Source organism: Pleurodeles waltl, chromosome 10 (genome assembly GCF_031143425.1).
Source record: "Pleurodeles waltl isolate 20211129_DDA chromosome 10, aPleWal1.hap1.20221129, whole genome shotgun sequence".
NCBI classification, from domain to species: domain Eukaryota; kingdom Metazoa; phylum Chordata; class Amphibia; order Caudata; family Salamandridae; genus Pleurodeles; species Pleurodeles waltl.
Genome location: NC_090449.1, coordinates 1,030,505,559 through 1,030,793,916, shown reverse-complemented (window position 1 = coordinate 1,030,793,916; position 288,358 = coordinate 1,030,505,559). Strand labels below are relative to the sequence as shown.

General features: G+C 44.3%; 1 protein-coding gene across 1 annotated transcript; it reads left to right on the top strand.

The window, feature by feature from the left end:
* Positions 1-50,539: 50,539 nt before the first annotated feature.
* On the top strand, positions 50,540-263,618 carry STT3B (STT3 oligosaccharyltransferase complex catalytic subunit B). The gene is made up of 16 exons (XM_069212000.1): positions 50,540-51,076; positions 97,889-97,997; positions 111,212-111,499; positions 145,245-145,310; positions 153,224-153,323; positions 165,905-166,003; positions 179,470-179,616; positions 184,528-184,576; positions 185,230-185,384; positions 189,990-190,201; positions 209,745-209,932; positions 220,567-220,738; positions 221,274-221,447; positions 238,555-238,668; positions 246,453-246,665; positions 261,600-263,618. The coding sequence occupies exons 1-16, from the start codon at positions 50,832-50,834 to the stop codon at positions 261,678-261,680; spliced, it is 2,412 nt and encodes an 803-aa protein (XP_069068101.1). The 5' UTR covers positions 50,540-50,831; the 3' UTR covers positions 261,681-263,618.
* Positions 263,619-288,358: the final 24,740 nt, after the last annotated feature.

Here is a 288,358-nt window from a genome sequence, read left to right as displayed (position 1 = left end):
AATCAGGGTGATCTTGTGGCAAGGCTAAAGCATGATCAATAAAATGCAGCATCCGAAGAAGAAGCTCATACCGATTACGACTCATGATGGCAGGAAATATAGCAGTTGCCATCAAGGGACTAGTAGACCAATATGAAGACAGCGATGGCTTCCTTATCACCCCCATCATAAAGGTTAAACCCAAGAACTTTTTCAACTCTTCCAGATTTGTGGGAATCCACCGGCTAGCTCTAGAGTGTTGCCTAAGTCTGGCAGCGTTGTCCCTCAAATACTGCTCCGCATACAAATTAGTCTTCTCAACAATCTCTTTAAAAAATACATTGTCCATAAACAATTGAAAGAAATTGACAGGCAAAAAGATTTCTGTGTTCACTCTACACCCTGGGAGACCAGTAAAGGCAGGCAACTGTGGCTGCTCAATGTTTGGGGCAACCCAGAGTTCAGGTCTTCCAATGGGAAGCCTTTCAGCCCCAGGCTGCTGCACTATTGGCACATCAGTGTCCTCCTCTAAAACAGGCCCTTCATCAGCACTCAGAGAGGCTTCATCAGCAGACGATTCCTCTCTAACAGAAAATTCACTGCCAGAATCTCTCTCTTCCTCCTCTGCTTCAGATGCAATCAGTCTCATAATCATGGCCAGAAGATGACTCAAAAAGCCTACCAACAACCTGCTGAGCGGTCATCCTACGGCTAGCCATGATCCTCCCTACGAAAAGTAACTGGAAAAATGCACCACCAACAACCAGCACTGTGTAAGATAAGTAATAAACAAAGTGTGGCTTTATCACTAAGAGTTATAAACTCAAAAACTATACCGCTCACTTGCCTGAAAAAGCTAGACACCAGCAACTACTCTGCACAGCCACAGCAATCACCAAATATATCACACTAAAAAGAAAAAAGAAAAAGAAAATTACACATAAGGCAACACAAATATCATTGTGCACTAACCTAAAGACAATTTCACACACAATCCTGCATCTAGTACACCACTTACAAAATGTCATTCATGCATGGCAACAATAGTCATTTGGAGTACGTTGTTTTTACTTACCTAAAATATGCAACTATGCAAACCACAGGCCAACCATTGCCAAAACCGCAATGAGCCACAGCAAAAGAAGCAAAAGCTTTGAACTAGAACAAAAAGGAGAAATAAACTGTTATAATCACAAATGCAAATACTTCCCCAGTTGACAAACACTCCGCCACCAAACATTTAGAAAGGTGTTGGTGCTAAGTTTAGCTTAGGTAGCATATGAAAATGAGGGGATGGAGATATTGATGTATTGAAGCCCAATAAATAATCATAATGTTACAATACTTTCTATTGTTCAGCCTTCTGACAAGTATCTTTTCCACTTTCTTGTTTATTTTCATAATAGTTACTATTCATATTGTGTGCACATGCATAGATTTTGATTTTACTAAATCTTGAAATTATATTCCTAGTGTCCTAGTGTTCTTGACTGTGCCCTTTCATGATGAAAAAGGGGTTAGGGAGCACGGTGCAGTCACCCCACCCCAAGCCTCTCTCACCGTAGAAGCTCTTTGCCAAGGATGCAGCCAATGGGCATTTAGGGTCTGACAATGATCCTTCTCTGGGCCACATTCCCAGCCCCCATTCCCAAGATACCCGAGATATAGGGTGGAAGGCCTGAATCACCCTTCTTGGGGTTACTCCCATTTTGTGTTTTTGGGCACTCAGGTGCTGATCCAAGGGTCTGCGTCCTTTCCAAGCTTTTTGGGTACAGTGAGCTTGGAATCAATAAATTGTTGGTGCAACTCTGCAAAAGAATTACAGAGTATGTGCTCTTTTATTGTTAAATTGTAAAGCAAGTTATAATCATTCATTTTGCTGCCCTTCACCCAACCTTTCAATGCCTTACTTGATGAATCCATACAATCAACCCATTACTGGTGCAACTATTTCTGGCTATCCCTGACCTTATGGTGATACTTCTCAGGGAACAGATCAAACTTCTCAACAAGAGCTCCTTTCATGGGGCATATCTCGTCTTGTCAGCTTTCACAAGGGTCAACAAGGTATCTCTCTCCATAACAGACATGTGGTTCCACAGGCCAGCCCCCTAGATATCCTTTGGGTCTCTGTGCTTACCAAGGCTGACTCACTGGCCTCAAACCACTTGTCAATATCATCTCCCACCACATAGCTAGGCTCCAGCTATTCAGGGATGAGGACTCTTTTACCTCTCCTGGGCACTTCAGTGGCGCTGCCACCATCCACACTGGACTCAGAGACCTTCTTTGCCATCACGTCCAGTTCTTTCTGGCTGACTTTATGAGCCAATGGTTCCTTTTTCTCTTCCAAGGCCAAGGGTAGTTTCTTTTTTTCCGGGGCCAGTGCAATTTTCTTTTTCTCCAGGGCAAAGGTATACAGTCGTACTTTTAGATTTCTCTCTGTTTGCTTGTCATCCATCTCTCAATGGGTCAAGCTGTGATAGGACACACCGCTCTCTGCTACGGACAAGATAAGTGACCTGCATCCAGTGGGCACTTCCTCCTACACGGGCTCTGGGCCCACTGCAAGGCCATTCTGCTTTTCCTCCTCTATATCTTCCTCACCCTCCGTCCCATCCTCCTCTTGCTCCTGTGTGGTGGACTGTAGTATGCTGCCTGGCGTGCTCTGAGGGCTATCTGGTAATACTCCTTTTTGGACCCCTTTGCGAGCTTCTGCCCTCGCTCCTTCCACAGCATCCTCAGATCCATTATGCTGAGGTCTCAATACTGCTCATTTCCATTCGTTCAAAAATCACAGGTACACATTGGAGGGTAATAAATTACATTTGGTAAAAATGCAAAAATGCAAAGAATGTATAATTAAAAATCAGAAGTCAGTGTAAAAATAAGAAGTCGATTTTGATTTCAGATTACAAATGAAATTTGTGATTTTAACTTAAACCACTGAGTGGCACTGCCAAAGACAGATCATCGATCCCACTTCTGAACATCAATTGATGACATTTGGTTATGACTTGAGGGGGTAAGTAACTAGTCACTGACACTTATCCCAAGCCTACATAGACAGAGAAGGACCCACATGAATGTTTTAGCCCTACAGAGTTGCTTGACCTACTGACAAATGGTGTGATGCTGCCAGTAAGAGGGTTCTCTCCCCAACAGTTCATATGTTGCACTTAAGGAAGAATTACTGTTCATTGCGCGCAGGAAGCAGCAGCACCACAGAAGCTGAAGATGGAAAGAAACTTCAACCTCCAAGGTGCAAGGAAAGCAGCAGCCTTGCCAGGGTGTCAAAGGCCCCAATATAAGCAAGAAAAATAAGTACCCCTGCACCTCAGTTTGGAGAATAAAAGACAGCCATCATTGAGGTGTTGTGGGCCCCTCAGGCCCCTGGACAGTGGTGCTACTTTACCTGGATAATGGATCACCTGCTCATGGTGAAAGCCTCTTCAAAGAGAGTGTAGCTATCAGATAACTCTTTGCTTTCCCCACACAATCAGTAGCTTTGTAAATTTGATTCATCCCTCACTCTGATAAAAAAAGGTACATGCATACAATCTGAGCTTTCCCTTTATTAATTTATGTGCACACCCGCATGACTTACTGATTCAAAAGGCAGACATTCAAAATGGGACAGGGAAATAGTACATCTAGTAAATGGGGAACACAGAACTGTGGTGTATTCTGATAATGACTAGGGGAACAAGGACAATCGAACTGAGACTTGGTCTGACACATATTAGACCAACCTGATGCTATTAACCATACAAGGGGCATGACATCAACACAAAGCATCCAACACAAAACCAACAAGGATTTAAAAGAAATGAAGAGAAATACATAGGGATCCTTTGAAATACAAACACCCTTAAATTATCATATAGTTGTGGCTGAGTCAAACTTAACATTTTTTTAATAGAAAATGTAATGGAGTAGAGTGAAGGAAAAGTTAACCAAATCATTAGCAACACAATAGATTGACAAATGTAGGGATTTATGTGTAAAATATGCATAAACATATAATGCCTATGTCTTTCCTTTTTAGATGGTGGCGGTCCAGTTCTAAAGCAAAGTTTTAAAAAAAAAATTATTCTTGCCTGGCTGTAGCACCAGACGGTCGAATGTGTGGATTCAGACCAGGGTTGGAGTAGTGGCCAGCCGCACAGATTGCCTAAGTCTGTGCTACTGCCAGCAAGTGTGTCGGCAGCCCACCAGGACATGCCTCAGAGCACCACATAATCTCACCAGTTCTGTTTAGGCCTCCCACAAGCTTCTGATTCAACCTGGATTGCCCTTGCACCCTGCTGAGGTGTGCAAGGCCTGCATAGCACACCACTGAGTGAGCACCAGTAAGGGACAGTGGTCAAGTTAGAACCCAGCTGTATGGACAGTAGACTATGGTGGACATTGCTTCTGCTTGGAAACACGCTTGGGCCATGATGGGTAGTCACAATGAACACTGTTTCTGGTAGGAAAAAAGGAGAGCCCACTGTGATCTGCTTTCCCATGCCTTAAGTTGGCCATAGGACACTGCTGAACAGTAAAAGTCGCAGGAGCAGGCAGCATACAGAAGACAGGCCCTGAACACCAACAGGTCACCTTCCCTGACTACCGTGCACCAGACCGTCAGTTTCTGCATCAAGGACAAGAAAGCAATGGGGGAAAGACACAAGAGCGGGTGCAACATAGAGCGGTGTGGAGAGAAACACACGGAGGACAGTGAGCAACGCATAGGGGAGAGGAAGTGGCATTACGGTCAGAGCTACCAACTTTGGAACCGGAAAACCAGATTTGAGCCTTGGTGTTGGCCCTTTCATTCTAGGTATATCACTTAATCTCTCCATGCTTAGCAAAATGAATGCAACGTTGTGTAATGCAATCATCAAAAATGGAGTGCAAGGAGAGAGGCGTACACAGAAGAAATAGGTAGAAAGCACATTCTCTCTTGTGGAGTGCTTAACCAAAAAGAAAAATGCAGTACTTGAAAAGCAAGCAGTGGACGCCAATCAAAAGAGATGGTAAAGTGGCTATGCTCCATATGATGACCAAACAAAATTATTGATAAGCTGGGACACGAAACAGGAAAATTAGAATGACAGGAATGCCAACCAATAGTAAGTGGTGAGCAAGCTCCGAGCTCTGTATGTTCTTGGTACACCCAAAACACGTCTTTCAAGCACGGTAGGCTTGACCTAATGATGCGGTGATGTCCTACAGGGAATTATTGATGCAGAGGTGTTTAGTACTTCCTCAGTGCTGTAATACTGCATCATCACAGGCTGTGGACTTTGGGATGGAGCATAACATGTCATGTCGCAGTATGTGCACCGGGTTACAGCACGCTTTGCGTCTTGGCTACCTCTTGTCTTCAAATCAATTTTACCAGATTTGTCCTAGTGTAATGTAGTGTTGAGAACAACTTGGGATCTGGTAATAAAGTCCTGTTGATCCCAAATAGGATTTTCTGTAAACACATAATGGCGGCCTTGGTTTTCAAGCAATGTCTTCTGTTCTTTATCCTCCTATGTATGGAAGTAGTTATCTGTATTCTCGTTTGGAGATAAAAGTGGAAAAAACATGTTGATAAATTCGCCGAACTATGAAAGCAGTTGGCACTTGATGACAAATGTTTCTATTCCAGACAGTAGACTTACAGCTCACAGGGGAGAATCTGCCTGCCTTATTTGGGATTTGAGCTTCACAGTCCAAATACAACAATGTCTTCAGTGACTTATTCACCAGTAAATCTTGTGATGCATCAGTACTGAGTGGCTCAGCATCCCTGCATAAAATTCACTCAGGGTGACCGAGATGGAGTGAAACAGAATTTATTAGACACTATGGGAAAACTATAAAATAAGGCACAACGACATTGTCTTTTAGCAAAATGAAATACCAAGGTTAATAGACATTTACTTCTACATTTTCTAAGGAGCCTGGTCATCTTTGTATGTCTGTTTACCATAAGTTATGTCATTTCTGTTATGTAATAAAGAAAATAAATTGAAGATTCGTTCGGCATTTTTTTTGCTCGTTTTGCCCTCGTTCGCGCTCTTAGGGCTAAGCCAATCCAGGGGCATAGCTTAGCCAGTGAGAATCAGGCGGTGTGAATCTCTAACTTCCCAACTAAAAAAAGCAGGGGCCGCAGTGTGAATGGGTGAGATGACCAAAGTTCTGGATGGACTATTCCCATGAGGAGCAGAGTCAGTACTGATTTGCATTAGGTGGGCCTGTGGGGCCTACTTGAGTTTGGCAGAAATAGTACTCCCTTGCAACTGAAATAGAAACCCTGTCCATCAAACTCAAAGTCCTCCCATCTGATTTTGAGCCAGGCGGATCACAAGTTTTACGCCGACCATGAACAATTTTATCTGTTGTTGTAAAACGTCCACCGACGGAATAGATATCATCGGAGGTAAGCCATCTGACCATCCACCCTATTTAGACTTTTTACTGCCCATCGCTGCCAGGTATACCCTTACAGCGAGGGATAGTAAAAAAAAAGAAAAATGACCACACACTGTGTGAGCACTCTCCCATGGTGTGAGGTCTTTTATTTTTCCAAAACAAACTCATGTTGTGGGAGTTTGTTTTTCGAAAAATAAAAAACTTTGGGAAAGTTTGATAGTCAACCGTCATGTTTGATGAAGCCATTGTGAAATGTTTCCTGTCAAAGTGTAAATATGTCCACAGGGCTGGCGTATATTTCTATGTTTGGCGGGCGGAGTAAAGTCATCTGCTACCCTGTCTGCCTTTACTCCTCCTGTCAAACCCTAAATCAATGCCTCCGTCTGTAGTGACAGAGTAGGCGAGGAAAGGTGGTGTGAAATGCTACCCCAAGAGATTGCCAGTGGTTAGATTATTTACAAGCATTCATCTTATTCACCTTTTAGGTGTATGATTGCCAGTAGTTTGTCCCCAAACATGAGATATGAATAGTTTTCCAAGCCTACTACTGCTAATATTTGGGGATTCTAAAATGTAGTTAAATTTCATCCATTCAAAGACTACCTCTATGAATGCAGATGTGCTACTTTTTTGGATAAACAGGTCCTAAATATATTTAAGTTTTTGAGCCAAAAAATGAACAAGTTAAAACCTCTTAGTGAAATTAAGATGACAAGAGAAACCAACAAAGATGTTACAGAACTGACTCAGGGCTCCCAGACCTAAATACCAAACCATGAATACATTTATTTGGGGGGAAGGGGTGCCCCCAAAAAAGCCTCCTGTGAAGCTGCGGCCCTAGCCAGAATACAGCTCAGCTCTAGCACTTCCCATATACTCTCTGACTTGCCCACTCTAAGGACATTTCCTACTTACATCTCAATATATGGAGCCGCACTATACAAAACAGCTGCCTCAACTGAGACATGAGCACATCATGGCGGGAAATGTCCTGAACAACGAGTTGGCAGACGTTTCCCACACAAGTGGAACGATCCTTGCCGGAACAACTCAGGGCTTTTTCTCTGCCTTAACCATGCATGTGCTCAACTACGCATATGGGTGGTTAAGGCAGAGAAAAAGAGAGTGAATTGGGAGAGGACGCAGTCAGGTAAGAGGGGCAGGGTTGGGGGGCAGTTTTTAGACGTGGGGGATGGGCTACTTTTTTTTTTTAAAGGGTCAGGCTAGTTTTGTTTTTAGGGGCGGGGGTGAGCGGGTCCAGGTAATTTTATTTTTAGGGGCGGGTGGGGAGGGGTCGGTTGTTTTTAGGGTGGGTGGGGGGTCGGGAAGGTTTTAGGGCTCAGGGTGGGTGGGGGGTGTTGGGGTAGTTTTATTTTTAGGGGCAGGGTGGGGGGGGACTCGGTAGTTTACATTTTATGGGTAATGTACTTTTGGGCCTTAGGGCAGGTGGGGGGCTGCATGCTAGAACACATGCCGCTCCCACACACACCTTTACTAGGCATGCTTTTACAACGATAAATCATTGTAAAGGCATGCGTGTAAACAGCGCAGTCGTTGCTCCAACCGCATTGTTCAGGCATGCGTGGTTCTCTCATGCGATGTTCCATCATATAACCAGTCATAGTTACTAGTAAGGGGATGCTGAGTGGATTGAGGTATGGAATTTTGAGCGTACAAGTAGCATAACGTCTATGATGGTGTTGCTTCTGCATCAACCATATTGTTTAGAAGCAGCATTTACAATCTATTCCTACGTTATACCAAGATGTCCAGGCCTTCTCCTCAATGAGCGCCTAAGCCTTGTTTTCACTTTGGTATTTCTAAGTAAGAAAGTTAGATTTTAGCTCAACTGAGAAGCTTCTGACATGTATCTCTTCCTCAATATCTGTTCAACCGTTTTCTCATGAGAATGAGGGGCATCTGCCTTAGATCCTCTTACTTGGAATTTCATTCTTGATCATGTGACACTTTCCTTTTCCTATGTAAAGAAAATATATAATTAAATTGGTAGACTTGGTACTGTTATATGCTCAAAACCTTTGTGAGGGCGAAACTGAGTTGGTTGATTGCACGATTACTAATTTCTTTACTTTCATTTTTTCTTTACTTTCATGGTCAAGACTTCAAGTAGGCTCACAGAGTGATTTTATTTATTTGACACCGGCCAAACTTGTTACCACAAGGTCTACACAAATCAAGAATCCTTTAGAATGTGAATCACAGTTGGAACGAGTTGTAAAAGTACAATCACGTGGCTGAACCCACTACAACAGTAAGACTTTGGTGAACAATTCATTTGGAATGGGCGCTGACAATATGTAGTAGAACAAATCAAAAGATCTTTTCAGGCTGCACCCTGCTCCGGAAATGATAGACATGACATTCCGCAGAGAGATAACACATTAAAAGGGATGGGCAAAAAAATTCCGCTCCGCTGCTTGGCAGAGTTTTTCTCGCGCATGGCACGCCAAGCATGAGTGAGAGTTTGCGTTCTCTAAGGTGATTTTGGGGCACTAGTAGGTTTCCTGGCAAGATTTCTCAATGTGGGCGGTTGCGGCAGGTCGCAGCAAGTCACCACTTTTCATGCTGAGAAAGCTACAGCTCGAGTAGAAAATCTCCTTGAGCTGCAGAAAGAAGCTCTGGCGCACAGCTTGGTTCCATTGCTGCTGATTGTAGAGCACAGAAGAAGCTTTCAGCGCTAAAAATCAGCACAAGCAGTGCAACATGCCATATCCACCCGCTCACGGAACTCCGCAAAATCTCGCAGGGTTTTTGTGAACCTCTGCGGAATTCCGCGGAGTGAAACTCCGAGAGCTCCGCCCAGGCCTACAAACTACTTGCATCAGAAGCAAAAAGGGGGTTGAAATCAGCCTTACCATCAAGACATGCCATACATAGTCAACCCTTTCTCAAGCATGTAAGCCAGGAAGTCCGTGCACCCTACAAACATGAACCTATAAACATGAACGCTGCACAAACGATGAAATGTGAGAAACATCGCACGTTTAGTCTTAGAGTCGGAATCACCAAAAGGAAAAATATAAAAAACTAAGATTTATACAGAAAACAGGATTAGATCAACCATGCTAAGACAACAGGGCAAGAGCCGTGGATATGTCAGTGACACTGACTTCACAGAGTAACTGAATATTCTTTTTGATGCTCATTTGTTGTGAGTCAGAACCAGTCAGCATCACAGAGATGAGATGTTTGGTCCAAGTTCTTCAAAAGGAGGAAGGCTCCGAGGTCATGGGATGCAAAGGCTGAGGGATGAATTCTTCAAAATACAATATTAGGAGTCGAAACAATGGGCTTCAAAGAAATCAATGACTTTGAAGGTGAAAAAGCCAAAGATCAAAGGACTAATAAACATTTACAAATAATGCAGCAGGCTGATACTTGTATCAAGGCAGTCCAAGCTGCATGTAATAGGAATCCCTGGAGCAGAAAACCCCAGTGAGAGAAGTGAGTGATTATTCATTTTCATGTTACAGACACAACATTTCCTAAAACAGTCTGCACGTGAATTATTTGAACATAATTTGCCCTTCCCCATAGGAAGCACCGTGAGATCTTGGAAGTCTGAACTTTATACCATTTTAATTTGGGCTTTAAGGTTGAAGGTCTTTGTTCAAACCAGGACTTCTTATTCAAATGCCGATCAGTGTTTTTGGTCTGGCCATACATCGCATAGCGCCTTTTCCATAGCGTGTGCGCGTGTTATCGCTGGCAAGTATTCAAAAACACGAGCGGGCCGAAGGTTTGGATGTGTGTGTGAATAAACAGAGGGAGGAAGAGAAAGAAAGAAAGAGGGAGTGGGGGAGGGAGAGGGAAAGAGAAAGAAAGAGAGAGCAGAGAGGGAAAGAGAAAGAAGAAAGAAGAAAGAGAGAGCAGCGAAGGAAAGTGAAAGAGAAAGATAGAGAGGGAGAGGGAAAGAGAAAGAGAGAGCAGAGAGGGAAAGAGAAGGAGAGCGCAGAGAGGGAAACAGAAAGAGAGAGAGAAAGAGAAAGAGAGAGCAGAGAGGTAAAGAGAAAGAGAGCGCAGAGAGGGAAAGAGAAAGAGAGTGCAGAGAGGGAAAGAGAAAGAAGAAAGAGAGCACAGAGAGGGAAAGAGAAAGAGCGCAGAGAGGGAAAGAGAAAGAGAACGCAGAGAGGGAAAGAGAAAGAGAGTGCAGAGAGGGAAAGAGAAAGAGAACGCAGAGAGGGAAAGAGAAAGAGAGCACAGAGAGGGAAAGAGAAAGAGCGCAGAAAGGGAAAGAGAAAGAGCGCAGAGAGGGAAAGAGAAAAAGAATGCAGAGAGGAAAAGGGAAACAGAAAGAGAACGCAGACAGGGAAAGAGAAAGAGAACGCAGAGAGGGAAAGACAAAAAGAGAAAAAGAATGCAGAGAGGAAAAGAGAAAGAGAAAGAGCGCAAAGAGGGAAAGGGAAAGAATGCAGAGAGGGAAAGAAAAAGAGCGCAGAGAGGGAAAAAGAAAGAAAGCGCAGGGAAGGAAAGAGAAAGAGCACAGAGAGGGAAAGAGAAAGAGAGCGCAGAGAGGGAAAGAGAAAGAGAAAAGAATGCAGAGAGGGAAAGAGAAAGAGCGCAGAGAGGGAAAGAGAAAGAGAACGCAGAGAGGGAAAGAGAAAGAGCGCAGAGAGGGAAAGAGAAAGAGCGCAGGGAGGGAAAGAGAAAGAATGCAGAGAGGGAAAGAGAAAGAGAACGCAGAGAGGGAAAGAGAAAGAAAGCGCAGAGAAGGAAAGAGAAAGAGAAAGAGCACGGAGAGGGAAAGAGAAAGAGAGTGCAGAGAGGGAAAGAGAAAGAGAAGGAGAATGGTGAGAGGGAAAGCGAAAGAGCTCAGAAAGGGAAAGAGAAAGAGAAAGAACGCAGAGAGGGAAAGACAAAGAGAACGCAGACAGGGAAAGAGAAAGAGAACGCAGAGAGGGAAAGAGAAAGAGAAAAATAATGCAGAGAGGAAAAGAGAAAGAGCGCAGAGAGGGAAAGAGAAAGAGAAAGAATGCAGAGAGGGAAATAGAAAGAGCGCAGAGAGGGAAAAAGAAAGAAAGCGCAGGGAAGGAAAGAGAAAGAGCACAGAGAGGGAAAGAGAAAGAGAGTGCAGAGAGGGAAAGAGAAAGAGAAAAAGAATGCAGGGAGGAAAAGAGAAAGAGAAAGAGCGCAGAGAGGGAAAGAGAAAGAGAAAGAATGCAGAGAGGGAAAGAGAAAGAGCGCAGAGAGGGAAAGAGAAAGAGCTCAGAGAGGGAAAGAGAAAGAGAACACAGAGAGGGAAAGAGAAAGAGAGTGCAGAGAGGGAAAGAGAACGCAGAGAGGGAAAGAGAAAGAGAGCGCAGAGAGGGAAAGAGAAAGAGAACGCAGAGAGGGAAAGAGAAAGAGAAAGAGCGCAGAGAGGGAAAGAGAAAGAGAATGCAGAGAGGGAAAGAGAAAGAGCGCAGAGAGGGAAAGAGAAAGAGAACGCAGAGAGGGAAAGAGGGAAAGAGAAAGAGTGCACAGAGGGAAAGAGAAAGAGAAAGAGCGCAGAGAGGGAAAGAGAAAGAGAACGGAGAGATGGAAAGAAAAGAAAGCGCAGAGAAGGAAAGAGAAATAGAAAGAGCACAGAGAGGGAAAGAGTAAGAGAGCGCAGAGAGGGAAAGAGAAAGAGAATGGAGAGAGGGAAAGAGAAAGAGCGCAGAAAGGGAAAGAGAAAGAGAACGCAGAGAGGGAAAGAGAAAGAGTGCAGAGAGGGAAAGAGAAAGAGAACGCAGAGAGGGAAAGAGAAAGAGAGCGCAGAGAGGGAAACAGAAAGAGAAAGAGAAAGAGAGCGCAGAGAGGGAAAGAGAAAGAGAGTGCAGAGAGGGAAAGAGAAAGAAGAAAGACAGCACAGAGGGGGAAAGAGAAAGAGCGCAGAGAGGGAAAGAGAAAGAAAACGCAGAGAGGGAAAGAGAAAGAGAGTGCAGAGAGGGAAAGAGAAAGAGAACTCAGAGAGGGAAAGAGAAAGAGCGCAGAAAGGGAATGAGAAAGAGAAAGAGCGCAGAGAGGGAAAGAAAAAAAGAATGCAGAGAGGAAAAGAGAAACAGAAAGAGAACGCAGACAGGGAAAGAGAAAGAGAACGCAGAGAGGGAAAGAGAAAGAGAAAAAGAATGCAGAGAGAAAAAGAGAAAGAGCGCAAAGAAGGAAAGAGAAAGAATTCAGAGAGGTAAAGAGAAAGAGCGCAGAGAGGGAAAAAGAAAGAAAGCGCAGGGAAGGAAAGAGCACAGAGAGGTAAGAGAAAGAGAGTGCAGAGAGGGAAAGAGAAAGAGAAAAGAATGTAGAGAGGGAAAGAGAAAGAGCGCAGAGAGGGAAAGAGAAAGAGAACGCAGAGAGGGAAAGAGAAAGAGCGCAGGGAGGGGAAGAGAAAGAGCGCAGGGAGGGGAAGAGAAAGAGCGCAGAGAGGGAAAGAGAAAGAGAAAGAATGCAGAGAGGGAAAGAGAAAGAGAACGCAGAGAGGGAAAGAGAAAGAAAGCGCAGAGAAGGAAAGAGAAAGAGCACAGAGAGGGAAAGAGAAAGAGAGTGCAGAGAGGGAAAGAGAAAGAGAAGGAGAATGGAGAGAGGGAAAGAGAAAGAGCGCAGAAAGGGAAAGAGAAAGAGAAAGAACGCAGAGAGGGAAAGAGAACGCAGACAGGGAAAGAGAAAGAGAACGCAGAGAGGGAAAGAGAAAGAGAAAAAGAATGCAGAGAGGAAAAGAGAAAGAGAAAGAGCGCAGAGAGGGAAAGAGAAAGAGAAAGAATGCAGAGAGGGAAAGAGAAAAAGCGCAGAGAGGAAAAAAGAAAGAAAGCGCAGGGAAGGAAATAGAAAGAGCACAGAGAGGGAAAGAGAAAGAGAGCGCAGAGAGGGAAAGAGAAAGAGAAAAAGAATGCAGGGAGGAAAAGAGAAAGAGCGTGGAGAGGGAAAGAGAAAGAGAAAGAATGCAGAGAGGGAAAGAGAAAGTGCGCAGAGAGTGAAAGAGAAAGAGCGCAGAGAGGGAAAGAGAAAGAGAACACAGAGAGGGAAAGAGAAAGAGAGTGCAGAGAAGGAAAGAGAAAGAGAACGCAGAGAGGGAAAGAGAAAGAGAGCGCAGAGAGGGAAAGAGAAAGAGCGCAGAGAGGGAAAGAGAAAGAGAACGCAGAGAGGGAAAGAGAAAGAGCGCAGAGAGGGAAAGAGAAAGAGAATGCAGAGAGGGAAAGAGAAAGAGAACGCAGAGAGGGAAAGAGAAAGAGAACACAGAGAGGGAAAGAGAAAGAGAGTGCAGAGAGGGAAAGAGAAAGAGAACGCAGAGAGGGAAAGAGAAAGAGAGCGCAGAGAGGGAAAGAGAAAGAGAAAGAGCGCAGAGAGGGAAAGAGAAAGAGAAAGAGAATGCAGAGAGGGAAAGAGAAACAGCGCAGAGAGGGAAAGAGAAAGAGAACGCAGAGAGGGAAAGAGAAAGAGTGCACAGAGGGAAAGAGAAAGAGAAAGAGCGCAGAGAGGGAAAGAGAAAGAGAAAGAATGCAGAGAGGGAAAGAGAAAGAGAACGCAGAGAGGGAAAGAAAAGAAAGCGCAGAGAAGGAAAGAGAAATAGAAAGAGCACAGAGAGTGAAAGAGAAAGAGAACGCAGAGAGGGAAAGAGAAAGAGAGCGCAGAGAGGGAAAGAGAAAGAGCGCAGAGAGGGAAAGAGAAAGAGAACGCAGAGAGGGAAATAGAAAGAGCGCAGAGAGGGAAAGAGAAAGAGAAAGAGAATGCAGAGAGGGAAAGAGAAAGAGAACGCAGAGAGGGAAAGAGAAAGAGAAAGAATGCAGAGAGGGAAAGAGAAAGAGAACGCAGAGAGGGAAAGAAAAGAAAGCGCAGAGAAGGAAAGAGAAATAGAAAGAGCACAGAGCGGAAAAGAGAAAGAGAGCGCAGAGAGGGAAAGAGAAAGAGAAAGAGAATGGAGAGAGGGAAAGAGAAAGAGAACGCAGACAGGGAAAGAGAAAGAACGCAGAGAGGGAAAGAGAAAGAGAACGCAGACAGGGAAAGAGAAAGAGAGTGCAGAGAGGGAAAGAGAAAGAGAACGCAGAGAGGGAAAGAGAAAGAGAAAAAGAATGCAGGGAGGAAAAGAGAAAGAGAAAGAGCGCAGAGAGGGAAAGAGAAAGAGAACACAGAGAGGGAAAGAGAAAGAGAGTGCAGAGAGGGAAAGAGAAAGAGCGCAGAAAGGGAAAGAGAAAGAGAATGCAGAGAGGGAAATAGAAAGAGAGTGCAGAGAGGGAAAGAGAAAGAGAACGCAGAGAGGGAAAGAGAAAGAGGGCACAGAGAGGGAAACAGAAAGAGGAAGAGAAAGAGAAAGAGAGCGCAGAGAGGGAAAGAGAAAGAGAGTGCAGACAGGGAAAGAGAAAGAGAACGCAGAGAGGGAAAGAGAAAGAGAGTGCAGAGAGGGAAAGAGAAAGAGAACGCAGAGAGGGAAAGAGAAAGAGAAAAAGAATGCAGGGAGGAAAAGAGAAAGAGAAAGAGCGCAGAGAGGGAAAGAGAAAGAGAACACAGAGAGGGAAAGAGAAAGAGAGTGCAGAGAGGGAAAGAGAAGGAGCGCAGAAAGGGAAAGAGAAAGAGAATGCACAGAGTGAAAGAGAAAGAGAGTGCAGAGAGGGAAAGAGAAAGAGAACGCAGAGAGGGAAAGAGAAAGAGAGCGCAGAGAGGGAAACAGAAAAAGAAAGAGAAAGAGAGCGCAGAGAGGGAAAGAGAAAGAGAGTGCAGAGAGGGAAAGAGAAAGAAGAAATAAAGCACAGAGAGGGAAAGAGAAAGAGCGCAGAGAGGGAAAGAGGAAGAGAACGCAGAGAGGGAAAGAGAAAGAGAGTGCAGAGAGGGAAAGAGAAAGAGAACGCAGAGAGGGAAAGAGAAAGAGAGCGCAGAGAGGGAAAGAGAAAGAGCGCAGAAAGGGAAAGAGAAAGAGAAAGAGCGCAGAGAGGGAAAGAGAAAAACAATGCAGAGAGGAAAAGAGAAACAGAAAGAGAACGCAGACAGAGAAAGAGAACGCAGAGAGGGAAAGAGAAAGAGAGAGAGCGCAGAGAGGGAAAGAGAAAGAGTGTGCAGAAACCGAAAGAACAAGAGAGTGCAGAGAGGGAAAGAGAAAGAGAGTACAAAGAGGGAAAGAGAAAGAGTGCAGATAGGGAAAGAGAAAGAGAGCGCAGAGAGGGAAAGAGAAAGGGAGTGCAGAGAGGGAAAGAGAAAGGGAACGCAGAGAGGGAATGAGAAAGAGAAAGAACGCAGAGAGGGAAAGAGAAAGAGCGCAGAGAGGGAAAGAGAATGAGCGCAGAGAGGGAAGGAGAAAGAGCGCAGAGAGGGAAAGAGAAAGTGCGCAGAGAGGGAAAGAGAAATAGAACGCAGAGAGGGAAATAGAAAGAGAGCGCAGAGAGGGAAAGAGAAAGAGCGCAGAGAGGGAAAGAGAAAGAGCGCAGAGAGGGAAAGAGAAAGAGAATGCAGAGAGGGAAAGAGAAAGAGCGCAGAGAGGGAAAGAGAAAGAGAGCGCAGAGAGGGAAAGAGAAAGAGAACGCAGAGAGGGAAAGAGAAAGAGAAAAATAATGCAGAGAGGAAAAGAGAAAGAGAAAGAGCGCAGCGAGGGAAAGAGAAAGAGAAAGAATGCAGAGAGGGAAAGAGAAAGAGTGCAGAGAGGGAAAAAGAAAGAAAGCGCAGGGAAGGAAAGAGAAAGAGCACAGAGAGGGAAAGAGAAAGAGAGTGCAGAGAGGGAAAGAGAAAGAGAAAAAGAATGCAGGGAGGAAAAGAGAAAGAGAAAGAGCGCAGAGAGGGAAAGAGAAAGAGAAAGAATGCAGAGAGGGAAAGAGAAAGAGCGCAGAGAGGGAAAGAGAAAGAGAAAGAGCTCAGAGAGGGAAAGAGAAAGAGAACACAGAGAGGGAAAGAGAAAGAGAGTGCAGAGAGGGAAAGAGAACGCAGAGAGGGAAAGAGAAAGAGAGCACAGAGAGGGAAAGAGAAAGAGCGCAGAGAGGGAAAGAGAAAGAGAAAGAGCGCAGAGAGGGAAAGAGAAAGAGAACGCAGAGAGGGAAAGAGAAAGAGAAAGAGCGCAGAGAGGGAAAGAGAAAGAGAATGCAGAGAGGGAAAGAGAAAGAGCGCAGAGAGGGAAAGAGAAAGAGAACGCAGAGAGGGAAAGAGGGAAAGAGAAAGAGTGCACAGAGGGAAAGAGAAAGAGAAAGAGCGCAGAGAGGGAAAGAGAAAGAGAACGGAGAGATGGAAAGAAAAGAAAGCGCAGAGAAGGAAAGAGAAATAGAAAGAGCACAGAGAGGGAAAGAGTAAGAGAGCGCAGAGAGGGAAAGAGAAAGAGAATGGAGAGAGGGAAAGAGAAAGAGCGCAGAAAGGGAAAGAGAAAGAGAACGCAGAGAGGGAAAGAGAAAGAGTGCAGAGAGGGAAAGAGAAAGAGAACGCAGAGAGGGAAAGAGAAAGAGAGCGCAGAGAGGGAAACAGAAAGAGAAAGAGAAAGAGAGCGCAGAGAGGGAAAGAGAAAGAGAGTGCAGAGAGGGAAAGAGAAAGAAGAAAGACAGCACAGAGGGGGAAAGAGAAAGAGCGCAGAGAGGGAAAGAGAAAGAAAACGCAGAGAGGGAAAGAGAAAGAGAGTGCAGAGAGGGAAAGAGAAAGAAAACTCAGAGAGGGAAAGAGAAAGAGCGCAGAAAGGGAATGAGAAAGAGAAAGAGCGCAGAGAGGGAAAGAGAAAAAGAATGCAGAGAGGAAAAGAGAAACAGAAAGAGAACGCAGACAGGGAAAGAGAAAGAGAACGCAGAGAGGGAAAGAGAAAGAGAAAAAGAATGCAGAGAGAAAAAGAGAAAGAGCGCAAAGAGGGAAAGAGAAAGAATTCAGAGAGGTAAAGAGAAAGAGCGCAGAGAGGGAAAAAGAAAGAAAGCGCAGGGAAGGAAAGAGAAAGAGCACAGAGAGGTAAGAGAAAGAGAGTGCAGAGAGGGAAAGAGAAAGAGAAAAGAATGTAGAGAGGGAAAGAGAAAGAGCGCAGAGAGGGAAAGAGAAAGAGAACGCAGAGAGGGAAAGAGAAAGAGCGCAGGGAGGGGAAGAGAAAGAGCGCAGAGAGGGAAAGAGAAAGAGAGTGCAGAGAGGGAAAGAGAAAGAGAAGGAGAATGGAGAGAGGGAAAGAGAAAGAGCGCAGAAAGGGAAAGAGAAAGAAAGCGCAGAGAAGGAAAGAGAAAGAGCACAGAGAGGGAAAGAGAAAGAGAGTGCAGAGAGGGAAAGAGAAAGAGAAGGAGAATGGAGAGAGGGAAAGAGAAAGAGCGCAGAAAGGGAAAGAGAAAGAGAAAGAACGCAGAGAGGGAAAGAGAAAGAGAACGCAGACAGGGAAAGAGAAAGAGAACGCAGAGAGGGAAAGAGAAAGAGAAAAAGAATGCAGAGAGGAAAAGAGAAAGAGAAAGAGCGCAGAGAGGGAAAGAGAAAGAGAAAGAATGCAGAGAGGGAAAGAGAAAGAGCGCAGAGAGGGAAAAAGAAAGAAAGCGCAGGGAAGGAAAGAGAAAGAGCACAGAGAGGGAAAGAGAAAGAGAGCGCAGAGAGGGAAAGAGAAAGAGAAAAAGAATGCAGGGAGGAAAAGAGAAAGAGCGTGGAGAGGGAAAGAGAAAGAGAAAGAATGCAGAGAGGGAAAGAGAAAGAGCGCAGAGAGTGAAAGAGAAAGAGCGCAGAGAGGGAAAGAGAAAGAGAACACAGAGAGGGAAAGAGAAAGAGAGTGCAGAGAAGGAAAGAGAAAGAGAACGCAGAGAGGGAAAGAGAAAGAGAGCGCAGAGAGGGAAAGAGAAAGAGCGCAGAGAGGGAAAGAGAAAGAGAACGCAGAGAGGGAAAGAGAAAGAGCGCAGAGAGGGAAAGAGAAAGAGAACGCAGAGAGGGAAAGAGAAAGAGTGCACAGAGGGAAAGAGAAAGAGAAAGAGCGCAGAGAGGGAAAGAGAAAGAGAAAGAATGCAGAGAGGGAAAGAGAAAGAGAACGCAGAGAGGGAAAGAAAAGAAAGCGCAGAGAAGGAAAGAGAAATAGAAAGAGCACAGAGAGGGAAAGAGAAAGAGAACGCAGAGAGGGAAAGAGAAAGAGAGCGCAGAGAGGAAAAGAGAAACAGAAAGAGAACGCAGACAGGGAAAGAGAAAGAGAACGCAGAGAGGGAAAGAGAAAGAGAAAAAGAATGCAGAGAGAAAAAGAGAAAGAGCGCAAAGAGGGAAAGAGAAAGAATTCAGAGAGGTAAAGAGAAAGAGCGCAGAGAGGGAAAAAGAAAGAAAGCGCAGGGAAGGAAAGAGAAAGAGCACAGAGAGGTAAGAGAAAGAGAGTGCAGAGAGGGAAAGAGAAAGAGAAAAGAATGTAGAGAGGGAAAGAGAAAGAGCGCAGAGAGGGAAAGAGAAAGAGAACGCAGAGAGGGAAAGAGAAAGAGCGCAGGGAGGGGAAGAGAAAGAGCGCAGAGAGGGAAAGAGAAAGAGAAAGAATGCAGAGAGGGAAAGAGAAAGAGAACGCAGAGAGGGAAAGAGAAAGAAAGCACAGAGAAGGAAAGAGAAAGAGCACAGAGAGGGAAAGAGAAAGAGAGTGCAGAGAGGGAAAGAGAAAGAGAAGGAGAATGGAGAGAGGGAAAGAGAAAGAGCGCAGAAAGGGAAAGAGAAAGAGAAAGAACGCAGAGAGGGAAAGAGAAAGAGAACGCAGACAGGGAAAGAGAAAGAGAACGCAGAGAGGGAAAGAGAAAGAGAAAAAGAATGCAGAGAGGAAAAGAGAAAGAGAAAGAGCGCAGAGAGGGAAAGAGAAAGAGAAAGAATGCAGAGAGGGAAAGAGAAAGAGCGCAGAGAGGGAAAAAGAAAGAAAGCGCAGGGAAGGAAAGAGAAAGAGCACAGAGAGGGAAAGAGAAAGAGAGCGCAGAGAGGGAAAGAGAAAGAGAAAAAGAATGCAGGGAGGAAAAGAGAAAGAGCGTGGAGAGGGAAAGAGAAAGAGAAAGAATGCAGAGAGGGAAAGAGAAAGAGCGCAGAGAGTGAAAGAGAAAGAGCGCAGAGAGGGAAAGAGAAAGAGAACACAGAGAGGGAAAGAGAAAGAGAGTGCAGAGAAGGAAAGAGAAAGAGAACGCAGAGAGGGAAAGAGAAAGAGAGCGCAGAGAGGGAAAGAGAAAGAGCGCAGAGAGGGAAAGAGAAAGAGAACGCAGAGAGGGAAAGAGAAAGAGCGCAGAGAGGGAAAGAGAAAGAGAACGCAGAGAGGGAAAGAGAAAGAGTGCACAGAGGGAAAGAGAAAGAGAAAGAGCGCAGAGAGGGAAAGAGAAAGAGAAAGAATGCAGAGAGGGAAAGAGAAAGAGAACGCAGAGAGGGAAAGAAAAGAAAGCGCGGAGAAGGAAAGAGAAATAGAAAGAGCACAGAGAGGGAAAGAGAAAGAGAACGCAGAGAGGGAAAGAGAAAGAGAGCGCAGAGAGGGAAAGAGAAAGAGCGCAGAGAGGGAAAGAGAAAGAGAACGCAGAGAGGGAAAGAGAAAGAGCGCAGAGAGGGAAAGAGAAAGAGAAAGAGAATGCAGAGAGGGAAAGAGAAAGAGAACGCAGAGAGGGAAAGAGAAAGAGAAAGAATGCAGAGAGGGAAAGAGAAAGAGAACGCAGAGAGGGAAAGAAAAGAAAGCGCAGAGAAGGAAAGAGAAATAGAAAGAGCACAGAGCGGAAAAGAGAAAGAGAGCGCAGAGAGGGAAAGAGAAAGAGAAAGAGAATGGAGAGAGGGAAAGAGAAAGAGAACGCAGACAGGGAAAGAGAAAGAACGCAGAGAGGGAAAGAGAAAGAGAACGCAGACAGGGAAAGAGAAAGAGAGTGCAGAGAGGGAAAGAGAAAGAGAACGCAGAGAGGGAAAGAGAAAGAGAAAAAGAATGCAGGGAGGAAAAGAGAAAGAGAAAGAGCGCAGAGAGGGAAAGAGAAAGAGAACACAGAGAGGGAAAGAGAAAGAGAGTGCAGAGAGGGAAAGAGAAAGAGCGCAGAAAGGGAAAGAGAAAGAGAATGCAGAGAGGGAAATAGAAAGAGAGTGCAGAGAGGGAAAGAGAAAGAGAACGCAGAGAGGGAAAGAGAAAGAGAGCACAGAGAGGGAAACAGAAAGAGGAAGAGAAAGAGAAAGAGAGCGCAGAGAGGGAAAGAGAAAGAGAGTGCAGACAGGGAAAGAGAAAGAGAACGCAGAGAGGGAAAGAGAAAGAGAGTGCAGAGAGGGAAAGAGAAAGAGAACGCAGAGAGGGAAAGAGAAAGAGAAAAAGAATGCAGGGAGGAAAAGAGAAAGAGAAAGAGCGCAGAGAGGGAAAGAGAAAGAGAACACAGAGAGGGAAAGAGAAAGAGAGTGCAGAGAGGGAAAGAGAAGGAGCGCAGAAAGGGAAAGAGAAAGAGAATGCAGAGAGTGAAAGAGAAAGAGAGTGCAGAGAGGGAAAGAGAAAGAGAACGCAGAGAGGGAAAGAGAAAGAGAGCGCAGAGAGGGAAACAGAAAAAGAAAGAGAAAGAGAGCGCAGAGAGGGAAAGAGAAAGAGAGTGCAGAGAGGGAAAGAGAAAGAAGAAATAAAGCACAGAGAGGGAAAGAGAAAGAGAAAGAGCGCAGAGAGGGAAAGAGGAAGAGAACGCAGAGAGGGAAAGAGAAAGAGAGTGCAGAGAGGGAAAGAGAAAGAGAACGCAGAGAGGGAAAGAGAAAGAGAGCGCAGAGAGGGAAAGAGAAAGAGCGCAGAAAGGGAAAGAGAAAGAGAAAGAGCGCAGAGAGGGAAAGAGAAAAACAATGCAGAGAGGAAAAGAGAAACAGAAAGAGAACGCAGACAGAGAAAGAGAACGCAGAGAGGGAAAGAGAAAGAGAACGCAGAGAGGGAAAGAGAAAGAGAGAGAGCGCAGAGAGGGAAAGAGAAAGAGTGTGCAGAAACCGAAAGAACAAGAGAGTGCAGAGAGGGAAAGAGAAAGAGAGTACAAAGAGGGAAAGAGAAAGAGTGCAGATAGGGAAAGAGAAAGAGAGCGCAGAGAGGGAAAGAGAAAGAGAGTGCAGAGAGGGAAAGAGAAAGGGAACGCAGAGAGGGAATGAGAAAGAGAAAGAACGCAGAGAGGGAAAGAGAAAGAGCGCAGAGAGGGAAAGAGAATGAGCGCAGAGAGGGAAGGAGAAAGAGCGCAGAGAGGGAAAGAGAAAGTGCGCAGAGAGGGAAAGAGAAATAGAACGCAGAGAGGGAAAGAGAAAGAGAGCGCAGAGAGGGAAAGAGAAAGAGCGCAGAGAGGGAAAGAGAAAGAGCGCAGAGAGGGAAAGAGAAAGAGAATGCAGAGAGGGAAAGAGAAAGAGCGCAGAGAGGGAAAGAGAAAGAGAGCGCAGAGAGGGAAAGAGAAAGAGAACGCAGAGAGGGAAAGAGAAAGAGAAAAATAATGCAGAGAGGAAAAGAGAAAGAGAAAGAGCGCAGAGAGGGAAAGAGAAAGAGAAAGAATGCAGAGAGGGAAAGAGAAAGAGCGCAGAGAGGGAAAAAGAAAGAAAGCGCAGGGAAGGAAAGAGAAAGAGCACAGAGAGGGAAAGAGAAAGAGAGTGCAGAGAGGGAAAGAGAAAGAGAAAAAGAATGCAGGGAGGAAAAGAGAAAGAGAAAGAGCGCAGAGAGGGAAAGAGAAAGAGAAAGAATGCAGAGAGGGAAAGAGAAAGAGCGCAGAGAGGGAAAGAGAAAGAGAAAGAGCTCAGAGAGGGAAAGAGAAAGAGAACACAGAGAGGGAAAGAGAAAGAGAGTGCAGAGAGGGAAAGAGAACGCAGAGAGGGAAAGAGAAAGAGAGCGCAGAGAGGGAAAGAGAAAGAGCGCAGAGAGGGAAAGAGAAAGAGAAAGAGCGCAGAGAGGGAAAGAGAAAGAGAACGCAGAAAGGGAAAGAGAAAGAGAAAGAGCGCAGAGAGGGAAAGAGAAAGAGAATGCAGAGAGGGAAAGAGAAAGAGCGCAGAGAGGGAAAGAGAAAGAGAACGCAGAGAGGGAAAGAGGGAAAGAGAAAGAGTGCACAGAGGGAAAGAGAAAGAGAAAGAGCGCAGAGAGGGAAAGAGAAAGAGAACGGAGAGATGGAAAGAAAAGAAAGCGCAGAGAAGGAAAGAGAAATAGAAAGAGCACAGAGAGGGAAAGAGAAAGAGAAAGAGAATGCAGAGAGGGAAAGAGAAAGAGAACGCAGAGAGGGAAAGAGAAAGAGAAAGAATGCAGAGAGGGAAAGAGAAAGAGAACGCAGAGAGGGAAAGAAAAGAAAGCGCAGAGAAGGAAAGAGAAATAGAAAGAGCACAGAGCGGAAAAGAGAAAGAGAGCGCAGAGAGGGAAAGAGAAAGAGAAAGAGAATGGAGAGAGGGAAAGAGAAAGAGAACGCAGACAGGGAAAGAGAAAGAACGCAGAGAGGGAAAGAGAAAGAGAACGCAGACAGGGAAAGAGAAAGAGAGTGCAGAGAAGAAAAGAGAAAGAGAACGCAGAGAGGGAAAGAGAAAGAGAAAAAGAATGCAGGGAGGAAAAGAGAAAGAGAAAGAGCGCAGAGAGGGAAAGAGAAAGAGAACACAGAGAGGGAAAGAGAAAGAGAGTGCAGAGAGGGAAAGAGAAAGAGCGCAGAAAGGGAAAGAGAAAGAGAATGCAGAGAGGGAAATAGAAAGAGAGTGCAGAGAGGGAAAGAGAAAGAGAACGCAGAGAGGGAAAGAGAAAGAGAGCACAGAGAGGGAAACAGAAAGAGGAAGAGAAAGAGAAAGAGAGCGCAGAGAGGGAAAGAGAAAGAGAGTGCAGACAGGGAAAGAGAAAGAGAACGCAGAGAGGGAAAGAGAAAGAGAGTGCAGAGAGGGAAAGAGAAAGAGAACGCAGAGAGGGAAAGAGAAAGAGAAAAAGAATGCAGGGAGGAAAAGAGAAAGAGAAAGAGCGCAGAGAGGGAAAGAGAAAGAGAACACAGAGAGGGAAAGAGAAAGAGAGTGCAGAGAGGGAAAGAGAAGGAGCGCAGAAAGGGAAAGAGAAAGAGAATGCAGAGAGTGAAAGAGAAAGAGAGTGCAGAGAGGGAAAGAGAAAGAGAACGCAGAGAGGGAAAGAGAAAGAGAGCGCAGAGAGGGAAACAGAAAAAGAAAGAGAAAGAGAGCGCAGAGAGGGAAAGAGAAAGAGAGTGCAGAGAGGGAAAGAGAAAGAAGAAATAAAGCACAGAGAGGGAAAGAGAAAGAGAAAGAGCGCAGAGAGGGAAAGAGGAAGAGAACGCAGAGAGGGAAAGAGAAAGAGAGTGCAGAGAGGGAAAGAGAAAGAGAACGCAGAGAGGGAAAGAGAAAGAGAGCGCAGAGAGGGAAAGAGAAAGAGCGCAGAAAGGGAAAGAGAAAGAGAAAGAGCGCAGAGAGGGAAAGAGAAAAACAATGCAGAGAGGAAAAGAGAAACAGAAAGAGAACGCAGACAGAGAAAGAGAACGCAGAGAGGGAAAGAGAAAGAGAACGCAGAGAGGGAAAGAGAAAGAGAGAGAGCGCAGAGAGGGAAAGAGAAAGAGTGTGCAGAAACCGAAAGAACAAGAGAGTGCAGAGAGGGAAAGAGAAAGAGAGTACAAAGAGGGAAAGAGAAAGAGTGCAGATAGGGAAAGAGAAAGAGAGCGCAGAGAGGGAAAGAGAAAGAGAGTGCAGAGAGGGAAAGAGAAAGGGAACGCAGAGAGGGAATGAGAAAGAGAAAGAACGCAGAGAGGGAAAGAGAAAGAGCGCAGAGAGGGAAAGAGAATGAGCGCAGAGAGGGAAGGAGAAAGAGCGCAGAGAGGGAAAGAGAAAGTGCGCAGAGAGGGAAAGAGAAATAGAACGCAGAGAGGGAAAGAGAAAGAGAGCGCAGAGAGGGAAAGAGAAAGAGCGCAGAGAGGGAAAGAGAAAGAGCGCAGAGAGGGAAAGAGAAAGAGAATGCAGAGAGGGAAAGAGAAAGAGCGCAGAGAGGGAAAGAGAAAGAGAGCGCAGAGAGGGAAAGAGAAAGAGAACGCAGAGAGGGAAAGAGAAAGAGAAAAATAATGCAGAGAGGAAAAGAGAAAGAGAAAGAGCGCAGAGAGGGAAAGAGAAAGAGAAAGAATGCAGAGAGGGAAAGAGAAAGAGCGCAGAGAGGGAAAAAGAAAGAAAGCGCAGGGAAGGAAAGAGAAAGAGCACAGAGAGGGAAAGAGAAAGAGAGTGCAGAGAGGGAAAGAGAAAGAGAAAAAGAATGCAGGGAGGAAAAGAGAAAGAGAAAGAGCGCAGAGAGGGAAAGAGAAAGAGAAAGAATGCAGAGAGGGAAAGAGAAAGAGCGCAGAGAGGGAAAGAGAAAGAGAAAGAGCTCAGAGAGGGAAAGAGAAAGAGAACACAGAGAGGGAAAGAGAAAGAGAGTGCAGAGAGGGAAAGAGAACGCAGAGAGGGAAAGAGAAAGAGAGCGCAGAGAGGGAAAGAGAAAGAGCGCAGAGAGGGAAAGAGAAAGAGAAAGAGCGCAGAGAGGGAAAGAGAAAGAGAACGCAGAAAGGGAAAGAGAAAGAGAAAGAGCGCAGAGAGGGAAAGAGAAAGAGAATGCAGAGAGGGAAAGAGAAAGAGCGCAGAGAGGGAAAGAGAAAGAGAACGCAGAGAGGGAAAGAGGGAAAGAGAAAGAGTGCACAGAGGGAAAGAGAAAGAGAAAGAGCGCAGAGAGGGAAAGAGAAAGAGAACGGAGAGATGGAAAGAAAAGAAAGCGCAGAGAAGGAAAGAGAAATAGAAAGAGCACAGAGAGGGAAAGAGTAAGAGAGCGCAGAGAGGGAAAGAGAAAGAGAATGGAGAGAGGGAAAGAGAAAGAGCGCAGAAAGGGAAAGAGAAAGAGAACGCAGAGAGGGAAAGAGAAAGAGTGCAGAGAGGGAAAGAGAAAGAGAACGCAGAGAGGGAAAGAGAAAGAGAGCGCAGAGAGGGAAACAGAAAGAGAAAGAGAAAGAGAGCGCAGAGAGGGAAAGAGAAAGAGAGTGCAGAGAGGGAAAGAGAAAGAAGAAAGACAGCACAGAGGGGGAAAGAGAAAGAGCGCAGAGAGGGAAAGAGAAAGAAAACGCAGAGAGGGAAAGAGAAAGAGAGTGCAGAGAGGGAAAGAGAAAGAGAACTCAGAGAGGGAAAGAGAAAGAGCGCAGAAAGGGAATGAGAAAGAGAAAGAGCGCAGAGAGGGAAAGAGAAAAAGAATGCAGAGAGGAAAAGAGAAACAGAAAGAGAACGCAGACAGGGAAAGAGAAAGAGAACGCAGAGAGGGAAAGAGAAAGATAAAAAGAATGCAGAGAGAAAAAGAGAAAGAGCGCAAAGAGGGAAAGAGAAAGAATTCAGAGAGGTAAAGAGAAAGAGCGCAGAGAGGGAAAAAGAAAGAAAGCGCAGGGAAGGAAAGAGAAAGAGCACAGAGAGGTAAGAGAAAGAGAGTGCAGAGAGGGAAAGAGAAAGAGAAAAGAATGTAGAGAGGGAAAGAGAAAGAGCGCAGAGAGGGAAAGAGAAAGAGAACGCAGAGAAGGAAAGAGAAAGAGCGCAGGGAGGGGAAGAGAAAGAGCGCAGAGAGGGAAAGAGAAAGAGAAAGAATGCAGAGAGGGAAAGAGAAAGAGAACGCAGAGAGGGAAAGAGAAAGAAAGCGCAGAGAAGGAAAGAGAAAGAGCACAGAGAGGGAAAGAGAAAGAGAGTGCAGAGAGGGAAAGAGAAAGAGAAGGAGAATGGAGAGAGGGAAAGAGAAAGAGCGCAGAAAGGGAAAGAGAAAGAGAAAGAACGCAGAGAGGGAAAGAGAAAGAGAACGCAGACAGGGAAAGAGAAAGAGAACGCAGAGAGGGAAAGAGAAAGAGAAAAAGAATGCAGAGAGGAAAAGAGAAAGAGAAAGAGCGCAGAGAGGGAAAGAGAAAGAGAAAGAATGCAGAGAGGGAAAGAGAAAGAGCGCAGAGAGGGAAAAAGAAAGAAAGCGCAGGGAAGGAAAGAGAAAGAGCACAGAGAGGGAAAGAGAAAGAGAGCGCAGAGAGGGAAAGAGAAAGAGAAAAAGAATGCAGGGAGGAAAAGAGAAAGAGCGTGGAGAGGGAAAGAGAAAGAGAAAGAATGCAGAGAGGGAAAGAGAAAGAGCGCAGAGAGTGAAAGAGAAAGAGCGCAGAGAGGGAAAGAGAAAGAGAACACAGAGAGGGAAAGAGAAAGAGAGTGCAGAGAAGGAAAGAGAAAGAGAACGCAGAGAGGGAAAGAGAAAGAGAGCGCAGAGAGGGAAAGAGAAAGAGCGCAGAGAGGGAAAGAGAAAGAGAACGCAGAGAGGGAAAGAGAAAGAGCGCAGAGAGGGAAAGAGAAAGAGAATGCAGAGAGGGAAAGAGAAAGAGAACGCAGAGAGGGAAAGAGAAAGAGAACACAGAGAGGGAAAGAGAAAGAGAGTGCAGAGAGGGAAAGAGAAAGAGAACGCAGAGAAGGAAAGAGAAAGAGAGCGCAGAGAGGGAAAGAGAAAGAGCGCAGAGAGGGAAAGAGAAAGAGAAAGAGCGCAGAGAGGGAAAGAGAAAGAGAACGCAGAGAGGGAAAGAGAAAGAGAAAGAGCACAGAGAGGGAAAGAGAAAGAGAAAGAGAATGCAGAGAGGGAAAGAGAAACAGCGCAGAGAGGGAAAGAGAAAGAGAACGCAGAGAGGGAAAGAGAAAGAGTGCACAGAGGGAAAGAGAAAGAGAAAGAGCGCAGAGAGGGAAAGAGAAAGAGAAAGAATGCAGAGAGGGAAAGAGAAAGAGAACGCAGAGAGGGAAAGAAAAGAAAGCGCAGAGAAGGAAAGAGAAATAGAAAGAGCACAGAGAGGGAAAGAGAAAGAGAACGCAGAGAGGGAAAGAGAAAGAGAGCGCAGAGAGGGAAAGAGAAAGAGCGCAGAGAGGGAAAGAGAAAGAGAACGCAGAGAGGGAAAGAGAAAGAGCGCAGAGAGGGAAAGAGAAAGAGAAAGAGAATGCAGAGAGGGAAAGAGAAATAGAACGCAGAGAGGGAAAGAGAAAGAGAAAGAATGCAGAGAGGGAAAGAGAAAGAGAACGCAGAGAGGGAAAGAAAAGAAAGCGCAGAGAAGGAAAGAGAAATAGAAAGAGCACAGAGCGGAAAAGAGAAAGAGAGCGCAGAGAGGGAAAGAGAAAGAGAAAGAGAATGGAGAGAGGGAAAGAGAGAGAACGCAGACAGGGAAAGAGAAAGAACGCAGAGAGGGAAAGAGAAAGAGAACGCAGACAGGGAAAGAGAAAGAGAGTGCAGAGAGGGAAAGAGAAAGAGAACGCAGAGAGGGAAAGAGAAAGAGAAAAAGAATGCAGGGAGGAAAAGAGAAAGAGAAAGAGCGCAGAGAGGGAAAGAGAAAGAGAACACAGAGAGGGAAAGAGAAAGAGAGTGCAGAGAGGGAAAGAGAAAGAGCGCAGAAAGGGAAAGAGAAAGAGAATGCAGAGAGGGAAATAGAAAGAGAGTGCAGAGAGGGAAAGAGAAAGAGAACGCAGAGAGGGAAAGAGAAAGAGAGCACAGAGAGGGAAACAGAAAGAGGAAGAGAAAGAGAAAGAGAGCGCAGAGAGGGAAAGAGAAAGAGAGTGCAGACAGGGAAAGAGAAAGAGAACGCAGAGAGGGAAAGAGAAAGAGAGTGCAGAGAGGGAAAGAGAAAGAGAACGCAGAGAGGGAAAGAGAAAGAGAAAAAGAATGCAGGGAGGAAAAGAGAAAGAGCGCAGAGAGGGAAAGAGAAAGAGAACACAGAGAGGGAAAGAGAAAGAGAGTGCAGAGAGGGAAAGAGAAGGAGCGCAGAAAGGGAAAGAGAAAGAGAATGCAGAGAGTGAAAGAGAAAGAGAGTGCAGAGAGGGAAAGAGAAAGAGAACGCAGAGAGGGAAAGAGAAAGAGAGCGCAGAGAGGGAAACAGAAAAAGAAAGAGAAAGAGAGCGCAGAGAGGGAAAGAGAAAGAGAGTGCAGAGAGGGAAAGAGAAAGAAGAAATAAAGCACAGAGAGGGAAAGAGAAAGAGAAAGAGCGCAGAGAGGGAAAGAGGAAGAGAACGCAGAGAGGGAAAGAGAAAGAGAGTGCAGAGAGGGAAAGAGAAAGAGAACGCAGAGAGGGAAAGAGAAAGAGAGCGCAGAGAGGGAAAGAGAAAGAGCGCAGAAAGGGAAAGAGAAAGAGAAAGAGCGCAGAGAGGGAAAGAGAAAAACAATGCAGAGAGGAAAAGAGAAACAGAAAGAGAACGCAGACAGAGAAAGAGAACGCAGAGAGGGAAAGAGAAAGAGAACGCAGAGAGGGAAAGAGAAAGAGAGAGAGCGCAGAGAGGGAAAGAGAAAGAGTGTGCAGAAACCGAAAGAACAAGAGAGTGCAGAGAGGGAAAGAGAAAGAGAGTACAAAGAGGGAAAGAGAAAGAGTGCAGATAGGGAAAGAGAAAGAGAGCGCAGAGAGGGAAAGAGAAAGAGAGTGCAGAGAGGGAAAGAGAAAGGGAACGCAGAGAGGGAATGAGAAAGAGAAAGAACGCAGAGAGGGAAAGAGAAAGAGCGCAGAGAGGGAAAGAGAATGAGCGCAGAGAGGGAAGGAGAAAGAGCGCAGAGAGGGAAAGAGAAAGTGCGCAGAGAGGGAAAGAGAAATAGAACGCAGGGAGGGAAAGAGAAAGAGAGCGCAGAGAGGGAAAGAGAAAGAGCGCAGAGAGGGAAAGAGAAAGAGCGCAGAGAGGGAAAGAGAAAGAGAATGCAGAGAGGGAAAGAGAAAGAGCGCAGAGAGGGAAAGAGAAAGAGAGCGCAGAGAGGGAAAGAGAAAGAGAACGCAGAGAGGGAAAGAGAAAGAGAACGCAGAGAGGTAAAGAGAAAGAGCGCAGAGAGGGAAAGAGAAAGAGAAAGAGCGCAGAGAGGGAAAGAGAAAGAGAAAGAATGCAGAGAGGGAAAGAGAAAGAGAACGCAGAGAGGGAAAGAGAAAGAAAGCGCAGGGAAGGAAAGAGAAAGAGCACAGAGAGGGAAAGAGGAAGAGACGCAGAGAGGGAAAGAGAAAGAGAGTGCAGAGAGGGAAAGAGAAAGAGAACGCAGAGAGGGAAAGAGAAAGAGAATGGAGAGAGGGAAAGCAAAAGAGCGCAGAAAGGGAAAGAGAAAGAACGCAGAGAGGGAAAGAGAAAGAGAACGCAGAAAGAGAAAGAGAAAGAACGCAGAGAGGGAAAGAGAAAGAGAAAAAGAATGCAGAGAGGAAAAGAGAAAGAGAAAGAGCGCAGAGAGGGAAAGCGAAAGAGAAAGAATGCAAAGAGGGAAAGAGCGCAGAGAGGGAAAGAGAAAGAAAGCGCAGAGAAGGAAAGGGAAAGAGAAAGAGCACAGAGAGGGAAAGAGAAAGAGAGCGCAGAGAGGGAAAGAGAAAGAGAATGCAGAGAGGGAAAGAGAAACAGAAAGAGCGCACAAAGGGAAAGAGAAAGAGAAAGAGCGCATGGAGGGAAAGAGAAAGAGAAAGAATGCAGAGAGGGAAAGAGAAAGAGAGAGAGCGCAGAAAGGGAAAGAGAAAGAGAGCGAAGAGAGGGAAAGAGAAAGAGAGTGCAGAGAGGGAAAGCAAAAGAGAGTGCAGAGAGGGAAAGAGAAAGAGCGCAGAGAGGGAAAGAGAGCGCAGAGAGGGAAAGAGAAAGAGAAAAAGAATGCAGAGAGGAAAAGAGAAAGGGAACGCAGAGAGGGAAAGAGAGAGAGAGAAAGAATGCAGAGAGGGAAAGAGAAAGAGAAGGAGCACAGAGAGGGAAAGAAAAAGAGCGCAGAGAGGGAAGGAGAAAGAGCGCAGAGAGGGAAAGAGAAAGAGCGCAGAGAAGGAAAGAGAAAGAGGACGCAGAGAGGGAAAGAGAAAGAGAGCACAGAGAGGGAAAGAGAAAGAGCGCAGAGAGGGAAAGAAACAGAATGTAGTGAGGGAAAGAGAAAGAGCGCAGAGAGGGAAAGAGAAAGAAAGCGCAGAGAAGGAAAGAGAAAGAGAAAGAGCACAGAGAGGGAAAGAGAAAGAGAGCGCAGCGATGGAAAGAGAAAGAGAGCGCAGAGAGGGAAAGAGAAAGAGAATGCAGAGAGGGAAAGAGCGCAGAAAGGGAAAGAGAAAGAGGAAGAGCGCAGAGAGGGAAAGAGAAAAAGAAAGAGCGCAGAGAGGGAAAGAGAAAGAGCAAAGAGAGGGAAAGAGAAAGAGAACGCAGAGAGGGAAAGAGAAAGGGCGCAGAGAGGGAACGAGAAAGAGAAAGAATGCAGAGAGGGAAAGAGAAAGAGAACGTAGAGAGGGAAAGAGAAAGAAAGCACAGAAAAGGAAAGAGAAAGAGAAAGAGCACAGAGAGGGAAAGAGAAAGAGAGTGCATAGAGGGAAAGAGAAAGAGAAAGAGAATGGAGAGAGGGAAAGAGAAAGAGAAAGAGCGCAGAAAGGGAAAGGGAAAGAGAAAGAGAAAGAACACAGAGAGGGAAAGAGAAAGAGAACGCAGAGAGGGAAAGAGAAAGAGAACGCAGAGAGGGAAAGAGAGAGAAAAAGAATGCAGAGAGGAAAAGAGAAAGAGCGCAGAGAGGGAAAGAGAAAGAGAAAGAATGCAGAGAGGGAAAGAGAAAGAGCGCAGAGAGGGAAAGAGAAAGAAAGCGCAGAGAAGGAAAGAGAAAGAGAAAGAGAAAGAGAGGGAAAGAGAAAGAGAGCGCAGAGAGGGAAAGAGAAAGAGAGCGCAGAGAGGGAAAGAGAAAGAGAATGCAGAGAGGGAAAGAGAAAGAGAAAGAGCGCAGAAAGGGAAAGAGAAAGAGAAAGAGCACAGAGAGGGAAAGAGAAAGAGAAAGAACGCAGAGAGGGAAAGAGAAAGAGAGAGCGCAGAGAGGGAAAGAGAAAGAGAGCGCAGAGAGGGAAAGAGAAAGAGTGCAGAGAGGGAAAGAGAAAGAGCGCAGAGAGGGAAAGAGAAAGAGAGTGCAGAGAGGGAAAGAGAAAGGGAATGCAGAGAGGGAAAGAGAAAGAGAAAGAACGCAGAGAGGGAAAGAGAAAGAGCGCAGAGAGGGAAAGAGAAAGAGTGCAGAGAGGGAAGGAGAAAGAGCGCACAGAGGTAAAGAGAAAGAGCGCAGAGAGGGAAAGAGAAAGAGAACACAGAGAGGGAAAGAGAAAGAGAGCGCAGAGAGGAAAGAGAAAGAGCGCAGAGAAGGAAAGAGAAAGAGAACACAGAGAGGGAAAGAGAAAGAGAGCGCAGAGAGGGAAAGAGAAAGAGCGCAGAGAGGGAAAGAGAAAGAGAACGCAGAGCGGGAAAGAGAAAGAGAGCGCAGAGAGGGAAAGAGAAAGAGAGCGCAGAAAGAGAACACAGAGAGGGAAAAAGAAAGAAGAAAGAGAACGAGAGCGGCGAAGGAAAGTGAAAGAGAAAGATAGAGAGGGAGAGAGAAAGAGAACGCAGAGAGGGAAAGAGAAAGAAGAAAGAGAAAGACAGCGCAGAGAGGGAAAGAGAAAGAAAACACAGAGAGGGAAAGAGAACACAGAGAGGGAAAGAGAAAGAGAACGCAGAGAGGGAAAGAGGAAGAGAATGCAGAGAGGGAAAGAGAAAGCGCAGAGAGGGAAAGAGAAAGCGCAGAGAGGGAAAGAGAAAGAGAAAGAATGCAGAGAGGGAAAGAGAAAGAGAGTGCAATGAGGGAAAGAGAAAGAGCGCAGAGAGGGAAAGAGAAAGAGAGCGCAGAGAGGGAAACAGAAAGAGAGTGCAATGAGGGAAAGAGAAAGAGCGCAGAGAGGGAAAGAGAAAGAGAGCGCAGAGAGGGAAAGAGAAAGCAGAGAGGGAAAATGAAAGAAGAAAGAGAAAGAGTGCAGAGAGGGAAAGAGAAAGAGAGCGCAGAGGGAAAGAGAAAGCAGAGAGGGAAAGAGAAAGAGCGCAGAGAGGGAAAGAGAAAGAGTGCAGAGAGGGAAGGAGAAAGAGCGCACAGAGGTAAAGAGAAAGAGCGCAGAGAGGGAAAGAGAAAGAGAACACAGAGAGGGAAAGAGAAAGAGAGCGCAGAGAGGAAAGAGAAAGAGCGCAGAGAAGGAAAGAGAAAGAGAACACAGAGAGGGAAAGAGAAAGAGAGCGCAGAGAGGGAAAGAGAAAGAGCGCAGAGAGGGAAAGAGAAAGAGAACGCAGAGCGGGAAAGAGAAAGAGAGCGCAGAGAGGGAAAGAGAGCGCAGAAAGAGAACACAGAGAGGGAAAAAGAAAGAAGAAAGAGAACGAGAGCGGCGAAGGAAAGTGAAAGAGAAAGATAGAGAGGGAGAGAGAAAGAGAACGCAGAGAGGGAAAGAGAAAGAAGAAAGAGAAAGACAGCGCAGAGAGGGAAAGAGAAAGAAAACACAGAGAGGGAAAGAGAACACAGAGAGGGAAAGAGAAAGAGAACGCAGAGAGGGAAAGAGGAAGAGAATGCAGAGAGGGAAAGAGAAAGCGCAGAGAGGGAAAGAGAAAGCGCAGAGAGGGAAAGAGAAAGAGAAAGAATGCAGAGAGGGAAAGAGAAAGAGAGTGCAATGAGGGAAAGAGAAAGAGCGCAGAGAGGGAAAGAGAAAGAGAGTGCAGAGAGGGAAAGAGAAAGAGAGTGCAATGAGGGAAAGAGAAAGAGCGCAGAGAGGGAAAGAGAAAGAGAGCGCAGAGAGGGAAAGAGAAAGCAGAGAGGGAAAAAGAAAGAAGAAAGAGAAAGAGTGCAGAGAGGGAAAGAGAAAGAGAGCGCAGAGGGAAAGAGAAAGCAGAGAGGGAAAGAGAAAGAAGAGAGAGAGAGTAAGTGGGAGCGGGAGAGGGGGAGGGAGAGAGAGAGAGAGAGAGAGAGAGCAGAGGGGGGAGAGAGAGAGAGAGAGAGAGGGAGAGAGAGAGCAGAGAGGGGGAGGGGTGTATGTGTGCGCACTTGCAGCACGGTGCCACACCTGAGAGCTTCCACCTGGTGCTCTGATGCCAGGAACCTAAAATACACTAATGAATGAAGACACGGGTGCCGCACCCACACTTTGGGCCTTACTGTAACAAAACACGGCGCTGAGGCAGTACGGACCCGGCATGGACCCTCAGGGAGGCAGAGGGTGAGGGCAACACATCACTGAGGCAATGAGAGTGCTGTTTGAGCCGGCGCTAGAGGACCCCCCCACCCTGTCCCGCACAGGCCCACCGAATGTCCAGGCAGGCCTACACTCTCTGGGTGAGACCCTGTGCCAGGTATCTGACTATGTGCAGGCTGCAAGGCGACATCCACCTGTGCCCTTTCACAGATACCTAGGTCGGGGGCCTGGAGTGGTGGCGGTCTGTCATTCATAATGCATTTGCCATCTCTATAGGATCTGGGATTCAAATAGGTCTTCGGCGTGGCTGCGTTTCAAGCCACAGAGGGGAGCTGGTTCCCAGGAAAGCCCCCAGAGAATCTGCCTGTAATGGTTCAAGTCAGTGTAACAGCATCCTGCACAACCCCCAGGGCCCTGAGAGTCCCACGCAACCAGTGAGCTGCAAACACTGCCACTCACACTGTACTCAGCCCATGTATGCTGAGGACACATTGTCATTCAAGCAGGAAGTGATGTCAGTCCCTTCTCCTCAGCCAAGCTGTGGCAATCTTTGCAGAGCTTGCAGGAACACCACACCACCACAGCTATGTGCAAACATGAAACCTGGACTCCAGACTCACTGTCATAGTGTCCTGCGGGGGAGAGGTCTGTACATCCTCCCCCATCAAACGAAGACCTGTCCTGCAAGCCTGGACCAGTGTGCTGTGTCTATGGTCACACAAGCAGATCCCCATCACTGTATCTGCCACATCCCAGTACATATGCCTGGGCTTCAAGAGACCACCTCAGTCTCTAAACAGACATTCATCTGGCTCTCTTGAACACAGGGTATCCAATAAAGGGTATCCAATTAAGGCCTGTTTTGCATCTCCTAAATTGTATTGCGTGCTTACACATTCAGGCATCTCAGACATTTTTGTAGGCCAGGGTCAACAAACTGAGGCGGGATCCTTCATAGGAAGAGGACATGTTTCAAAGTTTTTTAAAAAAGTACTGAAGGAAAACGAAAACACGGTGAGACAATGAGGGCATGCGGCGTCAGTGCTACGGAAAAAGCGATTTCGCTTTTTGGGGATCAGGTAGGACCCATGTGATGCATAATATTGTATTAGCCTGAAATGGGCATTGCGGGGGTTACCAATGCAGGGTATGCCAGAATGCATTGCCATTCCTTGTCGGTGTGTGGTCGGCCTAGGTCGGTGTCCCAGTGGTACGGCAGCGGGCTAGGGATGTGGCAGTGTGGGGGCTCAGGGAGCTAGCGGACCACCTCGTGGGGTGGCGGCCATCCCCTATAACATCAATGTATTGCACTGTGAGATGCATATCTGGGACTTGTTGGATGTCACCCCATTGTGCTCTCAACCACCATATGATTGAGGTCCAGGTGGGTGGGGGGGGGGGCAGCATCAGCGATGAGTTATTCAACTAAGTCCTGCTTTGCATCTCTTAAATTGTATGCTCTTACTTTCAGGCATGTCAGACGTTTCTGTGGACCAGGGACAACAAACTAGAGTGGGATCCTTCTTAGGAAGAGGACATGTTTCAAAGTTTTATAAAAAAAAAAGTCCAGCAGGAAAATAGAAAAAATGGAACATGCAGCACTAGGTGACATCTGTTGGTATTAGCTGTGTTTGCTGTCTCATCATTAATAGGGCAGCTTACCTTTAAGATATATAAACCAACGTTTGAACACAAGCCTAGGGCCCAAAGTAAGCATGAAGATCTGGAGTATAATGATCCCCTCAGCCCTCTCCTCCTCTGATTGGCTTCCTTGCATTCATCCCAGTGTTTTACCTGATGGGCCTGCAGGCTCAGTGGCACGCCAGCCATCATGCACAAACTCCTAGGCAAGGCATCCTTTTGTGTGTGCATCCTCCTTGCTTTTCCCTTGTTCTCACTGCTTTCTCCTTGCTTCTTCCGCTGTCTTTTGTGTGCTTTCTCCTTGCCTTTACCTTGTTCTCACTGCTTTCTCCTTGCTTTTTCCTCTGTCTTGTGTGCATTCTCCTTGTGTTTCCCTCATTTTCACTGCTTTCTTCTTGCCTGTCAGTTTGTGTGCCTTCTCCTTGCTTTTCCCTGTTTTTTTGTGTGCCTTCTATTCGCTTTTACCTTGCCACTCCTGCATGCTGCCTCCATTTCCTGCCTCCTCCCAGGACCTTTTTAATGGAGGCCGCAGCGCGACCGCATTGAGCAGGTCCCCGGCCCAGCTCCCCCGCTGCTGCATCGCTCTTGCTCGTGTGATTTGCCGCTCTTTATAAATCCTTGCTTACTTGATTGATGACCTTTTGACCTCTAAATTAGACACCAGGAACCTGTGCACTGGATTAACAAGCAGGTCGCAGTCGTCTTCCCGGTCCATTGTTGACCCAAGGTCTGTTACATGCCTGACTGGGTTCAAGTTCATGTAAAGCAGTGACCAGCACTAAAACTCTAGGGGCAAGAAGGTACAATACCGCAAAGACACACATTCCCAGACATTACGCCAGTGCTTAATTTGTGCTTGTTGTTTCCGGTGCTGAGCACCAGCACTTATTTTTGAGGGCCGGGGCTTATTCTTCTGCCTCAAGCCTTTGCTGCGAGCAAAAGACACATATGGGAAAGACAGAGGAAGGGAAATACGAAAAAGAGTCACAAAGGGAAAAAGTACAAAGCGGTAAGAGTGAGCTGAAGGGGCAGGGAGTGGCTTTAAATGGATTGAAGAGGCCCGAGATGGCTTAAGGTTTACGCCGCCTCAGTATTCCGTGTTCCCAGTGCTTTAAATGGGCCGGTACTCTCCGGTACTGAGTACCAGCACTTTTTTATTTTGAGAGGGAGAGTACCGGCACATCTCAAGAAAAACGTAATACTTTTAATTGGAGAGTACCGGCACTTCTCAGAAACAAGCAGGTACTCTGGTACAGAGTACCTGCACTTCTATTTTTCCATTTAAAGCACTGCGTGTTCCCACATTTAATTGCAGTAGCCGTGTGTTTAAGAGGAGGGCTTTGGGCACCTGGACGTTTTTATTTACAAATTAAGCACTGCATTACGCGCATTATATGATGGATGAAGAGCAAGAACATGTCTATATAACACATTGTTTTGAATGGTGGGAGTTTCTTCAACACCACTACAAGAATATGAACCACAGGCTTAGATGAGGAAATGAAATTGATGGTAAGAAATGGTCTTATGTGGTAGGATATTCTGGTTTCGAAAAATGCTAAATTTCTCTTCATTTATTATAATACATTACATGAAAGTTTTCTAACACCTGGTCACTTACACAAGATGTATCCAAAGGTGTGACATGCATGCCCTGGGCGCCATGTTGAAGAAGAGATGTGCAATGCTGGCTATACAGCGGGTGCTCATAGCGAAGCCCACCTGGACGAATCACAATACATCAGACACAACACGCCAGCGATATGTTTCTAGCTCAGGCATTACGGCTACGTGTGCATACATAGACAAAATCCTTGTAGAAGTCGTAATATATTTAATTGTACATGGAGAGATGCAGATGACAGAAACTGCTGTCTCCTGAATACTGATATACCAACCAAACTGTTATTGTTTTTTCGGTATCTGTTCTCATTATGGAAATAGATTTGAAGAAAAAAATATCAGATAAAATACTCAAACTCACCAGCATTGATCCACAAACTTTCATGCTACAGACACTCAAGGCCACTATTTGCTCACAGACAGACACCTGCAAACTCACACATGTACCACATCCTTGGTGCGTCGGGCGCTATAAACACACATATGGAAAAAATGAGTAATTAAATGTTCTAATTTTCAATTGAAATGCTTAGATTGTAGCATGCTTATTAGAAGCATCAGTGTTTATCCCAATACTGCTAGAATTTGAGATCTTACCTTTTGCTCAATTGGGAATTCCACTACCAGCCTGGTTGGTTTGTAGATGGGTGTATGTGTTTTTTCATACACCCACTAAATACTTGCAGTTGAACTTGTAAGCTGGACAACACTTTTTGTGCACATGGCTTTGGTGTTTGTGCTAACAAGGGCATATCTGAATTACTTCTGCTTGGGGATGAACCCAGCATCATGTAGAGTTGGATAAAAAACGTGGCCAAACTCATTACTTGTACAATGGATTAATGAGCTTCATGCTTCTGCCTTTCCTCTAGAATTGAGACGATTTTTTATGACATCCCAACTCTAAATCATCCCCTATATGTTCCAACTCCCTATGCCTATTACTTATCATTTAATATGTATTTGTTCCACCAGAAACAGCTCCGGGTAGGCTACACCCCAGTCTATTACATTTTTTTTTTTTAATGATGCACAGTCATTCATGGCTGTTAAATTATATTTGCATAGAGTAAAATGAAAATGAAAGGAAGATATTTGAGTAAATAAAAAATGTAAGAAGCGTGTTTACTCCCTCACTCAGAGCTAGTTTTAAGGAAAGTTAGGAATGAAGGGCTTCCAAAACATCTGCAGTGCCTGTGCTTCAATTAGCGCTTCGCTCCATCCAGTGGAGGCTCCAAACTTTTTTAGACAGCACTATCAGGTGCTAAACTGCAAAACAGTGCAATAATACTGCTGCAGAATGTGCCGCATAGCGCATAGTGTGGCCTTCCTAGATGCACAATTTAGTCAATCATGCTGCATAGGTTGGTTTTCCATTGCTGCATAATTAAGGTGGTCCTTGTTCTGAGAAACCACTTGTGGAACCAATCTGTATTAATCGATGGAACTTCTTACTACAGAGAACTGGCCCTTAGACTCAGGAACATTTGCCCTGTGTGGTGAACATAGTGGGTACAGTCTCCTACATCTTCCTTAAAGTGTCGGGCTAGGATGACCATCATCTTAGCCCACAACAGTGAAGAAGCCAGGGCATGAGGCATCTTGTCCGGCCTTTGACATGCTCGCTTCTTGAATCCATCCCATAGGCTTCTCAGCGCTACACTAGAACCAGTGCTTAATTTGTGCTTCTTGTTTCCGGTGCGGAGCACAGGCACTTATTTGTGAGGGCCGGCGCTTAATTTTCCACCTCAAGCATTTATTGCGAGCAAAAGACATAAATGGGGATGACGAAGGAAGAGAAAAACGAAAACGCGTCACAAAGGGAGAAAGCAGAAAGCTACAGGAGTGAGCTGAGGGGGCATGGAGGGGCTGTAAATGGATTGAAGAGGCCTGAGATGGCTTCAGGATTAGCTGCCTCAGTATTCTGTGCTCGCACATTTAATTGCAGCAGCCGCGTGCTTAAGAGGAGGGCTTTGGACACCGGCACGTTTTTATTTACAAATTAAGCACTGACTAGAACAATGAGCAGAATACTGTGCTCCATTGCTCCTCATAGTTACCTGTAGCCACAATATTCAAAATACAATCTCCCCCAAGACCATACTCTGGAGTGGTCCAGTCTGCCCTCTGCTAGGTGGACCCCTTAGGCATAGCAGGTAACATTCTAGAAAAGGCAAGGAAACTTGTCCTGCAAAGCTGAAACCTAACCAGTCCCGGATGACCCAAAGGCAAGTCCCTCCATGTGCAGAACACATGTGTACAACAGATCAGAAGCCTGGAAATCAGAGACAGGCACAACTACATCCAAAGAGGCTGTCTCTACAGGAGAGAGAGAGACAAGAGCATAGCCTGTTTTTTCTGGGTAGTGCTATTTATACTGTTTTCTTAAAGGGTGGGGGCTGGGGGCAAAGTGGTAATAATTATTTTAAATTTAGAAGAGGAAATGGGGGCTTCTGTCTTGGAGTTAGACTCAGTCTTATGCTGTTAGTTTGAGTGTGTGGTTGGAGAGCAGGCTCTACTGTGATGAAGACGACTATTAAGTGATTTACACATATTACACATTTTAGTAATAAAAACATCAGCCAATAAAGTTTTGATGGGAACATGATGGCCTGCCCATTTATAATATATCAGCACATTATGTACCTACTGTACAGAACAAGATGTGATCACACACAGTCTGAAAATAAACTACGTACAAACACTGGTAGGCAGCTTGTTTAGGGATGTCCCTCAGTCCCTGCGAGTGAAAATGATATTTACAACACACCATTACTGGCTCTTAACGTTGGAGCTCTTTTACAAGCCTCACAAACTTGCAACACGTTTATTCGAAGCATTAGGAACGAAAACATAATAACAGGAGAGGCTTTGAGTTTACATCGATATAGACATTTGGTGGACTCACAGAAGGTCAATTTAATGTCATGTGTATTCCTTTGACCTTAGATGTGCAGGACATCCCTCTGGGAGATTGGCTCTTGAGGTCTTATGGGATTCTTCAAAGAGAGGAAATGCTGCCCTGCTGTTTGCTTTATCACCCCAAGCCTCTGCATCCACTCTTACGGTTCCGACCAGCACTTTTGGAACCTAATATTGTCATAAATAGTGCCAGTGGCACACCATAGCGGCAGTGGGCGATGCCCTCTCCTCGAGTCACACTGATCACTGTCTTGTTATCCAGGAGGAGTCAAGAGGTTAGCTTAGGCACGTGAGAGCAGTCTCGTGCACACTGGTGTATCTCCAATCATCATCTAGGAAGGTGGAACCTATCCTGCCATGAGCATGCATGGGAATGGGATGCTGTCCTGGCGTGAGGGAGACTCATTTCGAGGGCAGTCCTCACTACTTTTTAGACAAAGGAGACAGACAGCTGGCCTGAAATATGTCCTCTTTCAGGTGGTCTCTTGGCATAGCCAGAATAATCCATAACACTTTAGGTAACGGAAGGGTGCGGCCAGTGGTGGACATCAATCTTATTGTGCAAGGAAGCCCACCACCCCTAGGTAGTGGGCGGCTGAACACACTGACAGTCACCCAGAGGAAAGGAGAATATATACAGAGCCCTAATGTCAGAGGGTCTGCACTCTGATCCTTTACAAAAAGTAAAAGGGGAAGATATGGTCCTGATGTAGGCATGAAGGCAAGGGCCGGTACTTCTATGATGCAAGCTTTGGCACCAGCGGACTTAAAGCACCATTGTTTGGTGGCAAAAAATTACAACAAAATACCCGAAAATTGTCTCTTTACATTGTAGAGGGGGATTCCTGCAAACAAAATTCCATTTTCCCTGGAACACTGTAACTCCTTGCAACATTCTTGCTAACGGTCAGCTTTGTGATTCCAGTTTAGCATGCTGCAAAGTGTGTAGGGAGGACTGGACCATCTTTAGAAAGCAGATGGAAAACTGGCCCCTTACATGGAATTTCAAATGTGCATATGTCCTCCTACAGTGTGTGATGATGTGAACCGGCCTGTACCCAGTGAAGATCTTCAAAGACTGAGCCTGAAGTCATCTTTTTATCTGCAATAACTTAGCTTTTTTCCCAATCTTGCTAAATAAATAAAGTGTGTGGTATGTTGTTCCTCTACAGAGAGAGTGTTGTTTGTGGTATTGTGTGTTGCCAGGATTGCTCCCACCTGCAAGGTCTACAGATGTCATTGTATTGACCCACAGAAGCAGCGAGCCCAGGAGGTTTATATACTTCATCCTATTACTTTGTAGAAGCAGGGAGTCCAGGAGTAAGTCATATTCACCCCATCTACCTGTTAGGTTATGCAGATTTCTAGAAAACACTGTCACCTGCGAGAGTTTCCTGGCAATCAGAAGGTGTGAGTCTAGATACACCTAGGGCTTAGTGGGGCTACTCAAAAAGCTAGGTCTTCATCTTCCCACAGGATTTAAGAAGTAAGGAGGCTCTTATGTTTAGTGGAGGGTTGTTCCTTACTTTAGAAGTGATGTACCAGGGTTGGTTGCCGGATCTGGTTTTCCTATGCATGGAATTTGTGGAAATTGGAGACCAAAGAAGCAGGGATGTCTGAAAGGCTTGTGAAAACAGATGTGATTGTTCAGATATGCTGGGCCAGTGCGATGTAGTGGCTTGAAAGTATGGGCGAGGAGTATGAATTGTGCTTATTTGTGAATGGGGAGCCTGTGGAGTTCCTTCAGGTGTGCTGTGATGTGTGTGTGGATTGAGAGGCTGAGAGTGATTCTGGCTGCTGAGTTCCGAATACTCTTCAGCCTTCTGGTAATGAATGTTATTGCTGATCCAGGCATAGAGGATGTTCCCATAGTCCAGGTTGCTTGTGACAAGGGTGTTGATTGGGAGCCATTAAAAACTCTTCGTCAGCATCTTCAGTGTGTGGAAGTATGAGGGAGTGGTGTGATCGACTTCTTAGCGGTTCTTGGCGTTATCAGTCCTAGCTCTGTTAGGTCCTTTCAGTGTTCATCTTTAGACAGTTGGTCTTCATCCAGTGAGAGATTTCAGTCATACATGCATAGGACTTGAACTTGATTCTGGGTATCTTGTCCGTGAGGGAGAGAATGAGTTGAGTGCCATTGGCATAGTAGAGGACGTTGATATTGTGAGAGCTTATGATGCTGGTTAGGGGCTCATGTATGCGTTAAAAATGGTCAGGCTCAGGGAGGATCCTAGCGGAACTCTGCAGATGAGGTTGTGGGAGTCTAAGGTTTAAGGTGCCAGGCTGACTGTCTGGGTCCTTCCAGTCAGGAAGGAACTAATCCATCAGAGTGTGTGTCCTTGGATTCTAATGTTGTGTACGCATTTGATGAGGATGGGGTGGGACACTGTGACACATGCTACAGAGAAGTCCAGGAGGATGTGGGCTGCCCTGTCTCCTCTATCCTGAGTCATGCGAATGCCATAAATGACGGCAATTAGGGTAGTTTCCATGCTAGTGGTTGGGTATGAAAACAGACTGAGTGGTGTTGAGGAGTTGATGGTTGTTGAGGTATCCGGTGAGGTGTCTGTTGATGCTTTTCTCTAAGTTCTTGGCCAGAACTGGGAGCAGGGAGTTTGGTCTGTAGTTGGCAAGCCGTGAAGGGTCAGAGGAGGATTTCTTCAGCAATGGAGGGAATGTTGTGCGTTTCCGAGCATCTGGGAAGATTGTGGAATGGGTGGAGGCATTCAGAATGGGCGTGAGCATGGCGCTGCAACAACAAGTTGGGGATCCCTGCACGGGGAGAGGCACTTATGTCACTGTTATTACTTCCTTACTCATGTCATCCCCATCTCCTTCTGATCAATCACCACTAGTATTCTGGTGATGGTTGACTACTGTTTACCATTCACATTTCTGCTGCCACCTGAAACCTCTTGCTATGGCTTGCTTTGGAATGTCACTGGTCATCATTCCATGTGATGCTCCAGAGATGCTAGGCAACAAGCTAGAATGTTGGGGAAGGAGTTGAGGAGTTGCTGTAGTTCGAGGAGGCTGCAGGATGTGTTGCTGTTGATGGAAATAAAGGAGTTCACCCTAACTATAGAACATGGTGATATCTTAACATTTTGGCGACACGTTGGCCTACCAGGTGCAGGGAACTTTTCATAAACACCCCTCTGGTTCGCCGCAACTGAGGAAATGTTTCTGCCACTACAGTTCAGCTCCACAGCACCAGATTAAAGTAGTGGCCATCATGAAGCTTTGAGAATAGAATTATTGATTTTTGTTTTTGCTTGTGCGCATTCCAGGAGATCAAGCAGTCTTAAAACTTGGGGGACGTTACAACATTTTTCAAAGTCACACCTCTCTCCACAGAACACTAGAAGCCAGTCATGCACCATGGAGAGAAGGCAGAATATTGAGAAAAAGAGGACACAACAGTTATCCATTTCATAATTCTTAGTCTTACTCTTGTGTGAATGACTTCCCTTTCCTTAGGGTTCTCTACTAAGAGTGTGTAACTTAAATAAGTCACCACATTATTCAGCATTGTACATGGATAGTGTGAGGGACTTTTGCCCATGCCTATTCCTCCTTTAATGACTTTGACATAAAGTAGAAGGATCCTCTACACTCACTGGTGTAACCCGGTGATCTAGAATGTTTGAGGCGCACAGTAAATTTCAACGTCTCAGTCTTATCCAACTGGTTCTCTTGGCACAGACAAGCCTCAGTCACCATCTCATCCTTGCCAGTTTTGCCATTGCCTAGGACTGCATGGATTTCCACACAAGTCACACACAGGTGTATCCAGTATGCAGTCCTTTGTCAGTGGGGCCACATTTTATTGAGTGTTTTCCTCCTCTTCTGGGGCAGCCTTGGTTCAAGAAACCAGCTTTATTATGCATGTCCACTGAGCCTGGTTTGGGGAGATTTAGATTTTCTAACTACCTTGTGAGCTTTTGAGAACTCATCCATCTTTTTGCCTTTTTGCTCACTCTGGCTATAGAACCAGCAGCACAACACTGCACACTAAGCTTCTCTGTGGCACACCTCATATTCAGATACTTTCTCCACTCTGTGGAGGTGAGGGAATCAAAGGCAATTGTAGTCCCATGCGGAAGCCGGCTGCTGCACAGACATACTCATTCTGCTTGGGTCCAACACCCTTGTAGGTCACAATTCAGCCCCTTCTCTGTATTTCTTGTAGGACACATACACACCACCTACAACAGAACTCTGCAGCACTCTCAGCAGGAGTCTCTGATTCCCCTGCTGGTGTCACTGTATTCACTCACTACCAAGTGGATGCATGCGTCTACCTTTTCCTCTTTTGTGTAGACACCTCTTAATGCTCCCTTCAAGAGTGAAGAATCACTTCCCTGACTTCGACTGGTTGTCTTATATTGTTCTTGGGGCACGAATGTCCCCCAATAATCTGAAATCACCCTTCTGCCCTTGGACCGTCAAGATTTCACCCAGATAGAGCGCACTGCCAGGCCATGCTATCTGCTGACATCTTTAAACAGAAAGAGAGAACTCATGTCTTGTACTATCTTCACCTGCTACTGCCTCACAATGACCCAATCACGCAATTTGGAAAAAAGCGTTACACACATGAATGTGTAGAGCTCTTTTTATTCCTAGGGTAAAAGCATATCCTTTGACAACCACATCTCCTATACATTGCTTGTGGCTGTCATGTTCTTTGCCTTGCCAACCATGTAGGAACCTGGCTCTGTATATACTGTACCAAAGTGAGGGATGGTGTGTACAGAGGCCTGGGGTTCCCCAGAGGCTAAAGTAGATAATACTAATGCTCCCTTTTGTGGTAGTGTGGTCGAGCAATTAGGCTAATCAGAGGGTAGTACAAAACATTTGTTGTACACACACACAGTCAGGAAATGAGGAACACACTCAATGACTAACTCCAGGCCAATTGTTTTTATATAGCAAAAATATATTTTGTTTCTTTATTACTAGAACCAGAAGGTCTTTGTAGCAGGTAAGTACAGTTGTAAATAGGTATCATGCATATGTATAAAATGTACTTTTTTGGTTTTTGCAGGTAATTCAGTTTACAAGCAAGTAACACTTTTCAATTTCAAATGTTGACACACTGCAATTTTTCATAGGCGTCAATAGAGTCCTGAAGGGGGAAAAGTGTTAGCATGGTTAACAGATAAGTAAACGACGTACGATTCCAGTCTTCGGGGGTTAGGATGTGCACAGGTCAAAGTTTAGGTTGACCTCAAAAGCACACCACAAGGAACACGGAGCCCGCTGGGTGCTTAGGTCAAAGTTGGCATCTGGTTTACAATGGAATCATATGAGGACTGGGGGTGCTCAGTAGAAAGTAGATTGCAGGTAAGTACCTGTGGTTCCAGGACACAGGCCTGGGGGGTTTAGGTCAGCACTGGGGGGGAGGCACAGGTTCACACCAAACACACATCCTCAGCAGCACAGGGGTGGCTGGGTGCAGGGTGCAAACACAGAACTGAGCACCCAATGCTTTTCAATAGGGGGGACCACATGGGTCACAAAAGATGCTGCAGGCTGGGTACAGGGGGTCGTTCCGGGAAACCAAAGGCTGGACAAGTAGAGGAGGCACCAACTGTACATTGCTGGACTGGCAGTCAGATTCCCCAAGGCCAGGGTGCAGGGGTCTCCTTGGGTGTCAAGTATCTTCGTTGGATCCAGTCGTGATCAGGGGTGTCCTCTGAATTCAAGCTGCAGGTGCTGTTGTGTTGGCCAGGAGTTGTCAACCCAGGGTGGACTCAAGGTTGGAATCGCCTGGAGATCCTTTTCTGGACCGGTGGGCCACCAGGACTTTGGCTGTGGGCGTTGGGTGCAGAGTGGGCAGGCTTGTGGATCTGGGCTGGTTCTGGAGTCCTTTATGGAGGTTTCTTCTTGACAGGGCTGCTGTCCTCTGGAGTTATTGGTCCTCTGCAGGGCAGGCGGTCCTCTGGGGGTTTGTAGAGGTCGCTGGTCCTGCAGGATGCCTCACCTTCTTGGAGCAGGGGTCTTTGAAGCTGCCAACAGGCCGGTAGGGCTGGGGCCAAGTCAATTGTCATCTGGAGTCTTCTCTGCCGGGGTCGGCTTGGCAGTCCTTCTTCTTTCTTCTTGAGGTCACCAAGAATCTGGTGAGTAAGGTTCAGGGGTGCCCCTAAATACTAGATTTAGGGGTGTTACCAGGGTCAGAGGGCAATAGCCAGTGGCTACTGTCCCTGAGGGTGGCTACACTCAACCTGTGCCCACTCCCTTGGGGGATGGAGGCACATCCCTATCCCAATAGGTCCCTTTCCTCCAAACCAAGATGGAGGATTCTGCAAAGAGACGGTCACTTCAGCTCTGGGCACCATAGGGGTGGTCCCAGCTGAAGTGGTCACTCCTCCTTGTTTTTCCTAATTTTCCCACCGGACCTGCCACCAAATGTGGGGCTTCTCCACTAGCTGGAGTGCCTTGGGGCACTGTAACAGGAGGCCTGGGCCTCTGAGGCTCACTGCCAAGTGTTACAGTTCCTGCAGGGGGAGGTGTGAAGCACCTCCACACAGAGCAGGCTTTGTCTCTGACCCAAGAAAGCACAAAGGCTTTCACCACATGGGGTAAGAAACGTATCAGTTAGTGGCAGGCTGGCACAGACTGGTCAGGCTTACACTAAAGGGTTTGGTAAAATACAGGGGAATCTATAAGATGCCCTCTGAGTGCATTGTACAATAAATCCAACACTGGCATCAGTGTAGGTTTATTGTGCTGAAAAGTTTGATACCAAACTTTGATACCACACTGCACTTACAATGTCTAAGAATGGACTTAGACACTGTAGGGGCATATTGCTCATGCAGCTATGCCCTCATCTGTGATATAGTGCACCATGCCTTAGGGCTGTAAGGCCTGCTATAGGGGTGACTTACCTATGCCACAGGCAGTGGTTTGTGGGCATGGCACTCTGGGAGGGATGCCATGTCGACTTTACCTTTTCCTCCCCACGAGCACACACAATCTTCAATGGCAGTGTTATGTGCTTGGTGAGGGGTCCCTTAGCGTGGCACAATACATGCTGCAGCCCTTAGGAACCCTTCCTGGTCACAGAGCCCTTGGTACCACTGGTACCTTCTACAAGGGACTTAGCTGTGTGCCCGGGGTGTGCTACATGTGGAAACAATGGTACAGTTTAGGGAAAGAACACTGGTGCTTGAGCCTGGTTAGCAGGATCCCAGCACACACCAGGTCAAGTTAGCATCAGATATCAGGCAAAACATGGGGTGTACTGCAAACAAGGGGCCAGCTTCCTACAAACCACACAAAGATAGAGAGGCATGTTAAGTGCATTGTATGCGTGTTTTTTATAGAATAATAATCTGCATTTCGTAAATCTTTGAGCAGGATATTGCTCTTATTAAACTGTGAAAATAGAACTAAAATCTATTCACCTCAATTTTTTTTCACTTATTAAGTTTCATGCTACTATAAGATTATCTTTTCACTCAACTGTAACGTAATTAGACTCTTCTTTCCTAACAGATGAATTGAAAACGTATACACTTGACTTGTTTGAGCAACACATGAAGAAGGGACTTGTATGGCACCAATATCGCCCAGCCAAACACCTGGATTAGCTTTGCAAAACTTTTTGTAGTACTTTTGTTTAAAAACAATAGTGAATGTCGGCTATGTATACATCTGAAACGTATTAACTTTAAATGTCTTAAATAGACTACAACAAATGTGCCATTCATATAAACGATTTTGCAAGGCACGATAATATTGCGCCTTAGACATAAAAGTTGGTATCACTACATTTGAGCTAGGTGTAAACATGAACTGGATATTGTAAAGCATTTATAATGCTCAACATTATGTAGTTTAAGTGCTTACCGTAATATGCAGAGAGACGTTCTCCTCGCAAACAGGATAATGTTCGAAACATTCTCTTTTATGAGCATTTTGGGCCCTTGGACATTTTTATCTACAATCGATGTAAATCCCACTACCTTTCAAGACATCTGATGTCTGAAAGCAGAGTCATCATACCAACGTCAAGATTAAACAAAAACTCAAGCTTGCATGGCGTGATCAAAATTGTGCACAACTTTGAAACTCACTGCCTTGGGAACAGAAAATTCAGTTACTCGAGATGAACCTCAGGGTGTTGTTATTCAGATGTTACATCCATTCTTCACTTTTGGCTGGGCTTCCAGCTTATACCCTTGAGCGTTTTAATATATTTCACATACTACCACCCATACTTTCCAAAGTGTCTTACCCTTGTTCTAGGTTCCCCCGATTCTTGCTTATTTCTGACTTTTTTTTCAATTTTAATTTCATCAACTTTGTGTTCACTCAAGCAGAGTCCCTTTCCTGTTCGACTGCATTAGCCGAATTAGGCTGCACCATGATAGAAGAGTGTTATGAAAAGTGGTCAGAATATGAAGTTTGCATTGTAACTGGAGACCTTAAAGGCATGCAAAGTAAAATATTGCATTGTGGATATTTTTGACAAATGCCTATTTTTATTGTAACTTTAAGAAAGCTTATATGTGCCCGCATATTTACTCCCTCAAAGAAAAAAGTTGAAAATCCAACAACATTTTATCATGACAGCAAAGCAAAAAATACCACGGAAAAGTGATTTGTTAATAGCACTGTTTTATTCACACATCCACACAGCAAATATGTATTGTACAAAAAAAGCCATAAACCAACAATTGAAACGTTGAGGCAGCAAAGTAAATACATCAAAGAGAATGCACTGTGGTTCTAGCCTAACAAAATAACTATTTGAGCCCCAGCACCAAAACCTAATTGTGCAGAAATGGGACCATTTAACCACGTTAAATGGCATGGTTGCGATGGACAGCCCTTCTAATTAATGGCAAACCAAGAAAAACACATGAAAACCAGCGAATCAAGGGAGCTGACCCAAACTTACTCTCGCTTTGTCTGTGCATCTTATTTATTTTTGAAGAATTTATTACACAAAGTTCTCTGTCCAGTACCCAGACCTAAAAACAATCTTGCAAATTATCGCTGCATTGCCCTGTAGATGCAATACATATACTATGTGTCAAGAATTTGCAAAGCAGATGGAACACTGTATTAGGTCAATTAATGTTCTGGATATTTACATGAATAACAGCTTAAACAGCACATACTAATTTTTTTATTATTACATTATTTTATAGCGCTACTCAATCCAATGTACAGTGTCTGAGTACTTTATATCACACAGCCATATTATACATTGACAATAAATTATACAAGTGTGTAAAACAATGTACAGGATGTTACATAAGACAATAAGGGTTTAAGGTGTAGGACTCACACCCCATCTTTACTGGGAGGGATTACATGTTAATACTGCATGTCTGGGAGTAACACAAAGTCAGGATTTTAAACGTAACGCAGTGCTTGGGATTGTCTGTGCTAATATGACTTTGGCCCTGATTACGAGTCTAGCGGTCAAGGGACCGCCAGACTCGCGGAGGCGGTCTGACCACTGCAAAAGTGGCGGTCAGACCGCCACATTATGACCGTTGCGGTTCGGTCACGCTCGGACCGCCAGCACCGCCACTTTTTGGCCACCCGACGGCCTGGCGGTACCAAGCCGCCAGGGCAGTACTGGGGATTACAACCCCTCTCTCTGACAACATATACATGGCAGAGACGTGGTGCCAGGGTCCCCACACTGCTCATGCACTTGGCACGGCAGTGCGGGCCCCCCATGGCCAGACCCATCACGCAAATCACTGTCTGCTTTGCATGCAGTGATGGGCGCGACAGGTGCTGGTGCACCAGACGCACAGCAGCCCTGCCGCCGGCCGTATTACGAGCTGGCGTCAATGTTGTTGTGCGTTTCCCGCTGGGCCAGCAGGCGGAAACTGTGTTTCCGCCCATTGACCCAGCAGGAAACTCATAATACGGCCAGCGGTAAGTAAACTGCACTAGTGGTCTCTTGAACGCACGGAGTTTGGCGGATGGCCTTTTCCACCCACCAAACTTGTAATGAAGCCTTTTATTTCTACCCACTTAGCTAACCACATAGAACGCAAATCTGTCATCTGCATATTACACATAGTGCTTTGCAGGAGACAGATTAACACTTTATGGCAAAAGGGTACCTAGACAAAACACAGATCTCTCCAGCAAGTGTATTACCCACCAGAGTAACTGGACAAACCAGCCTCTCTGCATAACCCCATATTTTAAGATGCTGCCTTTTCAAACAATTAAGTCAGAACATCCTCGTTCCGAATTTCTTTGTTGCAGTTCTAAATGTATGAGTTGACAGTCGGGTTGCTTTTCATGACTCCACCCCTCGTGGCCCCCACCCCTTTTACTGCCACACATTGACCCTTAATGAACAAACACATACAGGGAGTGCAGGAATATAGCTTTAAATTCCCGCCAAACCCTTTGCAGTCCAGAAGAGGCGCTGTAGTCAGAGAGGAAACGCAATCTTTGTTTTATTGGAGGTTCACTTTGTCAATCTAATGCCAACCCCTCCCCCTCCATTTTAACATGGTCCAGCCGCCAGTCAATTCGTCTATCACTCTACATGCTAATTACACGTACTATCTGAGTCTGATTCCTGTCAATCAACATTAGCAGAAGAAGTGATTGGAGTGTTCTGAAAGCGTGGGGCGTTCAGATTTCTCATTGGGTGGCGTGCCATAGCCTCTGGCACGCCCCCCCAAACGACCTGTCGCTTTGTGACAGGCCGACGAGGAGCGTTTCCTGGTGCAGCCTAGTGACCGCCTTCTTGTAAACAGAAAAGACAGACTTAAAGCAAGCGGCGCCCCGGCCAGGGTATATAGAAAGATGTTATCGTGGTGTCCATTTTGAAATCCTGCTACTTCACACTCTGGACATATGAGTGAAAAATATTAACATAAACAACGGAATTAAAAGGAAGGAAAATTGTTATGTACGAAATATGGGTCCAGTACGAAATGTGGGTAAAATATTCAGAGCACTGATTCCAAAAACTAGTTACTTCAATATTGATAGTTTTCTAACAATAAAATTGATAAAATACCATCCTTAGTTGTTGCCCCGATAGGCAAAAATGCTAAACTATGTGAATTAACTATATTTCGAAGTGCCTAGCCCTGTCAACGTTGGGTTGCTTACATTACTTAAATATGGCCGCCGTGTTAAGAGTTCGATAACATCATACGTCACGTCTTGGCTCTCTTCTATGTCTTAACTCGCTGCGCGTGAGACCACTCTGTTGCCCTTGACTCCACCCCTTTCCTCGCCCCCGTCTCCTGTCCGAGGAGATGTCATTCCCTATCGGCGGAGCGCCTCGCTCCCGCTCCCCGGTCTCGCCCCTCTTCCCCGGCCTCGTCGGTGTGTGATGCTGACGGGAAGCCGGTGGAGTCCTACTGGTGGCTGGAGAGACAGCCGGGGGAGCGCGCGGCCGTGGCCGTTGGAGCCGGCGCCGTGAGCGCACGCGGGGCCGTTAGCGGAGGGAAGCGGCTCGCACGCGACGGCGGGTCCGACACCGCCGCCCCGGGTTCAAGGATGGCGGAGCTGGCGACTCAGGAGAGCCGGCCGCAGAAGGGAGCTGCCGCCTCTAACTCCTCCGGCCGGGCCCCCGGGGGCAGCTCCTCTTCTGCAGGGGCCCTGGCCGGGGGACTTTCGCAGCCGGCGGGCTGGCAGTCCCTGCTCTCCTTCACCATCCTCTTCTTGGCCTGGCTGGCCGGCTTCAGCTCCAGGCTCTTCGCTGTCATACGCTTCGAGAGCATCATCCATGAGTTCGACCCTTGGTGAGTGCTGGGAGGGGTCTGTCTGAGGCTTGGGGGGGGGGGGGGATGTGGAGCAAGATGATGGGGATGTTGGGGGGGGGGGAGCTGCAAGGCTCATGGGAGTGAGTCTGTCTGAAACCCTCTCGAGGATTTGAGTAGATACTAAGAGATGTGGGAATCTGGTGTGATCTGCTCAAATGCAACCCCGCCCCCCCAGGTCCTACAGGACCCATTAACTAGTCCGCCCAAGATGAGCTAGGACTTCCTTGCACTAATCTGTGCCGCCCCACCTGCCGCTTTCAATCGAGAAGCACAGGGAGAGGAACTTCGTGAAAGTGAAGGAGCTCTCTTCCTTTGGATGCCATTGTGCAGATTTACTGGGACGATCCCAGGCATTTGCCCAGCTGTGCTGCATTAAGATACGCACGAGACATCGAACCCGCAGCATGTTCGCCACGGACCTCAATTCCCCAAAATGCCAGGGAGTGACGTCACATGCCCTTTAACCTCCACCCTCACACTCACACACACACACACACAAATTCACTCTTGCATAACTCTCACAATCTTTTACTCGCCTGCATTGGAAGGGCATATTCCAGCTGATTGTGTTCCATGTTTATTACACTAACCGTGAATGTGTTATTATTCACTTAGTGTAATAAAAAATGACAGAAAACACAGTGGAGCCCCAACTGCCGCCCATAAGGACGAGCTGCCGCTGTGTTCCTGTCACTGAATTTGCCTCCTCTGAGGCCAGGGGCCGCAAAGGGCAAGCCAGGGTTCGCGACTGACGTCCGTTAGTGCAGACTTTAGGTCTGTGGCGAAACTCCCTCAGCTTTACAAATTTGCACGATCGTCCTCTTCTGCATTTGGTCTTATATTGGCTATTGAGAGGGTGCTTTGCACAGATGGTAAAAGTAATAAGGAAAGAGACGAGGCCACCGATGCATATTTCACAGTGCGACTGCGCACCCTAGGACTTAATTATAAATCACGGGGTAATAGAAACCAGATGCAAACAGAGGTACTCGTTTGAACCACCGTGCAGTCGTTGTAGGGAGCCGAAATGTGATTTACCCTCGTTTTGACGAGTGCTAATATTTTTGAATTAAGAGGTCGTACCATTGCAGTCTTTTGCTCGTGGCAGTTGTGCTAATAATGATGACTATCGAAGTAGTGATATGACTGCGTTAGCAAGCTATCTGCGCAGGGTGGCTCTGGCCTGGAAAGACTACCTATGATGTTAACTCACCAAGTGTACAGCCTGCCGCTAATGTATCCCATGCAGCAAAGGCCGAGTCCCAGTTTCATTGCGTCGCTTTCAAAGGCTGTTACCAGCAGAGCCCCGGCCCAACTATTTAAAACTTTTATGCAGGGTATTTTTAAGATAATTCAATTTTAATGCAATAGAGACGGACATTGATTTGGCAGAGGAGTGCATTTTATCGCTTGAGGCATTTTGTTTTGGAGGATGAACGAGATCGCAGACAGTGACAGTCTCCAAATAATGGTTCATGGCGAGATACCAAAATCACTTCATACAGAAGAAAATGTCGAATGCAAATAAAGACAACTTGAAAACACACTGTGCTGAAAGTTTGCTTATTTTTTTGGGTTGCTTTATTTATTTCATTTTTTTCCAGTTATTACTGATGGTTATAGACTTTCTCGGCCCCATGATGTATTCCATCACTGTTACACTAAAAAAAAAAAGTGTAATATTTTGACTTGGAAAATAGTTCAGTTTCCTAATACTTGAAGTGTAGGACATTTTCAGAGATGGGGGAGTGCTCCGTCTACAGTACAGCAATGGGTGACTTAGCAGTTGGTTTTATTTTGAAAGTGGTAACAGCAGACTTTATGGGAAGCAAAGCACTGAACAAGAATACTTATTCGACTTTCTTGATTTAGAGGATTAATTAAATGAGTGAGTTTTGTAGTGTAGTAGTAGGCCATTGTAGAGTTTAAACACACAATGAAGACTTATTTCTGAAACGTTGATCCTTCACAACTTCTACTATTGTGACAAAACAGTGCTTTGCAATTATGAATAAGAATCACAAAATATCTCCTACTTGCAACCTGTTACAATGTAGATCAAAATATGTTTCCCGTTTTACACTTATGTCCAGCACTGAAAGAGACTGGAAATAAATATTTGCATTCTTTAATAAAAAAAAAATAACGTTTTGCTGCAAATGAATTTGTGCGTTTTAAAGTGTACAGTTCTTTAAAATGTTTTGCTCTTGCTTATTAAATGGCAGAAATATCATATGGATTTATGAATAAGATATTGAATGTATTTGGATAATTTATATGATTATGTAGGTTACAAATTTTTTAATAATCTTATGACTGCAGACCTCAGGAGAAGTCAAAATCAATTAATAAACTTGATTGTGACAAGCATAGGAAACCTGAGATGGATTAGTGTGAGTGGAGGATCTCAGCTAGTTGTAAGTGGCCTTCTTTGAAGTAGAGAGCAATAGAGGAACAGGGAAATTTGGTCTCGGGTGAGTTGGAAGAACAAGAGGTAGGTCATAGGAACATGAAAGGAGCAACAGGTGGAGGGCTTTTTGTAGTCCTCATAAGTGTGTCGTTTGATTAGTAGGTGAACTCTTTAAGTGATGTGGCATATTGTGCTTTCTTGATGCTGGTGTAGGTGTTAAGTTGTGGGAGGAGTGGCAAGGAAGTTATCACTGGCTGTATGTGTACACAGGCTAGGAGTTTGGGATGAATGTGATGCTTGTTTGTGTGGTGCTCTCCTTAATTCCCAACCAAGTCTGTGTACAGGCAGGGGGAGGAGAAAGGATTTTTGTAACTCCATGCAAACCAGAGGGCTAAAAGTGAGGATGGCATGCAAGCCAGAACATAATGTGTATGGTCACTTCTTGGGATGCCTTGCGTGTGCAGAAGCATAAGATGTTTGGTGACTGAATCTCATAGCCTATTTGCGGGGTTCCATGCTAAATCCACCTTCTCTAAATAGTTATCTTCGAAGACACAACTCAGCTAGAGATTGATCTTATTGAGTGTGATTACTATGCTTACTGAGTTCTCCCTTTACCACCACCTGGAGTAAGACTTGACTGCTGGCTACTGCAGGATTTGAGAAGCACATTTAAATAAGCATTTGCAATGCAATAGGTCTTGCATTTACTTGAATTAAAGCTATTGGCATTGTAAATGCATAACTGGCTTCTCTTGTTACATTAATTGGTCAACCCTACTGCATATTTTTGTCCTTTCTGCCTCATAATTCCAGTGGCCCTGCATGTAACTAAGGGCCTAGTAGGCCTACTTGATTAGTTTTTTAAACAAGGCTCTTAAAACACAAACTACTCCCAGGTGCAAAACATAATTACTTGGCAGCTGGTACAGGTGATTTTGCCTGTGAGGCAATTAATAAATAATTGTACTCCAAGAATGTGTACTTACTGGATCACTGTACATTTACTACAGCCTGGGGAGTCAAACAAAATGCCCATGATTTTTCACACACTTCAGGAGAGCCATCTCACACAATATTAGTGATCCTCCGTCTTGAACTGAAATATTAGTTATAAAATATTGACCATTGTAGAGCATAATCAACTGTAAGCGCTCCTCGGTTAGTTTAATAAATTCACTCACACACAACTCAAGTTTCACAGACTCAAACGTGTCTAGTTCATCTAGTCAGGTTTCTGCTTTGTATTCGTAGCTTGTATCAAGTTATAAAAATAAAACTACAAGTCCCAGAATGCAAAGCAGAAACATAAACTAAATGAGTGAATCGCGCATCGAACTAGGGAGCTGGGCAACTCTACGTATACTCCTCTAAGGGCTGGTTTACAGCTTGTATCACGTTATAAAAGTACAACTACAATTCCCAGAATGCAAAGCAGAAACATAAACTAAATGACAGAATCACGTTTTTGAACTAGGTAGCTGGACAACTCTATGATTACTACTCCAAAGGCTGGTTTCCAACTTTACGATATGCCACGGATCGCATACAAATAGTATTTTGCGCACGCTGATGTATATTGGCAACCGTGCAATAATCCATTTAACAGTCAGTCTGCAAGGCAGGACAAACTCAAAGCATTTGCAAATGACATCAAGTGATTTTTGAAAGGCAAACCTACAAACGAATGAGTGAGGAGTGTGAGGTGGACATAGGCAAAAGCCCACAATACGTACAACGGGTCCAGGCGCTTGCGCATTTGACCTAAAAAGGATCAGCTTTGTATCTAAATGGGAACACTTTTGGTAAATAGTGTCTATCATCTACCACACACACTGGCCTATAACTACTTAATGCTACACAACCTGGTCTAGCTGGAAAATTGTTTTTTTTTTTTTGTTTTTTTTTAGCCATTGATCTAGGATGCTTGACATCTCATCCAATCTTTACCAGTTCACCAAATACGATGGGAACGAACACTGTATTCTGAAGCTAGGCAGGTTCGCAATACAGTGACATTCTCTTGGGAAGAGCAACTGTTTCACATTCCCGTTGTGAATCGCTGTAGCTCAATTGCAGTCTGTTGGACTAGTTGGAAACTTAGGACCAGTAACTAAGTTATTTTTTTTTACCGACCTCCCATTTTGCCAAATTACTTACTCTTGGGGCAATAACTTGTTGAAAATGTTGTTCTGTCCACCTTTTTTGCAATATGGGGAGTGTCTGGAATCCATATAAAAGCTACAAGTCGGACTGTGGCTAAAACATGGACTCACTGTTGCGGGGGGAAGGGAGACGTGCCATTTTTTTCTGCTGTATTCACCAAAATACAATATGGTGGTAAATGGGTAATCTGGTAACAAGGAGCAGTGTGCTGTGAGCTGATGTCTACAACTTAAACTATTTGGTCCTGATAAAATCGCCGAGTTTGTCCTGGATGATTTGTATGGTCCTGTTTGATCCTGTGCCTCTGTCCACTGATCTGACAATAAGTCGTCAGTGGGAAACCGTCTTAATGGAAGAAATAAACATAAGCGGCATAGTCCAAGGACAGGTCCCAGGGGCAGGGTATTCATAACATTTCTGGGCTATTTATCAGCAGGTATTTTTGCTCTAAAGCAGATTGTGTTCTTGAATCTGCATTGTGCAGCCCCCTCACCCTGTGCTGCAGTTCTTAGCCGCCTGTACGTGCATCTTCCACAGCTGATAAAGGATTGATATAGGGTGATAGTTGTTTGACGTTTGAGAGGGATGTAGGGGAACCAAAGTACCGGACAACGGGTGTCCGTACTGCACCACGATTGCAGGACAAATCTGCAAACTATGGGACGGTTGGCCACTGTATCTTATGTGCTTTTTTGCAAGGCCAGAGGATACACATTTGGGGACCTTTCTTTATGTGACTTGGGGTCACTGTGAGCTGCTGGCGTACAGGTGTGAATTGATAGGTGCTTTGATTGCTCCCATGGCTTTACAGTCTGACAACACCACCTGCATGTTCATTCTCTCTCCTTCTGTGCCAAAGCAGCTGTATCTCTCCACTTGAACCCTTGTGTGTGTTTTAACTAAGTGAAGTCTGTCTTTTTCCTAGTTGTGGTTTTGGGATATTCTGTGATCTTTTCGTCGTTTTGTCGACATTGTGGTGATAGTTTCTGTTGTTCTGTGGTGATAGTCCTTCTGATGTATGTCTGATTTCCGTGGTAGGCGCAGTCCTGCTGTCTTCAGAAATTCAATACGGAAGAGGCGCGAAAACTGCTGGTTTCTCGAGCTGAATGGAGGAATCCTCACTTTTCCAATGAATATTGTAATTGATTAAGTCTGATTAATCTGGTCTTTTAGTGCGGGTTTTCCATTTGTTAACCGTTCGCTGGTTTTCGTGTTAATTGTTTATATTTAAGTCTGCAGCGTTGGGCTTCCCTGTTCTTTTGATCTAAATTAATGTTTGCTGATCTAGTGCTTCTATAGCTAAACTTGTTGATAACAACTAGACAGGTTATCCTAGGTTACTAATGTTGGAAACAATTTGATGTCAAAAGGACCATCAGCCCTGCTGCTGACTTTATTGCTATTTGCATGCAATTTATACCAAGCAAGTGCTCTTTTCATTTCTTTGCTCAGAGCAAAATACCTTGCCTTTAGTCGAATTTTTCTGGAGCAATCGGTTGTAATGGTTGGGCTGTTTCTGCCCTAATTTAAACAACTGGATCTTACCTATCATTGCAGAGTTTTGTTTTCCTATAGTTGAATACTATACCTTAGGTGATACTATACCTTAGGTGAACTCGAGCCATCGGGGACTTTTAGTTTTTGTGGTACAAACACCATTACTCGATCTTATTTATGCTCTGTATACCTCCATTTGCATCTACTATGGCACTATGCTACCCTGCCATGCATGCTCCACACTACACCACTCTACACTCCTCTATTCTACAACACTCTACACCACTCCACTATACTACACTCCACATCCTTTCTCTCTGCGCCATCCCACTCTATGGCAGTCCGCTCTGACATTCTATGACATATCACGTCACTCAGCGCCACTCTGCACCACTTACCCAACTCCACTTCAATCTACTTCAGTCTATGCCACTATAGTCTACCCCTATCTACCACTCCAATCTACCCCCACTCAAACTACACCACTCCAGTCTACTCCACTCCGCTATACCCTTACACTTTATCTACCCCATCCCACTCTATACCCCACTTTACCATACGCCAGTCTACCCTACTCTGCCCTGTCCCGCTCTACCACACCCCACTATGTCCCTGATTGGGCCAAAGTCTCAGCATGACAAGTGTTTTTGGCAGAGAAACCAGGGCTTGGTTAACATAACACACTGCATGGAGCCACTCAGCTGGTTTGTGATGGACTACTTCCCCAGTCCTACCATCCCTTTAAAGGCAAGAATGGGATAACACAATCATGTTAAACACATGTTCTTTATTTCGTTTTTTGATCCCTCATCTAACGGTGCGCATCTGCATCTATCATTCTACACACATTGTTGGCTAAAGGCATGGAAAAATAAATCCCTTTTGTACATAAAAATATAGCATTTCTAATATACCTGCGTTCAATATGGGTAAGCGATCTAGTGTGATAGGAGATAGTCTATGGCAGAGGAGCAGCATCGATCCTAGGAAAGTAGCAAATCATTTATCTTAAGACATGGCATTGTTTGGGTGTTACCTACGTCTTGTGAATAATGTGCCATGCCCTCCATAAAGCTAAGCCTGAGATTGGAAAGTTAACTTTCAGTTATCCATGACTTGTGTAGACTGTAACCAGTCAATCGTGTTGTGTTTTGCGCAGAATTCCATTCGGACTGGCTATGCAGGTTCTAAATTTTTTTTTCTTTTCTTTCTTTATACTGCATTTAATGCAGTCCTTCTTTTTTTTTTTTTTTAACGGAGGTCTTTCCCAGTGAAATTACTGTTTGTAGTTTTGTAGCTGTTTGATTTTTAGCATACAGATAACCCCGCAGGTTAGGAGACATTAAGTGGTATAAGGAACTCAACATAAAGGGTTTTTTGGGTCTTTATTTTTTTAATTTATTATTTAAGCCCTCGGGTACGGTGTTCTCACATGGGTAGTTGATAAGCCTATGGGCAGAGAGATATCAGCCTAGGACCAATGGTATTGGAATCGCCACCCAATGGCTAGGTCAAATGGTATTAATATCACCTCACAAGTAATATAAGGGTCTCCTTTAGTGGTTTCCAATGGCCTTCAAACCTACACACTCCGCAGTGTTCCAATTTGCTAATGTAAGACTCACTGTCAGTCATTCTGATGGTTAGACCATTTCCAATGCACCCAGAACTGCTGTTTTGCAATCATGCATTCCACATATGCTTGCCATGCTGTCATAGGCCAGGCCATGAGACCCAGCTAGCAAGTCTTGAGTAAAAGCCAGTTTCTACTGCATGTTATGAGTAAAGTGTTGTCAGTCTCCGGTGTACAAACTGGGACACCAGGCCATGTAATTCCATGTTCGAAAACCTGCATCAGGGAAAATACCCTGTGTGGCATTTGTAGAGTCTACAGAGCCTAGTCAGGGAGGTTTTGTATAGGTATTAAAATTTGTATTTGTTTAAACCTCCCTTTCAGGGATACTGTTGCACCAAGGATTTTCAACATGCACGAGTCGTAGTTATTACCTCACTTACATCTTTTGCACACAAGTCCTAAAATCTCCCCAAAAGGAGTTTAGCTACTTGAAAAAGGGCGAGGTCAGGACCACTTCAATCTAAAAATAAAGCAATTGTGGTATGACTTCTATCTTAGTACCACTTGCCTATCATGAATATTGGGGACTCCCTACTAACAACATGTGGCAAAGCCAATATGTCTCGCCTATGCAAGACACTGGCTTTGCCAGTGTGTTTTAGCCATGCTGTTCATCAGCGTAGTTGCTGTTCAACCTGGCTAAAAGTTAGTAGCATAGAGGAGAGTGGTGTAGAGTGGAATTGCAAAGAGTCGAGTAGTGTTGTGGAGTGGCAGATAGTGTTATGTATTGGTGTGGTATAGTATGGACTCAGAGTGGCATACATTGGAGTTATGAAGGGTGCAGCACAGAGTGGATTGTTTCAGATTAGAGTGCAGTGGCACAGGTTGTAATGGCTTAGAGTAAAGTTGTGTAGAGTGCAGTGGTGCAGAGTAGAGAGTGGCATACAGTGGATTAGCGTACAGTGCAGGGGCATAGAACGGAGTATTAGAGTTCAGTGCATTGCCATAGTGTATTGGCATAGAGTGCAGTGGTGCAAAGTGGAGTAGTGTACAGTGTTGCAGAGTAGATTGGTGTGGCCTAGACTGGAGTGTGCTGTAGAGTGCAGTGACATATCGTAGAGTGGGGAAGAGTGCATTGACAGAATGGTAGAGGGTAGAGTAGAGAGGCGTAGCTTGTAGTGATGTAGAGCAGAGTATTCATGGTGTGGTAGTTCATTACCAATATAAACAACACCTTTTCAGTTGAAATACCCTCTAACATTTGCACAGACATACAGTTTTTACTAATAAAACTATACAGTGCACAGAGCGTACCTTGAAAAATCATAAAAATATTACTAGACCTGCAGGTCGAGTAGACTGAATAATCTACTCGACCCACCTGTAATATACTTGACCCTAAAACAGGTCTCAAATTGTGTGTTCATAGGCAAATATTGTATTTTACAGTCACCTTTCCCTTCATTCTCACATATGAGTTTACCTTCAATTATGTGAGTTCAGCATTTCTGCTGTTAAAAAAAAAAATCCTCTTGTTTGATTAAATGCACTAAACGTTTGCTCCATGTACAGGGAGTGCAGAATTATTAGGCAAGTTGTATTTTTGAGGATTAATTTTATTATTGAACAACAACCATGTTCTCAATGAACCCAAAAAACTCATTAATATCAAAGCTGAATATTTTTGGAAGTAGTTTTCAGTTTGTTTTTAGTTTTAGCTATGTTAGGGGGATATCTGTGTGTGCAGGTGACTATTACTGTGCATAATTATTAGGCAACTTAACAAAAAAAAATATATACCCATTTCAATTATTTATTATTACCAGTGAAACCAATATAACATCTCAACATTCACAAATATACATTTCTGACATTCAAAAACAAAACAAAAACAAATCAGTGACCAATATAGCCACCTTTCTTTGCAAGGACACTCAAAAGCCTGCCATCCATGGATTCTGTCAGTGTTTTGATCTGTTCACCATCAACATTGCGTGCAGCAGCAACCACAGCCTCCCAGACACTGTTCAGAGAGGTGTACTGTTTTCCCTCCTTGTAAATCTCACATTTGATGATGGACCACAGGTTCTCAATGGGGTTCAGATCAGGTGAACAAGGAGGCCATGTCATTAGATTTCCTTCTTTTATACCCTTTCTTGCCAGCCACGCTGTGGAGTACTTGGACGCGTGTGATGGAGCATTGTCCTGCATGAAAATCATGTTTTTCTTGAAGGATGCAGACTTCTTCCTGTACCACTGCTTGAAGAAGGTGTCTTCCAGGAACTGGCAGTAGGACTGGGAGTTGAGCTTGACTCCATCCTCAACCCGAAAAGGCCCCACAAGCTCATCTTTGATGATACCAGCCCAAACCAGTACTCCACCTCCACCTTGCTGGCGTCTGAGTCGGACTGGAGCTCTCTGCCCTTTACCAATCCAGCCACGGGCCCATCCATCTGGCCCATCAAGACTCACTCTCATTTCATCAGTCCATAAAACCTTATAAAAATCAGTCTTGAGATATTTCTTGGCCCAGTCTTGACGTTTCAGCTTGTGTGTCTTGTTCAGTGGTGGTCGTCTTTCAGCCTTTCTTACCTTGGCCATGTCTCTGAGTATTGCACACCTTGTGCTTTTGGGCACTCCAGTGATGTTGCAGCTCTGAAATATGGCCAAACTGGTGGCAAGTGGCATCGTGGCAGCTGCACGCTTGACTTTTCTCAGTTCATGGGCAGTTATTTTGCGCCTTGGTTTTTCCACACGCTTCTTGCGACCCTGTTGACTATTTTGAATGAAACGCTTGATTGTTCGATGATCACGCTTCAGAAGCTTTGCAATTTTAAGAGTGCTGCATCCCTCTGCAAGATATCTCACTATTTTTGACTTTTCTGAGCCTGTCAAGTCCTTCTTTTGACCCATTTTGCCAAAGGAAAGGAAGTTGCCTAATAATTATGCACACCTGATATAGGGTGTTGATGTCATTAGACCACACCCCTTCTCATTACAGAGATGCACATCACCTAATATGCTTAATTGGTAGTAGGCTTTCGAGCCTATACAGCTTGGAGTAAGACAACATGCATAAAGAGGATGATGTGGTCAAAATACTCATTTGCCTAATAATTCTGCACTCCCTGTATAATAAATATAGCCCATATATGGGGTAAACATGATCCATGCATGACGTGCCTCTTAGTTTACTAATAGCTTTGCCGTCAGGGCAGGAGTGTTTCTCAGTTTGTTTAAACACTCACTTTCAATAAATATATTACTAAAGCATGATGTGGTAGCACACTGTCATTTACAGACAGTAAATTTCCAAGAAATGTCCAAAAACCTTTCCACTTACTTTCAGCTTTACTGATAAAACTACATAGTGTATTAACAATAATCTGTGAAAATTGGGTTTCAAAAAACATTTATCATTTGCACATCACCAAGTAAAGTGTTCTGACTTTTCTTTTCTCATCCTTTTAAACAATTTTTTTCATAACAGAGAAGTACAAAAAATTATCTTTTCCAGCACTGAAATGTTTGTAAATTTGACTTAGTTATATAAATGTTGTGTTTTAGGAAAAAAAACTGATACCAAAAGCCTTTCATTTTACAAAATCCTGGAACTCTGCAGTCACAAGGAAAAGTATTTTCATTGCAAGAAGACAAACTGACTTTTGACCGCTGTCTCTGAACACAGAACAAATGTGACAAGAATAAGTTCTATAGGCATCTTTATTGCTAATTCAGTTTCTTACTAAACAGAACACCTCTTCTTTATCCACTGCCAGAAGGGCCCAGTGGAATCTAAAAGTAGCTTGACCTCATAAAAGAAAACTTGCCATTACCAATGGTCAGTAGCATGTGGAAATTGCATCGCCTGGTTTAATTATTTGTTTTGATCATATTAAAGTATGTTTCCAACACACTACAGAAATAAAAAAAATAAAAAAAATCATTTGTGCATTAATTTTTCTGATTTATTCTGAAATATTTATACTTCTTTTAAATGTTGTGTCGTAGAAAAACTCTTTCCTACCCTCAGTATCCAGCAAGAATGTCACATAAATCCTCTCACTTTGAAGCCAGAGAAAGAAAAGTAAACAAGCGCCCTTGAAAGACACCAGTCTGATATTTGACCTCTGTCTTTGATTGCCCAAGAAATGTGACGAGCTATGAACAAAACTTAAAGGCCTGTTTACAGTAAGCCTGCGTGTGGAAGAATACAGAAAATACGGTTTAGGCAACAAGAGGGACGAACTGAACCTTGAAAGCCCAAAGCAAACAAAGCCAGAAATTGTGAGTTACAAACTGCAAAATCAATGGTAATCAACGAGGGGATTGCATTCCTAGGTCAACTTTCTAAAAGTCCCTAAGATGTCTTTAGCAAAGCAGATAGCTGTGTTGTCTGGTAGGCTGCGACCTAAAAATTGCATTAATCTCGAGGGCTCCCAAATACCTGATCATGTTGGCTGTCCTTAAGTAGTCTGTGGTATATCCACAGTGTCATGTAGTCTTTTTGCTATATACACACACTCAAATGTTAGAAGAGTGATGGTGCCCATTGCAGTAGCATGGACAAGACAATTTGTAATCCTCTGTTAATACTGGCCTTGGAGGGAACAAAGAAGATTCAATGCTATTGACTTAAGAATCCAGATGGTGGTGGTTAGCTCAATAGATCTTCCTTTGCATTTTTCAGTGAAGCATATGATGACCTGAGGACTGTTACTGACACTGCACATCTCGTTATGAAATAAAGCAGTGCTAATATAATTTTCACAGCCTTTTGCACAGGTGCTAGTTTAGGTCATTGTCATTTTGAAGAAAGATTGAGTTGGTAGCAGTTCCAATTTATTGACCGACATTTAAAACCATGTCTAATTGCAAATTATTATGCTGTTATTAGGACATAGACACCCAGTCAACACTAGTCCTAAGTTTAAGGATATACACCCCACATTCATTTGCATGCAGTAAATCCTAATGCAATTAATTTGTGCAGTTAATGGCTATCTTGGTACCCAGGTTTTGATTCAGTCTACCTGTTTCTTGGTAGAAAGTGAAAACCATGCATGCGCAGAAAAGGTTTGTATTAAAAATACAGCTTAACAGCAGTCATGTTATCACTCTAATGTATTAACGGGAGTCCATCACTTCTGTGGTAGACACTGTCCTGAAAGTGTCTGTACAAGTGCATTGCTCACTGAGCTAACTTGCCGTCCTTTCTGGGTCAGGTCATTCGAACCAGATAAGTTAATGGGTACTCAAGGAAGATACAACTTAAATCTATTTTGAAGATGTTAAATGAGTTTTGCATCGAAATATTTGTAAATTCTCTGATAATGTGTTACTATTACGTGAATTTTGATACATAGGTGCCTGAGAACAGTTTTGTTTGATTTCCAATTTCTCTTTTGCCTTTGTGCAGGATTTGGCATCTTTCTCTTTGGTTTAACCTCAGTTGCTTACCTCCAAGAATCAAGTATTGACACCTGTAGCTTCTGAACAGTTGTTAATAGTCTCCACAGTTGGTGGATGCAGAATATGGCCTGTTTTAGTTGTAAAATTGCTCCCGCAAGAATTGTGCAAATCTCACACGGGAAGAGGTCAGCCACCTGTAGTTCTTTGTGCCTTAGGACAGTGGATCCCCACCTTTTGACTTCTGTGGACCCCCCCACTTTATCATTACTGGAAACCGGGGACCCCCACTGAATCAATATTGGAATGTGGTGACCCCCCACTGAGTCATTACTTAAAGCTGTGGACCTAATCTGTTAATATTATTTAATTCTCTAAGCAGTCGCGGACCCCCTGAGAAGGGTTTGTGGACCCCCATGGGTCCCCGGACCACAGGTTGGGATACAATGCCTTAGGAAGTTTCTTCTATCGTCCTGTGCTCCATAGGGAGCTCTGCTGCTCTTTACGTTATTATCTGAAAAGAATGTACAAGGTGCATTGTGTACATTACAATTATTTTCATAGTTCACTGTTATCTGTTTTTTTTTTTTGCTGTTCTAACAGTCATTTTGTTATCAACCATAACAAAACACAGTGATATGATATCTTAAATACGTATCTGGAAATCTTTATAACCTTTACATGTCTTGCATACGTGTTTAGAAAGGCCTTTTTATGTTTTGTTAAACCATTTTGACAGTTGAACCTAATTGGAGCTGTAAAAGAAAAAAAAAAAAATGATGTCCAATATATTAAAGGTTACGATACAACATCCTTTGTGGCTCATGCAAAACCTTAGGAAAGGTTTATTTTTTTTATTTTTTTTATTTTTTTATTTCTTTTTTTAATATACCGCACATGTGTCTGAGAGATACCAAAACTGGCAATAATTCAAAGTATATATACTGCATGGTAGACTTTTTGCCATATATATATTTGGTAGCCGCACTTGTCTGTTTCGTGTTCCTCATCTGTATTTCCATTTGGACATATCTTTGTATTGACTCAGATGGGCGTGTTAATCCTTTAAAATTAAGTATTTTAATGACCTTGCTGTGACTTCATTGCTAAAAGGCACGTTAGATTTAGTATTCTGTATCTTAGCCTTGTAGCAGACTTTCACTCCGAAAGACAGATACATTTTAAGTACGCAGGAAAGGTAGTCACATAGTAAAGGCAGTTTTATGTTAGCACGCATTGTTGGCATTTTGTGTTGTGTGTTGCCATGCCATACTCTTTTAATGTGCCAGTATGGGGTCGTTAGGGTATTTCTTGAAAATAGCAGATTTCATCTGCCCGAAAAAAGAATGTGACACTCTAGGTGGCAGAAGTCAACCTGAACTGGCTTCACCATTCTGTAAACAACTGGTAGGTAACTTCTTGCTGCAGCATTCCCATAGTTATTGAAAACATTTGCAGGGTCACTCGGTTGACCACGTTGCCATCAGTAACGGTGCCCAAGGTTCTAGGTGAGATGGGATCAAGCAATACCCCCCCCCCCCCCCCCCCCCCCCCCCTTTTCATATTTCTGTTATTTCCTTCTCCTGATCGGTGGGTCTTGAAAGACGTAAATTTACCAGTAATATTGCCATGACCAGAGAAAGTTGTGCCTCTTTACAGGTGATCCCGAAGTGTGCAAGAGATACTTAATGCCTCATGAGGAATAGTGAATAAAATACAACTAAATTTAAGGGGCAAGACATGACTGAATTTGCCTGCTATTGAATGAAGCTATGGAAGTACCCTGTTTCTTATTTATGCCGCACTTAACACAGCCTCACATAAATCCACGCAGTCTGCCAGTTTAACTTCTTACATTTTGCAGGGTTTAACCTTACTTTACTGTGTCACTGGTGACTATTTGTTTTTGCTTGTCCAGTCCCAATTTGTTTTAGTTTTACCTGAACTTTCTTTTTATAAGGGCGTTTTTTCAGTCCACCAACGTTTCTGTGAATACATTTTCTTTTACCTTTACCCCTGCAGTTTGTTTACATTCTTAAATATATTTCAGTATTTGTACCACTTGCCTATTCTGTGATGAACCATGTGTATTTAGTCTCCTGGGTTGTGGTTCTTATGCAGACTTTACATGTTCTTGGTGGTGTTGCTTTGAATGTCGTGCCTCTCTTGGAATGTACTCTGTAGAATCAATATTAAGCATTTCAAATAACGCATATACTTAAAATAGAACCATCCTGTTTATGTTGCTAGTTCCTTCATTTTGTGCAGCTGCTTAGATCCACTTCTGACTCCGATATTTTAATAATACTAGGTGTTAAACTGGCGCGCTTTTGATATGCATCCAGTACCGTTGCATATCCAATTCTCATTCTGCACATCATTTCAATCTGTACTTTACTGTTTCCCTTACGGGAGTAGTATAAAAGTATTCATAACATCCAAATTACGTTTATGCATGAATCCACTGTCCTTTAACCCCTAGAAAACAATATGCAGTTTTGTCTGATTGGCCTTGTATCCTGTTTTTCATTTGCATTGCATATCTTCTGAAGTCGGTCTGGCTGCAGTTTCATGTCTTACTCATTTTACTATTTTCCATCAAATAATTTCTAAAGCTGCTTTAAAACTATTCCTTGCATTTTCAAGATCTCTACAGGTGTAGGAGATCCAAAGAGGCTTTTGTGAGTTTTTTTTTTTTTACCCTCTCTGCAATGTCTATTTTTTTTTCAATAGTTCAGCCTGGTGGGCACCTTTTTTCCGTAAGATAACAATATTTTGCATGTGGCATTAAGCGAACTACAAGACAATCGGAAAATTAATTTTTGATATCCTAAGGCTTTCCCATGAATTTTACCTATTTTTCTTTTGCTAGTAAAATCTAAACACTGTCATAGTTAATTATTTTCCTCGACCTTTAAAAGGCATCACATTATCTCTCACATCTAAAAGCTGCAAAAAATGCCATAGTGCTTATTTTTTTCTATCCACAATTGGATGCCTTTTTATTGAACAGTGTCTTGGTTTTTACTGCTTTGCCTCATAAAACGTTTGTAAACTTTTTTTTTTTTTGCTAAATAAAAGAAGCTCAAGGTTCCGTTAAGGATCCCCCCATCCCCCCCCACAATAGCTTCTAACAAGACACAGAAATGGCTTGAACAACATGAGACCTTATGCGTAAGCACGCAAGTTCATGATTAATGACCTTATTTGTCCCATGTAATTTGCTTGCCCATTTGGGGTATAAAGGATGAGATCAAAATTTGAATATTCTACCTTTTTTAACCAACAAAGCCAAAACCAGAAAAAAAAGAATACTACCTTACAGAAATAAGACCATGACTTGGTCTTTTTAATGTCTGGGACAGCTTGTTTCAATCTATAGTATTGTGTGCCTCGATTTCTACTTGAAGCGTTACGCTGCCCACGGAAATGTAGGTTTCCTAATCTCTTGAGGTAGTCTGTTCCTGATCTTGAAAAGTCAGACTTGTGTTTAGTCCTCCCTCCTCCCATCTTATCTCTTAGCACCCCCAATCCCTAACACTGGTTCCACCCTCTTATGTTGGGGATATAAATATTTGCTGTATAAAAGGGGATATCATTGATGCATTGACAGACATTAGATGGTTAATTGCATTCCCAATGAAAGCATATATTGGATGAATGTTCTTTCTTAAAACATGAAAAGCATGTACTGATTACACAAAATAATCTAACAGAATGCCATTAGAGGGAGCTGTGAATGGTCTCTCAGCTTTTGTCTACTATGAATATGGGGAGAGATGGTCTCAGCTTTTATCTACAACAAATGCAGGGAGAGATGGGAAAGTACAAAAAATATCTTAAGAGTGAAGCTCTTGCTCACCTTTTTAGGTGCACTGAGATGGAGGCAGTCTTCATAAAAACAAACCAGTTACATGCCTGTGGTAACACTCTTTCTGGTAGATGATGTAACTGCAGATTACTCACCTTTTGAATTCCCCAAGATACCAAAATGGTACTGGAAATTTTCCATGAATTGCTTCCAAGGGCTCATAGGTGGTACTGTTTATCTCCTGCAGCTCCAGCCCTCCTCTTCATCAACAGTACAAAGCCATATGATAGGGGTGACCCCTCTGTGCTGACGTCTTATAACAAAAACCATGTTCTGTGCTTCTCAACAGGGAGTGCAGCAGTAGTTTAAAATTGTGACAGTGTGCAGACACTGACGTGGAACCTAATTAACATTTAGAGGTCCACACCAAAGAAAGGTGAGGGGGAAGGTTGTTGAATATTCTGTTGTATGAGTATCTTATCAGCAGCCGCTTTCCAGATCGTAAGCAACAAGTTATTTTGATGGATACTTTTAAGTGCAATGTCCTAACCCTTATTAAATAGATACCAAGCAGTACACCTCTAAAGGCGGAAGGTTTGAGGGGAGGGTGCCGCACCAGGAAGTTCTGAAAGACAGAACTAGCAAAATGGCCCTACCTGTAGACTTAAGAGGCACGTAATTAATGCTTGGTAAAGGTGTGGACAGGTGGGCATGTAGCCAACTTCCAGATGATGTCCTGCATTACAACATCCTTAGCAGTGGTGTAGTGGCAGCCTTTGCTCTGGTTGCGTGTGACTAAGAGTCACTCATGAGGCTCCCTATCGGCCGGGCATAGTACATTTTTATGCCCAGAATGATCCATCTGGCTATTGTCCATTTCTTGACTGCCCCTAACAGTGGCAACCCTACGAAAATTTGGTCAACCGGTTACGTTTCTTTAGCCTGATTGATGTAAAAGCTAAGGTCTCTCTAATGGTCCAACTGATGATGACTTTCCGCCTGCTTATAGGAATGTGGTGGAGAGAAGAAAGCATAGTGTGATGGACTGCCTGAGTTGTATAGGTGACCCTCATCTTTGGCAGAAATGATGTCAGGGTCTGCAACAGCTTGTCAGGAAAGAAGGTGGCTTACTGTGGTTGTACATGGCGCATAGAACTAATTGTAATGCAGAGGACTGCCTGTGGGTCAGTTGCTTCAAAGTACAGCTGTGTATAGGGTCGGAAGGCTTGCAAATTAAGTAAACAGATTAAGAGGCACTGTGGTATAACAAAAGGCAAGCAGAAGGAAAAACACTTTCAAGAAAACTCCTAGCTGGTGACTTGAACACCGAGGACTATGCATGTGAACATACAAAGGCTTCAAGGGCCGTTAAATAACCTTCACTGTTGCCGGGCCAAGAACTAGGCAAACAGAATTACACCAGAAAGCTTAGCCTGGAGTGGATCGACCTGAAAGTTCTCTCACCATGCCACAATTTTTACCAAATGTTCAGAGTAGTTTGAATTCGTAGACGGACAGCAAGCAGCTAATATGATATCCGTCACATCCTTAGATGGAAACAGCTTAGCCGTTCTGCTTACTCATTGTTCATGGAGGTGTAGGTTGTGGAAGTTTCCAGTTGAGAACCTTGCCCTGTCAGCAGATCTTCCAAAATAAGTAGTTTGAGTTGGGTTGTAGACATTCTGACTCAGTAGATCTATGAACCCTCCAAGACTAGTCCTGCCTGTCAAATCAGTGGAGCGCGTTGGTTCCTGAACTTCTTCTGCACACAAGGGGAAATACATAGACAAGGCCAGAGTCGCACACATGGCAGGGTGTGTCTCCAAAGGAACCTTGAGGCAAAAACTCTAGAGCACAAAAAGCTTGACAATGAGTTTTGTTGATGAACAAAAGAGCTACTAAAGGCATGCCCCACTGGTTGAATAACCCCAAAACTATGTCTGGGCCTATGTCGCTTATGATTGTCTATGTAAAGTTTGCTGAGCTCTTCATGCACCCTTCCGGATAGTTGACAGTTGAGGAGCTCTCATGTGGATCCAGCCAGCACCATGACCTCGACCCCATTCCCTACCACTTTCCTGGCACATCGTGTGACCCAACACCACCCTTTTTGTTGCAATAGCACATGGAGATTTTCTTTCCTTCAGAACTTGTGCAGGGCTGCCCTTAATGTAAGGTAGAACGGTTTTAAGAACTGACTTGATGGCACGCAGCTCCAGAAGATTGATACGGTGCCTTTAAACTCCACCTCATCATGATGGTTTCTTCAGGCATGAGCTGATGCATCCGTTACCATTGGGTGCTCTGGATCGTGTAGGAAGAACTAGCTACTGCAAGTTTAGTTGGTATCGTTTAGCCTTGGGTCATCTCGTCTGACAGACCAATGGTTGGCCTAATTTTGCCCTAAGTGCAGAGCCCATTGAAAGTCGAGCTTCCAGAGTAGATCCCTCGTGCCAACAGGCATTAGGCACTAGTAGGAAACAGGAAGCCAGGAGGCCAAAGAACCTCAATCATCGAGGCCAGAAGTAAGATGGGTTCCAAAACATCTGGATCATATATCCCAGTTCTCCCAGGTTCCGTGCTTGGGTGGAAAAGCTTTGAATGCCACCGTGTCCAGAACTGCCCCAAAAAAGGGAGTACTCTGCAAAGGCTAAAGAGAGTACTTCAGGTTGTGTATGAAAAACTCAAGGAAAAATTGCAGTGAGATGATTGTTTGCAGGTGACCCTTGACTGAACAGTGACAGCCAAATAGCTATGAGAAGACTTGTACCTCTCACTTGCAAAGATGCTCTGCAAAGGTGCAGTCACTTTTGTAAGCACCAGGGGTGGTGATGTGTTAGTGAAGAACAGGGCGGTGAACTGCGAATTTTTCTTCCTCACAACAGATTAGAAGATGATTCTGTGGGGGTGCAGGACAGGTTCGTGAAAGTACATATCCTGCAAGCCCAAGGACACCAAATCTAATCCCCAAGATCTAGAGTGGAGAGGACCTGAGCCAGAGCGTGCATCTTGAATTTCTCCTTCCCAATAAATTGTTCAAGAGCCAAAGGTGTCAAATCTGCCTGTGCCTGCCATCTTCTTGGGTATGAAGAAGTGAAGAGTAGCACCTTTTGCTTTTTTCCTTGGAGACACTATCACCTGTTTCTCCAGAAAGGAAGAACCTCTGTGATAAAGATAGACATGTTCTGTTGAAGTGTCAGTAGTGATAAGAGGAACTGGGGGATTTGAGAGAAAAAGAGGTTAACCATGACCAATACCCTGCAAGACCCACTGATGCAAGTTCATTGCCTGCCAGCTGGGCAGGTAAAATGTGGTCTGCCCCCATAGGAAATTGGAGTGGTATGGTATCAGCAGAGGCTAGGTAAGAGGAAGATGGCTTATCATTTTGTTGCTGGCCTCATTGCCTCCATCATGAGGACCCCAGTGATAGGTGCCATCAAAATTAAATTGTGTGTTCACCAAAAAAGAAGAAAGATTAGAGTGAGAGGTACAAGGAGTGGGGTAGTGAGTGAAGAGAGAAAATGGATCAAAAGGCTGGAACGACTAGATGAGGCAGGCGACTTGTAGTGTAAGAACTCTGGCACAAGAAGTCCATTTCACACACTTGTTTCTGGAAGAAAAGAAAAAAAACACATTTGCCGTTGATAAATGAAGTGATCCGAACGCCGAGAGTTTAAATCGCAGAAAAGAAGATTAAACCTTCCTGTGACACTGATTGAGTCCAATAAATTGGGCAGCAATAACATCTGTTATTTATAGTGCTTAGAAATGGCAGAAGTGATATATAAAATCCAATATTGAATCGTGGAATCAAAATCTAATATTTTATGATACATACATTTTAGTGGTTTAATGACTTGCAAATTGATAATGGGGGCACAGTACTAGTAATTGTGTTTCACTGATGTGTTTTATTCATCAAGTGTATCAGCTGTGCCATATTCTAAGGTCTCGTGCAAGATTTGCTAATGCCAAATAACCCTCCTGGTAGGCCCTCAATTACTGAAATATTCCACAAGTTCCCCTTCAGCACGCATCTAAAAACTGAATACCGGCTAATTTATTTGAAAAACCTTTCAAAACCGCTCATGAAGAGAGAGCAACCAATGCTCCCCAATTCCCCTGGAAAGAGCTTGAAGTACCGTTTATTGCAATACACGAGTGGTATTTATGCCTAACCTCAAATCTAATCACCCTAGGCACTCCCAATTCTGCCTGATAAGGTTCAGAGGGTTTCAGCGACTTCGGCTAGATTTGTCAGTTAATTGAATAGAGGTGAATGAATTCATGGTGAGATCTCCTGTGCGTTATAACTGCTAGGCCACGAAGGCAATCCCTCTTCCAAATGCAATAACATTTCTTTACCGGTGACACATGGGTGCATCAAAGCAGGTGGGGATTTTCTATTAAAAAAAAAAAACACAAGTGGACATGAAACGTTTTCAATTTAAGGGTGAAGGTGGCGATTTGCTCTTTACTTACTTCTGATTGGGTGTCTTTTCCATCAGCATATCATTTCGTATGAAAGGCCTTTTCTGAAGTGCTGATTTGATTTACGTTTTCGTAAGGCTGGTCCAGACACAACCACTCAACTCCCATCTTTGTAGAGCAAATGTTGCAATTACTCGCTATAAGCTTGACAGCACAGGATGTTTATATTTTAGAACTTGCTGTATCACTGAACTCGTGCTGCCCGGGGTGGCATGAGGAGCATCTTGAATACCTTGGGTGACATGGTGATTGTACTGGGGGCAGGGGCTTGCTGTATCTTGCAGTGACCCATTAAAGTTTCGTTATGCCACTGGTCTTCTGTCAAAATGTACCAAGTGGCAGCATTGTTTGATTGCTGTGTAAATTTTAGAGATGTATCTGATTATGAACGTGGCAAGTGAAACCAGACTGACCGTGTAGGGGAATTGAATTTACAGCTCAGCGAGGATCCTAAAATCTGTTTTTGTTCATAACAGCAATCCATTGAGGGGCTGATGTATATCATGTACATAGGGCATAACGTACATATTCAGTGCAGTGTTACCTGCACTAAAACTGGAGAAACATGGTCTTAAACAGGTGTATTGTAGCAGACTGCCTCATTTTCATTTCAAGTCGGTGACAATGTATGTGCATGTAAGAAAAAGTTGCAGTAGACCACTGAACATTCTAGACATTGGTGCAGCCTGGTAAACGGCAACCCATGACACCTCTCGGGAAGGTAAAATAACCCAACACCCAGCACTGGGAGCTGAAGGAAGATTCGTGGGTAGTGTGCTTGAACGTATAAAAATATAGTGTTTCTTTGCATTTGTAGCAGAAAATTAGAATATTATTAAGGACACAGGGGAGAGGATTATGTTTTAGCTTCCTTCACTTTATTGCATATAGTTAACTCTACCAGCCATTTTAAAACCTCAGTAAGCTATCTTTCCCAGAAACACCCGAGAAAGAAGTGTCCTCCAGTCAGTCTCCAGACTATAAAATATAGTCCTGTGCCCCTTTCTGTGCCCTCTCATTCTTTGTGTCGACTGATATTTCCACTTTATTCTATTCTGTGAGATTTATATAACTCCTGTCTACCCAGTGGACTCCCTGCGCGAGTAACAGCCTCTTCCGTAGTCCATAAGTGTCTTTGCAGTTGATATTAAGCACAAATAAGTATGTTTTCAAATTCATTCTGAATTACCCAGTCTCAAATGTATTGGGAGGGCATTCCACAGCTTGGGGGCAAGGTAGGCGAAGAGCTCCCTCCATTCCTTATTCTTTTAATCCTGGGACCCTGAATCAGCCTGTCCTTCTGATCTCAATTAACTTGTAGACTTATACATGATCAGCAGGCTTTGCCTAAGAAGGGAGCTTTTTTAGGGTTGAGCCTGGGAGCGCATGCGTCTTGCTTGTGAGACTCTGTTGTGTTCAGTAGAGGACTTGGAGCCCGCCTGCTGCTCACCGGTTTTTGGTTTATGTGGCACTCTTATTTGCAGCCTCATAATTCAAGGCACACCTGGCATCATTTCCGTTCTGTTTTATTTTTTAAAGCTAACTTTCTTTTATTTTTCCAAGTAATCTTTTCTCAATTTCCACTCGTTTTCTTTTGTTTTTGCTCCTCGGCGCTGTTGTAAAAAGATACAAATTAACGCGATCTAAATATTTAAGACCTATTGCATTGCAGATGCTTGTTTATTAATGGCTTGATGCACCAGACGGGTTTTAAATTGATTTTATTTTCTATCTGCAGCCAGGGCATGACTGCAAGTGCTGGCCTAGCTGATCTATGCCTGGGCAGTTTGTAAAGGATGTGCGCCATCGCATTCTGTAATCAATCTGTTGATTAAGTATTTTGGACTCCCTAAGTAAAGTGATTTCCCATAATCCAGGCGTGAGTTGATGAAGCCCTGCACCAGTACTCTCTGAAGAGTATTGGAAAGCCAACTGAGAAGTTTCCTTAGAGTCCAGAGGAGTCTGAAACAGCCTGCAGCCATTTTCTTGGCATGAACATCAATGGTGGTGGTCATCAATCCAGACTCACAGGCTTTTGACTGTTGAGGCAGCTACGTTTAGTGGGCCAAGTTCGTCCATCCAGTTAAGTTCCAGCCACGGGGCTGGGCAGCTTCCAGGACCTCCGTGTTACCATTAAGCTTTAAATAGCTGTCTGACATCCAAGTGGTGACTTGTGTAAGACACGTGTTTAATTGACTGGAGGTTCTGACGGTGTCTGCAGTGAGAGAAATGATGCTCTGCCTATTTTTTTTTTGTTTAGAAGTGTCAGTTTCTGTTAAAAAAAAAAAACAGTTAAAACTTTACCACAAGTCAGGCCAAGGATTCAATGCCAGATTAATTCACACCAGTGCAAACAAATGAATCGGAAGCAAGTACAGCTGATCAAATGAATCCAGCAGCCTTCCTTATCACAATATCTAATTAAATAAATGAAGCCCGTGGATGGTGTTACATCATGTTCCATCGATGGGAGGGGTGGGGTCATCGTTGCTTTTGTGTCTTTTGACAATTGAAACTTTCCTATACGAAAGCTGGGAATATGTTTATTCTGTGTCAAAAAGGGGCTGCAGAAGAAGGCTTGTAGTTTTTCCCCTGAAAATGGCATCAACAAAAAGTTTGCAGTGCTAAAATCACCAGCTCCCCAGCTTTCCGGAACAGGCAGACTTGAATCAGAAAACCCAATTTTTCAACACAATTTTGGCATTTTACTGGGACATACCCCATTTTTACGATTTTGTGTGCTTTCAGCCTCCTTCCAGTCAGTGACAGAAATTGGCATGAAACCAATGCTGGATCCCAGAAAATGCAACATTTCTGAAAAGTAGACAAAATTCTGAATTCAGCAAGGGGTGATTTGTGTAGATCCTACAAGGGTTTCCTACAGAAAATAACAACTGAAAAATAAATTATTGAAATTGAGGTGAATAAATCTGCAATTTTTCTCTACGTTTCACTCTAACTTTTTCCTGCAATGTCCGATTTTTTTAAAGCAATATACCGTTATGTCTGCTTGACTCTTCTGGTTGCAGGGATATATAGGGCTTGTAGGTTCATCAAGAACTCTAGGTACCCAGAGCCAATAAATGACCTGCACCCTGCAGTGGGTTTTCATTCTACACCAGGTATACAGCAATTAATTTGCTGAAATATAAAGAGTAAAAAATAGGTATCAAGAAAACCTTTTGTATTTCCAAAATGGGCACAAGATAAGGTGTTGAGGAGCAGTGGTTATTTGCACATCTCTGAATTCCGGGGTGCCCATACTAGCATGTGAATTACAGGGCATTTCTCAAATAGACGTCTTTTTTACACACACTCTTATATTTGGAAGGAAAAAATGTAGAGAAAGACAAGGGGCAATAACACTTGTTTTGCTATTCTATGTACCCCCAAGTCTCCCGATAAAAAAATTATACCTCACTTGTGTGGGTAGGCCTAGCGCCCGCGACAGGAAATGCCCCAAAACACAACGTGGACACATCCCATTTTTTGACAGAAAACAGAAGTGTTTTTTGCAAAGTGCCTACCTGTAGATTTTGGCCCCTAGCTCAGCCGGCACCTAGGAAAACCTACCAAACGTGCATTTTTAAAAACTAGAGACCTAGGGGAATCCAAGATGGGGTGACTTGTGGGGCTCTGACCAGGTTCTGTTACCCAGAATCCTTTGCAAACCTCAAAATTTGGCTAAAAAAACACATTTTCCTCACATTTCGGTGACAAAGTTCTGGAATCTGAGAGGAGCCACAAATGTCCTTCCACCCAGCGTTCAACCAAGTCTCCCGATAAAAATGGTACCTCACTTGTGTGGGTGGGCCTAGCGCCCACGGAAATGGCCCAAAACGCAACGTGGGCACATCACATTTTTTCACAGAAAACAGAGGTGTTTTTTGCAAAGCGCCTACCTGTGGATTTTGGCCTCTAGCTTAGCCGGCCCCAGGGGAGGCAGAAATGGCCTTAAATAAATTTGCCTACAAGGTCACTCCCCTTGCGTGACGGCGCAAAAAAAAGATCCCTGGTGCCTAGTGGTTTCTGCCCCCCTTAGGGGCAGATTGACCTAGAATCGGCTGATCTGCCCCAAAGCAGTCAGAAATGGCCTAAATACAATTTGCTCCTCCAGGGGAGCGACCCTTGCCTAAGGGGTCACTCCCCATCTCTAAAACAAAAAAACAAAACAAAAAAAAAGTTTGCCCTGGCCCCTAGAGGTTTCTGCCGCCCCTGGGGGCAGATCGGCCTAATAACAAATGGTCGATCTTCCCCCGGGGGGGGGGGGGCAGAAATGGCCTAATAATAGGCCGATCTACCCCCAGGGGGTTGCAGAAAAGGCCTTAAAAAAATGCCTCTCCTGGGAGCGACCCTTGCCCAAGGGGTCGCTCACTTATGTCCATTTCCTTTTTAGAAATGACATCCCTGGTGTCTAGTGGGCGTTTTGACAGCCGGATTGCTTTCAATCCGGCTGCCAAAATGCTGAGAGAGGCTTCAAAGGGAAGGAAATATATTTCCTTCCCTTTGAAGCCTCTCTTGGCCTCCCCCACGTGATCGGAAGAGAAATGCAAAGCATTCCAGCGCGATTGGGGAGGCTCTGTGATTGTCAGTGCGCGCTGACGTCACAGGGGGAGGGGGGGGAGGAGTCGGGGGTGGAAGGGGGAGGGATTCCCCTTTCAGCCCTGGCCTGGGTGGGTGGGTTAGATTGGTGGCCCTCGGGGGAGCGCTAGGGCTTCCCCAGAGGGCCGGTCGCAGGGCGTAATGGTTACGTCCATGGCGCCACACGGGCGCTGCCATGGACGTAACCATTACATCCATGGCGACGAAGGGATTAAAGTTGAACATGATGCAAATATCGACTCTCGCTCAGTGGTTGTTAACCTTTTGATTCTGTGAACCCCCATTTAATCAGTACTGGAGTCCCAGGATTCCAGTACAAGTGGCATGAAGGGCAAAGTTGTGGAAAATTAAAAAAAAAAAACGAACGTTATGAAAAGAAATGTGCTGAACAGAAATCAGTAGTCCACGTACGTCCACAGAGTGCACGAAAAAGGAGTGGTGAAACTTTTTTTTAAAATTAATAATGCTAACAGTATGAAATAAAGTGTGCACGCGTGTAAGAAGGGCCCTAGATGAACTGGGATGCACCAAAGAGCTTGTGGAAAGGCCAATCTGTATAAAACTGTAAATGCACTGAGAGCAGCTCTAAGGTAAAAAAATAATAATTAAAAAAAAAATAGAACTTTTAGAATATTATGGAAAGAAAAGTGCTGGGAGAGGTGGGAAGAGAGAATGGGGGAAATGCATGCACTCATAGAGTGCTTTTAGAAAGAGAGAAAAGCAAAGCAGACAAAAGCATTGCAAACATTTGTTGATGCATAAAAGGAGGCGGTCGGAAGCGGTGAACAGCTCCAGCGACTAGCTAGATGGGCTGAATAAAAAAACAAAAAACCATATAATAGAAAGCAAGAATTAAGTGACAAAACAAAAAGCCAAGGGAAAGCAATGGGTGGTGGTGGTTTCCATGTCTGCTCTCACATGTGCCTGTAAGTCTTTCGTAAGCAGACCACTGCAGTGTCTGGCGGGCTTCCACGAGCGAATGGGAGTGAGAGTGCGCACGGCCACAGAAAATAAGAAATTGAGGTTTCGAGGTACATATTTTCGACTAGGGATCAAAAGCTTAGGAGTTGATGGTAGTATACCTTATTTATACCCTTCAACAACTAAAAACCGCTGAATTGTGTGGAACAATGCAGTGGAGCGGGAGCAAGAATGAGAGGTGAGGAGAGCAGGAGCTAGTTTGTGTTCCGCAAACAGCACTCTGTGCAGAAGGGCATTGAACAATTGGGCATTTTGGACAATGCAATACACATTTCTGCCTTGTGTTTCACTACAAACTTTTGCATACAACATTAAAAGTTACCAGATCATTACTTTTGTTTACCGTAGTCTGGGTAAGAGAACAGCTGTGAGTGATGTTTGAAACAAAGTAGACCATCACTGCATACATCTTATATAGGTCTCCTTGTTTATGGCACGGTTGGCCTGACCTTTCGGTGTGTGTGGTGTATACGTTTTTATTTCATATTTATTTTATTGCAAAATTAATGCTAATCAGTAGTTGTGTGTTTTTTTTTTTTTTTAAATAAAAGAAGCTTCAGCAATTTTAGTTATATATTTTATTGATAAATGTACACTTACTTTTGGATTCTCGTAGTTTTCGCAGTAGGTCACATATTTTAATACTTCTAGTATAACATTACTATGGATACTCAACCTCCCCATGTCAACCTGCTTGATCTATTAGCCAGCCTGTAGTGACTGAGCACATTAAAAGCACTAAAAAAAGGCCCGTCTTCAATTCTTCCCATTCTTAAAATAACTTTTACCAGGAAATAGTTTTCTGTCTGTGTTAATCTAATAAGAATACTGTGGGATAAAACATCTGAAATGGTCTTTCAAGTAGTGACGTGAATGCTTTGATGTGATACCTGTCCTATCCAATAGTAGCATTGCAAATGTTGTATATGTAATGTCCTCAATGATGCCGTCAGTTATATAATGCAAGATGGCATATGAGCCCATAAACTGTGCATGGGGGGGCATGAGTAACGATTTGCATAGACTACCGGAACTAGCGAATTTCAGGGTTTTTTAGTTGGGTTATGAACTGTAGTACCCAAAAGAAAAATGGATGGATGAAAGGATTTTTTGTCCCCGAGACTCTAAAACTTTGTTTTGTGGCTCATAGTTACCTTGGACAGCCTGGAAACGCCAGATATGTGAAATGGTAGCCAGCAGTATGTTCCAGTATACTACACCCATGTGGCTGTCAATGTTTTTTTTTTTTTTTTTTTCCACTAGGGGTTCAAGTTGCAGTCCCAATAAGTCTGACACCCTTCTCTTTCCTGCCACCCCACCCAAATTTCAGAATGATAGAAGTGAAGTTGTTTGCAGTACATTATGTTTTTTTAATCTAACTGTCAAATTAGATTTTTATTTTTGAATATCTGTTTCTTGAGCTAAAAACTGTTAAGATTGTGTTGATCATAATGTAGTAGACTCATCACGTTTTTGTTTTTATTTTTAACCTGTGTATGTAGTGTACCCTAAGGTTTATGTTTAGTAATTGGCAGGACAGATTGTTGCACCACCACTTTTTTCGCTGCATAGTCACGTTTCTGCTTACAATTCTTTTCTTCTTCTTTATTTTTATTTTTTATTTTTTTTAAGCGGTCATAGTTGGTGAAGGAAAAATGCTTGTTTTTGTGAATTATTTACTTTTAAAGTAAGGTAAGGGTCCAAAGTTGTTGCTGAAACGTGAAGAAAATATTTTTTTCTTTCCGTAATGTACAATCGCTCACCGAGTGTTTTTAAGAAACTTCAATTGAAACATCCCAAAGGTATATAGATAATAATGAATCTAGCTTTCCTTACCGATAGCGGTGTTCTTTAGCAATTTAAGAAGCTCATTAAAGATTTAGATTGTGCCGCTAATGCAAGAAGGAAACAGATGCTGGGGATAAAATATTGCAGATAATTTTATACAGCTTCAGCTGCAGTTTGCAGTTCAGATGGGATAATGTTTATCATACTTCTGATAAATAATCCATGGATTCCCAGAGAATCCTAATGATATTTTATTTCACCAAATATTTTGAATAAACTATTTTAATGAATTTCATAACATGACTTTTTACACTGCATTGGGTGAAATGTGTTTGATTAAAATCAAAGGCAGCACAATCTCTAAATGCATTTATCTGATAAAGACATCTAGTTGCAGATTTATTACCTTAAAGGGTTCCTAGGCATCAGTCTGGATCTGGAGATTTTTCTTGAGCAGTACCCTGTGTGCCATTATGTGGTGTTGATTGACTCCACATCAGTCACCTGCGCTAGAAATGTTGTGGGTCCTATATAGGTGCCACCCCGGTGCACTGTCAGTTCTTTGCTTTCCGTGCATTCCAGTGCTGATACGAAGAAAGAGCTACCCCCAGTCTCTTTTGACTTGTCTTCTTCGACTTTTTATCAAAGAGTTTTGAGTGTCTACACTCCTGGTGCATCAAGGATGTCTTCTTGTGAGACAGGGTTCAAGGCCTACGGGTCCTTTCATTGGGCGATGGCTGTGACTGATCTGCACATTGTCTGCCTTTGGTGTCTGAAGCGCAACCACAACCTGAAGTCAGGTGCCAAGTTCCTGGCCATTAAATGAAACCTTTTAGGGAGTCGTCCCTAAAGCTCATGGCAGCCCCCTCTCGTCATTGTCCCACTCCAAGTCCTCTGGACAATCAGATAAGTAGAGACACAAGAAGTTGAAGAACAAGTTCTTCGACTTCACCCTTTCCTTCGGCTGACGAAACGCTGGAACAAGATCCTCTGTCTGCAAAGCCCGCGCCAAGGTCGGCTCCGCACCTCCCAGAGTTTGAGGGAGAAGGACCAACCCCCGCTCAAATCAGAGGTTTATGAGGCCATCTGCCTCACTTTTGTACAGTCTAATTCTGCTGGAGCGCCTTCAGGCTTGCAGGTTCAAAAGGGGCACCTTCGCTTTCCATGCTGGCAGCTTCCTCCTCTGCTCCAGGGGGCACCCATGGATCCGTCCCTGGATCCGAAGCAGCCTTCACCGTACCACCTTGAGCTTCTCCGATGCCAGTTCTGAGTCTGACCCTCCTGGGGCCCCCTGGTGGCACTTACACCATCCTCATTGCTGACTCCGACCCAGATCGGCGTCACATGGCGCAGACTCGGACAGGGGCCTTGCCCACTATGTTCGATCCTGACCCTTATTCTTATGGGTTGGGGTACAGTGAGGAGCGGGAGTGGTAGCTGGTCCCTTTAGAATACCAACTCCAAGACTCTATAAACTGGTGTGCAGACCTGGGTGAAACCAGTGCGTCTGGACACTTCTCCAGACACTGTCATGCTTTCTCCTCGTTCCTTGGCTGCGGAGGAGGGAGCTTACTACTCGCTGTGTTGCGAAAGGCAGCCGAGGTCCTGGGCCTCGCGTTTCCTTTGGTGGCAGCCAGGACTCACCACCTGACAGAGGTGCTTTAGCCCGGAGCTTAATCCTCAGAACTCCTATTACCCTTAAATGAAGCCCTTACCGATGTCCTGCTGGGGACCTGGTCCAAACCCAGCATAGGGGCTCCTGTGAACAGGACTATTGCCTGCCACTATCGCCCTGCTTCAAGTGACCCGGTGTTCCTGACACAACCCCCACCCCCTGCGAGCTTGGTTGTACAACCCTCTACATCCTAGGTCCCGTTCCCTTCCACGCCCTATGACAGGGAATCCAAGAGGCTGGACCAACTTGGGAAGAAGATGTTTTCTTCTGCCAGCCTAGCATTCTGGTCCGAAAACTCTGCCTGTCTTGGGCCATTACTCCTACATGCTGTGGGATTCGGTTATGCTAGTGCTGCCACGGGTCCCAGAGGAGGCCAGGGCTGTGTACTCTCAAGCAGTTGCTGATGGAGAGATGCAGCAAAGTTCACAATCCGATGTGGGCTTGGCACAACTGACCCCCTAGACAGATCAGTTGCACCAACAGTGGCCCAGCAGAGCCATATCTGGTGGAGGACGTCTGGCTTTTTGGAGCATGTCCAAGCCAATCTTCTGGACATGCCCTTTGATGCCACCTGTCTCCTCAGAGAAAAAGCAGAATCGTTGCACAAGCGCTTCAAAGATTCTCATGCTGTGGCCAGGTGCTTGGGTCTCACGGCTGTCCCTTGCCCTAAGTTTTATTTTTGCCCCTTTTGTGACTACAGAAGGGGCATCCCGCCATGTCCTTTCCCATCCAGCCACAGTGCCGGCATGCTGCCTAGGCCCTGCGTGGCTGGGGATGTGGGATTCACTTCCCTTGTGAATCAATGAGCCACCAGTCTGGTCAGTCCACACCTCACCCCCCCCCCCCCTCCCACCCCCCGCTCTTCCTAGTCTTTTCCCCACCAGGGGCCAGTTGGGGGCAGGATTCACCATCACCTGCTCTGCTGGCAGACCATCTTATCAGAAAGAGACGGTCCCTGTGCCAGAAGTGGATCGTGGTTGTTATTCCTGCTCCTTTTTCTAGTCCCCAAACAAGACCAGGGCCTCTGCCTTATCCTAGACCTTTGGTGTCTCAATCTGTTCCTCAAACAGTAGAAGTTCAAAATACTCAGGTTTGATCTACCCTGAACAAAGGCGACTGACTGGATGTTAGTGTTGGATTTGCAGGACACTATCTTCCACATCCCTGTCCTGCCTGCTGACCGGTGTTACTTGCAGTTCACGGTGGGCCACAAGCACTTTCAGTTCACCATGCTCTCCTTTTGGCCTTACCAAGTGACCCTTGGGTGTTGACCAAGGTGATTGCGGTGGTCGCAGCAAATCTCGCAGATCAGGGTTTCAGTCTTCCTCGATGACTGGCTGTTGAAGGTGGGCTTGCCCCAGGCTGTCGTCTCCCACCTCCAGACTACAGCAGAATGCCTGCATTTGCTGGGGTTCGTTATCAATGTGCTGAAGTCACACCTGACTTCCTCTCAGACTCTTACTTTCATCTGAGCTGTTCTCGACTCCAGTGTCCAGTGCAGGTTTGGGCTTATTTTCCCGAGCGATGAGTCCAGGATAGTCAGGCTACGATACCAATGTTTCAGCCCCCATCCTGGATTTCGGGGAGAATGACTGAGGCTGCTGGTCCTCATGGCCTCCTGCATCCTGTTGGTGACACATGCCAGGTGGCAAATGCAGGCTGTGCAGTGGGACCTCAAGTTCCAGTGGTCCATATCTCGGAGAGAACTGCACGAGTTCTGCAGTGGTGGTTAACAAACCGTGATTGGCCGAGAGGTAGATCCCTTTCCCTTCCCCAACCAGATTTGACAGTAGTGACAATTGCGTCCCTTCTGGGCTAGGGTAGCCATCTGGGAGAGGCAGAGATCAGAGGCTTCTGATGGATACAACTACCTGTGGATTCCTCACCTCATGAATACTCCCATGGCGCCAGCATTCGACGGAAATCTTCTTACTAGTATCTGCACGTCGACGAGGACGTCACTGTCGCCCACGCGACGCCGTCTGACGTCATACAGGCAATAAGAGGTCCTCGACGACGTGCGGACGTCAGTTCCCTTTTTTCCGTGCATTCGAAACGGTTATCTTCGAGGGAGCAACTGTTACTCTTGCGGTTACAGTGTATATCTTGCTGCGTACTCTTTCTCTGTGGAAATAATGTCGCAGAGAAAGTCTGGATTTAAGCCTTGTCGTGAGTGTGGAGGCAAGATGTCGGTGACGGATCCTCATTCCGATTGCCTTTGGTGTTTGAGCTCCGACCACGACGTCTCGACTTGTGATTCATGTCAGCACATGAATCCGAAGGCCCTTAAAGAACGTGAGGCGAAGCTGTTTATGGCCAAGTCAAAGGAGAAGCATCACAAGAAGTCTTCTCCAAGCCATCGGCGTCATCGAGACTCCCGGCGCCGTAGAGAATCTCGGCGTCATTCAAGGGAGGCTCGTTCCAGGTCTCCGGATCGGCGCCGAAGGACATGGGAGGTCAGCCCCGCGGTGACGCCGCATCCTTCGACGCCGTTGCCCTCTCCGGCGTCTCCAACTTCGCCTGGACAGGCGTCGGTGATTGAGGTATTGGAGCCTCAAGTGTTTTCTCCGGCGCAGACGCCGAGGTCGGGGTCGCCTCCGAGACAGGCACCCCAGTATCCGGCTTTTCCCACCCCTGGAGCCGATAGTTCCGCATTCTTGAATGCGATGTAGGCCATCTTCCAACAGATGGCTCCAGGGGGTGCTCGGGCTGGGCCTTTGGCCTTTTCTTTGGGTGATCCTGCGCCTCTTCGGCCGGCACCCTTTATGCCCTTTCTCCCGTTTGGGAACGTGGGCTCGGCGCCAGTGTCGGCGCCGGTGGCCGCTCCGGTGGCCGCTCCGGAGGGATTGGCCCCAGGGATTTCCATCCCGTCGACGTCGAGATTTCGGCCTGTGACTCCGGTGGGTCCATCCGTTTCAACTGCTCTTCAGTCGGCGCCGAAGTTACCTGTGGCGCCGGATGCGGCGTCGGTGGCTTCGGAAGATCGGCGCCGATCTCAGACTTCGGCGGAGGCATTGTCGACTCTGCGGATTGAGCAACGACTGCATTCAAGGAGGCGTGCTCTCCGGGTACTAGAAGAGCAGGAGTACCAACGAGCCCTAGAGGAAGGAGAGCTAGAGGACTCGGGTGATGGGCTGCGTGGACTGGAGTCGGCCAGTGGGCTGGACACTTCCCCTGAGTGGGACCTTTCGTCCCCGGGGGAATATACTGAGGAAGCTGCTTCCTTTCATACAGTGGTACGGAAGGCAGCTAGTTTTTTGGACCTGCCTTTGCCGGTGGTGGAGGCGAAACAAAACCTTTTGACAGAGGTGTTGCATCCGGCCTCAGCCGCGGCGGAGCCTCTGTTACCTTTTAATGACGCTCTGCTGGATCCGGTTTTAGAGGTGTGGAAGAGGCCGGCATCTTCCCCAGCAGTTCACAGAGCCGTGGCCAGGAGGTATCGGACGGCTCCAACTGATCCTGGTTTCCTATCTAGGCACCCTACGCCGGAGAGCTTGGTAGTGCAGGCCTCCTGTTCGTCCAAGTCAGCGCCTGGTTCTTTTCCGACGGTGCCTGGGGACAGAGATTCAAAAAAGCTAGAGGCGCAGTCGAAGAAGATTTTTTCGTCCTGCAGTCTGGCGTTAAAAGCCACCAATGCAACCTGTATCCTGGGGAGGTATATTCATGCTCTGATGGATGACATCTCCTCTTCGTTTACAGAGCTTCCCCAGGGTCTTTTGGATCTTGTCTCTGATGCCCAGGCTGCTGCGACCCAAATTATCCATACGGGACTGGATACCACCGACTCGGTAGCCAGAGCAATGGGCACAACGGTGGTGGAAAGGAGACAGGCCTGGCTCCGTAACTCGGGCTTTTCGGCAGATGTACAGTCCACATTGTTGGATCTCCCGTTTGATGGGGACAAACTGTTTGGGGCTAAGGCTGATTCGGCCTTGGAACGTTTTAAGGAGAGCAGGGCCACGGCTAAGTCGTTGGGACTCCAAGCTCCTTCTTCCACGGCCTCTTCCAGATTCTTCAGGAGGTTTCGTGGATTTGGGCGTGGCTCTTCCTCCTCTTCCTTTCGGGGAAGATATCAGCAACCTGCCTCTTCCCATCCCTATAGATCTTTTAGGGGGAGGGGTAGGGTCCGCACCAGGGGAGCCTCTCAGCAGCACTCTGCCTCTTCCTCATCCTCTGGCGGGGTGCAGCAGAGGAAGCAGCCTTAGGCTTCCACCATTTCCCACTCACTCCTCTCCTGTAGGGGGAAGATTACAGCATTTTCTCACCAAATGGGAGACTGTTACGTCAGACACTTGGGTTCTCAGTGTTGTGGGAAAAGGCTACACCCTTCCCTTTCGGGAGTTTCCGCCCCTCATCCCGCCCCGCCCTTCGTATTGTTCACAAGAACACCTCCTGTTGCTAGAACAGGAGGTAGAAGTCCTCCTTTTAAAGGGCGCGGTGGAGTTGGTCCCGGAGCAGGAAAGGGGTCAAGGAGTTTACTCAAGGTATTTCCTGATTCCCAAGAAGGATGGTCGTTTGAGACCAATTCTGGACCTGAGGATCTTGAATTGGTTCCTCAAGCAGGAAAAGTTCAAGATGCTGACCCTAGCACAGGTGCTTTTGGCGTTGAACATGGAAGACTGGATGGTGTCTGTCGACTTGCAGGATGCTTACTTTCATATCCCGATACTCAAGTCACACAGGAAGTATCTCCGGTTTGTGGTGGGATCGCAACACTACCAGTTTGCGGTCCTTCCGTTTGGTCTTACTTCAGCACCTCGAGTCTTCACGAAGGTGATGTCGGTGGTTGCGGCAGAGCTCAGAAGGAAGGGGATAGCAGTATTCCCTTACTTGGACGATTGGTTGATCAAAGCCAAGTCCCCGGAGCTTGTGTTGCGTCATCTGCAGTCAACAACCCAGTTGTTCGACCTGGGCTTTTCGGTGAACGAGCCCAAATCTCACCTAGAGCCCTCTCAGCGCCTCCTGTTCATAGGGGCAGTACTGGATACAACATTGGGTCGGGCCTTTCCTCCGCCTCAGCGGATTCAAGATATTCAGGATTTGGTTCCAATGTTTCGAAATGGAGCGGTAGTTCCAGTCCTCAAGGTCCTTCGTCTGCTCGGTCTTTTTGCCTCCTGCATTCTGTTGGTCACGCATGCTCGCTGGCACATGAGGGCTCTTCAGTGGTGCCTCCGAAGGCAGTGGTCTCAACACAGAGGGGATCTAGAGGGTACTGTCAAGATCTCCAGAGATGCTGCTGTGGATTTGAAGTGGTGGATTGCAAGCAACAATCTTTCACAAGGAAAGCCGTTCCAGCAGTCGCCACCAGTGGCCACAGTCATAACGGATGCTTCCACTCTAGGGTGGGGAGCTCATCTGGGGGATCTGGAGATCAAAGGTCTTTGGTCTCCAGAGGAACAGATTTTTCACATCAATCTGTTAGAGTTACGGGCTGTACGTCTGGCTCTCAAGGCCTTCCTCCCTTCCCTTCGTGGTCAGTCGGTACAGGTCCTAACGGACAATACTACCACGATGTGGTACATAAACAAGCAGGGAGGAGTGGGGTCGTACCTTCTCTGCAGAGAAGCTCTTCGACTATGGTCCTGGGCAAAGGACCATCGGATTTGCTTGATAGCAAACCATCTGGCCGGAGTTTTGAACGTGCGTGCGGACAGTCTCAGTCGCCACTTCTCGGCAGACCACGAGTGGCGTCTCCATCCAGATCAAGTCCGTTTAATCTTCCAGAAGTGGGGGTTTCCTCGGGTAGATCTGTTCGCCACTCGAGAGAACGCGCATTGTCCGTTGTTCTGCAGCCTTCAGTATCCGATGCAGGAAGCGTTGGGGGACGCGTTTCAAATGACCTGGTGCGGCCAGTTGCTTTACGCGTTTCCTCCCATACCCTTGATTCCTCGAGTATTGAGGAAGATTCGCCAAGACCGGGCTCTAGTAATCTTAATAGCTCCGGATTGGCCAAGGAGGGTGTGGTACTCCGACCTTCTCCAACTCTCAATGTGCCCGCCGCTCCGTCTCCCTTTCAGGGCAGACCTCCTCTCACAGTCGCAGGGGCAGGTTCTACACCCCAACCTCCAGAGTCTGCACCTACATGCCTGGAGATTGAACGGGGCAACCTGAGTTCCTTCTCTCTCCCGCCTGAGGTAGTGGATGTTATATTAGCGGCCAGGCGACACTCCACTAAATCTATCTACGCTAATAGGTGGTCTAAATTTGTTGCGTGGTGTGGAGAGAGGCAGATTGATCCTTTACATGCTCATCTATCGGACGTTTTGTCTTTTGCTCTATCTCTGGCGCAGAAAGGTTGTGCAGTGGCTACCATTAAAGGTTATTTATCGGCCTTGTCAGCCTTCATATGTCTTCCAGACCAACCATCTTTATTTAAATCCCCTATTGTTATCAGATTCTTGAAAGGTCTTCTAAATCAATATCCTCCAAAGCCATTCGTTATGCCGCAATGGGATTTGTCCTTAGTCCTGACTTTCCTTATGGGGTCCCCTTTTGAACCTATGCATTCTTGCCCCTTGAGGTATTTGGTTTTAAAAACAGTCTTCCTGATAGCTATAACATCAGCAAGGAGAGTGAGTGAGTTGCAAGCCTTATCAGTAAAACCCCCTTATACAACTTTTTATGGGGATAAGGTGGTGTTGAGGACCAAGGCTGCTTTCCTCCCGAAGGTTGTTTCACCCTTCCATTTGGCTCAGGCAATTACTTTGTCCACGTTCTATCCTCCGCCTCATCCTTCCAAAGAGGAAGAAAGACTGCACCGTCTGGACCCAAAGAGAGCGTTGAGCTTCTTTATCGATAGAACAAGGGATTTCAGGCTGGAGGATCAGCTGTTTATTGGATACGTGGGCAAGAGGAGAGGAAAGGCAGTCCACAAGAGAACACTATCCAGGTGGGTTGTTCTTTGCATTAAAATATGTTACTCTTTGGCAAAGAAGGATCCTCCTGAGGGCATTAGAGCTCATTCCACCAGAGCTAAGTCGGCCACTTCGGCCTTAGCCAGAGGTGTTCCTGTGGTCGACATCTGCAAGGCCGCAACTTGGTTGTCCCTTCACACTTTTGCAAAACATTACTGTTTAGATTCTGAGGTTAGAAGGGACGGCCATTTTGCACGGTCAGTGCTGCAGGATTTCTTGGTTTGACCATTTAGGCACCCACCGCCGGGCGTGGTACTGCTTTGGGACTCTATTCATGAGGTGAGGAATCCACAGGTAGTTGTATCCATCAGAAGAACGAGTTACTTACCTTCGGTAACGACTTTTCTGGTGGATACATTAGCTACCTGTGGATTCCTCACGGTCCCACCCGCCTCCCCGTTGCCTTTCTGGTCTTGCCAAGTAATCCTTGAGTGCGCTCCTCTTGGTCTTTGAGGGTGCAATAGATGTATATATAATATATTTATATATATATATGTATATGTGTATATATCTTTATGTATATACTTGGTGTGTGTATATATTTTAAAAGAGAGAGTTTTATATATATACATATATATATATATGTACATAAAAAGATTTACAGTTATTCATACAATGTGGTGTATTTTTACAATATAATGGATGTTGCTTTGTTCTTTCATTGCATTGCCTGGTTGTTCTCATGCACGTAAAAAATGATTGGTACTGACGTCCGCACGTCGTCGAGGACCTCTTATTGCCTGTATGACGTCAGACGGCGTCGCGTGCGAGACAGTGACGTCCTCGTCGACGTGCAGAGACTAGCAAGAAGATTTCCGTAGAATGCTGGCGCCATGGGAGTATTCATGAGGTGAGGAATCCACAGGTAGCTAATGTATCCACCAGAAAAGTCGTTACCGAAGGTAAGTAACTCGTTCTTTTAGCACTGTTTCCATTAACTAATAGTTTTTCTGAGGGTGCCTTTTCCATGCAAGTGCTAATCTTACATAAGCACATTAACTATAATCAAACATCACCATTTAACTTGGGCTTAAAGAATTATGCTGTTTTCTAGCATACTCGTATTTACTTATGTTTACCAGATCTAGGGCAATTCATAATGTATCTTGTAAGTTTCTGCGTCTGAATTTAAAAGCATCCTCTCCAGATCTCATCTCTACTGAAATGCATTCTTGTTGCAGTTTTTCATTTGTTTATTTAGCTGTCAAAAGTGCTTGTTGAGGGGGTGAGCTTCCCACATGCCAAAATGGCTGCGTAGGCAGTGAGCTCCTCCGGCAGAGAAAACAATCCTGAACCATCCTGGCGTTAAGGGCACCCAAATGTGAGTGCGCTCCTGGGAATGGTGTCGCTGGGCCTGGTGAACAAGAGAAACCCTCAGTGTCCTGGCTTCCTGAGACGGAGCGGAAAAAGGTGACGCGTCTTGCTCGGGCCTGGGAGCACTGCTGACCCATGGAGCCCCGGGCAGGTCACGGCCTTCTGGCAGTGATTGGGTGGAGGTTGGCGGTGAGCATTGGGGTCCTGGAGGACATGGGTGGGGCCCAGCGGGAAGAGGAGACGAAACCAGCCTTACCCTGTGGATGCACCCAGGGTCGAGAGATCCATGCCCCGGTGGTGAGACGAGTGCAGTGAAGGTGAGCGGCCTGGCGGTCTGACTGGGGGGCCCCGGAGAGGTGGACTGTGGTGGCCCTAGGCGGATGATGGTGTGGGGTCGCTGGCCCTGCGCAGGATTGACCCAAGAGAGAGAGCTCTGTCTGCGATCGGCTTTTTTGGGACGGTAGCCCGTTTCTGAGCTATTGGGCGGCCAGGGTAATGAGACGCGCTAACTGCTGATGGTCTGGGGGTGGCCGCAGGAGCCTGAAGGCACATTATCAAGAAGACAACCGATGATGCGCAGAAACCAGGGGCACAGGAGAGCGCGAATTGCCGCAAGGCCTACCTGAAAAGAACCACGGAGAGGAGTTGTGCCCAGACTGCGCTTGATGCGAGCTGTGGGACAGGAGTGGGCTACGGAGACCTGGGTGCCCTGGTTGTTTAAAATGCACTGCGGTGGCCTCGTTGACAATTAGTTCACCTTGACCTCCTAGAGGTGTCATTCCCTCACATTTGTCTCCTTCTGGAGGGCCACTGTCCACGAGCGGACCGCGTCAATATGGGAAAATCAGACCGAGTGCAGACCAAACTACAATTCGAGTCGAGGACCGCTCTCAAAGTGCGGAGCGAAGGAGTGACTGCCTCCGAGGGAGTGTTGGAGGGAGCTTCAGGGGAGACAGATGCGGACTTTGAAGCAAATGTTGATATCTATGCAACGAAGCCTCACAAAATTGATAGGAAAATAGATGCCCTCACGTATTGGATGGATCGAATGTCGGACAGGCTTGATGGGCCCTCTGAACATTTAGACCAGGTGGAGTGAAGAGTGTTGAAGGCGGAAGATGAGCATAATACGCTAGCGATAGCCCAGAAGAAGTAGATAAGCTTCTACATACATTGCAAGCAAAAGCAGAGGACCTGGAGGCCCACTCTCGTAGGAACAATGTACGCATAGTGGGTATACCCGAGTCGACCTAATTGACAATATGGAGCGGTATGTGGAAGTTATTGTCCAACCTGTTAGGCTGTGAAACTTTCTCAGATATGTTTGTGGTAGAGTGAGCACACCACTTAGCGCCGCGGCTGCCGGCAGGGGCCCCGCCACAACCCATCATATTGTGGTTATTGAACTACAGGGATAGTGATGTGGCACTTTGGAGGGCCTGAGATAAAGGAACACTGCGCCATGAGGGCAGCACAATATCCCTCCTCCCTTACTTCACCCACCATGTGCGGGAAGCCAGGCGACTGTTTATGCAGGGTAAACAGAAACTCAGATCTGAAATTAGACCATAAAATGCTTTATCCTGCAAGACTCTGGCCGCTGGTTGGAGGATAGGCCCTGATCTTCACCGATCGACAAACTGCAGCAATTTATCGCTAAGAGGCCAAGGGACCACGATGGAATGCACAAGCAGATGGAGATGGAGATGCAGAGGAGGAAATGGACGCTGTGGAATGAGACTGGGAGCTATGACTGGGGCTAAGGCTTTCAGTGGCATGGCAACAGACTGCCGAGGCTGCCCGCCCTGTCTGCCCTCTCAGAAGTGAGGTTGGACGCTGAGCTCAGTTCGCAGGTGGTAATGGCCTGTCATGTCGTACAACTTGTTAGGTTACCATGGGCCTTTGCTGCCGACTGAACTGCGTTTTTGGGATTGGTAAGTCAGTGAGAAGGGACTTTGATTGGGGAGACTACACGAACCTGTAAGGCAGTGTCCAATGGAGGTGCTGGGACCGGGAGCGAGACATTTCATAAGAGACCCTTAATACATAAAGAACTGGAGGATATCGGCCACAGCTGTGGATGTGTGTAACGCAAAGCACTTGGCTTTATCACCCCCTGCCCCCGTGTGCTTTGCTATTGTTCTGTATTGTTGGTATGGGAAATTGTAGGGGATTTTGGCGGGGGATCTGTGTAGATTGCGCATGGTGGGGGGGGGCAATGCAGCATGGGGGTAGTTGGGATTGGCTGAAATGTGCTCGTAGTTGGCAGGCGGCCTGTTCGATGCTCACAAAGTACACTTGTAAATTTGTTATCGAGATAGTCTATGCCCAACACTCAACCGTTTGCTATGAAGGATCAGGCGAGATCTAAGCCCTTACGACTACTCACCTGGAATGTCCGCGGCCTAAATGATCGTAAGATCCGTAAGGTAGACACATATTTGCATCGGCACACTGTAGACATAGCAATCCTCCAGGAGACGCATCTGGCACCAGGTAGTAGAGATATAGTGCAGCAAAAAGATGAAGGGATTGGTATAGGAGGCTGTTTTTATGACTCGTGCAAGAGGGGTGCTTATTTGGACCAGGAAAGGGGCAGGTGTTAGGCTGCAGGAGATGTGTGCGGATCTGGCTGGTCGCGATGTAGTGGCAAAATGTATTATAGGCACCCTCGCAATGCTGATGGTGGGCATATACGACCCTAATTATGATGCCCCTAATTTTGATTACACTCTTAATGCGAGGCTATGGCAATAGGATGAAACACTGCAAGTTATGGGGAGGGGATCTAAATTGTGTGCTAAATCCAGCCTGAGACTGCTCATCCGGTTCCCCAAGATGTCCCTAATCAGTGACTCGGGCTCTCACTGAGATATTAACACGGGAGGGGATGGTGGATGTTTGGGCGTATCGATATCCAACAATTCCGTTGTATTACTCGACCGTGCATGATATACACACCTGCATAGGTTACTGGGTGTGCTCACGACAGTTAGCCCCCAAATACTGGTCTGTGAGGTTTTGCCACATACATATTCGGACCACTCACCGATACTTCTGGGGATTTATTTCAGCGTGCCATCTCCCCTGCCTTCTCTTGGAGATTCTTTCCGAATTCGCTATGAGGTGAGGCGTTTAGGGCGGAACTGGGTCAGGATATAAAGGAGTACTTTGCATTGAATGTGGGGACAGTAGACAAATTTGCCACATTCTGGGAGGGATTTAAGGTCTATATATGCGGTGTCAATGGCAAAGCATGGGGGAGTCCTGTGGGTGCTGCGCAGCTGTTTCAGTAGGTTGGAAACAGAAATAGCAGACCTTGAAAGCAAACCGTTGGAAGGGAGAGAGGATGCGGTGTTGAATGAGATACGCGGCAAACTAACCGAATTTCAGGCGGTAGCCCAGGCTGAAGTGATGCACATGGGGAAGTATGCAACAGCACGAGTTTATGGTGAAGGGGAGCGGCCGGGGGCCAAACTCGCAGCTTTCTCCCCGACATGAGACTAATGCAATATTGCAATACGGGATGATGGTAGTGTGGAGTGATGCCACGTCCGCGGTGGGGCAGTTCCGTGATTACTATACAGACTTATACAAGTTAGGCTAGCAGTTTGATGAAGCTGCAGTTAGACTATCTCACTCACACGGTCATACCGTGGCTGACGTGTGACCATAGGGAATGGTAAATGGCCCCATTGATGCTGGAAGAGGTCAGGGCTTCCTTGAAGGATATACCTGCGGGCAAAGCGCCCGCACTGATGGGCTCACGGTAGCCTTTTATAAGTCGTACCAAGATGTGCGTATACCATATCTGGTTACACTTTTTGAGGAGATGGCAAGCGATGGCTGGATGCCTCTCATGATGCTCGGCGCCCTGTTGGTGGTTCTATTGAAGCCAGGTAAAGCAGCTGAGCGCTGCTCCTCATATATGCTGCTGTCGCTCATGAATGTGGATGCCAAATTGTATGCCAATGCCCTGGCGAATAGGCTGCCCCCCCTTTTGCCTCAGGTGGTGGAGTTGGAACAGATGGGTTTGTACCGGGGCGTAACCTATCATACAATTTACACACCTTCAATGCAAAGCAGCACATAGATCAGAGAATCAAAGCAGTCACCGTTTTTTTTAGATATCGAAAAGGTGTTTGATTCAGTGGAGTTGTGTATTCATGCAAGCAGTGCTGTGCTGGCGCAGGAGATATATTTATTCAACTGGTTAGAGTGCTGTACACTCGGCCAGTTGCTATACTGAGGTTGAATGGCATAGTGGCTCCCCCTTCCCTATAGAGCAAGAAACGAGGCAGGGATGACCCTCCCCCCCCCATTGTGTGCACTTGTTGCCGAGAACGTTGGCATGTGCACTAAGGGAATACCATTCTCACAGAGGGCTGCACATTCCATGTTGTACCCTGATAGTGTCTGCGTATGACACCTTGCTGTAGGTCAGGGACCCAGAACGGAACCTTGCGCCGGTGCTATGCGAGGTGGCACTGTTTGGTTGTCATGCTGGACTCTGCGTAAACTGGGATAAGTCTCTGGTATTTCCACTTACTTCTAGTACTGGCCCGGTGCAAATGGAGTATCGGCTACAGTGGACAGATGAATCTGTTTGCTATTTGGGGATTAAGATTCACTCTGACCCGGCTGTCGGGCTGATAGCCGATGCACTGCCGTGCCATAATTATCTGTCTGAGGCATTGGAGCACTGGATTCATCTTCCTCTCTCACTTGCAGAGAGTGACGATTATGAAAATGATGGTGCTTCCTCGGTTCCTTTTACTGTTTTTAAATATCCCGATCACCAGCACCATTTTTGGTAGGTTAAAGGCTCTCCTGGGCAGGCTGGCATGGGCGGGCAAACAGCCCAGAGTAAGATGGCAAACACTGACTCTCTCATATGATATGGGAGGAGGTATTGGTGCCCCAGATCTAGAAGCGTATTACCAGGTTGCACAGTTTGCTCACTACTGGGTACGTGGACTGGCAGAGCTACCCCATATTCGGCTGGAGCGGGGGATGCCAGCGCCAGCCAAACTGCCTTCAGTTCTGTTTGAGAGACCGAGGCGCCGATATGGGATGCTGGACTCACTCAATTCGACAACATTTGCCTGGCAGAAATCAATGGAAAGGCAGGCAGAGTACGTACTATATTCACCGACCATGTGAGTGGTGTGCTTGGCTTCCGCTGTTGTGGGAGCCGGGTGCTGTTAAAGCACTACAGGACTTGGGCATAGCTACTATGGGAGATATGTTTGAGGACAGTCGTTTACGGGGGCTAGGAGGAGATGTGGCAAGATAAGGTCAGTGTCACTCCACTGACTAGGCTCTATTATTATAGAGCATGTGCTGCGTTGTGTGAGATATTGGGCCCACCTGCCAACGGTGTGGGGCATGGACAATGGATATGACATATTGCAGCCTGCAGTCTGATGTATATGGCAAACTCCTTCCAAGTTGCAGTCGCCAATGGGATATTTGGGGCTTGTTTCAGACTTACTTGAGGAGACAGTAGCAGGGATGGAAGCAAGAGGAGCACACATTGATTAGGCTGTGATTGAGAGGCCTGCCCCACCCCCACCGCCAACGGTTTGGATCAGGGGAAGACAGGACTTGTAATTGCAATGTGTAATTGGTTATTGGCCGGCTGCGCACATGCTATAACCAGGGATGGCCTGCACTGCTCCACATTGGTCGGGTCTAGGTGATCTCCAAAATAGAGATGCTAGGCGTATAATTCAGCTAAAGATATGACCGGGGCAGTCCCTGGTCATGGAGAGAAGATGGCTGCGAAGGAGAGCTGAAAGCGGAACACTGCCAAAGTATGCTATTCATTGCTATCTCATTGTTTGTACTGTGAATGTTATCGTTATTATGCACTAAACTCAATAAGTAATTTTTATTTAAAGTGCTTTTTGCACCCGCATTGCCCAGTGGGTCTCATTTATATTCCATCTTGTGCTGTTGCATCTGATGCAGGTTTCTTTGTGTCATTTGGTAGCCATGGATGGCCTACCTTTATGGAAGGGAGTCCATGCTCCTCTTTTAATTCGTAGTTGACTTCATGCCTCATTTCATGGAACGTAACTAGTATTGTCAATGGATGCATTTATCAGATCATTGATTCAATGAAAGTAGGTGTTGGTTCATAAGTTACTTTTATTTGAGCTGCCACTGGCTATAATGCTTATAATTGATTTCACTAGTATTTAAGTTTTGTCTGTCTACTGTGCATCTAATGGATTTAAACCGTCTTTTAAAGAGCATGTGCAGTACTTTTGAAAACAAAAAGATGGTTCTGACAGGCTTCATTGCTGAAAGCCTTCACACACTTTTTTTTTTTTTAAATGCAAGGTTTACAAGCACTATTTTCTGACGTGAGCTGTTGCTAATCTTGGCCATTTTCAAACAGACTTTAATTTGGCTATTAATTAGAAAACGGTTTGTGGATTTTCAGTAAGAGTGCGGGGCTGGAAGAAGCCAGTCAGTCTGGATGTAGAATACATCACAGCAACAGATCCTAGGAATTTCGAATAGTCAAAATGTATATTTTGCCTGCAGAGCTTTCTAAAATTAGTAAAACCATTTTTGATGGATGAATCACCCATTCAAATTGAGCTTTGTTAAAATTGTTTATTCAAAACGTACTGTTTCTATTCATTTTCCATTTCCCCCAACACACCAGCGTAGCGCGCAACTCTTACTTTTTAATATGTGGGGAAGTTCATGCTTAAGCATTCAGATATTTTTTCCCCTTCTAACAATGTGAGAGACAGAATTTGCATCCTTTTTTCGCCCACATTTTAAGTATTGTAACAGCATCCAAGGTTTGTGGTTTCCAAAAGAAAGAAAAGAGAACACAGCCAAAATGTTTTAGGAAAATGGGGCTATAGTGCAGTGCAAGAAAATGTTTCCCCACCTCTAAAAATGACATCAACAAAAGGTTTGCCAGGCTAAAACTGTCCCTTTTCCAGCTTTCAGAAACAGGTAAAGTTGTTTAAAAAGAAAAGAAAAGAAAAAAAACGCTTTTCCATGGTGGTCAATTTAGTTTCAAGCTATTTGTTTGGGGAAAAAGGTACGAAACCCGAGGGTGAACCCAGAAAACTAGATATTTCTGAGAGTTGACCAAATTCTGAGGTAGGTTTGAGGCTATTTTTGGGTCTATTTGATCTTGATTCCCCATCCTCCTCCGCTTAAATATAAATTGTTGAAATTAAAAAATAGAGTTGGGTAGGAAATCACTGAAATAAGTGACGTGGTCTTCATCTGTAACTTTGCACAGAAGGCTGATCTACCTATAGAGTTGGTTGTCCAAAAAACGCAATACCCGGAGCTATCAACTATGCTGCGACTTACGATCTTTGGTTGTATTTTGATCAGGTATTAGTTCATATGGCCAAACCTATTAAATGAACAATAGATAAGAAGATAACCTACCCATGTTTAGAATAGTGGTTATTTGTACCACTCTGGATTTCGGGTTACTCACCAATCTGCTGATTTAATAGGGTGGTCTAATGTTCACCAGGCAATCTGGATATGTGAACGTTTTTGGAGCCACACATCCCACTAGATTCCCCTTGGACATTAGTTGTCAGAAATGCCCAGAGTTAGTAGTCTAGCTGAAAGCCAAAATAATGCCACAATCTCCGATGGCAAGTGAAAGGAAACTGGGATTTCTTTGGGTGTAGTTTTGAAGAAAGCACTGGTATAGTTGAGGGTGAAACCCACCCTACAAACTTCCATGGGCTCTTGGTTCGGGATGGTTCAGGGATTTAGCAGTTTGAAAGTATGTTGTGTAAATGATGATCTGCAAGGGCAGGCTGGTCCTCCTCCTCATACCTTTCTAAAAATGATTTTAATGTGGTGTCTTGTGGGAACATTGCTTCGAAAATATTGCTATCTTTTGAAATACTTAGATATTTGTGTACAGGTATTAATCATGCAGGATGTAAATGATAGGGACTTTGTGTCCTAGTAACTTCATTCTTGTAAGAAAGTTCGTTACAAGACTAATTTCATAAATATTTTGAAGCAGGGCAGCTATCTTTTTTTTTTTTTTTTTTTTTTTTTTTTATGAATGTTGTTGCTTTGATTGCAAAGTGAATGTTGAGCTATTATGGACAGATGTTTGAGTAAGTTTTCTTCTTGCTTCTTTTCTAGGTTTAACTATAGATCAACACACCACCTGGCATCCCACGGGTTTTATGAATTTTTAAATTGGTTTGATGAAAGAGCCTGGTATCCCCTTGGAAGAATAGTTGGTGGAACGGTAGGTATATGCTAATGTGAGAACAAAAATGCATACAGCTATGTATCAAATAGCAGTAGTAGTTTAAACATTCCTTTCTCAATTTTCTAATGTACCTTTGTAGTTAGGCAACGTAGTAATAGGCTGAAGTGGCACTTGTTTTTCTGTATATTTCACCAGTACATTTGACATTCTGCTACAACACAAACGCAAACAAAGAGTAACGGGGCATCTTAGCATGTGAACAATAGTTATTTCTTAATATTATTTCTTACTGGTTGTGTAGGTCAAGCTACCCACCTTTCTTTATCTTTCGATATTGTAGATAATCATTTATTTTCCAGTTAGTTGATCTGATCGTTTCACCATTCGTTTCTCTTTACCTCCGTCTACCTCTCTGAAACTGTCCTGTTCCCATTTTCGCTTTAAGCGATGGCGGCCTGAAATATAACTTCCACAAAATAAACTTATAAATAGCTTTTCTGCATCGCTCTGAGATAACTTACGCGGTCACTGCCATCGAGTAGAATTTGCCCTTTTCCGCTCAGTTCAACCCGCCTTTAGAGTACGAAATTCCTTTACAAAAGCTTACTATTTGTACGTTCCCTTCGGGACCCTGGTGCATTGAATCCCTTGTGTCCCCCACAAGAGCATGTATAGCACTAAAGAAATTATAGCGCACCAACGATTCCATATTAGCAAAAGCAAATTACTCAACTTCATAGGAATAAGTTAGGTTGGGTGCCTTTTTCCCTATTCGCGTTGTAAATAAATAAAGGTTTCTTCAAACAATAAACTGTTTAAAACAGGCGAATTAAAAATCCTATTTTGCAGACCTCTGCTTCTCCTCCATAGCTTTGAATTGCTCACCGTTTTTTTTTCTTACCAAAATTCAAATTATTACGGAAGTTTTTTTTTTCAGACTCCAGCTGTGTGTATATTGCTACTGTGTCACCTCCCCTGCTGTCTACTTCTGTCTGAATGGCTACTCTAAATGACTTTGGTTTGTGAAGGAGAAAGTAGTCAAATCCATTCTAACCTCTCTGAAGTAGGGCTCTCTGCTGCGCTGGCTTCTGTTGGGCACATTTGACTTATGCCCTTGATATTTTAGCTGCTCCGTGTCTACCGTTATCAGTAGTGTGCTATTCAGTTTATCTGGAAACAAACTTGTGATCCTCCACCTTAAGAAACCTGCAGCAGACCAACTCCAGTCATATAATGGGTATTTGCAGTTAAGAGTGGGCATGGACATTCATCAGTTAATAACGTCCAGTTTTGTTGTTTTTCAAAGTTTACATAGTTTAATCTTAACACATCCTCCTGTGGAAAATGCTGCTGTAGAACTGGTGCATGCACAGAATGCTTACCTATGATCTGATTCATACAACAAAAATGATTAGTTACCTACCCAGGGATTGTTTTAGTTACGTTTTGAATTTACACGCACAAAACCATAGATATTCAGAAGTTATAGTTATGGTTATCTCAAGTAACTATAACTCGTGCCCTAAGGTAACTAACTCGCATCCCCAATGTTGCAGTGATATCAGTGTCGTAGAAGATATCATTGGTTGTGTACTATCTGGGGTAATTAGCTGTGCATAGCGAAGTTGTGAGTTGGTTACCGGAGTGTGCGTGATACTTGCGATAACAATAACTGTAACTCCTGAATTTCTATGCTTTTGTGCGAATAAGTTCAGAACCGGACTATAATGTGCCTGCAACCTTTAGTTTTTTCAGTGAATTTCCACGCTTTTTAAAATGTTAATGCAACCACTGCGGTAGAGGTTGGTCGCACAGCCCGGCCTGTGACCAGATCCTGCTTGTAACCCCCTACAAGCACCAAATCCTGGTCCATGCACGGTCTTTGGCCAGGCCTTGGGGTCAATCCCCTTTAACCTCCAAACCGCGCACAACCAAAGATGAGGGTTGTCCGCAGGCCCTGCGGCCTACCCCCTATAATCAACCAACTGCACACTATGCATCGCCGAACCCCCTGCCTCTCACAACAAATCCCATGCCGCGCATGGCCTTTGCCATGCGCAGCAGCTATTGACCGCGTGTCCTGGCTAACTGTCATCCCCCTTTAAGCTCTTATTCCTGCACCATGCACGACCTGTGTGTGTACGTGGGGGTGGGATGTATGGAGGGGGGTCTGGTGGGGGAGAGTGCATGCCCTGAGGCCTACTCTCTATAAGCAATCAACGCTGCACATAGTCCCAGCTGCCTCCTACTAGATGTTGAAAATGCAGCTCCCTGCGTGCAGGAGCAATCTTTTGATCTCTTTCCCTTCTCACACGTCTGCGGGCAATGAAGAAGATGAGATATTGGCTTCCAGCAAGCCAGAGCATTTTTAAAGCTTCTGCTTCCTGAAAGCTGAGTGTTTGTTTTTGCTTGGCGAGAGGTGTGACAAGCAAAAGCAAACAGCTACCTCCAGAGGTTGGGCACCTCTGGAGGTAGCAGGAGCCGGCCATGGGGAGTGGCAGAGCTAGCACCATATAGGCTCCAGGAGGTAGGCCACGGCCCCCTTCCTTCTGCACAGGTCCGCCCGAGGAGGAGGTGGTCCCTGGGGCCTTTCAATAAAAATTAATTGGCTATGGGGAGGTGTGGGGCCTGCACGCTCCCCCTGCATCATTTTCTAATATAGCCCCGTGGAGGTCTGCATGCTCCCTTGTACCACCTACATTGTTGTTGCCCCAGGTAGGTGGCAGTCCCCGGAGCTTAGAGAGGGAGGGGGCTGAGTGTTTTGTACCCCCCCCCTATTTATTTGTTCTTGACTGGGTGGGGTTGGGGGATGGGCCCGTGCCCCAAACACCCACCCTCCACAGGGGGGAGGTGGTCCCGGGCTTTTGAAAGCCCTAGGAGGGTTGCCCTGTGTACCCCCCACCTCCAAATCAATAATTACAATAAATATGTGCCCAGGACTTGACCCACTCTGGGGGTTGGGGAACAAAATTAAAAGAAGCGTAGAAGACACAGATTGCGTTTTTATTTTTTCCAGTTTTTTTTTTTTTTTAAATTCATATTCTTGCCGAATATTTGTAAATTTTGTAGTGAATTTCCCATGAACCCAAGGCTAGGGGCTCAGCATATACCTACTCTTCCCATCCCCCACCCCCTTTATATTTTTTTTGTTTTTTTTGCATTTCTTCTGAGAGTCCCAAAATGACTGCCAACCATTTCTGGTGGAAGTGTTGGCAGCCAGTCAGATCTCTGCACCAGATTGGGAGTATTTGCAAAATTGTTGCAACCCTAGATATACAAATTAGGATTTCCTTTAACTTCTCTTAAACTACTGAAAGGATTTACACCAAGTAACAAAAAGTGATCTGTGGACCAAAAGCTACCTTTCCACCAAATTCGGTGTAATTCCGTCCAGGGGTTCGGGCTGTATCCGTGTCTAAATTGTCTGTGGGCAAGTAACATGGGAAACGCACTTTATTTGACCCTCCCCACCCCTCTTTTTCTTGGCCCCCTTTTTATGGATCACCCCCAAAACATTCCATACAGAGCAATATCCAACGTGAAACTTTTTTTGGAAAATTTTATGAAGATTTGTCTAACAGCGCAAAAGATATAGTTCTAACTATTACTATAGACTGGCGACCACCAGTAGGTAATGTCTCATGCAGTGACAAGACTGGCTGCCGTTATGTCTTTGAATGCATAGCTCATGTAATTAATATACTTTTAAAGCATCTTTTATTGCTCATTCTCTTTCTGAAGGCAAAGAACACATGTTCTTTGTCAGCGGGAGTCTCTCCTGGACCTGGCTTTTAGTCCCTAAAAATAGCTTGCCCTTATAAACTCTGACACCCTATAGCGAGTTGATTCTCGAGGCCTGTCATGTAATGCAAATGCTTCCAATTCCCCAGCTATTATATTTTGGTAAGTTACTCAAAAAGAAATAAAAAAAAAAACAAAAAAAAAACACATGGCTGTTCCTAGCATACTGTTGTGTATATGCAAGTTATAATATTATACATTTACATGCATTGTGACCAAGCGTCTCGGGGCCTTCACTCTATCCCCACTTACGTTACATGGAATAATGTTAATCATAAAATATCTCAAGCACTGGGCTACCGGATAACTAGTGTCACTATCACAAATAGCTCTTATATATTGTACAGTCCATAGAGATACTGCCCACAATTTCCTATCCACAAAGTCTGAGACTAGGACATTATAAGACACCACATATTCACTTTTACAGTAGTGCTCTAACCTTATTTCTTTGTTTTCTCAAACGTGGTGACTTGTAACGTTTTACGTTTATTCCCTGTTTGCAAGCTTTCCATTTCTTGCATCTAGTAAAGCCAGGTTTATTTAGCAACCATGTTTTAAGTTCAACATTTCTTATCAATTGCACCTCTTGCTCCTTTGATTGTTACACTACGTCTTCCTGCACCTGTTAATCTCAGTTGTGGTCTGCCATGTTTTTTAGATTAAATATCCTTACCCATTGCAATGCTGTTTCTAATGCTCTCTTTGAACCCATTGGCCTGAAACTATTTGATATCTTCTTGTGTCCTTTCATAACACTTGGTGTCATTCAGTTGCAAGTAACATGGCAGTCACATTTATTTATACCATAGCACAATATTTCACAGTTATCTGCTGGTTTTGCAATAAAGCCATATTTATTATCCAGTTTGGAAATTATGAAAATCAGAATTAGTTACCACATACAACTATGCCTAAGCAGCAATAAGACATCCTTTGTAAGCATTGGGATTTCATAAACAATTACCCTACTATTGCTAGCAAGAACAGAAGACCACCATGTGTAACATTGGGAAGGTCCAAGTCGACGAGGAACCATTTGAGTGACTTGAATCTTGAACCTAAAAAAACAGAATTGCTACCTGAACCTGGCTTTACTAGATGCTAGAAATGCAAGCTTATAAACAGTGAATCAGCTTAAAAACTTCGTGAAAACAAAGAAAGGCGGCAAGCATACAGTTGTAAAAATGAGTATGTGGTATCTTAGTGTTTAAAACTTTCTGTGTATAGCACAGTTTAGTCAGTATATAAGAGAATATTACAGTATTTGAGAGCTATTTGCAATAAAGCACTGTTTGGTAGCCCTGCATTTTCAAGTACTCCTCAAGGGTAACTGAACCTTTGAGATATTTTGGGATGCAATGTAAGGGAAGGGATAGAGAGATGGCCCTGAGGTTCTTGAAGTAGTGTTACAATATAGAACTGGGGAACTGCATGGCCTTAATATTGATGGAGAAGTGCTTGTATATTTATGGTCTTATAAATAGACTATACGCAAAATAATGTCAGGAATAGTCATTTGTTGTATATAATTGTTTTTGCAGATCTTGCTGACAAGCGATGGAAGGGGAGTGTAAGCAAATGCATTACAATATATTGATAACCTACTGGGGCACGATGGAAAATGATACTATACATAAATAGTAAACAAATTTCAACCAGTGCCATAATTTTAATTGCTATTGATTCAAAAACAATTCATATGATTGAATTATGACCTGGAATGGTGGTAGAAAAGCCAATGATTTACCTGATTAAATGTGTCATAGATTGGTGATGGAAATGACTGTCGCGTGGGCTCTCATCCTAATGAGGCTACTGGATTGGGGCGGCAGTATCGCCTGAATTATGGGTAACTGAGTCCAATCCCACACAATGAGACAACTGTCAGCCTAATCCATTTCTGGACAGCTAGCAGCGCCTCATCTTTGCCCAACAGCAGGGATGATTTGTGGCAACCGGACGCTTGACATAATGACTTCTCAGGCAAATCGTGGTGTTTCAGATCTCATCCGTTTCTCTCAGTTAAGTTAGTCTCCCACATGCAAAGACTAAAGAGAGTCCGGGAATGATTCAATAAGATGTATTGAAACAACTGCATCTTAGATAAAATGGCATGAATTGCAATTATTAGAATGATGAAACATAATAGAAGCAAAATGGTGACAAAGAAAGTGACACACAGAAAAACTCCCACCATACTGTCATTCTGTGTGATAAATGCGGTTCTTACCAAAGCTATGCTAGAGCACAGCAGGATAATCCATAATCCGCCCTTCAGGATTCCCTCCCCCCTAGGACGACAACATCCCCCCATACCTGAGCAAGGAAGCCTGTTGTCTAGAGAGACACCATCCCCATGTAGGCCAGGGAACTGGTAGCCTCAGCAAGCATCTGGCTGGAATCTTCTAATGTGCATGGGACAGGGAGATGTTTTTATTTCTGATAGACTTCTAGTTGCAGATTCCTTACCTTAGAATTTCCCCAGGAGTCAGACTGGATCCGGATATTTTTATTCGAGCAGTACCCCTGCGCGCCGCTAGGTGGAGTCGGTCGAGGCCACGGGCGTTGCCTGCACTGTGCTGACGTCGTGGGCGTATAAAGGCACCACCCCGGCACGCAGTTTTTTTCTTTCTGCACCAGCCTACGTGCAGATCCCGAGGAGCTACCCCAGTCATTTTTTTAACTAACTACGGCATTTTGTCAAGTTTGCTTTTGATGAGTTTTGGTTTGCGTCGCAGGATGTCCTGTAAAACAAGATTTAAACCCTGCAACTCCTGTCACCGCATGATGTTGGTGATGGATCCGCACCTCGTGTGCCTCTGGTGTTTGGAGTGCAACCACGACCCGAAGTTGTGCTAAGAGTGTCGGGCCATGAACCCAAAAGCTTTGAGAGAGCGGGCCCGAACGCTCATGGTGGCCCGACACTCGACTCCACATCGTTCCCGGTTTCGTTCGAGAAGAAGGTCAAGATACCTGTCGCGGGGTCACCAGCATTTATCTTCGTCCAAGTCATCTGGACTTTCGGGTAAGAAGTCATCGAAGAAGGCGAAGCGTTCTTCAACTTTGCCCCGTCGCTCCCATTATGCGACGCAGGAAGAGTGTCGACGCTCTAGGACTCCATCTACGGAGCCTCAGTCTGGGTCCACTCTGCGCCTCCCCGAATTTCCGGGAGTCTGTGCTACCCCTGCCCAACTTAAGGAGTTCTGTGAGGCAATGCGCCTCTTATTTGGGCAGCCTGACCCACCTTCGGGCCCAGGGCAGTTGGAGAGAGCCCCCTCGGGTTCCATGTCGGTGACTTTGGTTCCGACTCTGGAGGACACCTCAGGATCATCTTCCAGATCCGTCCCGACACCGGTCGTGCCAATGTGACCTTCCCCAGTTTCAAGTCAGACATCAATTGTCCCGGCGCCGATTGGGCCCACAATAGACGTCAACCCTTTACTTATTCCTGACGAGCCGAAACTGCGTCGCTCGACACTGATTTTGTTTCCATGGGCTCTGTTGTGTCCAGGGTTGATCCTGAACCCTATTGCTATGGGTATGGATACAGGGATAGTGTAGAGGGGTCGCTGGACCCTTTAGAAGACCAGCTTGACCCTGACATGGACTGGGTACAGGATTTGGGTGATGCCAGTGGGTTGGATACCTCCCCTGACACTGGCATGTTTTCTCCCCAGACATGGCTATGGAGGAGCGAACATCATATTCTATGGTGGTGAGAAGGGCTGCTGAGGTTTTGAACCTCGAGCTTCCTTCTGTGGAGGTCAGGCTTAACCTCCTGATCTCAGTGCTTCAGCCTGGGGCCTCCAATTTGGAACCCCTTCTCCCCTTCAACAAAGCGCTTATGGATGTCCTACTGGGGACTGGGTCAAAACCCAGCACAGGGGCTCCTGTGAATAGGACGGTTGCCCAACGCCATCGGCATGCCCCCAAATGTTCTCTCCCAAGCCATGACAGATGGGAGAGACGCAGCCAATTTCATGATACGTTGTGGACTGGATATGACCGACTTACTGGGCAGATCGTTTGCATCGCCAGTGGCCTTGAGACGCCACGCCTGGTTGAGGACGTGTGGCTTTTCGGAGGATGTCCAGGAATCTTTGGACATGCTCTTTGATGGCACTCGTCTCTTCGGAGACGAGATGCACTCAGCGTTGGAGCGCTTTAAGGATTCCCAGGCTACGGCTCGGTCTCTTGGCCTCGCAGTCGCACCTCAGCCCCCTCAGTCCGCCTCTCGCTCATTTTGTGGCTACAGAAGGGGCACCCAACTGCATTAATTTCCACCGGGCCACCAACCCATGCATGCTGTACAGCCCCTGCGCAGATGCGGGATCCAACTAGCTTCTCCCTATTCCAGTTTTCTGGTCCCTCAATCTCTTCCTCACGAAGGAGAAGTTCAAGATATTAACCCTAGCTCGGGTCCTTTCTGCCCTGGACCCTGGCGATTGGATGGTAGCGTTGGACTTGCAGGATGCCTGTTTCCATATTCCTGTCCTGCCAGCCCACAGACATTACCTACGATTTGTGGTAGGTCAGTTTATCGTGCTTCCCTTTGGCCTTACCAGCGCCCTCGGGTGTTCACAAAAATAATGGTAGTTGGTGCAGCTCATCTGTTCAGGTTAGGGGTTCCGGTCTTCCCCTACCTAGACTACTGGCTGTTGAAGGCGGACATGCCCCTGAAAGTAGTCTCCCGCCTCCAGACTACAGCGAACCTGGCGCATTCGCTGGGATTCACTATAAACGTGCCCAAGTCACACCTGACTCCCACTCAGAAGCTCCCTTTCATCGGGGCTGTTCTGGACTCAGTGCAGTTACGGGTTTATCCCCCAGAGCAGCGAGTCCAGGATATTCAGGTTATGATACCGATGATTCGGTCTTTATCCTGAATTTCGGTGAGGCATACTGGGAGACTGTTGGGACTCATGGCTTCCTGTATCCTATTAGTCAAACATGCCAGATGGCAAGTGAGGGCTCTGCAGTGGGACCTGAGTTCCAATGGGCACATCATCAGGGAAAGCTTACAGACACAGTTCAGCTCTCAGAGGGAACTGCAAAAGATCTGGACTGATGGTTAATGAACTACGATTGGGTCAAAGGCAGACACCTCTCCCTTCCCCTGCCAGATCTCACAGTAGTGACAGATGCGTCACTCCTGGGATGGGGCGGCCATTTGGGAGAGGTGGAGATCAGAGGTCTATGGTCTCTGGCGGAAACGGGTCTCCGTAAAAACTTATCGGAGCTCCAAGCGATCAGACTAGCATTGAAGGCAGTTCTTCCTGTTGTGAAGGGGAAAGATAGTGCAGGTGTTCACGGACAACACTACTAAAATGTGGTACTGCAACAAGCTGGGCAGCGTGGGGTCGTGTACCTTTTTGTGTTGAGGCTCTGCATCTCTGGACATGGCTGGAACAGCAGGGCATAACCCTGGTGGTTCAACACCTAAAAGGTTCTCTGAACGCCAGGGTGGACAAACTCAGTCGGTGATGCCTAGCGGATTACGAATGGTATCTCCATCCGAAGGTGGGGCAAGGACCCTTTCAGCAGTGGGGAGAGCCTTGCCCGTATAACTTCTGCCCAAAGTTCTCAAGAAGATCAAGAACGACCAGGCCCAAGTCATTTTAGTGGCTCCGGATTGGACACAGAGAGTCTGGTATCCAGAGCTTCTAAAACTGAGCATCAATCCTCCAATCAGGTTGCCCTTTCGGGAGGATCTTCTGTCGCAGCAGCAGGGGAAGGTTCTCCACCCCAGCCTGTCAACTATGTGCCTTCATGCGTAGATATTGAGCGGCGGCAGTTGATGGTTTATGACCTCCCTCCCAAAGTCTGTAATGTCATTCTGGCAGCCAGGCGATCCTCTACCGAGATGGTTTATGCCTGCCGTTGGAAGCGTTATGTGTTATATTGTAAAGAGTTCTGTTGATCTTCCTCCTCCTCCTCTCTCTAATATCCTTCTTTTCATTCTGACACTTGCCCAACAGGGTTCCACCTTAGGGACTCTTACAGGCTATCTTTCTGCCTTATCAGCTTTTCCTCAGGTACCTGATCAACAATCTTTGTTTAAATCTCCTATTGTACAAAGAATCCTAAAAGGGCTTGTACATATGTTTCCACCTACGCCCTTTGTTATGCCCCAGTAGGACTTTAATCTGGAGCACACATTTCTCATGTGTGCTCTTTTGGAGCCTTTATATAATTGTCCTCTGGCTGCTCACCATCAAGACAGCCTTCTTAGTGGCGATCACATCTGCCAGGAGGGTGAGTGAGATGCAGGCTTTATCATCAAAACCGCTGTATCTCAAGGTATATCCTGATAAGGTGGCTCTCAGAACTTGTGCCTCTTTCCTCCCCAAGGTGATGATCCCTTTCCATCTGGGTCAGAACATCACCCTGCCCACCTTTGCTCCACCACATCCCTCTAAGGAAGAGGAGCGACTCCACCGTCTAGACCCCAAAAAGAGCATTGTCGTTCTACCTTGACCGCACAAAATAGTTCCGGGTGGATAACTAACCCTTTGTAGGGTACGTTGGTGCAAAGAAGGGTCGGGCAGTTCAGAAACTAACCATTTCGCGCTGGGTCGTTCTCTGCATCAAGATCTGCTATGATTGGCTAAGAAGCAGCCTCCTGAGGGCTTAAGAGCTCAAAGTACACACGAAAGTACGGGGTTCTCTAGAAGCGGACGTCGCGGATATTAGCGTAGTCCTAGGTTGTATGTATTCCTATTTGGAAGGGTAAAGTCAGTGGAATGTCAGTTGGAAATTACCGAGTGGAACAGCGAGGGGTGGGAAGAAGGGAATTTCCTTTTACGGACTAGGTGGTCTCACACACTATATAGTGTCATGCTTCATCATTTGACCACCTAGACCCACATTCTGTCGGCTTAAGAGCTCACTCTACAAGAGGAAAAGCTGCTACCAAGACTTTAGCTCGAGGTGTACTGGTACTTAATATCTGTGGGCCTCTTTGCACACGTTTGCAAAACACTACTGCCTGGATAGCCAAGTGAGGAGAGATGGGCATTTTGCTTGCTCAGTCCTACAGGACTTTTTTTGTATAAGGTATATGTCCACAACCCACCGCCACAAGGTTATGGCTTGGGTATCTATTCTAAGGTAAGGAATTTGCAGCTAGAAGTCTGTATCAGATGAACAAGTTACTTACCTTAGATAACAAATTATCTGGTAGAGATCCTATCTATCTGCAGATTCCTTTCACCCATCCATGCCTCCCCGCTCTGCATGTATATTATGTAGTTTCAGATTTTTACCCTTTCTTTAAGGGCTTGTCATTTTGCACAGACAAACAGAGAAAGTTTGTTCTTCAATGACTCTGCGCTTCTGGCGTGGGAAGTTGTGGAAAAGAACTGACGTACGCGCGCTGGGGTGGTGCCTATATAGAAGACCGTGATGTGTCAGACAGCTCCAATGACACTGACGACGCCACGCGGAGCCGGACAACACACACGGATCCGAACTACGCCACCCGACGGCTTGCACATGGTACTGCTCAGCAGAAAAATTCTGGATTCAAAGCTGACGCCAGGGAATTCAGTCTTCCTCAAAGTAATTTGCACAGACAATCGAAAAAATATTCGAAATGTCAAAAAAAGGTAACCCTAAGGTAAGGAAACTGCAGCTAGAAGTCTCTATCAGATAAAGAAAAACACAACTGGAATGCACTACCATAGAGTTTGAAATGGCCCGCCTGAGGCAGCAGCACAGATTTCCAGAGTACTTGCTGACTGCCATAGAGTATGCTCTCGCGAAGCAGCATCAACTGTACTTTCTGACCTAGTTGGGGACAGGGAATGCTTGTGGGTGCTCCAAGTAGACACAGAGGCTGGAGCATTGCAAACAGCAAGTGCAGCTAGATAGTTTTTACCAGATAATTTGTTACCAAAGATAAGTAACTTTCTTTGCACCTATCGGGCCATGTAACTTTTTCTTTGCACCTATCTGGGCCTGTGTCTGGCCCCTTATAACTGACGTGAAGGTCTCTTTCCACCCCCCCCCCCCCATCCCCCATGATGCCCGCAGAGTGGACCCAACCCAGGTTTTCTTTGAAATAGTGGTCTGCACCTTGCCTCAGCTTGACCTGCACTACTTTGTCTCTGAGGCTCCAAGCATCCAGCTGAGGCGGAAGCGTGAAGTCTCCCGAAGGGCCTCGTAGCAGAACCTCCACCAGAGAGTATCAGAGATTCCTCCGTCATTATGGGCCACTAGCCCTAACTGCGAAGTCTAGGTACACTGGGTGAAGATGTAGTCTATGCAAGAGAAACTCGTATGCGCTGCTGGTACTACGTGTAGTGGTGCATTTGAAAATTGTTTTCTTTCCATAAATCAACTAGACCAAAAACTCTTGCAAAATGGGGAAGCAGGCTCACCTCCCTTCCTCAGTCGAGCAGCCCAGCCCTGCCTAACTCCACATCCATTAATGAGTTCTATTACCAAGGTTCCCGGGGGAGACCCACCAACAGTTCACCCTCCTCCGGAAGGGTTGTACTATGGAGTCGCAATGGGATATATAGTGAACATAGATTGAGTATTGTGCCTTCCCAAGTGCCAGAAAGTGCCCACTCATATCCTGCCACACCTGGTGGGGGTTGAGAGCCACTGATTTTTTTTATTTTAGTTATTATGAGGATCCCCACACCCCTGAAAATGGCAGTGTAGCCAGCATGTGCTCTCAGTACATAGCCAAACCTGCCCAGGACCTTGTAGTAGTTCTCCTTGAAGTGTCTTCTGCAATGTCTGGCAGTGGCATCTCAAATATTGCAGGACTAGTGTGCGCTTCACCGAGCTATGGTAACCAGCATGAAACCAGTGTCTGGATTGGTGGGAGCGGCCTCTCTGTGCTCACCAGAGCTCTGGAGGCCTGTGCTTTCTATAACGGTTAGAGAAGTTTAAAGTGAGTATGTCTGGCTGGCCGTCGCAAGACGGCCCGCCAAGGGGATATGCACACTTTAAAAAAGTGCACAGCTCCCTGCTGTCACTCAGCAGAAATTGCCCCGCCCCGACACACTGTTTAGGACAGGGTGCTGAAAAATAAAATGATAATAAAGTTTATTACCATTTTATTCCATTCTGGGGGCTTTTTTTTGTTTTTGGCGGGATGATACTCCTCCATCCACGTGGAGGGGCTACGTCTGTGTATTTATGCTGTCCGTTATGTACCATGTTTTGTTAGTACCGGTTGGTGAAAATCTTTTCACTTTTCAAGCTGAAAGTGACTTGACCAGTGCTGCTTTTTCTTTGTTTCTCAATTCGAAGAGAGGTTTGAGGTACTTTCACAACCGCGTCCTAACTATTGCCAATTTGTTCTCTTTTTTTTCCTCTGCAGTTTTCCTCTTGTGTATGTAGTTAGGCATAAATGCTAGATGTCAACATTGCTGTTTGCTCTTCCTGTTATGCACTCATTGGTGCCCATTAACGTACTTTTTTATTTGTAGGTGTATCCTGGATTGATGGTGACGGCTGGTCTTATTCATTGGATTTTAAATATGATGAACATTACAGTCCACATCAGAGATGTGTGCGTCTTTCTAGCACCAATTTTCAGCGGCCTTACATCCATTTCCACTTTCCTGCTCACTCGAGAACTTTGGAACCAGGGAGCTGGACTTTTAGCTGCTTGTTTTATAGCTATCGTTCCTGGCTACATATCGCGCTCAGTAGCCGGATCGTTTGACAATGAAGGCATTGCTATTTTTGCGCTACAGTTTACATATTATTTGTGGGTAAGTCATTCTTTTATTGTAATTGTTTTAATTAACATGCAACTCAAACCCTTGTCAATGAAAAAAAATAACATAATGAGAGGATGTCTGGCGACTAAGGATGTGGGTTTTTTTTTTTTCTTTTTTTTTTTTTTAAAGGGGTGCTGTCATTTGATTTCCCGCTCTCTATCAGTATATATGTGTAAAATGGATGCAGCAATCTTCAGTTAGTTTACCTCTTCAGCTGATGTATAGGTGAGAACTAGCTCTGCAGGCACAGAGGTCCGTTCCCCCCAAAACAGGCTCCAGAGTTGTAGGAATCCTAAACTTAAGGGAGTTTGTCAGCTACCTCCTTCAAAAGTATACATCTTGGTTTGCTTAGTATTTTCAGTATTTGCTACTAACAGGGATACACAATACTGAAAAACCTGGACATTCAATTAATATATTTATCATAGGAAACGTTTTTAGAGATGCAGGAATGTGTAGACCTTGGGTTGCTTCACTGTGTACAGATGCCCGACATCAACTGCTGCACCAGGAGACTTAAGGTCCTTAGTTGCTTGTGGAACCAGAACGGCAGCACCCTCCCATGTACTAACCTTGCATTTTAATGACCTCAGTGTAGACTTCCTACACTTAGAAGGTGCAAAAGTGCATTTCCATCTTTCTCACTCGTGCAAGGAATTGGAATACAGAGCATACTGCACTTTGTCTCCTAAAGTTAAATGTATGAATTGTTTGCATGGTTTGACTGTTATATGTCATGATATAGAAACATGTACACCTATATTTCTCTGAGCATTATTGGTTGTTTTTGTTCACTGCTCTGCTCATGCGATGTTGAGTATTTGGACAACTCCCTTGGTCTTTAAGCATGTTTCACAATTCTTCAGAGTAATAGTTCCAGTGGCACATTTTCTCAGAGTTTTATAACTTTTGTTTTCTTGTAACCCTTGAAATACTTGATACTTTAAAATCTCAGTACAGGAGAAGACTAGCAAATTTTGAAATAGATAAATCTGAGGAATTGCATATTTGGAGACTTGGAAATGGTCTGATGCAGAATTGCATTCCAAGATGTAGCTGCAAGCTAATGTCCGATTAATGGAGTAAAAGTCGCTTTCGGAAGTTCCGTTTTTTGTAATTGTGGAATTGCCAGCTGTTTTGTTTTGGAAAATTTCTGTGCCTTTTTGCTAAGAATTGTGCTACTCTAGTTGGCGGTTGTTGATTACTGGTGCATTGCTTCTGTGCCTAGTTGATTGGTCAACTGTTCAGCATAAGCACATTTGTTTGCACTGTACATAAAGTCCTGCATCTAATAGACTTTTAGCTGCAGATTCCGTACCTTCGAATTCCCCAGTATCAGCTTGCAATCTGGAACTTTTGCAGAGCAGTACTCTTGCAGGTGGCGTTATTCAGATCCACGTAGCGTTGGAGCCGTTCATGACGTCACGGTCACCTATAAAGGCACCACAACGGCGTGCATACATCAGTTCTTTCCCTTCCGTGCAGGTTAGCGCAGATCTGAAATCTACGTACCCTCTCTTTTTTGACAGACTTTTTTTTACCCTTTTAGTCGAACATTTTTTTGCTCGTCTGTGTATGTCATCCAGGAAGACAGGGTTCAAGCCGTGTGGTGCCTGCTACTGTGCCATGTCGGTGAGCGAACCCCAAAAGGTATGTCTCTGGTGTCTTGGCAAGACCATGACCTAAAGTTGTGTTCCGACTGCAGGGCCATGGCTCAGAAAGCTTTGACAGGGCGGTCCCTGAAGCTAATGGCGGCCCGGCAGTCGACGTCAGTCAGGGCGACTCCTGAGGTCACAGTCCCGGTTGAGGAGGATGACGCAGGACCGCTCCAAGAGCCCCAAGTCCTCTTCATCTCACTCGAGATCCTTCGGGCACTCAGGGAAGAGGCACAAGAAGAAGTAGTTGTCCAAGCGGATTTCGACTTCACCTCGCCCGTCGGCTGACGAGGCAAGTCGGGAACATCGTTCTGAGGAAGGTTCCACAGAGCAGAGGTCGGGGCTGACTTCGAGCCTCCCCCTTTTCCGGGAGCCGGAGCGACCCCTCAACTCAAGGAGTTTTATGAGGCCATGCGTCTCATATTTGAGGGGCTGCCCCTGCTGGTGTGCCTTCGGGCCCATCAGTTTCCATCTTATGCTATTGTTGTGCGTAGGGATCTGCCTACGGTGCCAGTCAGGACTTACCTCCTGACTGAGGTGCTTCAGCTGGAACCGGGGTTACCCTTTAACAAAGCCCTAACTGATATCCTGCTGGGGACATGTCCCTGACCCAGCACAGGTGCTCCTGTAAATAGGACAGTTGGCCACCTCCATCGACCAGCTCCAAGAGGCCCTAGCTTCCTCACCCAACATCTCCTCCTTGAGCGCTTGGTGGTTCAAGCCTCCGCTTCCCTTGGTGCCTTCTGTTCTGCTTCCCCGGATAGGGAATCCAAGAGGCAGGACCAAGTTGGGAAGAAGATGTTTTCTTCATCCAGTCTGGCATTGAGGTCAGTAAAGACTTCATTCCTATTGGGCGGTTTTTCCCATACTTTATGGGATACAGTGTTGCAGGTACTGCCACAGGTCCCAGGGGGCGTGCGGGACACACTCTCTCACAAGCATTCAAAGATGGGAGCGATGCAGCCAAGTTTACAATTAGGTGCAGTTTGAAAACGACTGACTTGCTGGGTAGAGCGGTTTTGTCTACATTGGCCCTTCGTCACCACACCTGGCTTCGTCCATCTGGCTTTTCGGGCGGTGTCTTGGCAAAACTTATGGACATGCCTTTCAATAGGTCCCACCTTTTTAGTGAAAAGGCAGACTCGCTGTAGCGTTTCAAGGATTCTTGGGCTACAGCCAGGTCCTTGCGCCTCTCAGTGACCCCTTGTCAACTGTCTGCCTTTTTGCCCTCTTTTGAGGCTTTGGAAGGGGCAGGGTACCACACCACCCACAGACCAGCCACTGTCCTCAATCGGGTCAGCATCCTGTGCGGGGAAGAGGTCGTTGTACCTTCAGACCCAGAGGGTCTGGCCAGAAGTCATCCACCTCCCAGCCCCCTCCTTCACAGCGCCCAAGTCCTCCTAGTGTGATTCTGCAAGACCACACTCGTCCAGTTGGAGGGAGGATTCAATTTCATCTCCCTCACTGGCGGTCCATAACAATGGGCAAATTGGCCTTGCAGATTATACAGAAGGGCTATTCCCTCCCTTTCCAGTCTTTCCCTCCCTCTATGCCTCCATTAAAAGAGCAGCTGATGGAGGATCATTTAATCTTGCTCCGCAAGGAAGTTGCGTCTCTCTTGGCCAAGTGAGCCATAGAAAGGGTCCCGATGTCAGAAGTAGGCAGTGGTTGTTATTCCCGCTACTTTCTGATTCCCATAAAGAAGGGTCTTTGCCCTAGTTTAGATTTGCGGGATGTCAGTCTCTCCCTCAAAAAGGAGAAATTCAAGATGCTCATTCTGGCTTAGGTCTTGTCTGCTCTACACCAAGGAGACTGGATGGTAGCGTTGGACTTACAGGATGCAAATTTTCACATCCCTATCTTGCCTGCCTACAGGCGCTACTTACGGGTCAAGGTAGGCCACGAGCACTTTCAGTTTACTGTGCTCCCCTTCAGTCTCACCAGTGCCCCTCGGGTGTTCACCAAAGTGATGGTGGTGGTGGTAGCAGCTCATCTGCGCAGGTTAGGGGTTTCAGTCTTCCCCTACCTCGACGACTGGCTGTTGAAGGCTCCTTCGCCCCAGGCTGTTGTCACCCACTTTGGACTAAGGCGAACCTCCTTCATTCGCTGGGGTTCACTATAAATGTGCCGAAGTCACACCTGACTCCCTCTCAGATGCTTCCTTTCATCAGAACTTTTCTGGACACAGTGCAGTTCCTGGCTTATTCTCCAGATCAGCGAGTCCAGGATATTCAGGTTATGATACCGATGTTTCAGCCTCTAGCCTGTATTTTGGTGAGACAGACTGAGGCAGTTGTGGCTAATGGCCTCCTGCATCCTGTTAGTCAAGTAGGCAAGATGGCATATGAGCGCTCTGCAGTGGGATCTGAAGTTCCAATGGGTACAGCATCAGGGGAATTTCACCGACAGTTCCGATCTAAGAGGGAACCACAAAAGATCTACAGTGGTGGTTAGTGAACTGTGATTGGGTCTCCCATCCCCAACCAGATCTCACAGTAGTGACATGCGTCACTTCTGGGATGGGTCGTCCATTTGGAAGAGTTTGAGATCAGAGGCCACTGATCTCTGGTGGAATCTGGACTCCATATCAACTTATTGGAGCTTCGGGTGATCCAACTGGCATTGAAAGCATTTCTTCTTGCTGTGAAAGGGAAGATGGTGCAGGTGTTCAGAAAGCACGACATCAATGTGGGGCTGCAACAAGCAGGGCGGTGTGGGGTTGTGGTCCCTTCGTCAAGAGGCCTTGCGTCTCTGGTCATGTCTCGAACAGCAGGTCATAACCCTAGTTGTTCAACACCTGGCAGGTTCTCTGAACGCCAGGGCAGACAAAATTGGCGGTCGATACCTAGTGGATCACAAATGGTGTCTCCATCCAGAGGTGGCACTAGGACTCCCTCTGCAGTGGGGAGAGCCTTGGTTAGATCTGTTTGCCTCCGTAGAGAATGCACAATGCCAGCCGTATTGGGTGTTGGAATTTCCAAGACCGCAATCACTAAGCGACACTTTCCATTGCAAGTGAAGTTCAGGCCTCTTGTATGCCATTCCGCCCATAATACTTCAACCCAGAGTTCTCAAGAAGATAAAGAACGACCGGACCCAAGTAATCCTGGTGGCTCCAGACCTGACACGGAGAGTCTGGTATCCTGAGTTTCTGAAAATGAGCATCAATCCTCCGATCAGGCTGCCTTTTCTGGAAGATCTTCTGTTGCAGCAGCAGGGGATGGTTCTCCACCTGAACTTGTCAACTCTGCGCCTTCATGCATGGAAATTGAGTTGCAACAGTTGACAGCCTTTGAACTTCCTCCCGAAGTCTGTAAAGTTATTCTGCCAGCCAGGCGTTCCTCCACTAAGACAGTGTACGCCTGTAGACGCTTTGTTTTATTGTACAGAAAGATCTTTTGATCCTCTTTCTGCTTCTCTCTCTGACATCCTTTTCTTTATCTAATCCCTTGCCCAACAGGGTTCTGCCTTGGGCATTCTCAAAGGCTATCTTTCCGCCCTGTCTGCGTTCCTTTGGCTGCCCAATCATCCATCATTATTCAAATCCCCAATCGTAAATAGATTTCTTAAAGGGCTTGTACATATGTATCCTCTTACGCCCTTTGTCATGCCTCAGTGGGCGTGAATCTGGTCCTCACCTTTCTTATGTGTGCTTCCTTTAAGCCACTGCACAACTGTCACCTCCCCCCCCCTCACCATAAAGACAGCCTTTTTAGTGGTAATAGCATCTGCCAGGAGGGTGAGTGAGATGCAAACCATTTCATCTATGCCCATCGTATCTCAACATGTTTCTGACAAGGTGGTACTTAGAGCTTGTGCCTCTTTCCTCGCCAAAGAAGTGACCCCATTTCACCTGGGTCAAAATATCACCCTGCCCACTTTCTTTGCTCCACCGCATCCCTCTAAAGAAGAGGAGCGACTCCACAAGCTGGACCCAAAAAGTGTTGTCGTTCTAACTTGACCGCAGAAAAGAGTTCCGAGCGGATGACCAACTTTTTGTGGCTTATTTGAGAGTAAAGAAGGGTTGGGCAGTGCTGAAACTGACCATTTCGTGCTGGGGCGTTCTCTGCATTAAGATCTGTTACGCACTGGCCAAGAAGCAGTCTACTGAGGGCTCTTTCTACCAAGGGTAAGGCTGCTAGCACTGCGCTAGCATAAGGTGTTCCAGTCCTGAGTATCTGTCATGCAGTAATGTGGGCTTTGTTGCACACATTTGCAAGACATCACTGCCTAGACAATCCGTTCCGCAGAGACAGACTCCGTTTGGTCCTGCAGGACCTTTTAATGTAAAGATCTGTTCGATGGCATCTGTCGCTGTAGATACGCATGTTCTGCAATAGCTCGCCATCTGGTGTTGGGCCGGAGTGTTACAAGTTGTTTTTCTTCGAAGAAGTCTTTCGAGTCACGGGACCGAGTGACTCCTCCTTTTGTTTCCATTGCGCATGGGCGTCGACTCCATCCTCGATTGTTTTTTTTCCGCCATCGGGTTCGGACGTGTTCCTGTCGCTCCGAGTTTCGGAACAGAAAAAATAGTTAATTTCGGAAGATTTTCGTCGGTATTGTTGCGTTCGGGATCGGCATACTTACATTCAACACCGCATCGAAGATCGAAGAGCTCCGGTGCCCTTCGGGGTAATTTTTCGATCCTCCGTCGGGGCCTGGTCGGCCCGACCGCGTGCTGAAGAACGCCGATGGAACGGACCCCGTTCCGTTTCTGCCCCAAATGCCACAATAAATACCCCTACACAGACCAACACTTGGTCTGCAACCTGTGCCTGTCACCTGAGCACAGCGAAGACACCTGCGAGGCCTGTCGTGCGTTCCGGTCCCGAAAAACACTCCGAGACCGTCGAGCCAGAAGACTTCAAATGGCGTCCGCACCGACAGCCCGACGGGAGTTCGAGGAACAGGAAGAGGAAGGTACCTTCTCGATCCAAGACTCAGACTCCGAAGGATTCGACGATACACAAACCGTGAGTAAGACGTCGAAAACCACACAAAGAAACATTTACAAGGCCCAGGGGACGCCACTGCCACCAGGCCATGGCTCAACCCATAAAATCGGTGACCGACCGTCGGCACCGAAAAAGGCCCAAACAGTGCCGAGATCGTCCGACTCCGGTCGAGACACCGGCACGCAGCCTTCTCGGGACCGAGAAAGTGCTGGAGACAAGCCTCGACACCGAGATGCCGGTGTGGACACGGCTCGACGCCGAGACAGCGGCACCGAAACAGATCGACGCCGAGAGGTTTCGGCCCCGAAAAGGAAAAAAGTCACCTCGGAGCCGAAAAAACACGCAGACACAGTTTCGACGCCGAAACAAACTGCAAGCGACCCAGCTTCAGGCTCTTATACAGAAGAGCACTCGCTAACCTCCCAAATGCAGAAGCATAGGTTTGAGGAAGAGGTACAAGCAACTGATGCGGACCATACGCAAAAGCGTATCTTCATTCAGCAGGGGACAGGAAAAATAAGCACCCTTCCCCCCATTAGGAGAAAGAGAAGGTTGGAGTTCCACACGGAACAAGCACCACAACCAAAAGTGGTGAAAAGAGTTACACCACCACCCTCTCCTCCGCCCGTGATTAACGTTTCACCAGCACAAACGCCATCACACTCCCCAGCTCACACCACCATGAGCCAGGGTGACCAAGACAAGGACGCATGGGACCTATACGACGCCCCAGTGTCAGATAACAGCCCAGAGGCATACCCTACAAAACCATCTCCACCAGAAGACAGCACCGCGTACTCTCAGGTGGTGGCTAGAGCAGCACAATTTCACAACGTAAGCCTCCACTCAGAACAGGTCGAGGATGATTTCCTGTTCAACACACTCTCCTCCACCCACAGCTCCTACCAAAGCCTGCCTATGCTCCCTGGTATGCTCCGGCACGCAAAAGACATATTTAAGGACCCGGTCAAAAGTAGGGCAATCACACCAAGGGTGGAAAAAAAGTATAAGCCGCCTCCTACAGACCCGGCTTTCATCACAACACAGCTGCCACCAGACTCTGTTGTTGTAGGAGCAGCTAGGAAAAGGGCCAACTCTCACACATCTGGAGATGCACCACCCCCAGATAAAGAAAGCCGCAAGTTTGATGCAGCTGGTAAAAGAGTCGCAGCACAAGCTGCAAACCAGTGGCGCATCGCGAACTCCCAGGCACTACTTGCGCGCTATGACAGAGCCCACTGGGACGAGATGCAACATCTCATTGAACATCTGCCCAAAGACTTCCAAAATAGGGCAAAACAAGTGGTTGAGGAGGGACAGGCCATCTCCAACAACCAGATCCGCTCCTCCATGGACGCTGCAGATACAGCTGCACGGACAATTAATACATCTGTAACTATCAGAAGGCATGCATGGCTCCGAACGTCTGGATTTAAACCAGAGATTCAACAAGCAGTTCTCAATATGCCTTTTAATGAAAAAGAACTGTTCGGTCCAGAAGTGGACACAGCGATTGAGAAACTCAAAAAAGATACGGACACTGCCAAAGCCATGGGCGCACTCTACTCCCCGCAGAGCAGAGGAAATTACAGCTCATTCCGTAAAACGCCCTTTCGAGGGGGGTTTCGGGGTCAAAGCACACAAGCCAGCACCTCACAAGCCACACCGTCCAGTTACCAAGGACAGTATAGAGGAGGTTTTCGGGGACAATATAGAGGAGGGCAATTCCCTAGAAATAGAGGAAGATTCCAAAGCCCCAAAACCCCTACTACTAAACAGTGACTCACATGTCACTCACCCCCTCCACACAACACCAGTGGGGGGACGAATAGGTCATTATTACAGAGCATGGGAGAAAATCACTACAGACACTTGGGTTCTAGCAATTATCCAACATGGTTACTGCATAGAATTTCTACAGTTCCCTCCAAACATACCACCAAAAGCACAAAATTTAACAACACACCATTCCAATCTCCTAGAGATAGAAGTGCAGGCACTATTGCAAAAGAATGCAATCGAATTAGTGCCAAACACACAAATAAACACAGGAGTTTACTCACTGTACTTTCTGATACCAAAGAAGGACAAAACACTGAGACCAATCCTAGACCTCAGAGTAGTCAACACTTTCATCAAATCAGACCACTTCCACATGGTCACACTACAAGAAGTATTGCCATTGCTAAAGCTGCACGACTACATGGCAACTTTAGACCTCAAGGATGCTTATTTCCATATACCAATTCACCCATCGCACAGGAAATACCTAAGGTTTGTATTCAAAGGAATACATTACCAATTCAAGGTACTGCCTTTCGGATTAACAACCGCACCAAGAGTCTTTACCAAATGTCTAGCGGTAGTCGCTGCACACATCAGAAGGCAGCAAATACATGTGTTCCCATATCTAGACGACTGGCTAATCAAGGCCCATTCGTTAATAGAGTGCTCAAATCACACAAATCATATCATACAAACCCTCTTCAAACTAGGGTTCACCGTCAATTTAAAAAAATCCAAGATTCGGCCACGCAAGGTGCAACAATACCTGGGAGCCATAATAGACACATCAAAAGGAGTAGCCACTCCAAGTCCACAAAGAATTCAAAATTTCAACACCATCATACAACGCATGTATCCAACACAAAAGATACAAGCAAAGATGGTATTACAACTCCTAGGCATGATGTCATCATGCATAGCCATTGTCCCAAACGCAAGACTGCACATGAGGCCCTTACAACAATGCCTAGCATCACAGTGGTCTCAAGCACAGGGTCACCTTCTAGATCTGGTGTTAATAGACCGCCAAACTTACCTCTCGCTTCTGTGGTGGAACAACATAAATTTAAACAACGGGCGGCCTTTCCAAGACCCAGTGCCACAATACGTAATAACAACAGATGCTTCCATGACAGGGTGGGGAGCACACCTCGATCAACACAGCATACAAGGACAATGGAACGTACATCAAACAAAACTGCATATCAATCACCTAGAACTTCTTGCAGTTTTTCAAGCACTAAAAGCTTTCCAACCAATAATAGTTCACAAATACATTCTCGTCAAAACAGACAACATGACAACAATGTATTATCTAAACAAGCAGGGAGGGACGCACTCCACGCAGTTAAGCATGTTAGCACAAAAAATTTGGCATTGGGCAATTCACAACCAAATTCGCCTAATTGCACAGTTTATACCAGGGATACAAAATCAACTCGCAGACAATCTCTCTCGAGATCACCAACAGGTCCACGAATGGGAAATTCACCCCCAAATACTGAACACTTATTTCAAACTCTGGGGAACACCTCAGATAGACTTGTTTGCGACAAGGGAGAACGCAAAATGCCAAAACTTCGCATCCAGATACCCACACAAACAATCCCAAGGCAATGCCCTATGGATGAACTGGTCAGGGATATTTGCTTACGCTTTTCCTCCTCTCCCTCTCCTTCCTTACCTGGTAAACAAACTCAGTCAAAGCAAACTCAAACTCATATTGATAGCACCAACTTGGGCAAGGCAACCCTGGTACACAACGCTGCTAGACCTATCAGTGGTACCCTGCATCAAATTGCCCAACAGGCCAGATCTGTTGACACAGCACAACCAAAAGATCAGACACCCAGATCCAGCATCGCTGAATCTAGCAATCTGGCTCCTGAAATCCTAGAATTCGGGCACTTACAACTTACCCAAGAATGTATGGAAGTCATAAAACAAGCAAGAAGGCCATCCACCAGGCACTGCTATGCAAGTAAATGGAAGAGGTTTGTTTGCTACTGCCATATTAATCAAATACAACCATTACACACAACTCCAGAACATGTAGTGGGTTACTTGCTTCACTTACAAAAATCTAACCTAGCTTTCTCTTCCATTAAGATTCACCTTGCAGCAATATCTGCATACCTGCAGACTACCTATTCAACTTCCCTATATAAAATACCAGTCATTAAAGCATTCATGGAGGGCCTTAGGAGAATTATACCACCAAGAACACTACCTGTTCCTTCATGGAACCTAAATGTTGTCCTAACTAGACTTATGGGTCCACCTTTTGAACCCATGCACTCCTGCGACATACAGTTCCTAACCTGGAAGGTGGCATTTCTCATCGCCATTACTTCCCTGAGAAGAGTAAGCGAGATTCAGGCGTTTACTATACAGGAACCTTTTATACAACTACACAAAAATAAAGTCGTCCTAAGGACCAATCCTAAATTTTTGCCAAAGGTTATTTCACCGTTCCATCTAAATCAAACAGTGGAACTTCCGGTGTTCTTTCCACAGCCAGATACCGTAGCTGAAAGGGCACTACATACATTAGATGTCAAAAGAGCATTAATGTATTACATTGACAGAACAAAGAACATCAGAAAGACTAAACAACTCTTTATTGCATTTCAAAAACCTCATGCAGGAAACCCAATTTCAAAACAAGGTATAGCCAGATGGATAGTTAAATGCATCCAAATCTGCTACCTTAAAGCTAAACGACAGCTGCCCATTACACCAAGGGCACACTCAACCAGAAAGAAAGGTGCTACCATGGCCTTTCTAGGAAACATCCCAATGCAAGAAATATGTAAGGCAGCCACATGGTCTACGCCTCACACATTCACCAAGCACTACTGTGTAGACGTGTTATCCGCACAACAAGCCACAGTAGGTCAAGCTGTATTAAGGACATTATTTCAGACTACTTCCACTCCTACAGGCTGATCCACCGCTTTTGGGGAAATAACTGCTTACTAGTCTATTGCAGAACATGCGTATCTACAGCGACAGATGCCATCGAACTGAAAATGTCACTTACCCAGTGTACATCTGTTCGTGGCATCAGTCGCAGTAGATTCGCATGTGCCCACCCGCCTCCCCGGGAGCCTGTAGCAGTTTGGAAGTTACCTTCAATTATTTATATATGTATCATCTCAACCTTAAATAAGTGCATACTTAGTCACTCCATTGCATGGGCACTATTACTACAATTCAACTCCTACCTCACCCTCTGCGGGGAAAAACAATCGAGGATGGAGTCGACGCCCATGCGCAATGGAAACAAAAGGAGGAGTCACTCGGTCCCGTGACTCGAAAGACTTCTTCGAAGAAAAACAACTTGTAACATTCCGGCCCAACACCAGATGGCGAGCTATTGCAGAACATGCGAATCTACTGCGACTGATGCCACGAACAGATGTACACTGGGTAAGTGACATTTTCATTCTGCAGCCCCCCACCAGGAGGTTATGGCTTGGATATCTATTCTAAGGTAAGTAATCTGCAGCTAGAAGCTTCTATCAGATTCACAAGTTACTTACGATCGGTAATGCATTATCTGTTAGAGACTATCTAGCTGCAGATTCCTTACGCACACCCTTGCCTTTCCGCTCTGCGGACACGTCTAATAGGGTCAGGAATTGTCCTTTTTCAGGAGCCTAGTTTTTGCACACACTGTTGGTTCTTTCCATTGCTCTGCGCTTCTGGCTTGGAAAAGGAACTGACATACGTGTGCCTTGGTCATGCCTTTATAGGTGACCATGATGTCATGAACAGCTCCGATGACGCCACGCGGATCCGAGCGACACCACCAGACGACGTGCACAAAGGTATTGCTCTGCAAAAGTTCCAGATTGCAAGGAAATTATAAGGTAAGGACTCTGCAGCTAAATAGTCTCTACCAGATAATGCATTACCGAAGGTAAGTAACTTGTTCTTCCTAGGCTGAAGTGATTATTTTCGAGTTTTCCCTCAAGATTGTAATCTCTGGCCTAGGCCTCTTTCCTTTTTAAAACCAGATGATATTCCCTCAGATGTTCTGAGCATACAAATCTATGGTTCACAGAGCCATAAAGTTGAAGACCGTCCAAAAAGGATATTTTTAAATAGTGGGTGGGCAATGAAGATCCAACTATCATTTATGAATTCAAAAATGACTTGCCAGTGCCTAAAAAATGAATGGAAAGCTTACAGGCAAACAAAAAATAGATCTCCACTCCGAAAATGTCGACAATGGTATTAATACGCCACAGCTGTCTGACTCCCAACCTTCGGCTAACTTAACATATTGTACCAGGCACGTTTGGTGTCTACTATGCAGGCACGTCCGTTCCCTTTGCAACTCAACAGCCAGGGCATTTTGTTTCCCTTACATCAGTATGAAGCATAATATCATTCTCATATGCTCCACAACTTTGTCTTCGTGAAGCCCGGTCTTGTGTTTTTGTTCCCCTTTAAATAGCTTTTTTGAGTTTTTTCACAATCTCTTCATATTGAGTAGCTCAGGCCTCAGTACATCGGTTGTAAGACCTTCACCAGCGTCACTGATCATTTACAGACCTGTATAACATTTGCATCTCCTGTCATGAGTACTGTCATCCATTGCATACAAGTGTTCTGTGTACTGTATACAGATTGATGTCGTTCTGCATATTGGTCTCTTCTGCACTCTGAATGTAAAGACCTCCTCTCCTCAGCCCATTAGTCAGACCAGAAAGCATTCCTCTGTAGACCTGGATACCCTTGATGCGTCTGTGACTACAAGCATATTGCTTCTGATGGATACAACTACCTGTGGATTCCTCACCTAATGAATACTCCCATGGTGCCAGCATTCGACGGAAATCTTCTTCCTAGTCTCTGCACGTCGACGAGGACGTCACTCTAGCCCACGCGACGCCGTCTGACGTCATACAGGCAATAAGAGGTCCTCGACGACGTGCCGACGTCAGTTCCCTTTTTTCCGTGCATTCGAAACGGTTATCTTCGAGGGAGCAACTGTTACTTTCGTGGTTACAGTGTATTTTTTTTTTTTGCTGCGTAGTCCTTCGCTGCAGTAATAATGTCGCAGAGAAAGTCTGGTTTTAAGCCTTGTCGTGAGTGTGGGGGCAAGATGTCAGTTACGGATCCTCACTCCGACTGTCTTTGGTGTTTAAGCTCCGACCACGACGTCTCGACTTGCGATTCATGCCAGCACATGAATCCAAAGGCCCTCAAGGAACGTGAGGCGAAGTTGTTTATGGCGAAGTCGAAAAAAGAAAAACATCATAAGAAGTCTTCTTTGCCAAGGCATCGGCGTCATCGAGACTCCCGGCGCCGTAGAGAATCACGGCGCCATTCGAGCAAGGAGACTCGTTCCAGGTCTTCGGATCGGCGCCGGAGGACTTGGAAGGTCAGTCCCACGGTCATGCCGCATCCATCGACGCCGTTGCCCTCTCCGGCGTCACCGACTTCACCGGGACAGGCGTCGGTGATTGAAGTGGTGCAGCCTCTGGTGTTGTCCCCGTCGTCGCAGACGTCGAGGTCGGGGTCGCCTTCGATACAGGAACCCCAGTATCCGGCTTTTCCCACCCCTGGAGCCGATAGTACCGCATTCCGAAATGCGATGTATACCATCTTCCAACAGATGGCTCCAGGGGGTGCTCCGGCTGGCCCTTTGGCCTTTTCATTGGGTGATCCTGCGCCTCTACGGCCGGCACCCTTTATGCCCTTTCTCCCTTTTGGGAACGTGGGCTCGGCGCCGGTGTCGGCGCCAGTGGCCGCTCCAGTGGCTTCGGAGGGATTGGCCCCGGAGATTTCCATCCCGTCGACGTCGGGATTTCGTCCTGTGACTCCGGTGGGTCCATCCGCTCCGAGTGCTCTTTCATCGGCGCCGAAGTTACCTGTGGCGCCGGACGCGGCGTCGGTGGCTTCTGAAGATTGGCACCGATCTTCGGCTTCGGCGGAGGCATTGTCGACTCCGCGTATCGAGCAGAGGCTTCATTCGAGGAGACGTGCTCTCCGTTTATTAGAGGAGCAGGAGTACCAACGAGTCCTGGAAGAAGGAGAACTAGAGGACTCGGTTGATGGACTGCATGGTCTAGATACAGCCAGTGGGCTGGACACTTCCCCTGAGTGGGATCTTTCGTCTCCAGGGGAATACACGGAGGAGGCTGCTTCCTTTCACGCAGTGGTACGGAAGGCAGCTAGTTTTCTGGACCTGCCTTTGCCGGTGGCAGAGACAAAACAGAACCTTCTGACAGAGGTGCTTCATCCGGCCTCAGCTGCGGCAGAGCCTCTATTGCCCTTTAATGACGCTTTGCTGGATCCGGTGCTAGAGGTGTGGAAGTGACCAGTATCTTCCCCAGCGGTTCATAGAGCCGTAGCCAGGAGGTATCGAGCTGCACCAACTGACCCTGGCTTTCTTTCTAGGCACCCTACACCGGAGAGCTTGGTGGTGCAGGCCTCCTGTTCATCCAAATCAGCGCCTGGTTCTTTCCCGACGGTGCCTGGGGACAGAGACTCGAAGAAACTGGATGCGCAGTCCAAGAAAATCTTTTCGTCCTGCAGTCTGGCGTTGAAGGCCACCAACGCAACTTGTATCCTGGGGAGATATGTTCATGCTCTTATGGAGGACATTTCCTCATCATTTACGGAGCTTCCCCAGGGTCTTTTGGATGTTGTTTCAGATGCCCAGGCTGCTGCGACCCAGATTATTCAGGCTGGGCTGGATACGACCGACTCGGTGGCCAGAGCAATGGGCACGACTGTGGTGGCAAGGAGACAGGCCTGGCTCCGTAATTCGGGGTTTTCTGCAGATGTGCAGTCAACCCTATTGGATCTCCCTTTTGATGGGGACAAGCTGTTTGGCGCCAAGGCAGATTCGGCCTCTTCCTCGTCCTCTGGAGGGGTGCAGCAGGGAAAGCAGCCTTAGGCTTCCACCATTTCCCACTCACTCCTCTCCTGTAGGGGGAAGATTACAGCATTTTCTCCGCAAGTGGAAGACTATTACAACGGACACTTGGGTTCTCAGTATTGTGGGAAAAGGCTACACCCTTCCCTTTCGGGAGTTCCCGCCCCGCCCATCTTATTGTTCAGAAGAACACCTCCTGTTGCTAGAACAGGAGGTACAAGTCCTCCATTCAAAGGGCGCGGTAGAGTTGGTCCCAGAGCAGGAAAGGGGTCGAGGTTGTTACTCAAGGTATTTCCTGATTCCCAAGAAGGATGGTCGGTTGAGACCAATCCTGGACCTGAGGATCTTGAATTGGTTCCTCAAACAGGAAAAGTTCAAGATGCTGACCCTAGCTCAGGTGCTTTTTGGGCGTTGAACAAGGAAGATTGGATGGTGTCTGTCGACTTGCAGGATGCTTACTTTCATATCCCGATACTCAAGTCACACAGGAAGTATCTCCGGTTTATGGTGGGATCGCAGCACTATCAGTTTGCGGTCCTTCCGTTTGGTCTTACTTCAGCACCTCGAGTCTTAACGAAGGTGATGTCGGTGGTTGCGGCAGAGCTCAGAAGGAAGGGGATAGCAGTATTCCCTTACTTGGACGACTGGTTGATCAAAGCCAAGTCGCCGGAGCTTGTCGCATCATCTGCAGTCAACGACTCAGTTGTTGTTCGACCTGGGTTTTTCGGTGAACGAGCCCAAATCTCACCTGGAGCCCTCTCAGCGCCTCCTGTTCATAGGGGCAGTACTGGATACAACATTGAGTCGAGCCTTTCCTCCGCCTCAGCGGATTCAAGATATTTAAGAATTGGTTCCAATGTTTCGAAATGGAGCGGTAGTTCCAGTCCTCAAGGTCCTTCGTCTGCTCGGTCTGTTTGCCTCCTGCATTCTGTTGGTCACGCATGCTCGCTGGCACATGAGGGCTCTTCAGTGGTGCCTCCGAAGGCAGTGGTCTCAACACAAAGGAGATCTAGAAGGTGCTGTCAAGATCTCCAGAGATGCTGCTGTGGACTTGAAGTGGTGGATTGCGAGCAACAATCTTTCACAAGGAAAGCCGTTCGCGCAGTCGCCACCAGTGGCCACGGTCATAACGGATGCTTCCACTCTAGGGTGGGGAGCTCATCTGGGGGATCTGGAGATAAAAGGCCTTTGGTCTCCAGAGGAGCAGATGTTTCGTTTCATATCAATCTGTTAGAGTTACGGGCTGTACGTCTGGCTCTCAAGGCCTTCCTCCCTTCCCTTCGTGGTCAGTCGGTACAGGTCCTGACGGACAATACTACCACGATGTGGTACATAAACAAACGGGGAGGAGTAGGGTCGTACCTTCTCTGCAGAGAAGCTCTTCGACTATGGTCTTGGGCAAAGGACCATCAGATTTGCTTGGTAGCAAATCATCTGGCCGGGGTCTTGAATGTACGTGCGGACAGTCTGTCGCCAATTCTCGGCCGACCACGAGTGGCGTCTCCATCCAGATCAAGTCTGTTTAATCTTCCAGATGTGGGGGTTTCCTCGGATAGATCTGTTTGCCACTCGGGAGAACGCGCATTGTCAGTTATTCTGCAGCCTCCAGTATCCGATGCAGGGAGCGTTAGGGGACGCGTTTCAAATAACCTGGTGCGGCCAGTTGCTTTACGCGTTTCCTCCCATACCCTTGATTCCTACCATTAAGGGTTATTTGTCGGCCTTGTCAGCCTTCATTTGTCTTCCAGACCAACCATCGTTATTTAAATCCCCTATTGTTATCAGATTCTTGAAAGGTCTTCTAAATAAATATCCTCCAAAACCATTCGTTATGCCGCAATGGGATTTGTCCTTGGTCCTGACTTTCCTTATGGGGTCCCCTTTTGAGCCTATGCATTCTTGCCCCTTAAGGTATTTGGTTATAAAAACAGTTTTCCTGGTAGCGATAACATCTGCAAGGAGAGTGAGTGAGTTGCAGGCCTTATCGGTAAAGCCCCCTTATACAACTTTTTATGGGGATAAGGTGGTGTTGAGGACCAAGGCTGCTTTCCTCCCGAAGGTTGTTTCACCCTTCCATTTGGCTCAGACAATTACTTTGTCCACGTTCTATCCTCCGCCTCATCCTTCTAAAGAGGAAGAAAGACTGCACCGTCTGGACCCAAAGAGGGCGTTGAGCTTCTTTATTGATAGAACAAAGGATTTCAGGCTGGAGGATCAGCTGTTCATTGGGTACGTGGGCAAGAGGAGAGGAAAGGCAGTCCACAAGAGAACACTCTCCAGGTGGGTGGTTCTTTGCATTAAAATCTGTTACTCTTTGGCAAAGAAAGACCCTCCTGAGGGCATTAGAGCTCATTCCACCAGAGCTAAGTCGGCCACTTCGGCCTTGGCCAGGGGTGTTCCTGTGGTTGACATCTGCAAGGCCGCAACTTGGTCGTCCCTTCACACTTTTGCGAAACATTACTGTTTGGACTCTGAGGTCAGAAGGGAAGGCCATTTTGCACGGTCAGTGCTGCAGGATTTCTTGGTTTGACCATTTAGGCACCCGCCACCGGGCGTGGTACTGCTTTGGGACTCTATTCATTAGGTGAGGAATCCACAGGTAGTTGTATCCATCAGAAGAACGAGTTACTTACCTTCGGTAACGACTTTTCTGGTGGATACATTAGCTACCTGTGGATTCCTCACGGTCCCACTCGCCTCCCCGTTGCCTTTCTGGTCTTACCAAGTAATCCTTGAGTGCGCTCCTCTTGGTCTTCAAGGTTGCAATAGACGTATATATGGATACGTGTGTATATTATCTGTATATATGTATATATATATATATATATATATATATATACATGATTTGCATATATTTGTTCGTTATATTAAATTTACAGCTATTCATTGCAATATTGTGTATTTTACAAGGTTATGGGATGTTGCCTTGCTCTTTCATTGCATTGGGTGGTTGTTCTCATGCACGTAAAAAATGTTGGTACTGACGTCGGCACGTCGTCGAGGACCTCTTATTGCCTGTATGACGTCAGACGGCGTCGCGTGGGCTAGAGTGACGTCCTCGTCGACGTGCAGAGACTAGGAAGAAGATTTCCGTCGAATGCTGGCGCCATGGGAGTATTCATTAGGTGAGGAATCCACAGGTAGCTAATGTATCCACCAGAAAAGTCGTTACCGAAGGTAAGTAACTCGTTCATCTGGTTCATCCAACGTGTCAAGCGCACCATACTCTTTCAGCCGTACCTGGCATAGAACTGGGACCAGTTGTTGGGCAGCCTTTCCATGCCTCTCCCAGTCCATTAATCCCTAGTACAAACACTGAGATTTTGGGTCCATGCTCCGAACGTTTTATTGGGAGTTCATGTGCCACAGTCTCTTGAGACGCCTTTTTGATTGTTCACTTTTGCTAGTTTGGGAGTCCAGGGCAGAAATGTTTTACTTGCCAATCCCACACTGTGTTATTGAGATGAACTTTATCTGCACGATAAAATAGTTTTGCCTAAGTTATTAATTGACACAATACTAAAGGTAGGCCTACAGAATTGTGACCCAAAACTATACACTGTGTGGTCACACACAAGATGCATATCTCCTCTAAACAGGTCACAAGATGAAAGCGCCATCTTGGTGTGGTTCCTGTTTTCTGAAATAAATGTCTTTTTCTGCTAATTTTTTTAGGTTGAGCTAGGTAGCGCATATGCTGCTCTTTGACATGACGTAATCTACTTCTGTGGTCTTTCCCCATCTGCATCTCACACCTATCCCTTTCATTCGTTCCTTGGCCTACCTTTCAAAATTCCCTTGGTTTTGTAGGTAGATGCTTTGTTTGTGTTGCCATGAGACTGCTTTGTTACCACCTGGAAGACCGACCTTGTTACATGGATTATTGCACTATCGGCCATATACCTTAATGTGGCACATTTTTTTTTTTTTTTTTTTTTTTTTTTTTTTGCCTCTCTGCTTTGAGCGCAGTGTTTGTTGTTTCTTCATCTTTCTTGTTTTTGGGCATGCTGCTGTTTCTTTGTAGTGTCTGCGCCGAAGGGCTGCAAACTGTGTGGGGGGGTATGGGGAAGCTTTATTTATATTTTTGGAAATTTCATATAGCGCAAACTCAATTGCAGGAGCGCTTTACAGGAGTACCACTTACGTATGGGAAGTTTCATATAGCTCAAACTCGATCGAAGGAGCACCTTACATGAGTACTACTTACGTTCAAGTTTAGCAGTTGGAAAAAAAATACTAACTGGCGCATTTTAAACAGAAAAAACACAGAGATCCTTAACGTTGCTCTCCCAGTGCAGTGGGAGAGCCTATACCACAATATTCACTGCACTTGGGGAAAACTCACCCTTCTATGCTTTGTGGGGCATATAGTTTGCAAAACATTTTGGCCCATAAATAAGCCTGTGGTGGTCCTATGACAATGGAACCCCCCACCAAACAGTTCAGCACAACACGTTTTAGGTCATCTCTGGGTTATCCACACTAGGGTGGGGGTGGGACCCCAAAATAGAAACACCTCCCACAATTCAGTGTCTTATTAAACTCTCGTGGCTGGAGCTTTTGTTTTATGCCTGGGGATAGGTTGTGTTTTAAGGTATTTGTTTGTAATATTGCAGTAGGGCTGCTAGGCCTGAAATGTGTAAGGCACTGCGCCCTCTGGGGGCTAAATATAAGGTTGCACTGCATTACTTTCTGTCATTTTCTTGTGTGGTTATGCCCCCCTATGGGCTGACTAAATGGCTACATGAACACGTTTCTTCCAAATGCTGTTTTTAATGTGGTGTCCTCTAGGGACTGTTCTGAGCAGTACTATCAAGATACTACAGTATTTGCTGCACTTGAAAACTCGCCCTTTACGGGGCATTCCTTTTACAAAACATTTTTGCCCAAAACTTATCATGTGGTGGATCTACGACCATGAAACCACCATCAAAACTTTCTGCATGACACGCTCTTTCTGTCTGTTAGGGGGTGGAGGATGTGGGAGAGCACCAAAATAATAACCCCTTGCACCATTCAGTGTCTTTTTAAGCTCTATCAAGGCTGGAACTTTTGTTTTATAGATGTTCGTAATATTATTCTGCTAGGCCTCTAAATGTGTAATATGCTATGCTCTCTAGGGGCTAAATATATGATTACATTCTGCCATTCTCTTTTTAGGTGGTTATGCTGTATTGGGGCGGTCTCTATGGTTAGATGACCATGTTTCTTACAAATGCTATTTTTATTGTGGTGTCCTCTAGGGGCTGTTGTGAGCATTACAATCAAGATACTACAGTATTCGCTGCATGTGGAACCTCAACCCATAATTCTTTGCAGGGCATTCCTTTTACAAAACATTTTGCCCATTACTAACTGTGTGGTGATCCTGTTGAACACGACGCATTGTTTCTGTCCAGGCCATCTCTGGGTCTGCACACTAGGTTGGGGGAACTACAAAATAACCCTTCCCACCACTCAGTGTCTTTTTAAGTTCTTTTGTTTTACAGCTCGTAATTTGTGTTTTAAGGGCCTTGTTTGTAATACTATTCAATATATGGTTACACTGCATTACGTTCTGCCATTCTGTTTCCATGTGATTATGATCTATAGGGGCTAACTATATAGGTTATGTGACCATGCTTCTTACAAATCCTATTATTATTGTGGTGCCCTGTAGGGGCTGGTCTGAGTATTACTCTCAAAATACTACAATATTCGCTGCTCTCTTAAACTCACCTCATAATGCTTCATGGGGCATTCCTTTTACAAAACATTTTTGCCTATAGCTCACCATGTGGTGGTCCTAGGACAATGGGACCATCATCAAAACGTCAGCACATCTCTGGGTCCCCCACACTAGGTGGGGAGGGTGTGGGGGTTTGGATCTGCTCTTTTTAGCAGATTCTCTGTTACTGTTTCTGCTCTGAGCAGAATGCATTGCAGCTTATGAGTTGCTTGCCGTGGTTCTCTTCTTTAATAAATATTAGTCAGTAGAAGGACCTGTGAATCCCTTCCATATATGTTGGACAAAAAAATCAAAACTGTACGTTGCCACCCATTGTAATTCAGTGAATCTAATCGCAATACTTAAATCTGAGTGTCTTTCTGATTATTTAAACCAGCGTTGCTCTTTGCCATGAACTGGAAAATATCACAGCTACAGGGAGGCAGCAACACTTGTAACCCTCTACCACATGCCTCTGGTACATTATGTTTTGCAAAGTCTGTGTTCTGCTATTTTTTCACTTAATTGTTAGCCTGTTTTTTGCCATTTTGCTTGAATGCAAGATAGGTTTTGTACTGTTTTTTTCTCTTCTCTTGTTCTTTGGAGACTTTTGAGATATTAAGACCATTGTCATCATGCACTTATTTCATCCGAGAGGTAGACAGGCCAGGCTCAATTTGACGCCAGTTGCAGAATGCGCTCTGCCTAATTTCCAGCGCGGCTCAGACCCATACATCTTTCGGCCTGACATAGACTGTGCTCCCCTCCGGCTCAATGGGGACTGGGATGGAGCAGCAGGGAATTGATAATAGGGCTGGAAGTATGACCACCTCTCCTTATATAGAACCAGGCCATCCTGAGTCAGTTATTCAAAACCAGAAGCGAGGTAAGAAGGATGGAAAATGTGATACGCCAACAGAAAGCATGCGCCTTCAAATTCTGGGTGAGCTCAGAACTTTAAAACTGTCACAAGAGGCAAATCGAAAAAGACTGAAGCACAATTAAATCTTATAAGCAACAATATACAGCAGTTGAACAGCTGTATTAAGGAGGTAGAGCAACAAGTGTTGTATCCCGAAGATTGGGGGATGGGGGTGCCCCACCTGGAAACCTCAGTTGCTAAATGTCGATTATAACTGACCGACCTACAGATACGCATAGATGATGCTATAAATCGATCATGCCGCTCTAATTTAAGGTTCACTGGTGCGCCAGAGGGCCAAGAGAACGGGCAGAATGTTATTAAATTAATCTCAGACCTTATAAATCAACATGTCCTCCCAGAATCGCCAAATAGCAACATGGATCGCACCATAACATGTTCTTATCAAGTTCCAGCAGTTCAGCCCCCCAGCGCAAGATATTCTCAGACGATATTCGTGAACTTTGGGGGCTATCAATAAAGAACGTGTTCTTGCGCTGGAAATTAAGGCTAAAGCTTATCAGGTCCCCAGGGACTAGAAGTTTAAATTCTTCTCAGACATGTCTGCGCTTGCAGCACGGAGGCGGTGTGAATTTAAAGAACTGATTCCTGATTTCCAAATAGTTAGGGCTCCCACGGGCCTTGTGATTGAATCAAAACTCCAAGTCATTTTCAAAGGACGGGAAAACATACTTCACCCGATTGACACAAAGCCTTCCTGTTCTCAATACGGAATTCAAATGAGGGAGCAGGACAGTAGAATGTGCAACTTAAGCTGAGCAGGGAGGTTGATGGGTTGTCTATGTCTATAAGTATACACACATCATGATTATATGATATTGAGGTCGTCCTAGGCGATAAGGGTGCCTAGTCGAGGCACCTTTTTGGGGTTTGTGGGGCTGGGGGTTGCAGCTGGGGGACTGGTTTAGGTTGAGGCAGGGGGACTTGTAGGGGCTGGGGGTGTGATCTTACCGTCCCAAGGTGGGGTGGGGGCCCTCATGTATAGGTCGCTCTGGGGGGGGGAGATGGGGATGTGGGTGCAGAGTGGGGGATTGTCAGGGTATGGGTTTGGGGTAAAATGTGTGGGGTAAAGAATGAGATCCTAAAGATGACTTATTCAATGAGGTGCTGGTACATGGGGCAAAAACCAGGGAGTGGCTACATCTCAGTTAATTTTTTATTTTTTTTCCAATGAAGGGCAGTAGATCCGTAGAGGTATGTGGAGCACATAGGGTGAGATATTGACAGAATTGGCCTTGGGTTTAGGATGTTGATGGGCCGGAGACTTGTCAAGCTCTTTAATATCTGGGTAGCCTTGAGACTGGACCGGTACATTTGCACTGCATGCACTTTTAAGGTGGTAGGGAGGACACGAGCTGCTGAAAATGCAGACGGCATTTTAAATGTCTTTGCCTGCTATTGCTCAAATAGGCAACACAGGGTCCCACTGCATCGTTACGGACATTTTAGGTTAATTGGGCATTCTTTTGTAAGTTTACATGTTGGGAGAATAATCAGTAGAGAAAGTGCACTAAAGCATACAGATGGATTTCCCCATATGGTTATTTTCCATTGCAGTCACTTTAGGCGCATCTTGCTCTTCATGCATATTTGCACATTGATTTGAACGCCTGGGAGAATAAATAGTAGGGGTAGTGCCCCGTTGCACATAGGCGGTCCTCACCGCTTTGCGATCATGCACTATAGCCACTTTACGCACATCTTGCATCGCTGGCATATTTGCACTGATACCTCAACCTAATGCGATTTTCTGGGCACAGCAAAAGCCAATAAGTCAGAATTACGCTATAGTGTTTATTATTATTATTTTTTTTTTTTTTTTTTAGCAAAGGTTGTCTTACTGAACGCCAATGGCCTAAACAGGAAGAAGAGGGGTGCAATATAAGCCTGGGTTAAAGCAGAGAATCTATCTGTGGTTTTGCTGAAAGAGACCCATGTTACAGTCAAGAAGCTCCCATCATTTCCTATACGTAAAAGCTGGGCAGATTGAGGATTCTCAACTGCTCAAGCCGTACACGGGCACGCCAGTCTTTTTGGCCAAAAGACTAGGGGCCCATGTGCTAGATTTAGTTAGCGACAGAAGTAGGCGCCGGTGTTTCGGTGAACTGCTCAGTGCATTCTAAGACTTACGTTTGTGAGCTTTTATGCCCTGGTGGAAGATAACCCAGGGCCTTATAAGGAACTCTTTCAATCTCTAAGACAAGTCTCGGGGGAAATTATTATTGGTGGGGATTTTAATTTTTTCCAAGACCCATGTATTGACTCCTCAGTAAAAGGGTGGAAAACTGTTGAAAAGTAGTTGCGAGAGTTCTTCTGACTTATTTAAGCACATTGACTTTTAGTGATCCCTGGAGGGAGAATTTTCCAACTAAGGTAGAATAAACATGCATCTCCGATTTCATAGTTCATCTCAAGTTGACTTCTTGCTAACAAACTTTAGCTTTTAAGGGTCAGCGGACACTTCATAATGGTTTCTCAGATCATGCAATCCTTGTTCTTGAAGTTGCGTTGATGAGAGATGGGCCTCTACCCATGAGGTTGCTTTTTTAATAAGCTGCATCTTCAAGTGAAAGGCTGGGTTCAGGTTTGCAAAGAGATCAGAGAATTCCTTTGTAGGAATCATGGAACAGCTTCAAGTATTGTATGGGATTCTTTGAAGGCATATATAAGAAGGATTGTGCTAACAGGGGATGCAGCTAACAATCGTTGTACTAGACAACAGAAGCGGACCCTAGAACAGAGGGTGCAGGAGACTTTAGAAACGTTTTTAACGCAACCCTCAAGAACAAATAAGAAAATATTAGAACAGGCCAAGCGGGCTTTTAGTGATCAGTTTGTTAGAAGGTGTTCATCTAAACGATCTTTAATGGCAATACACCCTGACAAAGTGGTACTTTGCACAAGGGCTTCTTTTCTACTTAAAGTAGTGACACCCTTCCCTGTTGGGCAGTCCATCACTTTGCCTACATTTTATGCACCCCCACATCCCTCACATGAAGAGGAGAGACTTCACCGCCTGGATCCCAAAAGAGCTTTGGCGTTCTACCATGATCGTACCAAAGACTTCCCGGGTGGACGATCAACTCTTTGTGGGACATGTGGGTGCAATGAAGGGGAAGGTGGTGCAGAAGAGGACCATTTCAAGATGGGTGCTCTTATACATCAAAATGTGCTACGCTCTGGCTAAGAAGCAACCCCCTGAGGGTTTGTGTGCTCACTCCACCAGAGCTACGGCTGCTACCACAGCGCTAGCACAGGCGTTTCTTCCCTGGACATCTGTCAGGCAGCAACTTGGGCATCTCTGCACACTTTTACCAGATACTACTGCCTGGACAGTCAGGTCAGCAGGGACAGCTACTTTGGCCGTTCGGTCCTGCAGGACTTCTTGGTGTGATCTTGGTTCGCAGTCCACCACCGGGGATGGTATTGCTCGGGTAGCTATTCAAAGGAAAGGAATCTGAAACTATAAGTCTCTATCAGATGTACAAGTTACTTGCCTTCAGTAACTATATATCCGGTAGAGACATATTCTAGTTGCAGATTCCTTACCGACCTGCCCATCCTCCCCTCGCACTGCAAACTGATTTCTAGGAACAGGAACTTCCCTTTAAGAGCCCTAGTTTTGGCGCACCATTCTAAGTGGCTCTGCGCTACTGGCGTGGAAAGTCGTGAAAAGAAAATGTCAGCGCGCCGGGGTGGCGCCTATATATGACTGACGTGATGCGCAGAGGTACTGCTCGGAGAAAAAAATCTCTGGATCCAGACTGACTCCTGGGGAAATTCAAAGGTAAGGAATCTGCAACTAGAAAATGTCTCTACCAGATATATCGAAACCGAAGGTGAGTAACTTGTACATCAATACTTCTACACCTTGTCAAAATTGATAATGGAATATGGCACTTGGTTAGACTTGGATGGAATTGAAAAATGGGAGCCGGACAGATTTTAGAAAGTTGGGGATTTTGCAACTGGTGATAAGTTGAAAAGCTCATCAGACATTGGGGCAGTGGTGCAGGGGGATTTCTTGTTTTTAGGGTCCTATAAATGATTCTTAATATTTTTTTATCAGCCTTGATCGTAGATAGCCAAAATGTAGTTCAAGAGCTGGTGGATCCCTTGGCTTATAAGCGGGTGGATGAATGGAAACGGCTGCTCATCGAGATAAAGGACTCAGATCCCTGTTTTAAAGCAATCGGAAAATAAAGGGTTAGAAATAACAGAAAACAATTAGGAAGAAATTAACTGCTTGAACTTAAATGTGATAAGAGAAGACAATTGGCGTAGAGTGCTATATTTTAGTAAATGGCTGCCCTGTTGTACCACCAATTTTTAGCACCGTTTAATCCCACCCAGCCCGGACACTGCTTCTGATGTAAAGCGGCAGTCGTTGCAAATTGGGCACGTTATAGATCGCTGTGGCCTCATGCAAGGATTCTGAGACAAAGTATTTAGGTACCTTGAAATGGACATAGAGGTTAAAATAGCTCCAAGTGTTGGGCTATGATTCTACGAGGAAGTTGGATTCCAAATCTACAAAATTGTAATGTATTGCTATGCAGTGATATACTTTGTTTATCCCTACTTTAGAGGAATGTGTAGCCAAAACGCAAAAAGTAAGGAAACGAGCGGCTCTATGCACCAAGATGTGGAGGAAATAAGAAACTCAACTAACCCCCCCTAAATAATAGGATGGCTGGCATTCCGTTTACAAAACATTTTTGCCCATAACTCTCCACATGACCTGCTCTTTCTGTCCAGGTCATCTCTGGGTCCCCACAGTAGGTTGGAGGGGTCCCCCAAATAATATTAAAGGGCAATATTTTCATTTTTGTTGCAGATAGAGGAAGAAGGTAAATGGAAGTGATTTAGTTATATACAGTGCCACTGGAATTATGTGGCAGAGAGGACTAAATTATGTGGCAGGGTTGACCAATCTACGTGGCAAGTAAAGTTCAGTTATGCATTTATTACGCCTATAGATCTAAATCCGCATATGCGAGACGTATCGCATTGAAAATGCTTGTTTACACCTATGACATAAACTGGTTAGTACAAACTTGACAGTTGTGGCAGTCTTCTTCACCCTTTTACAACTACAAGGAATAATGCGTTATTTAGATAAGAAGATGGCTGCTGTGATTCTGGCATGCAAAAGTCTTGTTTCGATATCGAATCAGCTATCGAAACTTCCTGCTCCGATCGGGAAAATGGCCTTCCCCACGTTCAGGAAGGCCTCATAAGAAAGGGGAGACTCTCCCCTTTCTTATGAGGCCTTCCTGAAGCTGTTTCCTGGCCCCCGATCGCAGCTGTGCAGGGGGCCAGGGAACACCACTAGACACCAGGGAAAAAGTCAAGTAAGTATTGTGATTATGTTTCTGCTACGAAAGGATCAGACTTTTGTCTAGTGGCAGTTTTAGTGCCATAAAGAAGCGCAGAAGATTTATATGCCTACTGCAAAGAGCAAATCTGTATTTTATGTCAATAGCGGAGTACATTAGTAAAGTCAGCCATTACCTGCGCTATAATACAAATTAAATGTATGTGCGGGCGGCTATGGAGAGATGAAGGGCACTTTTGCTGGGTGGTAATGAGGGAATCCGAGGAGGAGGGAGTGGGAGCACCAATAATGATTGTTGCACTGGGCGCAGGAGGTGCTGAAGACTGTGACCAATGGTATGTGACAAGGTGTTTTTTGAGTGTCTTGAAAGAACGTGCTGATTGAGGGAAGAAGCGCAGGTAAGGTGGCCTCTACTGTTGCACGTATCTCACACACACCATCGATTTTGTGACTATCTACGTAGGCTAGTGTTTTAGAGCAACAGTTTAGCCAATAGCAGAGATGGCATCTTGATGGATGACTGCTGCCGGCACTCGGGTTATAGAGGACAGCTCGGACATAGGATCAGAAACTGAGATATCGGATACTGAGACAGCATCTGGGGGATAGGACAGTGGCGCAGACCCTGGGAGTGATTTTTCAGTCGTAGGAGTCCCATTCGATAACTCCTCTTCCAGTACATTATGAGGGAGGTGATGAGGACAGTCCTGCTGTCCCTTCGCAAGCAGTCTGTGCAACTGGGTAATAGTGGGTTAGCCAAACCCAGAGAGCAGGTGAATGCGGCGGCAAGCAGAGAGAGAGAGAGAGTGCTCCCTTGGGAGCTCCCCAATTTAGTTCAGCCCCAAATTCCACCACCCAAATCGTTTTGTGGAGACATCAAAATTATCTATCGCAAAACAAACTGGTTTTGTAAGGGAGGCACCTGTGTTTTTGGTCCTGGGTTCGGCGGCCATATAGAGAAACACAGTAAACCCAAACATTTCTGGAAACTAGACATTCGGGGGAGTCCACAGAGGTGTGACTTGTGTGGATTCCCCAAAGTTTTCTTACCCAGAATACCCTGCAAAGCTGAAATGTTGAATAAAAACTCTATTTTTCTCGCATTTCTGTCACACAAACTACAGGAATATGCTGGGATCCACAAAATTCCTACCACCCAGTGATTCCTCACCTGTCCTGATAAAAACACTTCCCCACTTGAGTGCCTACACATAGTGCCTGCGTCAGGAATGGATCACCCCAGGATCAACAGCTGCCTCATGTAAGGACCAACATTGACCGTTGTGTGATCTATTCCTGTCGCGGGCACCAGGCCTACCCACACAAGTGAAGGTACCATTTTTTATCGGGAGACTTGGGAGAATGCTGGGTGGAAGGAAATTTGTGGCTCCTCTCAGATTCCAGAACTTTCTGTCACCGAAATGAGAGGAAAAAGTGTTTTTTTGGCCAAGTTTTGATGTTTGCAAAGGATTCTGGGTAACAGAACCTGGTCAGAGCCCCACAAGTCACCCCATCTTGGATTCCCCTGGGTTTCTAGTTTTCAAAAATGCGCTGGTTTCCTAGGTTACCCCAGGTGCCGGCTGAGCTAGAGGCCAAAATCCACAGGTAGGCACTGTTTTCTATGAAAAAATGTGATGTGTCCACGTTGTGTTTTGGGGCATTTCCTGTCACGTGCGCTAGGCCTACCCACACAAGTGAGGTATCATTTGTATCGGGAGACTTGGGGGAATGCTGGGTGGAAGGAAATTTGTGGCTCCTCTCAGATTCCAGAACTTTCAGTCACCGAAATGAGAGGAAAACTTGTTTTTTTTTTAAGCCACATTTTGAGGCTTGCAAAGGATTCTGGGTAACAGAACCTGGTCAGAGCCCCACAAGTCACCCCATCTTGGATTCCCCTAGGTCTCTAGTTTTCAAAAATGCACAGGGTTGGTAGGTTTCCCTAGGTGCCGGCTGAGCTAGAGGCCAAAATCCACAGCTAGGCACTTTGCAAAAAACAGCTCTGTTTTCTGTCAAAAAAATGGGATGTGTCCAAGTTGTGTTTTGGGGCATTTCCTGTCGCGGGCGCTAGGCCTACCCACACAAGTGAGGTATCATTTTTATCGGGAGACTTGGGGGAACATAGAATAGCAAAACAAGTGTTGTTGCCCCTTATCTTTCTCTACATTTTTTCCTTCCAAATATAAGAGTGTGTAAAAAAGACGTCTATTTGAGAATAGCCCTGCAATTCACATGCTAGTATGGGCACCCCGGAATTCAGAGATGTGCAAATAACCACTGCTCCTCAAAACCTTATCTTGAGCCCATTTTGGAAATGCAAAGGTTTTCTTGATACCTATTTTTCACTCTTCATATTTCAGCAAATGAATTGCTGTATATCCAGTATAGAATGAAACCCAACTGCAAGGTGCAGCTCATTTATTGGCTCTGGGTACCTAGGTTTCTTGATGAACCTACAAGCCCTTTATATCCCCGCAACCAGAAGAGTCCAGCAGACATAACTGTATATTGCTTTCAAAAATCTGACATCGCAGGAAAAAGTTACAGAGTAAAACATAAAGAAAAATGGCTGCTGTTATCAGCTCAATTTCAATATTTATTTATTGCAGCTGTTATTTTCTGTAGGAAAACCTTGTAGGATCTACACAAATGACCCCTTGCTGAATTCAGAATTTTGTCTAGTTTTCAGAAATGTTTAGCTTTCCGGGATCCAGCATTGGTTTCACACCCATTCCTGTCACTAACTGGAAGGAGGCTGAAAGCACCAAAAATAGTAAAAATGGGGTCTGTCCCAGTAAAATGCCAAATTTGTGTTGAAAAAAAGTGGTTTTCTGATTCAAGTCTGCCTGTTCCTGAAAGGTGGGTAGATGGTGACTTCAGCACCAGAAACCCTTTGTTGGTGGCATTTTCAGGGAAAAAACCACAAGCCGCCTTTGGCAGCCCCAGCAGACAAGAGGTTAAAGGTACATATTGAGCTTGAACTTGTATAATGGGTTCACCCGGTGTTGGCATTTTTTATGCATACATAGTTATTTGTTGTAAATGGGGACAGTTAAGCTATGAAATGGGGAACAATTAATGGATGAATTTAGAAGATGAGATGATGCTTAGACATTTGTTCTCAATTTAAGTGTAATGTGTACTGAAACAGGTTGAGGTGTGTGTAGGTATTGCACAGTTTTTAATAGATGTAAATAGGATTTGTTTTTTTCTTGTTTTTGTATGAGAAAATGTTGATCGTATTGTATTCTACTGCAGCCCTTGTGAAGTTCGTTTAGAACGAAGTGCGTTGGCTATGAGTAAACATGCATTGGAATCCTTTATCAATAAAGAACAACTTTTGCAGCCTTTTGGTTTTGTCAATATGTGTCTCGTTTTGACAAGGTTTTTGTAAAACGTGTTGTTATGGGAGCTACCAGGCCTTTGCCATTATACCAACATTGTCAAAAAGCAGTAACATGTTTTGATCTCAGAAAGCACACATTGCCACAGTAGTTTCTGGCACTGAGCAAAACTACTTTGTGTGCCGATATGCTTTTGGAGAAAGAGCAAAATTGCGTCACTCACAGTGCAGCTAGTCTGTAGATAGAGTGAGTTAGAATTTTAATGAAAACAAAAGCTCTTGGTTAACTCAAGATCTAATTAGTGGGGCAATCCTTAAATAATCATGATACATGCCCTGCATTAGTGCCAATTTACAGCTTTCATGCATTCACAATCATTCACAGGAATGGGCCATGTAATTGTACTCCTAGATGTTTGTGAACTACACTTTTCCACAGGCAAATAAGCATGTGTCAATTTGGTTGTGTGAATTTTTTAAGCGTTTACAAGATCACTTTCCCGCCTACCACTTTTTCCCAACTGTTGAAGTTTTATTTCTGCCTTTGTCAGTACATTTCCAACCTTTCTCAATAAAGGAACTGATTATAGGAGAGCTGGTGAAAACCTCTAAGGCATTTAGTTTAATAGGTTTGCACCGACTTCAAAGCGCATTCCAACCCTGGAACTAGTGCTTAATGCTACCTCCAGCCCCAGTGTGTAGATCTGTGGAAATGTGGCAAAATGTGGGAGTTGAACAAATTCAAACCCTACTATAGTATGAGCCCTGGCATAATCAGAGAGGTTATTATCAGATCTCTTCTAAAACTGAATTGCTGTCATAATTTATTGCTGCAATACGTGGCACCAAAGGCACACGTGTTTTTTTTCTTCTTTTCCGGACAAGTAGATTTATGAAGCAACTTTTACCATGGGTAAGTAGATGGTTTATTACATTACATACCCCTGTGTTATCCCTGGTGATTGTGGAGAAGGAATCCAATACAAACAGATGCACATGGAAAGGAAAAACGTTCCTTTCCGCCTGTGTCTGCCTGGCTACCTAAATCTTTCCTGCAGAAGGACTAAACTGTATCAAGACCTTTCTCCTGGACCATTTGCACCTGAAGCTATTAGCTTCCAGTACGTCCCCAGCACCATCTGACGTCTTTGTGCCATGCACGTGCAGACATCAGATCGCTGATGGAAGGGGGGCACGGAGCCATTGGAGGCATGTCATGGAGGCGGCCCAGGGGGTGAGCACCAGCACTCCGAGCATGGGTAGGTGCCAGGCCTGCCTGACGCTGTCCTCCGCACACAGCTGCCGTGGGCCATCCTCAGCATCCATTGGGTTAATATAAGTCACAAGTGAAGAATAGCTGCAGAGAAAGAGACTTAGTGGAAGCTTACTTGTCACTTTTTGTAAAGTTAGCTACTAATTTAATTTCCTAAAAGAATGGTATAGCACTTGAGGTGCTTTTTGATAACGCCGCATATCCCTTACTTACTCTCCCTGGTAGTGCAGACACATTGTTTAAGGGCTTTGCTGTTTATCTTGCCAATATTTAAGGTGCGCTTTAGCTCTATCCCCAAGTTTATGTAATCTCTAGAGAATAGGGATTTCGCCTACGTTCCAGCGTTGAACAGTTTTATGGGCATTTGATTGAGCCTTGGTTACTAGCCCACCTATGAGGTAGATCAGATGCTAATAAGTGAGACATTAACTCTGACCCCGTGTCAAATACAGGGCAGTAGATAGAGGTTTTTCATTTTGTAACCCTTATGATAAATGCAGTAGGGTAGAGTTTTACATTATGAACGCTGACAGATGCAGTTAGAAGTTTTCTGTGACAAACACCAAAGAAAGGGTCTCTAAACTGTTTAACACTCTGGGTCTATGTTCGACAGCTCTCGAGTAAAACGGGCTAGAGGATCTGCATTTTTGTGTATATTTTTAATTTTATGTATAATATTTTGTTCTGGTAGTGCATTTACTGGACATAGGTTTGCAAGTGTTATTGTGTGCTTTCGAGTGTTGGATTTCTAACCCAAATGTCCTCTCTGAAGTAAACATTGAACTGCGCTGCCTCTCTGTGTGTGTCAAATGCTAAAGGAATGTATTTGGTGTTTACTTCGTGTTAACTTTTGGGTCCTAATATTGAAGTGTCCCCACGACACCAGACGTGAGGGCTTTCTCTAGGAATCCAGTTGCTGCAATTGGAGCAGATTAACCCCTGATTACCCTGGCTCTCCCATCCCCTTTACACATCGAGCCCAGTACCCACTGCAGAAAAATAACAATGCAGAGGTAAATTATTCCCTGCATCCCCCCTAGAAATCATTAAGTTATGTCTTGTTTTAACTGCAGTCTTGATTGCCCCAGCCCTGCCACCCTTCCGTCCCAGTGGTCTGTGACTGTGCAGGTGGGGGTCTGTATAGAGATACGGTGGTGTAGATGGTGCACACTCAAGTACATGCTCTTTGGCACATGTACATTATAGTGATTCTGCATGTTGGCGATCCAGTTTTTCACTTTAAGCTTCCTCTACTGCATATGTGCCCTTCAAGTGAAGGGCACTTTGCTACCCATGCATACTTTGTACGCACATGCAGAAGAGAGAGTGGGGCTTCACTAGTGGTGCACTGGAACAGGCGTCATCCAGAGGGAGTAGCTGCTAGAAATGGCTTAATTGCTGCTCAGGTGAGGTCTGAAACAGGATTGTGGATTAAAAGAGCTGGCTGATATCACCTACAACGAATTATACGTATAGGTTTTTATTAAAAATATAACGTTCTTGGCTAATGCCAGGTCTGAAATAAGTCCCATCCCAGCAAACATTGGTACTCTTAGTTTTTTTTTCTTGTTATTTCATAATTATAATCCCATCGTCCTTGTGCCCAAGTTCTAAAACTCTTCCTCGAGACCTTAGTTATATTCGTAGGCTTTGGGTTCCATTTTGTGACTGAGATTTCTGCTGATTTGATTTCGAATGCCTGAAAGAATTGTAGTGTGCTGCTGCTACCCACCAATAATTACTGCATATTAATTTTTTTTTTGCTTGTTGTACTCCAAAATATTATTATATGTATTTGTATAGTGCCTGTTGTCTGACGTTCTCATGTATGATTTATATTTTCAGGTGAAATCTGTAAAAACTGGATCAGTCTTTTGGTCAATATGCTGCTGTTTGTCCTACTTTTATATGGTAAGCTTTCCATTTTATATATGATGTAATAAAATAAAACCTTAAATGTATGACTTTATTTAAGCCAAATCACTTTCAAATTATTCACAAAAGATGTGTCTCCGTGATTAAGCTAACCTCTGTTTAAAAAACAAAAGAAAACAAATTGCTAGACGTTTCTTGTATTTTCCCATCACCCACCTCTAACAAAATGCAGTGCTACTGGCCCCTGTCTCTACTCAAACGTATTTCTAGTCCATTTATTTCTCATCCCATATTCTAAGCCATAACGTTTACTTTAGCCCTTACACTAATCTAATGCTATTCTTTCTCTTTTCCATTCCCCAACTCTAAAACATATCCTTCACTTTTAATTCTTACCATAAACCTAATGCTATTTGGCTAATCCGGATCCTCACTGTAATATTATGGCTTTCCCTGCCCTTTAATCCAACCTTAATCTAACCCTTATCTCGAACATTTTCACTCATCCTAATCCAACTGTTTCCTTTGATATTCTGTTTTTTCCTGCCTCATTTTTTTTTCTTTTTATGGCCAAATGTTTTAACTCTAAGGTTAGTAATATCGTATGACAACGTGTCACCACTGTTTTAAAGGCAAGATGCGGTCTTGATATTATTACATGGCATGTTTATTTGACAACGAGAGAACGTTGGCACAGAAAACATGTTTCTTTATGTACATTGTTCAGTGGCCTCTCCATTTTAGTCAAATTTGCAATTCTTTTGTAGTGTACCCCATTGTAGTACCTTTTCTACTGGTGTACCACAAAGATACATAGCTGCTAATGGTCTTCCTGATTCCATTAGTGTTTCATCATGTACATGTATGCACACATCTGAAATGAGGCCTTGGCATACTGACCCTTCTTGGAATTCATTGACAATCAACTGAGAACTCCTTCCCTCTTTCACGCCCCCAACTCACCCACAGTTGCCCAGAAAGAACTAATGTAAAGGCGGTTTCCGTGAGATTTCAAGCTCGTTTTATGAAGACGGTCTGCTAGTGATGCAGGTGGTGCACTTGAGTTACAAAGACTGATATCCACTGCCTCGATGCAAGGCATTGCCGGCCCCTGTACAACATTACTGGCTTGGCAAATGATAAAACGTCATTGTGCACATGGTTGGCTCACTGCTGTACGAGTCCTTCCTACTCTGTCTGACCCATCCCGTACAGGTGTCAAATATACACCAGAGACAGTCCTAACCAGATAAAAACTCAAATTCCCAAGGAAGGAATTTGAAAACCAGAAGACTGTTCTCTTCTCCACTTCTATCATGGAACAATTTAACTCTTCTCCTGAGACTGGCCTCTCATTCCTGACGTTCAGACAATTCATAAAAACAATTTTCACGTTGGCTTCCCTGACCCAACATCAACTCGCATGCATCGGACTTATTCTGTGTTCACCATCAGCTGTTAATCGGTCTGTATTAATGCAAATGCCTTGTCTGCTGTCAATGCTTTTAATTAATATATCTAAAGGGTTGAAATGCAGGTCCGGGCAGTGTGAGTCTTATCAGACAGTGGCCTCTGTGCAAGTACAAAACCGTCACAGGATAAAATTCAGAATCAAAATCAAAACGATATATTCAAATTTAAGAATTGGTACGGACAGCAAAAAAGTCTCCTTCAGATCAGCATCAATGCATCATGTCATGCAAATGCGAGGCGCTCAACATTGTCGTTTACAAAGCAATTATATAGTCAGATGCACCAACATATTGTTCAGCAATAGGACTAGCACAGAATCTGGTCATCTTAAAGAAAAGACGAAGTATACATCAACAAACAAACGAGCGTGCAGTGGCACTTCTTCCAGAAAGGAGGGCACACTTTATAGGTTTCAGCCAGCGAAAGCCACGCACTCGGCATGGTAAGATGTGACATAACAAGGCCGTACCAATAAAGTTAAATGCACATAAACCTATAGTCTTTCAAGAAATGCCATATCAACTAAGGAACATTTAGGAGGATCTACATGCATGCATAATTTTAATAAGGTGTACCTAGGAAATTCAAAAAATCACATGGCATTTGTGCAATAAATAAAAACAGGTAACACAAACTTTGTGCAGAATGGGACACATTCTGCACAAGGATTTCTTCTTGATTAACACAATTTAATACATTTTAGTTAAACAAACATAACCATGAAATCCTGTTGTCTCAATCGAAATACACAGAAGAGGTGCATGCATGAAGAGATCTCATTCATGTAATTTGAAAAGTACATTACATTTTTTCCTGTTATGGTAAAATGAATGTTGGTGCTTGCAGAGTAAGCCGCAGTCATGTCAACTGCAGCTAACTAAACCTGTTCAAATCAAGCATTGTTTCCTTTGAATTAAAGCGTTCTCACACGCTGTGTAAGCATCTTCTCGGAGCTGCCTTTGCTCTGTAGTGCTTTGATGCCCTCCAAGGTGTAGTTTGTGCTGTGTAAACGCATATAAAGAATGTCTTAAGCTTTACAACTGGTGAAATTCATATTCCTTTTCTAACAGTTCATACAAGGTGATTTTGATTTTTTTTTTTTTTTTTTTTAGTTTCTTTACAATTTTAAAGTATTTAGGATAAAATCCTGATCATGAGCCTATCCCTAACTGAACCACTATCTGTTTTTATTTTTTAAAAAAAAAAAAAAAAAAAGGAAAAAAAAGAGCGCTCCTTGGAAGGGATTTTATCACTTTTCAAGACTGTTGCGAGTATGTTCCAAGTGATGCCAATTTGGCCTTGTGGCAAGAACTGTTGGCTTTGGAAAATGGGAAGCCACTTTCAAATCTTCCAGCATCTTTTGAGTAAATGCCTTAATCTCCCTGTTCCTAAAAAGGAAAAAATTCCCTTTTTACTCTGCTTCTTTTGTCAAACTATCATATGCTTTTGGGTCCGGCTTCGTGCTACCAAAAACAAACTAAGAAAAAAAAGTTAATGAAAGGAAAAATAACCAAGCGGTTCAATAATAGGCACTTTGAAAACAATTTTCTGCGTACAGAGAATCGATGTAATAATTTTTTTTTTTAAATCTGTTTTTGAGCAAGAAAGGATGCAACAGGTTTTTTGGGCTAATTACCTCTTACATTACTTTGGAATTAAAAGGACATATGATAATTCAGCCTTTTTAGTTACTTCTGTAAGCAAAGTAGGAGTAGCATTGGTGCCCACGCAATGATTGCTGGTGGTATCTGATAGTATCCTGGTACCTGCGGTAGTGAATGAGACACCAGCCTGCTCACAGGCAACTGCTGCCATTGTTAGACTATCAAGCACATTTGGTGACCAATATGTTCCTCATTGGTTTGTGATCAAGAAGAGAGCTGTTTAATTGGACAAAATGTCAGAGCACCACATAAAACTATTTCACTTTGGGGTAGGCTGATGTTTAAGCAATTTCTCCTAAAAATACAAAAGCTGAATGTGGACGTATCATAGAAAATACTAGGATCCTTCATAACCAATTTGGTATGGGTTTGGTGAATTAGTGTGAAGATGAAAGCGAAATGCGGTTGTGGTAGAATTTACTGTAGACTTCTGTAGACTTCTTGATTTAATCATTCCATCAAGTGAAGAACAGTGTACAAGTGAATTATGTATTGGTTGTTATATTGCATAGGCAAAGCCTACATAGAGAAATATACAGCCACACTTTTGAGTTTTGTTGGAGTAGCCACAGGTGGATTTTTTTTGCAGCTCCGCTACAAAGGCATAGGGGATGCTGTATCTATCCCTTGGTCATTCGTCCTGATTTATTCTTTCCCACCTCTTAGGTTTTTGCATATGGTGCAGAAACAATGGGATGGTAATTGTGGTGACAAAGATTGACCAGGGATGAGTATGTTACTAGTACTATTGGTATCTCCTTTTCAGTTGCACCTCTAGTAAAATACCAATTTTCTATTCCGGTCTCACATGATTAGAGCAAGGCTCTACGTCTAGTTGCAAACACCTCACAGCTATATGTTTGGCTTCTGAGAGGCTACGATTTCATGGTAATGGCCTTTCTATTGAAATGGTGGATGATGAGGTAATAAGGGTGAAATTTGTCCTGGGTTCCTTGTGTTCTGGTTCAGGGAGGACCTGGCCTGAATGTTTGGGCTAGGCTGTTCCCATTTGCGCTGGGTCAAGACTGATTTACATGCAGCTGGGTCGAAACTGAGTTTGCATGGTGTGCCAAATAACAATGGATTGGGACACAGCCTAAATAAATACCAGTGACTGAGATTTATTAAAGCATTCAAGCTTACCCTTTTTTGTACAGTTCACTGCTACTCTTACTCAAGCATGTGATTCTATGAAAGATCCAATACTGGAGAAGAAAAAAATTAGCTACCTTTAACTGTAGTTCTCCAGTGTTGGTATGCTTCATTCACATGCGACCTGCCCTCCTCCCTAACCAGGCTCACCTGTTAAGTACCTTTACGTCCACATTTGTGCTAAGAAATAGGAGGTCTGGTGGCCTCTGTGGGGAGTTACAGTGCACTTTCTCTTGCTCAGTTGATGGTTGGATCTTTTGAAAGGATGTGGATAGGCTGTCAGTGTGACCATGTTACAAGTCTCCAGACTGTTTATTTTAGTTATGCTGTTTTATGTAGCACTGACATTCCCCAAATGTTTTAGGATCCTTTACATAAGAACTGGAACATTACGGAAGGAAAAAATAATGAACACTTATCTTAAATATTGAGTAATAGAATGTAAAAAGGCTCCAAAAAGTAATATACAGCATTGAGGTAGAGAGGTCAAGCTTCAAAAGAAGGGACCATGCAAAACTTAAGACAGCCAGTGTTTTTGGTAGAAGAGAAATTAACTAAAATGTTTTTGAATAAAATGGCTCAATCCTCCTCTCCGAGAGCGATCAGAGTCTGGAACTCAACCATCCGAGCTCATGCATCACTACTTTATTGACACTATTTATTTGCAGGGTTATCCCCAAACGTTTTGACGCCTTCTCCTATTTTTTCTGATTTGTTTTTGCTGGTTTATTGCCTCTGCGCACTTTGCCACTGATCAGTGCTAAATTGCAAGTGCCCCCTATTTAAATTGTATTGGTGATTGGTTTATCCATGATTGGCACATTTGATGTACTGGTAAGTCCCTAGTCGAGTGCACTAGAGGTGCCCAGGGCATGTAAAGCAAATCCTACTAGTGGGCCTGCAGCACTGATTGTGCCACCCACATGAGTAGCCCTGTGAACATGTATCAGACCTGCCACTGTAGTGTCTGTGTGCAATTTTAAACTGCAAATTCGACCTGGCAAGTGTACCCACTTGCCAGGCACAAGCCTTCCATTTTTGTGTATGTAAGGCACCCCAAACGAAGGCCCTAGTTAGCCCCATTGGCAGGACATGTACTGATGTGTTTTACGTGTCCGAACAGTGAAATACTGCCAAATTCGGTTTTCAGTGTTGCAAGGCCTATCTCTCTCATAGGTTAACATGGGGACTGCCTTTAAATTCCCTCAAAGTGCAGTTTCATTTTGAGAGCAGATAGAAATATGGAACTTTGGGTCTCGGAAATCACAATTTAAAAATACATCTTTTAGTGAAGTTGTTTTTTAGACTGCTAGTTTATAAATGGCACTTTTAGAACGCAGGCATTTTCTTGCTTAAACCATTCTGTGACTCTGCCTGTTTGTGGATTCCCTGTCTGGGTCAGACTGACAGTTGGGCTGTTTGTGAATCTCCTCTAGACAGTGACACAAAGGGAGCTAGGGTGTAGCCTACAGATCTTGATGAGCCATCTGGGCTACAGTAGAGGGAGGAGTGGTCACTTACACCTGAATGGGCTTTGCCTGCCCTCAAACAATGCTTTCTCCAACCCCCTGGTCTGTGTCTGGGGCCTGGCCTGGCCTGGCCTGGGCAAGGCAAGGCAGGGCAGGATCCTGTAAACAACAGACTTCTCTTTGAAGTTGGGCAACTTCAAAGGCAGAAAGGGGTGTAAGTATTGGACCCAAAACCCCAGACTGGAGATCACCTCAAGAACACTTCTAGATCAAGAGGAACCTCTGACAAGGAGAAGAGCTGGAGGAGGAGTACTGCCCTTTGCAGTGTGTGCTTTGCTTGGTTGGCCTGCAGTTGCTGTTTCTGCCTTAGAGGGCAAAGGCTGGACTGTGGTGTGAATCCTGCTTGTGAGGGTTCTCCAAGGGCTTGGAGTAGAGCTTGCCTCCTTTTGGAAGTCTCAGGGGTATCAAAGATTTCAGCTTCAATCGATCGTCAAATAATTTCTTAAGCGCACTACCCACCCGTTAGGGTCTCAAGGTGGTGGGGGGAGTGGTGGGGTGTTGCCAGTTACTGCTCAAAAAGCCATGTTTTAAGCTTCATCTTCCTACAGCACTGGGAACTGTGTGTTTTGTGCTGCAGCAGAATAAAAACCACTGCAACGCCGTCAACAACACCGATGACTGCACCGTGCCCCACATTGCACTGCATCCCTGGTCTCACTGACGCCACCATCTGACACCGCCACCGAGCTGCTGTTTGCACTGTGACCTGTGGGCCCCGCGCCCCACATCATCTGGCTCGTACTGCAGCCTTGGCATCCCCAACAACGCTTTGCGCTGACACTGGCGCCGCTGCCTGCACCTTGGCCTGTGGAGACTGCTCGTGTGGTACACTAAGCACCGTCCCGCACCGCAGCCCCGGTCCACTGACATCAACTCCAGTATCGTCAACAGATGCCCCTGTCTGTACCGTGACCCGTGGGCGCTGCACAAAGCCTGCCTCGCACCACTGTCTTGGGCCTACCGAAGACCGCGCTTCAGCGACGACGCTGTCTGCACCGTGACCTGGAGACACCGCACGACGCACTGCTCTGCTTCACACCGCAGCCCTGGTCTCACCGTCGCTGCAGGGTGTTGTCACTGAGCCGCTGACTACACCGTGACCTGTGGGCACTGTACCTAGCATCCTCCCACTTCGCACCGCAAACCTGAACCCATCCACACCAGCTCTCCTGACTTAGGCATCAGCCCGGAGTTTGATCTGCAACGCTTGTGACTTCAAGGGCCTAATGACCCCCGCTCCAACCTCCAGAACCGATGCCAGTGACACCGCACTCCGGATCTCATCACGTGGATCACAGTGCCCTACATTTCCTGGGTACTGTTTGCAAGCCTTCCTGACACCATAGCTGGCCCGCAACTCCGCGGCTGGCCTGAACTGTTGGATTTGTTCTTCACGACACCGTGATAGCTCCAGATGGAGCTATCGACTTCAAGGAACTGTATTTTTAAGTTAATTCTTGCAAAATTCATATCTTTATTATGGTATGTTGGATTTTTGTCGTTTTGGTCTTGGTCTTGTTTTACACAGATAAATATTGGCTATTTTTCTAAATTTGGTGTGGTGTCCTTTTGTAGTGTTTTCACTGTATTGCCGTGTGTTATGTGCAAATGCTTTAAACATTGCTAATGAGATAATTCTGACTGCTCATGCCAAGCTACCAAGGGGGTGAGCAGAGGTTATCTGAACTGGGTATCTCCCATATCCTGACTACACCCTATTTCTATCACTTGCTTTATTCATATTACAGACTTGGGTGTTTGGGGAGTCGTCCAAACTAGGACTGTTACTAACTTTAACATAACAATGTAAGCTGCTCGTGTCTTAATATGCATGTTTTTTTTTTCTTTACTCTTCCAAGTCATCCTTTAGGAGACTTTGTGTACTTACAAAATAGTCTCCTAAGAGTTGAACTGTTAATGTAGATTCTACTTAGTAAACTCCTCGCAACAAGGAACATGAATGATCAATAATTGGGGAATTCATCCATTTTGATACTTGACATGATTATGTTAAAACAAAATTTGAGACATGTTAGGAAGTCTCTGATCTACCATGTCTTCTGAAATGTTGGAGTAAAATTCTATAAGCGTTAAGTTCTAATGTCTGACCTAACTCTTTTTCCCTCCATAGGTCTCTGCATGGGGTGGTTATGTATTCATTATCAACCTAATTCCTCTTCATGTATTTGTGTTGTTGCTGATGCAACGATACAGCAGGAGGGTTTACATAGGTAAGTGAAAACTAGCTTCTCTCTCTTTCTTGACTATAGAGCTTTCACTTTGCTTCAGCAGCTAGACTGGAAAGCACTCTTCTTTGAGAGGAGATCTTTTCTTGGAAGAACTGGGAGAAAGGAACAAAAACTGTATGATGCATAGTTGGGAGAGCAAATGGGTCCTTTAAATGGAGAACAGAACCCAAGTATGATAATGAGTGAATTGATGTCAATACGTTGTTCTACTAGTCCTGCAAAAATGTATATATTGTATGTATTTAGTTGGCATAATACTTTTCTCAAGTGTGCTTTTCTATGGCCCTCATCAGTAGGGATAGTATTGATGCATTATGCGTGTAAGAAGCTATCGTGATGATAAAGCAGTATTCCTAATGTATTTATTCTACTTGCATCTCTCCTGAGTTTCATTTTTTTATATCTACCAAAATGGTCAGGAACCTGACTATGGTACTGTGTGTGCAATAGAACCACGCCCAGCAGTTTCATAAGGCGCAACTATAGGGCACTAGAAGGCCTGATGTTACTATCTTGCCATTGGTGCTGCTTTGCAGCAGAACACTGGTTTTCGGGCTAATCAAAAGCACCTCTGCGATTCCTAATCATATGGCAGGAATGAAAACGATAGATACTAGCAGATCAGCAGGCTTTGTTTGGCTCCACGCAAAACAACTCAATTTCCCCTTGCCACAGTAAGGTAAAATGTTGTATCAGGACAGCTGTCCAATCCACAGGTACAGCTTTTCAACGCTGAGTGATGCTTGGTGTCATATTTGAGTTTCCTAGAACAGTTTTACGGCTTTACTACATGGATCAATTCTTATGAAATGTTCTGTTTCCTGTGCCAGTGTCTAAACATCTTACTGGTTGTGGAGGCTTTCAGTCAGTTCAAGTCTTTTGCCTTTTTTACTTATTTATGTAGCACATTATCATTAGATCAGAAATGTTCTACATTGCAGCAATGACTACACTCAAATTGGTGATAGAGGGATGATAAACATATCGGCTAGGGTGTGAAATACTAGCGCTAGTTGTACCTTGAAGGGTGGTGAAGACACGAATGCATGGCCGCAGTATTTCACTCTCTAATATTAAATACACCACATGAAGAAATATTCATATGTTTAGCATACGTGGGTAATGTCCACTCTTGTTTAAGTTTCCGTAGATGTCCTTATATTGTCAAAACCTCTTTGGACCTTGGACATGACTATTGCACTCTGTTCTGCAATTTTTAGTTTGTTGGCTGGCAAGAAACAAACATTTAGATACTGTTTCATTTTTTAGATGGGGCTTTTGACCCAAAGACCTGAAAGCTGTAGGACCTTGTATCTTACTTAGCCTGACAACCCTCACTTGGTCTACCCATTGACATCATCCATGCTACAGAAGTGGGCTGATGCAGAGGGACAGTGCGAAGGGCTCCAAGTGCAGTATGAAGGATTTTTGTACGGGGCATGGTAGACTTTTCCACTAGGAGAACTCCCAAGTTTTAATACTTTATTTGAATGTATTATTTTAAAATGTCGATAGTCTGTTCAGCCATTACTAAATTTACTTGCTAACGTTACGAAGGAAGCCATTGATGAATTGGTTAAAGGTACACGTTTTCAGATGAAAACGATGCATTCACGACTATCAATTCCACAGTATTTTTTTAATTCCCTTCCTGAATAATTAATTGAATGGGCGATTGTGTCAGTAGCACACGCTTCTATTAACTTTGAAGTGAGGCATTTATCGTTACTGATATCTGAAAGGATGCTGCCAGCTGGGGAGGAAATGCAAATTGTCACTTGTTTCTCAGGTCCCGAGAAGGTTACATTGTCTTCTCCCATTAAAAAAAAAAAAAAAAAAAACTCAACTATACTTGATTCTGCTCGTTTAAATAAACTGACACTGGTACCCGAAAGTGTAAGCCCACAATCTACCCTTCCTTCTATAGATAAAGTGTTAACAGTTGTCAACATAGGGATGGTAAACTAATAAAATGGCTGTTTGAATCTCCTTTACAGCAGATGGCTGCATTTTTGTATTAAAACTGTAGGGAAATGTCTCTCACAAATTTGCCTTCAGTTACTCAATATATTTTAGTTCAGACAGACCCTTACAGCGAAACTAAAAACATAGCTTCTGTTCATTTTGTTAATGTGTCACATTCTGATGGATACTTAGAACATTAGATTCCTCACATTTAGAATATTCCCTGGATCCAGAAAATGTACTGAAGTGTGTCTGCCTGCTGGTAGGGGGTGTCGTGCAGCTTTTCACCATCATTGTTCCTCTTTGGAAGTGATGTACGGATCTGCACATAAGCACCACTGATGCACACCAACAGCAGTTCTAGCTTTCTGCATTGCAAGACGTGGGTCCAGATCTATCTCTCACCTCTTCACAGGATTACTTTATCAAAATTGAACTTTAAATACCAATGTGCAGGGGAACATGTCACTCTCTTAAAAGACAGGGTTCAAACTTTGTAGGGACTGTTATAAGCAAATGCCCGTCACGTCCCCTCTGGATTTGCATGTGGTGCTTGGCGTTGAACCACGAATCCCAACACCGGTGGGAACACTGCCTTCATGAATTTGAGGGCCATCTTTGACTGTGAGGCAAAGCTGTATGTCGCCAAACACCAGAAGATCCCACACTGTGACTGGTTAAGGTCAAAGTTAAGGTCCCATACGTGTCCTCAGTCGTTCCCATGGCAGATCTTTGTCAGTCTTAAGTCCTACGATAAGTCAAAGAAGCATAAGAAGTCTGAATAGGCCTCAGCCCTTTAAATTCACACAGAAGATACGAGGGTGTTAATGTGCCTGTCGATCTGGCCCCCAAACTCAACCTCAATTGGAGTAGATTGTCACTCTCGTCCCAGAGAATCTGACACTACTGTAAATCTACAAGTTCTGTGAAGCAACACTACCTCCCTAACACACTGCAGGCTCCCATTGGTACGCCTCAGGTCCCATGAACCATGAGAACCACCAACTGGGACTCTACTAGCGTGTCTGCTCTCACTGCCAGCTGGACACCGTGGACCAGTCACCAGTCCACATCAGCTTCAGTGCTGACATTGGTCTTGACACCGCAACTCACACAAGACTCAGGCGCGTCAATGCAGTTGACTACACGCTGACTGTGCTTCAACTTTGACAGAGGCTGCACCCTGGTCCCACTGTGCTGCAGCCTTCTGGCAGCCCATCGCGCTCAGATACTTTGCTTCAAGGAAGGGCCCAGATCATCCTTAATCTTTTTGGCACAGATTCTGACAATGGCCATTTTGATGAAGGGGATGAATTTGCTCACCCAAATAATGTGGACAACTGGTATGATGAGCTACAAGATGCCAGTGGACTTGATACTTGTCCAGACATTGGTCTGGTCTCTCCACCTGGGCCAGCTACTGAAGAAAGACACTCCTATGCAGTGGTGATGCGAAGGGTGGCAGTGGTTATTTACCACCAATTGCCCACTGTGGAAGTGAAAGTCTGTGTTCTCTTCTCACTGAGCGTCTGCTCCCTGGACAGGCTTCTACTGAACCCCTGCTACAGTTCAGTGAGGCCCTCACAGACTCAGCTTTTCTAACTCAACATCTGGTGGTGCAGGCATCCACAAGCAAAGTCAACCTTCCAGTGCCTTCCCTATTAACACACCTCATTGAGTCCAAGTACCTCAAAACCTTTGGCAAGCACATTTTCTCCCTGAGCTTGACATTATGGAATAACAGCAGCTAACTCTTTCGCTGTTACACATCATACTGTCGCTCAGGTACTACCTTCTGTACCAGGCGACTTGCGCACCACACTTACACAAACTAGAATGATTGCAATGTGGCAAAATTATGCAATCATTGCGGGGTGGATACAACTGATTGCCTTGGTTGGGCAGTTGCCGTCATCGTGCACTTAGGAGATGCACCTGGATGAGATATTCGGGCTTCTGTGTAGATATCCAGTCTTCAATAATAGATTGCCCTTTGGCGAGAAAGCAGGCTTGGCCCTTTATCGGTTTAAAGACCACAGGGCCACAGCACACTCTTTGGTCTTGTCTGCTCCGCTGTGTAAGTTTGCCAGTATTTTTGTCCCCTCCGTGTCTGTGGTAGGGGTTTTTAGTATCGCTAGCCTATGCAACTTGCCCACCAGGCCCTAAAGCCTTTTCATGGCGGAGATCGCGGTACCCACATGCAACTTGGGCAACTGGGGCAGCAAGATGCCCAATCACCTGCTCCCACAGTTGCTGCAGCTGCTATGACACTTTAATGTGCTCTTCCAGGTGCACCCCCACACCCCCCAACTCTCTTGGAGATTGGATTCAACATTTTCTCCCACGGTTTCAAGCCATCACTTATGTAGGTCCTGCAAGTTTTGTGGGGTTAATTCCTTCCGTTTCTTTTCATGTTGCAACACCTCCTGCCAGCCTCATAGCTCCTGATGGAGGATCTTCTGTCCCTCTTGAAGCAGGAAGTACAGGCCCTCTGGTCAAAGGGGCCATAGAGACTATTCCAGCCCCAAAAGTAAGAACTGGGTGTATCACTACTACCTTGTGCCATTGAAGGGCACAAGTCTTTGTCCTATTTTGATCTTCTCCCTCTCAATGTATTCCTGTGGAGTGTGAAATCCAAGATGCTCGCTCTATCCCCGGTCTCTTCTGCCATCGACCCTGGAGACTAGATGTAGCGTTGGACCGACAGGATTCTTATTTCCATATCCGCATTGTGCATTCCCACAAGCGCTATCTGCAGTTCACAGTGGGGGAGGAGCACTTACAGTTCGCTGTGCTTCCCTTTGGCTTAATAAGTGCCCCTCTTGTGTTCACAAAAGTGATTGCAGTGGTTGCACATATCTATGGAGGCCAGGGGTTCCTGTCGTCCTCTACCTTAACAACTGTCTGCTTGAAGGCCGCTCGCCCTAGGCAATCAACCACCTCCAGACTAGGGGTAACCTTTTAACATATTTGAGGTTTACTTCCAACTTGGCAAAGTCATTCCTGACTGCTTCGCAGGCGCTCCCCTTCATTGGAGCTATATTGGGTATGATACTGTTCTGTGTTTTTGATCCAGTTGATAAGCGCAGTTTAAATAAGGATGCCTCATTGGACATAGCACTTAACGCCTGAATGCACATGGTATTTGATTGTTTTAAAAATGGCTCCCTCTTGGCTCTAGGGCAAGTTGAAGAACAGGAGGAGCAAGGTGAAATTTGGATTGACTTGAGACCTGGAAGATTTCAGTATGTCATCAAAGGAATTAATATGATAATGAGGACTCAGTGGGTCGTTCCGGGGCCTAAAACAGATTAAAATGATTCTGTTGTAAATATTAATTCTACACTTTTAGTGGAAAAGGCCCTCACAGGTTTTGCAGACTACCCATGTGAGGACAGTAGGATCTCTGTGGTCCCTCTAGGGTATTTGTATAGACCAATCAGCCTGAATTGTAGCTCCGCCTTCCACTTCAAACAGGCCCCAAGTGGTTGGGTTCATATATAATTTTTTTTTTTTTTTTTTATATTTTGAGGAACTCAGACGACCAGATGCTCAGTTGCTAGAGGGAATAGGCTCCCCTTAGGGGGAATGGTTTTGAAGCTTATAGAAGAAATTATATCGTTTGTACATTGAGAGGAATTTGAGGGTGTTGAGATGGAATGTTGCAGGGATGAGAATTAAATTGGTGAGTAAAGAATGACTGGTTTCATCCAAAGCTTCCCTATTGCATGTCTGCAGGAAACATACATGATGTCTACTTGTTATGTTGAAGTGTTTAGTACTATTTGTACCCTCGCTATGTCCTCTAAAAAAGGAAGAGCGAAAGGGGGTTTGGCAACTCTTATTTCAAATAATACGAAGGTAGGGTCAGTGTGTTTTTCAAAAGCCCGAAATCCCCCAACTGATAAATGGTTTGTTACAAATGGAAGGGAGGGCAGAAACGTTTTCAAATACCTTTTAATAATAATGTTGTGGACTTAATCTCACTTCTAGGCAAAAAATAGAAATATTTGTTAACTCGGGCGATCTCTATATAGTTTGGGTAGGGGATTGTAGCGTACAATTCTGTGCTTTAAATGAAGGTAGGAGTTGTGGGTTATTGGAAGAGGTAGGGGAGAGTAAGTCACATTTCTCGCACTCAAAATATGGGGAGGCCCCGAATAACCTTTTATTTAAGTATTTAAGAGCTGGCCCTTTTTTGTAGTACATGGTGAACAAAGCACTATTGATATCCGGCAATATAAGTACTCTTGTAAAGGATTTTCATGACCTTCCTTATGTCTAAGTGACCATAATACCCCTGACTGCTTTTATTGACATAATGTTTAAGAAGTCCTTATTGGGAGAGAAGTTAGCAGGAGTGAGGTGGCCGAGAAATGGGTAAAAAAACTAAAGGGAATTTTTTAAGAGAGTTGGCTAGTTTCTGCTGAGAAGAGATTGGGCTGCGCTTAGATGCGAGTGCGCCAGAGAATGTTATAGTTCAATCCTTTGCTTCCTTGTCCTTAAATGTAATGGCTATGTTAAATTGCCCCCGCGGAATGTTTAAAAACACAGGATGGTTTGCTAAATCCTGTTGGGACACTCATAGGAGACACTGGAATATCCTTAATTCTGTCGCTGCTGTGGCGTTTATTACCAGATGTTGGGGTGGATACAGCAGTTATCTATTTTATTTGGCCATTTTATTCTGAGACTTTGGCCCCGGTCCTTTATGGATACAAAGGCGAATGCGCAGAACACTTCAGAGGTGAAGGGGGTGGTGGTCAGACAGGGGTGTATATTAGCCCAGTGGTTCCCAACCTTTTGATTTCTGTGGACCCCCACTTTAACATTAATGGAACCCAGGGACCCCCACTGAATCATCATGGGAATCCGGGGACCCCCGCCTGAGTCATTACTGGAAGCTGGGGACCTAATTTGTCAATATTTGTCAATATTTTGTAATTTTCCAGGCTCTCGCGGACCCCCTGAGAAGGCTTTGCGGACCCCTGGGGGTCCCCGGACCACAGGTTGGGAACCACTGTATTAGCCCATTTCCTATTCACTCTCTGTAAATGGAATAGATAAATGTCTGATAGACAAATCACTAGATGTGCTGTATATAGGCTACCGTCCCATACCTATTTTACTGTATGCAGACGGCTCCATATTCATGGCCCACACAGGTAATTTGCTACAATCTCTTAGTCAGTTTTGCAATTTTTTTTATTTTATTTAAAAACATTTTTTTTTTTTTGGGGGGGGGGGGAAGGGCTAGTTTTGAAAGTCAGTGGTGGAAAACATTTGTCATGATGATAGGACCTGGTAGGAAAAAAACTGGTCATTTTTTATACATGCAGAAAAAAATATGGAGACCGATAATTTCTTATACTTGGAGATTATCTTTACCGCCACAAACCCGTGATCTAAGCATGAGGCTAATAATAAAAAAATAAGGTATTTTGAGAGAGCAATATAGGGATTTTTAATTATTCATCCAGTAGTACACATTCTCTGTCGCAGAGAGTTGGACATGCCATTTATTGATGATTTAGCTGTTATTGGTCCCATCTTACTGTGGTATGGTGTTAGTTCTAAACTGGCTAAAGCAAGACCTAATTAGAGATTGTCTCTGGATGGCGCTAACCTTTATAGCATGGTTTAATCATATCAAGACTCTGTGCAAAGTTGGGGAAGAAGATAAATTATTTATTTGATCCACAAGATCTGTAGATGTTAGATAGGAAGGAATTGGGGCAGTTGCTGAGTGAGCTTGGAGACCATGAGTATGCGGAGGTTGAAATTAAACAGAATCCGTACGTTCTTATGCCATCCTATTGTCCCATCCTGACGTTCAACTGTATTTATGTTGGGTAAATTACGGGTATTATTGCTTCCTGCTGACTACTATGTATCTAAATACAATACAATACAATACACTTGCATGTAGCTTTTATTTGTGGGGGGGTGGGGGGAGGGGGCTGAACTAATTTCGTGTACCAGTGTCGCACTGTGATGATTTTTCCGAACAATCACTTTTACATCTTTGATTTTTTGTAATTTATATCAGGTGCCAAATAAGTATATTTTACCTCTGTTGAAGGATTTAGGCCTTGTCCAATATAGGCTGGCCTTACTATACCTACAGCAGTTCACTTGCATTTTGATTCTCTGTAGCCATTTTTTAATGTGTTAAGATAAGGAAATGTGCTTTTGAGACCCTTCATTAAATTGATATGTAGTCATCCTCCAAGCCTAAATTGCTAACTGTTATTGCAATAGATATGCATTTTAATGGTTGGTGGTTTTAATGAGATTTTTTGAGTTTTACTGATCTGCATTTTTCTTTTGTATATGTGTATCTTTTAAGGAGACTTGTGTGCTCCGAATAAAGATGATGATGATGATGTTGATTAAGGTTGAGTGAAAGTACTTTTCCCTCGGTGTTGCTGAGATTAAATTGGGCTGCCAGATGGATTTTACGAAGCACTACACACACTCCAGCCTTTCTCAAACAGATTATTGGATTATACATTTATAGATTTTATTCATTTTTATCTGATCTTGCAGTTTGTTAGAAATGTTGATAGTGAGTGGCGATTATACTCAGATCTTGATAATATCTTTCTTAATCAAAGCTAGTTCCCTGGTTATACAGATGGGTGACATCAGAGTTTGAACAGGAGAAGCATATTGTGTATTTTGTATCCCTATCCTTTGAACACTGGTGAAATCCCAAACTGATAATTTCCTGATTCTGAGCTCAGTGTGAGAACGCAATGGGAAAAATATTACGGAAATTGTAGCACCTCCTGGCATAATGTTTTATTCAGAAAATGGACACCTCGAAAATGGTTTAATAAGGAGTTAGCTGCATTGAGCAAACCGTTTAAAGGTTGTGCACATTGCTCTTACGAATAGAGGATAAAGCTTTAAACATGAAATCAGACTGTGGAAGGAATGAGAAGTGTTTTATGAGAGGCAAAATGTAACTGTAGTCAAATTTTGGGTACGATCAATTAACCTGAAAATAAATTATGGAAATTGTGGTCACTTGTCTCCTGGAGTTATAGCTGAAGTACATCCGAACCAGGCTGGAGTACTGCGAAACAAAAGTAGACTGAGAACTTTATGGTACTAACCCTCTGATAATTTGACTCATTCTTTGCTTTTCATGAGTATGTCGAATCAGTTCTAAATCCTAATAAAATGATATTCTAAAATGAATAGCATCCAAAGTTGTAGCGCTTCAGGACAGAGTTGTATACCAGTAGCTGTATTAAAATTAAATCCTAACTTTATGATCTAGTTAGATGCAGGCCTCTTGAAATTGCTGCAACAACTTCTTGAGTATTTGTAGGTCAACGTGGCTTTGGGATCGAGTGGAGTGAACACTGAACAGTATGAATCTACAAATGGGTTGAAGCAAGAATGTATATATGCTTGACCCTTTTCAGCCTCCATGTGGGAGACCTCCCAAATCCCTAAGATCTCCAAAATACTTTCCTCTAATCCTAGGCTGTCAATGTATGCTGATGACCTTGTACTTGTTGACCAGACACCAGTAGATCAATAGACAATAGACTTATCTTCTTACAGTGCAAGCAATAATTTCTTGATAAATATGAAAACTGGACCTAAAAAGGCATTCATTTGGAACTTATATGGTGTAGGCTTGCACTTGGTTAAGGTATACAACTGCTCTTTACTTCCATACTTAGTTGGAACCACATCTGACTGTTTCTCTTACAGTTTAGTCAGTGATTACAGGTTTGTCAATTTTGATATGAAGTATGGTGAGGTTATCAACAATCACAGTAGTGCTTGCATTTGAGGTATATATGGGAGCTGCCAACACCAGACTGGATGTTATGGAATGAAGTGTGGTTCAGAGTTTAATATACAGAAATGGAACTCCCCTCGCATAAAGCTGGCAGAACTACAGTTAGTCTTATCTTTCAGCTATTTTTTGGCCATAAGTAAACCTTTCAAGGCAAAAGTTTATCAGACTTACTTTGAGGTACATAGAGCTATGACCCCGGATAAGGGTAGACCATTAAATCGCAAAAGAAATCTTGAATATATTTTGGGTGACAACATTCTGGCTCTGAGGTAGTCTTGAAAATTCAACTGAAAACATTAAGAAAGGTTATTCTAGTTTCATATGGCACCTTAATTACCTGATCTTGTTTGAAATATATAGCTTTGAAACTGGCAAGATTTTTTATAGCAGCTTTAAGTTAAACAAGAATTGCATATTTGAAATATAGCCTGAGACTGCTAAACTGTTTTTCCTTTCACACTTATCCAGGAAGGTGTGCCAGATGATTAAACCACACCGCGTCATTTTGATATGTCCAAGACGTATTTACGTTTTGAGGAAGTTCCTTGACAACAGAAGTCCCACTTTTTGGCTTTAGTCTTTGAATTTGTAAGAAATATTATTCATGTGCCTTACAACTTTGATTCTTAGAGATTGCTGTCAAATGTGTAAGTCAGCCTTGATATTAAGATGAGGTATCCATACTTGTTTTAAAGGGACCATAATCACTGTTGTCCGTATATATAGCAGATTATGTAAATGTAATAATTTTAATAACTCTATAGAGTAGATTTTAGGTTTCTAATTGGTGTGACTCGGGGCTATTGCATGAGAAGTCGTTACGGTCTCTGTATATAAATGGCAGATAATTGTAGAAGACCGTGTTCTTGGCAGGGAGCCATTAGGCTTTGTGGTGATATGCTGAAGAGGGGTTGGGGTATGTCTTGGTAGGTTGTATAAAGTTTGCTTGGCGAAGTTAAGAATCTTGCCTAACGAGGTGAAGGCTTAGTTTGAAATGCCTACTACAAGACTACTGAAGTACTCCGGTCTGCCCCATACTTGTGAATTGCTGAGTGTTTTGACTACCTTACATAGCATGTGCCAATTTATTTTGTATATGTTGAGTAATACAGCTTTCATCAGTACCAATGTTGGCTGGTAAAGCTTTCATTTTCTTTATGGACAGAAAAGAATGCCAGGGTTTCTGACTGAAGAAACAAATTTCAGAGTATTGGTGTAGTGGGATAGTTGTTGAGAGAGGTGTCTGAGGAGTTTAGCTTGGGTGTTTGCACTGCTATTTAATAAGATAGTGAGGAGGAAGTATAAAATGAGTGACTGGAGGAACAATGTAAGAGTAGGAAATTCGATGATTGTGGATGTCCCTTAGAGGTGAAAAGCCAAATGAATCACATCCGGAAAAGAGTGGTGTGACAAAAGTAGGGCACCACCTGGCGTTCCTTGTGGATTGCCCACTGGATTTCTGATAGGGGTTAATGACTGTGAGGGGGCAGCTTTTGAGTTAGAAGTGAAACTTTGTGAGCTGTTCATGTTATGCTCTTGCTTTAAATGTATATACCACTTTTATCTTTTAGGGTCAGTTGTGCAGCTTATCTTCATGGAGTACTATAGCGTGAGGATATAAACATCAGTTCAGACAATGTAAACTCTACAATGCAGTAGTGCTGTAGTAATGAGATAACTTAAGGATGCAGTAGTGATCACATATTAAGCTATTTCTATGTACTGCGTAACTTCATTTGTGTAGTCTTTCTGGTCTGTTGGGCAAGGGTCCATTTAGGCTCAAACATACAAGACCCTTTGCTATGCGGGTGTATGGATTAAATGAGCGGAATTGGCAAAGTTGTGCTGAGGATGGGGACTTCTGGCTGTGCGGATAGGTAAGAGGGGTGCTTTTCCCACATTGGTCACTCAGTTGGTTTACCAGACCATAGGGGGTCGGGTGGGGGAGAAGTGTACTTCTGTAACTGGAGTTGCAGTTTGGGGACATTGTGCGCGACCTACATCATTGGGTTGCTCACCAAATATTTTCCATCTCACGTTAGATAACAGCTATGATAGATCAAACGGTTAATGTCTGTATTTAAAAGCTTGTATAAATGCTATTGTGTCCTCTGTTGAATACCGAGGTTGAATAATCCACTCTAAATTCAGTTTAGTCTTGAAGGAGGATTATGAAGCAGAAGGAGCTAGTTAGCTTTGTTTATCTCCCTATAAGGGATGAGATTGGGTGACTGATGGGAACAGCCGTATTGACTACATGCTGCTGGCACTAACCACGGTCATTCTCATTATTCTCTGTATGCTCTGCTGTTACCAGGAGAGCTTTGAATGCTATCATTATCTATCTCTGTCTGTGTCTTGTACTGTCACCCGACCATACATTTGGTTAGCAGTCATCCATTAAGGTATTTTATAGAGCGCAGCTACGCTCAATTGAAAAATCCATATTAAGAAATTTAACAAGCACCAGAATATAAGATGAATGATCCTGCAAGCAGATTGGCTTCTTTTTTTTTAACTTGAAAAAAAGGACCTTTGTATTTTTGAACTCGGACACCAGAACAGTAGGAAGAGAACTCGCCCTCTTTGGGAGGACTGGTTCCTCGAACTGTGGATGGTGGGGACATTACAAGCGTAGCAAAGCAAGCTGCATTGGGGGAGCCAGTCTTAGTGAGTTGTCTGGTTTAGTCCGGTGAATACCTATTTCTCTGTAGTTCAAAACTAAGACATCGGTTTTTTTTTTCATTTAATGTATTTTCCTTGTGTTCGTTCACAGCTTACAGCACCTTCTACATCGTGGGTTTAATATTATCCATGCAAATACCCTTTGTGGGTTTCCAACCGATCCGTACCAGCGAACACATGGCAGCTGCAGGTAAACTATTTTTATACTTGTATTTATGCAAATATGATCTCTGTGCAAACGCATTACACCATATGCTCTTTTTAGCTATGCAGATTTGTTCCGGATTATGATTTATTTACCTGTCAGCATTAGCTATCTTGCCAACTGATACCCCTCCATGTTCATTTACTTGCGTCATGATTTTGTGCTGCTTTCGTCTGTTTTCGTGTCTCCCTCAAAACGATCGTTAATTGCAGCAAAGTCACTTCCAAGTAATAAGCACATTTTCTTTAGTGAAGCCCTTACAGTCAAGGTAGAGGCGATTGCTGAAAGGTTTCCCAGATTTGCTGAGTGTAGTAGACACTTAGATTCTGCAGCTGGTGGGAGCGTTAGCAATGAGTCTTGATATGGTAGAACTGACCCAACACAAACTACAGGTGGCCCAATATGGAAGCCTTCAAGTCTCCATTAACATGTGCCAGCATGAAACCTTGCATGGTTTGGATGTTAAATAGCAATGAAGGAAGAGTAAATTGTGCACAATATTGATAGATATGTCTTACAACACTGAAGGGGCAATGCTGGAGGTGCCTCATGCTGCTAAAGTCCCGATGAAACGATATGCTCGGGTTATAAAACTGAAACTGCTCCATTACTGTAGTTCTCTGTGTCCTAGCAGTATTTGTTTCACCCTCCTAGCTGCTGTGACAGGTAGAGAGATATTCTAGCTTTCTGTGTTTATGCTGCATGCAACACTCTTCTAGGCACTTGCTACTGCTTGAGTGCTTTTGCTGTCTCCTGCCTTATCAGGACACACTGGAGAGCTGCAGCAGTCTTGGGCCCAGGGCTTACTGGTTTTGTTGCACTGATTGGTGTATGGGGATCCTTTGCGCAAGATGGTCTGAAGTTTGGTAGTGTTATGAACAGCCTGTGTCTCGTTGTTGCTAACTTGTTTCAGCTTAGCAGCGGTCATCAACTCTGCTCAAGACAAAGGTGTGTAGTTTGTGGGCCTGTGATAGGAGGCATCCCCTTGACCTAGACTGGCTTAGCTGCGGCTCCACTCAGATAGATCTCTGCACTAGGCACAATGTTGACTCTCAGGAATTCTGGCTAAACCTGTGTCAAGTGATGTGTTGCAGACTAAGATTGCTGCCTTGCTGCCTGCTTCGGCCTGCTCCCTTCCTATACTTGTTCATGGTTGAAACTCTTTCTAAAGAAAAGGAGTACAAGGTGAAAACATGTAGGTCCATCCCTTATCCTTTAGTAGTGAAAATTAAATCCCTGCAGAAACATTCAAACAAGGACACCACCTCTGTTGAACAAGCATTGTCAAAGTCAGCCTGTCTCACTTTGCAGTGTTGAACGTGCAATGGTGGATCAGCATTTTAGGTTTAGAAAAGAGCACTCAGTGGCCCCTATTTGCACTGTAACGCATACGCAGTCATTTGCAATGTACAGAAAACAATGTTTGCATTGTTTCCTATACTTTTAACATGGTCAGTCACCACCATAAGAGAATCAGACAATATCCAGGGCAGCCATTGGTTCTCCTTGTGTGCTGTAGAGGAGCATTTGGAGGAAGAGCGGGAGGAGAGACCAGACAAAGAACATCAAGGGCATCAACAAAGGTGAAATCTAGCACCTGGCATGCCACTAAGGAGCATCAGGAGGGCAGCAATGCAGAGAATCATGTGTGAAATCGAAGTAAAAAGCCCAAGCATGCTCTGAAAAGCAAGACATGCATCCCTGTTGAGTGCTAAAGAAGCAACAGAAGAATGACATCAGCAGTGGAAAGCTACAATGTAGCCAGTAAAAAGCAAGGGAATCAAGTTATGCTACATGGTTGGGACAGGTATCTAGTGGGAGGAAACCCAGCAATAAAAAGCATATAATTGTGTTTGACAAGACGCTATCTAATCGTAAACATGCTGAATGTGTAGTATTGTAAAAAGTTCACTGTGCGACACAGCTGGAGCCGTCTTTATAGAAACCGCAAAAACAATAGTAAATTAGGAATCCTTAGTCTCCAATGCATGAGAGTTAGTGTCTTTATGGTGTGTTCAGATATGAATGTGCAGGTGTTTTTGTTGAAACCATTCCTTGCTTGATAGTCCTTCTGCCAGTGATTTTCATACAAATAGATGCTATGCTTCATTTAAATCAAGTAGGTGACTGGCAGTGTCAGAGGAGGCTGTGGTCTCTGCTCCCATGGTGGTGAACAGCCCCACCTTATTTAGAGATCCCGGACTGCCTGGTAGGGCTCACCAAAGCCTTCTGAGTAACTGCTGGTGCAGTGGGCAATTTGAAACCCCTTTTGTTTTCTTCATGCTCCCAAATCTGGTGTTTGTTACTGTAAAATAAAAAGTTTCCCTGATGTGTGAAGGGGTTTATGATTTATTACCCTTCCAGAGCTCACCATGCATCTCATGGCAATTCTATGCCAGGAAATCTAGTGATGGTCATCCCATCCCAATCTAGAAGCTGCTGTAAGCCTTTCAAGCTGTAATAGCTTGCTCATAGATTTGAACCTTTGGGAACAATTACTGCCACTGTGAGGGTATGACAGATCTCCTATAGTCGTAGGTAGTTGGAAATTTAAAGCTCTGAAACGGTCCCAAGCCTGACAAAGGTACCTCACCAAGTCACGCTTTTTCGCTATGTTGTGTGGTACCAGTTGCCTTTCTAATGGAGAAAAACAAAGCTACTAATACTGTCTAGATGTGCATGAAGCCATTTTTTCATATAGTGTTTGCAAAGTGAATTGCTTCAAGGCACTGTTATTTGTTAGGCTAGTAAGAGGACACAGGCACCCAAAGTAATTTTCTCAGTCCCGCAATTGAATCAAATAAGGAAACCCAGATTTTTAGCTTAGTCTCTTGTTACTGTAGTTTGCTGCATGTTCTCCTTTAAATCAACCTTAATTTTTAATGCTGATCTTCTACCTTCACTCACCCAACACAAGTTGGGAACGTCTTGGAACTGTACATAATGATGGCTTGAAGAGGTTGATCTTTATTTTTATAGGGTTGTCTCACAAAGCAATTAAAGTGAATTTTAAAAATGTCTTCAAAGAAGTCTATCTTTGAGTAGCAAATATACATTTACAGCTAATGAATTTTGTTTTATGTTAAACAGAGTAAAACATGTGTACTAACAGGTCCCTAAATTCTAATTGCAGACTAATTGCGAAAGCTTAGTTCTCCAATATTGTATCTTTCATATTCACATGCTTGTCATCCTCGTAGTTGAGGTGGGACTCCCATAATAAGATTACAAAAGCAGTCCCATGTTAAACCTAGCCTAGGGGCTGCAACCATGGCTCTTACGTGGCATAGTCCCCTCGTTTTAAGAGAACCAAACTTCAACCATTCAGAGGCAATCAGAGTGAAGCCCCCACACCCTGAGGGGCCATCTCCCTTAAGGTTTCTACCACACATCTTGTTAAGGAAGTTCCCTGGACTCTGCTCAACCTCAGATAAGGTATACTTAAAAAAATATTTCAGGCTTATAAGACAGTTCTGCAGTCTTTCTTCTTAAAAGCTTAATGAAGTCAATTACAACTTTGAAAGAGGCTTTTAGACCTTGTGGCTCTTGTGTTAAAAATAAGTTACATTGTTATGACCTTCATAAGCACTATATTTGTTGTTTTCATCCATCTCGCAAGCCTAAAGTCTGAAAGATATACAGAAAGTTTCCATTGAAGACCTTTAGAGAGGCAAGACTTCTTTTTTGGCATGAAAAATAAACGACCTCCGGTCAAGCGTCGCCTTCAACAAAAAAGACACACAGAAGGTCTCAATCAAATGAAAAACCCATCTCTGAAATGGGCACAGATGAAAAGGGATCCATCTACCTCAGAACAAGTGGTCAAAAAATCTAAAACTCAATAAGCCTCGTGAAGTAGGTCACACCCTGAAAAAGCCAAAGCTTCAACCATATCTATCCTCTTCATAGAAATTGCAGACAGATTCATTCAAAAGATCTTCTGATGCCTTGAATAAGGACATCTTTTTCACCATATGCTTTTCTCTTGCCTTCATGAAGATTAATCAGCGATTGCCTCTGCAGAGAAATTTACATCAAGACCTCCGTCAACAACACTGTTGATGTCTTTGTCAACAACGCTGGTGTTGCTGCTCAGAACAAAAAGGACCAAAGACTCAAAAGCCTTGTCGAGAGTCTGTGAATAAATCACCCACATCTCAGTACGACACGATGACCACTCTGACGAGACACCTGTCGATATCACTGTTGATGATAACTTCTCCCATCCCCAATTCCATCTACAGCTTTATGAACCTTCCTCAGGTCAAATAACATACATCTTGGAGTTTGAGGTGTCATCAAAAACTATGGCACAATTTAATTCACCAGTATTAAAATTGTAAAAATCACGAGCAAGACATTTAGGTATGGAAGGGTTAAGGGAGGAAGGACATTTGGTCCTGCATACTGGCCTGGCAAGTTACCAGTAAAATTCCAGGAATGCGATTATAACCAAGAATATCATATCAACACGACATGCAAAAGAATGCGAAGGGCCACATCATTTGAAATTGTATGACTATTTTGAGGAAGACTCTCAGCCGTCGCACTGGCAATCTTACCACAAATGTCACCCTAACCTCTGTGGTAAAGTATTGCATGGTAAAGGTAAAAACCTTGTCTCTGTCCTTCCCTGCGTGGTAATGTCTGTTGTAAAGTCTGTTTCCTTAGCTTCCCTGAATGGCAAGGGGTCATCCTCTAGCATGGACAAGAAAGCTAAGATGCAACAAAAATGTGTATCAGTCTTACAGGTTTTCCCCGTGACAGGTCTGTGACAGTGGAATCCTGGCCATCTGTGGCTAGTGTTTGACAGCTAGACTTCCTTGCTTCCACACTCTCAACCTCTCCTTCAAAAAGAACGTTTTCATATCTTCGAAGGATGTTATTTACTCGTAGTATACGACTTACACTTCACAACCAAATTTGTGGGTGTTAACCAAACAGTACAAATGATGTCACCATTCCTCTTCCAGCTAGTGAAAACCTTAAGAGTGAGGCTTCCTCTTCCTCAAGAAGCCAGATGTTAAAAAGGAAAGGATTGAGGGAAAATACTAATCCTACTCCTTTTGCAGAGTCCAAACATTCCCAACAGCTCCCTTGGAAACCAGTGTCTCGCACCCTGCCCCCAAACCCCACCCCTGACCTGCTCCTTATCACCAGCGAGAAGACACATCTTCACCCAGTCAACCCAAATATATTCACCAATTTATAGATCTTTTTAGTTATGAAGAATGGCTGTCCTTCCACCTGCCTTTAAGTCATCTGTCCCTAACTGCAGCCCAAAAACTTCCACAGAAGATAGAGAGGCTCCATTCTGGACCAAGAAAGCTAGTCCTGTTCCACGAATGGTATAAAGGATTCTAATCTTATGGTCTCCTCTGTTACATTTTAAACCCTTTCCTCCTCCTGCAGTGGTTCAAAGTGACGCCTTTGCTCGGTTCCTGGTAGCTGTCCAAAGTGAATGGCTGTGTTCAGTGGACAAGATTATTACTTCCACAAACCCATTGTATTTAATCACAAGTTGTACATCTGATTTAAGGTGGGAAATCAGCAATTCCAGCACAGGACAATGCTATTTAGCCCAAGATACTGGCCCTACGGGTCTGCATTTCCTTAGCCATCTTTGCACTACAGGACTCTTGCAGAGAGGTGTTTCCTATTATATTCTCCACATGCATTCCCTGAAATTACATCCAGCAGACCAGTGGATCAGCTGCTGGGTTACATGCCCATATCCATCCCAATCACCCTTGGCTCATAGCTTTCATTACTGGACACATTAACGTGTCTTGGTGGGACACTCAAACTACCTGCCCTGTTTATAGCTGTCCTCCACCACTTACTGCTCACAATATGAGTGTTTGCTGCATTGTGACAAACTTTCCATCAAGGTCTTGTGGCGCAAGTCAGATCTTTCTGTTCACATTAATCTGTTGGTGCTGAAAGCAGTCTTTCAGGCATGGAAGCCTTTGTTTTATGTTGAAATTCAAGTTGGTGGTGATTTAGGCAGACAATACCACAGTCATTTTTAGATTGCTGCTCTCTACATCGGTGGTCAGTAGTGGCTCTGTGGGAATGGCCTGTATAGAATGACTTGTTCATGCTCACTTCCGACATTGTGATATTTGAAAACACCAGGTCACACAGTTTGAGTTGGCAACTCCTCTTGCCACTTGATTGGGGCAGAAATGTTCCAGCCATTCATGATCACCATCTTTGAAACATGGGTCTTCCAGCAATAAACTGCTTTTTCCACTTATGTGAATACTAGAAATAATCAATTAGTCACAGGTTCGACAGAGGCCCAACCTCCCAGGGGCTGAACAGACCAAGAGAACTATTCTATTGCTTTCATCCAACTGAAACTCCGGGAGCATCCAGGATGCTTAGTAATTCGCCTCACAACTCTGGTTTTGCTATCTAGTCCACTTAAAACAAACCACATCCCCTAACAGTCTATGGAGAGAATGCTGCAGCTCTTCGTGCTATCACTCAACTTGCACTCATTGTTCATAAAGAGTTAACCTTTTCACCCTTGCGTCTTTCTTCATACAGGGAGTGCAGAATTATTAGGCAAGTTGTATTTTTGAGGATTAATTTTATTATTGAACAACAACCATGTTCTCAATGAACCCAAAAAACTCATTAATATCAAAGCTGAATATTTTTGGAAGTAGTTTTTAGTTTGTTTTTAGTTTTAGCTATGTTAGGGGGATATCTGTGTGTGCAGGTGACTATTACTGTGCATAATTATTAGGCAACTTAACAAAAAACAAATATATACCCATTTCAATTATTTATTATTACCAGTGAAACCAATATAACATCTCAACATTCACAAATATACATTTCTGACATTCAAAAACAAAACAAAAACAAATCAGTGACCAATATAGCCACCTTTCTTTGCAAGGACACTCAAAAGCCTGCCATCCATGGATTCTGTCAGTGTTTTGATCTGTTCACCATCAACATTGCGTGCAGCAGCAACCACAGCCTCCCAGACACTGTTCAGAGAGGTGTACTGTTTTCCCTCCTTGTAAATCTCACATTTGATGATGGACCACAGGTTCTCAATGGGGTTCAGATCAGGTGAACATGGAGGCCATGTCATTAGATTTCCTTCTTTTATACCCTTTCTTGCCAGCCACGCTGTGGAGTACTTGGACGCGTGTGATGGAGCATTGTCCTGCATGAAAATCATGTTTTTCTTGAAGGATGCAGACTTCTTCCTGTACCACTGCTTGAAGAAGGTGTCTACCAGGAACTGGCAGTAGGACTGGGAGTTGAGCTTGACTCCATCCTCAACCCGAAAAGGCCCCACAAGCTCATCTTTGATGATACCAGCCCAAACCAGTACTCCACCTCCACCTTGCTGGCGTCTGAGTCGGACTGGAGCTCTCTGCCCTTTACCAATCCAGCCACGGGCCCATCCATCTGGCCCATCAAGACTCACTCTCATTTCATCAGTCCATAAAACCTTAGAAAATCAGTCTTGAGATATTTCTTGGCCCAGTCTTGACGTTTCAGCTTGTGTGTCTTGTTCAGTGGTGGTCGTCTTTCAGCCTTTCTTACCTTGGCCATGTCTCTGAGTATTGCACACCTTGTGCTTTTGGGCACTCCAGTGATGTTGCAGCTCTGAAATATGGCCAAACTGGTGGCAAGTGGCATCGTGGCAGCTGCACACTTGACTTTTCTCAGTTCATGGGCAGTTATTTTGCGCCTTGGTTTTTCCACACGCTTCTTGCGACCCTGTTGACTATTATGAATGAAACGCTTGATTGTTCGATGATCACGCTTCAGAAGCTTTGCAATTTTAAGAGTGCTGCATCCCTCTGCAAGATATCTCACTATTTTTTACTTTTCTGAGCCTGTCAAGTCCTTCTTTTGACCCATTTTGCCAAAGGAAAGGAAGTTGCCTAATAATTATGCACACCTGATATAGGGTGTTGATGTCATTAGACCACACCCCTTCTCATTACAGAGATGCACATCACCTAATATGCTTAATTGGTAGTAGGCTTTCGAGCCTATACAGCTTGGAGTAAGACAACATGCATAAAGAGGATGATGTGGTCAAAATACTCATTTGCCTAATAATTCTGCACTCCCTGTAGTGTTGGAGTCCTGACAATTACTAGGAAATGCTCTTAGAATGCAGTAGAATAACTAATGGCTGAAACTTTGATACTGGCCAAGAACAGCAGGTCACTGAGTTGCTATGAAGATAATCTTTTTGCATTGGTTGGCGGAGACAGGAAAGGAGAGCAGTTGGATTCCTGCAAGACTTGGCTCGTACCTATAGGAGTCTATTAACTAAGGATGCCCCAGGCCAGTTCTGGTAAACACCTCAAAAGGCATCTGACATGCCTAATGCATCTAAGACATTCAGTCCATCTAGGTCGGGGGTCTACAATCTTTACTGGAGTGTGAGCTGCTTCTGATCAGTGAAAATCATTGTGAGCTACTGAAGCCCAAGCAACTCGCACATTTTTACGAGACACCCACAGCTTCATGTAGGTTAAGTCTAATGTCCATAGAGCCAGATACTATGATTTAAAAATAATACTTTGACTAGTAACACTGACAGGGCTGCCATGTGTGCCAGTGAGACTGTATTGTAGTCTTTGATGTATGAACTTGTGCACTTGAGTGGGATGTGTGTGTAGGGGTGAAAACCTGTGTCATTTGTACGTGGCCAGGACATACCTTTGGCCATATGTGGCACCGTTACATGTATAACCCAAACATACAGCAGATTTTTTAAATGGGAAAAATGTTAAGTGTAGAAATATGTTCTGCAAAAATATTCACAATATAGAAAATTTTTTGGCACTTTAAATTTCTGCCACTTGAAACAATGACTGTATTTTTCAGTTATAAATATGGCATGGTCTTCCAGGCACCGGGAGCAGGAGGCCTGCTGTGTAAATGGGACACTTTGAAATGGGAGAAAATTAAACTGAAGAGTTAACTTTGTTTAGATGTTAGACATCTTGCTCCCAGTGGCCTGTAGGCACTGTCATATTAATAACTGAAAAATGCAGCAATTTGTTTAATGGGAGGAATTTAAAGTGAAGAAACATGCTTTGTAAAACATGAAGACCTAATTTAAAGTGGAGAAAAACATTGACTCAATGATTCATAGAAATATTTCTTTACTTTAAATTTCTCCCATTAAAAAAGGACTAATTTTCAGTTATAAACATGGCACTGTGTCCATTTATCACTGGGAGCAAGAGACCTGCTGTTTGTAAGTGTGACACTTTGAAATGAGAGAAAATTAAAATGAGGAGTTAACTTAATCATTAAGGTAACTTCATTTTATTTTTTGCCCTTTTAAAAGCATTCAGAAACATCTTTTTGTTCTCACACTCCAATATTGAGTTGAAAAGGAATTTTTATTAAAAAGTTAAATGCTTCAGTTCTTCACTGCTGTGCCCCCATCTGGGTCTTATATGAGACTGAGCACTGCTAATTATCAGGCCCTGTTATTTGCAGCCTGATGATGATGTAATCTAAACACAGCCTTCCCTTAACTTTAAATAAGCATCGGTTCATGTGTTCCTTTTAAACATTACCTCAAGGCTGTGAGCTGCTCTGAAGGTGTCTCGGAGCTACTAGTAGCTTGCAGTTGACTGATAGGAGACAGGTGCACCATGCTAGCCCTCAGGCCTGATCTTTGTCTTTGCCAGATTGATGAATAAACTCTTGTTCTCTTGGCTTGGGGATAACTTAAATGTTTGTTCATGGGAGACCTCTTTCTTGATGACCATAACATCAACAAGGTGCAAGTGAGTTTCAAGCTCTATACAGGTAAAATGTTTCATAATTTTCCTTAAGGACAAGGAAGGTTGAAGTCTCACTACACCTATGTTAATTATGGTAGTATTTTTGCACTTCCTTCGACAAAGGTTGTTCCATTTTTTCCTCTTCATCCCCAAACTGCCTCTACGAAAGAGTATTACACAATCTGGATGTTATGAGTGCCATGTAATTCGATTTTGGCAGAACTAATCAGTGAATAACTAACCCAGATGTTGGAAGTTTCTGATGCAGATTGAGTGGTTGTAAAGTCAACTGTTGAAAATGGTTATTTTCCCACTTCATTCTCCCAGTATGGAGCACAACCGCCTTCATTTCACGAGTGATAGTGCAGTGTTGGTGGCATTTTTCAAGCATATACGAGCCAGATTTCTACTAAGGTCGCAAAATCTGGATAAACCTAACCTGATGCCATTGGCTAAAAATAACACCAATTGGCTGTTTCTTAAAGACAAACAGTCAGGGGCATGTAATACATACAGGAAAGATGGTGTCATGATTTACTAATGTATGCATTGCACACAAGTGGTAAATTACTATCTGTATAAGCAGTTCATGCCACCACTTCTTAGTGGGATACCCTCAAGTTGAAAATGAGGAAGAGCTTACAGTCAAGTAGTAGTCACCTTAAATACAGCTGTATCCTATTTATTAATGATTTCAGTATTGCGGTGTTAAGCTAGGGAGTGGGTGTTGCTTGTTTGATTCATTAGGCTGTATTAACATTAAACTTTAGGGTTATGATAGATGATTGTATTAAGGTGAAGGTGAGGTGTACGGTTAGTGTTGTGGCGAGGGTTGGAGTCTCTGCAAGAGCTAGAGGAAGGTAAGCATTACAGTTTACGGTTAAAAATAAAACTGAAATTGTTCTCCTGTTTTTGTTAGCACTGTGATTAGATTAGGGTTAGAACTGATTATGGATGATGTGAAAAGGGTGGGTTGCAATAAGGGTGTGGATTGTGCACGGAATTGTTTTTTTCATCTTTAATTCATTATGACCCCTTTAGAATTATCAGTGTAAAATGGGCTTTCCTTCATATTATTTTTTTAATCCCTTCATTACTTATTTGTTTGACTATTCTGTTGTCCTCATCTTTAAACAGAGTTGTAATTGTAAAAATTTGTGTAAATGTATGTAAGTTGATTTCTGATGGATACTACTACATGTAGAGTCCTTATCTGCTGAATATCACAAGGTGCCAGACTTGGTCCAATAACTTTTTCATAGCACTTCTGTGGCAGTAGGGGGTACAGGTGCCATCCCTGCGCCTTAAATGATGCCTGTCATTCAAGTTTTTCCTTCTCCACAGAGGATCTGGATAATCTAAGGTACTATTTCGATGTTCCATGAGGGAGGTCAGATTCCTGTTCTGATCGTTCTCTGTCTGCTAGTTCTGCTAGCTTCCTGCATCCGCCTGGTCACAAAGTATTCAGGCATTAGTGTTTCCACAGGCTGTTTATAGCACAAAATCTGTCTGATTCATCACAATTTCCATGGACAGTGGATGGCTTCGCCTGGCGGTAGAGCTCCTTTCACAAGGGACGACCACCTACCCTCCACCAGACCTGACTATGGTTGTGACAGATGCATCCACCCTTGCCTTGGGGGGATGCTTATCTGAAAGAACTGGAGATCAGAGGTCTCTTGTATCTAAAAGAGCTGGTGCTGCACATCAGCCCGCTCGAACTAAGGGCAATTTGGCTAGCTCTCACAGCCTTCATTCCATCCCTTCATGGTAAGTCTGTGTCTTGGCAGACAATACGGCTGCAGTGTGGTACATCAAACTGTACGGAATGAAGTCTCAGTTTTCCTGTCATAGTGTTGAAGCGCTGAGCTTGTGTGCTCCAGCATGGAATCTGTGTAGTCACAAACCATTTTGCCAGCTCTCTGATCACTGAGGCCAAGAGCCTCAATCTGTACCATCTTGCCAAGGATGAGTGTCGCCTTTACCTGGAAATGGTCTAGTACGTCCCTCCCTTGTGATCCACCTATTAGGTGGACCTCTTTGCCACTCACGTCCATGCTCTTTGCCTTCAGTTCTTTGCCCTCTACTATCTGCTGATTGTAACCTTGGTGGGTGTATTTCTTTTGCGATGGAGCTTTCCACTTCACATTCTTCCCATACCCCAGGTTCTTAAAAAATGTGAGGATGGACCCAAGTCATCTTCGTTACCTCTCACTGGCCGAGAAGGGTATGGTACTCACAATCACTTTGCCTTAGTCTGTCCCCTGCTCAGTCTACTTCTCAGGTTGAACGACTTCACTCGGTCTACATCCCAACCTCCAGAGCCTTCGTCATCATGACTGGACTTTGAGTCTGAACTCTTGAGCTCCTTTCAGCTGCCTTCTGAGGTGGTCTCCGTAATATCAGCTCGTCACCTCTCCAACAAGACATTCTACTCTGGAAGGTGTAATAGTCTGTCATCTGGTATTGAGAGCAGAACATGGATAATCTGAAGGCTCACCTGTCAGGGGACCTAGTTGTGCGCACTTGCACTCCCATTAGGACTGTGCAGTGGGTACTGCTTATAATTTGCCATCTTGTCTGCAGTTCTGACTTCCAAACAAACCAATCGGGTTTTTGATAGGGTTTTGCTAAGCCTTCAACCTCTACTCTCACCAGCAGTTTTCATGTGACTAAGAATTGTTGTGTGGAAAAATTAGCTTCCTTTCACACCTGCAAGTGTTGTTTGGAGTCAGAGTTGGAAAGGGATGACTGTTTCACAAGCTCTGTGCTCTAGAATTTCCTCATTTGATCATTCTTTCAGAATCGTCACCTGGGAGGGGTAGTGCTTTGAAATATATTAAACAGGTGAGGACTCTGCAGGGATGTTTACCCATCACAAGAAAAAGATGCTTACCATTGGCAACCATATTTCTGTCGGATTCTCTCTCTCTCCAGGCAAATTCCTATCTAATCCCACCCACGTCTCTTTTCTGAAAGATGATGATAGTCCACAATTAAAATATTCCAATTTACATTGCTGCAGTGCACTGGTTCAGATTGATAGTCATTTCTGCATATGTGTCTCTAAGGACGTGGAAAAATGGATGGGGAACTGGCATTAGTGCAACAGGGTGGGGGGTTTGTGGCTCCAGTTATGTAACTGTCACTTCCCGGGGCCAAGATGGCACCACTGGCCCCTGCTAGTCCAGAAGTGTTATGCGAAAGTTTTCAAAACCAGCCTGGCACCTGAGGCTATTCAACAGATGAAGAATCATCAGATAGAGTATTCATCAGAAAGAGAAAATAAGTAACTTTTATGCCACACCATCTTCCTATTTGAGGTAATGTGATTTTAGAGTGTCGCTTGAAAATATGGGGCAACTATTAGATAAAGCCAGCAAAACTGTATGAAACTTCATTCTTGAAAATGGGGGAAAGAAAGCAGAAACCTTTGCATGTTGTTCTCAATTTAAAGCTAGTTGTGCTAACATCATGACTACAGATGGCAACACAATTACCGATTTGCGGAAATACTCAGTTTTCAGTCTTCTCAAAATGCAGAATTGAAAGGGGGGGTAGTCCAACAAAAATATCCTTTGACTCCAAAAACATTATTGTTGCTACTTGTATCTGCGCATTCAGATTTTAATTAAAAATGTTTTGCATTTATTTTTAAAGGTGTCTTTGCACTGCTGCAGGCCTATGCTTTCTTGCAGTACCTGAGAGACCGGTTAACAAAGCAGGAATTCCAGACCCTGTTCTTCCTGGGTGTATCCCTTGCTGCTGGTGGTGTATTTTTGACAGTCATTTATTTAACATATACAGGTAAGTCAACCGTTTTGGGGTTTAATCTGTTTTCACAGATTTTGTTCCAGTACATTTGACATATATTTGCTGTTTGGCTATTTTATTCTTAATCATGGCTGTGTAATGCAACCAATACTTCTGCCTTTTCCTGGAGCATCACAACATTTTTGTCCTTTTGGATGTGGTCCCTTGTGTAGGTCACTTGTATGTTTTGTATTTCTTTCTTTATTACATTATTAGTTCCACTTCTCTCCCACCATTGTTTTCCATAGTTTACTACTTTGGGTTCTGTTAGAAGCTGTGTGCCAGATTTTAAGAAACTGAGCGGAACAGCTCATGATCCTATTTTATGCAGGAGCCGCAAATCCAGGATTTAAGCATCAATCTCTGGCATATTTGCAGAATTGATATGGCCAATGTCAGTTATTGTTGTGGTCTGTTTTTTTTTTTTTTTTTTTCTGGATACAATAAATCCCCTTCAGACCTCCTCAAGGCAAAGGACAGGATTTCAGTATAATTGCACAACATTTTACAGTTGTCCAAATATTTTACTTTTATGTTTAGCGAGAGGCCTTTATACTCTGTTTTGCCTGTTGAAATCTGCTGATGCTGGTCCAAATGATAGGCAAAACCCTAATTTGCCCTCCTAATTGCAGATTTCTGATCCTCAGATTATTGGAAGTGTTGTGTTTAATAAAGAAGACTATTTACAGGGGTGTGGAATTTAATAAAATATCTACTTTCCCATAGGAGGTTCCTTCCTAAATCTAATTGTCCTTTAAAAAAAATCTACTTGGCCCTTTGGTGCTATGAACAGCTGCTACACATGGCACAATCTCATTATATCAGAGCTCTGATAATAGCCTCTCTGATTATGCCATTAGTAAGGCTTGAATGCTAGCAATTTCCTTCTTTTGCCACCTTTCTACAGATCTATAAACTGGGGTTGGAGGCAGCGGTAAGCAAACGTTCCAGGGTTGGAACGCCCTTTTGAGTCTGTGCAAACCTACTACTTTGCATGTTTTATGCGTTTTCACAAGCTCTTCCCTAATCTTTTCCAAAACTGGGGAAGGTTGAAAATTTACTCCTGAAAAGGGCAGAAATAAAACTTCTTCCAGGGTTGGGTAAAAAAGATGGTTAAAGTGAAATTCTAAAAACACAACATATTTTCGCATTAGCAAACCTACACATGCATATTTGCTCGTGCTAAAATGCAATTCACAAATATTTTCTAGGAGTGCGATTTCCTGGTCTACTTCTGTGAATTGATTAAATATGTAAATCTGCACTAATGCAAAGACATATAGCATGGGTGCACTTTTGTGACTCCCTTTAACTTTTTTGTTTTTTTTTGTTTTTTACTCAAACCACTGTCAGTAGTGCAGTCTGAGCTTACAACATGTATTTAGAGTGCATGCCGTAATAAGGGCTTTGCAGTAATGAACAATAAATACAAGCTTGAACAGAATTAGCATATGGACACAAATATTACCTCGCCTTCGGACAATTCCCTTCCCTCCTCCATAATGTGCTACTGTGAACTGGCTGCCAGAGGGAATTGGGCCTACCTGTCCCAAGGACAAAATAAACATAAAAACTTGTTGTTGACCTGAAACAATATATCCTGGACGTCGGGCTATAGGAATTCCACACCCCTGTGTTTAATAAACAGATACCACAAAAAATAAAGTAGGCTATCTACCCTATTGAGTCAACTATCATTTGTTGGTTTGAGGGGCCGGATTTCTAATGTTTCATATCCCTTCTTGAGGGATGCCACTGCACCCTTCTGTCTCAGACACACTCCACTGCTTATGATTTCCTATAGCTGTCTTAGTGCACACGGTCTTCGTCATTCAACCTCTGCCAGCCTTCCACTTGGAACAGAATGTGGCATTCACTGCTCCCATTATTAATCAAGTCTTCCCCAGTGCAGACGGTCACCTTTAAAATTGCCTCAAATGACCAAGAATGCCGCCTCAAGAAGGAAATGCAGGCCCTCCTTTCTGACACCTCTAATTATGAAGTTCTTCAAGGGAGTCAGTTTACTTTTAAAATGGAACAGCAAAGCTCAAGTGTAGGAAGTTGGCTCTGTATGCACTATTTCAAAGTAAGGAATAGTATGCACAGAGTCCAAGGGTTCCCCTTAGAGGTAAGATAGTGGCAAAAACAGATAATACTAATGCTCTATTTTGTGGTAGTGTGGTCGAGCAGTAGGCTTATCCAAGGAGTAGTGTTAAGCATTTGTTGTACATACACACAGGCAATAAATGAGGAACACACACTCGGAGACAAATCCAGCCAATAGGTTTTGTTATAGAAAAATATATTTTCTTAGTTTATTTTAAGAACCACAGGTTCAAATTCTACATGTAATATCTCATTTGAAAGGTATTGCAGGTAAGTACTTTAGGAACTTTGAATAATTACAGTAGCATATATACTTTTCACATAAAACACAAATAGCTGTTTTAAAAGTGGACACTTAGTGCAATTTTCACAGTTCCTGGGGGAGGTAAAGTATTGTTAGGCTTTGCAGGTAAGTAAACCACCTACGGGGTTAAGATTGAGGTCCAAGGTAGCCCACCGTTGGGGGTTCAGAGCAACCCCAAAGTTACCACACCAGCAGCTCAGGGCCGGTCAGGTGCAGAGTTCAAAGTGGTGCCCAAAACGCATAGGCTTCAATGGAGAGAAGGGGGTGCCCCGGTTCCAGTCTGCCAGCAGGTAAGTACCAGTGTCTTCGGAGGGCAGACCAGGGGGGTTTTGTAGGGCACCGGGGGGGACACAAGTCCACAAAGAAAGTACACCCTCAGCAGCGCGGGGGCAGCCGGGTGCAGTGTGCAAACAAGCGTCGGGTTCGCAATGTAAATCAATGGGAGACCCAGGGGTCTCTTCAGCGGTGCAGGCAGGCAAAGGGGGGCTCCTCGGGGTAGCCACCACCTGGGCACGGGAGAGGGCCTCCTGGGGGTCACTCCTGCACTGAAGTTCCGATCCTTCAGGTGCTGGGGGCTGCGGGTGCAGGGTCTTTTCCAGCCGTCGGGATTTTAGTCAGGCAGTCGCGGTCAGGGGGAGCCTCGGGATTCCCTCTGCAGGCGTCGCTGCGGGGGTTCAGGGGGGACAACTTTGGTTACTCACAGTCTCGGACTCGCCGGAGGGTCCTCCCTGAGGTGTTGTTTCTCCACCAGTCGAGTCGGGGTCGCCGGGTGCAATGTTGCAAGTCTCACGCTTCTTGCGGGGATTGCAGGGGTCTTTAAATCTGCTCCTCTGGATACAAAGTTGCAGTCTTTTTGGAGCAGGTCCGCTGTCCTTGGGAGTATCTTGTTCCTCTTGAAGCAGGGCAGTCCTCTGAAGATTCAGAGGTCGCTGGTCCTTGAGAAAGCGTCACTGGAGCAGGTTTCTTTAGAAGGCAGGAGACAGGCCGGTAGGACTGGGGCCAAAGCAGTTGGTGTCGTCTTTCTTCTTCTGCAGGGGTTTTCAGCTCAGCAGTCTTCTTCTTCGGTAAGTTGCAGGAATCTGCGTTCCTAGGTTCTGGGGAGCCCCTAAATACTGAATTTAGGGGTGTGTTTAGGTCTGGGAGGGCAGTAGCCAATGGCTACTGTCCTTGAGGGTGGGTACACCCTCTTTGTGCCTCCTCCCTGAGGGGAGGGGGGCACATCCCTATTCCTATTGGGGGAATCCTCCTTCTACAAGATGGAGGATTTCTAAAAGTCAGAGTCACCTCAGCTCAGGACACCTTAGGGGCTGTCCTGACTGGCCAGTGACTCCTCCTTGTTTTTCTCATTATCTTTCCTGGACTTGCCGCCAAAAGTGGGGGCTGTGTCCAGGGGGCGGGCATCTCCACTAGCTGGAGTGCCCTGGGGCATTGTAACACGAAGCTTGAGCCTTTGAAGCTCACTGCTAGGTGTTACAGTTCCTGCAGGGGGAGGTGTGAAGCACCTCCACCCAGAGCAGGCTTTGTTTCTGTCCTCAGAGAGCACAAAGGCTCTCACCGCATGAGGTCAGAAACTCGTCTCTCAGCAGCAGGCTGGCACAGACCAGTCAGTCCTGCACTGAACAATTGGGTAAAATACAGGGGGCATCTTTAAGATGCCCTCTGTGTGCATTTTGTAATAAATCGAACACTGGCATCAGTGTGGGTTTATTATTCTGAGAAGTTTGATACTAAACTTCCCAGTATTCAGTGTAGCCATTATGGTGCTGTGGAGTGCGTGTTTGACAGACTCCCAGACCATATACTCTTATGGCTACCCTGCACTTACAATGTCTAAGGTTTTGCTTAGACACTGTAGGGGCACAGTGCTCATGCACATATGCCCTCACCTGTGGTATAGTGCACCCTGCCTTAGGGCTGTAAGGCCTGCTAGAGGGTGACTTACCTATGCCACAGGCAGTGAGGTTGGCATGACACCCTGAGGGGAGTGCCATGTCGACTTAGTCATTTTCTCCCCACCAGCACACACAAGCTGGCAAGCAATGTGTCTGTGCTGAGTGAGGGGTCCCTAGGGTGGCATAAGTCATGCTGCAGCCCTTAGAGACCTTCCCTGGCATCAGGGCCCTTGGTACCAGGGGTACCGGTTACAAGGGACTTGCTGGGTTGTGCCAATTGTGGAGACAATGGTACATTTTAGGTGAGACAACTGGTGCTGGGGCATGGTTAGCAGGGTCCCAGCACACTTCTCAGTCAAGTCAGCATCAGTATCAGGCAAAAAGGTGGGGGTAACTGCAACAGGGAGCCATTTCTTTACATCAAGGGATCTTTAATCAGTGTTGTGCTGTGGTTATGGAGTGGCGCCCTGTAATCCTGTTTTTCTGATTTACTGCCATTATTTAGCTTCATAGCAGCTGATGTACGTGCTTTAAGTGTTTGCATTATGAGCAGAATCCTTGTGATGTCCTAAATGTAAACACGTGTCGTTTGCTACATTTCAGGTCACATTGCACCGTGGAGCGGCCGCTTTTACTCTCTCTGGGACACAGGGTAAGAAGGTGTGATGTGCAAGATGATGGATCAGTGCAGTTTATTGCCCGGGCGGAATAATGCAGACCTGAAGTGCTCCAAGGGGCCTGACTAGCCTGCGGGTTTTTAGTGCCCTTGATTCTAATGTACACATGCTTGGTGTGCTCATATAATTTAACAAAATATTATTGGTTTCCGAATTTACGGTACCTAGAGCTGTATGGTCGCACACCGCCTCCAGAAGTCCCCAAGGTCCTTGGTTAAATGTAAGCCCTTTACAGTGAGTCCAAAGGCTCATCACTGAGGCATCGACTTGTGTGAAGGGCAGGGCTTGGCGTGAGACGCGTGGCCTTCCTAAGAAGCACACAGTGTGACATTAACCCTTGAATGTATCCGGGATGGTGCTTGCTTTATCGCCCCATGCGCTAGGATAGCTTGTATATGGTGTTTGTGTTGGGTCATTCCTTTCCTCCGACGTAAAGGATGCACCAGTTTCCCAAGAAACTGGTACCATGAAGAAGAGGGTACAATATAGTGGTATGTATATACCTCCGTAGATCAAGGTAGCCTTCCTTTGGAAAGAGAACCGTCTGCACTCGTGTATTTAGAACAGGTTGTTTTAAGTGTCTCTTCCTCACCTGTTCCCTTGCAATCTTGTTTTTCTGTTTCAACAGGTATGCGAAAATTCACATTCCTATCATAGCTTCGGTATCGGAGCATCAGCCAACAACGTGGGTTTCCTTTTTTTTTGATCTTCATATCCTGGTGTGCACTTTCCCAGCGGGGCTCTGGTTTTGTATAAAGAACATCAACGACGAGCGAGTGTTCGGTAAGTGGGGGCCTGCAGACCTCGGTTACTCGAGGCTTCTGTGTCTGGGCATCGCTCGCGGGTGGCCTGCGCGTGCTGGGTGCGGTGGGCAGTGGGGCGGCTGCTTTAAGGGAATTACATAAGCTTTATAAAACGTTTGTTGGACGCTCCTGGCCTAGTTTTCATTTGAGCTTATTTTTAATTTACTGTTTGGCTGTTTCGCTGTGCTCTGACCTCCCACACAGATGAGCTGCCAGGCCAAAGCTGCGGCCATCTGCAGTCTGTTGGCATGCTTGGCTCCCCAGCTTTGCATGTGCCATGTTCACACTGCTGTTCCTATGGTGCTGGCTAAGCTAAATCAATCTTTGAAATGCATTCATTCCAGATCTTGGGGGCAGGTTTACAGAAATGGTAGTGAAATGATGTTCTAGAACAAGGAGACTCGAGTAGAAATCCTGGCTTCCTCTTTTGATCAGTAACGCCCTTTGTGGGGGATGCTGTGTCTGATGTCAGATTCCGCTCCCTTGGGTGTTCAGCGGGCACCACACGGGGTCCAGGAGTCTGCAGAATGACAGTCCTGTGTGTTGGCAGGCAGCACGGTGGCACTGTGTGGCTCTGCACCACCTTGGAAATGGAGTGAAGCAGCGTAGAAGCTCTACTCCTGGGCACTAGCGGCGGGTTCATGTGTCTTCATTTCTACACCTTCATATGTGGAAGATAGATCAGTTGTTGGCGACAGTTTGCTGGTTTCCAGCTTGGCACCATGTTACATGGTAGGAGGGACGGTCGAGAGCAGTCTGCATTTAGAATATCCACGGTAAAGAGCGCTCCAGAAGGAAAGTAATCTGTTCTTATGGTGGATACTTTTAACTGCAGAGGGTGCGTGGAGGGGGCTTTGTCCATAATGTCCTCTAAGACAGATCAGGCAAACAGATTTTCCCGCTGGACCTGGCTGTCGAAGGAATGGTACTTCATGAACATATGTCCTGATGGTCACATTGCAGCTTTGCAGATGTTAAGGAAAAAAAGTACTCCTGTGCCAGGGCTTCGTACCAGTCTTTGCTCGGGGGCAGACCCATGGGTGGTTAACCCGTTAGGCCATCCGTGTATACTGCTTCTTGCCAAGGGATAACTGATTTTCAAATAGAGGACTGTCCATTTTGACAAGGTCCTCTTCCGCGCCGCCTAATCGCCTTCCCCCCCCCCCCCCCCCAAAAACCCATTAAAGAGCTGATCGTCAATCCAATATTCTTTGTTGCGATCCAAGTACAAACTCAAAGCTCTATCCCGGTCAAGGAGATGAAGACTTTCGAGGGATGAGCTGGAAGATGGTTGTCTGTCAGGCACCAATGCAGATCCTGGGCAGTCTCCTTCGAGATCAGTATGGTGTTGAACATCAGCCCTTATTCTGGGCCACTGAGACCTGAAGTTCTACAGCAGTGTCCTCACATGCCGTCGGTCATATGGAATAAAGAGAATGCACAGGTACGGGAGGCCAAGAATCCCCAGAGTGGCCGTCATGGAGATCCAGAACTGATCCCAATACATCAGGATCACATCATGAATATCCCAAGCTCACTCTGGTGGGGGAAGGCTTTGAAAGCTACTGTCTACTAATACCCTAATGACGACTGACTGTTGATCCTCCTTCAGCAACCAGTCAAGTTATGGAAATACTTGTACTCCTACCCTTAGACGAAGGTCAGCGACCACACCGTCCCTTTTGTGAACACTTGAGCGCTGAGAAAAAGCTGAAGGAGAACATGGGATACAGTGTCTTCTTGGATCACTTTCAGCCTCAAGTAACTCCTGTGGGACTGCAGGACTGGGATATAACCATACACTTCTGCAATCTTAAGGACTCTTCTCAGTCTCCTGAGTCCAGAAGAGACGGAATATGATCCAACATGAGAATCTTGAATTTTCCCTACCGTAGGAAGGCATTCAAAGGTTGAAGGTCCAGAATGAGCCTGATGTCACTATCCATTTTTATAACATCCCTGTCTCTTCCAAGAATATGATGCCCGCTCTGACACATTTTGATAGCAAGTGAAATGCCTCCTGCATTAGGATTTCCAAGTGCTCCTCCAAAGTTTGTTCTGGTGTTGGAGATAGGAGTGGGGAGAAAATGACCGATGTGTAGGTCCCGTTTGTCTGATGTACATGGCTCTCTTGCCCAGTTGAAAACGTCAGATCCTGCCACTCACTGACCTTGCGGGGGCCATCGAGGACACATTCAAGTGGCTTAATAACCCTGGCAGCATGGAGGAGGAATTGAAGGACTCTTGTCCTTGCTGCCCTGCACCTTGTCTGCTGGAGTGGAGGCCACGGTCTCAAGAAGGACGGAACCGGGTGCTACATAACTGGTTGGGGGTGGCTGTTGCTTTGTACAGGTAAACCCCATGAAGAAACCGCCGAACGTAAGGATTTGGTGGGGAAATTGTTTTGCTGCTGTCAACAGTCTGAAGCATTTAGCAGCGGCTTGGCTAGCCTTAACCTCTCTAGAGCAGTCTGGCTTTTCCCCAAAAAAGTCTGGGCCCTTTAATGGCATGCCCATTAAAGATGCCTATACATTGCTTTACAGTTCCGTAGACCTTGAAGACTGTGCTGGTACCTTCAGTCCTGCGGGTGTTCATCTGTAGTATTCAGGCCAGCACCAGAACCAGACTTTCCTCCGTCTAGTTCGTCATGTATCGTTTTTGTCGGAGGCCCTTCTGGGACCTCCATCAAGATCATGTTGGCCTCGTCCCAGAGAGCACATGTAGCGGCCCAGAAGGCATACGGTGTTTAAGGACCTGAAGGGAACAGCCACGTGACTGAGACCAGGCCTGCGGCTCGGACCAGGACTTGTGCTTTGACTGCGATGCAGACCGTCTGCTCCTGTCCCGGTGCACCTTCAGGTACTTCTCGCCCGGCTTAGAGTTGTGGCTGGATCCCGGATACACCTAACAACTTGTACCTGTATGTTTTGGAGGGGGACATGGTTCCCTAGCCGTCTGTAGAAACGTTTGATTCAACAGAAGACTAAGGCACTGGATCCGCTGTAGAAGGCACGGAAAGGAAGGCGCTACAGCCGCACGCCCGAGTGGGACGGACTTGAGGCTCCGTTTTATCACTTCGGGATGATGCCGAGCCAACATCGAAGCAATGCTGTTAACATTTCCAGTACCAGCCTGGTGCCGGGGAAACATTCAAAGGTTTGAGGAATTTTCAGGTAGAAGTATTAATCGAAATGTGTAAAATTAGGCTGGTCGAATGATTTAACTCCTTCTCCGAGGCTGCTAAGCCCTCAGCATTGACACGGACATTAAACGCTAAAGTGAAAACTTGTATGCACCGCATGTAATATTGATGAAATCAGTGCAGCCGCTCTAATCAAAACATTTATTTCTTCCAGCTGCTATCCAGGAGCGCCATCTAGTGGTTTTAGGTGTGTGAGGAGTCAACCATACAAATAACAAGCATTTGCAATGCAAGGGCTCTCGCATAGTTCGAAAAAGTTAATTGTCATCTTTTGACATCAGCGCCCATGAGCAAAAACAAAGAAACATGAGTGGAAACTGAAAAAAGACAACTTGAAAAGCAGCGTGCGGGCACTAATTAAGTTGAAATAAATTAGTACTTGATCCCTGCTCCACACCGAGGAACGGAAATGATGCCGGACATGCCTTGACAAATTACAAGGCTGTAAAGAAGAGCACCATGCAAAACAACAAATAGTGTGCGACAGGCGGGCTCCAAGCCCTTTACTGAACACAACAGCGTCTTGCATACGAGACGCAAGCGCATGCACTCGCAGGCTCGACCCTAAAAAGCATCCACTTTTCTAGTCTGACCAGCATTCTGAGATGTTCATGTTAAATTAACAATTAACCAATGGCATTCGCATCTCGTCAACATATAATTGTTAATCTCTGCCTGATTCTGATTTTGTTCGCAAAGCAGATGCAAATAAGAGGACATAGCATGTATCTTGGTGCTTAATTTAAGCTGTTAATTGTAGGTGGGACCCACTTGCAGCCATTTGGGGGGTCCGGCACCTATTTTTCCTCAAACTTTAATCCAGTGCAAGAACAATTAAAATAGGAAGGGAGTAATGGAGAAAGACTGAAAAACAGTTACGCCTGGAAAAAATGTAGATGAACAAGAACCAGTAAGGGTGAGTTAGAGGCATGACGTGGAATCAAGATGGTACTCTACTCCAACCTTTGCTAGCGCCCACTGCTGGGCTCTGAACAAATCTTCGGGCCCTAGCACTTATTCTTTTAATTGTTAACAATGGTGTGTTTTACCCCGAATCAGTTATATCCGGCGGTGTGGATTAAGTTTTAATATTTACCCTAATACCTTTGAAGTGGCTTTCCTTCATACTTACTGCATATTTTGCAAGTGTACATTCACCATCAATTTTCTTATATGCCTAAACCCCACGCTCTTGTGTGAATGCTATTTTGAATAATTTAAGAAACCTATAGAAGTTTTAGCGCGAAACACTCTTCAATGTTTGCCGCCCTTGCTTACAACATAATCTGATTATTTCCCTATAAATCTATTTTTGCACCCTATTTCAATGAAGTACACTTGAATTAACTTTCAGATGTCACCAGTGTGCTTTTCTCTCTTTAGTTGCTCTGTATGCAATCAGTGCTGTGTACTTCGCTGGCGTGATGGTTCGTCTCATGTTGACATTGACTCCTGTGGTCTGTATGCTGTCGGCAGTCGCTTTCTCCAATGTCTTTGAGCACTACCTGGGCGATGATATGAAGAGAGAAAATCCACCAATTGAAGACAGCAGTGATGAAGATGACAAGAGAAATCCCGGAAATCTATATGATAAGGTGGGATGCTGAAACCAACCATCTGAAGCTGTGTTGCTAGATCAAATAGGGAAGAACAGTGGAAAAAAAAATATATCCTGTCATGGGTGGTCTGACGTATGCTTATAAAACTAGCTTGTTCTTGACATTTATTCCAATTATATGCAAATGATGGGTGGAGAGGTTGGGTCAGAAACTGTAGTATGATATGAATATTAAGCTCCGAAAGATTCTCAAAATTAAATCTGAGTGAATCCATATTGAAGGTCATTCAGAAAAGACAAACTTTCGATGAGGTTGCCTTTAACAGCACTTTATACAAAGAGCCACACCTGAAGACAGTCCTCATGTCAAAGGGACTTCTGACATTCCTCTTCAAAGTAAATGGCTTATCACTAGCTTGTACTTTTACGTTTGTTAATTTAAGAGTGCTTGTGTAGTGCTAGAGCATGTGTCTTTGCAACAGCTCAGTTGCCATTCTCATCTAGGAAGCATTTAGTTCAGGATTCCACATGACTAACAGTTAATACAGTTTTCCCCGGAATACAGCAGAAGTATCCGATCATGCAGGGGTCCTTTTGCCTGGAAACACCTGGTCTGGAATTGGGTTCAGCAGAAGACGATTAGGTATTCTTGTTTAGAAAGAAAATTGCAAAATACACTTTTAGAGAGCTAGGGTTTTGGCTTTGTGCTTATCTTAAAGTAATTGTTAAACTCTTCTCTACATCACTAGTTCATCTAGACGTTGTCCATTGATAATGATTTAGTTCGATGGCATCTGTCGCTGTAGATACGCATGTTCTGCAATAGCTCGCCATCTGGTGTTGGGCCGGAGTGTTACAAGTTGTTTTTCTTCGAAGAAGTCTTTCGAGTCACGGGACCGAGTGACTCCTCCTTTTGTCCCCATTGCGCATGGGCGTCGACTCCATCTTTGATTGTTTTTTTTCCGCCATCGGGTTCGGACGTGTTCCTGTCGCTCCGAGTTTCGGAACGGAAAATTAGCTAATTTCGAAGAAAAACAACTTGTAACACTCCGGCCCAACACCAGATGGCGAGCTATTGCAGAACATGCGAATCTACTGCGACTGATGCCACGAACAGATGTACACTGGGTAAGTGACATTTTCATTATAAATTTAAGTAGGGAGATTGATAGCATTATCTCCACTAGGAAGTGATAGCTTTAACTTTTAGCTACAGTCCGAGCCCACTTAAATGCTTGTGACCTACGAATAGGAAGTTCTCGTACAAGTAATGCTTTAGAGCAGATCTTTACAACTCCAAACTGCCAGAAATCTGAGAATATGTGCCTCTTTGAAAACGTACGTTGTATTGATTTATCACCCAACTTGGTTGTCGCTTAGTTTTTCATACTGCTGCTTTGAGTATTCATTCCAGCCCCCCTCAGGCCTAATTCTAATGGTAGACTTCCTTCAATTTAGATTTTCCAGAAACATTTTGTGAAATTGCTTAGCTTGATTCTTGCTCCATTTGCCTGAAATGGATGCTTGTTTTAGCAGTAGAAGTCTACACCTGAGGATAATTTTTGGCAGAGAGTGAAAAGAAAGTTGTATTTGCTGTTTTATAGATTAACAGGCTCTGAAAATGACTAGTGCATCTGGGAATCCTTGCTACTGTGTAGTCGGTGTACATCTATGTTTCACTTAGCTTACTTGTGAATCTCTTACGCTTTGTCCTCAAATGCCATGTTAGATTCTCTCATGGAATGTTGAGTGAGGAAAGTCTTGGTTCATCTGTTCCGAAATTCAAATTTTCACTCCAAAGGAGGAAAATGTGCTCTGTACAGAGGTTTTTTGGGGTGTTCATAGCAGGTGTTGCTGTAGATACACATTCTTTGTATTCTGCTGTGTAGTGTTGGGTCCAGACTTTGCAAGTTATTTTTCTTTGAAGACGTTTCGAGCCACAAGGCAAGGGTCTCCAACCTTTTTATGTAGTGAGAGCTACTCCTGATCAGTGCAAATCATGAGCTACTGAAGACTCAACAACCTGCACATTAATACCAGACCCCTCCCCCGCCTCCTCAAACCACCCCTAACTTCTTTGACTTTAAGGCTAATGTCCATAGATACTATGGTTTGAACAAAATACTTTGATTAGGGGCACTATGGCAGGGCTGCCAAGTGTGTCCGTGAGAGCATGGTCTTTGGTGATCTATGGAGACGCATGCCCATGAGTGAGATGCGTATGGGTTACAGAGCCTGTGTTGTGTACTTGTAGCATAGGACATAACTTTCGCTAAATGTGAAACCGTCACATGTATAACACAAACATACAACCGTTTTTTAAATGGGGGAAATGCAAAGTGCAAAAATGTTTAGAATGTGGAAAATTTTTCTGCACTTTCAATTTCTTCCATTTAATAAATGCTCATAACTAAGACACTGTTCTACTGTCCACTGGAAGCAAGAGAGCTGCTGTTTGTAAATGTAACACTTTAAAGAAAAAAAATGAGAATATTAAAATGAAAAGTTAACTTAATCATAAGATAACTTCATTTTATGTTTTTCTGATTTAAAAGCACTGGGAAACATTTTGTTCTCACCTCCAAAATTGAGTTGACAAGGACTTTTATTAAAGAGTTTAATATCTTAGTGCTTGAATTCTTCACCTGTGCCTCACCATGCTTGATAAATCTGACTCCAGCACTGCTCATTATCAGGACCTGCTATTTGCAGCCTGATGATAGTGTAAATTAAGCACAGTCTTCCCTTAACATCAAAAGCAAAAATATTACTCAGTACTTATTTAAAATGAACTCCAGGCTGTGTGCTACTCTGAATGGGTCTGGAAGCAACTGGTAGCTTGCAATCAACTGGTTGAAGACATCTTGTGTAGAGTGACTCCTCCCTTAGTTCACAATGCCTTTGGGCCTCAGATCCACCCTTAGATTGTTTATTTTCTCTTATTGGGTTCATATGTGAATAGTAACTGATCTGATAACATTGCAGTTGTGCATGGAGACTTAATATTTTCCTTTCAAGGTCCATCCCAAAGGAAATCTACAATCAATCCTCATCAAATCCATCTGGTATGTTCCATAGATCTTAACCGATCCAACAACTTCACACAAATGTCAAAGACTTTGCGTCTGAGAATGTAGGCAGCTGAGGAGGACTCCTGCAGACTTGTTAACTCCAGATATCCCTAGTCTGACCAGCACATTATTTGTAATTTCTGCCTCTCTCTCACGAACATAAGCAGTAAAAGTTCAGTTTTTGCCACGTTTTCAGGTGCCAAAAGATGCTTAACTATACGAGAGAGACTAGTCATACTCAAGGATGCAGTAGCAGGGTGTCGGACAGCCCACACGTTTTCGGTGAAAAAGATCCCTTCACGTCGATAAAAATCTGCCTTAATCATCAGAGCCCCAGGTCACAGAACACAAAGCCCTGGAACATTGTCAGAGGTGTTCAACAGAGAACAAGCCTGTTTGGAGTCGACGCCAGCAGGACCAGCTACGAGGAAGGAATACTAATACGGGCATGGAGAAAAATATGTATTGCAGAAAATATAGTGGGGAGGAGCACTGCTCCCGAGAGAATCTGGCATCCAGACCAGAACTAGCTAAAGATACAAACTGTAGTTCCAACACCACCCTTGTTCCCTTGTTGGAACCAACAGTTTGGCCTGACCCCCTCTGGCATGCCCAAAGGGACACCAAATGCTTGCAGCATAGCTGAAAACATCACAGGCTCATTTGGAGCCGAGTTTGAAGTTGAGAGCACTTTCAATGCCAAGCTTGGAGACTTCTGGTAGAACTTTAGTCACCCAAATAGCCTCCACAAATACACCTACATCCGCACCTCCTGTGTCCAATATGACACACATCTAAACCCAGGATAAAAGAAGTGGAAGGAGCAGAAAACACTGATTCAGCCTGCACCTCCTCCTACCTCCCCAAAGCAGCAACTGCAGATTGCACTATTGCCACCTACTTCACCACAACCTCATGCAGCATCACTGCTTCCATCACCAGGGCCTATTTCACCACAGTATAACGGAAATAAGAATGGAGCACACTAAAAATAGTTTGCTTCAATTAATAGTTGTGTCCATGGATCCTTCAATTTTACTAAAGCTTCTATGGATGGATATAATATAATCCAAGTAAATATCAATTGTGTGTAATGGCTCCAAGACTACACTACTCAAATTTCGATTTTAATACAAAAAGAAAATATCAATATATCACACATCAATATATATTTCACCACAGCATTCTTTGCCTCCCCAAGGATCTTTCCACGCTTTCTCTGAACCAGGTAGCCCATGTTCATAGGGGATCCTTATGATCAACCCACAGGGGCTGATCCCTGGAGCAGTACAGTCTTAATCCCCTAGAGGATCACAACTTTGATCCTCACCCGGCAAAACCACCTCCCCAGATGATACAACAGCATACCATGCTGTAATCTAGAGAGGGGCTCAACACCAGAATGCCTCAATGTACGGTGTGGACATAGAGGACAATTTCCTTGTAGAAACACTCTTCAAGAATTAATGCAGTGTTCAACTTATGCCTATGTTGAAGAGTGTGATGATGGCCAGCCCCTGACAACATTAAAGATCCAGTCAGGAGTAGGATAGTCACTCCTTGCATAAAATGAAAATAAATAGCAAGCCTTGCCAGACGACTTCATCTACACCACAGTTTGCAGTCAACTGCGGTTCCATGACAACCAGTGAGAGATGGACTATGTGGAGGAAAAGAAGTTGCTTCTTGAGGTGAATAACCTGTCCTTAAATGGGCCAAAGACCAACATGAAGGTGATATAGCTCAAAGAAGATAGTGGCAACAGCGATGAGTTGTTTATAGGGGTGTCCAAACCACACCTCCCTCCAAACTAAGGGTGTGGTGCTTAGCTGTGTGCTGGGCGTTGGTATAGATACATTGTTTGTTCTTACAAGAAGGTATTGGGATGCACAGGATAGACAAGCAGTATTGGGATTGTTGTTGTAGGGGTTGATAACCCAGGGGCTGGACAGACTTGAGACCCTAGAGGTAAGTAGCTGATCCATACACCCACATGAAGGATGCACTGGTAATCATGTTTGGTCTCACTGCTGATGAGTATAGCTAAGAGACGCACACAAAAAGTCATAACAGCTTTGGGAGGAATTAATAAATATCTCTTCAAGAAGCACAGCAGGGCTGTGTGAAGGATAGTGCACAGGATACGTTGATGGGCTAAATAACTTAATTATGAAAGAGCACATCTTTAATTATTGTACTTCAGGTTTGCTCCAACATCTAGTGGACTCCAAGATGACTAACCCCCCACTTTGAAGGACAGCTGGGTGGTTGGGGATGATGGCGTTCGGGCTACGTACTAGGGCAGCGGTTTTTAATCTGTGGTCGAGAAACCCCAGAGTAGGGGGAGGGGTCTGCCACTAGTAAATAAGTATATATGTTTGATGGCTTGTGTAGCTGTAGATACACATGCTTTGCATAAGTCTGCCATCTAGTGGGCTCAGAGTGTTACAAGATGTTTTTCTTCTAAAAATGTTTCCGAGTCACGGGATCGAGTGACTCCTCTCGGTATTACTGTGCATGGACATCGAGTCCTTTCCTTTGTTAGATTGTTTTCTTTCTGTCATCGGGCTCGGATGTGTTTCCTTTTGCTCCGGTTCGGTATCCTCTGAACTTTCTTCTAACTCTCTATAAACGCCTGTATAGTTTCGATCATGTTTTCCACTCTTACATTCCATCTGATTTCAATTGTCTGGTTGATTTCACACCCCTCAGAGCGACCTCGCCTTTTTTGGGCCTACTTAAAGACATTGTAGTCGAACAATGTTGGGCTGATGGAATGGACTCCGTTTCGGTTCTGTTCTCGGTGTTGCGCCAAATTTCCCTACAACGTTCAGCATTTGGTGTGCAATTTGTGCCTGTATCCGGAACACAGAAGAGGCCTGTGACGCTTGTAGATCGTTTTCATCCAAAAAGACCCTTCGGGACCGAAGAGCGTGTGGATTGGAGATGGCGTCCAAGTCGTCAGAACACACACCTGACATCTTTAGAGAAGAAATACGCGCAAGAAGAAGTAGGACAGCATGAAGCAGTTTCCATTGCAAATTCCGATTCGGATTGAGATTCGGATGCTGACAGCCAATCCATCACACCGGCGCAGTACGTGATTATATCAGCCCGTCACACCAAACCCAGACAATTAAAAAGACTCCTGATTGGTCTTCGGTCCTCGACTGCCTTCGGACCATGGTCAGACCAGAAAAATACCTTCAGATGACCAATCCTTGGGTTCGGCCCCAAAACAAAAGACCAAAGTGCATTCAGCATATACCAAACAGCCTGTCCCATCTGTTTCGGTACCGAGCCGAAAATGTGACACTTCCACCTCAAAGCTGAAAAAACATAACAGCACTTTCGGTGCTGACATTTCCAGTACAAGTCTGGCATTCCGTATCCAAACCTTTGGAATCGAAAGCTGCCAGTAGTAAATATTCTCCACCTACTGAGTCATCTGAGATACAACCTTTTGTAGAGGTTATGAACATTAAACAGCGCAATATTCATATACACAAGGAAGGATCATAGCCTCTCCTCCAACAATAAAAAAAAAAAACTGACTTTTCAAGAGACTTTAGATGCTGTGCCTCCACCTATCAAAGTCTTTAAACAGAAGGAGAAACAAAAGGCAACACAACAACCTCAGCCTTCACCACCACATTCTCCTTCCGTTCCATCTACCCCACCACCTTCACCTACACAGTTAACACAGTTCTCTCCACAGGCATCATCTGCATCATCACATAGGGATGATTTAACTGATCCTCAAGAAGAGGTAATATGACCCAGATCCCATTCTTCCTAATGACTCAGATTTATACCCAGCGAGGCCATCTCCCCTTGAAGATACCACTGCTTATAATCAAGTTATAGCCAGGGCAGCTCGTATGATAACGTACAAGTACATGCAGATCCCATTGAGGATGATTTTCTATTTAATACTTTAACAGCTACTCACAAAGAGTACCAGTGTCTCCCTATGCCTCCAGGCATGCATAAACATGCAGAATACATTTTTAAAGACCCTCTAAAAGCAAGAATATTTACACCCAGGATTGATTTAAAAACAAACAAAAAAAAAAGTACAAACCTGCACCCTCTGATCCAGTTTTCTTTAGCGCACAATTATCACCTGATTCTATAGTGGTATGCGCAGCAAGAAAACAAGCCAACAGCCAGTCTACAGGAGATGCTCCTCCGCCTCCTCCAAACAAAGTAGAACATTTAATGCAGCAGGTAAGAGTTGCTACTCAAGCTGCCAACCACTGGAGGATTGCAAATTCCAAACCTAGCCTAATAAAGTATGATAGGGCTCATTGGGATCAGATGGAAGACTTGCTACAATATCTTCTACTGGAACATCAAAAAAGGGGGGCAACAAATAGTAGCAGAAGGACAGCCTATTTCTAAAAATGCAATTAGATGCACTACTGATGCAGCTGAAACAGCAGCAATGGGAGTCAACACCAGCATAATCATCAGGCGACATGCATGGTTATGAGCTTCATGATTTAGGCCAGAGATACAGCAAGCAGTATTAAACATGCCCATCGATAAAGAGCATTTATTTGGGCCAGAGGTTGATCCCACCATGGATAAGCTTTAAAAGGACGCAGACAGCTAAAGCTTTGGCTAAATTATACACCAGCCCCACTAGGGGCACTTTTCGAAGGCCACAATTTAGGGGTGGTTTCAAACCATGAACCACAGAGCCATCCACCTCACAACAAAAACAAGACCACAATTTTATAATAGAGGTTCATTCAGACGCTCTTACAAAGGATCTAGTTGTAGAAGAAGAGGTAAATCGGCCACTCCCAGAGGTTCCTCTAAATCAACAAAACAGTGACTTCTTACAAATCCCCATAGAGCATACATCAGCTGTGGGAGGAAGACCTAGCACATTTTTTACCCACAATGGTACAACATCACCACAGATCAATGGGTTCTGTCAATTATCCAACATGGCTGTAGTCTAGAACTAATCTCTACTCCACCAAACATTCCCCCTTGTTCACACAGACTTACTCAGGAACAGATCACTCTATTAAAACAGGAGGTACAATCATTACTACTGAAAGGAGCCATAGAGATAGTGCCTATACCCCAACAGGGTTCTGGAATATATTCACTACACCTCATACAATAGAAAGATGGTACTCTAAGACCAATTTGAGATCTCAGACCCCTCAATCTATACATCCTTTCAGAACACTTTTATATGGTCACTCTGCAAGATATCATTCCCTTACTACAAAAACAGGATTACATGACATTAGTCCTCAAGAATGCTTATTTCCACATTCCTATACATCCAGCACATCGAAAATATCTAAGATTTGTCATAGTAGAAAAGTACTACCAATTCAAAGTGCTGCCATTCAGAGTAACAGCAGTACCAAGGGTGTTCACCAAAGGCTTAGCGGTGGTTGCAGCATTCCTCAGAAGATAACACATACATGTCTTCCCATATCTAGACAACTGGCTCAAAAGCCAGTACAATTCAAATTTGTCAACATATTAAAGATACCATAGATATCCTACACAATCTAGGATTTGCAATCAATTACCACAACTCTCACCTGCAACCTTCACAGAAACAACCATATCTGGGAGCAATTGTGAACACCCAGTCAGGATTAACATATCCAAACCCAGTAAGGTTTTAAGCATTTCACAATCTCATATCTCAACTACAATACAACCACACTTATACAGTAAAGCTAGTGATGAAACTATTGAGAATGATGGCTTCATGCATAGCCATAGTCTCCAATGCAAGACAGCACATGCGACCACCACAGCAGTGTCTTTCTCAACAATGGTCTCAGGCACAGGGTCAGATTCAGGATCTAGTGTTGTTGGACCTCCAGACTCACCGTTCTCACCAAAGGTGGAATTACACCCACGAGTGAAAGGGGCAGCCCTTTCTGGACCCTGTGCCTCAGACCACAATCATAACAGATGTGTCACTGATAGATTGGGGAGCTCATCTCAACAACCTCACTATACAATGGTAAAATTGGATTCAATTGAAAGGCCTTATCATATAAACTACTTGGAATTACTAGCAGTATTCCTAGCGCTCAAAGCTTTTTGTTTTCTTCCAGAAGTGTTGATACGGACAGACCATATGACCGCTATGTATTATCTGCAAAAACAGGGAGGGTGGGACCGGGAGGGGGGTGTTGGGGGGGCATTTGGCAGAGGGCTACACACCTCAATTGTCCCTTTCAGCACAGCCAATATGGAAGTGGGGAATTCACGTTCAATTAGTGGCACAGTATCTTCCAGGGATACACAGTCAACTAGGGGACCTCTTAAGCAGGACGTTGCAAAAAAGTAGACAAATGGGAAATTCGCCCACAAGTGATTCAACAATACTTCCAAACGTGGGGAACCCCAGACATAGACCTTTTCGCCACAAAAGAAAACACAACATGCCAGAGCTTTGCATCCTGGTAACCACGCCCTCAATCCAAGGGTAATGCTCTATGGATGAGTTGGTCAGGGATATTTGCTTACGCTTTTCCACCTATCCCACTAATTCCATCTCTGATAATAAAGATGAAACAAACCTCAATCACTATGATAATCATAGCTGTCACATGGGCACATCAACATTGGTACACAACACTATTGAACCGGTCTGTAGTCCTATATCACAAACTGCCAAACAGACCAGATTTGTTGACTCGGAGGAGAGGCCAAATCAGACATCCAAATCTCCCAGCACCCTCAACCTGGCAATTTGGCTCCTGAAGTCAGTTTGGCTATTTACAACTTCCATCTGAATGGATGGATATTCTAAAAGAAGCACGCAAACCCACAACTAGACAATGTTATGCAGCTAAATGGAAGCGTTTTGTCAACCCAAAAGTGTTGATCCACCTAAAGCTTCAGTACAGGATATTGTTTATTTGCTACAGTTACAAAAAGAAAATCTGGCATATTCATCTGTTGAGATTAATTTAACCGCTATAACTGCTTCCCTTCAAAATAGACAACATATTCCCTGTTTAGGATTCCTGTTATAAAGGCCTTTATGGAAGGTCTTGAAAGGCTTATTCCACCTAAAGTTCCTCTAGTCCCGGTGTGGAATCTTAATATTGTACTCCCAAGATTTATGGGGCCACCACTTGAACCCATGCATTCTTGTAATCTACAGTTTCTATTATGGAAAGTTGCTTTCTTAGTAGCAGTCGCTTCTTTAAGAAGAGTTAGTGAAATTCAGGCATGCACTTTGGAAGAACTCTTCTTTCAAATCCAAAGACAAATTACTTCTTAGAACAAATCCAAAATTCCTACCAAAGGTAGTTTAACCTTTTCATATCACTCAGTGGAATTGCCAGTCTTCTTGCCACATCCAGATTCAGTGGCTGAAAGTGCTCTTCACATCCTTGATGTTAAAAAAAGCTCATTTATTTACTATATAGACAGAACAAAACTTTTCAGAAAATCCAAACAACTCTTTGTGGCATTCTAAGAACCTCACAAAGGTAATCCTAGTTCAAAAAATGGATTAGCCAGATGCACAGTGAAGTGTATTCAAACTTTTCGTCTTAAAGCTAAAAGACAGTTACCAGTAACCCCTAAAGCAAATTCCACTAGGAAAAAAAGAGCTTCAGTGGCATTCTTAGGAAATATACCAACGGCAGACATATGTAAAGCTGCCACATGGTCTACACCACACATTTACGAAACACTACTGTGTGGATGTATTATCTCTCCAACAAGCAAATGTTGGACAGGCAGTGCTTAGAACACTGTTTCAAACTACTCCAACTCCTACAGGCTAGCCACCACTTATTTTGGGTGGTGACTGCTTTACAGTCTATGTAAAGCATGTGTATCTACAGCTACACATGCCTATTGAACGGAAAATGTTACTTACCTAGTAGACATCTGTTTGTGGCATTTAGTGCTGTTGATTCACATGCGCCCTCTCTCCTCGAAAGCCTGTGGCTGTTGTAGTACAATATATTGTACACATGTATATACATTGCATGGACATCTCATTTCTTTACTATATATGTACATTTACATTTATACACTCTTTACTTCACCCTCCTGACGGAAAAAAATCTAACAAAGGACTCAATGCCCATGCGCAGTATTACAGAGAGGAGTCACCATTCGATACCGTGACTTGAAAACATTCTTACAAGAAAACAACTTGTAACACTCCGAGCCCAACACTAGGTGGTTTGGTGGCATCACCAGTATGCCCTGGCAAAAAAAAAGATGCACTAGAAGCAACAAAGGAATATGCTAGCCGAACACATTATGTCGTTAAGAATTAAATCCAGATTTTGACAAGTTCCAACCATCCCATTTAAATTAAGGTTTCAATTTTTGTATATTTCTTGGGAGAAAAAGAAATGATTCCATAATTTGTGTGGATGTATATCTAGTCTGTAGTTTTGTACTTTTTGCATAGGTTAAATTCATGGCTTCCACTAGTGATTCAGTGGGGTATGCAGAAGTCAATAGGTTACAAACTGCTGCACTAGGGTGTTCAAGAAATCCAAAGGGGGTGACTTTAGAAATGAGGGGATAGGCCCACAACAGGGAAAAAATGGGAGCAGCAAGACCCAGAAACAGAACTCCTAGGGCTGCAAATGTCTAACCTGGGAAAAGAGTTCCAAGCCACTTCGATTGGCGGGGGGTGGACCCAGGGGGTGAGTATCCCTTTGGGAAGGGCAGGTGCTTTGACTGCCTACAGCCAGGACACAAGCAGGGAGATTCCTTGGCCCCAAAGAAGATATGCAGAAATAGGCCCTCTGCAGGGGTGGCCAGTCTAGCCCTGGACGGAAAGGATTATGCCCTAGTGTCCCTTAGTTGAGAGGTGGACCCAGAAAGTAAGAATGTGATCCTGGATTGTGGTAGGAATCATTTGTAGAAAGTCAGTGAATGGGGTCCTTGTCACACTTTTGCAGAGTGCTAGTGCCAGCCAAGCACAAAGGTTGAAAGATTTGTAAGGAAGGTTCTGTAGGTTGAGAGATACATATGAGGCAGAGTCTGACTGTCCTGTGGCCATGGTCTCCTTAAAGTGGAGGCTGATAGTTACCCGAGAAGGGTAGTTGTATGTCCCCACTTCCCCATGGACTGCATCTTTGGAAGTTAACTGTCACCAGCTGGGAACCAATAGGTGGGAGTACCCAGATAGGCCACAACAGATCTCTTCAGGCACTGCCCCTAGGTTTAGGGTATAGAGAAGGAGGTAGGAGTCAGGTGCCAAGAACCAGGGGTTACCTGCTCTGTCAAGAAAGGACACCAAGACTGGAACTGGTGAGGCCATTTCTGACCTGAAAGTGCTGCCTTACTCTCTGCCTTACAGAGAGGAGACTTGAGCCATGCCGACTCTTGCAGGACACAGCGGGAGTGTAGCCCTTCAGAGGGTACTGTGTCCACCTTAGAAGGTCTGAATTGCCAGACTTCGGTTGAGTCTCAGGCTATAGACCCTCATAGAAGGAGGCTGTCACCCCTGAGGTGGTAGACGCGAGAGCAGATGGAGGGTGTCTGCAGCTTGAGGCTATATCCCCCACTCTGAGCAGCCTCAGTGGACAAAGAGAAACCTCTGGAGCAAGTATATAACTCATTTCTAGCCCACAGGTTAGAAGTGAGGCCTACCCATGACTGGAGTTAAGGATCCACCACTGTGTGAATGGCCAGATGCTTGGTCACCAACAGCTGTCAGTGGCCTCTGTTGGCTGCTTGCCTTTTGTGCAGAGCTGACCCTAAGTTAAAACAGATGTCTGACCTAGGGTGGAGGATGGGCAATATAACCTTGTTGGTCATGACGGTACTGTTTACAGTATGGGGTCCATCTGTGGGCAAGTTAGGGATAGTCATTTCCCAGGTGGGGGCTGCATATGCTAAAGCAGTGGCCTTCGACCTTTTCTGTAACAGGAGATAGCTATGTTCAGTGAAAATCATCACAAGCTACTAATACTTCTAGTGTTTTAATAGTGACCACATCAGACAGGATTACATTTGAGGATACCATATGAAAGATTACCAGCAATGAAATCTTCAGTGCATGTGGCAGAGTTGCCAACAGTAATGTCAAAAAAGGTCATATTAGTAATAAGTGCCCCCAGTGCTGCATGATTTATCACTCAAGACAACTATAAACAGATTTTTGAAAATGTATCCAGTTTTCTCAAATCATCAGTTTGATTTCTAAAAAAAAATATGCACATTTTCGACTGGAATACACACATCACTTTGTAGGTATATATATATTAGTTCAACCAATCAAAAGCTTTTAATTTAGTAGGTACGGCTGCACACAGGCGAGCTACTTACGGTAGCTGGCAAGTTACTGGTAGGTCATGGGCTGCTAGTTGGAGAAGCCTGTGCTAAAGGTTTCCCTTTGAGGTGGGTGACTGCGGCTAAGCTTGACAGAATAGCAATTCTGTCAGAGGCAGACCGAGGGGAGCCCCAAGGTGTTTGCAGTGGTCCCCATCCCTACAGTTTGTGGACTCACCAGTAAGATGTTATCATGGAATGGACACCTTGGGGTGGTGATAGTGTGAGAAAATATAATTTTTTGTGTCGACTAATGTTGGTTTTTGAACTCTGCACACTGGGTACTGCTGTCCATCTGAAACTGAGTTAGACCTGATAGACGTTTGGAACTCATTCCCTGGGTAGAGCTTTCATCCTCCCCCAGTGAAGCCTTATTTCTTATCCAGTCATTTCAGACACTTGTGCGCCTGGTATACTTAAAACAAAAAGTTTCTAATCTCTTGATTAAATGACTCTCTAGATCCAGACAGTCTTCAGAATTATTGCCCTGTTGCTGGCTTCTCTTATTGGTATCTCAAATTTTGGAGTAAGTTGTAGCCTCCTAATTTGTTGGTCTTCCAGGGTGGTACCAGAAGCTAGACCGCTAACAATCAGGCTTTAGACTGCAAAATAAGAGTCCCTGACACTTACTAGATCGTGTGCTTACCACAGCTAATGACAGAAGACTATCCATACTGTCATTTTAGGTGTCTACTATATTTGATAAGGCTACCATATTAGGTGAGTCTAGGACTGTAGAATGGTTCAGATCCCATCTATTAGGAAGGATTGAATTCCCCAGGCATGCACCTTTCCAATTAACTGAAGTTTCAGTAGAATGTGAGAGATCCAATTAGTCACCCCGTCGCCACTACTACCTTATAAGTCATCAAGTTGCTTTTTTTCCAGTGGAGCAAAAGACTTGAACAGTTATTCATCTGCTGACTAAATGAAGAACTGGAAGAACAAAATTATATCCTTAAATAAACTGTCAGTTTGGATGAATAACAGCCGCCTCCAGTTAAACAGAAATAAAACTGAGGTGCTTCCCATGGGCTCAGGCTGAATGCTTCAGAGTAGTGTCACTCCTTCAGACTCCTGAGTGATTTGGGATTCAGTCTTTTTTTTCTTTTAAGAAAAAGGGTGCAATTTGAACTATAGAGCTGACTTACGGCACACATTAGATCTGTAGTTTGTTCAGCTTTTTACAACTTGCAACTAAAACATTGGTCGTCAACTAGGGGACCTCTTAAGAAGGTGCTTTCTGAAGGTTAGGAGGTCCTGGGTCTTGCGTAGGTTGGTGGGGAGGGAGTGCCAGGTCGTGGCAGCGAGGTGGGCAAAGGATCTACCTCTGGAGTTGGTGCGTTGGATGCGGGGGACTGTAGCGAGGGCAAGGTTAGCGGAGCTGTTGAGTTGGTATGTGGAAGTTTACTTGTTTGTTGAGGTAGGGTGGTCCAGTGTCGTGGAGGGCCTGTGCAGTATAATTTCATCACTATAGATCCTTTCTGGAGCTTACCCTGAAAACTAAACTCAAGGCTGGACTATGCTGCACATGATGGAACACAGCAGCTTTTAGAATACTTGGTGACTTTCACCTTTCTCATATAAATATCATACCAGAGCAAAGCAGCACAATTCCCGCTCTATTTTTCATTTTCAAATTTATTTTTTTCAGTCTGGCGCTAGCCAGAACCTTTTAATTTTATGTATAAAATACTTATAAGGGCTTTTAGCCAGCCCTTTTCCTCTGTTGGTCAGTTGTTGTCATTCACATTTTTCTTTTGCCCACTACAGTGTACGGCAGTGAGTAAACCCACTTGCTATTTTCATTGTGAGTGACCCAATTCTGTTCTTTGACAAGGAGCACAAAACAGCTCACTTTAGTACCATAGACTACTGTGGCATTTCTGCTTTTAGGCAGTGTTTTTTTTTAATTTTATTTTTTTATTGGCGCGTGTCCGGCAGCTCCCCCAACACCACAATTTTACTAAAACCATGACTAAACAAGCATTGACAAAGCCAAAACTGGCATCTATTGCCAAACACATTTGCTTAGCCAGTGCTAGTTGAAGTGGATCGCATGCGTAGGAAAGGGGGGAGGCATTGCAATTAGTTTAAAAACACAGTATGTTTGTAGATTAGATCAACTCAGCATTCCTTAATATGAAGCTTTGTTGTTTTCTCTGTCCCTCGCCAATAATTTTGCTTCGTCGGGTGCGCTAATCTGTCACCCCCTCGACTTGCTGACAAATGGAGCTCCATCTTGACGGAGACCCTAGCCCCTTAAAATGTAAAATATGCTAACTTCACAATAATTGGGGATTTTAACATTAATTTTGATAAAATGACTTGTTAGACTGCCTCTTCTTTGATCAAGGACTTTACGGCCCTCTACGTCTTGCCTAATACCAATCCTCCCACTCATGAGGGTGGACATTTACGTGACCCCATATTTTCAAATCTAAAATCCCTGCATGCTGACCAGCCCATGTACGTATCTTGGTCAGATCATCTCGCCGTCACTTTTTCCCTCTTCATTCCCTATGTATCCTGATTATAAGCCACCCAGTCAGTTTTTTTTGGGAGGAGCTGGTCCAAGTTTAATGCCTTTGCCTTGAACACTACTTTAGCGTCTAAGTGTTTGATTCTAAGCAACTCTGTGGAATCAAACGCTCCTATATTGATAATTGGATAAGGTCTTCGCTCGATTCTTTAATTCCTGTCACAAGCAGAAAGCACCACAGAACTATCCCTCTGGCCCCTTGGTTTAATGAGACCTTGCATGAACATAAGTCTTGTAAAACACTTAAAAGAATTTGGCACAAATCCCATTGCACAGAGGACTAATCCAGGTATAAATCTGCTTTAACCCCTTGGTCGCCAAGGACGTAATGGTTATGTCCGGTGGCACGGTGCTGAGGTGCCACGGACGTAACCATTACGTCCTGGACCGTCCCTCTGGGGCAGTTCTTTTCCTTTTGATGTCTCTTTGAGCAGAAAGCCTAATAGATGCCAGGGAATTAAAAGATAAAGAAATGCGGTGGTGGCTACCAACCAGTATTGGCAGGTTATGCCCCCACCCCAACTGAAGGGGATAACAGTCTTTCAGCTTTCCTCCAGCACACTAAAATATCTTATCCTACGGCAAGCAAGAGGACATTTGATTATTTTGGGTTTTAGTTTCTCATTTGGGCCATGAGAGCTTGTCTAACACTCAAATTCGTCAAACTTGGAATGGTGAGGGTTGCTCTTTTTGAACTTTGGGACGCTGCCATCTAGAAAAATCTACGAGACCTTAGACACATCTGAAAACAAAACATCTGGGTGAGTCCAGGGTGGTGTGCTTTACATGCACCTGCATCATTTTCTTACTCACAATGCCCTGCAAATGTTGAAATCACACATTTTTGTGATGTAACCTTCTGGAATCTGCAGGAATCCACAAAATTCCTAATACCCAGCATTGTCGCATCTATACGGATAAAAGTTCTGCCTCACTTGTCCTCCTAAAAACTTTTTTTTTTTTCCCTTAAAACTGCCCTGTTGGACCCGCTTTGGTTCCCCCTCAATTTCGATGTGTTTTTGGCTCTTCCCTATAACAGGCACTTGGCCAACCTACACAAGTGAGGTATCGTTTTTATCGGGAGACTGGGGTGAATGTTGGGTGGAGCGGTGATCCCACACAAATGTGTAAAAAAATTTTTTTTTTAGCAAAATTTGAGGTTTGCTTAGGATTCTGGGTAAGAAAACACTGGGGGAGCCACACAAGTCACACCTCCCTGGACTCCCTCGGGTGTCTAGTTTTAAAAAATGTCTGGGATTGGTAGGTTTCCCTATATGGCTGCTGAGCACAGGACCAAAAAGTGCAAAATCCACAGCTAGGCACTTTCCCAAAAACTCGTCAAAATTCAATGTAAAAATGAGATGTGTCCATGTTGCGTTTCCTGTCGTGAGCATTAGGCCTACCCACACAAGTGAGGTACCATTTTTATCGATAGACTTGGGAGAACACAGAATAGCAGAATAAGTGTTATTGCCCCTTGTCTTTCTCTACGTTTTTTTCCTTCCAAATGTAAGACGGTGTGTAAAAAATTTCTATTTTAGAAATGCCCTATAATTCTCATGCCTCTATGGGGACCCCAAAATTCAGAGATGTGCAAATAACCACTGCTTCTCATCACCTTATCTTGTGCCCGTTTTGGAAATACAAATGTTTCCTTGATACCTATTTTTCACTCTTTGTATTTCACCAAATGAATTGTTGTATACCCGGTATACAATGAAAACCCATTGCAAGGTGCAGCTCTGTTATTGGCTCTGGGTACCTAGGGTTCTTGATGAACCTATAAGCCCTATATATCTCGCAACCAGAAGAGTCCAGCAGATGTAACGGTATATTGCTTTCAAAACTCTGCCTAAGCTGGAAAAAGTTATAGAAGAAAACATGGACAGAAATGGCTTTTTTTTTTTTTTTGGGGCCTCAATTTCAATATATGTTTTTTTAGCTGTTACTTTCTGTAGGAAAACCTTGAAGGATCTACACAAATGACCCCTTGCTAAATTCAGAATTTTGTGTACGTTTCAGAAATGTTTAGCTGTCCTGGATCCAGCATTGGTTTCACACCCATTTCTGCCACTAACTGGAAGGAGGCTGAAAGCACAAAAAATAGTAAAAAAAATATGGGATATGTCCCAGTAAAATGCCAAACTTGTGTTGAAAAATTTGTTTTTTTCTGATTAAAGTCTGCCTGTTCCTGAAAGCTGGGAAGATGGTGATTTTAGCCTTTTGTTGATGCAATTTTCAGGGGGGTGGGGGGGACAAGCTTTTTTCTGCAGTCCTTTTCCCCATTTTGTTTTAAAAAAATAAAACCGAAATTTTCGCTGTTCTTTGGCTAATTTCTTGGTCTCCCCCAGAGCTCCAGAGGAACCCACAAACTTTGGGTATCTCTAGAATCCCTATGATGGTTAAAAAAAAAAAAAAGGGCGCAAATTTGGCTTATTTGGACTAAAAGTTATGAGGGCCCAAGCACGAACTGCCCCAAATAGCCAAAAAAAAGGCCTTGCACCTGAGGGGGAAAATGCCTGGCAGCGAAGGGGTTAAAGGAATATCATTAAAATAATGCCTTGCGGCCAGAGCTTCCTTCTGATAATATCACCCTAGCCTAAAACTCAAGTTGTGGTGACTGTCAGATCCCCTAAATATTCCTAGTTATGACTGATATGCTTTATTTTCCTTTGGTGTGAAAGCAGATATCGTTGTTCACTTTTCTTAGAAGGTTTTTATAACGAAATTATGTTTGAAAGCTGTGTACATTTAAAATTGTATTTTGGCATCCCACACATGGGCGGGGATAATCTGCTGTTGATTTCCTAGAAAATACCTGTGACTGCGAACTAGGATTGCAGGTAGCTGGCCCTTCCTCAACATTGGCTCACTAAGACCCACTATGCTGTGAGCATCATTTTATGAATTTTGGGAGTACGATGACTGAGTTATCAGAAACATGTTATATAAACCCTGATCTGAGCTTTCTTTCTTTATGCCAGCTTGGATTTTTTTTCAGACGATTTAGGAGACGATGGCAAGGTCAATGTACCTATGAAGAGCATCACTGTAGAATCTAGGAGTATTCACTATTAAGAAATAAACAGTTAACTTCACAAACAGCCTTTCTAAGCAATAAATTGTTAGATTTGTATAAGCAGAATTGAAGGCTGATACAATGACTGGCACGTAGCCCTCGATACCCCATTTTGATCTACAAGAGTTCTTCTGCTCACTCCACTTGAGCATGTTCATCCTTCAAGTAACACTTAAGAGTGACCTTCAGTTAGCAAGACTGAAACCTTGGCTAAGGGCACACTCCCCAAGAGTACTGCATTGGCATCCTTCCTTCATCATGTCTACACGCTCTACCACCACCATGAAATGGTTCATGACTATTGGCACGAAAGTCTATTGGTATGGGATCAAAGGACCCTGGTACCCAAGACAATCAAGCTTACTTTGGTAACATTTAGTTAAAAAAAATTATTTCGCGTGATTAAGTTGGTTATATTTTCACATTAATGTGATTTTTAGCATTCTTTGCATACATTGTATGCAATTAAGTTACCTTTGCTGTTTAATGAGTGACAGATTCCCTTTGAAAGTGTGGGTGGGCGTGAAATAAAATATATGAACCTTGTTTTTGTATTGATAAGAACTTGTTGTTTTCACAGGCTGGTAAAGTGAGGAAACATGTGTCTGAACAGGAGAAAACCGAAGAAGGACTTGGTCCAAATATCAAGAGTATTGTTACCATGTTGATGCTGATGTTGCTGATGATGTTTGCTGTGCATTGTACTTGGGTGACGAGCAATGCTTATTCAAGCCCCAGCGTGGTTTTAGCGTCGTACAATCATGATGGGTAATATTTTTTATTCTTTTAAGTCCACATTGCTGCTTTGAGAAGGATATAGCTACTTAGGAAGCTGAAAATTGAATAACTTAACTGTAGCCTGCATTGCAGTACAATATCTCAATGGCAATCCTGTGCTCTTTGCTTTTGGTAGATAAACGTTTTCCTCAAGCTGTGGTTTTGAAATTCTCTAACAGCTGCATAGTGCGTTTGCGAACAATAGATGCATTGCTCGCTGCAAATACACTCGTTTAGATTTGGGAAGATTTCTAAGTTTAATTTGGAATATTTAAACACTGCTAGGCAAGGGAACAGCAGAAGCATCAACACATCTGTGTAGAGGGAAAGACGTCCCATTTAAGCCGCAACCACCAGTTTTTAAAATCGAAGGGTACTGTGGAAGAACTAGTAGAGTTAAGAACACCCAGCAGATTCTGGGTGGGATTATCTTAAGCAGTATTACAATAATGTTTGTGGAGACAGCCCTCCTTAGCATCAGATAGAGCATACACGCTGAGGTTTTTTCTCTTATGATTTAACGTCAAAGGGCGGTGACAAGAATGGCACGTTAGCACTGCCTCATGAGTCCGATGGCACGGAGCATTTCTCACTGGGCCTTCCGTACTAAATTGCTTTTACAATAGCAACTACTTGTGCATCTATTTTTTTTAAACGTACATTATCTTTATCGACTTAATGTCTTATTTTACAAACGTTAAGCAGAACACCATTGCACAAACTCCGAAGAGATGAGTCACTGAAACAGGGACCCTCCAGGCTGTAAATGTTTAGGTTTGCCATGTTGGATCTGAGCAAGGTTAAAGAGTTACCCATCAATTTAATTCGATGCTGAGTAAAAGGAAAATGAGGGGAAATGGGATGCGGTAATAAAAGGAAGATAATTTCATTTACTATACTGCAGCTTTACATGCGACTGGCAGATTGAGCTGGATACACAACCATACATTGTGAGACAAAAACCAAAATTAAGACGTAAATGTAATTAACTTCAGAATGACCTACAGTTCCACTTGAAGTTTCTTTAGCAACGGTACCCTATCTATTATGTCCTTCCAATGAAATCCTCAAGTAGGATTTTTAAGCATCAGTAATGTTAGCAAGTCATCTTGCTAATGTCACTAGCATCGTTGGTCCCCCTGAGAAACACTGGGTTTGCACTTTCTACAATGATTGTCTAATTACCCACCTTCTCTGGCCTGGATTGTCTGGTAGGCTTTGCACAATAGGGCCTACATCTCAACTGTTTTGGGACCAGCAGTGGAATAAGGTAATGCCCTTGCTATGATCTATTTCGTAGGGCGAACACACAAAATAATATCTTAGCTGGTGCATTTTTCATTGAAGAATGAAGACTAGCATTTGTGAAATATTTGTGGTAGGTCTAGAATGCTGTTTTCACAGTTAAGCTAGGTTATTTGTATTGTGCAAAAATTCCCACCTTCCCTCCTTCAACTTCACAGACCTCCTGTGCTGTCCACAAGGGCCCACTTCTAAGATTTTTCATTTGTATTCTATGCTCCTCTTAAAGGTTATTAGCAGTCGGGCAAATTTATAGAATCAGTTGAGATCACAGAGCCTGTGGCTGAACCATTGAGATTTGAATTTTTGTTAAGAATAAACCTCTGCGATAAACATGTTTGCTCAGTAAATTTTGTGAATCCAACATTGAAGCTCTGCTCGTTCATTTTAGAGTTACACTTCCTCTGGATTTCTTCATCTCTGGTCTAAATATTGTTCTTTAGTCGGAGTTGAGGAGTTTACACTTTTCAGGCCAACAATTTGTCCTTCAGTGCTTTTGTGTTTGTTACTTGTAACTGTTTGACTAATCTCTATTAGAGTTCAGTTTACACCACCCAAGTTTAATTTATAGAGGCTAGTCATAGGTAAAAGGTGTGTTAGGTTTAAGTGTTTCTCCATATTGGGATTCTCTCTAATAAACATTGCAATATCACTTGACTTAGGATCACGGAACAGCATTACATATTTATTTTCAAAATTGAACCAAACAGAACTTGTTTGGATTAGTTAAGTTTGATTCTTTCATGGTCAGGCTTCCAAGCCTCAACAAAGATATTATAAATGCACTGTACAGAAAACATTTAACATTGCACCTTGTATCATCTGTTTTCCTCATTTGGTCCAAACTCCGGCCAGTGAGGATAGGCTTAGCGCTGCACTCTGCTCATTGGCTACTATAGCTCAAATATTCTGCCACATGTCAAATTCAGTATATCCATCTGTGGCCACAAGACCTTGAATTCATTCTAGTGAGATTTTTAAGCTGTTTCTACCCTTTTGTTTTTTATGTTGGACTTTCCACATACCTACTTTTATATAGAAGGAGCCAGTTCTTCCCTTTTGTTCTGTATGTGGTTAGATTATGTTCATATATAGGATCGTAGGGGTCTCTGCGATATAACCGGTCTTTTCAATTTCCAAAAGTCTCCTTTTAGGACACTTGAGACAGGCAGAGCAAACAAACGTTTGTGGTTATCCTCATAACCACTTCATCTGCTTCATCCATCCAAGTCACAGTCCAATGAAATGCGACATTTGCCTTACCTTCTCTGCCAAGACATTAAAAGAGCGAGAAAGAAGTTTGGTGCTAGTACTTTGTGACCTTTTAGGTGACAAATCAACAAAAATCTATCATTCAGTGGCCTCATTATGTAAACAAATGAACACTTGACAAACTGGGTAATCTTGAAGCAAAGTTTATCGTACCCTACAGAAGGTCTGTCCCAGTCAGCTAAGAAATAAGACTTGTCTAAGGTGCAGTTTGTTTTCACCGCCTGTAAGACCTTAAAGCGGTGCTTGTATCACATGCACTACTAGGTCTTCAACTTTCCATCTTCAGAAACGATCATCAAAAAAGTCTTTTCCAGGATTGTCATTAACTGTGCTGGCAGTAAAAGATCAAGTTTGTGAGTGGCTATCTTATCACCAACCACCGAAACAGCATTGTTGAATCTCCATGACCATGATTTTATATGCAACTCTGTGACATGGAAGTCTAACAGGCCTCATTCTTTCATGGAGGTTCAACATAACTTTCTATCTTGTCCTCGTAGAACTGCATTGCAGCATTCAGATGCCAAGAAAACCCCTGTTAGTAGAGAACATGGAGGTAAAAATGCAAAGAACACATTGAAACACAGAACAAAAAGGAGCCTTTTAAGAACACGGGAGGCACCCCTTCAAAGAATACAATGTATTGGAAGTTGCCTCTTTTTTGCTGGCTAGTGAGAGAAGGATCACACAACATCTGCTGAAGTTTCTTTTTACTTTATATACCCACTTTTTTATTGTCGTTTATTGTCGGGAAAATTATTTTACCTACTTCACTCGACGCTCGTAGAACCTTTAAATTCTTTTTTTTTTTTTTTTTTTTTTGTCTGCCACTCCCAACTGTATAAATGTGAAATCTGCAAGACAATGTAAAAGACAAAGAACCTGAGGTGATAGACTGCCTCAGAGTAAGAAGTGTGTTAGACACCAGGGCAGGAGTAGAGAAAAAGAAACTAGCTGGAAAGGTCCGTCTTTCAACCTGCCTCACCAATTATATTTTATTTTACACGAGTGAAATTTATAATGCTGGCTCTTCATCGGATTTTTCCACACATCCAAAGGATTGATTGTCTCTGTTCCATAGATCTGCAGGACTAATTTTCGCATTCCAGTGGCTAATGAACACAGAAAATCTCAGAGTCCTCGTAGATGATCCTCCCCATCAGAACTCGGTGCTTCAGTTCGTACTAAAATCTGCAGCCGGGACGTTCTCAGAGTGCATGGCAATTGTTGCAGCCCTTTTGATAAGTAACTATTTGTTTAACTATACTTGGATGACTGGCTCATAAAAGCAGCCTTTCAACGAAAAACAATTCAAACTTTCCATCCTCGTAAAAGCTGTTGAAAGTCTGTCTGAATATCAACATGGAGCAGTCCATCCCAGTGCCAGTCCAATGTCTCGCATACTTAGAAACCAGAATAAACACAGAAAAAAGTGTATCCTTCGAGGAGTCTCATTAGCTCTAAGGAAATGTTTGTATTGAAGGACAACATCAGTCAAACAGCTCGTCAAGTTGCTTCCTTCGTAGAATCCATTGCATCCTGCATATTCATACCCACAAATCAATACTTTGAGACCTTTTCAACAGCGTCTCTAGGATCAATGGTCTCAGGAGTAAAACAGATGGGAGGACCATGTAACGACCCAGGGTATTCAATCACTAGCATGATGGTGCAGCCATGAAAATCTCCAGAAAGAAGTAAGAAATTTCCAATACAGATCATTGTGGCTGCTTCAGTGTCAATTGAAAGCCTACATTGATCACCTGACGTTCCAAGGCCTTTGGGCAGCCATAGAAAAGACTTACCACTTCAGTCTGTTAGAACTGATAGCTGGTCACCTTGCCCTCAAGGCATTCCTACCTTCCCCAGAATCGAAAGACATGATTCAAACAGAGAACTCCACCACCTTCATTCCAGCAAGAAAGGGTGAATGAGAACACTACAATTATCTCTATAATCTCATGTGATGTAGCACTGGACCTTGGCCAGAGGGATCACCGACAGCAATACACACCACAGAAAGTCCGAACCAAGAAGCAGATTTTCTCTGTCGACATCACCAAGAAAGTCAAGTATGGGTCCTGACTGACAAAGTAGTTTGAACCATCTTTCAAGAATTGGAAATTCCCTGCTTTGACTCCTTCATAAATGAACACTATCAAGGATCTCTAGAATATGTAGTTTAAAACAAGTGTTTTAAATCTAAAACCATAGTCTATTGTATATGATGAATTGTTAACACAATGAATACAAACAGTAAGTTAGCAAAGAATTTTATGAGTAACAATAAAAAAATACTCCACTGTTATTGCTATGGAAGCTATAGTATCAACCCCTTTATTTACTACTAAGCACTAGACTAGTTCTAGCACATTAGTAGTATGTTAACAATAAAAGTCTATTTTGAGTTTTAAAAATGGTTTGCACCTGCCCACCTGATTTAAGAACCATAGACCCATTTTTGGCTTGCAAAGCGCAGTTATGTTTGCTTGTGACACAGTGGTACCGTCCAAGGAGCTAGTGAAATCCAAATGCTTGGTGGGTGAAATGGCCACCCAAGCACCCTCTGCCGCAGCCGACCTCTTGCAAAAATATTTGGGGTAAAAATTCTCTTTATTGATGCTTGAGCTTTGTCAAGCGACGCAAAGATGGTAACAAACTTGCCCAAATCCTTAATAAACTGATTCCCAAGAAGGCCCCCTGGTGCCACCAGACAAGCCTCCGTATTAGAAAGATCCCCTAACTTTGGGTCAACTTTCGTGAGAAGGGATCATTGACGTTCAGCAGAAAGGGCACAGTTTGCGTTGCCTAGAACGATGGTAGACCTTTGCACCCAGCCAGAAAAAATGTCAGGAGGACTTTGAGATCCTGAATCCTTGGCTTCCTCAGCATATCCAGGATCTTAGTCAGTGGGCATGTGATAAGTAGCTTATCCTGTCATGAACGATCTATACCCCTCTTGGGGTCACAAATGTATTTAGCCAAAAATGTGGCTGTAGCCGCATCAATTTCTGATGTGAGAGCCACCTTTCTTCCAAAGAAGGGCAAGGACACTCAGCCCTAAGACGATTAAGTACTCCCTTATTTAACGGGTTTTGTTTGACATACCCCCCCCCCCCCCCCCCCAGCTTATTCTGAGGAACGAGGATCAAGGATGGCATCCAGATCCAGTGTTAAAAGAAGGAAGGGTTTTGTGCGTTATTAGACTTATCTCCATCTGTAACTGGGTTAACCGGGGAAGGACGCAAAGGCCTTTCATGCCGAGAATCGTCCTCTGAATATATAGGGGAACTTTTGCCATCAAGAGGGTCTGGATTAGACAAAAAGGCATTGCCCACTAAAAGATCCATCTAATAGGATTCCTCATGAGAAGATGAATCAAAATAATGCTTCTTTAAAGACCCCACTTGTCTGTAAATTGCTTTTTAACTTAGCAAAAGTGTCTAAATAAACACCTTCTATGTGTTTCCTTTTACAGTGGCCTTTTTAGGGATATTTTCGTCAGGGATCAACTTATTTTGAGGGTTCAATAATCACTCTTGAAATGTTTACCTTTGGAACAATGGCTCTCTGCATTTGTGCTCCAATATGGCTAATTGTCTCTAAAGAAGCCATTACTGTAGCTTTTCCGTTTATAGATAGGGAAATCAACAGTCTAAACAAAACAAAAAAAAAATCCCAAGGAGAATATTTTATAGGCCAACATCATCGCTCTCAGCCCTTGAGAGACCTGCATTGTAATTTATATTTATTTTTAGTGCTGGGTGACCAGCTTTATTTATCTCCACTCAGAAGCTTTATAGGGGCAAGCTCAGGCACCTGATTGTGCACCCTATTACTTTAGATGCAAAAAGAATAGATGATGAACAGAATGCTAAACAATGTCAAACGTTCACCCCATCACGTATCTGGGTCTAAATCCACTGTGTTTTTTGCTCGCCATGCCATTCTAGTTTGGACCCAGCCATATGCAAATCAGTCTTGACCCTGCTCCCCATGGGAACAGCCCAGCTCAAACTGCCAGGCTAGGTCCCCCTGGACTGGAAACTAGCATCCTGGAACCGGTTTCAGGGTTTTGCCCTTCATCAGCCAGGCTAGCCTGAATCCGGTGGCATAACGAACACAGGTCCCACTTCTGGGGGATACCCTTCCCACTTACGGTGACATTGGGGCTTTACATCTTTGGGTACAGGGGAAAGGTGTGGCACGATATATATACACAAAAGGGAATTTTGTTTTTCTAGTTATAAACTACCCTGCCCTTGTTGGTGTTGAATGGTGGCTCTCCTCAGGTTTAAGCCAGCAGGAATAAAATTCTGCCCACCAGTGGAACATAATTAAGATAACAATGAATGGAGGAATGTGATCGGCCTTCACTGTTACCTACTTGAGGATTTGGGTGTACTAGGATATGGCTTGGTGGCCTTATCGTGCAGTACACTTAAATACCATCTGAAGTCCAGTCAGGTACGTTTACTTAACCTTAGGCTCGACCATGGGTATTTGTGCCTGCAAGCAGCAAGGCTTACCAAAGGAACAATGAGTAAAGCATTTAACAGCTCCAAACAATGAAATAAAGTCACATGAGATGAAAGAAACAAGACGCCAATTTAGATAGTAGAGCTTATTATATGAATTTATAGAGTCCTTAATCATGAAAAACCACTGGAGGGTTCTGGAGATTCAGATTTTAGAAGAAATAAATAACATTTAAATCAACCACAAACCAGCGTTAACCAACAAAAAGTTGGAAACTTTTGAAAAGTTTGAAACAGTTTGACAACTCTGACCCAAGTTGGGTGACAAGTCTGGCAGGACAGAGGTCTAGGAGACCAGAATGGACACTTTAGACAGCTACCTGGCCACTAGAGCGTTTTTAAAGCAATATCCAAACTTTACAAGCTGACCGTCATAGACAACAATGAAGTGGTCTTGATGCTGAGGGATACAGGCTTAAAGATGCTCAAGGATGCTCCTGATGCTGTGCGGTCCAAGGGGTTGAAGTCAGGACATTTCCTCGGTCCACAGTTAGTAGGGGTGAATCTGGCCATGGATCTCAGGTTCCCAAGAAGTTCTCTTTGCAGGGTTCCAAGGGCTGCCGATACAGACCTTATGCTTTTGCAACACAGTGGTCACTGTGCAAAGCTTTGGTGGAGGCTGGTGTCTGCCTTGGGTGATGAATCCGGTCACACCTAACACTCACGAGCCCAGCTGACCCGGGTACACCTTTTGGCTATCTCAGAATTGTCTTTAGGGGTGCCTGGCGTCTGGTAGCGGAAAAACCTCTGCAGTGGCTACCAGAGATTCAATTTGGGCTCTTCCAGCTTTAATGTTTTCATGCTGTTCTTGGGGTAGAGGGGCAAGCTTACTGACCTTTGGGGTCTCTGCTTGGGACTGGGAATAAACTTTTCCCCAAGCCGGGCAAGCAGGACAGGGTCCTAACTCCGCTAGCCTAATTGCTATGTGCAGTCACTCTGGTGTCACAGCCTATCTTTGTGCGCTTCCAATGGGTGCAGTGTTCTTCTCTTCATCCTTCTGATTCCAGCGAGTACTGAGGGCCAACATGCCAGGGGAGCCATATTTATCCCAGGAAAGTGCCCTTAGGGGACTACGCGGTCACTAGCCAATGGGCCACTGGGTTCCCTCCAACCTAGTGATGAATTTCTTGTGATGTGTGGCTTCTGGTAATCACAGAATGCCACCTCTTACCCACTTCAAGATGGCATGACCCTTCCTCAGTCATGAGGAACAAGGTAGCCGACCCTAGAGGTGTCTACCAGAGGGCAACACACCCACTGTAAATCCGGTTTGGGGCGAGTTTCCCCTCTGGCCCTGTCTCCATGTTGTCTACAAAAACAAAAGGCATCTTGCTCAGGGGTGTTGGGCCAGGCGGACTATCAAAGGCAGCTTCCACTTTGAAGCTCGCCTCTGGGCAAACCTCCCTGAGTGACCATCTGGGCAGAGGTGACACCTCACTGCTATATGGCACTGCTCTTTGTTTACGAGCCTGTGAGTTTTGCACACATCTCCCCAAGCAGGTCAGAAACCTGCCAGAGTGTGTCTACCTTTGTGAGGCTGTTGGACAAGCAGAGCACAGAGTGCAACTTTCTTAAAGCTGCTCACCATTAATAGTGACATTAATTTCGACCTGGGCATCAGGTTGCATTTAATGCCACGATTGATTTGATACATCAGTTCGGTAGTCCCAGTCAAAAGTTAGCCGGGTGGGGGTGCCACCTTGTATCTCTATACTAGCAAATGGGGCTACCAAAATTACTCACAGCAAAACAACAATTTGGAAGTGTTGCTGCTAAGACATATCATGAAACACATGTTAGAAAAATATTTCTCCTTGCCATAGGAATCGATAGGCCTTCTTTAGGGGAGACTTTGATATAATGCTAAGGGATATGGTTGCTTTGCGAAGGTTTAAATGGCAAAGTCGAACTAGCAGTGCAAGCACTGCCCTTCCAGTCTGCAGTGGCAGACTGGGAGCCAATTTGTACGTTGACACACGAAGGGTGGCAGAAACAGTGCTACAGTGGACACTGTCTTACTTGCCATGGGTACCATGTACTCAGGACTTCTAAGTAAGTCAGGCCATGCCTATTTGGTGGATCCAATTTGACATGTAATTTATATGGGGCTAAGACACTGAGGTCTGGTTAGCAGGCCTCCGTGTACTCTAAGTGAAAACAGAAAACATAATTTAAAAAATGTGGGAGTGAACCTGCAAAAAGAGACATTTCACAGCAAGGTGGAGAATAACCTTTCTATCCCTCTGCATGGTTGGTCCTGTTCTCTAGTCTGTAAAAGAAGAGAAAAGTATACAGAGGAATAGCTTTGTTCTCACTTAAAAGTTTTCCCTCCATTGTGTTACTTAGAACAGTTGCACCTGGCCGTGATGGGTAATTGCCATGTTGGAAGACTGGTCCTTGGTGTGATTTCTTGGTAATGCACTTTGTTTCAAGGAACTGAGTCCTTCCCAAGACTCCGAAAGCTGAGGGCACCACAGTATTGAAATGACTGAGGGAGTGGAGTGTCTCATACTAATGTGCAGAAAACGCGGAGTAAGATGAGAATATGCTCCTGGATGGGGGTTAATCATAACTCTGTGTTGCATATGCACAAATGAAGCAGTTGGGCGTACCTTTGGAAATTTTTTAAGAAACAGTTTGCAATCTTCTATGTGGTATACCAGTAAGAGGTAGGATATACAAGTAATACATTATCTGCAACAAGAGCTTAATTTGTTATTGAAGACTTGCTCTTAAAATGGCTGTTTGGGGGGGGGGGGGGGGAAACTAAATACCCAATGGTGGAAACTCTCTCCTGATCATCTACTCTGGAATGTTGTAAACTTTAGAAATGCTAGTACATTGGAATTTGTACAGTTGAGATTGTTGTATTCCAGGTGAAAAAAAGTGCATCAATTAAAGTACTTTGAACAGTTGACTTCCAAGCAGTACTTAATCACCTAAGTGGAAGAATGTGTTGACTCCAACTAATCAAACCATGATAGTCGGGTGTTTTCAAATTTGAAAATGGAAAGGCTTGCATAGTGGCCTAATTGATTAAACAAGTTTTAATTAGGTCAGGTAGGTAAGGCACTTAACAATTTGCAGAATTGGCATGAGTAAATGTATTTGGAAATGAGAAACATACAGTCGGGAAATTGAGCGGGAGACTGGTTCCTGGTAGTTGACAACATTTTAATACACATGATAGCTGGCAAACAAGCTTGCAAGTTCTCCTTTATTGAATATTCTTCATTGTGAGGCGGGTGAGCCACAGCCTGACAATGGACTTGTCAACATGTTCGTTTTTTTAAAATACCACTACTGTAGAACTGTAGTTACTGATAAGTAATGCTTTTATTTATATTTCCTCATTAGTACACACTTTTTGTCTAAGCTTTGTTATATTATCGTATTGATCTTGTTAACAAAATATAGACAGTCTCATTCTTTCTGCCTGTAATTAGAATTAAGATGAGCCTAGATGTTTACAGAGAAGAGATTTGTTTAAACCCCTGACCTTAAATATTTCAGCACACGGAACATCCTAGATGATTTCAGAGAAGCATACTACTGGCTAAGACAAAACACAGATGAGCATGCACGTGTGATGTCCTGGTGGGACTATGGCTATCAGATAGCAGGAATGGCTAATCGGACCACTCTAGTTGACAATAACACATGGAATAATAGCCATATAGCACTGGTAAGTATGAGCAAAAGTTGAACAGTTTTAGTAATACAGTTGTCTTTCTATGTCTCTTTCCATGACGCAGTTGAGACAATGGTGTGAAACTAAATACGTGATCATCATATCTGATTTGGAATTTGACCCCTGTTACTAATTTTTAGCAGGTTAGTTAAGGCACTGCTGTATGGTATAGCTAGATTTATTGTATGTGATCCTACCCACTTAAAACTTGCACTTCCATTTTTTTGTTAAAACTGTCGAAAATATTGGACCTTACTGATGTTTAAATTTAGCTGTTTTTTATTTTGTGTTTTTCAATTCTGGAATTGTAGAGTATAACTGATTTTCCTTATTAGTAATTGATCGTTGAATGGAGTAAGTTAGATGCCTGCACATGATGTGTATATTTTATTTGTACCTTGATAGAGATTGTGTTTTTGACACTGGGTGGCAGTCAACACAATTGGAGTGGTATTTGTCAGGAAAATACTTGCAGGCTAAAAATTACGTGATGTATTTGTTGAGTCTGTTGTTCCTTGTTGTGATCCAGGTGGGGAAAGCAATGTCTTCAAATGAATCTGCAGCCTATGAAATAATGCGCAGCCTGGATGTGGATTATGTGCTGATCATCTTCGGAGGAGTGATTGGCTACTCTGGCGATGACATTAACAAATTTCTATGGATGGTTCGGATAGCTGAAGGGGAGCATCCAAAGGACATAAGGGTAAGCGGACATGTTAGTGTCATTCATGATGTAGAATATTCATTGAAATTTGTATTTTGGAATTAATTATTAGTTTAAAGAAGCCCCTCTTGCCCAGCTTTAAAATTTCGTTTCACTTAAACATTACACTCATTGTTAGCACATTTTAACTAAGCAGTTCGTGCTCCAACTACAAAATACATATTTTATTGAATGAATTAATAAAACTGACCTTGATTAAACATACTACATACATTTGTTTAAAAGTAAGAATGTAAAATTGTAAATCTGTACTTTTACCGAACACAAAATATCAATAAATTATTGTGGCAACTAATTCCAGATTCCTCTCGCACAAGTTTTTACTCACCTTGTTTTGCAGGCGGTCCATGGCTATTTTATATAACTTTTAGAAAGGAAGAAATACTTTGTCTTTTTTCAGCAGACCAACTGTAGGAAGCTGGCTCTGTATATACTGTATCAAAATGAGATTTAGTGTGCACAGTCGAGGGGTTCCCCAAGAGGTTTGACAAAGGCAATAATAGATAATACTAATGCTCTATTTCTAGTAGTGTGGTCGAGCAGTTAGGCTTAGCAAAGGGTAGTGTTCAAGCATTTATTGTATACACATAAGCAATAAGTGAAAACACACACTCAGTGAATTAACTCCAATATGTTTTTATATAGAAAAATATTATTTTGTTTATTCCTAGAACCACAAGATTAATTTAGCAGGGAAGTACGTTAAATGAAAGGTACCTTACACAGTAATACCTAGAACTTTGAATGGAATCAGCAATGTAAACAGTTTTCCTTAAAATGGCAAAAAGCTATTTTAAAAGTTGACACTGCAATTTTCAACAGTTCCTGGGGGAGGTAAGTAAAGTACAGTTTTTGAGGTAAGTAACAAATTAATGGGATCAATCTCCTGGGCATAGGTAGCCCACCGTTGGTGGTTCAAGATAACCCCAAACACCCAGCAACTCAGGGCGGGTTAGGTGCAGAGATCAAATAGGAGCCAAAATAACGTGGCCCCCTGTGGAGACCAGGGGTACACCGGTTCTGGTCTGCTTGCAGGTAATTACCCGTGTTGTCAGAATGTAGACCAGGGGTGTTTGGAGGAGTACTGGAGGGGCCCAAGTAGGCAAAAAAACCTCACCCTCAACGGCACAGGGCGGCCGGGTGCAGTGTGCAAACAGGGCATCGGGTTCTCAATAGAACTCTATGGAGGGACCTGGGGGTCACCTAGGCACTGCAGGCAGGGCACAGGGGGCCTCTCGGGCAAGCCACCGACTGTGCAAGGGTGAGGGCCGGCTGCTGGTCGTTGTTGCACCAGTGGTCGGTTTCTCTCGGGCCTGGGGCTGCGGGTGCAGTACTTCTCCAGGTGTCGGATATATTCGTCCCAGGCAGTCGCGGTCATGGGGGTCCTCAGGATTCCCTCTGCAGGCGGCGTCATCGGGGTGCAGAGAGGTCAGCCCAGGGTGGCCGCGTCGTCTGAGTCACCTGGGGATCCTCTCTGGATAGGTGGTTTTTCTGGACACTGGCCGGGGGTGTCAGGTGCAGAGTAGTTGGACTCACGCTTCTGGAGTGAGGTGAGAGTGCCTTTAAAGATGGTTTCTTTGTCTTCTTTTTGGACAGGTCCTTCTTTCTTGAGTGCGTCAGGAAATCTGACTAGCTTGGTTCAGGGAGCCCTTAATGCAAGAATTGGGGGCATTTTAGGGGTCAGAGCAGTAGCCAATGGCTACTGTCCCTGAGGGTGGCTACACCCTCCTTGTGTTCACTCCCTTTGGGGAGGGCAGGACATTTCTGTCCTTATTGGTCCCTTTCCTCTAAACTAAGATGGACGATTCTGCAAGGAGGGGGTCACTTCAGCTCTGGACACCTTAGGGGTGGTCCTAGCTGAGGTGGTGGCTCCATGTTTTTCCTAATTATCCCCCTGGACTTGCTACCAAAAGTGGGGCTTTGTCCAGAGGCTGGGCATCTCCACTAGCTGGAGTGCCCTGGGGCATTGTAACACGAAGCCTGAGCCTTTGTTACAGTTCCTGCAAAGGGGGGGGACGGGGACATGAAGCACCTCCACCCAGTGCAGGCTTTCTTTCTGGCCCCAGAGAGCACAAAGGCTCTCATCCCAGGGGGTCAGAAACTCGTCTCTCAGTGGAAGGCTGGCACAGACCAGTCAGTCTTCCACTGAAGGATTGGGTAAAATACAGGGGGCATCTCTAAGATGTCCTCTGTGTGCATTTTTTTTTTTTTTATAAATCCAACACTGGCATCAGTGTGGGTTTATTATTCTGAGACATTTGATACCAAACGTTCCAGTATTCAGTGTAGCCATTATGGAACTGTGGAGTTTGTTTTGACAAACTCCCAGACCATATACTTAATATGGCCACACTGTACTTACAATGTCTAAGAATGGACTGACACTATAGGGGCATATTGCTCATGCAGCTATGCCCTCACCTGTGGTATAGTCCACCCTGGCTTAGGGCTTTAAGGCCTGCTAGACGGGTGACTTACCTATGCCAAAGGCAGTGTTGTGTGCATGGCACCCTGAGGGGGATGCCATGTCGACTTTGCCTTTCTCCCCACCAACACACCCAATCTGCAATGGCAGTGTGCATGGGTTAGATGAGGCGTCCCTTAGGGTGGCACAACATATGCTGCAGCCCTTAGGGACCTTCTCTGGTCACAGGGCCCTAGGAGCCACTGGTACCTTTTACAAGGGACTTACCTGTATGCCAGCGGTGTGCCAGTTGTTGAAACAATGGTAAATTTTTAGTGAAAGAACACTGGTGCGGGGGCTTCGTTAGCAGGGACCCAGCACACTGTCAAGTCAGCATCAATATCAGGGAAAAAGTGGGGGGGTACTGCAACAATGAGCCATTTTCCTACATCAACATTCAACTGGCTTTCCTCACTTCTAGGCGCTTTGCAAGCACCTGTCTTAGCAATGAATCCCCTGATTGTGAGGCCCCACACAAAAGCAGATGATCAAGAACCTCGTGTTTCCAGTTAAGCTAGTGACAACCTTTATAATGGGTTTTTGCCTCAGCTCAGCTTGACAGTGTCATATTTTTCAATTGGGTGAATTAAAGTCTTGAATACAAGCTCTCCCAATTGTTATTGTAAAAAAACAAAAAAAAATTAATACATAATTGCAGTCCTGGCTAGGCATATGAGAAGATGATGTATGCCAACTCCTTTACCCTTCACCCCTTATGTTCCTGAAGGAGTTTCATCTTAAATATCTCTTTATCAAGTTCTCAAACCCTTTTAGAATCTTGACACTTCCAGTTGGTTCGAAACAATAAAGGAAAGGGCAAGTTAATTACCTTTCAAAAAGTATTTACATTGGAAAGCATATGGTACTACTTTACATTGAAAAATATACTTAATCATCACACCACTTATTACATTTAGTTCTTTAAATGCTATATGCATTCTATTCCTAAAATCCTTTTTGCAGCCCCCTCTACCCCAATACCCTCCTGCCCCACCCCAAGACCAGCATTGTGAAAACCAGCAGGGCAGGCATTTGTGCATGCAGTGTATGTTACACTATTTATTAATGCACCTGTTTACAAGTTTTGGCACACCGCCTGGCTTTGCCAATGCTACTTTCAGATATCTTGCTAGGCTGTAGTAGAATTAATTGATGAATAGCTAGCACAGAGTTGATGGCTTAGTATTCTTTTGTTGAAGATCTCAGGTGTTTCTTTTCCAAAAATGTATTTTGTGTCTGTATGTAAAAGGCTTGCAGCATGTGTAGCTGCAGATCACATACCATGTGCAGTCCTGCAATCTACTGCTGGGCTTGTATAATTGCAAATTGTTTTTCTATGAAGTAGTATCTATTTTGAGGTGACTCGTAGTACCTCCTCTGAAACACAGGAACTAGGGCACAGACTCCACTTTTTCCCAGCATCTGACTCTGGTGTGCTTTTAGTGCTTATTGCAACTGAAAACTTAAAACATGACTACGACAGGCAATTGGACAACTTAGCATCAAATATTGAATTAAATAATATAAATAACAGACTGCACAGCATCCCTTGACATAAAGACCAAGAAGCCATGAGAGGACTAGTTTGGGGGTAGGCTATGGAGAGCATCTGCTTAAGCTTTGATTCTCTTGCAATAGCCAGTTTCTGTTGTCAGACCAGTCTGCAACTTACTGAGGCACCACAAGACTGCCACCTCGTTCTAATGTCTTTCCATCTAAAAAGGACAGGTGTCAGCTGTATTATTCTGAAATTCAAAGCCAGGACTCTACAGAATCCCCATCTGGAGCGGTAGCTGAGTATGTTGAGGGCTCGGAGGCAAATGTTGATAAGCGAGGGCCTCGGAGTTCACTCAAGGAACAAAGGGAGAGTAATCCCATTTCCAAATGTCCCAAATACTCTGACTCTGCAGAAGCTTAATCGCCAGAGCCCTTGTCAAAACCAATGCCCAAGAGAAGGAAGAAACTTCCCTCAGTGTATGCACCTTAAAAGAAATCTCTACTTCATGAAAAGGAAGAGTCCCATAAGCGCCGGTCCTTATCCAAAAACTACCACTGAAAGTCTTAATAGGAGACACCGCCCTCTGCACTGGAAACGACAAGCAATTGCCAGAGGTTAGACATATTGCACACATCCTCCCATCAACTTTTGTATGGTTGGGCTCTGCGCATTACTGTTAAGTTTTGTGCCAAATGTGCCCTCATGCACCAAAAGGTTATCTGAGACCAGTATGCGAAACTCTACATCACTGAACACAAAACAAAATGCAGTCGAAGCTCAGATCCTGCTCCAAATCAAGGTCCTCATCGTAGTTTCTCTCCCGTGTTGTCCCTTCAAAATGCCCACTTTCTGCTCATAGGATTCCAGTGAGTTAAACTCAAATTCCAAACATGAGCATAAAAAGATGAAGTGGGACTCATCCTCATCCCACCACTCGTAAGTCAAGATCAGAAGGCTCAAGAGTATCCAAAGTAAGGTGCACCCCTTCACAGTCCCTGGAATCTAAAGTAAATCTGCAGCTGGACCCAGAGCGTTCAGAGTTCCCTGGGCAGTTGTCTACACCACAGCAGGTTGTGGCCTTCACAGAGGCCATAATGCTCATGTTCGTTCGGGATTTTTCTGATGAGCAACGGAGATATCCCTTTGGAGAACTGCAGACTGTTGTGCCTGACACATTCTGCCTCATCTGGACTAGTGACTGGACCCACACCAATTCTGGTGCAGGTTTGCAGAGCAGCAGCTAGATCCACTGGTTCCTTCTGTACAGGCTGTGATTCCGCCATAAGATGATCTGGTTCAGACAATAATCATACCCCGATTTGGCATTTGCATACTCGACCAATCTCACGCTATGAAATTATAAAAGGGCAAATTGTTAAATTAAGCCTATTGGAGAATCTGTTTTTTGGCTCGGATTCCGATCCAGTTTAAGAAGGGTCCTGTATCCCTTAAGAACCTGATGATAACATAGAATGGGCCGATTTGGTTCTTCATCTCTATACTGATGACGTACTATATGTAGAAATAGAAAACCCCAGTGGGCTAGATGCATTCCCCAAAATGGAGGTAGATTTACGAAATGGCCTACCTACTTTAAGTGCCTCACTTGCCGTGGTGGTTCGAGGGGTAGCTGAGACACTAGAGCTACAGTTGCCCACAAGAGATAACAAGTGCATACTGAAATCCTTCAACCACGGCTGCTTTATCTGTTCAGTCGCTGTAATTTAATGAAGCACTTACAAATGCTGCCATGGTTACCTGGGCTAAACCATGTTCATGTCTCCCAGTCAGTCAATCCATAGCTCAGTTATAGACCTGTTCTGTGAGCCAATATTTTTAGTGGAGCATCCAACACTGGTGAATGTTATTGTCTAATCCTCACAATATAAGTTGAATCCCAGCATCTTTTTAACCAATCCCACAAACCTGGAATCAAAAAGAATTGACGTCTTTGGGAAATGGCTGTTCTTTGTCCAGTGTAACACTTAGATCTGTCAACGTAGTTTGCTTATTAGGCTGATATTCACATGCCTTCCAGGATGTGGACAGTGAAATTTTGCTGGTGGTCCCAGAGGATCTCGGGGCCTTGATGGCCCGGAATTTTCATTATGGCCAGGATGCTACAAAAATACTTATTCTGGGCCAGCCTGGGTGTTACTGACTGTATTGGCAGTGCTGTTGGCACCATTGTCTTGCTTAGAAGGCGTGCCTTAACTCAGATCGACTGAGCTTTATAGATTTGTGCAAGCATTTCTCATGGATATGCCCATTTTATTGGATGGAGGCTATTCAGAGAAGACTGATTTGATGATGCACCGCAGCACGTTCCCTTGGCTTATCCACACCAGCAAATCAATTTCCCTTCCAGTTCCCGTAATTCAGATGCTATTACAAGCTGGCTAAGGTATAGACAATACCAACTCAATCTTCACATCTGTGGGTGTGACACTGGCAGAATTTGGGTGACTCGGCAGGGGCCGAATTACATTCAACTCATCCTCTCTGACTGCATCACTTTCCAAACTGCTTACGTTTTGGCTGAGCAGTCCCTGGCAGGCCAGAAGGAGGCAGTATCTAATGTTTCTTCCCTGTAAGAAATTGGGTTATTTGTTGATGTGGGGGAGATGGAGTAAAATGTAATAAAATGAGACCAAAATGACAAAAATCCAGTCAGATATGTAGTTTTAAAGGTTTCATTAAAAATAGCACCACGAAGCAGAAAGCACCAACTGTGGATATCTGGTCGCGCTAGACGAGTACAAAGTCCCAAGTTCAGGCCGATTGTAAAGGAGTGCAGGCTGGATACAGGAACTTGGTTAGTCCCTGCTGAAAAAGTTACCTTCTCAAAGCCCGGCGTGTAGCGTTCAAAACTTCACTGGAGGAGGTCAATTAATACTAGCCAAGTGGCCACTACCTGGGGGAGGCACATCTTGTGAATCAGGAACTTGCTTCTGCAGGGCTCGGGCGGGTTCAGCTGCAGGGCTAGGGTGGGTCTGGTTCAGCTGCAGGGCTAGGGTGGGTCCGGTTCAGCTGCAGGGCTGAGGCAAGTCGGTCCAGTTGCAGGGCTGGGGCAGATCCCCTGCCAGGACCCAAGGTGTCTAGGGTGACAAGACTGATGTCAGGTTCTTAATGTGTGCAGAAGGCACCCCATATTGGCGTGCCAGTGTGGCAGCGAACGGCTGTGCCACCTCCCCCAACCCTCCAACCTGTCCTGTCAGTATGGCCCACCCTGCTCAAACCTAAACATTGTTGTCACACTTTCTGAGAGCAATTTACAAAGCCTAACAGATTTATGTGGCCAATGAGACTGGCAGCAGGCACCAAATGGTTAGGACAAAAAAATGCCAACTTGCTAATAGTGACATTTTCAGAATTGTGACTTACAATCCGACTTTACCATTAAAGGGGGTTTTAAATTACAATTTGGATGTTAACATGGCATTCCTACGTGTTCCTATGCAAAGGGTATCACTTATTAAATGTAATTAGGTAACCCGGTGTTGTCCAGTTGGCGAGGGTAGGCATTACAGTAGTAAAAAACAAATTTAGGAGTTTTTCACTACCATGACAGTAAAACTTAAAAATACTTGTCCTACTTTTTAAATACAATCCGCCCTTCCCTGTGGTTTAAGGACGTACCCTGGGGATGACTTAGGCGTATTAGAGGAAGGTTAAGGCCTGGTCAGGTTTTTCTAAGTCAAAATGGCAAATTAAAACTGCAAGTGCAGGCTGCAGTGGCAGGCCTCAGACAGACATGTTTTAAAAGGCTACTTCAATGGATGGCACAGTGGGTGCTGCAGTCCACTAGTGGCATTTAATTTACAGGCCCCGATTACCAGTGATATCATATTCTAGGGACTTACAACAAAACTACGTGTGCCAATTGTGTGTAAGCCAATTTTACCATGTTTAAAGGAGAATGCACAAGCACTGGTGAGCAGTGGTAAGTGCACAGAGTCCTAACAGCCAGCAAAAATGCGTACTTAAAACGGGGAATGGCGACAAAACGTTTGGGGGTGATCCTGCAAAGAAGGCTAAGTCCAACACTCACCAGCTGGAGATCCATCACATCTGGCAGATGGCTTTTATGTGTCGTTCAAAATGTTTGTTCTATACTTTTTTCTTCTGCCACTAACCCACATCCCAAACACCATAAAGCATTTCAGAAAAATACTGTGAAACCGTGTTACTGGAGATCATTTGTTTGCTCTCCAAAGTGCAATTGAGCAGGTATTAATTTCAGAGAGTGGAATTGGAGGTTACCTCAGATATTTACTCAACCTGAAGGACAGTGGCATCAGGCCTATTCTATAATCTGTTTCTTCACCATTGAGCACCGTTCTGTGAAAGGACAAATTAAAAACGGGTCACATAAAAATTACTTTGGCCCCTTAGGTGTTAACGAAAATGATGGTAGTATTTGCTGCCCACTTTGAAGGTCGGTGTGCATGTATTGCCATTCCTCAGCAGCTGCCCTCTCGAGGTGGGCTTGCAAGTGGTGGAACACCTCCATACGACTGTTGGACTCTGGACTTAGTTGGAATTCATCATCTAGCTGATGTACCACCTGAGCACCACAGGAATGATCCAGCTTAATGGGTCAGTTCTGCAAATGTGGCACTCAATCCTTTCCTCCACTACAGTAAGCCTGAGACATTCAGGATATGATCCCAATGTGTGTGGATCTTTGTGAGAATTTCCCTGAGGTTTCTTGGTCTCCTGTACTTGTGCATCCCCCTCATCCCGAACGCTAGGTGGCACATGCTGGCACTGCGCAGGCAGCTTAAATCCCAATGAGCCAAGCATCAGGGTTACCTCTTCAAGTCTGTGCAGTTCTCTAGAGACTGGCGAAGATGCACTGTAGTGGCTGGTGGGTGTCAGTTTGATCTGGTAGGCCAATCTTGTGTCCCATCCCATGGCTTATGGTTGTGATATACGTTGTTGCTTTGGTGTGCCGGTCACCTGGGAAATATACAGATAAAAGCACCACCCCCATATAAACCTGGAGCTTTGTGTGATCTGCCTGGCTGTGAAAGTCACCTTTAATTCCATCAGAAGAAGGGATAGTGAAGGTCTATGGACCTATTCTGCCATTGCCAAGACTGCCACTGTGGCTTTGGTGTGAGGGTTGCCTTTTTTGTATATCTACCAGGTTGTTGCAAGGGTGGTGGTGCACACACAGAACACTACTGCCTTGACAGACAGGTCCACTGTGAAGGCCACTCTGCCTGCCCAACTGTTTGGTCTTAATCGAAAGGTGAGAAATCTACAATTAGAGGTACTAATGGGAAGAATAACTTCCTTACCTTTGGTAATGCTATTTCTGTTGAATAATAATATATAACAGCGGTTTCAACTCTCCTCCCCATCCTGTGGTGTGGCCTCTTTTCCATTCTAATAGAGATCCCAACTTAGAGATCAGAAAATAGCGTTCTCCAATTTGGTCTGTGCTCCACATCTGAGGGTGCAGAAGGTGAATGCTCCTTCACGTATACTCCATGAGTAGAGCCATTAGATTGCCGGAGTGTTCAGTTTGTAAATCTACAGCAGAACAAAATGGAGGGGGGGGGTGTGTGTGTGTGTGTGTGTGTGTGTGTGTGTTCCTTTCTGGTGGATACATCAACCTGTGCATGCCCCACCTTTTGAATACTCCCAATGTGCCAGCATTTGACAAATCTTTTCTTTCTAGCTTTCGACGTCACATTGGAACGGCTCAGTGTTCGACTCCAACTGATGTCATAGGAGCCATATGAAGTCCTCACTGGTGTGCTGACGTCCGTTCCCTTTTTTACGCGCCTTTGATGCTAACAGTTTTCTACCTCTCTAGGTGTTACACTGTATAGAGGGAACTTTTCGTTGAGTTTTCTGTGTGCTACAATGTTGTCAAAGAAGTTTGGCTTTAAGCCTTGTAGAGTGTGTTGTGGTCGTATGTCAGTCACTGACCCGCATGAAAATAGCTTCTGCTGTCTGAGTTCTGATCACAACATCGGGGGATGCTCTTCTTGCCAAAGTATGAACCCGAAGGCACTGAAGGAAAGAGGCAAAGCTGTTCATGGCAAAGGCCTAAGAGGAGAAGCGGGCCGTCAGAGATCCAGACATTGAGAGGAGTTGTCTTCCCATAGAGCTTCGAAATCGCATAAGAAGCCGCGTCGACACAGCTCTCGGCGTTTCTCTTCCCGAGACGATAGCCCAAGGTCCTTTTTGCTGGCTTCCAAGTCTCGACGCCCTTTGACCTGGGAAGTGAGCCCCACCCTTTCTCCTCTGCAACCAAAGTTGCCAGAGGCGTCACTGGCAATGTCCTTGGTTGAAATTTCGGCGTCGCCTTAAAGTTCTGCGGCACGGTTCTCTCCTGTTACTCCACATGAGATGGAGGAGCGAGGCTCGGTGTCAGGTCCAGCCTCAACAAGAATATCAGGCCTTCCCGATTCCTGGGGCGGATCCTTCTGCCTTTTTTTTTATTTTTTATTTTTTTTTTTAATGCTAGGTTCAGCACATTTAACAGGGCAATGATTCCCTGCTGTTGGGCTTTTGGGCCCCACGGGTCCATTAGCCGTCAATCTAGGTTTCTCTGCACCATGTAAACGGGCTCCTTTTATGCCCTTTTTGCCCATGGCTCAATCACCATCAGGAATGCCAACGTCTGATAATGTTTTGTCCGACTTAGTCATTCAACATCTACCAGAGGAAAGGTCACGGCTTCAGCTTCATCAGCGCTGCAACATACGTCCTCAACGTCTGTTCATACGTAATCGACTTTGAGATTGGAGTCCAGGTTAAGATCAAGACGAGAGGCATTGAGTCTCTTAGAGTAACAGCAATACCTGGAGGCGCATCATGATTTGGAAGAAGGAGAAATCTCTTTGCATGTTCACGGTTTTGAAGGGATTGCGGTGGCCAGTGGTCTGGACGCCTCCCGGAGGGGGAATTGCTATCTCCTGGAGGTATTCCGCCTTCTGAAGTAACTTCTTATCACAGTGTGACCAGGTAAGCTGCTGACCTTTTGGAGTTACCATTGACAACATCGGAGCTAAAGTCTAACATATTGACTGAAGTTCTCCATTCCTTCTCAGCTACATCAGAACCTTTACTCCATTCAATGAGGCATTGTCTGAACCGGTTCTCGATTTTATGATAGAAGCCTGTAACTACTCCGGCTGTGCCAGTCATTGCTAGGAGGTATAGGGCTGCACCTGGTGATCCGCAATTCCTCAGCCAATATCCAGCACCTGAAAGTGTGGTGGTCCAGGTTTCTTGTTCCGCTAAATCGGCTCCTGGCTCCTTCCCTACAAATCCTGCAGATAGGGAGTCGAAACATATGGAACAATCTGCAAAAAAGGTGTTTTCATCATCTAGCATGGTGTTAAAATCTGTGAATACTACATGTGTCTTGGGCAGATACATCCATGAGCTGATGGACTCTGCTAAGGAGATGGTTCCTAAGCTTCCGTAGGATGTGCAGGAGCATTTTAAAGAGTTATTGCAAGACAGTTCAGCATTGGCTAAGCAGGTCATCCGATCTGGCCTGGACACTGCGGACTCTGTTGCCAGGGCCATTGGTATATCGGTGGGCAGCAGAAGGCATGCATGGTTAAGGGGTGTTCGGGATTTACCCCTGATGTTCAATCCACCTTAATGGATCTCCCTTTTGATGAGTCTAGACCATTTGGAGAGAAAGCTGACTCTGCACTAGACCGATTCAAGGAGAGTAATGCCATGGCTACGTCTCTGGATCTCCACTCTCGCTCTTCGGCTTATAGACCTCTCAGAAGATTTAGGGGATTTGGCCACAGCTCCTTCTTTCATGGGAGTCAGCAGTACCAGGGACAACAATCTGCCAATCCCCCTCTACATGTCCTACATAGGTCAGGGAAGACTTAGGCAATGTGGTGCTGCCCAGTAGCCTTCCTTCTCCTCCTTCTCATCGTCTGCTGGGAACCTGTCAGGAAAGTAGCCCTAGTTCTCTCCCCTTTCAGCAGCATGTGTTGCCCATAGGGGGGAAGGTTGATTCATTTTCTTCTAGAGTGGGAGTCAATAACATCAGACTCTTGGTTGTTGAGCATTATAGGAAATTGGTATGCCCTTCCCTTTCGGGACTTTTCCCCCCCCCCCCTTTCCTTCCCCAGCATACTTTTTGTCCAGAAGATCACCTGCTCTTGCTTCAGCAGGAGGTACAAAATCTGCTGTTACAGGGTGCAGTTGAGTTGATTCCGGAACTGGAAAGGGGTCAGGGATGTTATTCAAGTTATTTCCTGATCCCCAAGAAAGAGGACTGTTTGAGACCCACCCTAGACCTGAGGATTTGGCTGACCCGAGCTTATGTGCTTTTGGCACTGGACAAGGAGGACGAGATGGTTTCTATCGACCTGTAGGATGCATATTTTCACATTCCCAATCTGCAGTCGCACAGAAAGTATCTCCGGTTCATGGTGGGGTTGCAGCACTACCAGTTTATGGTCCTTCCTTTTGGTCTTACTTCCGCACCTCAAGTCTTCACAAAGATGATGTCAGTGGTTGCAGCGCATCTTAGAAAAAGGGTAATATCGGAATTCTCTTACCTGGACGTTTGGCTGCTCAAAGTCAAGTCTCCAGAGTTGGTGCTGCACCATTTGCAGGTGACAACCCAGTTGTTCAACCTGGGCTTTTCGTTGAACATGCCCAATTCTCACCTGGAACCGTCTCAGCACCTCCTGGCCATAGAGGCAGAACTGGACACAACACTGAATGATGCCTTACCCCTCCGCAGAGGATTTGAACATTCAGGCTATGATTCTGATATTTCAGGTTGGAACGGTTGTTCCGCTCCTAAAGGTCCTACACCTGCTCGGTCTGTTCACTTCCTCTATTCTGTTGATCACTCACGCAAGCACATGAGGGCTCTCCAGTAGTGCCTCCACAAGCAGTGGTTTCAACACAATGGAGATCTCAAGGAGTCTATAACAATCTCCAGAGAGACTACAGCGGATCTTCGATGGTGGAGTGTGGACGGTAGCCTATCGCAAGGGAGGCTGTTTTGTCTTCCATCTCTGGTGACCACAGTGATAACTGATGCTTCCACTTAAGGGGTGGGGAGCGCATCTGGTGGATCTGGAGATCAAAGGTCTTTGGTCTCCAGTGGAACAGATGTTTCACATCAATCTGTTGGGAGTTACGGGCAATACAGCTGGCTCTCCAGGCCTTCCATTCACGGTCAGTCGGTTCGAGTCTTGTCAGACAACACTGTTGCGATATACGTCAACAAACAGGGAGGGGTATGGTTGTATATTCTCTGCAGAGAGGCTGTACGACTCTGGTCTTGGGCTCAGGACCATCGGATTTGCATAGTAGCAAATCATCTGGCCTGAGTTCTCAACGTACGTGTGGACAGTCTCAGACGGCATATTTTAGCCAACCACGAGTGGCGACTCTGTCTGGAAGTGGTTCTTCTCATCATCCAGTTATATGGGACAAATCAGACAGACCTATTTGCCACTTGCGAGAACGCACGCTGCCCGTCGTTCTGCAGCCTCTAGTATCCGATGTACAGAGCGCTGGGTGACACATTTCAGTTGGATTGGACCAGTCAGTTGTTCGTTTCCTGCTCCCCATACCCTTGATTCCTCGGGTTCTGAGGAAGATTCGCCAAGACCAGACCCAAGTTATATTAATAGGCCCAGATTGACCAAGAAGGGTGAGGTACACAAACTTCCTTCACCTCTCGCTGTGCCCTCTGCTCTCTCTCTCCCTTACAGTACTCAACCAAAAGTTTAGCAGGAGAGGGACAAATTAAGTAATTATTACACGAAACCAATATTAACTCCTGGTTCGGAGGAATAAAACTATTTTCCTTATTTATTATATTTGTAAATATACACACACGTATCAAGGTCAGAGGCAGACTTCCTGCCTATACACAAAAGACACTACAGTGGATTAGAATACACTTATATGTACATATTTACTATAATACCAAACATGTAAAACACATAATACATACAATATAACTACATATGTGCCCTACTCCAACAATTTCTAAAAAAAAAAAAAAAAAAGTCACAACACAGAATATCATAAACAAAGTGATCAACAAATATATGGTGACCAAGGATCTTGCACCCAGCTGTATACTGCCTTAATTTTCTTTATACAAGGCAGTAAGTAGTGCTAAATAGGTTTCTTTTGGAATCAATTATTTGATCCGACTCCTTGGACCCATTGGAAATATGTCGACGCGTTTCGGCCTGACAACTATAGGCCTCATCAGGACTGTCTGAGAACATTGGCAACGCTATAAAAATAAAAATACACATTATACATAGCCTCTTACATTCATCTTATCCACCACCTAACACCAAATGTGTCAAGTATCCATGTCAAAATACCCCTACTAGCCCCTTGTTTACAAATCCATATTCCTATCAGACACCACCTATCGTGCCTAAATAGTCACTCTGGAATAAACAATGTATTCACAGTGCATGCCACTAAAAAGTATCTCCCAGGTGGCTCAAATTATCAGCTATGCAAACTACTCCGTCAAGTGACTTATACGTTATAGTTCATACCTTTCCTTTCAATTATAGGGGATGTACAAGCTTACAAACTCGGTTTTCGAATGCTAAAAAACAGAGCAAAAGAGAAGGACAACCAGCCCGATTAGTCTTTAAAAGAGCGGCTGTTCTGCCATTCGGAAAAGTGCTAAGGAACATCAAATGGTGGCTTACCTAACTACTGGCGCCCATCGCTTACACACCGGCGTCTGTGAAATCATTTCACCTTGTTCTGAAACCATCAGAAAATCCAGCGTATAAAGATCTAATAGAGTCTAGACATGGCTCTCTGTACGTGCTACATAACCTCTACAACTCCTGCATCGCGGACACTTACTTTTTAAGCTTTTGACTAACGACGCGAGTCCGCACTCTCGGTGTCAGAACACGCAGCTGTAACGCTGCTCCTCCTCTGGCAAGAGTATCGGGAACCATAGCGCACTCAGAGGGGTTTATAAAAACAAAAGACGGGCTACCGCTAGCCCGCGTCCATGTATTCAAATGGCCTGATCCGAACACCATATTGTGGCGCCCGCATTGGTGCTCGCCTAGTTCTAACCCCTACGATAGTTTGATTCTGTGCTCAGGGCAGACCTCCTCTTGCAAGAGCAAATTCTACACTCCCACCTCCAGAGCCTACACCTGCATGCCTGGAGATTGAACTGGGCAATTTGCATTATTTTTCTCTTCCCCCTGAATTGGTGGATGTTATTGTATCTGCCAGGCGACATTCCACCAAGACTGTCTATGCTGGTAGATGGGACCACGTTTGTTAAATGGTGTGAGGAGATCCTTCAAAGGCCCATTTGTTTAATGTTTTACAATTTGCTCTCTCCTTAGCACAACAAGGTTGTGCAGTTGCGACAGTGAGGGGCTATCTGTCTGCACTTGTTTGCCTGATCAACCCTCTAAGTCCCCTATAGTTCTAAGGTTTCTTAAGGGTGTTTCCTCCTACTCAGTTTATTATTCCTTAATGGGACTCAAATGTAGTTTTAACGTACCTGATGGGTACGCCGTTTGAGCCTTTACTTAGTTGCCCGTTGAGGTTCCTTACATTTAAAACTGTTTTTCTTATAGTAATCATGTCGGCTAGGCGTGTTAGTGAGCAGCAAGCTCTAAGTGTAAAACCCTGTTTACCATCTTCCTTGCTAACAAGGTGATATTAAGATCCTGGGCGGCTTATCTACCAAAGGTGGTGACTCCTTTCCATTTAAGGCCGTCTTTCACCTTCTGTCCTTTTACCCTCCTCCCCATCCCTCTATGGAGGAGGAAAGGCTGCACCATCTGGATCCAAAGAGGGCGCTGAGCTTCTATGTGGACATGACAAGAGTCTTAAGGATGAATGGTCAGCTTTTTGTTGGTTACATGAGCAAGATGAAGGCAAAGCCATCCATAAAAGAACGCTATCAAGGTGTTTCATTCTTTGCATTAAAATGTTGTTCACTGGCAAAGAAGTATCCTCCTTGAGGGTATTGGAGCTCATTTGACCAGTGCTAAGTCTACTACTTCTGCTTTGGCTAGAGGTATGCCAGTTGTAGATATTTGCGAAGCAGCAGCTTGGGCTTCACCCCACACTTTCGCAAAGCATTACTGCTTGGACTCAGAAGTGAGGCGGGACAGTCATTTTGCCTGTTCAGTGCTGCTGGATTTCTTGGTATAGCCAGACAGGCACCCACCTCCAAGTGCGGGACTGCTTTGGGATTCTATTGAGGAATCCCCAGGTAAATGTAACTCTTTTTCTGGTGGATTCAGTATCTACCTGTGGATTTCTCACAGTCCCACCTGCCTTCCCGTTGCCTGTCTGGTTATGCCAAGAAAGATATGATTTGTGTATATTATATATGTGTTTTTGGCAAGTCGTATGTACAGAATGTATATTTATTTATAGATAGAAGTATATATATTCATGTGTATTCATGTGTTGTTTGCACATGTTGTACATGTGATGCTGGTGTTCGCCCGTTCACCTCGAAGGCACGGTAAAAACAAAAGTGGGCGAATCTGATGTCAGCACACCGGCGAATACTCTTTATGGCTCCGATGCCGTCAGACGGAGTCGCGTGTGGAGCTGTTCCATTGTGACAACCTTGTCGATGTGGAGATCTGGAAAGAAAAGATTTCCGTCAAATACTGGTGCACTGAGAGCATTCAAAATGTAAGGAATCCACAGTTAGATACTGTATCCACGAGAAAAAGCATTTCTGAAGGTAAGTAACTTGTTCTTTCTGCTTGATTTCAGTGTTTTTGAATGAGCTTCATATTTTCTCTCCTTGCACAATTTGAATGTTAGAGTGGAGTCAGGATAATGTCACCAAGTGACTGGTATGAATTGGCACAATTGCTGTTGCATATTTGCTACTACAGGTCAGTTGAAAGTAGGCAGTATGTGGAAATAATTGATCTCATTTACGGTTCCTTGTTGAGAAATGTTCATTGGAAGCCTAGCAGCTTAAATGGTTACTAAATTAAGCTATCAATTTGTTACTTACTACCTAAGATGGTACAGATATGTGACTGATTGCAACCTCTCCACTGCAGTAGTCCTTTCAGCTTTAAGCATTTATTTATTTGCTAAAATTATTTTTACTTTCTTTTTAGGAAAGCGACTACTTTACTCCACAAGGAGAGTTCCGGGTAGACAAAGCAGGTTCTCCTACTCTACTCAACTGTCTTATGTATAAAATGTCCTATTACAGATTTGGCGAAATGCAGGTGAGTGTCTTTTGAGATTTGTTGGCTGCATTCATGTTGGTTACTTTTACCTTTTAATCATAATTACACTATTATGTTCAATAACGTACTAGTAGTGTTGTTGGAATTGCTTCAGCACCCAAGAGCCTAAGGCATTTATTTCAAAAAGTCTTCAGCAGGCAATGTCATAAGCTAAACCCTCACATGTCATGAGTTTGAATCCTCACCAGGCCAGCTTAGACTTTTACCCATCCATTGTGGATAAATGAAATGTTAGTAATGATACATTGGAATGGCAAAACTGATTTTACAATGCATAACTTGCTCAATGTTTCACTGACTTACACCGGAATGTGTGTCAGGAGTCATGTTACCTCGTTTGTGGACTCTCCTGCAGTCCTGCCTGATGAGGACTTTGCTTGGTATTCATCGGATTTTGGGCCAGGGTGACTGACCAGAGGGGTTTTCCTGTGGCGTAGCCCTAAATAGTTGAGGCTGTACGTGTCAAATAGAAAGGGTCATGGATCGATGAATAGTCCTCCACATGGAGAACATTCCTAGATGGTTTATTACAGTTTGTGCATGGCGAAACCCTGGGTATATGGTATACCAGTCTACAAGAGACGTATAAGTGAATTAACTATGCCAGTGAGATGTAAGCCAGTTTTACTATATATAAAGGAGAGAGCACAAGCACTCTGTGCACTTTACCTCGGCTAACGAGTGCATGAGTCTTGGAGCTAACAAAAACAAATTTAAGTTGAGGATAAAGGCAAAATGTTTGGAGGGGTCCTGCAGAGGGCCAAGTCCAACAATTGAGTTTTTTCCTACCTACACCATAGACACAGAACTTTTATGAAAGAATGCTTGATCTATCAGAATGAAAGCAATGCATGCATATATGTTGCTTATCTTTGTATCGGAGAGAGCACAGACAAATGTTTCAAGGGTAGGGGTTAACCTACAGCAAATGTAAACTCTGTGCTGATTGAACCAGGATCCCCAGCAGCAGAAGCTTTATGTCTAGCAAATGGTGCTAAGCAAATCAGTCCTCTGCTGTGCTTAGGCAGTATCCTTGTAATGACAAGTGGTGACGTGTTCTTGTCATGCATCAAAGAGTTAGAAATATTAGAAACTATTGTGGTGAGTGGCAGAACACAACTGAGTCCAAACAGGGGTTTGACATTGCAGAGAATGTGTATAATGTACAGTTGAAGAAAGCTCCTCACATGCCTCCACCAACAAGAAAGTTGTTCGTTTTCTATATTCCTTACGGTTCTGTTACATGAGTGCATCTTACAAAGGTCATTCTATGTTCTGTGTTCTGGTCTCTGTTGACGTGGTTCACCGATACAGTTACTGGCTAGACGGACGCTACCAGATGGGCTCTGCTATATAGCATTTTTTTTTTATAAACTTCAATGCTCTACGCTCTGAATGTCCTTAATTCATTTCTACTTAGTCATCACCACTACATACAGATGACGAGGTAGTGAACTTCAAAGAGCAGTTGGAGAGCCCATTGACACGCTGCTTATCGTAGATCGCACAGGGGAGACATTTAAGGAGTCTCGCCACTCAACTCATCAAGGAGACAAAGGAGCAGCCTCGCCAACATTATAGCGGCACTGAAGGGGTTTTGCCAATCAGATGTTGGTGTACCGCAATTTGGGAGAGCGGGTGGCATGGCCATTTGGGATGCTGTACAGCTATTCCAACGAGTGGTATCCCACAACACAATAGTCAGGCACACATACAGCAAGTTGGACGGTGTGCAGCTTTTTCCACAAGAAGCATCCTGTGATGCAATAGCCAGGCATCTGTCTCCTCTAGCATACATGCATCATGTATGTAAGCATGTTAGTGTACATACATGCTCAGTGTGCCGCCATCTTTGTTCATTAGATGCGTGAGCATATCGTACAAGGTCTGAGCGCTGCCATCCAGGTGCTAATTTCATACGGAGGCAATCGCAAAATATTTCCTCAGTAAGTACATTAAATTGGCTTTTCGCCATGCAGCGTTACAAATTGGCGTTTTGTCTCCTTTAAAATACTTGCTGCGCAGTGTCCCTTTCCAAACTCTAAGTTTAATTATTCTCATTTAAATTAAACTGTTTACCTCAGCATCCAAAGAAACGTGTTAAGCATCAGAAAAACAAAAATTTAATTTGCTTGATAAACCTCTTGGAACGCTTGGTAAAATGTAACCATTTATTGGTATTTACCTGCTACCATGTATGAAGGTCGAAGTATTCAACAACCTCAGCACTTTCTGGATAATCCGTGAATACCAAAGTTAGAATGTAAGTATTGGATGCGCAGTTTTAAAAATTATCTAATTGCTATAGACGTTGTTGAATACAGTGCTACCAGGAAATTTGCTATTTCACAATTCGGTACTGAAGGACAAAAGATTTTTGACAACCTACCTGAAATTTCGCCACCTGGAGAGAACTCATGAGACACAGATAATTGGAGCGTGTATGTGAAAGCAGAGAAGACTGACAGCATTTTTCTTAAGAATCAAGTGTAGTTTTAGAATGGTTAAATTTTTTATTCAGGGAAACAATCTGCCTGTGAAAATATAGACCAATAAGTAGCAGCACTATGAATTTTGGCAAGTGTAATTTTGAAAATGCTATAGGTAGTATCTTAGCGATCAAGTTGAATTGAATTGTTTTTCTAAAACTAATCAAGAACACCTTTTATTTTGCACCAATTCTAGTGTAGATGAAACTATAAAAAAAAATAAAAAAATTGAGGTATAGAACGTTCAGCACAGTCGGTAAAAGTATTAGCAGGAGCTAATACATCTGTTGGTGCATCTTGCAATTCTAAGAGTATGAATGTAAATGTAATTGCGGTTTAATAGACGCTTGAGAGGTATAAAAGTAACAAAATTAGTAAGACTAATGCGTGTTACTCTGGTATTGGAACTTTCATAGATTCACATGCTTAATCCTTCCCCATCGTCAAGATGGGAGACCTCTGTGTAATACAGAAGCTGTGCCCAATTGCATATTAAACATTAAATGCATTAGGCCTCTAAATTAGAAACCTATCACAGTCCTTTTGTGAAAAAGGACCAAACTCCAAAGATAACCAATCAGATCACACCACCCTCTAGAATCCCCTTGTGAGGAGCTGTCTTCCCTCAGATTTTTCCAAGCATTGGTGCTGTAACATAGTTAGCTCGGAGAGAATGAATGCGAGCTCCCCAGGGGAGGAGGGTGGGTCGCATGTGAATCCGCCAGTGTTTTGGCAAGGATGTCCTTGCAATCCCTAAGTATGTCTAAGCGGACAAATTTGTTGAATTCAGGAGCCAAGGCGCAATAGGCTTAGAGATTTGGGATCTGGGTGTCTTACTTGTCCACTGCCATTTTATGTCAATGAATTGACAATACGAAGTATACAGTGGCTTTTTGCAACAAGGTTGCTTTCCGAAACTGAAAGAAGATACAGTATTACTGAAAGGGAAGCCCTTGCCTGTACTTGGGCAATTGAAAAATGTAAAGTATATTGAGTACCTCAAACGTGCTCTATGTACTGACCAATAGGCCCTTAATGTATTTGTTGTGTGACCAAGGTACTGCATCTCCTTCTTAACTGATAAGAATTCTTTCAAAGATTCTAAAATACAATTTTGATGCAAGATACGCCAGAGCAGATTGTTTATGTGGACTTTCTGTGGTAGAACAGGAAAGTGGTCAGGATGAGGACTTATTCGGAAATGTGTGTGGTAGCTGCTCTGGATGTTGTTAACAAATGTCAAGGTTCAATATTGGAGAGTGAATGGAACAATGCATGTGCTGCTGATGATGAAAGTTTAGGAAAAGTCCAACAATTTGTGCAACAAGGATGGCCTTTGGTGAGACAGTCTATAGGAGAATTGTGTTGTATTTAGCTGATCAGCTCACCTTGAAGTCTAATATTTTATTACGCAGTGAAAACATTTTTGTAGCCAAGGCATTGAGATTTAAAATAATTGGATTAGGATCCACATCCAGAAAACATTAAGATGTTATATTTGGTGGCCTTATATGGAGAGTGAAGTGGATGCATGTATCAACATGTGCCAGGAATGCATAATGTCCAACATAGTGTCTCACAAACATTGGAGATTGAATGATACCCCTTTGATCAATACACCTATGCCCAAAGGTCCATGGAAAAAATTTGCTCTTGATTTTGCCGGAACCAGTTCAGCATTAACAGGCAAGCATTTTATAGTAGTTACCGATTATTATTCCAAGTGGATTTACTATGCCTTTATGACTGAGATTTCTCCCCAAGTGGCTATTACATTTTTAGATAAAATATTTAGCTTGGATGCGTACCCTGAAGAGTTAGTCACGGATAATGGTGTACAGCTTGATTCAGAATCTATTGAATTATTTTTAAAAATAAGGGTATTAAACATCATAATGTACCTTATGCACAAAGCAAATGGATGGTGCTGTGAAAAGGCTAAGCTGTTTATTGAAATAGGGAATTCAAACTGCTGTGACTTGTGGGAAGGATTTAGAGAAGTTCATTCGTAGCAAGGTATAAGCATATCATAATACTCCACATAGTGTAACACACATAGTGTAACAGCGGTGCCAGCTATTAATTTGGTGAAAGGAAGGCAATCCTGCACAAGACTGTGCCCTAACTGGTTGAAGGATAAAGTTCCTACTAATTGTGATAAAATAGTTGATTTGAAGAAAGTGGATTCTGAGGTTAAACAAGTTCAGGGGGAAAAAAGACCATGATTCCAGAAGCCATACAAAGTTGAGTGATGCAAACGTGGGATCTTGGGTGATATTAAAAGATAGGAGGCCCAGAAAGTCAAAAACACTCATTTTAATGGACCATTCAAAATTTTAAAAGTAGCACTCTCCTGTCAAGTTAGAAGATGGATGTTGATGGGCTATAAGAAATGTAATTCTTCTAAGTGACTTTCAGTGCATGGTAATTGAGAATAAATTGCAGCATCCAGGAAACACATTTTCAACTGCTGTTAGGGAATGGTTAAAAAGAGGTGGTTCTCCTATAAACAACACTATTGATGCCACAGCTAGCGATGTTCCTGAAAATGATTAACTCCACGGTTAGAGGTAGTTTTGGAAACCCCAATTCTTTGCAGAGCACTATTGTGGCTAATGACACCATGCCACGCTGTAATGATGCAGTTAATGTATCTAACAGTGAAGATGAAGTTATCATAAGGAGTGGTAGATTATCTAAGAAATCAAAATACTTGTCAGAATTTCTCAACATGGTTTTAGGTTGAGCATAGCAGCATTCAAGTGCTGCTTTTCGACCTGTTGTAATTTATTCTGTGGGATTTAACCACACCCATCTCATGCCCATCACTCATTTGTTCCTGGGCTTGCCTTTCAGCCATCCCTTGATGTCATTGGTAAAGGCTTTGTTTGTCCTGCCTAGAGGCTCTTTTGTTACGCCTTGCAGACTGACCCTGCTACATGGATTATTGCACAATTGCCAATATACTTTCGGGAGGGCGAGCTACTTTTTTCTTTAGTCTTGTTGCGTCACGCTCCATGGTGTTTTGAGAGTGAACTGTACAAACTTGATCGGTGGTATTGGAGCGCTCGTTACATTGTATACACTGTTACTTAAGTAGAGTATTTTCAGTTTTGCTTTTGTCTCTCTGCTTCATGGCTTTCAACAAACCCCTGTAATTGGTAAATGCGTTACCTAAATAAAAACACAGAAATCATCAAAGCAGCTCTCCCGGCACAGCAGGAGAGCCGATACTACAGTATTCACTGCATTTGGGGAAACTCACCCCATAATGGTCTGCAATCATTCTTTTTCAAAACGTGTTTGCCCATAACTCAGCCTGTGGTGGTCCCAGGACAATGGAACCACCGCCACAACATTCTGCACAACACACTTTCTGTCAAGGTCATCTCTGGGTCCCCACACTAGGTTAGTTGAAACCTGAAATAACCCCTCCCACCTTTTTTTTTTTAACCTTTTTTTTTTTTTTTCCACAACTGAGTGTAGTTTGTTTTAGGGGCATTGTTCGTAATATCATTGCAGTAGGCTTGCTAGTTCTGAAAATGTGTAATGCACTACGTTTTCCGGCAGCTAAATATGTTTGCTCTGTATTTTTTCATTTTGTTTTCATGTGGTTAATACCCTATAGGGGTTACCTATATGGTCACATGACCATTTTTCTTGGAAATGATATTTTTATTGTGGTGTCCTCCTGGGGCTGTTCTGACCATTACAGTGAACAAACTACAATATTCGCAGCTCTTGGAAACTCACCCCATAATGCTTTGCAGGGCATTCCTTTTACAAAACATTTTTGCTCATAACTCCGCCTGTGGTGGTCCTAAGACAATGGGGCCACCTTCGAAACATTCACGTCGTGCTATTTCTGTCATCTCTGGGTACCCTCACTAGGTTAGTGGGGACCCCAAAATAACAACCCTTCTCGCCATTCAGTATATTTTTAAGCTCTTATGGCTGGAATTTTTGTTTTGCACCTGGGAGTAGTTTGTGTTTTAAGGGCCTTGTTTGAAAAAATATTCCAGTAGGCCTACTAGCCCTTTAATTCTATGCAGGGCCACTGGAATTAGTTAGCAGAAAGGACCAAAATATGCGATAGGGTTGACCAATTTATTTTGCAACAAAGTCCAGTTAAGCATTACACCAAGAGCTCCAACTCAAGTAAATGTGAGACCTATTACATTGCTGCAAATGCTTGTCTTTATTTCCATTCTATTTATGGCTGTTCATTTGTCATTAAATTAGTATTTGCATTTTTTAATTCTTCATTATAAGAGGTCTGTGTAGTATTCTAGTAATATTCTATATCCTATGTTAGTATTCTATATTCTTTGTGGCACTGTTATTTGAGTGCATCTTATGGGGGTTATTCCATGTTCTGCATTCTGGTCTCTGTTAACGTGGTTCACCAACACAGTTCCTTTCTGGACATAGAGTTGAAAGGACGCCTCAGGATGGGCTCTGCCATATAGCATATTTATGAATAAACTTCAGTGCTCTACGCACTGGACATGTCCATAATTTATGTCTCCTTGGTCATCACCACTACAGATCCATTTGAAGAGTATTCTTTTAAACAAATTAGCCATAGGCAACCCAAAAGTTAAAACTTCAAAGCAATGTATTGTTGCCACGTTTTACTATGTACAAAGACCCCAAAAAAGTTCACACCCATCTTAAAACCAAGAGGATGTACTATCTACCAGACACACTGTTACTGAAGTAAATAACTTTTTTTTCAGCCGTTCATGAATGAACTCAAGAGGTTGTAAACATTTTGGGTAAATGACTCACTTGAAAAGTGATGTAAGATCACACACAACCTTTTTGAAACAAGGATGCAGTGGTGGTCTACCTATAAAACTGTGTCTATAAGAAGGCCCATTAGATTTCCATATATAGTTGTGCTATTTGATGATGAGCTTGGTGTGATATTGTAGGCAGGGCTCCATACATGAGAAAACGGAGACCGCATTTGCAAATCAATATGGCCAATTAATTGTTTTTTAAATAAAAAATAATAGCCCTTTAAAACACTACCTTACGGTGATTGCCCTTGAACTACTCAGCTCATATCCAGGCTGTACTAAAAGATTACTTGCCGTTGTCATCTGTAAATGATAATGGTGAAGTTGAGGACAATGTTGTGTAGATTGTGCTGTACAGCAAATTTGTAGTTTTGTTGGAATCATTTTATAATGTTTTTACAATATTTCTATTGATGACTGCAGTGTTTAAATTCGTCTTGGATATTTTGTCCTACCTTTACCTATTCAGCTTGACTTTCGAACACCACCTGGCTTTGATAGAACACGGAATGCTGAAATTGGGAACAAAGACATTAAATTCAAGCACTTAGAAGAAGCTTTTACATCTGAACATTGGCTGGTTAGGATATATAAAGTGAAACAACTTGACAACAGAGAGACACTGGATCATAAACCTCGTGTTACAAATATTGTACCAAAACAGAAGTATCTATCCAAGAAGGTAGGTGTCCATTAACGTACTCTGATTTTCATTTTCTGTGTATTAATTTAATGCACTTAGTCATTTAATAGTATTCAGTATACATTTTAGGAGCGATTACTTTTTAAGTGTGCCTATTGAATGTCACTTGTAGTATTTCACTCCAAGCTCTTTGGTTATGATGTTAACAGGATCTTCTAGTATGGAGGAAAAACATCACTTATTTTCACACGGTCATATATATCTAATGGTCAGCAACAATAGGCATTCAAGAATGTATATTGTGTTTTTATGACCACTGCTTAGATTTTGAGAGCTGTTGTGACATTACTCACCTGATGGCTGCTTTAAAGGCATATTTGCAAGCTAGTGAAAGTGCTGATTTTTCCAGTGGCTAAGTGAGAGAAACAAGCAAGCGTGATGCTCTATAAATGGAGTTTAACTTTGATGGACAGATAATTTGGCATTCTGTTTTTCATTGTTGCCACAGTTGAAACTTAATTTACGAAAATTATTTTGAAAACAGACATTTGATTTAATGGTAACTGTTTGTAAATCAGTGGCTTCATTCCATCATCCCATTACAAGATATATTTCCAGTGACAGCTCCTCTATGGTGGGGGAGAATTTGCTGCCCCTTCCCCTCCAAAGGCACAACCCCCCCCCCCCCCCCCCTTCTCCCCCCCCCCCCCCCCCCCCCCCCCCACCACACACACACACACACACACACGCACCACCACACACACACACGGCAGCCTCTGCAAAACATTTTAGCACCAAAACGATAATAAACTGTTTATTGTCGCTTTGTTGTTAAAGGGGTGGGGTGATGGGGGTTGATGGGGACAAGGGGAGTGCACACACATGCACACTGTGCTCTCTCCAGCCCAGCACTGTGTTGCCGGGCTGGAGAGATGAGTCACAGGCTCCCAGTTTGCCTGGGAGCGCCCTGGCTGGGCTCTCCGGCCAGTCTGAACGCTGTTTTCATGCAGCATTAGGATTTGATGCCGGGCAGGCTGGGAGTCTGTGCCTCCAGTGACCAGGAAGGAGGAGCAGCGGCGCGGCAGCAGCAAGGTAAGTAAGTTTTTATTTTTACTATTTTAAATTTTATTATCCCCCTCTGCCCCCTGCCATGTGCCACCACGCCGCTTTTGACCCCCACGAGCAACTGTTTATTTCATAGGAAACCATTAGTGCAAGGAAATATAAACAATAGCTATTTAAAACATGTAAAAGCCAAGCAAAGGGAAAGAATTCAAGTGTTTGTAGTGTTAGTTTTATTCCCTCCATTTGTATTTGCAAATAGCTGCAACATGTTTAAATTATTTAACAGCAGAACTAAAGTGAACATGTCCTAATTCCAAATGTGTATTTAGTGTTAAAATGTACAGCTATTAAACGTAATGATTAGTGAGGGTAATGTATGCAGGGCTGCCAGATTAGTCCCATGTATGTCATTTACCTTGTTTTGGTCCTGAGCGTCCATTTAAAAAATGACAGTGTTCTGGGGGTTGTTTGCTTCAACTTAACCTTGTTACCTGAAGATTATTTCTTACGATAAAGACATGTTCAGTGCACTTTCACCATCTGCCAATACATTTATTTTAGCAAACATGCAAAGAATGGAAGCAACTTAAAAGGAGCACCACATTGTCAGCGGCATGAGCTTGCTGTTTAAGCAGGTTCTTCGCCCTCATATTCCATTTGATATTCATGCAAGTTAGAATTTATCTGCTCATGTGCAAGATACCAGAGAATCACTAATGCATTTACTAAACTTTTCTTGAATTCAGAAAACAATTCCCACAATGAAGAAGTAGGATTACATATAAGCAACTGTTCCTTCAAAAACAGTTATCTTAATTATAAATTGACTGAGTGTTAAATAACACATTGCATCTTACTTGTATAGGAATTTTGACTAATGTGTTCTTCAGATAATGCCCCCATATTTTGAATTTTGTGCAAATAGATAATCTTGTATCTTTGATTTCGTCTTGTATGTAATGGGTAGAGTTTTTTTCATTACTTGCTTCTCTGCTTGCAATAAGATTTACAAGAGGTATGTCACTGGTATTTAAAAAAAAAAAAAAAAAGTGTGTGGCCTGGGAGGCCAAGATGGCACATTAAGAGGGCTCCAATTGTTCCGCTTGGTAATAGTGTTTAATGCTTGCTGGCAGACTCTTTACTAGGGATTAAAGTTATTTTATGCAGAATTGGGCAAGGACTGTGGCAGAATCAGAGCCCCAGTTCATAACTTGCTACAGTGTGAGATGCACAAGATCCTGACCGAGATGGATTCAGTGCCCATGATCAGACCCAAGTGATCTGGAGGCAGATAGCACAAGGCCTCCTTGCCTTTGTGATGGTGAGCCGCGCAAATGGCCAAGAGAAGGTACTGTCTTATTTCATTAGACCACAATCAGAAGCTATGGTATTGAGGAGTTTAGGGTGGGTGTGTGTGGGGGGGGGGGCGGGGGGTAGAATCTTGGGGGCATGAATAATAGTGTTTTCTAACACTAAGAGCCGGGAGACTGATGTGAGCCCTGCACCTGTACTGAACCTACCTGAGGGTGTGAGCCGGGGCTAACTAGCTGTGGGCCCCCAATATATCCACTGTTGCCCTCTGCACGTCTGGATGTCCCAACCTCCTTGTCTGCTACTGGGCAGGACGGAGACACGTGGGTGGTTTCCCGGTTCACAGCATAACCGAGGAGATTGCAGATCAACAGGGTTCCCTATACCACCTGATTGAGGCATCCATGGATGTATAGATTTCCCCACGGCCCTAGAAAGAACCGAAACGTTGAGACTTGGACTGAAGGTGGCCACTTTTAACAGCTAGTAAGGCATGAACTCACCGAGGGCCTAAGCCCACTGAGATCTTTTTGCCTTGGGTCCTTCATAATGATACTCACTACTATTCTTGGCACCCTAAGGAGGCTTCTTTCAGACAAAGGCACTCTAAATCCCCTGTGGCAGCCCCTTCACCCCACCCAGAAGACTAGGGCAACTATACACACTAGCACAGATGAGAGGACCCTGTCCTTGGGCAAGGAAAAGTCAGTGCAGGCTCCGGCAGCCATGTGAGAGACGAAAATAGCTTGCAGACTGCTGTGACCTCCAGTACAAGCAGGTCAGCATCCTCATGGGATGCCCGCTGTGGTCACCCACTGCACAGACGATTAGGATGTTTCTAGGGCTGCTACCAGAGATGGAAAAGTACAATGACTGGCGAAGGACCCTCTTTTTCAACCATAGTAACCATGGTGCTTGAGCACTGTTGACTCCTACAGCAGCATATCCTGCTGTAGAAACCACTACTGGTTTTTGAGGACTCTGAAGGCACCACCATCTTGGGAAGGATCGACTGTACCTCCAAACACCCAGATGAAAATAGACCGATCTACTCTCCCATTGGCAAACTCATCTGAACTGGACACAGGAAGGCGATAGTCAACAACCCTCTCTCCTACCCAGTATGGATGCTATATTGCAAACAGTCCAAGCTTATCGCTTTGCACTGGAAACTAGAAGGAGGGACAGATGTTGCGCTTCTCCGACAAAACTTTCGCAGTGTTGTGGACCAAGTCTGATTCAGAGGCCTGGATCACTGAATTAGAAGATGCTGTCATGTGGTTGAAGTGCAGTTTCTTGTTTCCATGCAGAATCCCAGTCCCTAGAAGAAAGAGCTGAAGATGCTGAAAATAGAGCATGGAGAAATACTTTTTCTTTGGCTTTCCAGAAGGAGCGAAAGGATGCAACTCTGAAACATTTCTGGAAAACTGGTTGACTCCTGGATCCCACCAGACACATTATCGCCCTGTGTTGCCCACAGGGCCCTAACCTAACAGCCCCCTCCAGGAGCCCCACCTCAGCCTATCATTGCTAAGGTATTAATCTATAAAGACACGGATGCAATCCTCAAAGGAACCAGAGCAAAAGGGAAATTGTTCTACCAAGAAGTTGTATTATGAATTTCCCTACTAGAGCTTTCCAGAAACAAATTAAATTGTTTCCTGTCAATCAGAAGATCTGTTATGGCATGCTGTGTTATGGCAAGTATGATATGTTTGCTTTGCATGTATACGCTAGGCATACTTGGAATGTATGATTATATGTATGCTTTGCATGTATGGTCTATATTGATAAACTTTTTAGAGAGCTAGCTCCCTAATGAGTATTGTGGTGCTAAATTTACCTGAAAGATGAGGCCAACTTTAGAGTGCAGCTCAAATGCTTTCGTAAAGAACAAGGTTTTTAAAGCACTTCTGAAAGTTTTTAAATCTGTGATGGATCGAATAAGCAATTGGAGAGAGTTCCAAGCAGTCGGAGCTAGCACAGAGAACCTGTGTGCTATGAACTTGAAGTACATGCTGATGTTTCCAGTCCAGGTAAAAAAGCCCTCTATGTATCATGCTTCATCTTCTTTAACTCGCACACAGCAGCTTGGGATTGGGTTGCAGAAAAAAAGACCATAACAGCTGCCCCAGGCAAGAGGAAACTGAAAACAACCAAACGGTAAGTGATGAACCGCCTAGCAAAGGAAAACGAAGAAGACCTGAATTGCATCCGTAGAAAGAGACCCGAACAGAGAGGACAGACTCTTCAAATTTAGAAAGGCAAATTTCCTGAGGGATTGGAAACATGCTTCACTCAATCACATAGACCTCCTGAAGCCTCAAATCCATTGTTGGTTCAACCCCAGTCCTTGGGCCCATGATGACTCAACCACCCAGATGTGGGCAACCTACTTGACTATACTTCACAATTTATGCATCTGGATATTCGACTACCTTAATCATTCCTTTTTCCCCTGTTGCTACCTAGCCTGCCTCCTCTCAGTTTTCATCGTTTGTGCTAGCAGCGAATAGCCTTCCCTAATGATTTACTGTTAGGTATGATTGGAAGACTATTTCCTCATTTGTATCAACAGCTAGTTCGTAGCAAAATGGGGACGCTTAGGGTGACAGGTGTTTCTAGGCTGTAAGTATTTGGTGAGGCGGGAGGGGAAGGTGGGTTTCCTGGTTCTGATAGGAAGGTAGTTACATTAGATCTTCACTCGGCGCTCTCATCCTTCAAGGCACACACAATCCACTTGCTTTAATCTGAAACCTCCCGAAGACTGCCTGCTTTGACAGTCCTTCGAATGTAAAGAGATAAGCTGTTAACCTTCCTTACGTGGCCCACACGGCCATTGGACATACGAGGTCTCAGTGACTACATCAAAAGGACGCAGTCCATTAAATTTGCCAAATGCCATGACCCATCAGCTCTCTTCCAACAGGAGCCCCACTTCCTGGGTTCACATTTTCCTTTCCTGGGTAGACTCCGATCACGATACAGAAAAGGTCGGGGCATAGCTATATTAGTACACAAATCCCTTGGTGATCACGCTAGTCTCTGACAATACACCGTTCAGATATTTAACAATTGGCAGTCAGATGGAAGGAAAACACTGGCTTTGTCAGCATATGTATATTCCTCCACAACTTTCCTATCTCCAGGATAACCGTGAGTTAGACTAAGCTGTCACAAAGCACCACTGTTGAAGATGGGGGATTTCAAAGCAGTCACGGGTCCAACTTTTTACTTGGGAAGTTCAAAGGAAACCAAGAACAAAGTAAGAATAATACTAGCACACTTAGACGGATTGATACAGCTCTGCAATGTGTGGTAGGTCTAGCACCCCTGAGAGTGAAAGTACACACACAGACATCAGCTGCCTATAGATCTGTGTCCAGAAAAGGCTACCTCTTTTTACCTGTAGCAGATAGACCGATATGATGAGAAAAACTGTCCTTCCCCAGGGTATATCTGACCACTCTCAAATACTCTTACAAATTGGCACCCCTAACACAGGAGTCTGCCCAGTGTGGCGATTCAGTGCAATGAACCTAACCGACGTGCTTGCCCAAGGAAGTTAAAAGCTACTTCAAATGCAACAAAAGGTGTGGATTGCCCCAGTACATTAAGGGCAACAGGGAAAGCTGTTCTGCAGTTGAGCAAAGGCTTATGTAAAAGAGAAGGGAACAGTACTAGAATCATGTTGTATCTGACCTCTCAGCTAAATTTATTCGCCTAGAATACGATAACCTCATTAAGCAGGACAACACCAGTTTGAGTCGATAAAGCTTCTTTACGACTGCACTACTTAGATGAAGCTAGGCAGTCTTAGATGGCTTCCAAGAATTTACAAAATGGGAGGTAAATCTAGAAAACTTATCATTGCTAGCGCACCATTAACACTGTGGGTCAGGGTGATCCCTAGTATTCTAGATGTGGAAGAGACAAAAGTAATCGGTGCCCGAGAGATTGACTCTGTCTTCACCTCCTATCACCATGCTTTAGGTGAGAGGAAGATAAACCTCTTGTGGAATACCTTCCCCTAGCACCTCTATCTACCGTAGACAAATAATCTTGAGCAAGATTCCTTGGCAGAAGAGATGAAGGAGGTGATCGATGATTTACAATCGAGCAGATCTCCCAGGCTTAACGGATTCCCTATCAAATATAAGAAATTCAGTTGTTCCTTCTCTTTTTTCGAAACTTTATCAAGAGGCTGTGAGCATAGGTTGGTTCTTACCTGAACTAAATGTAGCAGCAATAGTAGTTCTCCAGAATCCTAGCCATCCACCAGAAAGCTCTGTCAAATCGCCCGATATCCTGATTTAATGCAGAGGTTAAGGTCTTCCCCAAACATTTTGCCAAATAACGAGTGATTGGTTCTTTAATTCATCCGGACCAATGAGCCTTCATCCTAATTACCAAATAATTGTGTGTTTTTTGTTTTTTAAAATAATTTTGGAGTCTAAAGTTGCCTGTAGCTATTGCATGCTACATTCATAGGACTTCAGCCAACCATTTTGAGCCCTTAATTTATATAATATGTTGTGTTTCTAATGGAGACCTTGCATCTGACATTCAATCAAGTAACCAGTTCGGACATTTCACAATATTTTTCATAGGCCATGGTAAAATTTCCTTCTCAGAAATCTGAAGTACTTCATATATTTCCTTTTATGACACTTGTTTTTCAACATAATTTAGCTGTTTCAAGACTTAAATAGCATCTTAAGACTGAGTCGTCATTGAGGGGACCATATCACATATGCTATAATGGTCCATATCATTTATATTTTATGCCAGTGAGGCCCTATTCTAATCGTATAGCTACCATTTGCATGCTTTTCCTCCTTTGCAGATGCCTGTGCTAAAGTCTTCTCCATAATATGTTTGCAGTTCAAGGTGGCAGAGAAAGTACATTCTGGGCCATATAATTATAAAGGAGGAATTTTTGCTTTATAAACATTTTTCACCCTGCGCTCTGCTTACCCGTGGTTGTGTAAAAAAACAAAAACAAACAAAAAAACAGTCAAGGGTATCTAATATTGACACAGCTCTTATGTATCTAATAGCCCTTTTTCCTGGGAAAAATTACTACAGCCTTTTTGTGCTTTAAATAACCATTGAAATATCATATTTTAATAGGTTTCCCCACCAGATATCAAAATTAAACAAATCTTGATCTGCAGTGTAATTTGTGAATGTAAGCATGGAATGTTATCAGTAACCCAATTTAAGTAATTTCCAGTAAAATTACATTATGAGCATATATTGAGCAAAACAATCCTTTACCCAGATTATTGGAAAATTAGTTTATTCCCTCCAAGACCCTGGGGGCTAGGGGGTTGGCAGCAGTATACAATGACAATAGGTTGGGAGTAAGCACACATTTTCAGTGTGTATGTGTGTGGAATAAATATTCTGTCCAGCAATAGCCTCACTAATTTTCCTTTGTGTGCCAAACAACTATGTCCTGGTGTGCTGCTTTTCTAAAAACGTACTGTTCCATTCTTATTTCATTAACCAAAGACCACAAAGGTGGTCTTTCAAAAATGAATTTGAAGACTACACACCCAGACTACTAATGCTATAATATGGTGTTTGCTGACTTTTTGGAATAAAATAAATATCTAAATAATAAAGAAATAAAAACGAGCTGCAGTAGTTTGTTGCAAGTCGTGATTACATTTTATTAAGATTATGTGAAGATTATTTTTGAACCTCAAAAAGGAATTCTCCACTTGGGGAACAAGTTCTGCCCCTCCAGGGCAAGAGGCAAAAACCAGTCCAGTGTATCTACAATGTACATATTAGGGTGATATAATCCCTTAAATGACTCTCTCAAGCTTAACTTGCAAAGACTGGCATATGCTTAGTGGTGGTTCCGATGATGCCAGGAACAATAGACAAAATTGAAGTGCCATTCTTCTGTAATGTAGAGGGCATTTTGTACCAAACGTTCATTACTTTGCCTCTTTATACTAATTAAATGAGAATAGTGAACATCCGTTCTATGTCCATTGCTTAAACAGTCAGGATCATTACGGTTCATAATAATGATTTTGTTCTTTTTCCTCTTAAATAATTAAGATAATTGTCAATTCTCAAATGCCAATATAGCCTCATGAAAGTGTAATTATTTCATCTTGGTGAGAAGAGCTAATTAGGGAAGTTACGTAAAATCTGTAAATCATGGTAACTCCCAAGCATTGTATATGTCTGATTAGGACAATAAATAAGAAAGACCATTTATACAATGCATTAAGGGCTCAATTCAATAGTTTGTTGGTGTTCCTTTGGTTCACACTTTGACTTGATGATTTTATTCACCACACTCATTTTGTTTCTCACATGAGTTATGTCCTTGTAGTACAATGATGCTATTCTGTTGATCAACTGAATGACTTACTGTGCCAACACAATTTTGATCCTGCCCAGGCAGTTTTCACTCTCTTGGATTTTGCTCTGATTTGTACAGTTGTATTGCAGCGCTTGGGTGCCATCATATTGCTACTAGATATTAAGTGGGTAGAATGAGAGTCATTCCAAGCCTCCCACTCTGTGACCCTAGCTGCACCCACGCTACTTTGTTCAAGACTGCAAATAACTCGGGCAGAGTGAGATACAAACTCTGGCCCGGGTTATGCGGTTACCCCTGACTCTGGAGGGAAAGCTCTGTCCTAGGAGTGTGGGGTGATTAGGAGGGAATCGGACACCAGTGCTTACTCTGTAACTTAGGACTTGTGGTAGTGTGCGAAGTGTGGGGTTCTCCAACACAGCCACACTTGGAACGATGGACTATGAACATGGATGGACTGGTGTGTGAAACCCGAGCAGTTTTTATATGAAGAGTTGGGATGTCCAACCAAATTCCAAAAGATCTGGGGCACATGGCAGACTTACCTTTGCAGATTATAGTAGTATGGATGTACCAAAACCCCAGGAGGATACGATCTACCTGGGAATGCCCTTGCCCTTCACTGCGCCACTTGCATGGCTATAATTGAAAATCAGTGCACTAATATGGCTGGTGTATCATTTGCCCACTGGGTCGCTCTTCACACTTTTCAGGATGTATTGATAGTGTCTTATTTTGTCATGCCAATGCAGAGAACTTTAAAAAATAAAATGAAGAAACCCTAGCTACTTCTTGAATGTGTGTGAGAAAGTACTTGTTAGATATAGTTGAAATGAGTCTCTTGCACAGACTGTCAGTACCAGCAAGAAGTATTGATCTGCTGTGAAAGCCTTCAGCCATAGGTGTAGAGGCCGCCTCTTTGGCCTATAAGTGCCTTAAGCAGAATGGTTCTACTAAAAAGTACTGTGAAGGCTTTCAGGGTTAGTTTCCTAGATCTGCACAGAAAGTATGATGCTAGGTGGGACTGGCCTGCAGGGCAATCTGGCAGTTTTTAGGCTCTTCGTGGACCTGTTGTATGAATTTTACTATTGTATTCCTTGATACTACCAGAAGTATTGTCTGTGACAAGCACGAATGTATGCAGTACTTCTTTCATGCCTTGCAAAACACCTGTGTAATGTCTTTACAAGTTCAGAACTGGCCCGATTGCCAAATATGGGCCACGGTTTTAGGTATCTCATTCGCAAATGGGGGGAAACTTTTATTTTGGAGTGTGGGTCTATTTTCTGCCCCAGTCCGACCCTAGTAAGATTGCAAGAATCCCTTCACCAGTACTTCAGAAGTAGAAATCAGAGGAAGCTTTTCTAACTGGATTTCGCTCACACGGGGCTTGGCTACCTGCGTCTGAAAGGTGTTTCCTTCTTTAGTATCCAGTGTATGCAGGACTACGTCCAAGAAACATTTTAACATTTTTGTAACAGGATTGTTTTGAACATTAGGTCCTGCAAATTGAATCGTTTGTTGGGTGTGTGAAACTGCATGTGAGGAATCAGGGTGTGATGTGGATAGAAGCCAGTAGTTCTAACAACTAGACGGAAACACTAAGTTCCTTTTTGTTGTTTTCATGGCCGTACTTAAGTTTCGCATTTTTTAGTTAGTTGCCGAAGTCCGAATTGGGTGACTGATCCAGGTGTCGGTTCCAAGGTTAACAAATTCGTCCCAGAACTAATGGTCTCCTTCCCTTAAGTAATTTTTTCACCAAATAATTTTGCAGGATTAGAATGCAGCACAATAAGCACAAGTGGGCATCATTACGGATAGTTTCTTCTAACACTCTTTTTATCGCCACATTTTCTCATCTTGGTATATTCCCAATTTTCCATTCCGCTCACTCAGGTTTCAGTTTCTTCCCTCAATCCTCAGTTTTTTCTGCGCATCTCTGGCCACAGTCATTTCCTCGTGCACCGAATAATTCTGTCCCTCTCCCTCTATCATGCTCTCTTGGTATCCCTGTTAGTGCCCCCTCATTCTCTTTTTTTTTTTTTTTCTCCCCCATTGTTCATCTTTTCTGACTCTATCCTTTTAGCCCATCATTTCCTTTCTCTTAACATGTTTTTTTTTGTCTGTCTTTTCTGTCAACATATGTTGCGCTGCCAGGCTTTTTACCTTTCCTACATCCTCATCTTGCATTTTTTCTTCCTTTTTTCCCGGTTTTCTTTTGGCCTTGCGGTTTTGTCACTTTGTGGTCTACTGCCTTCTTTCGGTTTCTTTCTCGATGCACGTCGTCTCATCCCCGTTATCTGCTGTGGTAGTTTTCTTACATTCATTTTTCCTTCTTTCAACTCTCATTTTTAATTCTATGCTTATAAAGATTAAAACAAAACTATAACTCCCAGAATGCAGAGTGATTTGGCAAGTCCTCAAACGTGACTGCCAGCCATCCTCAAATGTGCCTGACTGTAACACAGGGCACAGTCATTGGTCTTGGTGGCATCAGATGGAGGTGGATTTAGATAAAGTAGTTGAGACCCTGGCATTGGGGCTCAGGGCTTTCATTGATAGGTCTCTGCAATCTGCAGGGTTAGATACATGCATTTAAACGCTCATAAGTTGATATTGTATTGGCCTTTGAAATGCACGTATAGTGATGCAGCAGGAAAGTTGTTTTAGTGCCTCTCGCGTGTCTGACATCTTACAGAGGTAAACAAAAAAAATCAAAGTTTTCAGGGTCCATTCTGATCTGAGAAAAAATGTCAACAAGAGACACTAGGAGTTAAAGCCTATGGTCACTCTGGCACACCTGGGTCTCTGAGCCCTTCCCTCATCGCACTGGCACCAGGACGGTAGCAGGAGTGCAGAACGTGCAAGTAATTTTGCCTGTGACTCTAGAGCAGGTGGGCACAGCTGTACAGCATCCATTTTAGGACATCCTCACTCCTCATCCCTACTTCTCATCCCTGATTCTCTTCCATCATCCCTACTTCTCATCCATCATATATTATCCCTACTTCTCTTCCATCATCCCTACTTCTCTTCCATCATCCCTACTTCTCATCCCTGTGTCTCATCCCTGCTTCTTATCCATCATCCCTGCTTCTCTTCCATCATCCATCATCCCTGCTTCTCTTCCATCATCCATCATCCCTGCTTCTCTTCCATCATCCCTGCTTCTCTTCCATCATCCTTGCTTCTCTTCCATCATCCTTGCTTCTCTTCCATCATCCCTGCTTCTCTTCCATCATCCCTGCTTCTCTTCCATCATCCCTGCTTCTCTTCCATCATCCCTGCTTCTTTTCCATCATCCCTCATCCCTGCTTCTCTTCCATCATCCCTGCTTCTCTTCCATCATCCCTGCTTCTCTTCCATCATACATCATCGCTGCTTCTCTTCCATCATACATCATCCCTGCTTCTCTTCCATCATCCCTGCTTCTCTTCCATCATCCCTGCTTCTCTTCCATCATCCCTGCTTCTCTTCCATCATCCCTGCTTCTCTTCCATCGTACATCATCCCTGCTTCTCTTCCATCGTACATCATCCCTGCTTCTCTTCCATCGTACATCATCCCTGCTTCTCTTCCATCGTACATCATCCCTGCTTCTCTTCCATCGTACATCATCCCTGCTTCTCTTCCATCGTACATCATCCCTGCTTCTCTTCCATCGTACATCATCCCTACTTCTCTTCCATCATACATCATCCCTACTTCTCATCCCTGCTTCTCATCCATCATCCCTACTTCTCATCCCTGCTTCTCATCTATTATACATCATCCCTACTTCTCGTCCCTACTCCCCGTTCCTCATCCCTCAGTCATACCAACACATTTTCAGTTTTGTGAAACACACCTTCACACTGATTGGTTAGGAACAGCCAATCAGTTATGAGAGAGAGCTGCATTCTTACAGCTCTGCTGCTTTGGGAAATACAAGGAACCCACAGCTAGGACCATAAATCAGCTCTTGGAGAAAGGGTTATACAGTTCACCAAAGTTCATAGAAAATGTTTCTGCTTTCAGAAAAGAAAAAGAAAACAGCTCTCAGAGATAAAAGCAGCCTCAGATGTAAACATGTTATTTGTTACAAATAAAAAGCAGGCTCAGATTTAAACATGTTGTTACAAATAAACATGAAACCAGAAAAGCTTTGGATGAACTGGATTGCACTGTCACCAGAGTTGATTTTAAACATTTTGTTTCTACATATGAAACTGAAACCAGAAAGGTTTTTGGTTGAACTGTAGATGACCTGTATAACCCTTTCTCCAAGAGCTGATTTATGGCCCAGGATGTGCACTCCTTGTATTTCCCAAACCAGCAGAGTTTTCTGCAGAGGCCTGTGCAAACAGAAAAACACTGAGTTAAATAAAATGAAATCTTGTGCAGCCTTGAATTCACTGGAAACAAACACACAGTTGCATTTCCTTTCCTCCCTCTTCACCCACCATGTGCAATGAGGAGGCTGTTTTTCATTGAAATAGAATGCAGCTCGCTCGCATAACTCTGATTGGCTGTTCCCAACCAATCAGTGTGAAGGTGTGTTTCACAAAACTGAAAATGTGTTGGTATGACTGAGGGATGAGGAATAAGGAGTAGGGATGATGGCTGAGGAGTAGGGATGATGGCTGAGGCATGAGAAGTAGGAATGATGGAAGATGGTTGAGAAGTAGGGATGAGAAGCAGGGATGATGGATGAGGAGCAGGGATGATGGATGAGAAGCAGGGATGATGTATGATGTATGATGGATGAGAAGCAGGGATGATGTATGATGGATGAGAAGCAGGGATGATGGATGGGAAGTGAGAAGTAGGGATGATGGATGGGAAGTAGGGATGAGACGCGGGGATGAGAAGCAGGGATGATGGATGGGAAGTAGGGATGAGACGCGGGGATGAGAAGCAGGGATGATGGATGGGAAGTAGGGATGAGACGCGGGGATGAGACGCGGGGATGAGAAGCAGGGATGATGGAAGAGAAGCAGGGATGATTGATGGATGAGAGGAGCAGGGATGAGAAGTAGGGATGATGGATGAGAAGTAGGGATGATATATGATGATGAGAAGTAGGATGATGGATGAGACGTAGGGATGATGGAAGAGAAACGGGGATGATGGATGAGAAGTAGGGATGATGTATGATGGATGAGAAGCAGGGATGAGGAGTGAGGAATGAGGATGCCCTAAAATGGATGCTGTACAGCTGGTCTCATCATATTCCTTCTGCCACCTTCCGCAGGCTCAGCCGGACACTTTTAACTCCTTGGTTTTAAGTTTCCCTTTACTTCCTTTCGCTACATCAGACCACTGGTGCAGCTGGTGCAGTAGCGCCGGGCCCGAGGGTGTGAGGGACTCTGTTCCCTGTGGTGGACTCTGCTCCCCGTGGTGTTGCTGTAAAGCTGTTGACATTATGTGGAGCCTTCCTCCTTCCTCGTGGACTAGGAAAAGATGATGGATGTCATCCTCCAAGTTTGCTTCCCTAATTAAAAAGTTTCTCTCCTAAAGAGAGGGTAGTGCAGGCCTTCCGATCACCCGGGCTCTGTATAGAGACAGACGGGAGGGCACGTGTTGTGCACTGCCGCAGCGTGGCCTAGAGCCTCTCACCGGAGGGGAAGGAGGCAGCGGAGGAGTTTGGTGTGACGTCACTGCGCCTTAACCCCAGTCACAGCTGTCATTTACTACATACCTGAAGGCAGTGGGGCATATATTCTTGGCGTGCGTTAAGGCCGCAGGCACCCTTTCTGCGCGGCTCCATCGGGCCCCCGGCGCTCTGGTGGTTTTCACGCTGTGAATTACATAAGGGCATTCCATACAGTGTATTCGTTTTACACGCTGTGGAGGGAAGGATTCATCTGTTGCCACTGTGAGCCACTAGGTTAAAGGGCTCCCTCCCACTTTATCCAGTGTTTGTTTTTTGAACTTTCAAGCTTTGACACGGTGTGCCCCTGCATTCAGTCTGGAATCTGTTGAACGAAACACCCTGTCATGGTTCACCAAATAGGATAGGAAGGTATAACTGCATTCATGTAGCAAAATGTGACAGGTAGGTAACGCTTACATTAAAGCTTTGAAGCTGTTCTATTTTCATCAGCAATTACATATATTTATATTTCTAAATGAGTAGTTTAGGGTTTGTGATGTTTGTTTCAGTTATTGTTGTTTAATTCTATTTGTAACGTGCAAACTGATCTTAAAATTAGAATATACTCAACTGGATTTGGTGCTTCAATGACAGTGAATTTTCTATTTATTTTTAGACTGCCAAAAGGAAGCGTGGTTACATAAAGAATAAATTGATCGTAAAGAAAGGCAAGAAACCTAGCAGGAAGGCTGCTTAAGTGCACTGTTAAGATTGCTGTAATGAAGCAGTTGTCTCTGAGATAACCAATCTTTGCCTTTAGTGCAAGTCATGTTTCACAGCAACATGAGGGTACAGAACCATCATGGTCCAGATTATTGTAAAAACGATTTCAGGCAATGTCTGATTTAAAAAGATATATAATGGCTTTTTGAGAACAGCTGTTTTAGATTTGTAATGTGAAGCACGACAGAAATACTGTCAAGTCTGGCAGTGGGTCATTGTTTTTGGTACATATTATCCTTCAAATTGGACAACAATTCGAACTTATTGCACCAAAGAACCCTGTAATTTGGTCCTTGGCACATGAATACTTGTCAGTTTTTCTCTCTGAAATAAAATCCATTCATATATTTTGTTTTTCAGATACCTAGACAGCAATATGTATAAGTGAAACGTGTAAAATATCTGACAGTAATTTATTCTTGAGTCTATTGAAGATGTAAACAATTAGGATGCAAAGCATAGTGCGTAGCAACAAATTTCTTCTCCTCTCTAAGTTGCATTTTATTTCCTTGAGGATGATGGAGACCATGCTTGAAGGAATGAGCGGGAAAGATTGATCATGTTATGTTTGTATTGCTGCTGCAAGTTAATTTAGTTGAGACTGCAAGATACAATCTGCAGTTGAGCAAAATGACCATCCTTTTAAAAAGTTGATCTCATGTCAAATATGTTTGTTGTGTTCTGTAAGGTAGTTTACCCTGTTGCCACTCTTGATAACCGTTTACCAAAAACACACATTGACATCTTCAGCACTGGAAGGTTAGATGTCGAGTCACCTCCTGGAGTACAGGTAACGTCGAAGGCTTCAGGACACTGGGCATGGTGGAGTTTTTGAGCTGAATTTGGAAAGCTAACCCAAATGTTTACTACACGTTAAAAAGTTGATAAGTTCACAACAACACGATTCAGTTGGGTGAACGAAAAAAGTCAAGTGAGCAACCTCCAGCTATTTGTTTCTGAAATGTTCCATCTGCTGTTTTTTTGGGGGGGGGATTTCTCCTGCTTCTTTTTCTTAAATTTTTTTTTTTATTGCTAAATCATTTCGTGGATTACGTTTTCTTTAGTGCTTTTATGATTTAAAAATGTTTTTGTTTGTTAAAATTTGACAATTCTGTCAAAGGAAATGCACTAAGATGTTGAAGGGGAGATTTAAAGATTTGGGTGAACATTTTTATTTTCTGATGGAATGCATTTTACAGACTTGAAATTTTCAATTTCTCAATAAAATAAGACATTTTCGAAATATATTTCACACCAGGAGACTTCACAAGTTATTTTTGTACATCAAAGTTAGCAGAGGACATCCTAGCTTGAGATTGTGTTGTAAAAACATGCAAAATAATATGTACCTGCAGTTCTTGAAAAGATGTGAAAACGAGAAAGATCAACATAGTCAAACATGACTGCCTCTCCCAGCTGAAGGAAACATAATTTCGCCCCATTTTAAAAAAAATATTTTGTTTCACAAACCATAAAGCTTCAACATGCTCTCTAGCAAGTTCACCTAGATTTGGTCAGCTGGCACCTTCAGTCTTTTTGGGACTTTGAACTTTTGTAAAAAATTTAATTCCGACAAGTTGACTGTAGGAGAAAATAAACGTATAATTAGATTTTTGTGTTAAAGTGTCTTGTTTTTGTTACTGATGTAATGAAATAAATATATGGCTGCCTTCTTTAAATTCCCATAAATGTTAGAGCATTACATTGCATTTTATAACTGAGACCGATGTGGAGGATAGAACTTTAATATTACAGATTTTGCTAGCTATTAAGAATGAATTTCAAATGTTTCTTTTTTTTTTTTTTATAAGACATTTATTGGGGATGGAATTTGAAAGAAAGCTGAATGGCCTTTAAAAAGACATCTGGAGAATATTTACTTTCAAATAAAATAAATTTTTATTGTTATGTATGTGTGGCTTTATCTGATTCTGTTAAAGGTGAGTACCTTCAATTGAAAATGCAATTCATATTCCAACTTAAGCTGACGAGATTTAGCTTTAGATTTCAAAATTGTTTATCTGCACATCTCTGTTGTTGTGTGTTAAACTAAGGATAGGTTAAATGTTTTTGCATTTGGGGAAGAATGACCCTTGTTCCTAGCATGTGTTGCTGTAGATACATATGCTCTGCATACTTCTGCTCTGCATACTTCTGCCATCTAATGTTCAGCGCAGATGTTTGCAAGAAGTTTGTTTTTGGAAGAACTTTTCAGTCACAAGATACCTCTTGACCTGTCCTGTAGTCCACAATGCACCAGCACAGAAACTTGACTTAAAATTGTTTTTTAATATCTGGTTTGTACATTATTGTGCCAGCTCTGGGACAGACAACATCTTCTCTGGAAGCTTTTGTGCTAATCATCAAGAATTTGCCCTAGTGACGGAAGAACCGGTCACCAGATCTGCGACCCTGTAGGTCTCATCTTCGAGCTGGATTGAAGCAGCTTTCTCGAATACGACCTATTCAGAATGACTCTTGGGGAAGGGTTTTATTGCAAAAACAGCCTTCCATTTCTGCTTAAGAGCAGTTCAAAATGTCCCTGTTCCGAACAGAATCTGGTCTTTAACATCTGCTTGTCTCTGGAGCACGAGGAGTTGACTTGCTGGACATGTAAGTCTTTGAGGTGCAAGAGGACCATTTGTTACCAACCCAAGAAGACACATGGCGCACCAAAAGATATGTATAGTTGAGATTGTGTAACAGCAAAAAAATAGGGTCCTCTGCAGATTGTGATAAGGGCCCCACAGTCTTCCCCATCTCACAGATATTAAGACCCTTGAGGTATCCAACTGGTGCAGAGAAAGCAAAGCTTAGGGTCTTTGTCCTCTGACATTTTGGAGGAGGAGGAGGAACTCTCTTTGCGCCAGGGCACAGGACAAAACATACACCCACCTACCACCAAGTTCACTTGAGGACCAACCCTGAAATCACCCTCATGTCAAGACCGAGCACTGCTCCAGATGGTGTCTGACATTAAGCCCTGAGGCGAACCACAAGAGTCACAAATCTTCAATGCTGACTTCACTCTGCAAGATCGCTTGACCTGGAGATACTTGTCACCAAACCTCCGCATTAATCCACACTAGCTCAGCTCTGTGTTTCCAACAAGCTACCCTCTGAGCTGAAATCTGCTCTGAAACTGACTGAGTACACGAGGATGGCTCCAAAACAGGCCATAACACTGAAACTGGTCTTGAGCGAAGCCCCTTTCAACTTCGAGCTCCCTGTGGTAGCAGGCAGCAATACAGTTTAATTCACCTTTCCAGGGAACTTCTTAGCTCCACCACCCGTGCAGGACCAGCTCCAAGCACCTCACATACTGAAGAATAGGAAGCTCACATTTGGAAAAAACAATCTGTAGAACTGCACTCATTTCTGATTCATAAGAGGGTTAGAGACAAGGCTACTTGTCGACCACTGGAACTCCCTGCCCCCAGGTCTCACACTACAAGAACCTCCTCAGTGTCAAACACCACCACAGTTCTCTTCTCTGTGCTCACACAGACTCTAAGGTAGCGTTTTTGATCCGCACCACAACCCTGTCATTTCCAGGGTGAAGGTGACCATGTGAATCCCCAAGACAATTCTGAGCTAGAGCCCTAATTAAGTCCTTACCCCCCCCCCCCCCCACACACAAGATACCACTACTTACTATGCAGTCATATGGAAGGTGGCACTGCACCTCAAAGTTGAGCTCCATGTCGAGAGAAGGTTGGTTTTTTGGTTGAAACTCCGAAAACAATAGATTTATGTAGGACCTGCCCATGTTGAAATGCAGTGTGGACAACTTTGAGGACCCAGTTAAGGATATAGTTGTCACCCCGGGGGTTGAAAAACAAAAAATGCAAAGCAGCTCCCAAGACCAGTGTACCTCAAGGGCCAGGTATCCAATTCTATGGTGATGCACAGAGAGAAAGAGCCTCAGCTCTGGCAAGAGCTAATGCTTCTGTTACAGACAAAGCAAGAACATTGATGTGGCTGGTAAGCATGTACCTGTAGAGCAAGCCATTCAGTGGAGGATTTCCAGTTTGGTTAGACTTCTCTTTAGATGTGATTGCCATCGCTGGGAGGGGTTGGTGAAGCACACCCCTGAAGCCTGCCACATTAGAGGGCAAGAACTGGTTGTGGAAGGGAAGGTCATCCCAAACTTGAACATTTGGTGTACTGTGGACTCTGCAGATACCGCCTCCAACACCAGCTTACACCTTATGCCAGATGTACAACAGTTCCTTATCAGTGTCCTGTTTGCTGGAGAGCATCTGTTAAGCCTAAAAGTCCACTCTGGACTAGGGAATTAAAAAGAATGCTGACTGCCAAGAGTACGCTGCAGACCCAAAGATACAAGTCTTTCTTCTTCATACAGCATGCAAAAGATGGTCTAAATCACCTACTCCTGTTCACAGCAGTCTTTTCATGACATGGAGGGACCCAAGTCCTTTGACCAGAGTAGCTACTATGGCAAAGGTAAAAGTGGTTCTACTTCCAAGCAGTGGGTCGCCCATCGTCCCCCTGATCACACAAAACCTGTTGCAGGAAGGTTGATCTTTGTTGTTTTTCCTTCCACATAAATAAATTAACTATTTGTATAAAAATAAACAAATAAACTTAAAGCACAGCAACACTTGAAAGTCTGTATAAAATGCAACTTTAAATCTCGATATGTTTTCTTCCTTATGCATGTATACCCCATCTATGTACTTATTATTACTTTACTGCTAGTGTAAAAGAAAACCCTTTCACTTTCTCCAGTGCACTACTGTCTCCCCATATCTCTCTCAATATATATATATATCCTCTACTGCCACTCTGGCTCATCCCAAACCTCATGTTACTACTATGATCGCCAAATCAACCCTTTCTACTCGTCCCTCCTCTACTCCTCCTTAGATCACCCAAACCTAATTTTACTACTATGATGTCCCAAGCAACCCTTCGTAAATTCTTCCCTCATGTATCCCTCCTTTGACTCAACCCAAACCTCATTTTACTATCTCCCTAATCCAGTTCTAGAGACTCATTCCTCTTGCATCTTTTCTCTTATCACAAATATCTTAAATAATCTGCTCTCCCACATAACAGTTTTTAAACTCTTCTATCCCTCCATTATCCTATTTCAATCAAATGACAGACTTAAATGTTCACCAGTCAAATTAACTCGTATGTCCATATACTAATCCACCATTAATTCTTTTTGGGTTTTGGAGTAGTGTGCTACTTGCCGAAAATGTCTGATGCCTTGTCAGGGGTTCGTAAGTGCTATATAAATACAATTACAAATAACCTCCAACAAACTGGGTGCCCTTTCAGATACAGCAGAATACTGCCTGGAGTTATACACCCCTCCACCAAATATACCACCTTGTTGCTATGCTATGAGTCAAGAGCATCTGTGAGTGTTACAGTAAGAAGTATAAGAGGCCCCAAGCCAAAGGTGTCAGTTCACCAGTAGGGCCACTGAATCTTCTCCCTGAAAACAGGACTGTGTGGCCTATCCTAGATGTGAGCCTGCTAATCGTACTTCCACATGACCACCTTGCAGGGTGCCATTCCACTGCTCTACACAGGATCACATGGCCTCTGTCACGGAGCTGCATACTTTCACATTCCCATCCATCCAGCACACTACAGCCACCTCCGATTTGCAGTAGGTGGTCCAAACTACTAATTCAAAGTTCTACCAATTTGAAGTCACATCAGCCTAATGGTATTTACCAGGTGTGTAGAAGTTGGAGATATGCACCTAAATAGAAACTTCATCCATGTCTTTCCTTATCTAAGTGATTGGCTGATAAAGCGTGGCAGCTAAGAGCAATTCTTAGCACACGGAGATGGCAGTGCCACAAGCTAGGTTTCACTGTCCGTGCCAAAAAGTTGCATGTTAAGCTTTAGTAGCTCCATCCCTTTCTAGATCTGTGTGTATGTATGTGTGTGTATATATTTATATATATATATATATATATATATATATATAATGGCATGTGTAGCTGCAGATACACATGCTGTGCATTATCCTGCCATCTAGTGTTGGGCTCAGAGTGTTACAAGTTGTTTTTCTTCGACGAAGTCTTTTCGAGTCACGAGACCGAGGGACTCCTCCCTTTCGGCTCCATTGCGCATGGGCGTCGACTCCATCTTAGATTGTTTTCTTTCCGACATCGGGTTCGGACGTGTTCCTCTTTGCTCCGTATTTCGATTCGGGAAAGTTAGCTAGTTATCGGAAAATTCGACGGTATTGTTTGCTCACGTTACCGGTTTAGTGATAGCACATCGACACCGAAACAAAGAAGCGCTCCGGCGGCCCTTCGGGGCTTCCACTCTTCAGCGAGGCCTAGTCGGCTCGATCGCGTCCATCTTCAAACCTCATGTACCGGACCCCCTTCCGTTTCTGCCCGAATTGCCACGCAAAGTATCCTTATACAGACCAACACTTGGTCTGTAATCTGTGTCTATCTCCGGAACACAGGGAGGATACTTGCGAGGCCTGCCGGGCATTTCGATCGAAGACCCTGCGCGATCGAAGAGCTAGAAAACTCCAGATGGGGTCGACACCGACCGAGTAGATCAACGTCGAGGAAGAAGAGAGATTCTCCATTCGAGATTCGGACTCCGACGTGTCCGAAAGTGAGCAGCCGAAGACGCAGCAACAAACTGTGAGTAAACCAGCCCCGGCAAAGACTCACTCGAAAATAATAAAGGCCAAGGGGATGCCACCGCCAACAGGCCATGGCTTAACCCGAAAACACGGTGACCTAACATCGGCACTGAAAAAGGCCTCCCAGCAGCCAAAGACATCGAACTCTGGTCGAGATACCGGCTCCGAACCATCTCGACACCGAGAGTTCGACACCCCTAAAGTCAAGAAGGTTTCCTCGGAGCCAAAAAAGACTGTACAAAAACCTTTGGTGCCGAAACATGCAGCCTCGGAGCCGAAAACAGGCTCCTATACAGAAGAGCAAGGCCTTTCAAGTCAATTGCAAGGGCACAGCTTTGAACAAGAACTGGGCATGGCAGAGCCAGACCATACCCAGAGGAGGCTGCACATACAGAAGGACACAGAGAAAATCCAAACTCTTCCTCCAATAAAGATCAAGCGAAAGCTAGCAGTCCAAGAAACGGAAACACAGCCAAGGGCAAAGGTGGCAAAAGACAAAACACCACAAAGGTTTTCGCCACAGCAGTCACCATTGCATTCGCCACACCTGTCTCAGGTAGCAACATCCCTGATGCAGTCGCCGACACACACGGGGATGACACAAGGTGACCCGGATGCATGGGACTTATATGATGCACCAGTCTCAGACAATAGTCCCAATTGCTACCCGGCAAGGCCGTCACCACCTGAGGACAGCACTGCATATATGCAGGTGGTTTCAAGGGCAGCTACATTCCATAATGTAGAAATGCATGCAGAGCCCATAGAAGACGATTTTTTGTTTAACACATTGGCATCCACTCACAGCTCATACCAAAGTTTGCCAATGCTATCTGGCATGTTAAAACACGCCAAACAAGTATTTCAGGACCCAGTAAAAGGCAGAGCCATCACACGTAGGGTGGAGAAGAAATATAAACCTCCCCCAACGGACCCTGTGTTTATAACACAGCAACTAACCCCAGATTCAGTGGTAGTGGGAGCAGCCCGAAAGAGGGCCAACTCACAATCCTCAGGAGATGCACCACCGCCTGACAAGGAAAGTCGGAAATTCGATGCAGCAGGCAAAAGGGTAGCAGCACAGGCAGCCAACGAATGGCGAATTGCCAATTCTAAAGGCTCTATTGGCTCGCTGCGACAGGGCACATTGAGACGAGATGCAACATATCATCCAGCACTTGCCCAAGGAGTACCAAAAATGTGCCCAACAGGTTGTTGAGGAAGGACAAACAATCTCAAACAACCAAATAAGGTCTGCAATGGACTCGGCAGACACAGCAGCAAGGACAGTGAACACTGCGGTAACCATTCGTAGGCACGCATGGTTACAGAGCTCAGGTTTCAAACCAGAAATCCAGAAAGCTGTGCTAAATATGCCGTTCGACCAAGAACAATTGTTTGGGCTGGAGGTGGATACGGCAATAGAAAAACTCAAAAAGGACACAGACATGGCCAAAGCCATGGGCGCACTGTACTCCCCGCAAAGCAGAGGCACTTTTAGAAAGCCGCACTTCAGAGGGGGGTTTTGTTCCCAAACCACAGAGCCTTCCACCTCACAAGTCAGACCCACATATCAGGGTCAGTATCAAAGAGGAGGTTTTCGAGGCACATACAGGGGTGGAGAATTCCCAAAGGAAAAGAGGTAAATTCCAGAGCCCAAAAACCACTCAAACCAAACAGGGACTCCAATGTCACAAACCCCCACCACTCAACACCAGTGGTGGGGGGAGACTGACCGCACACTACCACAACTGGGAAAACATAACTACGGACGCATGGGTCCTAGCCATTATCCAACATGGTTCTTGCATAGAATTCATACAATTTCCACCAGATGTGCCCCCAAGAGCACACAACATGTCCAAACAACACCTAGACCTGTTACAACTAGAAGTCCAAGCATTGTTACAAAAACAAGCAATAGAACTAGTACCAAACCATCAAAAAGGAACAGGGGTGTACTCCCTGTATTTCCTGATTCCAAAGAAAGACAAAACGCTGAGACCCATATTAGACCTCAGAACACTGAATCTTTACATCAAATCAGATCACTTTCACATGGTGACACTTCAAAACGTGATTCCCTTGCTAAAAAAACAAGACTACATGTCAACATTAGATCTCAAGGATGCATATTTTCACATACCCATCCATCCTTCCCACAGGAAATACTTAAGGTTTGTAATCCAAGGCGTACATTACCAATTCAAGGTGTTACCATTCGGGATAACAACAGCCCCAAGGGTAATCCCAAAATGCCTTGCAGTAGTAGCCGCTCACATCAGGAGGCAACACATGCACGTATTCCCTTACTTGGACGATTGGTTAATAAAAACCTGCACTCAACAACAGTGTCTTCTACACACACACACACACACACACACACACACAATACGTGATAGAAACTCTACACAAACTAGGGTTCTCTATAAATTACCAAAAATCGCATCTACAACCATCCCAAATACAACAATACTTGGGAGCCACACTCAATACACAGAAGGCTATTGCCACCCCAAGTCCACAAAGGGTACAGGCGTTCCGCAATACAATATTAAACATTCAGCCAAACCAACACTACCAAGTGAGGTTTGTAATGAAACTTCTAGGCATGATGTCCTCATGCATAGCCATCGTCCCAAATGCAAGACTACACATGCGGCCCTTACAACAGTGCCTAACAATACAATGGACACAAGCAAGGGTCAACTCCAAGATCTAGTGTTGATAGACCGCCAAACACACCTCTCGCTTCAATGGTGGAACCCTATAAATTTAAGCCCAGGGTGGCCATTCCAAGACCCAGTGCCTCAATACGTGATCACAACAGATGCTTCCATGATGGGGTGGGGAGCACACCTCAACCAGCACAGCATACAGGGACAATGGAACATTCAACAAAAACAACTGCACATAAATCACTTAGAACTGCTGGCAGTGTTTCTAGCATTGAAAGCATTTCAAATATATTCTTGTCAAAACAGACAACATGACAACGATGTATTACCTCAACATCAACAAACAGGGAGGGACACACTCCTCACAACTGTGCCTCTTAGCACAAAAAATTTGGCATTGGGCAATTCACAATCACATTTGCCTAATAGCACAATACATCCCAGGTATTCAAAACCAGTTGGCCGACAATCTCAGTCGAGCTCACCAATAAACACACAAATGGGAAATTCATCCCCAAATCCTACAAACTTACTTTCGACGCTGGGGAACACCACAAATAGACCTATTTGCAACAAAAGAAAACGCAAAATGCCAAAACTTTGCGTCCAGGTATCCACACCCTCTGTCCAAAGGCAATGCACTATGGATGAGTTGGTCAGGGATATTTGCTTACGCTTTTCCCCCCTCTCCTTCCTTATCTGGTAAACAAATTGAGTCAAAGCAGACTCAAACTAATACTCATAGCCCCAACCTGGGCTCGCCAACCGTGGTACACAACACTGCTGGACCTGTCAGTAGTACCTCATATCAAACTACCAAACAGATCAGATCTGTTAACTCAACACAAACAACAGATCAGACACCCGAATCCAGCATCGCTCAATCTAGCAATCTGGCTCCTGAAGTCTTAGAATTTGGACCTTACACAAGAATGTATGGAGGTCATTAAACAAGCTAGAAAACCTACTTCAAGACATTATGCAAACAAATGGAAAAGATTTGTTTATTACTGCCATAGTAATCAAATTCAACCACTACATGCTTCTACAAAAAACATTGTAAGCTACTTATTACACTTACAAAAATCTAAACTAGCTTTCTCTTCTATTAAGATACATCTCAGGCAGATATTGCTGTATCTGCAGATTACACATTCAACATCACTTTTTAGAATCCCCGTCATCAAAGCATTTATGGAGGGATTAAAAAGAATCATACCCCTGAGAACACCACCAGTCCCTTTGTGGAATCTCAATATTGTGTTAACACGGCTCATGGGTTCATCCACTCACGGCTCCATCCACTCAGGATCTCCCTCTGACCCCTGCCCACATCACGTTTTCAACAAAGCCGACGTCGCCATCGCCCCCATACTCCGCAAGATCATCAACCTTTCCTTCAACACCGCTACCTTCCCGGACAGCTGGAAGCACGCAGAAATCCAACCTCTCCTCAAGAAACCTAAGGCTGACCTCAACGATCTCAAAAACTTCCGACCAATCTCCCTCTTCCAGCGAAAGTCATCGAGAAGATCGTCAACACACAGCTCGCCCACTACCTAGAAGACAACTCCATCCTAGACCCCTCCCAATCTGGGTTCAGACGAAACCACAGCACAGAGACTGCACGCCTCGCCGCCACAGATGACATCAGACTACAAATGGACAACGGCGAAACCTCAGCCCTGATCCTCTTAGACCTATCAGCCGCCTTCGATACAGTCTGCCACCGCACCCTACTAACCCGTCTACACGAAGCCGGCATCCAAGACAAAGCCCTCAACTGGATCTCCTCCTTTCTCTCCGGCAGAACCCAGAGGGTCCGACTCTCACCTTTCCACTCCAAAGCCACCAACCTCATCTGCGGCGTCCCCCAAGGCTCCTCACTAAGCCCAACGCTATTCAACGTCTACATGGCCCCCCTCGCACAACTGGCCCGCCAGCACAACCTCAGCATCATCTCCTACGCCGACGACACCCAGCTCGTCCTCTCCCTGACCAAAGATCCTCTCACCGCCAAAGCCAACCTTCACGAGGGACTGAAATCCATCGCCGAATGGATGAGCAACACCCGCCTAAAACTTAACTCCGACAAGACGGAAGTCCTCATCCTCTGGCGCACCCCATCGGCCTGGAACGACTCGTGGTGGCCCACCGCCCTAGGACCTCCACCCACCCCAGCCAACCACGCACGAAATCTCGGCTTCATCCTCGACTCTGCCCTCACCATGTCCAAACAGGTCAACGCACTCTCATCCTCCTGTTTTAACACCCTCCGTATGCTCTGCAGGATCTTCAAGTGGATTCCAACAGGAACCAGAAAGACGGTAACCCAAGCCCTCGTCAGTAGCAGACTCGACTACGGCAACGCACTCTACACAGGCATCCCAACAAAAGACATCAAACGACTCCAACGCATCCAGAACGCATCGGCCCGCCTGATCCTCGACATACCCCGCCGATGTCACATCTCCCCTCACCTGAGGGACCTCCACTGGCTCCCCGTGGACAAGAGGATCACCTTTAAACTCCTCACCCATGCACACAAGGCTCTACACGACACCGGACCCACCTACCTGAACACCAGACTCAACTTCTACGTTCCCTCACGTCAACTACGCCCTGCCAACCTTGCCCTCGCCATCGTCTCCCGAATCCAGCGCAAGACCTCTGGCGGCAGATCCTTCTCCTACCTCGCCGCCAAGACCTGGAACGCACTCCTGACCTCACTACGCCAGACCCAGGACCTCCTCACCTTCAGGAGACTTCTCAAGACATGGCTCTTCGAACGATAGCAGCACCCCCCCCGCCCCCAGCGCCTCGAAACCCTAACGGGTACATAGCGCGCTTTATAAATTATTGATTGATTGATTGATGGGACCACCATTTGAACCCATGCACTCTTGTGAGATGCAGTATTTAACTTGGAAAGTAGCCTTTCTAATAGCTATCACATCTCTTAGAAGAGTAAGTGAAATACAAGCATTCACTATACAAGAACCCTTTATACAAATACATAAACATAAAGTGGTTCTCCGTACAAATCCTAAATTCTTACCAAAAGTTATATCACCATTCCACCTAAACCAAACAGTGGAACTCCCAGTCTTTTTTCCACAACCAGACTCAGTAGCCGAAAGAGCCTTACATACGTTAGACATTAAAAGAGCACTAATGTATTACATTGATAGAACAAAGCAGTTTCGCAAAACAATTGTTTGTAGCCGTCCAAAAACCTCATGCAGGAAATCCAATATCCAAACAAGGCATTGCCAGATTGATAGTGAAATGTATTCAAACCTGCTGTATCAAAGCAAAAAGAGATCTACCTATTACACCAACGGCACCCTCCACTAGGAAAAAAGGCGCCACAATTGCTTTTCTAGGGAATATACCTATGACAGAAATCTGTAAGGCAGCCACATGGTCCACGCCTCATAGATTTACAAAACATTACTGTGTAGATGTGTTAACAACACAACAAGCCACAGTAGGACAGGCTGTACTACGAACATTATTCCAAACAACTTCAACTCCTACAGGCTAAGCCACCGCTTTTTGGGGGAAATTACTGCTTACTAGTCTATGCACAGCATGTGTATCTGCAGCTACACATGCCATCGAACGGAAAATGTCACTTACCCAGTGTACATCTGTTCGTGGCATGAGACGCTGCAGATTCACATGGGCCCTCCCACCTCCCCGGGAGCCTGTAGCCGTTATAAGTTGGTTGAAAACTGTAAAACTTGTAAATTTGTAAATATACTTTTTAAGACACATTATGTACATACATACTTACTCCATTGCATGGGCAAAATTACTATATTCACTACTCCTACCTCACCCTCTGCGGGGAAAACAATCTAAGATGGTGTCGATGCCCATGTGCAATGGAGCCGAAAGGGAGAAGTTCCCTCGGTCTTGTGACTCGAAAAGACTTCTTCGAAGAAGAAAAAAACTTGTAACACTCCGAGCCCAACACTAGATGGCAGGATAATGCACAGCATGTGAATCTGCAGCGTCTCATGCCACCAACAGATGTACACTGGGTAAGTGACATTTTCCATATATATAGATATACATACACACACACACACACCCCACCCCCAAAAACCAACCCCCACCTCCCCCTTATGTCTTTTCATGGTTAGAAAGGTAATAAAACAGCAGTAGGTGGTTCTTCAAGCATTGCAATAGCCTTGCCTGCAAGTTCTGATACAGGAGTGATTAGGCAATGGTCACAGCAGTGGGTTAATGGAAAGATCTACTGTTGGTACAGCCCAGATCTCAGCACTCAGTCCTGTGGTGTAACAACAAGAACGTGTTGCTGAGCATGCATTATTTTGGCCCAACTGCCTTAAGCGATCATTACCACAGATGCTTCTGTGACAGCAAATCTCAACCTCACAGGTTTTTCAGGCTACCAGGAATCTACAACAGAGTTGCCACATTAATGATCTGAAAGCATATGTGTAAAAAAATCTAATTTTTTATATAAGTAAAAAGCAGGGTTGATAAACACCTTCATTCGCTTTTGTTGCAGTGCCAGCCTACATGCAAAATGGAGAACTTTTATTTTGATAATACACCTCTAGTCATGACCTTGATGGAGAGCATTAAAAGGGTCGTTCTCCAAGACCTCCTCCAGTGAACATAGTTGTAACACGACTTATGGGTCCTTTCTTCATTCTTGTGACTTGCATATCTTGCCCTGGGAGGTAGCCTTCCTTATGGCTGTTACCTCTCTCAGAAGAATCTGAGTTGCAGGCACTTACTGTGGAGGACTTTTATTCAGGTATATAATGATAGTGGTTTTAAGTAAAAAAAGAAGCTAACATTTCTTCTGAAAGTCGTGTCTACGTTTCATGGAAATCAGACAATTTGGTTACCTTTTTTTCTTTTCTTTTTTTCTTCACCTATCTGCCTTCAGAGACTCTGGCTGAAAGGAATTTGCACACATTTGATGTCAGATGAACACTGATGTTAGTACACTGATGCAGCCAAGGGCCTTATTTAGAGAGTAGTGGATAGGATAGTCTCTTGGCTGTATTATAAGTGCCATAGGCTGTAAATCACTTAATACATCAGACAGGGTACTCGGTCACAAATGTGGCAGATGTCCTATTGGCAAAACTCTAAATTAGGCCCTAAATCTAAACGTGAACAAAGCATCTTGGTTCCTTTTTAGAAACCTCTTACGGGCAATACTGTTGCTAAGGGTTGTATCACCAAATTGATTTTTCGGTGTGTACAAATATATTACCTTGAAGCTAAAAATATGTTTTTACAGAATTAATACTTTTCTGGATTCACAATTCCCCCCCCCTCCCCCTCCCTCTCTCCCCTCACCCTTTTCCCCCGGGTGTCTTCAACCACAATTTGGTCCTTGGTCTGTCCCCTGAATGACGTCAGATGGAACCCCAGAAGTTCCTGTGCATGGTAGCCATCTTCAGCTTCTATTTTTTTCCGCCTTTGGAAGCCAAGGAGTTTTTTGAGACAACACCAAAAAAGAGCTGAAAAAATTCATAAGTTTTTCAAGAAGATAACACCAAAATTAACAACAACCCGGACAAGGATAGAACCGGACACATCCCCTCGGCAGAGGACGCTGAGGGTATTCGCACGGGCCAGGAGAATGAAGCAAGGTAGTGATCATGGAAAACAACCCATTTAAATTATGCTCGAACTGCCACCATAAATTTGCCCAGTGCGACCCGCACAGAGTTTGCCACCTCTGCCTTCCACATGACCACAGACTAGGGCTGAAAAGCCTGTGCTGCCTTTGTACCCAAAACCCTCAGTGTATGCTGAAAGAGAGAAGAGCACCACGCAGCAATGCAGAGCCAAAGACACCAAGAGTTGCTGAAAGAACTAGGCCTGTCCAGTGACGAAGCTGATCAGGCGGGAGGAACAGAGTCGACCCATGGAGGATCATATGTTCAATTCCTCCAGGGGGATGCCGGGGAAAAACTCCCACCGAAGACGACGACAAAAGAAGTTAAAGGGCCTGAGAAGGTAAAGAAACCGACGAAAATCACAAAGGAGAAAATCCTCGAGGAAAAAACACCACAAGGCAGCCCTGCAATCCAAGAAAATGTTTGAGGGCCAACCATGAACAAAAGAGCCCCACGGATCCCATGCCAGAAATACCGTAGGCGGCCAGGTGCCGGAACAGGCGAAACTCCACGCAGGGAAGAAACCCCTAAACCATTGGAGGAATAAATGGCGAAAAAACGACCATCAACAGCACAAGATGCCAAAGTTATTTGAGATGGCGAAATAAAGCTGTCGCCTAGAGACTGAAATTGAAGTGCTTCTGCAAAGAAAGAAATTTGACAATGCACTAAATCAATTCCGAATCCCTCCTGAGCCCTTGACCACAGATGTTGAAAAGGACGAGATTGTGCTCAAGGCCCTGGCAACCCCTGAGCTTCATGAAGAAGAGGCAGAGGAGAAATTCTACGACCCCCGAAGAGGAGGAAGCAACAGGGAGTTTTGAAGATGATTGGAATGACCATGAAACGAAGAGTCCAGAAGAGGTGGTTGACAGCAACCCCTCGAAGCCTTACTCCCCTGGCGTTACAACAGCAAGGAGGAGGAGCAATGCACACACCTCCACAGGTCCCCTCCAGAAAGGCAAAGCAAAAGGCTGGACATAGTGGGGAGAAAGAAGCTGCAACACTGCCGTACAGCAAACTCAAATGCTCTCAACTCTTAACAGATATGGCCACTGGCAGTTGGACGAGATTGAAGAATTAATGAAGAAACTCTCAGAAAAGAGCAAAGGCTATCATACAGGAGGGGAAAACCATCCCCAATGCCTGCCTAAAATCAGCGCTGGACGCTGCAGACACAGCAGGCAAATGTGCACAGGCATAACACTAAGGAGGCATGCATGGCTCAGGATATCCATCTTCAAACCTGAGGTACAGGCCTCCATAATAAAAAAAACCTTCACTTGAGAGGTCTTATTTGGCCAAGAGGTGGGTGTTTCTTTGCAGCAGATCAAAAAAGACAACAATACAGCTAAGCCAATGGGGGCACTCCAATACAGAGGCAACTTCAGAAGATGAAGCACCATCAGACGATCCACAGGAAGGGAAGCATTTACGACAGGGCAGCAGCAAAAGGAGCAATTTCCCCCCCGCCAGTACCCAGCAAGGTGGCCAACAGAACAGGTACCAACAGTGACAACATCCCGTGAGATGGTCCTTTCAAGGTAGAGGGAGAACAAGGGGCCAATCTCCCAGAGGAAGAGGAACTGCCAAGTGACTCACAAATACCCCGAGCCTGTACACAACACCGGTAGGGGGCAGGATAGTGCAGTACCCAGCGCATTGGGGGAAAAATTACTACAGACAACTGGGTTTTAAATGTGGTACGCCACTGCTAATGTATATAAGTTTCAAGCCGACCACCACCAAACCCACCAAAGAGGAAAACATATCAAGGAACAGAATTGGTACAATTAAGGAAGGAGGTGAAAGCACTCCAAAGAATAGGCGATAGAAAGAGTACCAAAAAGGAATTAAATAAGATTAATTACTCCCCTTAGGTTCATAAACAAATTCATCCACACCCAGCATTTCAAAATGACATCCCTACGAGAAGTAATTCCACTCCGGCAAAAAGGACACTGTTTGACAACCATAAACCTTCAAGACCCCTCTCTGCACATACCGATGAACCAGGCACACAAAAGGTACCTCCGATTCATACTCGGAGAAGTTCACTGCCAATTCAAGGTCTTACCCTTCGTAATAAAGTCAGCACCAAGGGTTTTCACAAAATGCCTAGGGACAGTCGCAGCATTCCAAAGAAGAAAGGGAATTCAGGTATACCTCTACCTGGACGACTGCCTTATAATTGCACACTCAAAGGAGAAATGTCAAAGGGATACTAAAACAGTGATCGCAACTGTACAAGAGCTAGGGTTCAGCATAAATCACAAAAAGGAAAATCATCCCCAGAACCACAGAAAGAAAAGATCTTCCTAGGAGCCAGACTTGATGCAAGGAAAGCGCATGCTTAACCTGCCCAGAGGAGAATTCAAGCGATCACAGAGCAAACTCGCCTTTACCAGAAGGGACAATCTCTGACATTGAGGACAGTCATGAAGTTGATTGGCATGATGGCATCATGCATTCCCCTTATACCCCATGAGGGACTCCATATGTGACCATTCCAGGAATGGGTGACCAACTGCTGGTCACAAACCGATGAGATCTAGTGCTTGTAACTGAGAAAATACAGAAGGGGACACAATGGTGGGCATCCAAACACATAACAAAGGGAAGATCAAGACCGTAACTCCCTCAGTAACCAGTACCACAGATGCGTCCCGGAAAGGATGGGGGAAGCACACACGGCAAATTAAGACCCGGGGGCCAGTGGAACAAGACTTATGCGATAAAACCCATCAATTTCCTAGAGCTGAAAACATTGTTACTTGCCCTGAAAGCATTTCAAATGCAAGTATCAGGAAAGAGAGTACTAATCCAAACAGACAATAGAACAACAATGTTCTATTTGAACAAACAAGGGGGTACAAAGTCATTCACTCTTAGCAAGCTAGCGCAGGAAATATGGAATTGGGCGATACCACAGGGGATCAACTTACAAACAGTCCATCTACCAGGGAAGGACAACATAGAGGTAGACAGACTGAGCAGCACAAACAAATGGGAGATGAAACAAAGGTGCCTAGAAAAACATCTTCAGGATTTGGGGCACACCAACAAACCACTTGTTTGCATCAGCAGAAAATGCCAACACTTTGCTTCCAGGTTTCCACACCACCAGTCAGAAGGGAATGCCCTGTCAATAAACTGGTCAGGGAGATTTGCCTATGCCTTTTCGCCGATTCCCCTAATAGCAAAGGTACTGGAGAAGGCCAGGAAACCAGGGACAAACCTCATCCTTGTAGCACCTCAGTGGGCCAGGCAAGCATGGTATTCAAACCTACTCAAGCTGTCCAAGGGACAGATGATAAAGATCAAAGTGGACCGGGACCTACTCAATGCAGAAGGGACAGGTGCTCCACCCGGAACCAGTAACACTCAACCTAGCAGCATGGTGCCAAAATACATAGAATTTGGACACTTAAATCTACCACCCAGAACCATGGAGGTACTAAAGGAAGCTAGAAAACCAACAAGAAGATGCTACGCATCAAAATGAGATACCTCCTATAGTGCACAGGAAATAATACACTAGAAGCAAATGTCCAGGCAGGAAACAGTAATAACCTATCTCACAATCTTGCTAGACAGTGGGATCAACTACTATTCTCTCAAGGTATGCCTACAACAGGGGAGCGCTACATAAAAGTTTTTTCACAACACCTGTTCTAAAAAGGTTTCTGGAAGGATCCAAACAAATCGCCTCTCCAAGAAGGGCACCAACCCTGATGTGTAGGTTAAACAGTGTTAACACAGCATATGACAAAACCATTTGAACCCATGCACAAAGTTGAACTCCAGTTTACCACATTAAAGACAGCCTTCCTCATAGCTATCACATCGCTACGAAGGTAAGTGAATTTCAAGCCCCAACAATACAGGAACCGAACATACAAATCCACAAGGTAGTTCTCGGGATGAACCCCCAATTCCTACCTAAAGTGGTGAGCAAATTCCATGTCAACCCAACAATACAGTTGCCAGTCTTTTTTAAGAACCCCCCCCCCAAACACAACTGGAGAGAAGACTACGTACACTGGACGTAAGCAGGGTACTAATATATTACTTGGAGGAGACCAAGTGGTTCCTACAAAGGAAACCTACTGTTGGTCTCATATGCCAAAGACAGGATCCCCTCTCACAAACGGGACTATTGCACGATGGATCATGGAAACAATCCAAACATGCTACGGAGCAGGCAAACAACTGCCTCACTGCCCAAAAGCACTCTAAACAAGAAAAAGGGGCGTAACACTAGCTTTCATGGCAATGTACCCATAGACACTATCCGTGCAGCAGCAACATGGCCATCCCCACATACGTTCACAAAACATTGTGTGGACATTCAAATGTATAAAGAAGCCCAAGTGGGGCAGAAAGTACTGCAACACCCATTTGCAAGCTCATCATTTCAACCCAACCAACCCAAATAAAGGAGAAAACCACTACATGTGAATCCAGAAAAGGATTTATGCTCCAAACAAAATGGTTACTTACCAGTAGTAGTTTTACAGCCTGAAGAGTTTTCTGTATTCACATGTGACAACAAACCAGGGGGAAGAGATGGGGGGATGGGATGGGATGGGATGGGGGATGGGATCTAATGTACAAAAAAATCAGAAAATGGCTACCAGGCACAGGAACTTCTGGGATGCTGTCTGATGTCATAAAGGGGACAGACCAAGCACCACATGATGGCCAACGACACCCAAGAAGAAAAAAAAAAAAAAAGGCAATTCCAGACCCAACTAGTAGACGGCAGAATGATGCACAGCATGTGAATCCAGAAAACTCTTCATGCTGCAAAACTACTCCTGCTGGTAAGTAACCATTTTGTTACATGTAATACACGAACAGATTTCACTAAACAGGAGGCAGCTACTATGGCCTTCTGAGGAAACATTCCATTGGCAGACATATGTTAAACTGATTAAAAAACATTACGGAGATGACACTTGTTCACTAACAAGTAAATGGTGTATACAGATGTCCATTGAAAATATTACTTTTATTTGTCATATATAAACAAACCGCATCATACACCTATTCCTCAGGGAATAAAGCTCATTCTATAATACTAGTTTCATTGTGTGCATCTCTGTAGCATAAGTACTAATCCTGTAATAAAACAGGAAAAGCCGTTACTCAAAAGGACAGTCTTGCATGACGAAAAGTATGTGTCTCCCCCCCCCCTAAAAATACAATAAATACCAGGGATGAATTATAATGTAGAGAGGTAGAGTAACCCCATGTGGCATGAACTATAACCCCCATCTGTAGTCTTGGTGGGTACAAATTATCTTTGGCATATATCCTACCCTGTGATAGCAGTTCAGTAAAGATAAACACAGAATTATTGCGTCAGTTGCTCCCTAGTTCTCAAATAAGTGTTCCTCTTACAGAATGGTGACACGACTATAAGAATTAGGAAAGGAACAATAGTAGGCACCCTCTTAAGAAGTTAAATGAGAATCCTAGAACGGAAGTGAAGAGGGGGTGCAAGTGCGCTCACTCCTGTGTTGACAGAAACCATGGTCTATCTTGCAGTCTATGCCACTAAAGCCAACGCACCAAATGCAGCTACAAGTAGCACTTGCGTCAAAAATGTATTTACATAAACACATAGGTGCACCCCACAATCTCAAGGCATTTTGAAAATGTGTAAGAATATGAGACATTGGATCTAGAGTCCTTTACTAATATATATATATATATACACACACACACACACACACACACACTCTCTCTCTCTCACTCTCCCTCTCCCTCTCCCTCTCCCTCTCCCTATCCCTCTCCCTCCCTCCGCATTTAGCCACTGTACACTGGCCAAACAGCAGCACTCTGAGGGCTTGCAAGGAAGCTGCTACGTGGACAACACTACAAATGTTCACAAGGCAATGTAGCCTAGACAATCTGGTGCACCAGGAAGGGCACTTTGTCCATGCTGTCCTTGAGGACTTTTTAGTTTGAGTCCTCTCACGGACGGACCACTTAGGAGGTATTGCTTTGGTATCTATTCAAAAGGTGAGGAATCAGTGGTTAGATTAAATAACTTGTTCTCCAGATACAGGCTTCTAACTGCAGATTTCTCACCACCCTGTTCCATGAATTGGTCTTTTCACATAAAAAGATCCTATTTTACACGCTAGTTACAACCAATCTGATTGGCTTAGTGTTTGTGGAAGTATCAAGAAAGCAAAGGATCTCAGTGTGGATGCGTGGTACCTGCATAGGCCTGAACACAGAACATTGTTGGCATGGAGCCACCTGTGCATGCTGATGTGCAGGGATACTGCTGAAGATTTTCTGGACCCAGTCCGATGCCTCGGGGAGTATTCAAAAGGTGAGGAATCTGCTGTAAGGCTCTAACAGAAAGTAAATTGTTCGTTCCAGCCCAGCTTAGTCAAAATAAAATTAGAGATTGAGTTCAATAAATCCAGTACACCAAAACAGCGGAAAAAACAAGGTAGACAGACAATTTAAATGATTCAAAATGTAATGTTCAAGAGAAGGCTAATCCTTGCCTGTAGAAAGAAGGTGTCGTTTTCCTCCACAGTAGCTGGGGTATTTTCCATTGTGTGTACTAGAGGTGAGGATTTTGCCTATCCAATGCTTGTCAGCTTAAAATTCAATTGCTTTAATGCAGTCAGTGGCCTTTCCCCCAAAAAAAGCAGTAGTGACCGTAGCCCTTTTGGCTTAATGTGCTCCAGACCTTGAGGTATCCAAGTCAGATTCCTGTATCATCTATCTGGTTCATCCAATGAGTGTGTAAAGACTCTAGTGCAAAATATTTCCTCAAAGTAAACTGTTAACCACCCCAGGCAACAGATCCTTCATAGCATATTCCATAAGGCATTGATGCACACATTGCTAGAGATGTCTCAGAAAACTGTGGCACATGTATTGGATTTTAGTGTTCTAAAAATCGGGAGTTTGAAACCTTCAGGATTAAACATTTTCCACCCAAGTCTAGTTCCATAATGTCTAAAACGTTTTATGAAAGCAGTGTGCTAACAGATAACATGTGGTGGTGTGTGTGCAATATATAGTTTAATTCATTCAGTTTCCTGGACATATCTCCATAATCTGGCCTGGCATGAAGTTTCAGCACTTAAATGACATCTTAGAATTGTTTCTCGTCACACTCCAGAGCTACATGTTCACAACTTTAAAAAGTAACCAATAGGTGCTTTCCAGCCAGCTTCCCAGCCACAAGCCTAAGTATGGCATGTCTAAGTGGCAGACCATTAGGAATTGACCATACAGTATGCCTTGATGTACTCCCAACTGAAACCAATTCAATTTAGGATTGTGAGCATTCTCCACACACCATCAGCACCACCTTCTCCAGCCGGAGCTGTACTGTGTGTGATTGCCGGCAGCCCAGCTTCTCTGTAAGAACAAAGCAGTTGTCTTTGTAAATTATCAATGAAATGTGCAGGCCATCAGGTATATCAAAATGCAGCAGACTATTGGGCGAGTCTGTGCTTGAATGCTGATCAACCTGCATGTTCAAATCAAGTCACATTAGTCTCCCATGGGAAATATTCTGCTGTGGTCAAAATCTCCCCCAGATCAGCATTTTAGGCCAGACCTACCAGTGCTATGGACCGGTTGCCTCCCAGGTTATTGGCATAGAGGCCTGGCTGGATGACTCTTGAAACAACACTGCTTGCAATAAGCCTCGGGGACACATCCCATTTCCAAAAGCCTTCACAAATTTCTTGATGGAGACTCCACCAGCCAAACGGCAACAGTAGATTTTCAACCTCACATCTGCGAGAAGGAATGCTCATGTGTTCCGCAGTTTTACATTTCTGGATTCTTTTCATACATTATTCAAATTTTGTCTTCAAGATCAGAGTGCCGCTAACATGCGCTAAACTTGTTTTTCTTTCTGAGTGGTGCTAACTTCAAGATCATTTTAACATCATAACTGAGAAATGTTCCACAATGTCACTTTTCAAAATGTGCAGTTCATCCCTGAAAAGGAAGAGTTCGATCTATATATGGAGGATAATCACACCAGTTGCATTTCTTTCCTACACCAAAGCATATTATTGGTGTTAGATACCCCAAGATGTTTAAAGATTTGAACATATGGTTAGCACTGGTGCTCTTGGCAGAAGAGATGTGCACCCTCCAATACTATTAAAACCAGAAGAAAAGAAAACGTCTTGACTTGCTGCCTTCTCAACAAACACATTCCTGAAACAAAGACCCTCTGAGTCAGAGATCCTGTGAGCTTGCCCTTTAATCTCAGATTTGTGTTCACAGCAAAAATAAATCTGCTTCGCAGCAGCTTTTTACACCCCAAGCATCTGAAATTTCAAGAAAACCCCTTAAAATGTAGTTAGGTCATTCTTGTAAAAAAATGTTGAAAACTGGCAGCATTGTCTTTTGCCAAAGCACTCTACTGTCAAATGGGCAGCCGCTGCAGTGACGTAACATAGACCCCCCCGTGGCCCTGGCGGTGTGGGGGGGGGGGGGAGGGAGGTTTGGGGGTGGTCGAGCTCCAGGGATCCGTCCTGCAAAGTAGAGTATTGGCCTTGAGAGCTCCTGACTGAGTTCAGAAGGGTGGGGGGGGGGCATCCATGTACTTTGCAGGCGGTCTTCCTCAAGTTTTGTTACGCCACTGAGCCGTTGGTTCCCGTCTTGTAGTTACCTCCATTTTATGTGCCAAATGTCTGCCTCAAAGCTATCAACACAACCATACCAGCTGCAGGAGCATGTGTACCCCTGTCATCTTCAAACTGTTCATCAGTTGTACCTGTGCTAGTTTGGACCAGCGCCAGTTATCGAGCAGTCAGAGGTTCCCCCTGTGGAGAAGTGTGGCACAATGGTTAGAGCGGCTGACCCTGATGCAGAGATCTGGTCTGGGACCATGGTTCAATTCCCATCTCAGCACGTTTTGGGCTCAATTCCCTTGGACCAGATAATTCTCACCTCGGTGCCTAATCTGATTAATGGGTCCCACTCTGTAACTCTGGGCAATAGCTTGCTTAATCTCCACAACGGCCCTCACAGCGCTTGGATGCTTGGCTTCACCCTGGGGCTGTCCAGGAGTGGGTGCCTCACAGGGAAAAGCCAGGAGGGGTTCCACAGCGGTATGCGTACAGCGCCTTGAGACCCTAACGGGTGAGTAGTGCGCTATACAAGTGCAAAGTTTACATTTTTTTTTTTTTTTTTATGGTGGCAATCACTTTCCTGTCTCTAAATTTCAGTTTTGACACAATCGATGATGCTGAGCTTTCAATTGTGCTTCAGTGAGCAGCTACAACCTGGTCAATACCAGCACTTGATCACATGCAGTTGTGGCAGTATTCTCTCATTGGGCCATCTTCCTGGTGTCCTCTACCATCTCCCTGAAAATGTTGATCTTCCCTCTAAATATTCCATTGCAGCCTCCTGTTCCTTTTTCCACCGTTTGGACCCCAGGAGAACTCTATTCTTTTTCCAATTGGTTGCACTAAGGAGCAGCGGGTAGACAAACAGATTTGTGGGGTCTTCCAGAGAGGAAAAAGACAAGGCTGTGCACAAGAGTACCTTCTCCTGCTGTATTGTGCTTTGCATTAACATCTTCTAGCCACTGGTCAAAAAGCAGTCTTCGAAATGATTGTGTGCTCATTCTAGCAGGGCCGAGACTGCTACCACTATGTTGGCATGTGGAGTTCCCATCCTTGACATTTGCCAAGTGGCTACGTGGGTGTCCCTCCATACGTTTACAAGACACTATTGTCTGGACAGTCAGGTTTGCCTAAAAGAGCATTTTGCCAGCTTGGACCTGTGGGACTTTGTGGTTTTAGTTCAGTGAGGTATGGTTCACAGGTAAATACCGGCAACAGGAACCGATCTTCAAGTACTTTTCTTTTATTTAGTCACGAGAGAAACATCCCAGCCATCCGATCTTTACAAGTTCCAGCATGCAGCTGCCTCACAAAGAATCTTCACTACAGAGAATTCCAGTGGAATGTGATGATATCACATTCGACTGTAATTCGCTATAGCCTTAGAACCTGCCGTAGCGTGCTCTACCGACTATTAAAGGCCCGCTCCCGTGTTAAAGGCCCGAGCCAAAGGCGAGTAGAGCATGATACCACACACCCGCTTTGAAATCTGTTCAAAAGTTGAGGAATCAGCTGCTTATAAGGCTGTATCAGAAGAACAAGCAACTTACCTTTGGGAATGCTTTTTTGACAGAGACTAGTGGCAGATTTCTCACTGACCCTCCCATTCTCCCCAATCCATGATTGGACTCCATCCCTTAATAGTTCCCAAGTCTAGACACCTGCACAATGTTCACAACCAATTTGTGTTTAGAGCTTTGCGTGTGGGGGGCGCTGACAGGATCAAAAGCAGCTGATGTCAGTGCATGGGAGTGATGCCTATATAGGCTCTGCACATTGTCTCTGGAGAACAGTGTGTATGTGGAGTTGCACGGTGCCATCTACAGGTGCACAGAGGTACTGCAAAAAAGTTTCTGGATCAGTTCTGATGCCTGGGGAATATTCAAGCGGTGAGGAACCTGTGGCTAGGTTGAGTCTGAACCAGAAAGAGCATTACCGAAGATAATTAACTTGTTCATCATGACCCTGAGAATCTTGGCTCTCAGGATGACATAGTAGCAAAAGGGGAAGCTGCTGACCAATAAGCCACGCTCCAACAAAGGCTCCTGAGATTGCTGCTACACTTCACCCTGCAGAATGTTGGGCTGCTTCTCTGGTTCTCATCAGTTGTATTTCTTCTATGCTCCCCCTCACTCACATTAAACCCTCCTTGGATTTACGTCTCCCCTCTGTCCGGATGCAACAAAAGGCTTTCCCTTCTTTATTTTCAGCAGCCAGAGGATCGTATTGCCATCAACAGTGTTATAGAGAAAACACTTGAAAGATGGAACTATGCTGCCATTTCAGTGCTTTCCGGTTTACACTAGAAAGGCATGTTTCAGTCTCCTTTTGTTTTCTAGTTGGAATCGGAAACCCTCCATATGGGGTATGCATGTGGACGAAGAAGAGGAGCCCCAACCTCAATACAACTGAGAAAATCAATGGACTGGGCCATTATAAGGTTTGCAACTAGAGCATCCACCTTTCCCCATCTCTCTGGCTCTGGAAATATATAGAAGTCAAGCTTGTGGGGCAGCCCTTTATAGGGCTGAAGTTTAGGGGCATTGCAACCTGACTACTGGCCGAAAATGTATTTCTCAAGCCCTGTTTAAGATCCCCCAAAGTACTCTAACACTCCCAATTCGCCTGGACCGAAATGTAAGCTTTATTACTGATATTGCTGCTTTAAGGGCTATGCAGTATTGGTAAAAAGCGTGGTCCACAGATAAATTAGAGCCCCTTAGGAAATGGCTTTGAAGGCTGTTGTAGGGCTCACGTGCAGACATAATTCCTTGGTGGTTTTATATTAAGAACTGGCTTTTGAAGTTAGGTTTGGGGTCTTATTGGACAAATCCCCTTGAACTCCTGAGAAATGCTATTGAAAAACTCAAATTGTCTTAATAGAAACTTTTTTTTATCATTCAAATGTTTGTTTGAGTTTGGGGATGGAAGTCCTCATCCTAGGCCCTACTCCCACCGCATGGGACGACTCCTGGTGGCCCCCCGCCCTAGGCAGCACTCCCCAACCCACC

Bases quoted from the DNA above. Each gene is read 5' to 3' on its own strand.
- STT3B (XM_069212000.1), top strand. From the start codon at position 50,832: ATGGCGGAGCTGGCGACTCAGGAGAGCCGGCCGCAGAAGGGAGCTGCC. The intron at 179,617-184,527 runs GTAAGTCAACCG...GCTACATTTCAG, and splicing joins CATTTATTTAACATATACAG to GTCACATTGCACCGTGGAGC. The intron at 238,669-246,452 runs GTGAGTGTCTTT...TTACCTATTCAG, and splicing joins ACAGATTTGGCGAAATGCAG to CTTGACTTTCGAACACCACC.